Here is a 267,398-nt window from a genome sequence, read left to right on the forward strand (position 1 = left end):
TTCCTCTGGTGTTTTTGTTCTCACAGCCATCATTGATAGTTTTGGATTGGTTTCTTTTTCATTTTGGGCCATCTTGAAACATGATGTAAGAGGATGGGTCATCTGGACTGAACAGTGCTGGATAGGGGCAGAGGATGCCCCAACCCTGTTCTAGGGCACAGCCAGCTTTTGATTCAACCCCATGGGGTATGTGAGAGAGGGCAAAAAAACCCCAAACCCTCCATCTCTGGGGTTGCTGATAGCTACTACAGGTTAAAGTGTGGAGGTGTTTGTGCAGAGCCCCAGGCTGGTAGGATGTTTGAAGCAAGGTGCAGTATCCTGCGCCAGAGTTTTCTACCGGGACACAACTCCTGGGCCATCTGGAGCCATCCCTGGGCCGGCAGTGCCTGGGGCCAGGGGACCAGGTAGGTAGCCATACCCTGTGCTGCAGCAGCACAGCTCCACACGGTTTCAGGTCTCTGCCGTGGTGAGGGCGGTTCAACCCCAGCCCTGTATGAGTCATGGTGGAGCTGGGGGTGGTTGGCACCCTGGAAACGCCGGGTAAACAGCAAAACACAGGCCACGGGGGCTTGAAATCGTTATTGGGTGACTCTCACCTCCCTGTCCTGTCTGTCCTAACATGGTGACCCCACAGCAGCCTTACGCAGGCAGCCCTGCAAGTGCTCTAGTGCATGTACCTTGTGAGTACATGTGTGTGATGACTTTCCCAGTGTGTGTGTAAACAGGTTCAGGCTCCCCTACCACGTACATACACATCCCTTGCACACACAGACACTGCAGCAGCCCGTGGGACACACGCAGAGCAGACCCCCTGTGCTGCCAGCCTCTCAGGCTTGCAGCTGCTCCAGGAAGGGCTGTTTCACAGGGCAGCTGGATCCAGCTGTGCTTCCACTGGCCAGGTCACTAGGGTGGGTGTTGGGGGTGCTGGGAAATGGTCTGGCCATCCTTCTGGCCCTTCTTGGCTGGGGGAGCTTCAGCCTGCAGCAATGAGCTCTGTGCCCCATTTGTTCTTATTGCACCCCTCAATCCAGCTGCATTCAAGGGGTGCGGTGATGGTGTTGGGAATCCTGTTTGCCGCCTCTCCCCGTCCTCTGTCCCCTCCCTACAGCCTTGGGGTTCTGCACAGCACACAGGCACACGGGGACAGGCAGTGGCAAAACCCGCTCATTGCAATCACCCACCCCAAACCACTTGGTTCAGAGCTCAGCCTTCCTCCCACGGGTAGGCAGAGCCTTTCCCGTCCTGCAGCATGGTGTGACACAATGCCAGCTAATGGCACAGGGCAGCCCTTGCAGGGCCCCCAGCTGCCTGCTGCCCCACAGTGCCCCAGGGGTTAATGCACACCCCGGCATCCAGCACCTCCTGGCACCCCGCACCCAGCCTCCCCTCGGCCCCCCAGTGTCCCCCAACCCAACCCTGGATCCACCCTGACTGGCTCAGCTCAGGGGCATGACAGAGAAAAGGGCTCAGGGGGTGCATGTTGCTGCAGAGGGTGGGAAACCCATGTAGGTGATGCTTAGTGCAGCGAGCACAGGTGAGCAGCAGCCTGGGAGGGGGTTTGGAGCAGCACAGGGAGGGCAGCAGGATTTGAGGATCTGCCCAAGGGTCAGGATATAGGGGAGACCCCCCCAGCCCTGCATGTTTTCACTCCTTCACTGGGTTCTCCTGGGGAGATTCCACTCCAGCCAGGCAGAAGGATCTTATGCAACATCCCTCCCTGCGCCTCAAAGACAGTGCCTCCCTGCTCCTCAAACCGAACACCATGTCCCAGCCCAGCCCAGCCCCGCGGGAGCCTTGCAGACAGATGCATGCATGGGATTTTCCACACAGTCCTTGGTGCCCAGCACCCCCATGGATCCAGGTCAGCCCACCGCAGCTGCCCAAGGCCACTTGCAGGCCTGGGGACCCTCTCAGAAGGGGAAGCCGTGTTGCACAGTGGAGGTTCCCACTGGAGAGTGGCACAAGCCGTGGTGCCAGCCCTGAGAGAGCTGCAGCTCAGTGCCATGGGAGTTGGTGCATGGTGAGAGCAAGAACCAGCTGGAGCCTACACAGGCAGCCAGGGTGCTTGGGCCCAGTGTGCAGCAGCCTCCCAGGACACCTGCACAAGCATTCCATGAACACTGGGACCCCCCCCATCTGGGGCAGCTGCAGAGGGAGAGATGCAAGCATGAGGATGCACCAGCAACAAGGCAAGCATGCAGAGCCCATCCCCCAAGAACCCCCACAGCAGCGTGGGTGGGGTGTGCAGAGGGGGTGCTCCCCATTTAGGGCTGCACCTGGGCCCAGAGGCGGCTCAGAGCTGAGGGTCCTTGTCGAGCCTGTCTCCTTCCACAAATCACCAACCCTTCTGCCTTGCCTCAGTCTCCCCTCTGTTCATGTCTCCTGGGAAGGGGGTTTTTCCCAAGGTAGGGCCAGGCTGAGACCCCAGCATTCCTCCAAGCAGTCCCATCTGGGTAGGAGGTTTCAGTCCTCCTGGGCAGGCGCACGCCCAGGCAGAGGGAAGGGAGCTGTTCCCAGCATACCTGCATGCCAGGAGCTGCTGGCAGGGCTGCCCACCACAGGCACACTGCAGCCATGCCCTTTGCCAGCACTGTCAGCCCACAAGCACAGGCACTTGCAGGGTACTGGCAGCACATCCCAAAACGGCACAGGCAGTCCTTGCGGAGTGGCTGTTGTTGTCCTGGTGCCACCCTTATATAACTGGGGAGCCAGCCCAGGCCTGTGCCCTCTGCTCAGGGCTGAGACAGGACCCAGCAGTGCCAGTTGCCAGCCCCCCAGGGCTTTTGGCCCCATAACAGGTAACGGGGCTTTCCCCCCTGCCAGGAGCACTGCCAATTCCTGTCCCCCCACAGCCCCTGTGGGATGGGGACCTGCCAGAGCAAGCCCAGCTGGCCACAGAGGGCAGGGGCTGCGTGTGCCCAGGGCTCGTTGTCAGGGTGGGGGCCGGGGCAGGGCTGCTCAGATGGGTACACATTGTTCCCTGGCAGTTTGTGTCCCCAGCACCCTGCCCTGACACCCAGCCACAGGCATTTGTTGGTATCAGGAAGTGAAATAAACAGCAGGCAGTCACCTGGCAGCGAGACCGCAGCCACCCCAGTGCGCTGGGTGCACACGGTGCACCACACTCCTGCCAAGACCTCACTGCCACCAGCTGCCCTTGGCACAGCACCTCTCCCTGCCCTGACTACTGCTGGGGATGCCCAAGGGCAGCAGCTGGCACATTCTCTCAATCCTCAGGTATCCTTCCTGCATCCTCCTGTGCTGCAGGATGAGTTTTCCCATTGGAAAAATCGAAAATAATGCCATGGTTTGTGGCCTATGGGCTGCAGCTGTGTCCCCAGCCTGGTCAAGTTCTGTGGGGGGGAAAAACTGTCAGCAGGGCCTGTTGCAACAGGACAAGGGGGACAGAGTTAGATTGGATATAGGAAAGGAGTTTTTTACTATGAGGATGGTGAAGCCCTGGTACAGGTTTCCCAGAGAAGCTGTGACTGCCCCTGGATCCCTGGAAGTGCTCAAGGCCAGGCTGGAGCAATCTTGAAGCAAACCGGGTAGTGGAAGGTGTCCCAGCCCATGGCAAGAGGGTGGAATAGATGACCTTTAGAGGTCTCTTCCAATTCAAACCATTCTGGGATTCTGTGACTCTTTGGCTGGGTTCAGCTGTCCCTGCAGGTCCCTGCCTGTGGCACAGGGGTGTCATGCTTCTGGGAGCCAGACATGCTGGCTGCCCTTTCATCCCCACCCAGCTGGAGAATGGGGAGCCCAGTGAGGAGCCATCTGCCCACATTCTGCCATGGGTCAGCACACAGGGAGCCACAGCTTTGTACCTGTGGTGAGGCGGCTTTGTGTGTAATCCTCTGCATAGACACTCCCCAGGGCTGGGACAGCTGTGGGACCTGCTGTGGCAAAAGGACTTCAGCTTCCCAGATAAAACAAAGTCAAACAGCCCCAAGGAAACAAGCTTAGAGCAGGAGAGAAGAGGGAAGGGGATGGAGTATGTAGGATTGTGTTAGGGAAAAACAGGAGATAATGTCAAATGACAGCACCAAAGACAAAAGTTGCTGAGGCAGGTGGAAAACAGCTGGGTCATGCAGGAGGGTGACAAGAGTGCAAAAGACACAAACAACCTGAGATGCCTCCTGCCTGTCCATGCCAGAGCCAGTGCGACAGCTCTTACGAGGTTAATGGGATCATTAGTGGCGATAAGGAGGCAGCTAAGCAGTAAAATGTTCCCGAGAAAGTGAACTTCCTCATTCCAGCCAAGAAAGGGAGACTGATTCAGAGCAAACAGCACCAGGATAAACAACTCAATTAGAAACAGCAAGTTCTCGAACCCAGACAAACAACCCAGACCCGGAAGGTTTCATGTGGGAAGAGCCACACTTGGAGCAAACACTTCCCCATGGGACTGCCACTTAATGAATGAGCACTTGGCGTTATAGAAGGTGCCAGGGATTAACTGGGATTTAGGGGCCTGGGGGACCTGGCCAATTTGCTTTAATTGATCATTAGAAACAGCATAATCCCCAGGAAAATCAGTGTGGGAAATCCAGGCGCCAGTCTCCAGACTTTGCCGGGACTTACAAGAGGACACAAGTCAGGAAGGGGTTTTCTCCATTGGAGAAGGCTCTGCGAATGAGTGGCTTGTCTTGTGGCTTGGACCTGACCCCCTGGGGGCTGCCCATGGCCCGTCTCAGTCCCCAGCTCCCTGTCTGGTGCCCTGCCTGCAGAGGCAGCTGCCCACACTGCCTGGCCCCCAGAACAGAGGGCAGAACAGAGGGACAAGGGTTGACCTGCACCCATGGCAAGGCTGAGATCTCCATCCTTTTCTCCACATCCCACTGCCACTTGAGCCCAAGGTGGCCTGCAGGTCGTGCTGAGGCAGGGACAGGCAGATGGTGACTTTGGTGCGAGTCACCAGCTGTTGGGGCAGCCCTGTGCCAGGCTTACACTGTTTCCAGACACTGACATGGACATTTTCCCCTGAGCTCAGCACTCGGGTCTCCCTGGTATTTGAGGTTTCTCCTGCCAGCCTTCCCAGCCCAGTCAATGATTACCCAGGATGGAGGTTACCCAAGAGCCACCAGGACAGTAACAGAGCAGGAATGACATACCCAAGCAAACACTGGCTGTGCTGGCCAGGGCAGGGTGCCAGGTCCCGACAATGTCTGCACAGCTTTTTGCTGACACAGCCAAGGTGTGCAGGGCCACCCCACTGCCAGCTGGTGGTCTGCTGCAGCAGGACAGACCAGAACCCCAGAAGGCCCCAACCCCCTCCCTGCCCCTGCAAAATTAAGGTCTTATTGCCACTGTGGGTCAGCTGTGATGGCCCCTCTGCTTCCACTGGAGACGCTGGCCCCTGTCACTGGAGGGGTCACGGGCCACTGCACCGGAGATCGGGGCCCTGGCAAGAGATCACTCCGGCTGGTTATGCCACGCAGTGGTCAATTGTATTTGTTGTGTCTGAGCCCTCCTCTGCCCCACACTGCCCTGCCTGGGCCTGGCCTGCTGCCACTGGCAGCTGTAACCCTGATGGGGCTGGGGGGTGTCTTTGTGGCAGGAGATCTCCCAGCTCTGGGATCACAAGCTGGAGTGACTTTTTGGTCTTTGCTTTTTGCTGTGGAGCCTCCCTGGCATTTCACAGAAGGGGACCTCAGGTGAAAGGCTCACAGCAGCAGGCACCAGGGGTACCCAAGGCTTGGAAGAGATAGCAAGAGGTGGGCTGCAAGAAGCCACTGCTCTCCTGGAGGATGGGTGGGCTCTGTTTGTACTCGCACAGTGCAAAGCAGCACAACACTTCCAGTCTTTCCCCTCCACCCCTGGAGAAACTTCCCCCTCAACCTTCCTGCACTCTCCTCTCAGTCAATCTGGTAATTCTTTTGTGCCCACAGCAGAAGACATGCTGGCAAAGTTAGAGATGGTCCTTGGCCACTTCTGAGACAAACAGATAAACTTCCTGTCCCAAAGGTCCTAGAGGCGTGAAATGGGACTCCTGACCTGCTGGGAGCATTCTGGTGCTCTGGAATATGGAATATCAGTGTGGCCCCATTTTTAATAAGCAAACTCTGGTAGAAGTGTCATCACAACAGAGCTGCTGCTGCTCCTGAAGAGCCCCGTGCTCCTGGGAGAAGCCCCCAAGGGTGCTTGAGCCAGGATGATGCAGGCAGGTTTGTCTATGGGTGCTGGAGGTCCTCAGATGCCCTGGCCTCCTCTCCAACCCCCCACAGCATGGGCTGACTATGGGTGACAAACATGATATGGTGGCAGGGGCATTGCAGCTGCGTTGGTGCCCTGGGGAGATGGCCCCATGGTGGGAGGACAGGAAGGGGGTGGCCACTGCCAGGCATGGGGCTGGTGGCCGCAGCCTTGCCGGCAGCCTGTTATTCATTCTCCAGGAGGGAACCTTTGGACTGTGGAAGGTTCGAGGCTCAGGGAAGGCGGGGGCAAAGGCAGAGTCCAGGTCGGGCTCTGTCTGTCTGGCCTCCCTCAGCGAGGTGACTGCCAGGCTGGGAACACCCATGGGTGAACACACTGCACAGGGGCTTGTGCAGGGTGAGTGGATGTGAGCAAAGGGCATGCAGGGCCTTGTCTCTGTCCCGGTAAGGTCCAAGTGCCATCCCATCTTGGTGTGAAGGGGCTCCATCTGCCTAGGGACAGCTGCAGAGAGAGAAGAGAACAGGAGGGCTTGCCCTGGGTCTCTCCAGGCTGTCCCCATCCCAGCACTGACCCCACAGCAGTGCACCAGCCCCTGCACCCTGGACTGTGCTCACGTGGCCACAGCAGCAGCCCCTGCCCTGTGCTTGGCAGCAGGAAGGGACCGTGTCAGCCGCCATGGCTTCCAGCTGGGACCAGCTTCCTCCCATGGAGGCTCCCAATTAAACCAATTTCTTGGATGGCTTCAGCGATGCAGGAGCCGGAGGCTTTGTAGTTGTGCGGCCTCTTGGGCCACCCCCAGGGTCTCCCTGTCCCCCCGATGCCCTCCCCATCCCTGGGGCAGCACCTGCTCTCTTGTGTAACACGTGGACTGATCTCCTGGGGCAGTGCCTCCACTGGCCCTGCTGCTCTCCATAAGCCTTACTGGGAACATATCCCAGCAGGAGCCGAGTGCTGGGGACTGTCCCGGCCTCACCAGGTGCAAACAAGGCAGCGCCATGCTGGGATGTGAGCCAGAGGCACCTCTGAAGCTGCCGCCTGGCCCAGGCCCCACTGGTGCCAGCCCGCTGTGCCCAGAAGCTGTGGCGCCAAGCAGAGTGGCACATCAAAGCCCTTCTTGCCTCAGCTTCCCACCACTCCGGCCAGGCACAAAGAGGGAGTGGCAGGGAAGATGGGCAGGCAGGGCTAGGGCCCCCATGGGGCTGGGGCCAGGGAGACAGGTGCCTTCCCTCTCTGAGCACCCCCTTCCACTCACCAGAGCTCAGTTCCAGCATGTAACAGGTACTCAGAGTGGCTGGGGGGGAGTAGGGACAGGAACACTGTAGGAGCCAAAGCAAGGCTCACAAGCACAGCCTGCACTGATGGCCAGGAATGAGGAGAGCCTTGAGTGGGCTGAGCCAGCCACCCCAGGGCACAGGAGCTGCACTCCCACAAGCCTAAAACGGATGGACAGACAGCATGGTGGCAGGGACCTGTGCTGCCTAACAGGAGGATGCAGAGAACTTCTGGGGTGTGACTCCAGGGAGACAGAACTAAAGGTGTCCCGGGCTAGGTGAGACAGTGCTCAGACAAGCACCAGGATCCCTGTGTTGGCCAGTGGTGCAGGGGCAGCTCTGGGGGCATGTAAGACATGGGCTTGGGCCACCTGTCAGAGAGAGCCTGAGTGGCAATGGCAGTGGTGGTGCTGCTGCTGGCCCTCGTGTCACCAGCACTGTGGGACACTGCACTCACACAGGGACACACACTCAGCCCTGCACCCATGGCAGTGACACACACACACACACACACACACACACACGTGCTTTAAGGCACATGCCTGGCTCCATGCTCAGTGGGACCAGAGCCTCATGGTCTCCCAGGCAGCCTTTGGAGTGGCTGAAGGCTCAAGAGGTGCAGGTAAGACCATGCTGCAGGGAGCAGAGTGTGAGCAGTTTGGCAAAGTGCTACCACACTTTGGGAATTTGGGTCCAGTGGCAGACATGCGGCATAAATCCTTGGTGCTGACACCATCCAGAGTCTGGTCCCTTCACAGCCCAGGGGGTCAGGGGCCAAGGGGAGCAGGCCCAGGACCCAGGCAAAGAGCCTGAATGGCAAAGCACCGAGCAGCAGAGGCTGCAGGCTCCTCAGATGGGTAATTATTGTTATTGTTGTTATTGTTGTGATTACAATAACAGCAACAGCTACTGCTGGCTGCCGTTGCATCACTGCGGCATCGTAGTCATTGTCATTGCAGAGGGAAAGTCATGCCCCAGGGCAGGAAGCTCCTAAGCCAATGCAGTGTGTCCCCCTCTGAGGGCATCCACAGCAATCTGCCCCTCCCTCCAGGGGCCCACAGCCCGGGACTGTGCTCTATTGCCTGCATGTGTTCGGACTGAAGAGGACAGATGGGTCTGGAGGCGAGCTGACAGCTCCAAAGCTCCCTGCTGATCTCGGGGCTGTGCCTCTTCCCCAGGTCAGTCCCTGCCAGGGACCGGTTCACTCTGTCCCCAGGGCCTGGTGTGTTGTCATTTGGGGTACAGCCAGAGTGGGTGTCACTGCTCAAAACTCTGCCACTGCCAGGGAGAATGCGCTGCTCATGGGACAGGCCCACGTGGCTTTCCAGCTCTCCTCCCACCCCAGAAAAGGCTACTATTAATGGAGGGATTGTTAGGGAATTAAGGGTTGGAACAGCAAGCAGGTCTGGGCTGTGGGCCGCAGAGAGCCAGGGATTACCCTGGCACAGCAGTCTGGTGCCAGCACCTCTCCAGCCAGAGCTGGTGCTGCCAGAGACCTAAGCCCCAAAGTGCTGGAGCCCAGCCCAGCTGGCAGCGCCTGGGCTTTGCTCCTTCAGGAAGTCAGAGCAGGGATGCTGCCCACCTCTCTCCCTCCGTATCACCTGATCATTCTCAAACTCCAGGTCCTGGAGGGGTTCTGCTGCACAGCTGGAGCCCCCAGCTCTACTAGGTAGTGAAACAGGGGTGCTGAAACTCCTGGGGTGGTGGAGCAGTGCCTGTGAGCCAGTATTACCCAAAAGCTTACCAGCTGTCCTGGACAAAGAGAAACACTCCCCAGCTTCTTATGACTGCTCACTTTTCTATAATTTCACACTTAGAGAGGCACCCAGCACCCATGGACACCCAGCACTGACAACCTGCACCCAGCAAGGTCATCCATCCCTGCTGCTCAGCTCCCAGCTGCCTGCTTCCTTCAGGATGCCGTGGGGGAGCAGGGCTGCTCCTGTTTCTCGCAGGGTTGGGCACCCCAAGAGCACCCTGCAGCATTTCTGGCAGCCCCAGCTGTGTCTTGCCATGTCCAATGCAGCTGTGACAGAGCTCACACCTCTCCTACCGAATGCCACCGTATCGCTGCATGGAGAGGAGTAAGGTCCTTCTCAGCCCAGGAGCAAATCCCGGCTTCAAGCCAGGCCTGGATTGTGCTAAGGGGTTTGTGGCAGCAGCAGGTCTGCCTGCAATCCATGCAGTCCTGCGTGGCTGTGGCGCCATGCCTAGGGCAAGGAGCACATGTGTGGGGACGTGTGAGCACACAGGGAGACCCTATGCCTCACCTGTGTGGAGCATCCCGGCAGTACCTGAACCACTGAGGCTGTGACCTCTCAGAATTCCTGTATTGGGGAAGCAGAGAAGGAACATGTCATTTAAACAGCTTTGACCCGGCTCCGCTCCCCTCTGTCTGCCCCCCACAAAAGGTCTGCTGGCAGGTGACCCACAGGCAGCGTGGCAGAGCTGGCCGGGGCAGGGGCAAGGGTCACTCTGCACACACGCTGGGTGCGATTAGGCAGCCAGAGGCTGCTGCGAACAGCACTGCTGTAGCATGGGAATGCCACAATACTAATTAATCCAGGCACTGGGTTGGGGCCAGGATAGACCTTCCAGGGCTGCAGGAACTCAGGCAAGAAGACAAAATGCCCCTCCAGGAGGTGGGTGTCTAACCAGGGCCTGGATCTGGCAGCCAGTGTGCCCACCTTTGGGCTGCATCTGTGCCCCATGGCTTGGGGTCACCAACTTCTGCCTAGGGCTGGAAGAATCAGCCCCTGCCCACTGCCACCACCCTGGGGACATTTCAGCTCAGCCCCCATGGCCAAGAGGGGCCAGCAGCTGGGGGTGGGAAGGTGACAGGGCTTCATGGCTCAGAGAGAGCTTGGAGGTCTCTGGCCATCTGACCCCCACCCCAGCCACAGGCCAGTCACCACAGTGTGCTCAGCCCTGTGGCATCCAGGAGCCGGGTGCCAGCAGCCAGGCACAGTGCTCTGTAAAACCACGTCTGCTCGCTGCCTGCTGCTCCCATCACAGTGACAAGTGGGCACCAGGCCAAAAATGCCTTTCCCTTCCTACCTCCACAGAGCAGCAGGACAGATGGGGGTGGAAAGCTCATAGGGAAGGTTGAGGTAAGAAACCAAACCCTGAGGCTGGCCTAGTACCCTTGCTTCCAACCTATCTCACTGCATCCCAATCCTGGGATGGTCCCATCACTGGCAGGTTGCACTGCCAGGGCTCAGCCTTCAGCTTCTTCCTCCTCCTCCTCCCATGAGCTTGCAAGTTGCCCTGCTCAGCCTGTCTCTGCTCACCTTTCTTTCACACCTTCTGCCACCAGCTGTGAGCAGCACAGGGCAATCTCCTCCAGGGCATTTTCTGGAGCTGGGTCTGAAGCCCTCAAAATCCACCTCACCTGAATCCCCCTCATCCCATCCAGATGTCTTGGTGAGAGATCATGTGGAAGTGGGGAACACATGTTCCCACATGTACTGACCAAGGCACTGGGGCCTGGGCAGGCTGAGGAAGAAGTTGAAGGGGCTTTCCAGCCCAAACACTTCCAGGAAGGATCAACTCCCAGACACATCAAATACAAAACATTTTCTTCCTGTTTCGAGCTTAATTTTTGCATCAGGCAGGACTGATTATTTTTAATGAACTGTAAACCTGGAAAGAGGCACTGTGCTTCTGTGAACTGTTTCTTTTGGGAATCTCCCAATTTTCAGGTCTAACAGATCCCACAGATGATGCCTCATCGGCATTGAAGGAGTCTGGTGGGGAGGGCCCCTGAGCTGAAAGCCGAGATGTGCTGTGCCCTGTATTTTTAGAAGGTGGAGATAGCCAGCTGGATCCCACTCCAGACCCACTCCTACCTTGCTCTGACCCTGTGAATTCTGGGTCTCCAGGTCGAGGTGCCTTAGGACACCCAAAAAGCTTCTGTCCCCAGCAGTGTTGTACTGCTGCTGAATGCAGTCATGCAGAACAGAACTTATTTTTTTATTTAAACTGGTCTCTTTAGGTGTTTGCCATAGAGGTAACATTCCCAGGTCTGTCATATCCTTCCCTGGACAGGGAGCAGATTCCGAAGGTGCCACTGGCGTTGCAGGGGCTGACGCACACCACATGCCTGGGGCCATCTCCGGCGGCAGCGCTGGCAGGATTGGGCCGTCCCGGTTTGTGCCCAGCTGGGCAGATCACGGCCATGGGATGACAGAGAGCCTCAAGCCTTTGGCTGTCCCACTGATGACTCTGTCTGGATGCGTCCCGGGAAGGGCTGCTGCATCCTCACTGCAGGGTCCAGCAGAACCCCACTGTGCCCAGGCACTGCACCACTGCTGCAGCCCCTTGTACGCCTGGCCCACCGGGCTCTGGCCCAAGGAGGAGCTGCTGCTTGGCCATGACCATGTTTGGATGTATTTGAGCTGGTGGATGACTCAGATCTCTGTTCCCGGGACTTGTTTACTGAGATGGGTGGGAGCAGTAGGAGCATGAGGCTGGTGGCGTGGCGGCCATGCACTGACCAGTGTGCCCCCACGTGCAGCTGCCTCTGCCACCCGCTGCTGTCCTCGTGCCGGGCCTGCTCAGGGACAACTTCTGCTTTTGGAGTGGGAGGTTGCTGGCCCCAGCCAAGCACAGGGAATCCTGGGGAGGGATGTGCCCAGGTTCACACGGAGAGGCAGAAACAGACCCAGGTGTGCTGCTCCAAAGTCGGTCATTCCAGGCTGTTTTACCCCCTCCTTGCAGGATCAGCCCAGCAGTTCCTTTTGTCCTTACTTAATGCTGAAGCTATGCAGCCCCTTGCCAGTGCCATGGCTGTGCCCCGCCCCGCTGCCGGCTCTCCCAGCTCCCCAAATGGCAACACACCAGGCATGCCTGCCTGGTGGAGCCAGGGGGTTTCTTGGAAAACAACCCACTTCTTGGCCTGCCTGAAATAGCAGCTCAGAAAACACAGCACAAAAATCCCCAGGGCTGAGCAACGAGTTGCTGTTCTCCAGCAGCTGATCCCGCAGCCCTTGCACCAGGGCGGTATTCCTGGGCGGCTGGGGAGCCTCCCCAGTATTCCCCCCAGCTCCCCACTATGTTGCACAGCCATGGGCATCTTCCCAGCCCTCCTGGCCACGACAGCTCCCGGGTTCTCCTTTGGTTGCTCTCTGCGGCCATCCCAGGACTTCCCTCCGCCCTCCCCCTCCTCGGCCACCCCCATCCCCAATCCAGCCGTCGCTCTGGAAGCAGGAACCAAAACCTGACACTTCCGCCTGCCCACGGTGTCTCACAGCACGGCCCAAAATAGCTCAAAAAGCCCTAAAATATCGCTGCCCACTCAGCCCAGCTAGTACCCTAAGGAAGACGTAGGAGCGTGTGCAAGGCTGGGGGTGAGCAAGCAGAGGGACCAGCCCAAAAACGTACATCCCGCGGGATCATCATTTCCCCAGGCGTGCAGAAAAACAGCTGTTGCTGTGGCGACAGCTCAGTGCTTGCTGCTTCCTCCCACAAAATCGGGTGACACGACGTCATCAGCCGGCCGGCCGACGGTGAGCGTGGCCAAGGCCGTGACTCAGAGCTGGCCACCGGCCCCGGCCCCGCCTGGCCCCCGACCTCCCCCTCCCCTTCTCACCAAGCCTGGGCATCTCTGGCTTTCCTAGAGTACCCATCAGGCAGCAGGATGTGCAGCCTGGGTCACGATTAGCATGTTCAGGCTCGGTGATGCGGTGTCCCCAGCTCTCCAGCCCGGTTCTGGATTAGCCAGTACCTCCCCCCGGCGCGTCCCCGCTGTGCGAGTGACAGCAACTCAGGCAGAGCCACCTCTGCACAGGCTCCCTCTGCCTCCTTCCCTTTCCATCCTGGGCACACCAGGGCATCCAGCAAGGACCAGAACGCTGCTGCCCTGAAGCATCCTATTCACAAATTAAATGTTTCACAGTGCCCTCAGGTTAATTCTGATTCACTGCCAAACCATCCAGGGGAGATGCCAAGCTGGAGGCATCCAGGATTCACAAGCCAGGGGAGTGGGATCATGAGAGTGGGTCTGGGGGAAGCTAGGTACAAACAGTGCCTCTCAAAGATCAGCCATCCTGAAATGCTCCCGGCATCTCCGGAGAATGTTAATCCCCCTCTATTAAACTCAGATTACATAAAACTCCCTGTTTCCAGTTCTCTCTCCCAGGCTCTGCTCTGCCGGAGGACTCCCCAGCTCCCCTTGCTCCAGCACCAGGCCAGTCTCCAGGCTGGGCTGTCCCCACATCTCCTTTGCAGAGCTGGATGCACAGGAGCGCTCCTGGGAGAGTCTCCCCCATGGCCAGGCACCCCAGCGTGTCTCTGCTCGACCCAGCACACAGACCCAGAACCTGCTGAAGGTGTTTTAAAACTGATCTGTTCCTGAACAGGGGGATCCTGGCGGAGGTAAAACCAGAGCTGTTCTGTGGTGCTTTTCAGGAGCAGTTTTCTTGAGAAGGCAGAGAAAAGGCCCAAAATCACAGCTGCCCTATTGCTGCCCATTGCCATCCACTCAGAGCACCCAAACAAAGGAACAGCTTCTTCCAGACCCCCTGGCTCTCCCCTGGGCTGCAACATCTCAGCTGGGAGAGTCTGGACTGTCCTAGGGAAGCTCCACTGTGCCCATACCGGGACACAGCAGCATCAGGCTCCCAGAAACCTTCATCTTGCTCCCCTGAGACACAGAGTACCTTCTCCTGGGTGGTTCTCAAGCAAGCCCTGAACCCCCACCTGATCATGGAGCAGCATAGATACCCTGAGCCTCTTTATCACCAGCCAAGGAGCCAGGGACCAATTCTAGCTCCCCTGAGTCTCCAGCACACCTCCTACTCCACCCAGGATCCCCTTGTCCCCCCCTTGTGCTCCATACTGCCTGTTTGTATGCTGCTGCCCTGGTTACTGGCCACTGAGTCACCACCAAACCTCTCTCATAGGCAGGGAAGCCCAGACTCATATTTTCCGTGGGATTCCTACAACTCATTCAACCTTCTGAGGTGGGGAGAGATGTTGACAGGGGTGGACAGAGAAGTTGATGTCACAGGGATGTCCCAGGGACCAGGGCTGTCCACACAGGGAGCTGCCAAGGGCACATCCAAGCTCTGCAGGAATGCTGGGGTTCCTTGGGGCTGTATGAAAGGGGATTCCTTCATCCTTTTGGAGAATGGCTCCAGGAGAAATCTTTCCCCAGCAGCTGCTCTTGCAGCTGGGCAGCCTTGGTGCCTGCATGTGGGTTCACTCCTGACATGTGCTTTGTGAACCCACCCTCACATGGGTGCTGAGGCTGTTCACCCCTCCCCTTCGTATCCCCAGTTTTGCAATGCTGCAAAATTATCCCCAGCTCCCCATAGCCCCCCCAGTACAGGTCAGTGAGGAACCAGCATCTGGAAGGGATCAGCACAGCAACCACTGCGGGGAAAGGGGAGGGCTATAAATAGCAGCAAGTTTCCAAATCAAAGCTTTAGAAACAACAACAACAACCAAAGAACATAGGCTGAGGCACTGGCTTTTCTGCCTGGCGTGTTTATATATATAGTCATTTTTTTATTCCTAGCTTGTTTTCAATCTTCCCTCACTGCTGGGATGTTCTGGGTCTGTCCTCTTTCCCACTGGGCAGCTTCCCAGAGACACATTTCTTGGAAGGTTGTAACCTCTTTTAGCAGATTTTAAATTAATCTCAGGCAGGAATGTCCCAGGATTCATTTTCTACTCATTTAGCAAGACAGGCTTGTCCCTGCTTTGGGGGTGCCACAGGACTTGCCGTGGTGGCCCAGGGTGTGGTGTGCACCACAGGGAGGATGCCAAAGTTCCATCCAAGTGGAGGTGTGATGTTTTTTGGGGGAGCTCATTGGTGATGGGAAAGTCTCAGCACCTGCAAGGAGAGGCTGGATGCACACCTGAGTTTAACCCTCCTGACTGAGAGGTAGTGCTGGTAGAAAACTGAAGCTGGGAGACATTGCCTGGGGTCTCCTTTGGAGCATCCAAAGGAATGGATGCGGGTTTCCTTTGGACCATCCTCAAACAGTGTGCTTTACTCAGGCATGGATACCACTTGGAATAACCCAAGCACAATCCCAGCTGCGGGTCCCCAACCCTAGCCCTGTTCTGGGCTAGGCACTGCGCCTCCTGAGTGCTTCCCACTGTCCCTGTTGGGGCCCAGGGACTGGCATGATCCCAGTCAGTCTTGAGCCTCTCACAAACACCACAGCTCTAGCAGTGCATCCTTCCTGGATGATTTGTGGCCCCAATGGTATGTCCAGTGGGACATCTGTTCCGCAGAACAGTGGCCCCCAGCTCCTGGTAGGGCAACTCGGATGTTGCAAGACAAGGGAACAAGGAGAAAGTGCACCTTTTCCCCAGCAAGTTACTCTCCAGCTGGGAAGTGTGGATGTGTGGCCTCCTGTGCAGGCCAAGCCAGTGCTGCTGTGTTTATCCCAGTTTTATTGCCCACTAGAGTTGTTTTGCTGGAAGGGCTGCGGTCTGGCAGGCTCTGCCCTGGCAGCAGTGCTGTGGTGCAGCCAAGCCAAGATGGCATGACACACACATTTGAGAAATAACCTCATAAATCTGCTTCATTCAGTCGATGAATCATTCCCACTCCCTGTGGACTCCCTTCCCATGAGCCAAACCTTACTGCCCCTGCTCTGGGAAACAACATGGGCAAAAAGTACCCAGGCAGTATCCCCTGAGCAACACCAGCAGCACTGCCTGATCCCTCCCCGCAGCCCTCTGCCCTGCCCAGCACACCTGGCCTTCCTGCAGAGTGCTGGGAGCTGCTTGGCACCTTGGTGCCACATCCCCAGACTCCATGGCATTCCACACCCAGAGCAGCCAGACACCTCCAGCTCCCCTGTCCTGGCCTCCCCAGGCCAAGTGGGGAAGAAGACAGCAGGCAGTGGAAGCAGCCACAACTGACAAATGCAGGGACAATTTAGCAGCCACCCCTTGGGATGCCAGCTGCTGTTGGCTAAAACCAGGTGAGAGCAGACCCAGTTTTCTGGGGACCCACTGGCACCTGAGGCCACAGTGATGGACTCAGAACAAGGCTGACACCAGGATAGGCAGCTGGGACACCGGCAGCCAAATGGTGAACAGCAGGGTAGCCACAAGCATCACCTGCAGACAACAGCTTTGTGTTCCCATCTCCAGGCAGAGCACAGCAGGTTGTGCTGGCCCAGCCCACAGCAAGCTGCCGAAGGGATCTGAGCTTCCCTGTCACAGCAAGGATTGTGCCATCGGCCTGCAGTAACATCAGTGTGTTACTTCTTCAAATGATGGACACTCTCCAAACTCATCCCACAAGAAAGCCATCAAGTGGGCTGCATGCTAATTTGGGGCAGGGAGAGTATGGCACAGCCTCACATGCTTTCCCTTGTACAGTAGGAATCAGTCCTACCCTACAGCAGGGACAGGATCCTGGGGGACCTGGCCGAACCCTTTAGCAGGACTGGGATTACCATGGGAAGGGGAAGGCTGGATCACACTCCACCATATCCATCTGGATGGATGAACATATCCACCTAGTTTAATGTCGCAGCTGACACTAGTGTCAAAAGCACTAGGAGCAGTGAAGGATGTTCCCATTCAGGCGATGGTCCCTGCCCTACCATCGGCAAGGGGCTGGTGCTCCCAAAGACTGGTCCATCCACACAGCAGCACAGCTGCCTGCTCAGGTCTGTGCTGACGTGGGTAGGTCATCAGCCTTCTCCATCCCCTCCCAGGGTGGGTACACAGCCCATGGTCCATAACATCTTCTTGTGGGAGAAAGGGCAGAGTGAGAGGTCTGGATGTCTCACACCCACCGGTGCATTGGCAGGTGCATCTGTGTCCCACAGGTGTGGTGGAGCTGTAGCACCTCCCTGTTTCCATCACGCCCCCCTTGTGACAGCGTCCTGCTGGAGTCAGAGCGGGTCTGCCCCACGTAAGAGGCATGTGAAGGGACACTCGTCATATCCCTGAAATAGCAATGACCTGAAAACATGGGCTAGGGGTCCATGTTGAGGGCTGTGGCTGCAGGAGCCCCAGCATTACGTGACAGTCTCAGTTTTCCTTTTAAAGACAACAACACCAAAACGAGTTTCCTGCGAGTTTCCTGTGTTCCCAACTATGGAGGAGAAAATCTGGGAACCTTTCTAAATCCATGCTAATAACATCAGCAAAGGAAATGTCGTTAGAGAGAATGTGAAAAGATGTGACAAAAACCCAAAATCCCATTACACCCTGGGGACTTGAACTCCCAGGATCACACCCCGCCCGGCTCCCGTTCCTGTGGCAAGCCCCAGCCCTCTTACATGACCAGCTCACAGCATCTCTCTCAGCTGGTGCCAGTCTGGACAGCATCCCAATGCTGTGCCCTGGGGAAAAGACTTGTGGAGATGGAGGAAAATCCAGGATGAGCCATCAAGCGCTCTGCTGACACTGCACAAAGTGGAAGCACTCCACTCTGTGGAAGTGGCCAAGTTCAAGGTCGAGGGCTGTAAATTCCTTGTTATTTTTAACTCCAGGATAGTAGCTGGCTGAAAACAAGAGGAAGAATAGCTGGGATTTGGACAGGGAGGGGAGGTGCAGGTTAGGTGGATGCTTTTGCCTGTTGAAATAAGGGTGGAACCTTAAGAAAGAGGCAGGAGGGGTGGGAGAAAACCAGCGCTGCAGGGTGGCAGGATGCCCCCAAAGAGGGGCTGTCAGGATGAGCAGGGTCTTTGTCTGTGCCCCATCAGTCATGGAGTTGCAGCTGGACATGTCCTGATGGCTGAGGTGACCTTCGAGGACACGTGCTGCTGTGGCCTGGGGCCATAGGAGGATCAGGGGGTATGGAGTGAGCTGGGCTGAGGCATGTGCTGGCACACACATGTGCAGTCAGCGGTTTTCTCTCCCACTAGAAAATAGCAGCATGTGGCTGATACTGGGAAAGAGACTTTTCTCCTGCTTGGTGCAGTGTACAAAAGAGGGCTGGCATTCCAGCTCCCTCATCCTGCCCTGCCCATCTGACAGTGGGCAGAGGTGTTGCACTCGGGGCCAGGGCTCCACCCCTGGCCACAGCAAAGCCATGGTGCCCACGACACAGTGTCCCCTGGCCCAGGTCTTGGCATATGGCTCCATCAGATGGACATTTCCGAACCAGCCCACACATCGTGTCACATCGCCTCAGCAACAGAATGCATACGCTGAGGGGACAACACTGAGACCACGTGCCTGCAGCTCCGCACATCCCCCATCACCACACAGGGAGCAGTGTGGCTGCCAGAAAAGCAGTGATGTTCCCAGGGTGTGAAACAATTAAATGCTGGGGTTTGAGGAGAAAAAAACAGTCAAGGAATAACAGAAGAGAGAACGCCTTGCAGCGATCGCTGCGAGCTGTGCAGAGCTGAGCCATGCCCAGAAGCGTGCTTGCACAAACACCCACAACCCACTCTCATGCTGGCATTCAGATCCTGTGGATCGAGCTACGTGCACAAGGCATGTGCGCACAGCACGTGCGTATGCACACTCTCACAGGGGTGTGTGATCCCTGCGATCCAGCTATAGGCAGCATATCTGTGCGTGCTCAGGTGCCCAGACACAGCTTTGTGCCCGCGCAGTCCACTTGGCTCCAGCCCACAGGCTCTGCCCCAGGTGGACACCATGTACTGGGGCCAGTGATGGTGCTCACGGGAAACCTTCAGATCTTTGTCCTTTAGCCCAGCCAGAACAAACTAGGCAATTAAAGGAGATTTCCTTGCTCACAGCCTCTGCTACTAGCACAAACCTGTGAATTGGCCTTCTCCCAAGCCTGCTCTCCTGTTGTGCCTCGTGCTCCAGCCCTCCCTTGCCGTCATCTCTGACTGCATCTGCTCCGACTTCCTGGCTTCTCCGTACACCCTACAGACACACTAGGGACAATCCCGGCTCCATGATGCTGCTGGGGTGGGTGGTTCTGCATCTCCTGGCTCAGGGCAAATCCTCCCTTGGGAAAACCAAGGCCTGACTTCAAAGACATCCAGGCCTGGCACTCTCTGGGCTCCCCAGGGACATTCCGCAGATGGTCTCTGGGCAGCTGGGGCCTGAGGCAGCCACCATCACCCATGGCGCCTGCCCCAACTCAGCTCAGGGCTGATGAAGCTTTTCTGAGTTGATAGGCACAGTCCTTCCACCACTGCTCCATGCCCAGGAAGCCCAAGAGCCTGAGGGCTCACACTGCCCCTCCTACCCTTTCACAGTCCTTAGGGGACACCCAAGCTGCCAGAACATCACCTCTCCTGAGGTCTGCACCCCTGAGCAACACAGCCATTGTGCCCCAAACTACACCACTGCATGGACACAGGCAGTGGCACTGTCCCATGGTTATGTGGAGACACAGGCAGACCGCACAGCCCCATAGTGCTGTGGGGACACGGGGGACACACCACTGCATGGATGCAGACAGAGGCCCTACCAGCAGAGGTGACAGCTAGTGAGTGTCTCTCCCTGCCTGGCAGTGCCAGGCTAGACAGCTCTGCCAGGAAGACAGATGCACGTGAGAAGATACTTCATGGTCTGGTCAAACCCAGTGCAAACAAAGCAGTGTGGATCCAAGGAGCGAGGGGCAGGCTCTGCATGGGGACAGAGCCACTGTGCTGGCACACAAAGGCCCCTTCACTGCCCTGGAAAGATGAGCAGTGTGTGCAATGGCATTGAATCTGGGGCAGGGACAATCATGGTGTGAGCCCTCCTCAGACAGAAAGGCCTTTGTGAGTCAGGAGCATCCCCAGCTCTGCAGTCACCATTGGTGACCAAGCAGTGCCCAAGCCACAGGGCTGGGCTTCCCTGGAGCCAGGTCATGCCAGAGCCACCCCAGACACAGTCTGTGTGATGGCCGAGTGCAAGGAAAGTGCTGGGAGCACTGGCTGACCTCTGTCAAGGCTGGATGGCACCCAGGCAGCCAGAAAGACAGGAGCCGGCTGCTTTCAGCAGCTCTGCCGGATCACGAAATCCCCGCTCCATCCCAAAAGCCCTCCTCTGTCCCGTCTCCCGTTGATGTGACTTATACCATATGGCCCCTCAAGCTGCACATCGGAAGGGCCTCAGCACCCCACAGCTATCCCGGTGCCTCTGAGTGCTGTGGGCAAGTGGGAGAGGCAGCAGCCACTGAGTCACAGCAGCGGCACCCAGCTCCCAGCCTGCAGCAGACTCAGACCTGCTGGGCTCCGTGGCACAGTGTGACCTGGGGACCCTCTGCTTGCTGGGCAATGCCATGTGGGGTTCCTCTGGGGTGCCACCCACCTGGCATCGCTGTTCCAATGTCAGTCATATCAGAACTGGCCAAGCAGGGCAGGAGGTCACCAACAACGTGAGACAGCAGCTTGCTCTTGCTGTGCATCCAGATGCAGGATACAGAGGGCTGGTGCAGCAATCCCCTTCTCTGGAGACAGGATTTAGGGAAGACCACAGTGCTCCCTAAACACAAGCAAACACTAAGCTGCTAGACCATGACCCAGTAAATGACAAGTTCTCCCCATGGTCATGCTGGGGCAGGCGAGGAACGGGCAAGCTTGGGCAGCAACCTCACCAGACACCAGTGAAGCCGTGGCACCTGACATGCCACCTGTAGGACAAGCCTGTCCTTACCATCACCACATCTCAGCTGGATCCTTCCATCAAGAGGGTGAGCATCAGGGTGTGGCCATGGCTGGTGGGGACCATCATTGTAACTGACACTGCCAGACTGGCCTGGGATGCACAGTCAGGGGCTGCTGCGCCCCCTGCTCCCTGATCTGCCATGTGTGTCTCTCAGTTCCCCCAGCTAGGTGATGCTGCTCCACTGTGAGTACTCACTCCAGGGCCCAGCATGTGCCAGGAGGAGGCTGAGACAGAAAAGGGACCAGGCACAAAAATCCTCAAGCCTTTTCCAAAGAGGCTTGTTGTTTCTCTTCTGGGATGTGGTGAGCTGCCAAGGCCATCACATGGCCAGGCCATCTGAGCCCTGTGGTAGGGCTAGAGAGCCAGGGCTTGCAGTGGGGACAGGTGGCACCACAGGAACCCCAAGCAGAGGCTGTCCCAGGAGAAGTGACACAGGGTGCACGGGAAGGAGGTGGGAGGAGTGCCAGGGGTGTGGTGCCCAGTTGATCAGCCCAGGATTCATCACAGGGCCCAGCCATGGCTTCTCACCCCTGCCTGGGGCCGTGCTGCGCCAAACGTGCGTGTTCCCATCCTCTCTCATTCCCTGAGGAGAAACACAGGTCTCAGGCACCCGGAACGGCCAAGCCTAGAAACCGCATCTGTGCTCCAAGGACAATGCGGGGAGGACATGCTCTGCTGCCAACAGCTGGTGCCTTCACCCTTGTTTTCAACTTTATGTAAGGAGGGAACCCAAGCCTGCTCCGGGACATGGTGAAATTGGATCCATACGGAAACAATTAGAAAGGGGAGGGATAAGGAAGAAACTTTGCTTTGTTGGCACGACTCTCTGTTGTTGTGGCACAACTTCCCTGTTGGCCAGGGAAGAAAACAGAGCCCATGAGCCAGCCCAGATGTATTTGTGCTGGGGAAAAAACAACCCATGAGTAAAAGAGAGGCATGGGGATGGGGCTCATTCCACACCCCTGTCTGGAACCAGCTTCGGCTGAGAGTCATAGGGGCAAGCCCTTGAGGACAGAGAGGCTCTTAAGGAGTAGAATTATAGAATACCCTGAGTTGGAAGGGACCCACAATGATCTTCAAAGTCCAGCTCTCCTAGCAAGGAGAAGATGGAATCTCACCAGGGAAGCTCTTCTCACTGGGTTGGAGACAACCAGCCTTTAAGTCAAGCCCAAGGCAGTCAAATGAGGACTGTGAAACACCTGCTGGGATCCCCTCTGCCAAGACCACCGACAGGTCCCCATTCCCAGTGCCATGCTGCTCACACAAGCTGGAGGTCACCTCTGCCCTGGGGACCCATCCTCTCCACAGGGCAGGGAAAGGACAAACGTTTGCTGATGCTCTGGATTACGAGCCCAGCCTGCACCTCAATGCGCCCCAGCTGCTCATACAGGCCCCGCGGGCTCCCAGGTCCTCTGGGATGTGTAATACCTGCAGGGCTTGTTGACAAGAAACACTCGCCACCACAGCTGCTTGGGAAAGGCACGCCATAGGCACGGGGTGTTCCAGGATGAAAGCAGACTGTGAGTCAGCTCAGAAAGTGGAGTCTGGACGAGCGTCTTCAGGGGTGATTCCAGGATTGCATCACCGCAGTGGGAGAGGTTCACCCTCTGCCTGTGCTCATGGAGAAGCCTTTGGTGGGTAGGTGTCCACCTGGACAGGTGAACCTGTGCTGGTGCTGCAGGGTGATGCCTTTGCCTGCAGCACAGTCCCCTCAGAGCCACATCGGCTCCCACCCCAGCTTCAGCACCCTCCTCGAATCTTACCCTCCAGCCACAGATCCTGGACAGCCCTGGGCCAAACCCCCTCTCTGCTCCTACTGTGCCCAGGGCAGTTGAGGAGAGCAACCTGTTCTCAGGGTTCCCATGGAATGTAGCTGTACTCTCCAGCTCCCTTGCCAGTCTCCCCAGAAGGACAAAATGGCAGCAGCTGCTTCCTCATCCCTTTTTGGGACAGGAGGTCCACGACACAAACAGGAGCATAGCCGGGCACGGGGTGCTGGCCATGCCTCACCCCAGTGAAACCGGGGAGCCTGATGCAAGCACACAGGGAACTTGCTCTGCTGGCAAATTCCACTGTGTCTTTCATCAGCCAAACGGTCTGTTCCAGGTTTGTGTCTTTCATCAACAAAGTCCTTCAGAGCAGGAATCCTGGGAGGTAAGTATCTGGAATGTGTTAGGAACAGCTAATCCCAGGTTTGTCCTTCCCTGCAGGAGAGGAGGAGCAGGGCAGGTGAGATGGGGCTGCAGGTGCTGGCTGACTTCCCAAGCTACTTAGCAGGAGCATGGGCTGCCCTACCAGCAGCAGCACGGCCACTGCACTGAGCAGGGGCTCCTCCTCACCCTGACCCTGCTGCGGACCTTTCGCAAAGACCATGTCTGTGCCTGCAGCCATCGCAACTGGAGCCTGCGCATGACCCTTTGTCCCCTTCTCCCTTGCAAGGGAACATGGTCTCTGCCAAACTGCTCATGTCCTGTCATTGGACATGTCCCTGCTGTCACAATCTGTGATGAAGTACTCTGGATCCCCAGTCTGTCCCTGGCTGAAGGCTGTTCTCAGCTGGTGCTCGGCAGGGTAAGAGATGGGATGGAGCAGTGGGAGATGAGACCTGCCAGCCCTCCCAAGCTCCTGGGACTCATCCAGGAGCTCCTGTGCAGTGTGCTGTGCTGGGGCTGAGACCCCCAGGAGATGTGAATGGCTCAAGCCAGCACTGGAGCCAGGAATCCACAGCCACAGGACAGAGGATGTGACTCAAGGGTGGGAGAGCCACCCCAAACCATCCCAGTCTGTGGCATGGAGCTCACTCTCCATGGGAGATGTGCCCATGCTCAACCAGCTTGCCTCTTTGTGACAAGTCACCACAGACACCGGACCCACTGCCTGACACTTCCCGCCCTGTGCCCACCAGCGCTGAGCTCTTCAAGAGCTGATGGCCTGCTCCAAAGTGCCCTAAAATACCCCAAAACCTCTCCCTCAGTCTGGCATACTTTGGGCTTCCCAGGGTGACCAGCAAGACCACTTGCCCCAAACCACGGAGCCTAGCTGGGCCACCAGAATCTCTTTAGTGACCCATTCAGCTTGCTCAGGTGGCTGTTTCCACTCCCTACCCAGCTCCCTGCCAAGTGTGGATTGGTTATGAAACTATGGATTCCTTCTTTGTTTCCAAATATAAACATTGTTTTCTCTTGCATGTCTTTTGGGTTTTTTGTGTTGGACATGGGAAGTTCCCAGCATTTGACAGTCGTGGAGCCCAGGCAGGGAAAAAAAGCAAATGTTGTGCTCAGCTGAGGGTGAGGAGGCTGGAGGGGCTGTAAATTTTAAGCACAAACTAACCTCAAACACTTTCTACATCGTTCAGTCAGGCCTGGACTGAGCCTTTCACAATGACGAGGTGTCTTCACACAGTGACTTAGTTCCTCACTCCTGGCTCGCCATTTCCCATGAGTTCCAGAAATCATGGCCCAAACTGGAGCTACCTCAGCCTGACCTGGATGATGTAAGCCACACAAGGGAGCAGGTGAAGTTTGCCCCAGAGGGACACAGCCACTTCCACCCCAGGCCACGCACCTCCATCCGCTCCAGGGAACAACCTCCAAACTCACTCTGGTCCTTCCCTTTCTCTCCTGTCTGACCACTGCAGCAGCACTTCTCCAACACAATGACCTGCCACAACCCCCTCTCACCCTTCCTAGTCCCCCCAGCAGTTCCCAGCATCGCCCTGATCCTTTTCTGCTGCTTCTCCTCTCCTCCCACCCATGGTGAATATGCACTGGTGTGCTCAGGGGAACCATCTCCCTGCATCCAGAGATGCAGGGCACTCATATGGACATTGGTGCCTTCTGAGGGTATCCTTGAGTGCCTCTGTTCCAAATTTCCTAAAGATCAAGGTCCAGTAAAACTCTCAGGTGTCCATTTTGCCCATTGAAACACTGAGCATCCTGGATCTCCTTAATACAATGGAGAACAGCTACCTTATGAGAAAAATCTCCTGGAGGAGCTGTGGTGGGCAGCAGTGGAGCTGGGTGCCAGCCCTGGGAGCTCTGAACTGCTGTCTCTAGCTGTGCCCATGGCAGCCAGCAGTTGGGTGCGCTGCTCACCACCCCAGATAATTATAGCTCCACTGTTTATATACCCTCAGCCCGTGGCCACAGGAAGGAAGGCTGGAGGACACTCTACGTAACAGAGCTCTCCACCCCTTCCCCGCTCCCCCTCCCAGCTGCACCTCCCCCCCCGTGTGAATTTGGCGTGTGTGACAAGACACCATGGCCCAGCATTGTTTGTCAGAGCTGGTCACAGCCCGCAGCTTCCCCTTTCTGTCACCCATGGAACCCTGCTCTGGGCTCTCCAGGCACTCTGTCCCCCCTCTGCATCATTTGTGATCTCCTCCTGCATCCCTCAACCTGACAGCTTCTTGAACCCACAGCTTGACTGGGGACATGAAGGCTTGTCCCTGCCCCCATGCACGGCTGAACCATGTGGTTCCTGCAGCCTGCGCCCATCTCCAGAGCTGTGGGTGCCTTGAAGCACACGGTGATGGTGAGTCAGTGCTCTCTTCTTCACACAGATCAGCCGTGGCATCTCTGTGTCAATCCTGCCTCCCTACTGCAGCAAATGGCATCTCCACGGCAATCCCGTGCTGCTTGCTGGGGCTGAGCAGGACCAAGCAGAGTGCAAGGGAGCTTCTGAGCCATGGGGGTGTCGATCTCTGCAGGGACAAGTGACCACCAGTCATCACTGGAGTGGGATCCCAAGAAGCTGCCCGCGTGGCATCAGTGGTGACACTGGAAGGGGTTGCACAGCTGCGGTGAGGAGCGGGGGAGCAGAGTCCCTTACCCACCCACGGAGAAGCAATGACCCGGCAAGGCTGGGCTGCAGGGTTAGGAATGGGCTGGGCTGTGTCCCGCACGAACGGGCCAGGCCAGCCATCTGCGGCTGAGCCAGCACTTTCGTGTTTGTTTGGGCTGTTAGATAACTTCGAAAGCAGAAGCTGGAAGGGCTGGCCGCTGAACAGTTTGTTCTTTCCGACTTCCACACGCTGCTGCCTCAAACCTCAACGCTGTGCAGGGCTTAAACCACAGCCCTGCTGTGCCGCTCAGAGCCGCCCTGTCCCCTCATCCTCACCCCAACGAGTCCCTGGAGCCTCTCCAGCCCGGCTGCCCTCCAGCCCAGGGCCGAGCTCCGCCTCTTCACTCTGCCAAAGGAGGAAACAGGTCAGCGGGAACGCTTCTCTGGAGGGTTCTCAGCCCCACACCCCTGGCCTGGCACAGGGTGAGGGGCTGCTGCCACCTCCTGGCCACGGCTCTGGCTCAGGGCAACCCACGGGCAGCACAGCACAGCACAGCGCAGGGCAGGGCAGGGCAGGGCAGCACAGCGCAGCACAGCGCAGCACAGCGCAGCACAGCACAGGGCAGGGCAGGGCAGCGCAGCACAGCGCAGCACAGCACAGGGCAGGGCAGGGCAGGGCAGCACAGCGCAGCACAGCGCAGCACAGCGCAGCACAGCACAGGGCAGGGCAGGGCAGCGCAGCACAGCGCAGCGCAGCACAGCACAGGGCAGGGCAGGGCAGCGCAGCACAGCGCAGCACAGCGCAGCACAGCGCAGCACAGCACAGGGCAGGGCAGGGCAGCGCAGCACAGCGCAGCGCAGCACAGCACAGGGCAGGGCAGGGCAGCGCAGCACAGCGCAGCGCAGCACAGCACAGGGCAGGGCAGCGCAGCACAGCACAGCACAGGGCAGCACAGCGCAGCACAGCACAGCACAGCACAAGCACAGCACAGGGCAGCACAGCGCAGCACAGCACAGCGCAGCGCAGCACAGCACAGGGCAGGGCAGGGCAGCGCAGCACAGGGCAGGGCAGGGCAGCACAGCGCAGCACAGCGCAGCACAGCACAGCGCAGCGCAGCACAGCACAGGGCAGGGCAGCGCAGCACAGCACAGGGCAGCACAGCGCAGCGCAGCACAGCACAGCACAGGGGCAGCACAGCGCAGCACAGGGCAGCACAGCACAGGGCAGCACAGCGCAGCACAGGGCAGCACAGCGCAGCACAGCACAGCGCAGCGCAGCACAGCACAGGGCAGGGCAGCGCAGCACAGCGCAGCGCAGCACAGCACAGCACAGGGCAGCACAGCGCAGCACAGCGCAGCACAGCACAGCACAGGGCAGCACAGGGCAGGGCAGCGCAGCACAGCACAGCGCAGGGCAGCACAGCGCAGGACAGCGCAGGACAGCGCAGATGCCGCCCGGCCGCACCCCGCTCTCAGCCACGGCCGCCGCGCGGGGAAGGAGCGAGGGTCAGGCACCGCCGCCACCCGGCACAGCCCGTATCGGCCTGACACGTATCCACTGGGAACTGGGGCAGGGAACAGGAGAGGACAAGGCCACTGCAAGCCCTGTTTCAAGGAGTTTATCATACGACTTTGCCAAAGGGCAGTGATGGGAAGTGAGCTTTTTGAGCACCCGAGCCTCTCCAGGGACAGGCAGCCTCACCTCCCCAGGTAAAAGGGACGGCTGGGACTGCAGCACTGAGGTGTCACCTCCTTGGGGACCAGGATGGTCCACACAGCCCCTGAGCCCAAGAGGGTCCAGATCCCGGCATAGTGCTCTGTCTCACTTTCCTGGCCAACAGGAAGTGAGGGCATGAGGCACACAGTGCTCTGCCATGAGCCGAAAACAAGCGATGCTGAGAAACCCTGCAAGGGTGCCCCGCTCCTCTGCTCCTGGCAATGGTAGTGCTGGGAATAGAGATACCTGGCTGTGCAGACACAGTTCTCACATTCCCTCAAGTTGCACAAAGTCCACCCCACAAGGGAGGCACCCCTACTTGATCAAAGAGAAGCTGTTTTGCCACAGCTGGTCCCAATATCTCTCACTGCGCTGCATCACACCTCCCTTCCAGCTGCTGGAGCATTGCAACCAGTGATACAGGGTCCCAGTTCCCAGCAGCAACCGGGAGCTTCCAAGAAACTACAGGGTCAAATACAATGTTGGGCTGAGGCCAAATCACTAGCACAGGCTTTGCCTCTGTCCAAGGGAGTGTGGTGAGGGCCTGATCCTAGGTCTGAGGACCAGGAACCAGGCACTGTTTCATGGAGTCTGCCCAGTCCTTCAGTCACAAGTCCCAAGTCCTTCAGGGGTCTCAAGACCCCCTCCTCCCACCCACAAGACTCCTCCAAAGCGGTCACAATACTCAGTTCTCTGGGCTTTCCTGATTGTGGGAGGGCAGAGCCACCCAGACTGCTCCCTGTGGGCTCAGGAGCAGCTTCGCAAAGGCAGGACTTGGCCAGTGTGAACATCACAACAGTGGTACCCCTAAGGGATCCGGCTGCTGTGTGCTGAGGAGGAGCAGAACCCGGAGTGTTTATTTACCACTTTGCGATCACATTGCTCTACTGGAGGAGCAGAGCACTGAGTGGCAGATAAGCTATCACTGCTGCAGCTGGGCTTGTCAGAGCCACCTCTGCTATTCTAGGTCTGCAGGTGTGTTTGAGGTCAAGCAGAAGAGAGATTCCTGACATGGGGAGCACTTGGCTTTGCTGCTCTCCATGATGGGGAGGGCCCAGCAAAGCTGTTGGCTGTGCTAGGCAAGCTGCTTCTGCCCCAGGGAACTGGCCTTGCATGCCACAGGAGGGACGGGATGTGCTGGGCTTATGCTGGATCCACTTGACTAGACTCTGTAAATGATTTTTTATATAACGCTGTTTTCTGATTGCTTTCAGCACCTTCCAAGTGAAAGCCACAGGCATCCACAGTCTGCATGCCTGGTTGCTATGAATGGGGTTGGTTCCCCCACTCACTGTGAAAAGCTGCCCATTCCCACAGCGAAACCTGGTGAGGCAGCAGCGATGCTCTCAGGTCAGACCCAGGGTACTGTCATAGTGAGCAGGCTAGTCACAGCTGGGACAGACCCAGGAAGGGAACACGCACAGCCTGACTCCCCTTGCTCTGGTTGTTTCTCCCAGGCTTCCCCAGCCACATCCCTGCTCCCCATCCCAGCAGCTGCTGGAAACCCAGCAGTCCGAGCCTGCGGTCAGTGGCACCAGCTATACCCAGTATATCGGAACAAACCCCATCCTGCTATCCTCCACAGGGGAATGACTCCTGGGGCGACAGGCAGCTGTCCTGGCAGTGGTGGAGAGCATCCTGCTGGTGTAGGGAGGGGTCCCTGCATCCCCACTGGGAGCTTGGCGGGGCGCAGATCTTGGATGTGGCTCAGGAACACAGTTCCCACGCGTTCGGCCCACGCAGGCGGCAGCACATTGCTCCAGCCCGCAGGAGACCTGGGAACGTGGCCGCCTGGGCTGGCTCCCTGCGAGTGGATGTTATTTTAACTCCCAGTTCCTCTCTCATTTTTGCCAGGCAACGACTGGTTCTCCTGTTGGCTAAGCAATAAAGAGCCCCTTTTATTTTCCTCCTCCACTATTTCTAGGTTATTTTTAGGCTTTTCTCAGTGGGTCTTTGCCACAGACACTCAAAGGGCTGGAGAAGTTGTCCTGCTTTGCATGCCCAGAGGAAGGGGAGCAATGTGCAGGGCAGGAGATGCCAATAAGAAGGGGTTCCCAATCCGGATGGGGAAGCACATGCCTTGGAGCACCCACTGCCCCATGCTGCGCACAGGAGCAAGCTCCTCTTCTCCCACACAGCTGTGCTGTGCAAGACTTGGTCTTCCACAAGGGAGCCATGATGCCGATATCTTCCCAACCATGCCAGCGGCAGCCTTCATGGCTCCAGAGCCCAACCAAGGCAGCTCCTCCGTGTGGTGCCAGTGGGGAGGTCCCTGTGCTGGTCCAGCTGCAGCCCTGGGCAGGTGAGGTGCAGAGGCATAGGGAGGGACTTCTGCTGAAGGGAAGTTAATGGGACGGGACCTTAGGGTGACCAGAGAGGGTCACACATAGCCATAGCAGTGCAGAAACTGCCAGATGGAGCTGACAGAGCTGAAGTCAGCCGGTGTCACATTCAGGCTTGGGATAGGGACCAGGCCCCATGAGGGGGAGAGAAGAATGTGAGAGATACAGTGCTTGCCAGCACTGTGGAGTACCAGTGCCATGGCCAGAATCCCCCCACTGAGAGTACTGATGGGAGTGATGCTGCCCTGTCCCCAAAACAGACGACATGAGATAGCACATCCCGAATCCCTTGTCACATCTATGTTCAGGAGAAAGAAGTGCTCTTTGGACAGCAAAGAAAGAAACAGCCTGGGTCTCCACCAGGCAGGGACAGTCCAACCTAAGGCTGAGATCCTCTGCATCTTCCCCCACCAGCCCCAAAGGCTGTTTTGTCCCCGGGGGCAAAAGGACTCTCCACTTGGGACAGGAGGTGTTACTGTGTGTGGCCCCATGGCCCTTTGTCTCCTCAAAAATTGCAAAACCCTGAGCTTCGCTGCAGCTCCAAGAAGCTCAGAAAGAGCCAGAACCTGCTGGAAGGCAGACGCCCGTGTGGGCGCTGGGCCAGCTCGAACCTTCCAGGCTGTTACGCAGCACTGGAGCCCCACAGCTGCTTGGCAAGGACATTGCCGACCTTCTCACGTCACAGCCCCAGGCAGCCTGGGCCAGCTGTGTCCAGGCACTGGGCTGGGGTTGCTGTTTTTCTACTTTATCAGGATCTTGCTGAGATCGGCTGTGAGTGGGTCATGTTTGTGCAGTGGTTTGTGCGGGCAAGTGGTTATGTAAGCGCTCAGGGTTACTCAGGAGGCTCGGCCGGCTGTGCCTCCCCAGCGCATGTGCAGGGCCGCGGCGATCGGGGACAGCAGCGCACGCAGCCCTGCGCTCCGTGGAGTTTTGTTACTGTCCCAGCTCGTTACCGAGGTGCACAGCGTGTGCCTGAGCTGCCGCGATGCCCGGTGCTATCAGGCTGCATGCCAGGGGGCTGGTGGCCGAGCCATGCGCTCGGGCAGCGCTATCCGAACGCTGCAGCAGCCGTGTTTACCCTGCACTGGCTCCCGACGCCACGCTGCTCTGGCCACTGCCAAAACTCCTGCGCCTGCTCCAGTAACCCAGCTCCTGAAGGTCGCTGGCTGGAGGCCAGGCTTGCGTTCCATCTGCCAGCTTTTATTATTGATTGTCCTTATCATCGCTTGAGAGAACAGCATGTCCCAAACACCCGGGGGCAGGATGGGGTTCACTGCCGCTGCTGCTGCCTTTTGCCCAAGCTCTGTCTCTTCCCCAGTGGAGAGGTGCCGGCACCAAAAGCTGCACTGCAACTGCCACCTCTGCCCACATGCACAAGCCACGATGCCACAAACTGGAGCCAAGAGACAGCAGTGTTCCTGTGTCTGCTGCCATGAGCAAACCGTAAGTCCCTCTTCCTCTTGCCACTGTCTCCATCCGAAGCACAAGTTCCCACACAGCAACAGACCCCTGCATGTGCCCGTTCCCAGGGTGTGCTCCCAGCAGGACCCTCAGCAAGTGCATCCCATCACACTGTCTTGGCTCCCACAGTGCCTTGGTCCAGCAGCCACTGGCCTGGAGCCTGCAGGGACATGGGAAGGGACAGGGGACCCTGATCAGTCAGAGCAAGTGGTGCTGCTCTATCACAGCCCAGCTGAGCTGGGATAGCCACCACGCATAGCACAGGGCAGCAGCCAGGTGTGAAATGGTACGAGCAGGCCTGGGCTGTGAGCATCTCGGCCGCTGCTAACCCAGATGCCAGAAGGATAAGCAAGGGAGCACCAGGGTAGCAGCAGGGGCATGTCCAGGTGGCAGCAAAAGAGAGGAAGAAAGGAATGAAAGAGAAAGAGAAAGAGAAACAGAGAGAGGAAGAAAGGAAGGAAGGAAGGAAGGGACCTGTGACTCTCCCCTTTCTCTCCAGGTGTTGGCTGATGTTTAGCTACTGTGCCATTGATGGTACAGCATGTGTCAGGCTGCTTTGGGGGACAGGGACACATGTGGCACTGTGCACAGGTGCATCGTCCAGGGCTATGCTGCCTGGCATGAGCTTTTCATGCTTCTGTTGAGAGCACAGTGGGATGGCAGGGTGGACAAAAGGAACTGCAGCTCCAGGACACACTGGTCAAATCAAATTGGGCTTTCACATGCTAATTACCAAACATTGGCCAGCACAGGACCAAGCACACCCTCTTCATACCACAAACCTGGTGATCTTTGAGGCATTTCCAACTTGCTAGAAGACACACCTGGGCAGAGCTGATCCAGGCAGCCTGGAGGGCCCTGCCAAGGGTCCCCCACTGCCCTCAGGGCATATGGAAAGAGGACAAGAATCACAGGAAGGCAAGTCCTTGGGACAGGGAATGGAGCAGCCTATGGCTCACCCGAACTTGGCCCATGTGCTTGGAAAGGGGAAGCTAAGGGGCAGTTCATTACCAGGACACAAGAATGGCCCCATGGTGAAATAGGGGTGGTGGGGTCTCGTTGGGGATAGTGGGACCCCAACCCAGCCCTGTAGGGTGCCACCATGCCCCAGGAAACCCAACCACCCCTTGCTTTGCTGTCCGCCTAAGGACAGCCCTTGCATGGGCGGTTTATTGGGCCTGACAAGCCAGCTGGGACACCAGCAGATAATCTCTGCCTTGCTGGGGACAGACTCCCAGCAGGGTCAGACATGCTTGCCACAGAGGAATGGAAAATTCCTCTCCCTGTGCAGGCACTCCTTATAGCCCGGGAACATCAGCTGTCATTCTGCAGGACTTGGCATGCCCTGGAGTGTTTATCAACACTGTTTCGCAAGAACCATGGCACACAGCCTGGCAGGGGCATGCAAACCACTTGGGCAACTGGCTCTGCTGAAAGCCCATGCTCTTGGGAAACGCTCCAGGCTGGGAGTCCAGTGTGTGTTGGTATCGTCTGAGTGGCCATCAGCACCTTCTCCTTTCTGGCCTCCTGAGTTCAAGGATGGAGCTGTGAGCTTTGGTCTTGGTCCTCTCTCAGTCATGCAGAACACTTCCTTTGGTCTCACCTGGCAGGGTTGTAAATGACCTCAACATGCTGGTTCCCCACTCAGCCAGGGCATGCTGCTCCATCCTCCCAGGGTATATGGCTTGGGGAGGGAGTCACCCCACTTCCTCCAAGGGTTTTGGAGGTATCAGCTGGAGTAACAGCATGAATGTGATGACAGCACATCTGGCTGAGGGCTGCCCTGCAGGCATAGACCAGCGGCTGCATGATGCCTGAGAGATGACACAGCAGGGCCAGCCTGTGCCCAGTTAACTTCAAATGTGTACAGCTGACACAGTCCCCTCAGGCAGGGAAGAAAGCAGGCACATCCTGGATGACACTGGCTGGACAGGACAGGGGACGTGGAGTTGCAATCAGGCCAGCCCTGGGAGCCAGTCCGAGCCCTGCAGTTGCCCCGGCCAGGGCTGACTATGCCCACCTAACTCCATGGTGCTGTACATGGCCATGATCACTGGGTGCAGCAGCAGGATGTCAAGAAGGCACAGTGGCAGTGTTCTGCTTTGCTGGAGGCACCATGGAGCCCAGGCAATGTCTTAGCTGCTCTTGAAATCTCAAGATGTACCTCAAAGCCCTGCTCAGGTGGGAAATGGGTGGTGGGTTTGTGGGGTGGGTGTCACTCTCTCAGAGTAAAGAGGCAAAGCATGGCCCGCCCCCCCGGCCTTTCAAAAGGGCCAGCAGCTCCCCTTGGCACCAAGGGGCTCCAGGGCACAGCCTTCCCCAGCAGACAAGGTCCCTCACAATGGAACTGGGGGTGCAGGGACTGGGGGGAGGTGGGGTATTCCTGGAGTCGGGACCATCCTAGGAAGGCCAGCTAGCAGCTGAAGCATCGCACGGACCCTGCCCCAATTCCAGTGCAGCTGGAGCAGCAGCAGCGAACAGGCTTCGCGCAGCCGCCAAGATGTTTGCTGGAGCAGAGGCACGCATAAACATTTTGTTTAATCAAGGACTCGGAGTGAACACAGTGTACCCTGGCTCCGTGCAGAGGAACAGCTGCGTCCCTGCGGGGCAGGGCCAGGGCCACCGATCGGCGGTGGCAGAGCGACCTCCCGTGGCACGGTCCCGACCCCGAGGTGCTCAGCACCATCGCTGCGGCGGCAGCAGCAGAAGCCCCATGACACCCATGTTCCCCGTCCCACCACCCTGCTCGGAAGGGAGGCTGTCCCCCGGCTGCAGGCGGCTCTGGCTGCTTCCAGGGCAGTGTGTCTGGCAGCTGTGCGGTGCAAGGCTTGGTTTGGCCCAGCCTTGCTGCAGCTGTGCCGGAACCGAGGGCGAGCTGGGAGAGCCCTGAGCTGCCCTGCTGGTGGGTCTGTGGGCGGTGACCTCATGGCAGTGTTGTATCGAGAGAGCCCAAGACCTTGGCAGTGCCAGTTGCTGTGTTCCCACACGGGCAGCAGGGGATCCCCTCGGGGCCCTCCTGCCCTTCCGGGAATGAGGTATTGAGGCTGGGCACCTCCTGTGCCCCACCAGGCCCCGTGACCACAGCAAGAACAAGGTGAGGTCGGAGCTCTTTCTCTGCAAGCCCTGAGTGAGCAGCACGGGCACCCAACAGCTCCTGGGCCAGCACGCAAGAAGACAGGTGATGGAAACGCGGAGCACAGAATCCCTCTGTGGTGGATCTGGCTTGGAGGAACTGCCATCAAATTCAGGGGTTTTTATCTGGGATCACCTAGGAATTAAGCATCTGACTTACTGTGTTTAAAACTGAACCTTTAAACATCCCTTCCCACTCCACCCCACCCCAGCAGTGTGCTGCACAAATCCCAGGTTTCTTTGGAAGCTTTATTTTAAGGATAAGATTTAAAGGACTCCTTTCACAAAGAATTGTGCTATAAGGTTCTTTTTCTTCTTTCAATTTCCAAAAAGGTATTTTTTATGCATTGGGGACTAGATCCAGAAGAGCTTTGGAGAAAGCTGTGAAGGCAGCCAGACTGCAGTATTGCCAATCAGCGCACGCCTCTTCTTCCCACCAGCTTCACACTCGGCTGCCAAGCCTGTTCCATGGCTTCCCAGGCAATTAGTGGTTACAACACACATCCACACAGCCAGCAGAAGCACTCCAGCTTTCCATGTGTCCTTGATAACCTCTTGTGGTTTTTTAAGCCTTTGGTAGTAATGAAATGACTGAGAATAATGACAAGCATAAACTCCTGGAGTGCAAGACCCAGAAACATGTTTTTCTTCTAAGCAGCTGGTGTCCCTTGGTGGGACAGGTCTGAATGGGTGAGCTTCATTCTGTATTTCCAGTCACCATGCTCTTGGCAATCAGATTGGCGTTAACTGGCTTCTTAGTGTGCATGCAGGGTGGTGTTTGCTCGGTTGGCTGGTTATAGTAACTGAAAAACAGCCCAAATCACTTCAACCTTAGGTTTTCAGACCTTAGTGCTTTATTTCTAGAGTACCTTGTATCCTATTTTTTCCATTTTTTCCATTTTCATCCTCTCCTCTCCTCTCCTCTCCTCTCCTCTCCTCTCCTCTCCTCTCCTCTCCTCTCCTCTCCTCTCCTCTCCTCTCCTCTCCTCTCCTCTCCTCTCCTCTCCTCTCCTCTCCCATCAGGCAGGGAGCAAAGAGTCTTTTTGATAAGATTATGAAAAAAGAACTACTATCAAGATTACTTCAATGTCAGCTTAGGTTTTAGGGGACAGAGGTCAGCCGATGGCCTTCTAGGGTGGGTGTGCTGCAGATTGTTCTATAAATGCTGACGTGTTGACTTTGCAGTCATAAAAGATTTTCACAAGAAATATATCCCTTTGTAGCCTTGCTTTGCACTGATAATTCAATTGCCAACTATGTGGAAGAGATGCAGTAAGGCCCACTCACATGCTGCTTAAATCCTTGCTTTAAAATACATGATTTTTTCCCCAGCATTACCAATTCTTCTGCCCTGAGAGTTGAGGATTATAGAGTACTCTTCCAGTTTCCATAATCAAGCACCTGAACACCTCAGAGCATGTTTAAAAATAAGTGTGATAATAGCAAGCGGAAAGCTTGAGAATGAGGCTCGGTGTTTATAATGCAAAAGAACATTACAATTTGATGTCAACGTTAAACTGATGGTTGTTAATGTCCAATAGGTAGGTAACACCCGACAGAGCGTTTGTGTGCACAGCCTGACCCTGAAGACAGGCTTTTGGATGGGGACGGGCAACCTCTGCAGGAAAGGGAAGCGTCTCCTTCACAGTCCAGCGCAGGAGGTCGGCGCGGGCAGCCCGGAGTCATTGCGGCCGTGGGCTCAGCCCCGGCGCCTCAGACCGCGGCCGCACCTGTCCAGGTGAGGCTGTCAGTGCAGCCCCTGCCCGGGGCGTGTTTCGCTAACCCGCGAGAGCGCCGCTGTCACCTCGCACCAGCACAGCTCGGCTGCGGTGTGCGCCTCCGATCCGTTGCCTTTGTCCCGGAGCAGAGGAGCGGGCCGGCCCGGGGCGGGCAGAGCGGGGCTGAGCGCCGAGCAGCGAGACAAAAGGTGGGCGAGGCCGCCCGTCCCCCCACCCCCGCGGGCACCGCTGCGCTCCTGGGGAGGTCCGGCCCGGTGAGGCCCCCGCGCACGCGGCACCGCGACGATCCCCGGCCCGGGCCGCGGCGGCACGGTCGCCACGGCAACGCGGGCCGTGCGTCTCCCTGACGTCACTTCCGCGCGGGGCGGGGCGGGGCGTCGCGCGCAGTGCAGCCATGGCGCTGTCGCGCGCGGAGCGTTGTCTGGCGCTGCTGCTGCGGCTGCTGTCGCGCGCCTGCCTCGCGCTGCTCGCGCTGCTGCCGCCGCCGCGCGCCGGCTCCGCGCGCGCCTTCCCGCGCGCCGTCCCGCCGCCGCGGCGCGCGCTCCTGCTGCTGCCCGCGCGGCGCCTGGCGGCGCTGCTCCGCGCGCGGCAGGTACCACCCGCGCCCCGGGGAGGGGGGAGCGGGGGGACAGCGGGGCACAATGGGGGGACAGCGGGGCACAGCAGGGGGACAGCGGGGGTCCCGCTCTCCGCCGCCCAGCGGCCGCGCCTGACGGCGGTTCCCGCTGTGCCCCTGCCCAGGTGACATGCATCGAGGTGGTGGAGGCGTACGTGCAGAGGATCAAGGAGGTGAATCACCTCATCAATGCCGTGGTTAAGGACAGGTGAGCTGGGGGTAGACGGCACGGTCGAGGACACAGTGGCTCTCCGCCTGCCTCCCTTCGGGCCCCAGGCCAGGCCGCTGCGCCACGCCAGGGGCTCGGGGATCCCCGCGCTGCCACCGCAGCAGCACCGTGCTGAGCGCCCGGCGGCTGCTTGGCCGGGATGCTCCCGGCTCCGGCAAAGACCAGGCTTCCCTCACAAGCTCCTGCCGCACTTGGGGTCCGCCCGCCCTGCGGGGACCCTCTCCTCTCTGATCCAGCGCCAGAACATCGCCGGGTGCCTTGTTGCAGGTTTGAGGAGGCCCTGCAGGAAGCCCAGCAGGTCGATAAGCTGCTTTCAGAGGGCCCTGGCAATGACTACCTGGAGGAGAAGTTTCCCTTGTTGGGGGTTCCCATCACCGTTAAGGAGGCCTTTTCTCTGTACGGTGGGTTTATCTTTGTGCCTCTCCAGGTCGTGATTTGCTCCCTCTTGGCCAAGTGCTCCCCAGAGTGGTGGGTGGCTGTGGCAGGTGCTTGGAGGGAAGTAGTTTCCCTTTCCCTGCTTTGCACCAAGCTCTGCCCGGGCTTCTGCTTTTGTGTTCTATTGCAGCACACAGGTGCTGCAGAGCTTGTGGTGCCTCAGAGGAGCAGCCCTCACTGGGAACCTGCTTCCTGCAGACCAGGATCGTCTGGGGGCACTGGCCCTGATGCCTCCCTCCTGTTGACCTTGGCACCACAGGGATGCCCAACACCTCTGGCTTGGTCAACCGTCGTAACGTGATCGCCACCTCAGATGCCACAGTGGTGTCGCGGCTGAAGCAAGCGGGTGCCATCCCGCTGGGTGTCACCAACTGCAGCGAGCTCTGCATGTGGTATGAGTCCAGCAACAGGGTCTACGGGCGGACCAACAACCCTTACGACCTGCAGAGGATTGTCGGCGGCAGCTCAGGTGAACCCTGGCACCTCAGCACAGTCCTGCACAAGTGACAGGTTAAAATACAGCAAGGGAAGAGTTCCACGTCTCTGCACGCAGCTATTAATGTGTCCCTGGGCTCTTGCAGAGCTTACAGGCCTCTTTCCTGGGTACCGCTGTAGGCTATTGGGAGGTCCAGCTACTTTGCCTCTTTTGGGTGTTTCATCTGGCATTGCTTCAGTTTGCTCTGTCGTAGTTCAGCAGGAAAATCCCTTTGGCCCGCATTCTCCGGCTGTCCCCCAGCTATCACGAAAGCCAAGGTGCCCCCCATCCCTCTTGCTTTTTAGGCCCCCACCCTCACTGTGAGGTTCTCCTGCTTTGCTGGATGATTTGCACCATAAACCTGTGGGGTTTTGCCATGTTTTCTCCTGTGCAGGTGGGGAGGGCAGTGTCCTGGCAGCTGCCTGCTCAGTCATAGGTGTGGGCTCTGACATCGGCGGCAGCATCCGGATGCCTGCCTTCTTCAATGGAGTCTTTGGCCATAAACCCACAACAGGTAGGGTCGGTGTTGGGGTCTCCTTCTCCTCCCTGCCAGCAGAAATGCCATGAGGTGGAATGGGGGCTGTGGGATGAACCCATTCAGGACACCTCTGTGCTGGTCACTGGTGGGATTGCTGTAAGGAGTCAGGTAACCCCTTGCATGGGACAAGCCAGTTGAGGAAGCACAGCTGGGCTTGGCAGCTGGGAAGCTTTTGGTGATAGAATGCCAGGCACGTGGGAGACAGGAGGGGGTTTACCCAAGTATTGTATCCTCAGAATGGGATGTTTTCACAAGGTTGGGATCTGCTGGGATGTTTCTCTGGCTTTCAGTGTACTGACTGGGTGCTTTTCCTCCCTTCCCCACCCTATGCACCTTGCCATCAGCACTTGTGGGGTGTGCAATCCCTGGGGAGCCATGTCTCCCTGTACCCAAAGACCCCCAGCAGGGCTGCCCTGTCTGGAGATGATACTTGGGGTGGTACCTGACATCTCTGCTCTTAGGGGTGGTGCCCAACGATGGCCAGTTCCCAAACGCTCAAGGCGTGCGGACCAGCTACCTGTGCACAGGGCCCATGTGCCGCTACGCAGAGGACCTGGAGCCTATGTTGAGAGTCATGGCTGGTCCCGGGGTTAGCAAGTGAGTTGTTCCCACTGCTCCCAGCTGCTGAGCTGGAGTCGGCAGCTCTCACAGTGTATTAGTCCTTTGTACGAGACAGGTCTGCACCCCACCCAGTTTGCTTATTACTGATTTCCTTCCTCTGCTCCTGGCTTCAGCAGGACCTTGGCCGCTGGGACTGCCCTTCCCACCACCCATGTGCTCCAGGGAACCGGCAGCCATGAGCAGACTGATAGGTCCCCCTTCACCAGTGAGCTGTCCCACACACCCCTCCCCTCCCAGGGCTGGCCTTCCTCCTGGGTATTACAGGGCCTTTTTCCTGTTGTTGAATGAGTTTTCCATCCCACATCATGGCCAGTTCAGTTCCTTCAGTTCTTGGTCCATGCAACCAAGAGCGTGCTGTGTGCCAGTGAGGAGCAGAACGGAGATGGGGCACATGGGGCAGCCCTCTTTTTTGCCACAGCCTGCACACAGTTGCTCTCTCCATTACCACTTCATTTTTTCCCTGGCTCTTGTGCAATCCCAGCCTTGGCTGCAGCCAGGGTTTGTAATCACAAGGTGCTTCTGGAGAGATGAGAATTTTCCCGACAGAAACTTGCTGGGACTGAGGGGGCGGGTGAGCATCTGGATGCGTTATGGGCAGTAGGTGTCTGTGTGTCTTCAGGTTCTCACCTTGCCTCCCTGGGGGACAGAGCAGGGTCTCCTGAGGACACATAATGAGCTTGTGAGAACCTCTAGCAGCTGCAAAGGAGCTGGGGATGGATTTGTGACAAAGCACCATTCCTTTCCCAGACTGAAACTGAATGAAAAAGTGTCACTGGAGAAAATCAAATTCCACTGCATGGATCATGATGGCGGGTCCATTTTTGTGTCACCTGTGGACAAGGAAATCTTGCAGGCCCAAAAGAAGGTAGGAAGCAGTGGAGGATGGTACTCACTGGGGCGAACCTGAAGATAGAACTTGGGGAGGGGAAAGAGCTGCTCTGTGTGGCTCCTGCAGGGGCCAGTGGGATGAAGGACTGGGGAGGCAGCCTTGCGTCCCAGTCCTGTGCTTTCAGGGGTTAAAAAGTGGAAAGAACTTTTTCTTCTTCAAGGCTAAAGAAGAAACAAGGGGAAGATCTTGCGAGTAGGTCCCCTTACCCTCTTCTCTGTAGTTTCCATGGGCTGATGGCAGTGCATCACATCCTTGTGGAAACAAACCTGTCCTTGCACTTCCCTTCAGGTGGTGGAGCACCTTGAAAATGACCTTGGGGTCCAAGTTCAGCGTGTGGCAATCCACAAGATGAAGTATTCTTTCCAGATCTGGTCAGCCATGATGTCGTCCAAGGACAGCGAGGGGCAGGTGTGTCAGAGTGAGCTGGCAAAGGCACAACTTGGGTGGCAGCAGGGAAGAATCAGCTGTTTGGGGCCAGCTGTGGAGAGCTGTAGGCTTCCAAAACCTGCTCAGGGGCTTTCCCTGCTCCATTTGCCCTCCCAGTCCTCCTTTCTTCTCCTAAAGCTGCACAGCCCCTTCTCCTTTGCTTTCCTGTGGGATGAGGCCATGGCTCTCAGCAGAGGAGCAATGTGGTAATAGGGAGGGGGAGGTTGTTTTGGCACATTGACGTTTTCCGTGCAGGTTGGTATGTCAGCCAAGCAGGGGACATCCTGCCTTGCTCTTTGCCCCGTGCTGTGTCTTCTGACTTGTAGACTGGGATTAACACCCTTTGGGATGCCAGGACAGGTAGGGGACTAGCAGCTTTCCAGCAGGAGGCCTGCCTGTGTTATTTTTCCCTGGAATTGCAGCTGCTGTGCTATGCTCTGTGCATGCAGGAAAGTGTTTCGTAATAAAATAAACTTGTGGGAGCATCATAACTTGTGCATTCCTGGTGCAGAGGCAGTGATGAAACAGCCCAGCACCACCACACTAAGGAGGGCTTATCTGGCTCCTCTGCTCCTTCTTCCTGGTCCCATGGTCATATCATAGGAGGAAATGCCTCCCTTGCATCGTGTCAGTTGGGTGTTGCTTTGGGGGACTCTCCCTTCTCCTTGCTGTCTCTGGCAGGGAAAGATACTCCTGCTGCTGCCCTGGATCAGTGTCAGAGCTGTGGGGCACTCCTGATGGGCATCTCCTGTGTAAAAGCAGGAAGGCCTCACATTGGGATAATGGGACAGCTGGAATTTCACTGTCTCTTGCCAGCCTGTGCCTCCCTGCTGCATGTTGGCTGTGCTGACGGGGCGAGCGGGTGTGTTACAGGAGGCACAAAGATTCACAGACCTGCTGGGGGACCACGGGAAGCCAGTGTGGCCGCTGTGGGAGCTGATGAAGTGGCTCGTGGGGATGTCTTCTCACACTCTCCCAGCTATCGGTAATGCTGCGAGGGGCCCTGGGAGGTGCAGAGGCAGTGGTGGGGTGGGCAAGTTGTTAAATGCAGGTATTACCCGTCCAATGCCCAGTGAAGGAACTCAGGGTTTGCCCTGAGCAGCTTCAGCCTAGTTTTGTAATGACACTCCGTGTCTTTGAGTGACATGCAAGCTCAAGAGAGCTGGGTGGATCTTTGATAAATGGTAGTGGGTATTGTGGGAGAAGAAGTGAGGATGATGGAGCTGAGGGCAGGGTTCACTCCTGCTGTGAGCCCTGCCAGAACTGCTACAGGCTCAGAGGGAACAGTCAGGGTCTGCACTGATCTTATTTCATAGCAGCAGGTACTAGAGAACCCCAATTAGCGCAGTCGTGCTGTCTGTCTAATGAGTGCTGGGGTCGTTCTGCCAGCTCTGCTCAACCCCACTGCCTGGAAGAGCTGGAAGGAAGGGGCAGGCTGAATGCCTTTCCCTTGGCAGAGCTGGGGGGATGCTGCCCACAAAGCTGTGCCAGGGGCAGTCTGCTGTGGCTACTGGCAGAGAGGGGGGTACGTGGGGGGCCTCACCAGAAGCGGGGGATGCTGTGTGTGGCTGGGTAATGTATTTTTGCCCCACACAACTCACAGTCCTCACTCACTCTTGTCCCCATTTCTACCTTTCGCTGCAGCCCTCGGACTGACAGAGAAGCTGGTGAACCTCAACCTCAGTGGGAAGGCCAAGCTGGTGAGCATGGGGAAGAGCCTACAGGAGGAGATGGAGGCGCTGCTGGGGCCGGATGGGGTGCTCCTCTACCCCTCGCACCCCACCATCGCCCCCAAGCACCACTCCCCCATCTGCATGCCCTTCAATTTTGCCTACACAGGTGAGCAGCCCTGGCTCCTGTGGGGTTGCAGCTCGGGCTGCCGGGATGGTCTCACCCATGGCAGCAGTGTGGGCTGGCAGCTGGGGTGTTGAACCCAGAGTGTTCTCATTGCTGATGGTGGGCTGTGCAGCAAAGAAGGGGGTCTTGCTGCTCCAGAGAGTGGGGCAAGGGTTGTTGTGCTTCCTGCTGTGTGGCATCTTTTACCTTTTCCAAGTCTGAATTCTGTGTGTGATATTGGGGGCCTCCGTGCCCCAGAGGTGTTACAGCTGCCACTGCAGTTTAGCAGGAACCTGAGAGCCTCCATCTCTTGGGGTACAGCCTGGGGCTCCCTGTGTGGGTCCCATGTGGTCTGGACACCTCAGTGCTAGTGTCAGTGCTGCCTGGCTTTGGAGTGATGGAGGGCTGGTGCCTGGGGCAGGAATGTCCCATATTTGGCATGCCATGGTGTGTGCCATCCTTGATGTGGGCACTGTGAGTCTCTGACCAGTGATGTCCTTTGTCTCAGCAGTGCTGCATGAAGCACCAGCTCCCAGGATCTTGGTGCTGTGTAGCAGCAGCTTGCCTGCCTGGGGTGGGAGAGCCAGGCAGCGATGGTTTCCAGTCACTGTGCTCACTCTGATCCATCCAACCTTCTCTCTTGCAGCCATCTTCAATGTCCTGGGCCTGCCGGTGACCCAGTGCCCGCTGGGGCTGGGCAGCGAGGGGCTGCCACTGGGCATCCAGCTGGTGGCAGCCGCCTACAATGACCACTTGACACTGGCAGTGGCCCAGTACCTGGAGAAGGCCTTTGGAGGATGGGTTTTACCGGGGAAGGTTTAGCCTTGGGAGGCAGGGACAGAGACAATGGCAAGTGCTGATGCTTGATCCCATCATGGCACTGCCTGCTCCCTCTGCATCCCCCTGTGGCACCCTCTCTCACAGAGAGACCTGCCTTCCCTGAACCCCCCAGGAGCCCCAGTGCTGCAGTCTGAGGATGTCCTGCCTGCATCCTGCCTGCAGTGGGCACCCACCCACCTCTTCCAGACCGTGGAGTTGGCCAGCTCTGTGACCCTTCTGCTTTCAGAATGCTGAGTGAGAGCTGGGCAGAGGATGTGCTTCCAGACTGCTGGGGCCAGCTGTGCAGCACCCCTCGGGGCTGCCTGGGCCCATGGGGGTCCTCCTTGGCCTGACCCTACCCACAGGGCTGGACTGTGCCTGCTGCACCCAGGCTTGCCAGCCTCCACAGTCCTCCCAAGTTCCTGCAGGCTTCCTCCCCACCCTGACCAAGAAGGGGGAGAGAGGGGCTGAGGGGGCTGGAGGAGCCATAGGCTGCCTCACCAGCAGCACTTTGTGGGGTGGTGGGTGTCTGCAGCTGTCAGGCACAGCTGAGAGCATTTGCAGCACTGGATGAAGCATTTCCTGCTTGTGTCTTCCCCTTCTCTCTGGAGGGATCATCCTGCCTGACTGGCATCCCCTGCCACCTGTCCTGCTGAGCTGCCTGGCCTCTGCCCCAGGAGCGGACATGGACAGCGATGTGAGTGGCTCGTCTGAGCAGGCAGCAAGCACAAGGTGTTCTCATTGAGGGAAGTATTAAAGAGCCTGTCCAGTCTACTGTGGCTGTGTGTCCTTTTCCTCGTGGCTGTTACCCTGCCAGCTCCCATCAGGCCGCAGCCCATCTCTACCAGGGATGTGTCAGGGCTGCCCAGCTGCTGGCCATTGGAGTGGTGCAGGGACAACTGTGGGGATGCTGGCATTGGCCCCAGGGGTGGCACTTGGCCACTCCAGGACTCTTGTTTTGGAATGGCCAGGCTGACAGTGACTCCTGGGCTCCTGGCAGAGCTGAAGGGTGCTTATGAGCCCCACATGCTGCCATCAGTGGCTCTGTTGGTCTTGTAATGGTTGCACAGCTCCTGGGAAGAACAAGCACAAGCCAGAGGCCTGGAGCTCTTGAGGGTGATGCAGAGCCACATGCAGGTCCCTTGTGCTCTCCCGGGCAAAATGAGGGGCCCCAGCCCTGTGTGTCCAGCCTGTAGCACTGATCTTGGCAAGGATAAAACCTGGTATTGGTTTTGCTGGGATGTCCTGACCTGTGTCTGCCCTGCCATGTGTCACCCCTGGCCTGACCCTTATGCTTCTCTGTCCCCACACCACTGATGGTCCCCGCAGGGGTAGCATAGGAAGCTGCGATGGCGTGCTGGGACAGGCTGTTCCTCAGCCTTGGTGTGCAGAGGGCACTGCTGAGCGGCTGCGCCCAGCTGGGACGCTGCTAGCAAGGAAGCAGGGAAGGAAAAAAACAAACCCTGGCTCAGCAAAGGAGGTACAAACCACCCAAGTCAAATCACGTCTCCCAGCGTGGTGGCACAGATAACACGGACCTGTCCCCCATCTGGAGGAAGCCGGGCAGCTGAGCAGACCGTGGTAACGCTTCCTGTGAGCACTCGGAGCCAAACGTGGGGTTGCTGAGCTGAGGCTGTTGCGTTTAACAGAGCGTGGTGGGCAAGGTGGGTTCCTGATACCGCAGAGAGAAAATGCTGGATCAAGGTAGGGGGGAGTGCTGGTGCTTCAGGGTGGTGTGATGGGGATGCAGACAAATCCCCACAATCTCAGTTATTGCCACAATATGGGGAGGGTTGCTGGGATTTTCCCTCTGGCCATGGCAAAGGGGAACGGATGTGCTGGGGCTCAGAGGGGGGCTGGCAGGGACCAGTCTGCAGTCAACCTCGCTGCTTCAGGGAAGCATTGGCCCCCTTGTGCTGCTTTCTGCAGTGGGAACAGCCCTGTCCCTGCCTGCATAGGCAGCCGGTGCTAGGGTCTCCATCAGTTCCCCAGCTCTGTGACTCCACAAACCCCCGGAACAGTCCTGGAGACTCCTTCTCCCTCCAGGCAGAAAAGCTGCTGCCTTCAAAAGGCTCTGTTGCAAGGCCAGGAGGGCTCTTGCTGGCCTCAGGGTGGGGGGAATCCCTAGACCAACTGCCTGTGCTTCGGCTCTGATGTTTCAGAGGTCTCACCTCAGCCCTCGCCCACAGTTTACAGCTGCACGTCCCTGCTTGTTGACTGTTCCTCTTTGTTTCAAGCTCTTAATGCTGCAAGGGACAGAGAAAGCATGGGGGGAATGTTTTGTACCCACGTGCTGAGGTGGTAGCACTTGTAACACTAGTGCAGAGTCAATGTGAAATGGGAAGAGAGAGTGGCAGTGGTGAGCCAGCCCCGTGGGTGTCCCGTCTGGCCAGGGGTGATTCCGCCCCTCCGCCTCTGGAGGTGGCCCTGGGCTCCCCACCTTCACGGGGGAATGTGTCCCCACAACCAGAAGGTTGGTGTGGTGGCCTCAAAACCCTTGCACGTCTGCTCCAGGAGAGGAAGGTTACCTCCATGACCGTCAAGAGCAGGGAAAGATTCCTGGTGGCTGAATGGTGGGGCAAGGCCAAGGTAAGGAGAGACTGGCCAGGTGTCAGATGCAGGTGTCCAGCAGGATCAGCCTCTGCTGTGGTTTGCAGTCTGAGGTCTCTTCTTACAGCCCGAGAGGGTCCCTCATTGTGCCCCATTTTGCCTTGTGGGTGCCGTCACACATGGCCAGGGAGGCTGTGGGATGGCTGGGGGTGTCCTCGAAGTGGTGTCACAGGTTGTGCCAGTGTGAGTCATGCCCAGAGCTGGGCTGAGTCACCTCCCCAGTGGTGTGAGCATCAGGTGAGAAGCTTTCTCAGACCCATATCCCAGTGACAAAGGCAGCATGGCTTCTCGCCACAGGGTGCCAGAGGTGGGTGCAACAGAAGGTCACTGCAGCACGTGCACAGTGCCACAGCAGTGTGGCAGCTGTCCACTGTCCCTGCAGGTTCACTTACCACCACAGCCCTGAAGGCATCTGCCCCTCCACTGTGGACACCTCTGTGCCATAATAGGTATGTGGACTTCATGGGGCAGTGTCACTGGCTGAAGCTTCTGAGAATAATACCCTGTTTTTAATCTCAGGTCCCAGCAGCCCGTCATGTCTGTGGGTAGCGAAACAACTCCAGCACACCCGTCCCTTTCCGTGGCCCCCGGCGCGGCAGCGTAGTGTGGGGGCAGATGGATGGGCTGTGGTAGGATGAGCCCTGCCCTGCACCTGCTGCTGTTCCTGGCCAGCTGCTCCCTGCTCCAGGGTAAGCTAGTGCTGAAGATGTCACCACAGTCTGGGGGGGTGGGGCCCTGGCTGCAGGGCAGGGGGAGGCACAGGGTCACCTCTCACACCTACTGAAGGTACCTGGGAAGAGGAGGGGCCCAAGTGGTCATCGAGGTGTGATGAGAAAGTGTCTTGGGGTGACTTTATGATGTGTATCCCCTCTCACTGCTCTATGCCCAGAAATTTTAAGTTTTGTGCCTGCTTTGCTTTCTCCTAATTCTTATCTCACAGAAGGAAAATAAGTAAGTAATGGATATTTTGAACCAAACCACTACAGAAAGAAAACCCCAGGATCAGCAGCAGCTGTGTCAGGGTGTTGTCCCTCCTGTTTTGTCAGCTGTGTCTCTGCTTTGGCAGAAGCATGGACAAGGTGCTCTCAGTGTGCGAGGCACTGGGGGGATGGAGGTGCTGAGCACCTGCTTTGAAGTCAGTGTTTGCCCATGCTGGGCTGAAGCTTGGGAACCTGTGCATCAGGCCACAAGGTGACTCTGCAGGACGCTGCCCCATGCCCCTCTCCTCCCTCTCCAGGGATGCTACTGCGTCCACGGGATGTGAAGCTGGAGGCACGGAACTTCCACGTCTGGCTGCACTGGAAGCCAGACCCCAGCTCACCCAGCTATGCCACTTACGAGGTGGAGTGGAGGAACAGGTAGGTGGGGAGGAAGGGGTGAAGGGATCTGGTCTTCTTACACCCTGGCAGAGGCTGTTGGGGACCCCTGGCAGCCAGAGGACTGCTGTCTGGCAGTAAATGCCACAGAGTGACAGAGCAGTGGAGTTGGCTTGTCCCACCCCTGCACATGCAAGGTCAGCTCAGGACTGTGTCCTGGTGGGTTTTGAACAACTTCAGGACAACCTCCCTGGACAGCTTGGTCCCTTTCCTGGTCACTTGCCCAGTAACAAACTAAGGGGTTGCTTTTGGACTGAGGTTTTGGATTTGGGTTTTTTTCCATTATGCTAAATGGAATTTCCTGTATTTCAACCTGTGCCTGCCGCCTCTTGTCCTTTTGCCAGGCACCACTGAAAGGAAGGCTCTATCCTCTTTTCTCCATGTTGATAAGACCCCCCCCCCAGCCAAAGTCACCTTTCTCTGAGGCTCAGCTGTCGCCACTCCCTCAGTTTCCCTCATACCACAGAGCCTCAACAGCCTCAACCCCTTGGTTGGTGGGTTCTCCCTGCCATGACTGTGTGTTTTCTCATTGTGGAGAGCACAGGTCAGGGCACAGTGCCAGGTGCCATCTGTCCCCAGGAGGGAGTCAGCTTGCTGGTGATACCCCTCCTCATGCATCCTGGGATGCTGTTGGCTCATACCTGGGCTTTCCTACACTTTCCACCTGGGCAGGATGGCGGCATCTGGGCAGCCCTCCCTTTGGGCTGAGAAGGTGCTGAAAAGAAGCAATCCCTGTGCTTTCTCCCTGGGCAGAACCTCGAACTGGACAAAGGCAGATGCCTGCGGGGGGAACAGCAGAAGCTCCTGGGTGTGTGAGCTGTATTTTGACAGGATTCACGATATCTACTGGGCACGGGTGAGAGCGGTGGCCAGAGGTGAGCAGTCCGAGTGGGCCAGTTCCAGCGAGCTGCAGCTATACAGAGACAGTAAGGACCGGGAGCTGCTCCAGCTGGGCTCTTCCTGGGGGGCCAAGAGGGAGAGGGGTCCTTGGAGAGATCTGATGGGATATAGTGGGAAACCATATGAGGATACTGGAGGGAAAAGAGCCAAGAGACCTAACCAGAGGAAAGGGATGGGGCAGAGCTGCTGGAGGGGGGCTGGTGAAGAGCAAAAGGACAGAGGAGACACAGTGAGGTGAGAACCATGGATAGGAGGCCCCAGGCCAGCAAGGCACCATGAGAATTTGGGTCTCTGGGGAACGCAGCGAGATGGGGCAGGAAAGGATATGATTCTCATATCTCCGTATATGAGAATATGAGCCTTTTGAAAGGCTCACCTTCCTCCCCTGTCATGGTCTGGGAGTTTTTGCCCCAGCAAGATGAAGCTGGTGCAGGCAGGGGCAGAGCCTCTGGTGATCCACTCACCCTGACTATTGTGTTTGCCAGATGTGGGAATGTGCCTCTTCTCAGTCACAGACTGGCTGTTCTGTCCAAAAAACCTGATGGTTTCTTGGAGCTAGAAAATTTTCAGGACCCTGCCCTGACCCCCATCACAGGGGTTGTTGCAATAAACTGAATGTGTGAGCAGCTAAATGGGTTCTACGTTGGCAGTTTGCGTTCCCTTGTTCATTCCCTCTGCATCCAACTGGCATGGAAATGGGTGCACTCAGAAAGTGATTGCTGGCCTTGGCAGTGGGTTTCCAGGCCCTGGTGGACGGCTCAGGGGTGAAGGCCTCAGCAGTGGGAGCCGGTGGTGCTGCAGGTCTGTCAGTGTGAAGACGAGGCAGAAGCAGTGCTGGCTGTCATGAAGACCTGGTGGCTGCCATTCCTAGAGCTGGTTTCAGAGCACAAAGTGTCATCAGGCAAGACCCAAGGAGCTTCTGTGCTCTGGGAAGGGAATGTCAGATAGAAAAATATCATTTCTAGAGAAACAAGATGCCTGCCTTCCTTTGAAGGCCTTAATTTTCTATTTTTTTCCCCCCTCCCTACAGCAATTGTTGGCCCCCCCAAGTTGTCCTGGCTGCTACAGGATCAAATCCTCAGCGTAAACATCACCACACCACTCACTCCCTACCGGAGAAGAGCTGGTTCCTACAAGCCAGTCGACCGAGTGCTGCTGAAGCTGTGGTACTGGCTACACCTGTACGAGGGGAACCTGCTTGTCCAGCAGGTGCGTGGTAGCTGGGCAGGGCCCAGAGCTGCAGGGCTTGCACAAGCTCTCCGGGTGCAGCAAAGCCACTATCTCAGGTTGCAGTGGTGTGGGGGTGGCTTTGCCACAGCCATGCCCACACCTGGCTGTGCATGCAGGTGTCAGGTGCTCTGTACCCTCAGTCTGGGGCTCCCACCTCAGCGAGGCAGGAGACCCCTTCCCTCCCCTGGGTAAGAAGAACTGGACTGGTTCTGTTCAGATGAAAGGTGATGCCACAGGTGTTTCAGGAGATGCTCTGGGACCTGAACACCTCCTGGGGCAAAGAACCGAGTGTCGGAGGTGCCCAGGAGGAGGGACCATGGGGCAAGTGCGATGCTGAGGCTGCACAGAGCAGTGGAGCCATGCACAAACCCCACCTCCAGCCACTGTGGCCACCTGTCGCATCTGCTTTCAGGTACCCTGCAAACGGAGCAGTGAGGAAGTGCCTTGCACCTTTGGGCATCTGAAGCCCAGCACACAGTACTGTGTCCGGACGGTGGCTGCAGACATGGCAAGGGAGCGGAGCCAGGAGGCTGAGCAGTGCCTGATGACTCCAGCAGGCCCTGCAGGTGGGAGGACTCTCACCATCTCAGCTGGCATGGTTGCATCTCAGGTCCTGCTCATAGCACAAACTTGCGTGTAGATGTGGGCCCCTCACCCCCAGCCACTGTGGTCAGGGTTGTTGCCCAGTGCTGCCCAGTGGGGACCTCTCAGGGCAATGCTTTCTCGTCATCTGCCTTGGGCTTGCCTCCTGAAACATCTCAGCCTGGCATGGATGGGAAACACTGATGGAGGGTGGGCTGGGAGGGATGTGTTTGAGTGACCCCTCAGCCTGCTGTGACCTCCCAGCAGGCTTTCCCTGGGTCCTTGCCATGCCGAGTGCCTTCTTCCTGCTGCTGCTACTGAGTGTGGCTGGGCTCTACTTCATCCAGCTGCATGTCTTGCCCAGCCCTCCGGAGACGCGCCTCCCAAAAGCACTGGTGAGTGAAGATCCTCCTCCAGCCTCTGCCTTCTGTGTAGCCATAGCCGAGCCAGGGTTCCCTGCATTTGCAGGGGCTCAGCACCTCCTTTCCTCCAACTCTCACACCACCAAGCCCATCTTGGTACCCAGGTGCCTTCCCTGCTGTCTGAAGCACGGTCCCCCAAGGAGAAGGTACTGGTGGAGGGCATCAGTCAGCCATCCATCACAGTGGAGGATGGGGTCTCAGGCAGCGCAACCCTCAGTGTTCAGCAGTTTTTCACTCCTAAGCTGGCAGGGCTTTGGCCGGCTGAGGCTGACCATGTCACTGCTTGTGTCCTCACAGGCTCTCCAGAACAGCGAGCTGAGTGTGGCCATACAGGTGCCTCCCCTCGAGCTTGAGGAGAACCCACTGGCCCTGTTCCTGCAGACTGAGCTCCCCTCCCACAGGCCATCCACAGCTGGGCAGGCATCAACCACAGTCCCACAGCTCCTCTGCGGCCTTGCCCAGGATGTGAGTGGCTACTGTGGCAATGGGTTTGGCCCAGACTGCCCTGAGGGAAGGGACCCATCCTGCACCCACAGCCAGCTGGGGCACGCCTGGGATTCCCAGGTCCCATCACGGCTGGAGAAGGATGGGGAGACAGGTGATAGGGATCATGTGCCAGAACAGCTGGTGCCAGTGGGACTGACTGGAAACAGCTACATAGGTGACAGGGACAGCCAGACACCTCAGATATGGCTCCCCCTGCACCTCCAGCTTTACTTTAAAGGCCAGTGCCCAGCCCTGGGCGCAGGCAGCCACCTTCCTCTGCCCGTGCCGAGCAGGAGCTGCAGCCAGGAGTACCTGCAGGAGAGTCTCGGCACGGCTGGACACTGGGTCCGGCTCAGCTCCGTGAAGATCCCGGCCAGTGCGGAGGAGGAGGGAGGGCAGCTCCTCTCTGCTCCCCAGCCCCTGCTGGGCGGCGAGACTGAGCCGGAGCCAGGTGACAGCGCCGTGCAGCGAGGCTACTCGGAGCAGGCAGAACTGGGTGTCTCCAGCCCCTGCCAGCTGCTCCCCTCGCCCCTCAGCGTCCTGCGGGCGCCTGCCTTCTCTGGCTACGAGCCACGTGCCCCATCTGGCAGTGAGAAGTGGGGGCACCCTGGAGCTCCCGGGCTATGACGCCTGCCTGTCCCAACCTGCTGGTGCCGGGCTGGGGATGGGACTGGGGCAGGCAGAGGCATATTCCGGGCACGACCGCCAAGGATGGGCGCGATCCAGAGCTTTCCTCTGGGGTTTGGTGCTCTTGAGACAAAGCATAAGGAGCATGGACCAAAGCTGAACACCCAAAACTCTTATCTATTTATCTGTCTGTATGTGTGCATGTATGGTACAGTACCTATACTAATGCAAATGTATGTAACACTCATATATACATATATATTTATAAAGCTCTTTAATGAAAGGATGTTGGGGTTTTTTACTTCTGTGGAAATGCTGATCGTGTGCTGGAGCTGGTTTTAAATATCACTAATTTATTATAGAAAACTGGCTTCTCTGTTCATTGTTTCTGTGTTGGAGACACAGCACGGCCCTTCCCTGTGCAGCAGTCAGGAAAGGCACTGGGTAAACTTGGGGTTTTCCTGGCAGAAAATTGCACCCACAATCTCTGTCTCGCCATCCTGTGGGAAAAGACTGGTTTTTAGCACCATGGGGATACATTTATTATTCCTGCTGCCAGCACTGGAGTGATTTACAACTGAGAAGCTCTGCCCTGCAGCTGTCCCTTGGGATGTGTTTTGAGGCTGTGCCTGAAGCCACAGAGGCAAGGGGAAACATCCTTGTGCTGTGCCACAGGCTGGGATCAGTGGAGTCAAAATGTGGTGACAAATCCAGGCTCCTGGACCCACAAGAATTACTCTGGATCTGGGAAGAGGTGAGAAATGGGTGTCTAGCATCCAGGCAGCTGGTGGAGGGGATGGAGGTACAGTGCTGCCAGTCTTGGGGAGCCTTTGGGGCTGTGCAGAGCCATGTTCCAACCCTGTGAGTCACCCCTGACACCCCAGCCATGTTCCATCCCTGCCTTGTACTGCAGGCTGACCCCACAAAGGTCCATGAGGGAGCAGAGATCCACCTGCAGCCGGGGGAGGACCCCACACCAGATGCCCGAATGAGGCCATGACTCCATGGGAAGCTCATGGCTGGAGTGAGCTCCTGGCAGGCAGGACCTGTGGCCCCATGGAGAGAGGAGCCCAAGCTGAAACAGGTTTGCTAACAGGACTTGGGACCTTGTAGGGAGAGCGATGGAGCAGCTTTGGGGTGTGCCTGGCATCCAGCCCAGGTCAATCCCACACAGACAATGTGAGGATGTGTGGTGTATTGAAGAAATTGAGCTGAATTAACAAAAAAAAAATTGAAAAAGACAGTCCCAAGAGCTGCTTGAGGAACACGTGTATTGCTCATACGCTTTTTGCTGCCTACGAAGTTGGTGTCCAGTCCCTCACAGTCTCTGATCTGCCTCAAGGTCATGGTCAAGCCCTACATGCCTGGAGCCCTGTTTGATCAATTACCTCATCCCCATAGCCCCCAGCGCCTCCAATCCCACGCCACTCTGGAAGGTCACTGCGTGGTCTGAGGCACCAGCAAGGCCCCTCTCAGCAGGAGCATCAGTCAGAGCTGCTCCACTGTTTGTGCCACAGACTCTGGGCGGGAGCCACATCCCAGGCAGGAGCTTGTCCAGGCCCAGCAGATTGTCCATCATGCTGCTCCAGCCCAGTCCTGGGTGGTTTGTCAGGACATGGGACCAGTGCAATTGCTCCCGGTCTGGGTCCCACAACTGCTGTGTTGTGGGTGCTGGGCTTGTGCCAGGGCACAGCCTGTGCTCTGATCACAGCTGGCCAGGTCTCTGCAGGTCAGAAGAGGACCAGCTCTTTCCTGAGTCTGTGGCAGGACACGGGTGATTCAGGCAGTCACTCACTGGCAGCAGGGGCTTGCCCTGGCCCAGGGGTGGCTGAACAGCTGGAATGTTCCCACTCATATGAAAGAGTTGTTCATGGGGAGTGGAAAAAGACAGAAGGCTTGTGACATTTCAAGATGGTATTTAGCAGCTGAAGTTTCCGAGTGGATGCGAGAGAGGGTTTCTGCTTTGCCTCGGAGGTGCGAGCAGCATGCAGGTTTCTGCAGAACCACAGAGAGAAAGTGCAACATTCACTGCGGGGTGAGGTCCCAGCATGTCCCAAGAGAGACCTGTCACCACTGTGTGCAGCACAGGGCCTGGGTGGAGTGTCTGTATTTGATCCCACTTTGGTCTTCACCTGGCCAGGTGTTATATGCTGAACAGGACTGGACTGCGCTGGAGGATGGACCTGCGCAGGACACTGGCCCAGTCCCTCCATCACCACTGCAGCCTCAGTCACACACATACAGCCAGGTCCTCCCTCAGCATTCCACGCTTCCTCCACAGCCTGGAAAGGGCTGAGCCAGTGACTGGGCCTTAGGCATCCAGCCCACTCTACAGCACCATCATCTCAGAGGTCAGATGCCATCTCTGGTGCTGGCCTCAGGCCCATGGCACAGCGCTGTGCCCACAGGTACTGGTGCAGGGGCTGGTGAAAGCTCTGACTCACCACGATCAATTGGCTGTTCCTGCCTTCTTTCTGTGGTGTTTTCAGATTCTGCTGGTGCCAGATCAAAGCAACAAGAGAGATGCAGCTGCAAACAGCTCTTTATTAGAAACAGCAGGTTTAGGACTATGCAAGAGCATATTTCTTATTACTAATTCTCAGAGATCAGAGCTGCCAGCCTATGAAAGTGGTGCACAGTGGAAAATTGCTCTTTGGGGGCCAATGGGGCTTTCACAGTCACTGAGTGAGAACCATTGTGCCTGACAACCGTGAGAGATGTGGTGGCTCCTGAAATGATGGGGAAAAATTAAGCTCTAGTATTTTGCAGGCTGCCAGTACCCAGGAGCATTCCCATTTGCCTTTAAAAGCCATGGGAGGCAGAGTTGCAAAGAGCAAGGTCTGCTCTGCTCCTGTGCCCACCCTGCCACCTCTCTGGGACAGCCCAGAGCCACCCCAAATCCTCACAGCCACCTCAAGCGTTGTCCAGCACATCTGTGTATGTGGCAAAGACCTGGGACCTCACTGAGGCCCTGTCACTCAGCCTCCCTGTGCAAGTTGCCTTTGTGATGGCTCTGTAGCTCCAGGTGGGTCCCTGAAGCAGCACAGGGCAGCAGCATTGGAGCTGTCCTGCTGGACCCCATCCTTCAGCCCAAAAAGGCTTCGTGGTTTGACAGGTCTGAGTTGCAACGTCCAAGCCACTGGCTCCTGCTGCACCTTTCTCTCAGTGGTCTTAGCTGCTTGGTTTGGTCAGGAAGCCCACTAGGATGTGGGTGGGGACTGTGAGAGCCCCAAAAGCCAGAGCCTGAGTGTGGTGTGATTGGAGGATGTGCATGAAGAGGGCTGCAGGGCTGACAGGCTGCAGAGAGGTGAACTTGCTAGCTCAGACCAGTGTGGTTTCTCTCCAAGCAGGAGCTTTCCTGCAATTCCTACATGAAGTCCTACTTCATGTGCTGGTCTGGCAGTGCCCTCACCTCGGGATGTGTGGCAAGTGTCTGCACTCAGGATGTGCCATGGGCACCCTGAGGGAGTCATACACCACCTAGCTCGGTCACCAGGTCCCCTTACTCTGCAGGACAACCTCCCCTGTGTTGGATGGAGCTACCTCACCGCTCACCACTGCTATTCCCGGGGTCTGTGACACGTGGCCAGCTCTTGTGCTTCCCATCCTTCAGGTGCATGTCAGGGGATTTCTGGTCCTGGAGCCTATGGGAACAGCAGCTCAGGTCAATACTGTCCCACTTCCTGGCACTGCTCCAGTAGCTCTCTGCCCCTAGGATCATTCATGCTCCTGCTGACAGACAGGACCAGTAAGCTGCCCTGAGTTGTGTGCATGTTGGCTCACAATGCACTCGGAGTTTGAGGGGGTTCTGTGCTTCCTCCTCATGGCACCACAGCAAATGTGATGAGCCTGTCTCCAGGATTTTTCATTCTATGACATGAAACCTGGCAGAATTCTGTTTTTTTCCATCCTCTATTTTCCAGATGATGGAAAACAGGCTAGATACAGATTTTTGTTAGGAGAAAAGTCCCAGCTGAGTGGCGTGCCCACTTGAAATGGATGATAGCCTCATCTCAGCTGTTTCCCAATTTGTATCCATGCCTGACAGATGGAGACTGGCAAAGAGAGGTAATCAATGATCTCTGGATAATGCACCTTCAACCACTCCATGAGAAATGAGAGCCTCTGTTTTGTAATCAGTAGGGTCACAGTCAGCCTCATGATTAAAAAATAGATGCTTGGGCTGCTCAGCATCCTGTCCTATCTTCCTCAAGAAAGTCCCAGTGTGATGTTCCACCCCACAAGATGAGAGGACACAAGAGATTGAGAAACATGGATCTCATGCCAAGACTTCAGAGGGACTTTCCATGTGGCACCTATGAAGTAAGCACTGTTCAACCCGTCTGAGCCCCAGCCTCAGTGCAGGTACGAAAAGGCACAGAACAAGTTGTTCTGTCTCCTCTCCTCCATGAATAACACCTCAGGATTTTAAGCTCCCGAGAGCTTAAAATCTTATTGTGCCTGTCAGTCACTTCCCTGCTGCCCTCAGGAAATGTGGTGCTCGGTGGGGTTGGACATGATCTGCAGTCACAGCAAGAAGGGCCTGGCTGAGGTCACCAGAGGGACCAATTCCAGCTGTATTTCTCTAAATTAAAGCCTTCCAGAGGAAGAGAAGTCATTAGAAGCAATTCCAATTGGCTGATAGCACAGTAATTTGAAACTGAAGTCAGGGAAAAAGAACAGGATCTCAAATGGGAACTGGAAAAACCTCGACACAGGAGAGCTGGGCCAGGTCCCAGCTGACACAGCAAGTGGCTGGGGGCTCTCTCTCTCTGCAGAGACACTTTGGGACACTGGTGGACAGGTCTCCATCACTGTCTGCCTTTTTTCCAGAGAGAGGATGGGTATTTACCTCTCAGCCAAAACTCCCACAGATGCCAGCTCTGAATTCCGCCACTCTCCTGTTTCTGTGAAGCCCAGCCTGATCTCTCCAGTCTGCAGGGACTTGCTGGCCTGGATGCTCCCAGGAATGTCCCCTGGATGACCTGAGCCAAAGAATCTAGGATTACATCAGCCACCTGGAGCTCACAGACGCCTCCTCCAGAAGGGGGAATTGCAGGCCAGCTCCTGGGATGAAGGGGAGAGGCTTCTCCAAATGCCAGCAAGGTCAAATACTGCTCCAGCAGGGAAGCTCTTGGCAGCAGAGGTTAAGCCTTGTCACTGGCTGAGTCCTGTCTCCAGGGACTGCAGCATGCACTGAGAATCAACTTGGGATGCCTAGAGGCCCAAAGGTTTTGCCACTGCCTTCGTGCTGCCATGAGATGTGAAAGGAACAGAAGACATATGGTAGCCCTCAGGGAGGAAGATCATGCAAAATGAAGCATGGATCCACCTGTCTTGTCCAAACTTTGGCTTCATGTTCTCTTCTGATCAACCTCCAAACCCTGCCAGAGCCAGGGTTAACCTGCCCAGCCTTCAACAGCACTTCCCCCGACACGACACAGCCACAGTGAACAGCAGAGCTTCTGAAAAGCCAGACCTTGTGCTGGTCAGCAAGGAGAATTGCCAAGTCCTGCCTCCAGGGAGGAAAAGCCTTAGGCACTAGGACACACTGGGCTGACTATGAGCCAGTGATCCAGGCCAGCAGAGACTGGGGCTACAGCTTCACTTCTGCTAAATCTCAGAGGAGTTTCCACTGCAGGAAAGCCCTCTCCACTCCATGGCACCCTCTCTATGCCAGCAGCTTTGGCGCCTGGCTTACAGCACACCAGAAAGGCATATCAAAATATAGTTTATTGCTGCTCTTAGTTTAAAAAAACCAACAAACCAAAACCCATTAATAACAATCCCAGTCCCCAAACCCAGTGCTATCTGATGCAGGCTTGCGAGGACACACCTTTAGTGCAAAGAGGAAAGTGGCAGTGAGGGCCAAGGGGGCTCTGCTCGCTTCAGTTCCCACAGAACCCACCGCACCCACTGTACAGTATCGATTTGCCCTGGGGCTGGTTAGGGAAGGCTGGCCGAATTCTCAAGCTCTGGTGGGAGTCCTGGGGCAGCTGGAGGTGTCAGAGGGGGAACATGGGATGTCATGGCTGTGCAGAGCAGCTTTGATGCCTCATGTCAGCAACACAGGATGTGAAGGCCTGCTGAGCCAAGAGGCACCAGACCTGCCCACACCTTTCCACAGACACAGAGCTTTGCCAAACAGCTACTGTCTGTTCTCCTGGGCTTTCCAGTCTGGAAACTAAACGTGTGCCCTACCCTGTGGCTGCTCCCAGCCTCAGGTGCCAGAAGTGTTGGTGGGGACTAGAGGAGTATGGAGCTAGAGCATGGGTGCACCCTCTGCTCTAGAGAGGCACAGAGGCTTCTGAGCTGGGAGGAGCCATGCGGGACCTTGCAGCCAGCAGCACATGGCCCTGGGCACTGGCGATCGTGGGAGGGATGCCCTGATCCTCAACCCTTCATCCTCAGGCCCTTTGCCTGACCCTTTGTTTCCTCCCATAGCTGGTCCTGGCACTGTTGCACAGGCATCACCCCCAGCACCCACCTGCCCCCATGTCTTATGGGGAGTCAGACCCATGTCACAGCCCTCGACAGTGAACACAGTTTTTCACTGCAATGAGCTGCTAGGGCAGAGCCTTTCCATATCTTCTGAGGGAGCTGATGCCTTGGAAGAGAGGGCTGCCCACCTGCCAGCCCCAGGTGCTGGGCAGGTTGGCAACAGGTAATGTAAACAGCTCCAGCCCAGGGGAAGCACAGGGATCCCAGGACAAGCACAGGATGGCTGGGACCACACAGGGCTGACAGATGGGGCTGGGGAGGCTGGGCTGGCCTAGCCTTTTGGGGATCTCATCTCTTCCACGAAAGTGCCACTGCAGGAGGCTAGTACTCAGCTTTTCCCATGACACTTAGTCACAGGCTGTGAGACACGTCTTTGGGGAGTAGAGATGCAGCTACATCCAGATGGGAGCAGTGCATACATGTGGTCAGCACCGATGGTACCCAGGGGTTGCAGCCAGCGGCACAGAAGGAGGAGGCAGTGGCAGGGGCTGTGAAGCAAGGTGCTGTTTCTGAAAGGCAGGAGCTAGCGGTGCTGTAAACCCTCTCCAGTCTCTCCATCGGCTGGTTTTGGTTGTGTCAGGACTGCAGAGTTGGAGGGCTCAGCCAGGGCAATGCTGCCAGCCCACCCCACCCTACAGTTAGGTCATCTTCCTGGCAACGCTGGCATACGTGTGCTCGATCTCCTCATCTGCAGGACAGGTGTGATTGAACTCATCACAGGCATAGGCGTTGTTGAGGTAGCGCCAGACACCCGTCATGTCCTCTGGGATCTCGAAGTCACGGTACTTTTTGGCTGCAATCTAGAGGAGAGTGAAGGAGGAGGAGGCTGAAACTTACAGGACCTGGGGGAGACTCACTCTCTGGCTTTGGCAGGGGGTTCCCTGTCCACCCCCCTTGGAGCAGGTGCCCCCCTACCTTGGCCCTGGGGGCCAGTGCCATTACCTTGATGATATGAAGTTTGGGCAGGAGGTTGCAATCAGCCAGAGTCAGATGGTCTCCATCCAGGAATTTCCTCCTGGAGATGGTGATGTCCTCCACACTGTCCTGGTCAATCTCCTCTGGGAGAGGAGTGTTCAGGTAGATATCCAGGCGCTGAAACTCCCGCAGCAGGGCCTTCTCAAAATCTGGGAGGGCAGGAAACCAAGAGTAGTGAGTGGGTGCCCTGGGCTCCCAGGCAAGCTTTAGGCCGTGCTGGGCTGGCTGAGCCTCCCACAGGCTTTGCAGAGAGGGAAAAAGCCCTCAGGGCCACACGATCGGGCCACAACATTAACCCTGGCCAGTCTCTGTTCCCAGGGGACCACAGCAGCATCACCCCATGCTCTGCTGTTATCCCTGTGGAGGGAGCAGAGAACTGCCTTTATCCTCCCCCTCTGCCCCTCTGCTTCCCAAGGTGACTTTGGTGAGGCAGGCAGCAGGAACCTTAACCTGATGGCAGGATTTGCCTGCAGACAAAAGCATTTCTCCTGCTGCAGCATGGTTTACTAGAGTCCAGAAACCCACAATCCTTACTGATATTTGCTTCTTTGCGTGGGTTCTTGATGTATGCCGAGAACTTGGCAAAGATGTCACTGCCCACATCGAAGGACTCCTTGTACTTGGGGCTCAGGTGTGGATACCTTGAAAAAGACACTTATGTCAGTGCAGGCAGAGATGGCTTAGGGATGCAGCAGCATCAGTTCCTGGGCCGTAGAGCCCAGGGCTGGTACTGGAGGATGCAGGGGATGTTCAGATGGCTGTGGGAGAATCATGATGATGTGAATTACTGCAGCTACCACCCTGTGAGCTGTGTCTTCTATCCTGGGTGTTTGCCAGGAGACAATCACCTGGAAGAAACTCCACAGTTTGGGGACACTGGTGGCAGTGGAGCCCCAGAGCAGAGCTCTGCCTGCAGGCAGTTCTGGCCCAGCCCAGAGGATGCACATTGGCACGGAGGGGTCTCAGGAAGCCAGAAGCTCCCATGACTTCCTCAGGAGCTGTCTTCTCTTTGCTGACACGTCCCAGGGTGTGCTGCAAGGGCAGACACATTCAAGGAGGCGGGTGACAAATGCATTTGAGCTTCCTCTTCTGCAGCAGTGGGGAGGCTGCAGCCACACAGGGCACAGGGGAGGCTGGCTTAGGGGGCTCTCCAGTGAGCTCAGGGAAGACCACCCCCTAGCAGCCCTATGGGCCACCTACATTGCTGCAGTCAAGCAAGGGCATTTGCTTTCACTCAGCTGAGTGCACTGAATATAAACAAGCAAAGTCTCACACTCCCCCTCTACCTCAACACCCGCTGCCACAGCCAGTGACAAACCCACCAGTGCCGGGGGCCCTGCAGGGACGTCCCCACGTTTCCCCTCTGCCCCTAGAGTGGGGCTGCAATAGCTGGTGCATTTCCTCCCATTGTTTTCCATTCCTGTCATCCTCATGCCCTCCCTGGTGGACCCAGCCCCTCAGCATCGAAGACCCTGCCCTGCAGAGCAGGCTCAGGGGCTGGGGGGGGCATCTGCCGGCTTGGGCTGCCCTGGGACACCTCCTGGCACCCTGCCCCAGTTTCCCAATCTGCCAAGCCCTGGGCAACACTGTGAAAGGCCCTGAAATGGGGAAGGAGTGAGTTTGCAATTACATGGGTGGACACAGCGTCTGCTCCAGGAACTCCTCAATCTTGATGAAGTCTGTTTTCAGCTCCTTGTTGAACAGCAAGAAGGGTGGGTTGGTGCCTGGTGCTAAATCTTTCAACTCTTCAGGTTTCCTGGAGCAGAGAAAACAAGCTGGCTCAGAGCCTGTAGCACATCTGCCTCCACCAGCCCCCGAGGAAAGTGGTCACGGCAGGGGTGGGGGGTAGGAGGGGGCACAGGACCAGGAGCATTCCCAGCTCTGCTGGCTTTGGGGACCTGACAAGTGCTCCCCAGCCTCTGGATCTGCCCTGTGGTGCCTTCAAGTCATCCTCACATCCAGCTGGACAGGAAGTCCCTGGGCCAGGCACATTGGCAGGTGGCCCAAGTCCGTGCTGGCCAATACTTGCATCCCACATAAGGTAGGCAGCTTGTGGGCAGCGATTATCCCCGTGCAGTGACACACTGGCTACACAGCGGACAGGGGGAAGAAGTGCTGATAGGGGAGCTGAGCAGGGCATGTCTCAACCCACTGCTGGCCCAGGGCTTCAGTGCCACCTCACCTGGTCATGTCCACCGTGGTGACATTGAACTTGACCCCTTTGAGCCAGAGCACCATGAAGAGGCGCTGGCAGAAGGGGCAGTTTCCGATGTTTTCTCCATCCAGACCAGCCTGCCAGGAAAGCAGAAAAATGAAGATTGAACCCTTTCACAGACAGGATGCCTGGAGCTGGAGAGCCACTGGGCACAGCACGCTGCAGGGAGCGCCTCCCGGCTCTGGGGAGAATGGGGGGGCAGGGGGGGGGCTCAGCTGTAGGACCCGCCCTGAGCCATGGCCCTGAGGGCCACTGGAAAGAACATAAGAGCATAGTCAGGATGCCAGGGGTCGGATCCTTCCCAGAAATGTGAGATAAACCAGAAGGAAGTGGAGAAAGAGGCAGGGGGAGAAAGTGGAGGGTGAGAGGAAGGGAGGGTCCACTTGGCCAGGAGGCCAGGCTGGAGAGGATGGGAGAAGGGAAATGAGCTCATGTTTGCCAGGAAACGAGCAGTTTGTTTTCATGTGCTGTTCATGTCTGCCTCCGGTCTCATGTGTGTTTAAAGAACCCAGGCATGATGTCCCCAAGCCAAGAACCACCCAGCAGCCTTCCCCAGGCTGGGTGCAGGAGGGTTGTATTGAAGAGAATTTGTGCTGGCATCCCACACAGCATTGGGAGGAAACAGAGATGACTGTCAGCTACTAAAGGAGTCCCCTTCAGCCCCTCTGCATGAGCACAGCTACAGGCAGAGTGAAGCACATTTTCTTGCTATGTAGCAGCTGGAAATATCCTTTGCCAAAACGACTGAAACATCTTATGAGGAATTTGGCAAGAGGAACGTGGCAGGTCCCCCCCTCCGTTCACAAAAACTGGCCGAGATGCTGCTGGGAGAGGGAAGTTGTGCTGTGGTAAGAGGTAAAATGGCTCACAGGAAACTCAACTTCTTTAAGAGAATTAACAGGTTCCTAAGCTGCATGTGAACCGTGGTGCTCTGGCTCATGTGGCCACCCTGCCCAGGCAGGGAGGAGCAGCACAGCTCACACCAGCCCTGTCAGAGAGGGATGCTGCTCTGACGGAGCGGTGTGTGGTGGGACATGAGCCTTGGTGGCACAGCTCTGCACTGACAGTGAGTTGAAGTCCAGCGGCTAAGCAAGAGGATGATGAGATTTAAAAGGATCTGGCAGAGTCAAGTAGCAACAAAAACCTCCAGGGTGGGCAGCTGGATGTGGCTCCAGAGCTCACACCTCTTTGGGGACACAAAGACAGGACGGCTGAGGAGGCAGAGACCTGTGCCTGGTTCTCCTGGGCTGGAGGTAGGTGCTATGAGTCACCACAGACTCCCAAAAACCTGTGGAGTCTGGAGTGCTCAGCTTCTTCAGGAAGAGAACACTGACATCAAATTCACCTTAAGGGGGACAGTAAAAGGATCAAACAATCCCCCAACACTCCCGGTAGTGAGCTGGAGCAGGGGATCTTCTTTTCTGTCATGCCAAGACCTTTTAGTCCTTCCAGAGGAAAGAAAATTACTTTTAACAAGTATTTTCTCTCCTCAGCTGTCATGAAATTATGTCATGAAATCTGAAGAAAGAAATGGGAACCAAGAAACATGTTGATTCCCTGGGATGTGCCCAACAGTGAACCTGAATCTACACATGAGGCTGGTCAGTGTCTATTAATAGCAAATACTCCCAGAGGGGCTGCAGCTCAGGAGCATCCTCTGTCATTAATAGCAAATAGGGCTTCTTTGGAAAAGGGTGAAACTGGGTTTCAGACTTCCTTTGAAGGAGCTGGAGGGGAGAGTTAGAGAACAGCCTCGAGGGCTGCCCATAGGCAAGAGCACAAGGCATCTCTGCTCCCCCTCCCCAGCATCCCTGTCACCTATGACCCCAAACTAATGCCATTCTTTGGAGCATCTCCAGAATCAACAGCTCAGCAGGTGCTTTTGTGGCTGCCTAGCATGAGGACCAATGCTTTCCTCCCTGCTCTCCCTGCTAGCTGCACTCTCTTCAATTTCCCTGGCCTGGCACAAGGCTGGGAATGACAGGGCTTGATTTGTCCTGCTGTCCCCCCCAGGAGCTGTTGTGCTGAGCCATGGCAACACATAGCTCTGGTGGAGCCGCATCGGGACAGTGGTGGGGTGGCGGGCCGGCGAGGGGAGGGGTGCCTCTCGCTCGGGCTGCTCTGGGCATAGACTCTGATTGCCTGCTTCAGGTTTTTCCATGCTTGTCTGGTAACTCCAGTCCCTGAGCTGTTCATGCTCGTCCTCCCCCTCATCTTTTAAAAATAGAGAGGTGGGGAATTTTGGGCTGGAGTGAAAAGAAAATCAGGATGGCCGCTGCAGGGAGAAAGAATCAGGCCGATACCAGGATGCTCAGAGCCAAAACCTTTATCCAGAGGAAGTGGAGGGGAGCTCCACCAGTGCCCAGGCACTGCTGGGGGAGCATCAGGCTCCAGAAGGGCCTTGCTGGCAACCACTGGCCATGGGGGGAGCCTCAGGGAGCCAAAAGCCCTCAGAGGAGACTTGCAGCCACGTGCCCTCCCTCCCCGGAAAACGCAGAGCAGCACGGAGTGGGGGAGTCATTGCTCTTCACTTCCTTCCCCAAAGTGCCTCTGCAGCAGGAACTGGGGTGGGGGCACAGACTGACATTCCTCAATCTTTTGCCCTCAGATGACAGATAATCCCAGCATGGACTAGCACAGAATCTCTAGGAGGGTTGCAATCTTTTAGCCCCAACTTTCTGAGGTGTCACTAGGCTGCACAGTGCACTGAAACCTCAAAGCTACTTGGCAGTTCCTGCGGTTTCCCTGTGGTGAAACAACCTTAAATGCAGTGGGAGGAGGGAACGGTTTTGGGGCACTGCTAAATACTCAGCCCCCATGGGACCTGCCATGCTCCTACAGCCAGCCTGAGAGCCAGGAAGCAGCTAAAAGCCTGGTGGAGCTGCAGAGCAGAGCCTCCTCCCAGCCAGAAAGATGATGCTCTTGCCAGGGACATGGCAGGGTGAGAAACTGCCAGCCCCTTGGGAACCACCCACCCCAACCTCAGGGTAAAGCAGGAGTTGCTCTGCACCCTGTCCATCCTCACCATGGTAAATCCAGCATTTGCCAGAGTGAAAGTCAGGCAGCGTGCCATGCCATGCCATGCTGTGCCAAGTAGGCGCTTGTGGGAGCACCAGCTTCCCCCATGATTTACAGCTGTCAGTGGTCACAGCAACAGTCGTGTCTGGAGCATTCCCAGCCCAGGGAGGTGCTGATGGCACAGGAAGGTGCCTGTCAGCCGCTAGAGCCACTGTGTCTTTGGTAAAGCTGAGTCCTGAGTGCTGGGAAAGGGAGGCACAGCATCAACTTTTCTGTGAACAGACAAGCCAGGAGGGTTTTTTCACGCTAAATTACAGCACAGGGGAAGTCCTGATGATGCTGCTGGTTTTCTGTTTCACTTCCCTATGAAAATCCCCTAGAATACGCTGCTGCCATTGCAGTCATCTCATGTATTGTTTTTTTTCCAGCCATCCCAGGGAGAAGTGTTAAGCAGAGAATTCAAGACTCAGATTACTTTTACCAGGAATACGCTCGTCTGGATTCAGCTCAGCCAAGCTCAATGTCCAGCAAGAAGTGCTGTGGCTAGAATTTTGGCAAGGGGATGAGGGAAATCTCTCCTGAGAAGGTTCAGATAACCTATTCTAGCATGTATGTCCAACTACTACCCAAGGAAGGCAGCATTCAGTGCCTAGAACTGCTGGGTGCCTGTGCCAGGGAAGCCAGGGCTTCTGACCCAGTCCTTTTGGGCACTGGACTGTTGCAGGAGGAGAGGAATGAAGCCCATGGACCTGAGTGGCTACAGAGAAACCATCCTTAAAATCTCGATAAGGTGGCACAGAGAGGCATCACCCCCTAGCCACTGTCACTTGACAGCACGTCCCGGGGCCCCCCTGGCATTGCTGTGGGCAGACACAGTTACCAGCCACCAGCTTTGTCTCCTCTCTTTTTGTACCGCCCATGGCCACTGCAGATATTTTGAACTTGAGTGTTAAAATATTCCAAGGAAAGTGTTCAGAAAATTGCTTAACAGAGAAAAAACCAGAAACCACTTCCAGCGAACACCGCTCTGTGAGGCTGCCCCACCTCGCCCACGCGTGGACTCCCGCGCCAGTTCCCCAAGCCATCCATGCTCGTTTCATAACCCTGTTCTCAGCAGAAGCTGAGTGGCTGCTCCCAGCCCTCCTGCTTGCTGTTCCCAGGCTGGCACGTGTCTTATCCGGATTTTTGAGAGGCATGTGTGTTCCCACTCCTTCATCGTGCTGCTGCCAGCAGTGCTACTTCTCCGGGGTGCACAACCATCAGGAGCCCAGGGCATCCTGCTGGGCATGACACCCCACAGTCCCCACACCACCGTGTGGTCCCCCCACTTGGGCAACCGCTTAGCCAGCCTTGTGATGAGTGACACTGACTTTGGTACCCATCTCCAGCCTCACAAAATATGAAGGACACCCATGAATTTCCACCACCTGCACCAGCTGGATCTTGGTGAGGGTGAGCCAAAGAGTCACTGCCCCCCTCCCCCCCTCCCCCCCGAGACCCACCTTCACAAACAGCTCAATCTCAGGCTCCTTGGTGGCAGTGTGCTGCTGACTGTCCATCCGGCAGTGTGGGGAGGAACCACTGGCTGCACACTCTTGTGGTGAGTTGATCTGACCCCTGCAGAGCTCTGATGGGGGAAGGCTTTCAGAGGGCTGGTGGCTTGGGCCTTCTCGGCTGCTCTTACTCCGCAGAGGGCTGGAGCTCACACTTTCCTTCCTTTTAAAGAAGGGAGGAGCAATGGGGTGTGCACCAGGACCCGCCAGCAAGGGGAGGAAGCTGCAGGGCCTCTCAGACATGACTCAGCATGGGTCTATCTGGTCACATGCAGAGTCTCCTTCCAGTCTATCACACCCACCCAGGTGCTCCTCCAGTGCCCTCTGAGCAGTGGGCTGGCATCCCCAACCACCTCTGGTGGTCCACAGCACTGCTGCTATCTCTTCTCAGCTGGGAGCAGGGGCTTTATAGAGGAAGTGTCTTCTTGCCTGTTGCTCCTCCCGCTGCTCAGTCTTGGCCCTTTGCCACTCTCCCAACCCTCATGCCAATGTCCAGTGCCCTAGGGCTTCTTTATCAATTTGGGGTGAACCCGGCTGACTTTCCCGCTGCCTCCTGTGGCTGCATTATGACAGGCAGCTGCCTGGAGGGAGGGTACAGCTCCTCTCCCAGCCCACCACCCTCGGGGGATCCCTGCATGGGCTCCTCTGAGCACCCCTCGCGCAAGGAGCTGGGCTGTGCAGGGCAAAGTGCTCAGGGAAGCTGAGTGGAGCAGCCTGGGCACCTGTCACTGACTTTTGAAGCTGGGCACAGCCCTTGGGTAGGAAGGATTGCAAAACAGCTAAGGCAGGAGATAAAGATGCTAAAACATGCCAGGGAGCAGTGGGGAACCCCAGAGTGGCCCCTGGCAAGCCGCCCAACTGCACCGGTGCTTGCAGGATGGTGGGATGGATGTCTTCAGGACTGACCTTCAGTAGTGGCCCCATTCCTGGAACTGGGCTGTTCCACAGGAAGGATGAACAGCTTGCTTTCCTCCCCAGGATGGGAGGGAACTGTTTGCTGCCAGATCACCCTGGCTGCAGAGACACTTTCCCAGCACACATGGGCTTAACTCTTAGGCAAGACCTGTCTTGCACCCCCAGACCACATAGCTGGTTCCACTGCACAAAATGGGGATCCCCAATGCTTGACTCAGTCCCTGTCCCTCCCCCCCTTCCCTCCCCCCGGCTCAGAGAAGCTCCAACTTTCCCCAAAATAAGCAAACCCTGATCAGACAGCATTCCACCCCCCAAGGCAATTAGGATGGGAAAAGATTTTGCAGACCCCCTGGCGGAGGTGCCCCAACAGTGATGTTTTCTCCTGGTCCTGCTACACAGCCCAGGGTGGTGCTAACACTGGGGCTGCAGGGGTGGGGAGATGGGGGGCATATTTTTTCTGCCATCAAAATTTTGGGAGAACTTGGAACTCTACTCAATGGGGACAGGACACTGACTCACACTCTCATGATCAAGAGGTATGTATTGATGGCACTGTGAGCTGCCCCACAGGGCCATGACAGCACCCTCATCACGAGCTTGACACCCATCACTCAGCTCCTGCTGTGGACCCCCAGGTGATGTGTGCCAGCCCTGCTGCTGCCACAGCCTCCTGAGCTACCCCTGCCTGGGCAATGCTGAGCCTCTGGGAGCTGTGATGGCTCCTGGCACTGCCAGCTGCTGCTGTCTCTGCTGATCTCAGCTGAGTGCAGAGCCAGCAGCTCCAGTCCATGGCATTTCCCTCCAGCTGAAGCAGCAGGCAGGAATTCAAGTCCTGCAGGTGGGAGGCATGGTATGACTCGGTGCCCTTCCTCACGAAGTGCTGGAGTGCCCAATACCTCACCCCACAGAGGGTGTGGGCAGAAGTGTGGCAGCAAGGGGTCCCTTCCCACAGTGTTGGGTGCAGGAAGGGTGTTTGTCTTTTCTGCAAGAACAACCGCCTGGGAGGCAGTTCAGGGAGCCTTTCCCTTCTTCCTCACAGAGTGAATTGCCGGACATTTTGCTGAGATTGAGATTACAGCAACATATGTATCTGGATTTCTGCCTCACCATGTCTGGGAGAAAGCTGGGAGTACTTTGGAAACCTTGCCAAGCCTTGTTCCTCTGCCTAGGGGAAAAGAGGTGGGAGGGAAGGGGCTGAAAGTTTTCTCTGCCAGCAATGGGAGTGCCAAGGCACAGATCACCCGTAAAGGGTGCCCTGGGAGAAGTGTTCCTGTGCTGAGAGTGACCCAGCTGTCCCGAGCAGCTCTGGCCCCGGCAGCAGGCTAAGAGTGAGTGCAACATGTGCCCGCCCAGCCTCGGGACTTCAACAGGGCAGAGAAGCGAGCCATTGTCCCCCTGCAGTGCCAGCCCCGCGGGCACCACCCGCCGCCAAGGCCCCGGCTGGTACAGGCTGCCGGGTGGGACACAGCGGTTGTGCCATGGCCGGACTGGTCCGGCCAGCAGTAACCATGGTCTTCCCTCTGCTTCACTGTGCGTCTGGAGGCCAGCCCGGAGCTGTCCGGTGAGTCAGGGTGAAGGCAGGGAGGTGGGGGATGCTGAGGACTGCACTGGTATGATGGGAGGGTGAAGTGACAGCAGGTTGGTGGGGTAGGACAAGTGAGGTATAAACCATGGCAGGCCAGAGTGAGTTTCCCCCAAAACTTTGGGATTTCTTTATCCCCACACAGGGCTGTTCTCCGAAAACACACCGCACACCATCCCACAGCCCTGGTGTGCGTAAGAGTGGCTCCCAGCTCTGCTGTGCTCCCATGGACAGTTTGGAGACAGAAATGTAAAGAAACAAATATCAAGCCAGTTCCTGAGCTTTGCTGAGCACCCCCCAGCCACAACACTCATGTCCTCCGTGCTGGGCAGTGTGTAGAGCTGAAGGAATACCCAGGGCTGCCCTGCCAGCCTTCCCTGTTCTGAGAAGGGGAGGGAAGAGTTGGGCTGAAGCTGTACCTGGTGCCTGGATGGAGGTGGTGGCTGTGCCCCAGCTAGTGCCACTCGTGAGTAGGGGTGCTGCAAGATTCCCTGCCACGAGACATGGCAAGGGTCAGAGGCTCTACCCAGGGCCATGCTGGTGAGCCTTATAGATGTAGACAAGGCAGAAATTTGGGATCCCTTGTGCCCCAGCTCTTTGAACAGACAGGACAGGTGCAGGCAGGCTGGGCACCAGCCGTTCCCCAGGGATCATCTGGGAACAGCCATGCACACCTTCCCTCTGCTCAGCCGGGCCCAGGTGGGTGAAAGCCCGATGCTGCAGGGCAGGCTGCGGTGAGGAGGATGTGATTTCATCTGGGCAGAGCTAACGGCACAACCACAGCACCGGAGACTGAGTCAGCTGTACTGGCACAAATCACTCACAAAGTCTGCCTACAGCCTCCTCAACATGGCTCCACCCAAAAAAAACATCTTCACAACTGCTCACTGGCCCAAAATAGTGTGATGAAGAAACCTCTGCCCCCATTGCAGTGTTCAAGCCTCAGTTTTAAAATACAAACCACTGGTGCTGCCAGCTGGCATGACAGCAGAACAGGGTGCCTGCCTCAAGGCTGGATTTGGGGAAACCCATTTCTTCTCATATTTCTCCCCTGAGTTCCCCACCATCCCCAGGATGTGGCTGAGCCCTCTGCATCCAGGGCTGCCCAGCAGTGGGGGGTTTAAGCAGCCCTACATCCAGCAGTGTCGGGTATGGGCAGGTGGAATTGGAGTCAGTGCCAGGAAGAAGTCAAGGCTGGGGTGGCTCTGAAACTTTCAGGAGAGCCTGACTGCTGCCAGGTGTGGGGCTGGTGCTGCAGCTGTGGGGCTGCTGCAGCAGATGCAGAGGAAGGGGATGAGGGCTGGCAGCCTGGGCAGGGTCCTGTGCCCCTCACAGCCCCCAGCATCCAGTGATACGGGGCAACCAGAGGAGAGGGACAGGACAGGGTTTGTCCTGCCCCCTCTTTGTGGGCACCACACCCCAAGGGGCTGGTCCAGCTCAGTGCCATTCAAAGAGCATCTTTGCATTGCACTGGAGCTTTGACCTGGCTAGAATACTTTGTCTACTGCCATCTACCCTCCTCTACCTCTCCTTTCCTTTCTCCTCCAGCATGCAGAGAAGCAATTGAGGGCTTGTTTCTGGGATGCTGTGGCCACCCACTTGCTCATCCCAGCTTGCAAGGGATAATGCCAAGGGAGAGATTTACTCCGGGCTGGAGGCAGCTCCCAGCTGCACCCGCTGTCATCCCAGGGAGGGATGCTGACTGCAGATGCCAAAGGGTTAGTGGCAGCACTGAAGGTGAAAGGGGCCCTTTGTGCTGCTGAGCCTGGCACCAGTTTGCACAGAAGGGGAGGGAGCTTGTGCTCGCACCTTCTTGTCGTGGTTTGGGGGAGTTTGACACACAGGGAGTTGGGGGACAGGGTACATGTCCTGCCCTGGGGCCCAGCACTGGCCTGGGGCTGAGGTGCAAGTTCCTCCAAAGACCCTACAGCTGGGGATTGGGGTCTGTAATATGCTCGGAAGCCCTATGTTGCCCTGTCCCCATCTCCCAAGCCTCAAAATTATGCTTTCCCTTTGCTTTTTTTTTACTCAAAACCACAAATGGCTTCATTCAGGGCCTACACATTACATTTTGTCAGCTTTTCTTGCTTCCTCGGCCTTCTCCAGCAACTGGTGCCTGCTCAGAGCACCTAGCAGCTTGAAGAGCTGTTACTAAAACAGCTTCCTTGCCCACCCAGTACAGCCAATGCCAACTGGAGGCAATGCTACATGTTAAGCCCTTGGAGAGGCCAGGCAGGACAGTCCCACTTTGCTGTCCCCCTGTTTCCTGTAGGGAAAACAACAGGGGCAGTAGTTTGGGACACAAAGTAGGTGGGATTGAAAGAGAGAAGCATTCTGTGATGGGAATTCAAGGAGGGAAGAGCCAGCGCCCATTGAAAGGGCTGTGGGCCAGGAATGGTTTGGACCAATACACTGGGCTTCTTCAGCAGAGACCTGAGGCCAGCTGGGCTCAGGTGATGACTTTGTGGCTCACGCTCATCCATACTGACCCAGCCAGCTGTGGGAGCCTGCAGCAGCCCCTGGACCTTTCTCTCATCCGGCTCATGGCTCAACTTGTGACAGACTTGTGACAGAGCGCGTCCGCCTCACCCTGACTCCAGGGATCATCACTGGGGGACCATCTCTGGCTCACCCTTGTTCTCTCCCCACCATGGCTCCATAACAAGCCTGATTTTCTCTAAACACTTGATGACTCCTTATGGGATTTCCCCATCTTCTCTGACCTGCTGTACTGCCTCCCGCTTTCCCTTCCTGTTGCTAACCAGTTCAACTATTCCGTGCTGCTTTCCAGGCTCTCAGCAGCAATGCTGTATGCAAGGTTTGCTACAAGCCCATCTTCTCTGCTGCTGTCCTGCTCTGATCCTGTTCACCCCATAAGTGCCTCATCTCAAGACATCCTCACTGCCACCAGGACTTGGGTGCCCAAGTGCCACCACTGCCGTGGCCCTGATGTCTCCTTTGGACAATGCCTCCCCTGCTTTCCTCTTCCAGGGTACCTGCGCAAGGTGCTGAGGAATCACACTGCCCACACCTGCGATGGAGAGCAGCTTCTCATCGTCTGCCCTCGCAAAACCACCATCAGCATCCTCGGTGCCTTCTATGGGCGTCGTGTGCCCAGCGCCAACCTCTGCCCCAGCCCCAACAATGCCTCCCAGGAGAGCACTGAATGCACGTCTGCCACTGCCCACCTGGTAAGGGAGGGATCCCAGGGGCCGGGCTGCACATCCCTCTGTCTCCGCATCACTGAGCTGTCTGCTTAGGCTGGGGGACTGCAGGCAATGCAGCCTCCCCATGCCCTGAGGAGGTTTTCACCAGCATCAGGATTACAGAATCACAGAATCAAAGACTCAAAAAAGCTTCTTGAACTCTCTTAGGCTTGATGCTGAGACTTTCTCTGGCTGGGCGTTCCCAACCACCCTCTGTGAGAGGAACCTTTTTCCAATATCCTGCCTAAACCTGCCCTGACACAACTTCAGCCCATTCCCTTGGGTCCTGTCATTGGTCACCATAGAGGAGAGATCAGTGCCTGCCCCTTCTCTTCCCTTCACGAGGAAGTTGTAGACTGAAATGAGATCCTCCTCAGACTCCTCCAGGCTGAACAGACTAAGTGTCCTCAGCCAGTCCTCATAAGGCTTCCCCTCAAGGCCCTTCACCATATTTATTGCCCTCCTTTGGATGCTCTCTAATAGTTTAATATCTTTCTTATATTGTGGTGACCAAAACTGCACACAATATTCACGGTGAGGCCACCCCACTGCAGAGCAGAGCTGTACAATCCCCTCCCTGGCCTGGCTGAACCCCCCAGGACATGGTTGGCCCTGCTGGCTGCCAGGGCACTGCTGGCTTATATTCAGCTTTTTGTTGACCAGGACCCCCAGGGCCCCTGCTGCAGCACTGCTTTCCAACATCAAATTCCCCAGTTTGTCCATACACCCAGGGTTGCCCCATCCCAGGTACAGAATCCAGCACTTTTCCTTATTGAAATTCCTATGGTTGGTGACTGCCCAGTCCTCTAATTTGTCGAGGTCTCTCTGTGGAGCCTCCCTGCCTTTGAGGGAGTCAACAGCTCTTCACAGTTTTGCATCATCTGTGATTCACTGTGGGGCCCTTTTCCTAGACCATATTTGGAAGATAAGGGTGGAAGAGATGTTCTGCCATACATCCCAGAGTGGAGCCTGGCGGGAGGCACTGCTGTGTCCTGAGCTGGCTTGCAATCCCACAGGAAGCAGCAAGCTCGGAGAAAGCCCTGGAAGCTGGGGCTGGCTTCTGGGAGAGGAGCTTTGCCGTAGCCAAGGTGTTAGGCTCACGAAGTGAGACAGGACCCCACGAGATGCTGTGCTCATCCCTGTGGCTGCATCCCCTGGGGTTAGCACAGAGCTTGGCTCTTCCCCAGCCAGAAGCAGCCCCCATCTGTGCTGGCAGGTCCCAGGGAGTGGATTAATGAAGCGGACCAAAGGGGCTCTGTTTGATGGCAGCAGCTGGTGCAGGGAAAGGGTAGGAAAGCAGAGGCTCACAGAAGAAAAGGGATGGAACCTCCCCAAAGTTGATGCCTGGGTCCCTCGATGGGGACATTGTTTCATGTGCTGCTTTTCTAAGACCCTGTTCCAGCTCCTTGCTAGGGCTGGGACAAACCTGCAGCAAAGCCAGTGACTGCAGCTGCCTGCAGGAAAAGGGAATGAGCTGGAAAAGAGGAAGAAGAGCTGAGGAGCCAGTGCCCTGCTAAGGAGCTCGCAGGGCTTTCCTGCCTGGTCCTGCTCCAGCTCCAGCCATACATCCCCTCCTGGGATCCTGCATGTCCCAGGAGGTCTGCAAGCACCAAGCTCCACCACGCTGGCATGGCACCAGGCTGGCCCCATGAACCACCCTGCAAGCACAGAGGGTTCCCCTCCCTGCAGGATGGAGAGTATGGCCTGGCACAGGTGCTTGGAAAGTGAGAGCAGGTCCGTATAGCCCAGGTTCATACTGGGTGAACAGTGGGGTGGCCATGCTGGCACAGGGCTGGGATACCCGCTCCTGCTTAAGGAGCAGGGATGTCTGGAGGCCAGAGAGCAGAGCTGCTGACAAGGCTCAGCTCTGTTCAGGCAGCAACTGGGAAGAGAGATTACTTCTGTTTCCTTAGTGAATTTCCCTTCTGGCAGCCAGTGAAGACTAAGGGGAGGCTCAGTCCTAAGCTGGGCAGGAGGGACAGGGACAGAGGAGGGGAAAGGAGACATGAGAAGGGGCTCCGTTTTGGGTGCTGGGATCCCCGGGCCTGAGTCACGAGGCGGCAGCAAGGGCGTAAACTGCTCCCTGCTGCCGGCAGCCTCTGCTCCGCTGCGGAGCCATTGCTGTGGGACTTGCGGGGACAAAGAGGGGGACATAGGGGCAGGGAGTCCCACAGCCACCCGAGGCCGGGCTACCCAGAGACTGCTGCCAGAGCCGAGGGCCCGCCGTGGCCACCCGCGGGCTGGCCGCGTACGCAGGAAGGAGAGCGGCCGCGGCCACCTCGGTCACCGGTGGGGCCCGGCCGGCCCGTGGGTGAACCCTTGTCCCCACCTTGTGGCCGCGCGGGGACATTGCACGGACGGCGGGGACGCGAGCGCACGGGGCAGAGTCAGCGCGCACCTGCACAGGTGTTAGGGACGCGCGGCGTGGTGTGGTACTGGGATGCCAGCACAGGTAGTAGCAGACGTGCTGGCACACAGCTCACTGTGGGTGCAGGGGAGGAATTGGTTCAGGAATGGGCACTGGAATTGGCATGTCTGCATCAGGGGTGGGCAGGAGCAGCTGTGGGGCAACAGGCCATTTCCCTGAGCCTGGTGATAGCACTGAGGGACAGGAGGTGAGAACAGCCTCAGGACTTCTCACCCAACTCACATCTGTTCCACTCTGCTCTCCAGAAGCTGCTGGCTGAGTGCCAGGACCAGCAGTGGTGCCAGTTCTCAGTGCACAGCCAGGTCTTTGGGCCAGACCCATGCCCTGGGACACACAAGTATCTCATCGCTTCCTACAAGTGCCAGCCAGGTGAGGTGGAACACAGTCTGGGCAACACTGCATGGGCTCTTCCTGACCTCAGCTGCTCAGAAAGGGGCAGGAAGGAGAGCATGGCTACTCCTGTACCTTGCAGCCCTCTTTCAACCCTCCCCTCGGCCTAAGAGAGGTGATTCAGGATGCATTGGGACACTCTGTGATGTCACTCCCCAGGGAACCATCGGGTCAAGACCGTGTGCGAGAATGACAAGCTTAGGCTGCAGTGTCGACCAAAATCCATCCTGGCCATTTATTCTGCAAGTTATGGACGATTCCTGCGGGGCAAACCAGAGTGTGATGCCTTGAACACTGGAGGACCCCATATAGGTATGCATATGGTTCGAGACAGAAATGGGACAGGAACCATGCAGAGAGTATGGCACAAGTCCATCACTGGGCTGTACCTGTGTCCCATGGCCTCAGCTGGCTGATGCCCAGCAGGGAGGGGTAGGCAGCTCTGCCCATGGGTCCATGCCTTATGTCTCTGCAGAGTGTGTGGCTCCAGACGCTCTGCGCAGGGTCTCCAAGAAGTGCCACCGCAAGGGGAACTGCACCGTGACTGCTGACAAGGCCACCTTTGGGGACCCATGCCTCCCCGGCATGAAGAAGCAGCTGCGAGTCTCTTACACCTGTGGTGAGAGCTCCCCACGGAGCCAGGGGCACAGGGGCCACTGGTGGAGTGTCTGCTGTGCCCACCCCATGCCAGGCAGGCAGGGGCATGGGGGTCCCCAGGCACACAGGGGCTGCAGGGGAGGAGCAGGGTGGTGATGCTTGGTGTGTGCTCTCCTTGCAGTGCCCAAGCAACTGCTGGAGGAGGTGGGCCCTGACACCTCAGACCCCTTCCTGCTCTCGGACTACATGCATGGTAATGTGGGGGAAGGGAGGTTACACCACAAACAGTGTGGCACTATGTCCATGCTTGGGTGAACCAGCCCTTCCATGGCCTGTCTGCATCCCTCGTACCAGCCCCAGCCTATCACCTGTGTTCCATGGTGGAAGCCATCCCTTGGTCAGTGCCCGTGTCTGAGGGGCTGGAGGTGGCATCTGCTGGAGCAGGGGAGGGGAAGACACACAGGGTCATCCCTGCAGGCAGCAGAGCATTTGTGCAGGAAGGATGGAGTGTGGTATGGGGAAGGACAAGCAGGAGTAGGCAGCCGGGACACGGAGCACTGAGAGCACCTCGTGTCTCAGCCTGCACCCCCTTGTCACTGCAGGTGGCTGGTACAAAGGCCCCAGGTTCTCCAGGCTCCAGGAAGACCGCATGGTTTTTACTAGCTCTCTGGAAGCTTTTGCCCACCTTTGGGGTACGTGCCCTCCCTGGGTCTCATGCAGCAGTCAGGGGAACAGGACAGGCTGGGGGTGGCTGGGGTCCCGGATGGCCCCAGCTCAACCCAGGGCTCATCTCAGAGGCAGCCAGATCCCAGACCTCTCCCGCAGGGTCAACAGGCACACAAAGGAGTAGGGCCCATGCTGGGTTTGGGGTGGACAGGTAAGGCAGGAGTTCAGAGGTTGAACAAGCCCCAAAATCCCACAGCACCAAGAGTCATGGTGTGGCTACAGTCCTGCCTGTGGGCCTTCCTCTTCTAACAGGCCAGATTACCCTTTTCCTTCCTGCCCTGGGTCTTTTCCTTCCTGCCCTGTCTGCAGGTACTGATAGAGACCACCTCTCTGTAGGCAAAAATTTCCCTTGCCAGAGGAAATTACTCATTTAATCCCCCAAAGGATTATTCTTTCCTCTGCTCTGCCTCACCCCCATCCCAATGGAGGTTTCCTTTGGGGAAAGGCACATTTCAGGACTGGTGGGTGCTGATGAGGCTCTAGGCGACACTTCCATGGTCAGTGGGGCAGGGTCTGTCCTGCCTCTGCAGCCTGGGTGGTAAGGGCATCCCTGCTCCCCTCTTATTCCCAAATGCCTGGCAGAGGGGCTTTGCAGGCACTGATACAGGCTGCAGAGCAGTTTGTACCTTGGTGTCTTTCTTTTCTTTTCCCCTCAGGTGTCCCAGAGAAAGTTGCCCTCTACTTTCTTTGTGGAGTCTCAGGAGGCCTCATGTTGCTGCTGTGCATCATCAGCCCCAAAACGACCTTCCTCCAGGAGATGGGGGAGGCTCTCAAAGATCCAGAGCTGGGGAGCAGCTCGGAGCTGGGCAGGACGAAGCTGCAGGATGAGCAGGATGAAGATGTCCCTGATGACAGCTCCTCAGACTCCTCCTTCCGCCGCCTCACCCGCACCTACCGGGCAACTGACAGCATCTTCAGTCCTGAGCTGACGGCAGCTATGGAGGGAGCAGTGGAGCACCAGGGCCACAGTGGGGAGGAGATCTGGATGCCCAGGGAGTCAAGCCCGTATGCCATACACAAGATCAAATCGGCCACCAAATAAGAACTGGAAGAAAATGGCTGGAGAGCAGCAGAGGGATGCAGGCTCAGTGGGATCCGATATCAGACAGACATAAGAGTTTGGGCTCCTTGGGGCGACTGGACATCCCAAGAGGCAGCAGGGTCATGGCAGCTCCAGCGTGTCCATCAACTCACTGCTCCCCCAGCATGGTAACTCTAGCCTGGGGGTGACATGCAGTCCCTGGGTGTGATGAGGGGCTGTGTAACGGCTCCGTGGGCCATTGGCTCCTTTGCCACAGACACGCCACTAACCCTAACCTAACCTCCCTGTTCTCAGCTCACATCATCTGGCTCTAGAGTTGAACCCTCATCAGGTGTGCCAAGCCCACCCTGAGCCCTTCGAGGCTGTTTGCTCTTATTTCTCCTTGGGTACTGGCTTCCACTCCTGGTGCTGCAAATGCACCCTGCACTCAGGCACTGTGCCAGCAGCAGAGGCAGGAATGGCCAGGACACAGGGAGACACAGGTGGAGTGGGTGTGCAAGCACAGCAGGCATCACCAGCACAGCCCCACCACAGTGCATGCCATGCAGCCCTGCTGTGCCAAGGGAGCTACTCCCCAGGCTGGGGCCACTGGCAGTTCAGCATGACACTGCCTCTCACTCTCCATTCAGGAGCTCTGCCACGCCGTGTTGCTCTGTGCTTTCCTTTGTACTTTCCCCAGTGGCAGCAGAGCCCCAAGTTTTAACTTGCTGTGTTTTTTCCCAGTAAATAAATGCAACAGCTCTTGGGCACATTTCTCCCTGACCTTGGCCATTAGTAATGAAAAAGGGAAAAAGGAAGAGGCAGTGAAGTATCTTGCCTCCCACCAGTGCTTCTGGCACTTGGCTATGGGAAGTAACAAGTTGGGCCTGTTTTACCACAGGAAGGGATAAGGTTTTAGCCTGGGGAAGGGAAATGGGGAAAAGCAGTCCATCTGGGTTTGAGGAATGACGCTTCCCTGTCCTTGCTGCTCTTCTTGACCCTGGGGCTTCCTGACTGGTAAGCAATCCTGGAGCAAAGGCCCCCAGATACCATGCAGACGGGCTTCTTGGCCGTCCTGCAGTGCCAGGAAGCCAGGCTGGGGCTGAGGTCTGCTCCAGCTCGAAAAGGCAGTGCAGGCTTTTTTAGTGCTGTGGAAAGAGGCTGGATGGAAGCAGAAACCCAGCTCTCCTCACAATAGGGACATATCAGGCACAGATGCTCTTGAGCTAGCAGCTAGAGTCCAGTGGGAGCTAGACAGCAGAGTCTAGTGGGAGGAGCCAAGGACCTGCATTCTACCTGATTTGGGGGGCTGCTGAGGGAATGTCAGAGCCCAAGGAGAGCTTGCAGAGCTCTCACCTCCAACTGGCCCCCAGCATCCTTAGATTGTGGGCAGGACTGAGACCACAGTTTTGCCTCAATGCTTGGACAGCTGGCACAGATCCTGCTGCACACCCATGGCTTCACTTTGCACTTGTTGCTCTCCTCATCTTTTATCCCACATCCGGGGTGATTTCAGCTCGTGTGGTGCAACTTGCACCCCTGCAGCAGGCCTGGGATTCCCAAGAGCCTCACCAGGAGCACCAGCATGGCAGTGCTTCAGAAACTGGAAAAGCCAGCTTCCCAGTGCCAAGCCTGGGCAGGACAGGCAGACATGAAGCTGTCCCAAAGCAGGCAGCTTATCCCAGCCTCCACAGAGACGTGGGCAGACTTGGATGGGAGTTTTGGCTGAGGATCTTACCCCACAGGATAACCAGGTTTCCATTGGCAGTGGGATGTGTTCTGGCTCTGCCTGGCTAGTATGCACCCAACTTGTATTCTCGGCTGGGCTATGCCCTGCCTTAACATGCACAGGGAAAGGATCCCACAGGATCCCAACCCAATAGCAAGCAAGCCTCAGGAAGGCCCCAGGCCGGGGACAGAAGCAATGACAGGAGGAAACAAGATGGGCTGGAGCTGCAGCAGCCCTGGCCAGTTTTGGGGACCGAAGGGACCCAGATTTAAACCTCCACTGGACCTGTGAGCAGAATTCTGCTCCTGGCTGTCCATGACCCAGGTCTTTCTGCTGGAGATGTGGCAGAGCTGCCTGCATACAGCCCAAGCCATGTGCCTGATCCTGCCCATGTGGCCCTTGGGCAGCAGGTTTAAATCCCCTCAGATGCTGGCACTGCTGTGTTTCCTCGGCCAGGGGTTCATCAGCTCCACCCGCAACAGCAGCACATGGGTGTGGAATTATCTGAAAGGATTTTCTTGAGTTAAACTTAGGAATTTGAAAGGTTTTTCCGGGAACCTGGTGGCTGGGGGAAGCTTTCCTCTGCTGCAGTGCTGAGCTCTGCTGAGTTTACCTCAGTGGGGGCTTCACTTGAGCCAGAGCTCAGTGGCTCTGAAAAGCCCCCAAGAGTTGCTGAGGGCACGGGACTACTGCATGGTGCTGGCATGAGAGCAAAGGACTGCGCTGGAAACTCACAAAGGAGCAGAGTGATCCAGTGAGTATCAAGTATATGAACATGGATCATGTGTCTGACACATGAAAAGTGGGTGGCTTTTCCAAGACTAGTTTATCAAGGAACAAAGCAAGCTGTGGGTGTGAGGAGTCTCATGCACTCCTTTCCTGACACATGGAAATTGACTACAAGCCAGCTGACAGCCTGAGTGAGCCTGGCTGCATGGCAGGGGTCTCCTCAAGAACTGCAATGCCCTCAAGGCTGGTCCTTGATACACACAGAGTGCTCTTACCCTCAGCAGATGTTTGGTAAGCAGCTGGTATTGCCTATAACCCCATAGTACAGTGACTGTGACATGTGCCTTGGTAACTTTGACCCTGTCCTGGTCGCTGTGGCAGTCCCAGTGAGCCTCACCCTGAACTTAGTCAGTCATGCCTATACGACACCACATGAACACTGCTCCTGTGGTACCTCAGATAGTCAAAGTAGGGTTAGACTAGATACTAGAAAAATACCTTCCCTGTGAGCGTGGGGGGGGGGGCCTGGCACAGGCGCCCAGAGAAGCTGTGGCTGCCCCTGGATCCCTGGAAGTGTCCAAGGCCAGGTTGGACGGGATTTGGAGCAACCTGGGATAGTGGATGGTGTCCTTCCCCACGGCAGGGGGTGGAACGGGATGAGCTTAAGGTCCCTTCTCACCCAAACCGTTCTGTGATTCTCCAAGCGATCCGAATCCTCTGTTCCCGACACCGGGTCAAGGAAGGTGCACGGCCAGCACACCCTGTCCCCCAAACCAGAGCTCCCCAGCCCATTGGGAAAGGGCAGCCCCGAGGTCTGGGACCCACAGCCTCGGCTGCGGGCGGAGGCAGAGGACCCAGTGGACCCCAGAGCCGCTCCACCCGCCCCGAAGGACAGCAAGGCCGGCGCCGCTCCCCCGGCCACGCCGAGGCTCCCCACTCGACTGCCCGGCCGCCACGCCACCCCCTCCGGGCCCCACGGAACGGATTTAAACGGCACCCACGCCCACCAATCACTGCCCGCTCGGCCCGGCGCTCGCCCCGCCTCTGCCGCATGCCCGCCCTTCCATTGGCCGCCGGCGTTGAATTTTAAACGCTGCCGCCCTGCCCCTTAGCAACTGCATCCCTCTGCGCCCGCCGATTGGCCACCGCCTGGCACCGCCTCGCACTCTGATTGGACGAGGCTCGGCCAGTGCTGGCCGGCCGCTACCGAACTGCTACTTTCAAAAGCGCCGGGGCCGGAGGTGCGGGGACAGCGGCCGGGCATGGGTGAGTGGGGAGGGGACATCCCGGGCGTGGGTGACTGGGGGGGACGACCTGGGGATGGGTGAGTGGGGTCTCCGGGGGCTGCGGGGGAGTGGGCAGCGCTGGGACCCCTAGGCGGTGGCAGGCGTGGGGACCCTGGAGGGTGCAAGAGAGTGGGCGCCTCCAAGACCCCCGGCTCCCCTAGGGAACTCCGGGGGGTGCAGGGGAGAGGGTAACTTTGGGACTCTCCACTTCTCCAGGGGACCCTGAGGGTTGTAGGGGAGTGGAGATCTCCAAGACCACGAGCTCTGCGAGGAAGTGCAAGCCCTTGCATCCTTCTCTGGGATGTAGGAATCTGGGAGTTGCCTGTCCCACCTCGCCCAGCAGAGTGCTTTTGGTGGCGGTCTTTGGGGTCCATGTCCCTTCCTCCCTGGACTCCTAGCCAGACTTGTCCCTTGCCTGGGCTTGTCTTGGGGCACTACCCTCCTGCCGTGCTCAGGGAAGGGGTCAGTCCCCCTGTTCCTCCCCAAGATGGGCGGGTGTCCCTGGAGGCAGGCCAGCAGCAGCCTCCATCACATCCTGCTTTGCCCCCAGCTTGCTCGCAGAGACCAAGGGAGAGGATGCCGTTGCCACGCAATGCCAAGGTGCTGACTACCAAGCAGTCCCGAGCAGGCAAGGTAGGCCCTGCTACAGAGAATGTCGACCCCGAGAAGGTGAGCACCAAGCCAGGCGAGGGCTGTAGGGGCACTTCTGTGGGGCAGCTGACCACTATCTTCTAACAGCCTCTCTTGCAGGAGGAGAGCTGTCATGCCAAGAGGTCTTCGTCCTCACCCCAGGGTGGGCCCAAGAAGAGATCAGCATTTGGGGACATCACCAATGTGAGTGCTTCTGTGAGGGTGGGAGTTCTGGTGCCCACTGTGAGCCCCCCATGGTGGGGGGGCATGCCCCATGCCCATTAGGAAGAGGAGAGGTCTCCCTGCAGGGCATACCTTGTTTTCCACTGTGCAGCCCCTATATCCCCCTGTTCTGACCCAAACAGGCTCACAAGAACCAGGTGGTGGCAGGGAAAAAGGAGGCTGTGAAAGTTGCTCCACCCAAGGCACAGAAGGCACATAATGCCTTGGGGGTGGCCAAGAACAACGAGATCAACCTAAAAAAGTGAGTAGCTGGAGGCAGGGGTTTGCTGCAAACTTGTCCCATGGGGACAAGTAGTGGGGGTTCCCTTGGGTGATGGAGACCCTGCCAGATGCAGGGGAGAAATAGTATATCTACTACAAATGGCATCAGGTTGTGCCAGGGGAGGATTAGGTTGGATATTAGGCAAAACCTTCCCCAAAAAGGATGTCCAGCCCTGGCACAGGCTGCCCAGGACAGTTGTAGAGTTACCTTCCATGGAAGGATTTAAAAGTCATGTGGATGTGGCTCTTGGGGACATGGTTTAGTGGTGGGCATGGCAGTGCTGGGGGAACTGTTGTTCTCAATATCTTTAACGGTCTTTTCCAACCTTAGTGATTCTAAGAGTCTGTGGGTATATTATAGGTGTGGTTTGGCCCCTTCCTGAAGCAGCAAGAGTCTCTGGAAGGCCCCTTTCAGCCAAGAAATTTGGCCAATGATTTATGCTCTTGTCCTTCCCAGGTCAATGAAGAAAACTCCCCCAACAGCTCCTGCAGACCCCAAAGTGAATCCTGTGCCAGAGAAGCTGGTGTCTGTGCAGGAACTGAAGCCTCCTGAGGAGAGGGTAGGGACCCTGGGCTGCAGCATTGCCCCAGGCCCACCACAGCACTGGTCTGTGGCTGCCACTGGTGGTACTGAGGCACCAGGCAGTGCTCTGGACCTTGGAGAGACTTTGGCCAGCGTGATGGAAAGCTGGGGAGGGGGGGTAAAGCACACCACCATCTTCCTTCAAGAATCCTCCCATGGGAAAGAGTGGGGCAGGGACTGCAGGGTGATGAGGGCAGGTAGGAAAAGGGGGGTGCAGAGGGGCAGCAGCCTTGCCCCAACAAGGTGACCAGCACCCACAGGGCCTCCCCCTTATTGCTGCCTCTTCCGTGCCAGCAGGTACCAGCAGTGGAGGACATTGACAAGGAGCAGCTGGGTGACCCCTATGCCAATGCAGAGTATGCCAAGGAGATCTTTGAGTACATGCGGGAAAGAGAGGTGCGTGATGCCTGTCCAGGGGGTGACAGTCCTGTCTGGGGAAGGAGTAACTGCAGGCAGGGCCACTGACTGCCCAGAGGCTCTGACCACCTGGCAGGGGCCTGCACGGGGTGGAAAGGCGCTTGTTCTGAGGGTGGGGGTGTTTGCCCTGTCCCTGACAGCTGGCTCTTTGGCAGGAAAAATTCATGCTTCCTGACTACATGGAGAAGCAGACAGACATCAGTGGGGATATGCGTGCTATCCTTGTGGACTGGATGGTGGAGGTGCAGGTGAGAGGGCACAGCTTTCTGCAGAGCAGCCCCCATGCTGCCTTTGGCACGTGTGACCTCAGTGTGCTGGCAGAGGCTCCTGCAAGCATTCCCAGTGCACAGCTGATCCTCCCCCTGTGTGGGCTAGGGATGAGCCTATATCCCTCCCTCTGAGCCTGGCCTATGGGCACCCCTGGCCTCTGTGAGAGCTGGGTGGGGCTGGGCAGGCCTAACTTCTGTCTGACACTCTGTTATGACCCCCGCTCTCATTCTTGCAGGAGAACTTTGAGCTGAACCATGAGACACTGTACCTGGCTGTGAAGCTGGTGGACCACTACCTGGTGGAGGTGGTGAGCATGAGGGAGAAGCTGCAGCTCATTGGCTCCACTGCCATCCTCATTGCCTCCAAATTTGAGGTGACTCTTTGTGTGCTGTCCTGGGGTGCAGGGGCAGAGGGGCTGTGCCTCTCTTGCCCCTGTGGGGTTTTGGAGAAGGCCAGGCCACTGCTGAGAGCTGCTGAGATGGCATGTCTGTCATGTTCCTCCTTCCTGTCCCAAGGGCTGCAAATCCAGTCATGGTGGGCTGAATCCTGTCTCCTGGTGTCACTGGAGTACCACCTTTTCTCTGCTCTGCAGAGACCATCAGGATACCTTAGTTCACCTCATGCAGGCATGGAGTTAAAGCCAAGGGCTGGAGGAGTGCGGACATCACACAAGTCCCACAGGGTGGTGTTAACAGTCCTTGCTGAGTCTGGCAGCACATGAACACTTACAGGGCCTGTGGGATGGGTAGGATCTCCTGAGTGGGGCCAGGGTGAACCCCCACAGGGGTGCTGAGCAGTTGTGCCCCCGCAGGAGCGGTGTCCACCATGTGTGGATGACTTCCTCTATATCTGCGATGACGCCTACAAGCGGGAGGAGCTTATTGCTATGGAGATGAGCATCCTCAGCACCCTCAAGTTCGATATCAACATCCCCATCCCCTACCGCTTCCTGCGGCGCTTTGCCAAGGTGAGTGCATTTGGAGGGTGGGCTAGTGTCCAGGTGTCTCCAGGCACCCCTTCTGTTGGCTCCATGGGATGGTGACTTGCATTGCTGGAGCTTCAGGCTCCCAGTTGGCAGCAAGGAAACTGTCCAGGTCCCCTCAAAAGGGTTGAGGGTGGTGGTTTGTGATAGGCTGGGTGCGTGGGATCTCTGTCTTGTGCCCCAGAGGCAGCATTCTAGATCCCAAAAAGGCTGGGAAGGGGAGCAGCATTGCTCAAAAGTCTGAGCCTTTCCCTGCCCATTGGCTGTAGTGTGCCCGTGCCACCATGGAGACACTGACACTGGCCCGCTTCCTCTGCGAGATGACCCTGCAGGAGTACGACTATGCCCGCGAGAGCCCCTCGAAGCTGGCTGCCAGCTGCCTGCTGCTGGCACTTACCATGAAAAACCTTGGGGGCTGGGTGAGTACCTGCCTAATTCCCTGTCCCTGCTGAGGCACCCTGGGAGGCATGGCAGTGGTGTGGGAGGCAATGGACCAGTGAGTGGGGTGATGCTCTAGGGCTATGATCAGATTTGGATGCTGGACAGGGAAGATGATGGCTGTCCTGTCATTGAGAGGACACAGCTTAGCCCCGCTGTCCCCTTGCAGACCCCTACACTGGAGTACTACAGTGGGTACAGTGCCCAGGACCTGCACCCCCTGGTGAAGAGGCTGAATTTCCTCCTCACATACCAGCCCCACGACAAGCTGAATGCTGTGCGCAGCAAGTACTCGCACAGGTGAGTGTCACGGGGCTCTGTCTCAGGCTTGTCCCCGCCGCAAGGGGTGACACCACCAGCATGCACCCTGGGGTTCTGTAGGGATCTGGGAGCCCTGGAGGATGGGTGTCAGGGCTGTGGTTGAGCCCTAAGCCAACATGTTCCTTCCAGGGTCTTCTTTGAGGTTGCCAAAGTCACCCCCATGGACATGCTCAAGCTCGAGGAGGCACTCACTAGCTGCTAGCCCTACTCTGTAAATAAGCCTGTAAATAACGGGGCGCCCTCAAGCAGGGTGGTACCATGTACATAAATAATAGTAATTTTAACTGAGGAGGGGGGGAAAAAAAAGTCATGTGTAACTGTTAATAAAATGTGTTTGTCATATATGCTGGCACTGTAGACTGTGAGCCTCAGTACTGTACTTCCCCTCGCTGCGATGAGACAGAGGGTGAGAGCAAGGTGATGGGTTGCATGATGGGGAGCAGGAAGCTCAGGTGTGAAGACTGGAAAGGTATTGCCAATGCTCTCCCCCCCACCCTCACCTTCCCCTTAGTAATGACACTATGTGAGCAGCAGCAATGAGTATCTTCTCTCCAAATATTTACACAGCTTAAATACCCATGTGGGGAAGGGGAAACTTTGCTTTGGCTCCAGCTTGAGCACACAGAGGGTGGCCCCAGCTCCTATAGTGACCCTGACAGGGCTAGACCCGTGGTCAGACCATATCACCTATGGGGTTAGACCTCTGTTTCAGTGTCTACAGCCCCACAGGCTGGGGGAGAAGCAGTGGCTCCAGGGACACTGGGGACAGACAGATAAAGCAAGGCAAGCGGGGGGAGGGGGGGGGCTCCATACATATAGGGCAGGGACCTGTTCCCCTACCCAACCCCTGTTCCCTGGGGGCAGCACCCACCCAGTGCCTGGGCTGGGCTGCTGCCCTGCTGCCAGCCTAGGGCACGTTGCTGAGCTCCTTAATGGCCTGTAGGATCCTCTTCATGTGGCCCACTTTGGTAATCCCCAGGTCCTGCAGGAAAGAGAGAGGAGGTGATGCACTTGCAGGGGGCAGCCCTAGGCTCCTGCTAGTGGACAAGCCACAGGGTGGAGGATGAGGCTCAGCCCAGCTCCCCATGCTCTCCCTTGCTGGAGCATAGCACTTGCTTGAAGCCCTCTGTCCTTTTGCAAACACATCTCCATGCCTGAATGCAGGTGAGGATAGGGTTCTGTTGATACTGCTGTATGTGTATGGAGCTTTGCAAGCTGGAGGACCAAGGCCACCCCCCTCCCTTGCCTCCCAGCCCCTGTGCACAAGCTGCACAAGCTCAACCCTGCAGACCCAGGTATAGGGCCAACCTGCCACCAGGAGGGATAGGGAGAGGAGGGGAGGGATGGAGGACACTATGCTCCCTGGGGCTGGGGGTCCCTGAGGAGGCACAAGGGGGTTGTACCTTCAGGTCTCTCCTCTCCAGCAAAATCAACTCTGAGCCCTGGATGTCATGCCGGATGAAAATTTCTCTGTATTCCCCTAAACCGAGTGCTTCCAGCCAAGCTGCCACCTCCTCGGAGCCCCACTTGTCTGCTAGCAGGGAGGAAAAGCACAGTGGTGGACTGCTGGGGCCTGTGGAGGCAGTGGGATGCAGGCAGGGCAGGCAGCAGTGATGGCAGCCTGTGGTCAGCAGCCAGCATCCCCCTCCCACCCCTGGCTCCAGCAGGGCCAGAGGCCAAAGCCTGCTCAGGCTGTAGAGGTCTCTCCTCTCCTTGGCTTACTTATGCAATACCTGAGCTGCTTCCCCTCAACCAGACCCTCAGTCATGGACAAGGGACTTACCCAAAAAGCTGAGCTGTACCACAGCCCCCTTCTCCCCCTTGCCAAGGAGTTATGGGGTTGGGGAGCTCTGCACGTCTGATATCAGAAAAAGTAAGCTGTAAGGGGCTCTTGGTGACAAAGGCAGCCAGGCGCTGCCCTGTTCCCCCTTCCTGAGGATCCTTCCCCAGCATGCCCAGGACAGGAGACTGAGGGATAGGTCAGCACAGGGGAGTCCTTTCTAGGACGGACTGCACCACCTGTTTCTCCCTGGCACACTGCTCACTTTACCTGGGAGTGCACTGTTTGTCTTCTGCTTCTGCAGCTTGTCCTTCTCCTTTCTGGGCTTGGGGATGTTGAGACGAAGCTTAAAGCTGCCCTTGTTGGCACTGCCGGCACCTTCCTGTGAAGAAACCAGGCTTGGTGGGGTGCTACAGCTCCCTGAGGCCAGACTGCGGGCTATGCCACACCCCAGTCCCTGTGCACCCACCTCCTCAGCAGGGTGGGCAATAGGGCCCAGCCAGTGGATGTCCAGCAGCCGCTGCAACTCCTGGCCCAGCACACTCAGGGGGCCGTGAAGTGCCTCCTCCTCCTGCGGCGAGTCCAGCTGTGGGGGACAGGGATCATACCCAACCCTGCTGCCACCCCCAGACGTACCAGCCCTGGGGGACTTTCGGTGCTCTCCAGCCCCCCACTCACCGCCTTCCCTTCCAGGAATGCCCTGGTCTCAGCCCACAGCTCCTTGATGCTCAGCACGACCTCCACAGCCACATTCCTGCTGAGAAACTGGGGTACAGAGGGGTACCTTGAGCGGCAGGGCCCCAGGGGACCTGGGTAAAGGCTGCCTTACACTTCCACCCCTAGCTCACCTCTGAGGTGCCAGCAGCTTTGTGGGAGAGGGCTTCACTCAGTGCCAGGGAGCTGGCATTGACTGCATGCGCCAGCTCCTGCTCCACGGCTTTGTGGGCCTTGGCTGCCTCATGGATCCTGCAGGTGCCAGGGGCTGGAGGTCAGGGCTCCCCTGGGCTGGACAGGCACCTTTGCATGGCCACAGCACAGCTCTTCCTTCCCTGTGCCCACCACATTCCCCTTTTCGCAGTCTGACCTGGCAATGAGGGTCTCAGCGACCCGTGAGACCTGCTGCAAGAGGCTGCTCTCCTCCTCGGTCAGATACTCCATGGACTGCTGGGAGCTGAGCCGTGGCCGTGTGGCTGCTCGGTAGCTCTCCCCTCTTTGCTTGTCCTCCCAAGACTTGAGGGTGCTTTCAAATGCCTGCAGGGGACAGACATGGCCCCTCTGAGATGGTCACACCTCCCCATGTCCCAGCATGGTCCTGCTGAGCACCCCAAGCTCACCCGGTCCCTTGTCAGCATCTGGGCTCTGTTCTTGTGCTGGATTTTGATGATGCCGGGTGGCTGGATCCAGGCCTCTCCATCCACCTGCACTGGGACACCCTCGTCCCCCCGGATAGTGATCTTCACCATGCGGCACTGTGGGGCAGACAGCCCAGGGGTGGCATCAACGGCTGCCAGGCTGAGCACAGCTGCACTGCCTCAGGCTCCACTGCTGCCCCAAAAGCTTTCTGGCACCACTTGTAGTCCTGCAGGGTGCCTTGTCACTACCTGTGCGATGCGATGGTGCTGGAGGTTGATGACCCGTGACACGGCCATCTGGATGCTGCCAAAGACTGCCACCACCTCCAGCTTCTTGTCATCAAAGGATGGAGCCCCAAAGTTCTGTAGAGGACCACTACATATGAGACTTCCAAAATCAGTTCATTTTGGGACCCAGCTTTTCCCCCATGTGTGCCCAAGGCAGGGACTCCCCAGCCCTAGGGTTTCTTAGGACTGGGGAAAGGACGTCATGCCACCCAACTCATCACATGGTACTGGCACTCACATTGTCCTCCTTGGTGCCTCCCCAGAAGTTGATGCCGCCAGCATAGCTGGGGATGTTGAGGACAGCAATGCCCTGCAGGCTGGGCAGTGAGATGGGCACCCCGTCACACTGCAAGAGAGGGCTGAGCCTAGGGGGCTGCTGTACTACTGCCCCTCCCACCCTGTCCCTGTTCTCCCAGCCCTGTACCTCCAGCTGTACCCGCTGCTCCAGGTTCTTGTAGGTGCGCTGCAGGAGCTCCTTCGTGCCTAGCACCCCATACCACATCATGTTCTTGGTGCGGCTGCTGTGGGGCAAAGTGGAACAGATGAGGGGCTGTGGGCTCCCCACTGCCTGTCACAGGCTCCGCACCCTTCCCAGGGCACTGGGCTGAACAGTCCTGGACTGTTGGCCCCACCTTAGTTTCCCCAATTCCTGCTGCCTCCCAGGAAAGCCAAGGTGCAGCATGTTGCACCCAGATTTCAACCCTTCCATGCCAGCATAGCAATGTCCCTCTATCCAGGTGCAGAGCAAGTAACTCTCACCAAGCCCTCATGTCTTCACCCTTCTGGGGTGTTTGCAGCCTGCCACCAAGGGGTGCTCATCCCAGTACTGGGTATAGGTACAAAATCTGCTGCAGGAAGGATCCCCAGCACAGTAGCACCAAGTCACCCCCTTGGCATCTTAATGGTCCCTCCTGGGGCAGGCATTGGAGAGCCAGGGCTACATGTTTTTCCTGGGGGAAACCTGTGGGGTTCCAGCAAACCTGCACTTCTTGGGGTGCTCATCGCGTTTGTTGTTGAACTCCAGGGAGATCTTTGCATCCAGGCCGATGCCAAAGTAGTTATTCATGACACATTTCTCCAAGAAGTGGCTGAAAGCAGCAAACAGGGAAAGCAGGTTGAGTAGTAGCTGCACATCGGTGACTCTGGGTTGGCACTAGAGGATGGGGTGTAACACCCACTGGAGCAGAACAGCTGGCACTAGGAAGCCTGACCAAAGCTAGCAGGGATGGCTGCATTTCCCTCAGCTGCCATGGCAGGACACCCATGGCACAGCCAGGACCTGCCTGCACTGGGCAGGCGGGAGCCCCAAGCTCCAAGCATCAGCCAGAGATCCCACACAGGCAGGCTCCCCCAGCATGGGCACTGCTTGGTCAGGGAGGGCCCGGTACCAGGGATGCCACACTGGTGGGCAGGGGCTGCCACAGCAGCCTCCTCAAAGGGGCAGTGTGGCACCAGCTCTGCTCCTGCTCTGTGATGGGCAACAAGAGTGAGCCATGGTCTCCGGGGCAGGCAGAACACTTGACTCACAGGGTGCTGGGGTCTTCAGGGAATTGCAAGCTGCCAAAGGTGTCTGGCCGGTCCAGGATGATGGAGGAAGATGCAGAGGTCACCGTCACCCGCCGGGAGCCTGGCCAGGGTGGACAGAGAGGTAGCTGCCACGTGGGTCCTCACCCGGAGCCCATCCCATGACTCACGCCCATGCCCCCACAAAAAGCCATGTGCCCTGCTGGCATCTTACCGAGCTTCTCCTCCTCCTTGTTGAGCTCCTCCGAGCTGTCCTTGCTGGGGCCCACACTGCCCTGATAGGCTTGTGTCTGCTTGTTCTGCTCATCCACAGCTGGATCCAAAGAGGGGCATGACAGGGAGTCTGGGCAGCCCTGTGGCCCCTCCTCAGGTCAGCCCTGTGGGCTTGTGCCAGGAAGGACCCAGGCTGGGGCCACTGCTGCCATCCCAAGGAGCCCAGGGGAGAACAAAGGCACGGGTCCAGCACCAACCCACTGTGGCTTCACAGCCCCTGCCAGGCTGCTGTTGCAGCAGCAGCATCAGGGAAGCTGCCAGCTCCCACCACCCCCTCACCTTTCTCTGTCTGCTCAATGATTTGCCGCAGGGCTTTCTTCAGGCTGTTTGCCCGCAGCATGAGCTGCTCCTTGGATTTGAAGATGCGAGGCATGGGGCTGGGGTTGAAGCTGCCACCTTTCTCCTGGTCCTTGACATCAGCATGAGTGGCCTGTGCCATTTCTTCAGGGACCATGATGGCCTGAGCCTCCTCATTCAGCTCCCGCACCAGCGAGTCCAGCTTCTCATTCAGCATGGCGCACTGTGGGACACCTACCCCACTCAGCACCTGGCACAAGCTGCTGCCCCCCACCAGTGCTGGGCACTTCCCTGGACACTATGAGTGCCTGGATACTCCCAAGCACCTGGACACCCCATGCCTGGGCACCCCAAGCATGGCACACCCCAATACATGCACAGCAAGAGCATAGGCCCACGGAGCAGACCCTCCCCAGCTCAGGGGCTGTGCCACCAGCTTGACTCAGCCCTCCAGCTCCCCTGCAACACACCTTCCGTGCCATCAGCTCAGCCTCCTGCTTGTTCTCCGTTGCCCTCTTGTAAGCCCGCCCAACTTCGGTCACAAAGTCATTGACAGTGCCACAGAGGAACCTGCCAAGGGAAGTGGCTGGAGGTCAAGAGGGGCATGGCCAGCGAGGCACAGATGCCAGCCAGGGGGACTGCTGGGATAACACCCCCTGCTCCAGAGGGCCAGCACCAGGGTTATCTGCCAGGCACCAGCACAGTTGGCAGCTGACAGCCTGGTCGAGAGGGGTGCAGTGCCCCTGGGGACATGCCCCAGCCCAGCAAGAGGGCTCTGGCACTCCAATCGACAGCCCCCTCCTTACTTGGCAGAGGAGATCACCACTGAGTGCTTGTCCGACTCCAGGATCTTGGCCAGGTGGAAAGCAACAGAGTCAGCGTAATGGGAGATCTGGGCCTGGGGGGCACAGGTGGAGACAGTTGGAGCCCTGCCACCCTGCCATGTGCCCCACTCAGGCATGGAGCTTTGCCGAGCCAGCCTTGGACTGGGGATGACCAGCCCTTATCCCCACTGCTGAGGGCAGCCATGCCCATACTGCTGGGTAGAGGGGAGGTCAGTCACAGCAGGAGGGAAACTGAGGCAAGGGGCTGAAGGGAAGCACACAGAAGAGTCCAAAACAGCTGGCCAGTGGCAGGCTAGCTCTACCTCACCTGCTGCCTGCTCCCAACTGCACATACCAGGCTGAGACCTGCCAGGCTCATTTCATTGCATGCAGCTGACTGCCAGCCCCTTTGTACCCCAATCCCCAGGGACCCCCAGCATGACCTCTTCCTGGGCCATCCCTCCCTGTGTGCCCCTGAATTGGCTAATAGCTTGAACAGGAACCTCTCCTTTAGCCTGCCCTGCCCATCTCAAACCCTCAAATGCCAACAGTTCCCACCTGGATGTTGGAGTCCCCATTTTCCTCCTCCTTCAGGGCTGAGGGGGACTGCTTGGGAGCCTCATAGGTCAGCACACTCCACCTGCCAAGGAGAAACCATGGCTGCTTGCCATCTTCTGGCCCCCTAGCCCAGGGACAGGCAAGGAACTGGGACAGGCTGCCCAGGAGATGCCAAGGTAGGGGGGAACAGAGAGGCATGTATTCTGTGCCCTGCTCACCGGTCCAGCATCTTGGTGGTGGCCCTTTCCAGCTTCTCCAGGATCTGCAGCAGCTGAGTGTCATCGTCACACAGGCTGCCCCAGCCCAGGACCCGTGCCAGGTCATTGCCAGTCCCCAGTGGCAGGACACCCAGCTGACACTGCAGGAGAGAGACAGTGGAGGACTCAAGCAGCCCCCAAAGGCACCTGTGACACCCCCAACCCTGCCATGCCCATTGTTCGGCAGCACCTAGGGCACACAGAGGGGTCCCAGCTGGGCTGGGTGCCAACGCTGGGGATGGTGTCACCCTGCATTAGCAATGCCAAGCACTCCCACTCACCTGTTTGTGGAGGCCAAGGGCATCGATCTCAGAGAGCACCCAACCCACGCTGCCATCCCCACCACAGACCAGGATTCTGAAGGTGGAGAACTTCTGGAAGAGGCGCAGCCTGGGTGGGGGGCAAGGAGAGAGGGACTGGGCACTGTGCCAAATGCCCACCGGGGTCCCACCAAGGCAATTCCAGGGTGCTCAGGCAGGTGCTTACCCCAGGTGTGGGCCCCCATTCATGAGGTCAAAGACTTGGGCTGGGTTGAGGAACTGCTTGAATTTGCGCAGAAACTTGACACCCTGGTTGTCCCCGCTCTTGGAGTTGACAAAGGCCAGGAGAGGACTGGAGCAGGTCGAGGGGCAGGTGGCTTTCCAGAAACCTGCAGTAAGCCCAAACACGTCAGCCCCGGTTCTCACTCCCCACAGACACTTCAGGAGAGCAGAGTGTGGACACTCCATCTGTGCCAAGCCCAATCTGTGGGGTGCTGGGGCAGGAGGGCCAGCGATGGGGATGTCTGGGGGATAGTGAGGGGCAGAGGGAAGAGAAAGCACTGTGCTTTTAAAGAAATGAGACGGGGAAAGAAATGAGATGGGGAAAGAAATGTGCCCAAGGCAGAGAAGGATTGACAGCTGGCCCAGAGCCCGCACCCGCCTCAGGCACATCTTGGCCATCCCAGTCCCCTGGCTGGTGTCTGCAGGCTCCTTCCCTTGGCAGACCCAGCAATGCTGCAGCAGGGACCGCATCAGCTGTCACCGCCACTGGCACCAGCCCCACAGCCATTGCCCTCAGAGCCCCATGGGCTGCAACCAGGAGCCCCAGCACCCCCACCACAGCAGGAGCATGGGGGAAACATCCCCACAGCCCACCCCCTCCTTGCCTGGCCACCACTCCATCTCCACTCCCAGCCCAGCCGAGCAGAGCAGATCAGTAACACAAAGCCCTGGGAGCTGCTGAGTCAGAGCGTGGGCTGCAGCGGAAAAGCTTGCTGCCAGCAGTACCCATATGATGGAGCAGGACAGCATGGCAGGACAAGGAGGGGACTAAGGCCTTGCTGAGCTGCTCCCAATTGGGTGGGCAACAGTCACAGCCACGGATGTCTGGGCTGCTGGAGAGGGAGAGGGCAGAGATGCTGCCAGGGATCAGCCACCAGCAGCCACGGCTCTGAAGCTGAGGAGCAGCTGCGTTACCCTGACAGCATCCCAATGAGTAACGAGAGGCAAATGAGCCACCGGCTGAGCTGAGTGGTGAAAAGCATTAAAGAACGAAGAAAGAAATATCCGGAGGAGAAGAACAGATTTTGCTCAGCGGAGGCCAGCTGGGCCCCTCAGGAGAAAGAGACAGCCAAGGGGGTCCCCCCACGCTCCACATGGCTTCTCACTGCAGTGTCCCGTGCCAGGGCAAAGCTGTGCTCTGCACTACCAAAAAACAGCTGAGCTTCAGACACTGGGAAACAACCCAAGCAAGTGCTTCATCCTGCCTTGAGAGATGCTGAACCATTGAGGTGCAACAGAGGGCAGTCCACCTCAGGGGTGTAGGGCTGGCACCGCTGATCCCAACACAGAGGGACTGTATCCTGAGCCACTGCAAGAGATGGCCTTGCAGGAGCAAGTAAAGTCACATGCGAGCAAGAAGTGCCACCCCAAAGTCCATAGAATACCACCAAGCCCTGGAGCAGAGTGCAAGGCCACGAGCGGCCTTCAACCAAGGGAGGGGCATTGACTCTGGAGCCTACAGATGGTAGTGTTCCTGCTGCCGCACAAAACAGGCACAGTGCCACAAGTCAAAGCCTCCAGAGGAGCTCAGAGAGCTCAGAGCCGTATCCCAAACAGCGTGTCCCCTCTGCCAGACCAGCCCTGTGCTCTCCAAGACTCACCATCAGAATCGATGCTGTTCAAGGCAGTTGGCGGGATGATGGACACTTTGTACTGGCCCAGGGGGCACCTCTTGCCAAGGAGCTCCTTGCAGGCACTGTGAACCTGGAAACACAGGGACACCTGTATGAGCAAAGCTGGGGGACGCAGCACCAAAGTCCCCAGCATCAGCTTTCCCAGAGATGCACATAGGAGGGGCAGTGCTGACTGTGCTGGGAGAGGGGTGGGGACAGGAATGGATACATCCTTACGATGGCCTTGCACCAGAGACACCGCCAGTCCTGCAGCCTCCGGACACTGCCACAGGTCCGGTCACAGACAGCGCAGCGCGCGCTGACGGGCAAGTTCCCCTCCAGCCACTGATGGGGCATGGCCACCTGCAGAGAAGGGCAGCCACCAATGGCATCCTGCACACTTGAGGGACAGTGTCATAGGCCACCTCTTTCCCAGGCACCATGGAGGTGGTGCCACACAGCAGGGCAAGGCAGGTCAGGGACCCCTCCCATGTCCTCTCATCCCTGCCTGCCTGGCCCCTTGAAGCCATCAGCACACGAGGCAGGGCAGACATGTCCCCAGAAAATGTCTGGAGGTGGCCCCACTTGGACAGCAAAAAGGGATCCTGATACAGGGTGTCAGAGGATGTGTCCCCAAGCTGTGTCCCTGCAGAGCCAAGCGCAGAGGCCACACAGTGCAGGGGACAGCTACGGTTTTTTCCTGCTACCTGATCTGGGCACAGTGAGGCCAGTTCTGCTGGTGGCTCTGTCCTGCCAGGATCCCTGACAGGGACTCCCCTGCTTACCCCATCCTCATCCTCGATGATTTCAATGCCGATGGAGGCCAGGGTTGTCCACTTGCAGTTGTTTGTGGCTCTGACGGCACAGCGCTTGTGTGCCTTGAACTTGCAGACTGCATGGAGGGGAGCAGTGAGGAGCAGGGAAGGTTCCCACAGCATGCATAGCCCTGGTCCCAAACCCTTCTGCATCTGGGGATGGCAGGCAGTGGGCATCACCCTGCACCACACCTGCTCTGGCCCAGCCTTGAGAAGCTGCCCTGCTCTGATCCCAGCCCCTGCCCACCTCCCAGCAGGACCCCAGTACTGACCTTCACAGGAGAGGCCATGGGAGGTGACCCCTGGAAGAGCTTCACGGCACACATTGCAGAAGGTGGGGCGGGCGTGGGAGCAGGCGTACCAGTTGTGCATGCCCGAGAAGTGCTCCATGTTGAACTGTGTGGCCTGGAGGCACAGCCCTGCCCCATCAGTGCCTGGGACCCTCAGCTGGCACTCCCTCCCTCCTGGCCCCTCAAGTCCCCGCAGCCCAACTCCTGTCCTCCTTGTGGGACTATGCCAAGGACAGCAGCTGTTGTCTGGCGGTCAAAGGCACCCAAACGGAAACATACTCCACATGGAAATATGGATCCACGCAGCCCCCTGCCCACATCACCTCATGGATCTCCCACTTCTGAACAGATTTCAGGGCAGTGATCCAGTCCTCCATCTCCTTCCGGTTCTCCGCACATAAGATGAGCTTCCGGAATGGCGTGATCACCTGCAACAGCCACCATCCCCACGTTCTCTCGCAATGCCACTGCCAGGCCAGCCAGAACCCGGCACAGACCCCAGCAATCTCTGGCACACCAGTGCCACTTTCAGCGGCAGGAGACCATGCTATGGGGTGCCCCACGGCTCTGGGGGGATGAGGGAGGTCTGCAGTGCCTCTCCACAAGGTGCTGAGATCTCTACAGGGTGCAGTTGGTAGCCCCACACCTCCCTCACCGTGAAACTGTTGTTGATGTTCTTGGTGCTGGTCTCGGCCACACTGGCATCAGACAGGTCCACCTCATCAAAAATCAGGGACTGCGAGGGAGGAACCAGAGTCCCAGTCCACCAGGCAGGGATCTCTGTCCCCTCCTGGGCTGGCAGGCTCAGGTTCCCCCTGACTGAGCATGCTGGAAGCACCCCCCAGCCTACCTTGGCATCCTTAGCATAATAGAGAGTCCTGCCCCGCAGCTTGAAGTATCGTCTCTTCCACCTCTGGAAGGAGCTCGTCTGCTTCAGCAACAGCCCCTCCTTTACGCTCTTCTGCAGAGACCACAGTGTCCTGAGCTCCCGTAGACCCCAGGATCACCAAAGCCACCATTTTCCCCTGTGATACCAGTCCCTGGGTCCCCAGGAGCAGATTGGACATTCTGGGGCTCACTCTCTGCTGCATATATCAGGGCAAATTATGTTCCCTGCCCACCATCGCCTGAGCACTGGGCACTCCCTGTGATACAGAAAGATGCTGCTGGGCATGGCAGGGCTGGAAGATGCAGGTCTCCAGCAGTGCAGAGCCTCCACTGCTGATGCTTCCTCTCCATCCCCAGGGCAGTGCCTGGAGATCCTCACCCTGCTGCAGCCTCCCTAGAAGCCAAGGGCAGAACTGGGGCCAGGAGAGCTTCCTTTGAGGGGACACCAGTGCCCCAGAGATACCAGGACTGCATCTTGGAAGTGGCATTACCTGGGCACTATGGCCCCAGCTGGTTTGGAGAGCAGACAGCCAGGGAGCAGCCAGCTCTGCCTGGCCCCCACAGTCCCTGGAGGGGACAACCTGGGGCTGAGAGTAACCCGCAGCAGGCAGAGCATCCCCTGCAGCACAGCACACCACTGCAACCTGGCTGCATGTCCTCTGCCCTCCCCGAAACACAGCACCTGCCAATATTTACCCTCCTCGCAGTGGTGTTTACAAGACTCAATTAATTAGTGTTTGAAACATGGCTATGAGCCTGAGTGGGGCAGCAGAGATGCTCTGGCACTGCCTCATCTTTGATTGTATCTTCTTTAAACACCACCGGCAGCCCCGTTCAGCTGCTGCTCTGCAATTAGCTGCCACAGTGGTTGTATCCAATCCAGGCACACGATGACAAGCCACATTTAACGGCAAATTAGCACTGGGCACGAGGGCACAGCGAGAGAACCATGGCCCTGCGGCTCTGCACTCCTGTGCCAACCCATGTGCTGCAAGAGGTGGCACCCAGGCACCTGCCAGCCTGCAAACACACCAGCCTCAGGTCTCAGTCTTAATCTACTGCCCCATGGCTCTGAACCAGATGGCCAAAGCACTAGGAACAGCAGGAGTCTTCAAAGTCACAAAGAAGCCAAAACCACACCCGGGGTGTGGCTCCCTGAGCCTCAACTCACCAAATGCCTAGCCCTCCCAAACCTCCCTGGGGCACCCATCATGTTGTTCCCTGCTCTCTTCCAGCTTAGAGTTTGAAGAGGGATGTTTTAAGCCTTTATCACACCCCAAGACTGGTGCAGAATTTGGCTGTGGTCAACCACCACGATGCCTACGAGTGTCTGTACAGGTTCAAACAGCCCAGTTGTCCCCAGTGCCAGCACTCCGGGACACACTGCATCCTTTCCCTGGCTTCTCAGCTGTGAGAGTGCAGAGGGGTCCTTCCAGCGGGGTCCAGCTGTGACCCCCAGATCCACACACAAACCATGCACCCTAGCAGTCCTTGTCCCACACCAGGCGGGGACAAGCCAGGGTCCTGCCATAACCAGGTGGGATCCGGCCCCAAACGGCACATCCACCACACCTGGCTGCACTCACCAGGCGCAGATGCTGTGTTTGCTGCAGTCATTGCTGTTTCTGCAAAGGACAGGCAGTGTGTGACAGCAAGGAGTGGCATGGGGAGCTGTGACGGGGGGAGCAGGAGAACAGGATGACAAGGAGAAGGAAGAAGAGGCGGGTCCATGATGGCGCCATGAGGGCTATCAGAGCAGGGGCTGGAGCCAGCTGGGCATGGGCACTCTGCCTGGCTCCAGGGCCACGTGGGTGGCAGGATACAGCAAGGACGGCTGCCCGGGAAGGTGGCACCCATCCTGCAAAGGAGGGTCAGAGCTGGAACATCCCCAGCAGCAGCTCCTGACAGACAGCAGCAAAAAGGCATCACCTAGCCCCAAGATGTCACAGTCCTGGCCATTCCAGGGACAGGATGCAGCTGCCCTGAAAGGCAGAGTCCCCCACCTTCACCACAGTACCCATCAGAATTTTACAACACTTCCAGTACCATGGCTGGGGGGAGTGTGCCTCAGTTTTCCACCAGTGCAGACTAATCCCTAGCATCCAAACATGGGGTGGCAAAATTGGTGCAGAGAAGCTCAGGAGACACCTCTCCCCACGTGCACCCTTGAGGTCTGCTTTGGGCATCAAAGCCCAAGCCCTCTGCGTCGCCATGTGCAGCATCTTGCTGCACAACTCCTCATGTCAGCAGCTGCCCATCCAGGCTCCATCATCCCTGGTGTTTGATGCCATGTGGTACAGGCTCCATTGGTGCCAGCGTGTTTTCCTCCTCCCTGGGAAAAATAAGGCAGGTGCCCTCTCCAAAATGAGCCCTGGAGCCCAGCTGTCCCATGCTGCCTGGGGAGGCACACAAGTCTGGGGTGCCAGAGGGCTGTTTTGGGATCTCACTGCGGCGAGCCACCCGCCTGCCTCATTTTTTGACCATGGGTCTCAGCCAGGAGCACCTGCTCCACCTGCTGGGGCAGGGAGCAGCTCCCAAATGGCTCCGTGGTTTTGGACCCCCTGCCTTTGGAATGAAGAACAGAAGGAGACCTGAGAGGCACCTGATAACCAAGGCCAGCAGCAGGCCCAGCCACACAGTGGGAAGCCACACTGCAGCAGCATTGCTGAGTGAGCCCAGTGTTTTCCCTTTGCAAACAGGAAAGGGGTGGGGATGGCAAGGGCAGACAGGCCATGCCAGGATGGCATCACCCCTGTTGTGCTGGCTCCCCGAAGCCCTGTCCAGGGCCCCAGGGTCACCACAATAATATAGTCCCCTATATAGTAAGTGGCAATTAGGTACCCTAGAGCTCAAAAGAGCTGGAGCTGAGCACCTGCAGGGACTGCCTCTTCTTCCTGGAGAGTTTCGGGGACAGTGGCAGCCCCTGGCCACTGGGCTGGGAACTCTGCACTGGTCACTGCACAGCTGTAAGCACAGTGTGCCACCCACACCCCAAAACAAACCCAAGCCCCTCCACTCACCCCAACCACAGCTTTTCTGTCTGGAGAGCCCCAGGAAGCACTGCAGGGAGCCTCAGCAAAGCCAGTGCTGGCCCCATCTCAGCAACCACGGTGGTACACCCAGAGCCACATACAACCTGACCAGCAATCAGCCAGAGGCCAACTCCCCTGTGGGGCTCTGTCCCAGCACTCCACTGCCCCCTCCTAAGGTCCTTCCCTGCTCTCTCCAGCCCAGGAGACTCAGTACCAGCACTGAGGGGATCCTGGAGGCACAGGGCAGGAGGGCAAAGGCAAGAATGGAACCATACAGCATCTGCAGACATACTACCACCTCCAGCTCAGATGCAACTGAAGTGGCAGTGGCAGCAGAGCCTCAGAGGGGACACAGCTAAAAATGGCCCTGGGAGGATGGCCAGACATGTGGCCTGCCAGGACTGGGCTGGCTCCCAGAGGCCATCATGCCACAGGCTGGCTGTGTGCTTGGCACAAGCAGGGGGGCTTGAAGTGCAGCCCAGGGGAGCTCAACACCCTCCAGCAGGGATTCTTCCAGATCAGGCTACAACCCAAAATGCCAGCCCTTCCTTCAGCCCTAAAGCAGAGCCCCAGGATGCTGCTTTGTTCTGTCACCCCACTCTCCCAGCTCTGCCACTGCCATTCCTGAGAAGAGCCCATTGTGCAGCCAGGTCTGACCACAGCTGGGGCAGGAGGGTTCTCCTGCTGGGATCAGCTTGGACAGCAAAGGAGCACCTGGAGAAGAGCCAGGAGGGTTGGTACACAGGAATGCCGGCACATATGGCTGGTGAGCACCACACTGTCTGCCCACAGAGCTGGCCACCCTACACCACTCCTGAAGGGATATACTTGTCCCTGTGACCACACGATGCCTCACCCGGTAGGAGGAGAAGAGAAAGAGGATAACCTGTCAACACACCAACCTGCATTGCACCAGCATCATTCCAGGCAGCCACCCTCCTGCTCCAAATGCAGCAGCCCACTCAGCACAAGCCGGGGTCCAGTTGTATCAGAGCTCATCCCCCAGCTGAGACAGCAGGCACCAGGACAGCAGAGGAAAGCTGGCAGCCCTCAAACAGCCCAGTTGCAGGGCCTCCACCAGCTGCTAGGCACCCCGTAGGCTGGAGTCAGTTGGAAACCTTATCAGGCTTTGCGACACAGCAGAGCTCTTCCGGGACTGGGCAGTCAGGGGGCTCGGTGCCTGATGGGTGTTATAGCCGCACAGGCTCAGCTGCTCCCAGGGGATGGACCTTTCTGCCATTGCAGGACCAACAACAATATCCCTTCCCTGTGCTGGGTAGATGCTTGAAAGGAGATTCCAGCACCAGTCCTGACAAGCCATCACATGGTGCTCACAAGGTCATTGAAAGGGGACAGAGAATTAACAGCAGGAGAGGAATGAGGAAAGGAGCCCCCAGAAGAAAGGCAACCCCCCCTACACCTCATCATCCAGCAGCTGCTTTTTAGAAATGAGGTCATGCTTCCCTATCTACAGCCGCATCGGTCCCCAAGCATCCTGCTGGCAGGCATCCTACATCAGCCCGACCCGTGCTGGTTCCCCCCTGCCCCTTGTGCCCTCCCACTCTGCCCAGCAGGGGTGGGCAAGAGCTGATGGGCAAGAGCGACATTCTCATAATGGAAAAAGTGAGCGGGGAGAGGGCACAGTGCTTGAGAAACATCACAAACATCCGGCTAGTGACTCTGGGGCTATCTTCACGCCCCAGGCACCAGCTTGGCAAGTCCTGATTAATGAGAGCAAGCCCAGCCTCTTTGGTCTCAGACAGTGTTTTCTTGTGTTGAGGTGCAATTTCCTATTTTATCATCTCTGTCCACTGGCAGACATCACCAGAAGAGCCTGGTTCCCTCTTTGCTGCACCCTCCCTTTCAAAAACTGGGGACTCCTTGGTTACAGACTCTTCTCAAGGCTGAACAGTCCCAGCTCTCCCAGGCTCTCTCTGTATGAGAGATGATCCAGTGTCCCAGTAGTGTCAAGTCTGGAGGATGCATTGCCCAGGAGCCATGGTCCACCCTCCTGCTGCAGGAGAAAGGTTTCCAAGCCTGGCCCCAGCAGCTCTACCTTGCTTTCTTCATCTTTTGGCCAGGATGTAGCCCTCAGTGGGCAGCCTTGCCCACAGCCTGGCTCTACAGCACTGTCTCACCAGGCTCCCTACAGCTGCCCAACACCCCAGTATGCACAGGTACAGCTTGCTCCATTCCTGGGGCACCCTGAGCCTGCAGGATGCTCAATGCCTGCAGCAAGGACAAGGAGCCCTCATTCCCCAGGGTGCCAATAACCCCACTGACCCCCCTGAGCCCCATGGGAGGATTCTGGTGGGTCACTCAGCCCCACCAAGCAGCTGTGATGCATCTCAGGATCAGGAATTCAGGAACACGATCCCCCTTTCCAAACAGCAGACAAGCCATGGTGGCCCCTGCCCACCATGGCCATGCACATTGTGCCCACGCCACGGGCAGCCCTGGATCCCTGGCATGCACCCCACTGTGGCCCCCTTGATGCCTCCACCTCCCAGCTCTGGTGCAATTACCCCAGGACCTGTCACTCGCTGAACCAAACAGTGCTGCTGGATCACTCTCTGCCTCCACTCAGCTGCTGGGAGAGCCTGTGCTGATGCAGTGCCGGGAAATGAACGCCCCAGCCACATGGGCAGGATATGACCCACCACCCCCAGCAACTCAAATGTGTTGGTGCACCCCAGAACCAGTGCCCCCTCTCTCCCCTTCACCTTCTCTCCAGGCCCAGCCCTAAAGGGACCAGTGCCGGGAAGCAGCATCACATACCCCTCCCATGCTGCTCTTGCACACCTAAAAGCTGGTACAGGCAACTGGCAGCCCCCAGCTGCATTGAGGAGGAGGAGGAGGGGCATCAACAAGACCCCATCCATCCTGTAGCCTTTCAGTCCAGCAGGGGCACCTGCATCTGGCAGCTGTTTTTGTCACTGAGCACAATGACCTCGCCGCCTCCACGCCAATGCTGGCACAAAGCACCCCTCAGGGTGTCCACAGTTCCAGCCTGGAAAAAGCCGAGCTGGGGGTGTGGAGTGGGGGGACATGATTGATGTGGAGGCTTGAGGAGGGGATGGGGGCATGGGCATTCGGAGCACAGAAGCACTGGGACTAGGGAGCAACAATCAGAAGGATTCAGCAAAATGATCCTCACCTACTCCTGTCCCAGGGGCTGGACAACAGCCTGGCATGAGAGAAGCTGCCTGCTTCTATCACCAGAGACCAGGGTCTCCCCAGTCAGTGTGGATGGGCAGTGGGGTGGGACCTTTCCCAGCCCCTCAAAATGGCAGGCTCCGATAGACCCTCTCCAGCACCCCACCCACCACATATGACCCAAAATAGGACCATGTGCCCTGACCCCCCCACCACCGGTTGTTTCAGGACCTGCCACTCTGGCACTGAACTCTCCCTTATTAACTGTGTTCATTAGGTACCTGTCCCTGGGGTGCAGGCAATGGTTCCCTCCCCCTACCCCAGCCCCACCTGGGTGACAGGGGTATCAAGATCGCTCAGGAAGGTGCGTACCACGGCACACACTCTGTGGCTGTAGCTTGGAGTGACAGGCAGCACATCCGCCACGGCAGGGCTGTGAGCCAGGGACAGCCCAACCTGGGTGGCAGCAGCAATCTCATCCAAAAATCCTCATCTCCATAGGGAAGGAAGGAGTCCACCCAACAAGGAGCCAGGCTGGCAAGTGTGGTCCTGCCCATCTGGACCAGGGCAAAGGCATCCTCAGGAAAAACACTGAACTCCAACACTGAGGTGAAAACACTGAGGTGGCGGGGGAGGCATACACAGCTCACTCTCAGGCCCCTCCAGCTCTCACCCTCTCCCCCAGCTCCATGGGCTGTTAACCGAGACATGTCATTTCCGCCTGCCCATCCATCACGCCACCTGCCTCCTCTGGCACACTGCACAGCATCACCTCCTGCATGGCTAATTGCTGATGCCAGGCAGGATGTGGGCAGCGGCCATGGCAGGCAGGGAAACAGCCTTTCCCCACGTGCAGCCTGTCAGCAGAGAGGCCAGAACCTGCTGGTGGTATGGGGGGGGGCTTTGGCATCTGGGCTGGGGCTCAGAGCATGCTCGTGTTCCTGTGCTGCTGCTGTAGGACATGGGCATAGCCCAGCCATCTGCCCCTTCCTCTCAGATTTCCTGGCATTGATGGCTCCCTGTGATGTCCATGTGCCCCACAGCATGGCAAGTGCTGCATGGCAAACTCCAGTGGCTACTGCTGCCCTTCTGGAAGGGTGCTGAGGGCTCACACACAGAACTAAGCATCCCCACGACCCTGCTCACTGGCCTGGCTTCCCACCATGCCTCCCCTCCAATATCTTGCACTCAGCATAGCCCTCTACACCCACCTGGCAGCCAGCCTGGAGAGGGAAGAGTTGGTGCCAGCCTGCTTCAAAGAAGGGGAAATTGAGGCATGTTCCTTGATCAGCCAGAGGGACTCAGTAAGAGTCCCCTCAAAACCCCATGCTCCAGAAATCTCTTCTGCCAAGTGGGAAAATCACACAGTACCAGGTTGGGAGCATGCAATTTCCATACCCCTGAGCAGGCATCCTCTGGCCCACGTCATGCCAGTGCACCAGTCTTGGCACAACAGCCACGCCAGGGCCAGTGGAAGGGGAGCCTGCCCCAGCCCCAAGCATCCCCAGAGCTGCCACCAGACCCAGTACACCGCCCCATTCCCCTTCCTTCATGCCCTCAGCACCCAACACCAGAGACCGGTGATACTCCCCTGCCCCACAACTGCATTCCCATGCTGTGTTTTCAGAGCTCTCCCCTCTCCCTGGAGCAGCACAGCCACCAAATCCACACCAAGGGTTGGCTGGCACTGGAAGCTGGATGCAGGGGGATTTCTAGCAGCCCCTGTGTGCCACCCAACACTGCAGGGACTGCCTTGACTCACCCTGCCACCTCCTTCCTGCAGCTGAAAGGTGGATGCAAAGGGACCACTCGCCCAGCATGTCATCCAGAGCATCCTCCCAGCGCTGTGTCTGCATCCTCCCTCCCCAAAATGTCTCCCCCAAACCTCCTTCTCTCCCTGCTTCCCACCTGGTCATTTGGCTCAGGTTATTTCTCCCTGTATTGCATTTCACTGTCCCAACCTGGGACACCTCTGACCACACACTCCTGTTTGGCTAAAGGCACCACACCCCATATTTTGTAGGTACTATCAAAATAGCTTCTTCTGAGCAAATTGTCACACACACACACACACACCCACCCACCCCCACACACACACCAGCTGCTCTCATGCTAGTGGCCAAGAAGTATGAGTGTCACGTCTGACCTCAAAGGTGTTCCCATCCATCCAGCAAACCACCACTGAGGACTGGATCTGTGGGAATGGGGCCCGCAGGGGAGCTGGCACAGCCAAATGTATCTGGGCCACTAGGAAAGATGCAGGTTCCATTTTGCCACCCACCAAGCTCTGCACACGCAGTGCCTGCAGCAGGGTGTGGGATCCCAGGAGCCTACAGAACTGACATGACCCTAAATCTCAGCTCCAGAGCATCCATGGGGCAGAACCTCCCAAAAAGAGTCCTCTTCTTCCAGGAACAGGTAAGGGTAACCCAGGGGATACAAACGCAGCACGAAGGCAATGTGGTGGAGGCTGTCCGGGTATGGGAGAGACCCTGTTCCTGAATGGTGGGATAAAATCCGTGCTTCACAGCCCCACAGGACCAATGCTGACACTACCACTGTGGGGTTTGCATGTTTCTCTGTGCCCTCCCACAGGGCAAAGGGGGCCAGAACCCTCCCAGCTCTGTCTGGGTCAAGTCTGTCAGCAGCAAGAACCTGGTACTGATTTACACCCTGGAGAAGGTGAACTCACTCCCCTGCCCCATTCTCAGCAGTGACCCTACACCCAGTCAGCCCCTCACCCCCAGCATCCCACACCTCTGACCTTGCTTCTCATCTGCCCCGACGTGGAAACCTTCCGGATGAGCTTGTGGGAACTGTCCTCCTGCTCGCCCTCGCTGTCGGATGACTCCTCACCACCCACCTCGGGTGAGATGGGTGCCAGCTTGTCCGAGTCCAGGGACGACACTGATTCCCGGGTCTTCCTCAAGAACAGGTCCCCAGGCACCAGCTTCTCAGCCATCTTCCCACCTGGCTTGGCTCAGAGCTCTGCAGCCTCCTGTGACAACCCTGAGAGGACAGGGATACATAGGAGTGGAAGAAGAGCCCTGAAGGGGGATGCATGGCCCCTCATCCTCTAGGGCTCCGACAGCTGGGAGGTGCAATCCTGGAAATCAAGGGAGATGGCGCTTCCTCGCCCAGGAATGACACTCAGGGTGGCATCCTTGCAGGCAAAGTTTTTCCTCCTTGCCTTTTTTCAGTGTCTCAACTATTCCTCAGCCTACCTGGCATCCCAACGTTGTCCCTGGCTTGGGCGCAGGAGACTGTGGCTGCCCCATGCTCGGGCATTGGTACATTGGTGCACAGAGGGGTGGAACCGCTTCCCGCAGCTTGTGCTAGTTTCCCTTGTTGCCCACCCCCGAGGTGCTGGGCTGCCCTGCGTGGCCGGGGACAGCGCAGGGATCCCCATGAAAAGCAGCAGCTGGACCCCGCCACCCGTCTGGCTCCGGCAACTGGGGAGGGATGGGTGCACCTCCCGCGCCCGTGGGTCGCCAGCCCCGAGCAGGTGACTGCGGGTGGGCTGGGATGGAGGGGGCAGCGCGAGGTTCCCGCATGCGGGGAAAGCCATCTCCCCACGGCATCCCTGCCGGCCCCGAGGGCTGCGGAGGAACTGGGGGGGCACCTACCTGGACGAGCGAGCCTGGACGGCTGCAGGGCTGCCGTGCCCGGGCCGGGGGTGGCGGGGGACACCCCACGGCGCCGTGCCGGGCCCCACGCACCTACCGCGGGCGGGCTCCGCCGCGCCCTCCCCCTTCCCCGCGGCTGCCGGCAACCGCGGTGCCGTCTCTCCGCGCAGCAACAAGCGTTGCGGAGAGGGTAGACGAGGAGAGTGAGGGCAGCGTGCTGACCCTCCCCCTCCCTAGGTGCATTGCCTCCTCCAGCCTCAGGGCTGCCGGGTGCCGGATCCCCGCCGAGCATCCCGCAGCACGCCCAGGCGGCGGAAGGCGGAGCGCCCCCCGCCCCGCACACACCTTGCACGACCCGAGCCGCCGCCGCCGCCGCCGCTGGTGCAAGGTCGCTCTTTCTCCAGCCCCGGCCCGCCGTCCGCAGCCCCCCCGGCCCCGCCGGGACGTGCCTCCGCAACGGCCCCGGCCCTGCCCCTGCCGCAAGCCCCGGCCTGCTCGGCGCGGCGGGCGCTGCTGCGCGGCGCGGGCGGCCCACGCACGGCCCCGAGCATGCGGGCACAGCGGGCACCCGCGCGCCGCCGCGCGCATCCGTGTGCGGCACCCGCGCGGGCACGGGAGAGCACGTGCACACACGTGTGCACTGCCCGCCCACGCGGGCACGGCGGGCACACCCGGCGTGGGTGTGCTCACGCACCACCACCGAGCACATACGTGTACGCACTCCCGCACTCACCCAGGCACGCACAGCCCCGGCGTGGGCACGCACACACACACCGCCGCCATGCACATACGTGTGCACACGCTCACAAATGCACGGGCAGGCACGGCTCAGGCATGGGAGTTCACGTGCACTGCCACCGTGCACAAACGGATGCTCCACTCACATCGGCCCATGCATGGGCATGGGAGAGCACATGCACCACTGCAGTGCACCTGTGTGTGCACCACCCACGTGGGCAGGGCCAGCACATGCACAGGCATCACAGCCACACACGTGTGTACACCATCCACACAGGCATATGCACAAGTGGGCACATGCACGGTTTCCGTGTTGATATGTGTTGTCACAGACCACATGCACAAGCCTGCACACCCCACGCATGGGAAAGCACATGCACCATGTGCATCCACATAGATGCATTGTGGGCATGGGTGAGCACATACACTGCCACTGTGCACATATTTGTGCATTCCCCACATGGACAAAGGCAGGCACATAGCTGGCATGGATGAGCATTCACACTGTGGCCTTACACATTTTTGTGCACACTCCAGGCACAGGTGAGCATGTGCACCTTTGCCATGCAACCATATGGGCATATGGTGACACATGGAGGCACAGCCAAGCACGTGATGGCTCCACACACTTACTTGTACACACACTTCCACGTGCACACAAACATGTACTGGCAGCCCAGAAAGCCACCCATGTCCTGAATGCATCCCCAGCAGGGTGGGCAGCAGGATGAGGGAGGGAGCTTCTCCCCATCTGCTCTGCTCTGCTCTGGTGAGATGCCCAGGAGTGCCACTTCCAGTTCTGGGGTCTCCAGCGCAAGAAGGATATAGAGCTGTTGGAGCAGGTCAAGAGGAGACCACAGAGATGCTCTGAGGGTCTACCGTGGAGACAGGCTATGAGATGTGGGGTTGTTCAGCCTGGAGAAAAGAAGGCTCCGGGGAGACCTTAAAGTAGCATTTCAATATATCAAGGGGGCTCCAAAAGGAGAGCTTTTCACAGGGCATGTCAAGACAGGACAAGGGGCAACAGTTTTAAAGTGACCTGTGGTGTGTTTGGGTTAGACAGAAAGAGGAAATCCTTTTTCATGGGGGTGGTGAGGCACTGGCACAGGTTGCCCAGAGAAGCTGTGGCTGGCCTGTCTCTGGAAGTGTTCAGTGCCAGGCTGGATAGGGCTTGGAGCAACCTGTCATCCCTGGAAGATACCACTGCCCATGGCAGGAGGAGTTGGACAGAATGTCCTTCCAAGATCCCTCCAAGCCCAAACCCTTCTGTGATTCTGTGGCGTGCATGCATGCAGATACCCCCACAGAGGTGTGACTGCATAGAACATGCTCCAGAGTGTGTGTTGGAGCACACACACATGCATGCACACATGGGGATGTGCCGCCAAACAGTCCATGTCTAGGGAGAGAGGATCTGGCTTCACTTTCCACTCCACAGTGTCCCATGGGCCCCTGTGCTCATCTCTCACCCACTGCTGCTCTGGGCTCTCCATGCTGGCAGAGCCCCATATCCCCCCCTTCCTGCTGGGCCATGCTGTCCCAGCCCGGGGACAGGGAGGGCTCTCTTGTCCCTTCCCAACGCATGGCCTTGCCTTTTGGGCTGTAATGGACTGTGGGAGTGAGGGGGACCTACTATGGGGTTTGGACTTTTATGCTCCAGGATTCCCCATCTCCCACATGTGGCAGGGGTCTCTCATTAAAACATCACTACCTGCCATGTCCTCATCCTTCCCCAGCTCAGGTATATAGCATATTGTGGGACAGATCTGGGATCTGTAAAATTGAGAGATCATCACGATGGGGAGACAGACGCCAAGGCCAGGGGCTACGCCACCTTTGTGGGTTCTCTTTGCACCTCTGGGAGACTTAGGACTCTGAATACTACGATGGGCCTGCTAGCATGCATCTCCTCTGGGGTCCCACAAAGGGATCCCCAGGACACCCCATGCCATGCCCTCATCCAGCACTGAGGGCCCCAGTACCCAGCAACCTGGCCACGCCGCCATGCCTTGGGCCAACTGTCCTACCTGGCAGCAGCTGGAGCTGGATGGAGGAGCAATGGGGTTTTGAATGGGTCATGGGGCACAGTTTCCCTGTGCCTGCAGTTATCCATATGCAAGGGCTTGCACAAGAAGCCCTGTGAATTCACACTTACACACTTGCATGCATTCACCCATGTGTGCATTTGCTCACTTGCATGTGCACACATACGTGCATGCATTCACATGTGCACATCATACGTAGGACAAGTTCCCCCGTGTGTGTGTGTGCACTTGCATGTGCAGTCACTCACCACTAGTGCTTGTGAGCAGCAGCATGGGGCTGTGCCCTTCCCTGTGCCCTGCACACACGCGCTCACGCATATGGCATGTGTTCAACTGTGTGAACATGTGTGCTCACAGGCGTGTGCATGCATTCACCTATGTAAGTGTTCAGCTGTGTGCACTCACATGCATGTGCACACATCCACTTGTGCGTACATGTGTCCACTGGCGTGCACTGACATGCTTATGCCTGTATCCCCTGCGCAGCCACATGCTCGCCCTCCACGTGCTTCCGGCCACGCGCTGACACGCTCCCATGCGCGTGCACGTGTGTATCCCATTGTGCACTCGCCTACACTCACACCCGCCCCGTGCACTTGTGCTCAAACGCACGGACTCGCACTGGAGCACCCCCGGCGTCCCGTCCCAACACCTGTGCACGTGCACGCCGCCGCGCGCCTCTGCCCGCCTCCGCGCGCGTGCCCGCGCACACCTGCGCTCCCGCACCCACCTGCACGCGCGTGCTCCGCCCGGGGACTGGCGCCACCCAGCGGCCGCCGCCGCCCTTGCGCTGCCCCGAGCAGTGGGGGCGCGAGCGCGGGGTGCCCCGGCCGCTCCCTGCGACCGCGAGCAGAGGAGTCCCCAAGGAAGGCACTGGGCACCACCCTGCCGTACCGCGGTGAATCGGAGCACCCCGGAACAGGCTCGGCACCAGCACTGCGACAACCCCCCGGGAATGGCCACCCCCTCCCCGGGGCTGCCCCAAAAGCTCTGGCATCGATTCCCTAGCAAATTGCCAGGGAAAACGCTGCATCCACTATCCAAGTGCTGTGACCCGTACATGCATCCCTGGGGAAGGGTCCAGGCACTGACCCATGCCTCAACTCAGCCTAGGAGCACTGGGCGCAGAAGACACCCTGCCTACAGCTGCACTTCAGGTGCCCCCTCTGCCACGGGGGCATTCAGCTCCCAAGAGCTTGCCACGGCTTGCTTCATCCCAGCTGGAGCAATTACCCCCTCTCCGCTCCGGTGCCACTTGTTGGGGCCCAGGGACAAACCATGCGAGACACAACTGGGACAGATGTGCAGCTCCTGCTGCTTTACTGTGAGAGGTACAATGGCACACAGTAACATGCAGGCGCTGGCAGCTCCTCCAGCACAGGGCCCTGTGCAGGCCTGCTGAACCCCACCATGAGAGCAGCGTGGCCCCCAGTGGGTGCAATCTTTGGTCCTAGCAATGATCCTGGGGGTGGCTGAGATAGAGGGAATGTTGAGGACCCCACCTGCCAGGCACCACCTGACAGTACAGCCAGGCAGGTGTGGGGTGTAGTGTTTAACAGGCTAAGGGTAGCTCAGAGCAGGGGCAGCAACACAAGGGGGCTGCTGCTGGGGCACACAGGCAGGCATAGTTGCTGCCTGCACCCTGGGGCTGGGTGGTCCAGCTATGGAGCCACCCCAAAGCGCTGCAGCCCACCTGCCTCCCCAAAACGTTTACCTCCCTGCCCCAAGTTCCTGCTGGTTGCATTAAACCCCTGTGCAAAATCAGTATCAAGGCACTTGCTCATGCCATGGAGACAGGTGGACAGTGGCGGGGGGTGACATCTAAGTGCTATTTGGGGCTGTTGCAGCACAGAGGAGGGGACAAGTGCCCCGTTTTGTCCTTAATGTGGTTTTTCCTCTATTAATCACTCCTGGTGTTGGGCTAGAAGCTGCAGGTGAGTGCTGGATGAGGCCCGGTTGTCTCCATGCCGACAGCATTGTTGACAGAGGGTAGCTGCAGGCCTCAGTGTACTGATCCCGGAACCCCATGCCCTGGCAGGGTACCATCCCAAGACATGGGTGCACAGCACCTACTGGCACTCACCTTGGCCCCCTGTGGTCCCTAAGCCAGCAGGGAGCGGGTTAAGAACCTGCTGGCCAGGGCCATTGTTTCTGACACAATGGGGAGGAAGAGGATGCTGGGGCTGAAATTCCTTCAGCTCCCACCGGACAGATGGACAGAGCTGGACAAATAGACGTGACAGAGGGCGAGCATGATTTAACCCTTTCAGGTGCTGCATGAATATGCCCCAGGGTAGCTGGGGCGTATTTAAGGCATGTGGTGCAGCACCGGATACAAGATAGGCACTGGCATCCAGGACAAGTTGGAAGGACCCCATGGGCACAGAAAGACCCATGAGGGTGGTGGTAGCATCCATCCATCTAGTCTTGCTGGGCCACAGGCTGCTGAGTGGCCACAGAGCCCATGACAGCTCTGTGCTGGACTGGCAACCCTGCCCCTGCTTGGTAAATCAGAAAAATAAATAAAAGGCAGGGGCTGGACAGATGGACAGACACAGGGAGAGCCCACAAGGGGCTGGATCCACTTTGGCAGCAAGCTGGGACCACAGCCAGGATCCCAGATGGAAGCTGGGTAGGGGGCTAGCAGCCCTTGGAGGCCTGGCCAAGGCTCTCACGCAGGCACCTGAGCTGCTCCTGGCCCAGCTTGATCTTCTCCTCCAGCTCCCGCTGCTCAGCAATGAGGGCTGACTTCATCTTGACGAAGTGCTGGTAGTCCTGGAGCTGCTCAGCAGGCAGGTACCGTGCCACCATGGCACCCACTGCCTCCTCCCGCCGCCCCACGTGCTCCTTCAGCTCTTTGGCATCCTCCAGCTGTGCCACCAGCAGCCGCTGCTTCTCCCGCAGGGCCAGCTGTGGAGAAGATGGCTGGCATTGGCAGGGCATCCCACAGCCCAAAACCTCATGGGTGAGGGTCCCCTGCCCCATGCTCACCTTGTCCTCAGCAGGGGCGTGCGGCCCCAGGCTGCCCAGGGCAGTTTCCACCCGGGCCAGGCGCCCCGAGAGGGAGAGCAGGAGGTTGATCACCTTGTCCAGGTCGCCCACAAAGAGGCGGTACTTGTCGAACTCCCCTGGGGTGCAGAGGGCTTGCAGGCGGGCAGCCACATCCTCACCCAGTGCCCCATTGGCACTAATGTCCTCCTGCAGCCCCCGTTGTGCCTCCTGCAGCACCACCAGCTTGCGGCTCAGGCTCTCGATCAGCTGCAGCTGCCAGAGCAAAGGGGTCAGGGGTAACTGGGGCCACTTCCCATGGGATCGGGGGACTGGCACAGAGGTGTAGGGGTGCTGTGCTGGGACCCACAGAACACAAGAACCTTGTGGTACCACTGGTTCCCACGAGCTACTGGCAATTCCCAGTCCCCACAAGAATCTGTCAATGTCTCAGACTCCCTGTGCACTTAATGGATGCCTCCGGCCCCTGTGGACATCTGGGAACATCCCAGTCCCTGCAAGCACTCAGCATCTGGAGATGCCGCTGGTCCCCAGTGAGCATCTGGTGAGACTCTCAGGTCCCGCAAGCAGCTGACAATGCCCCTGGTCCTTGCAGACATCTGGCAATGTCCCAGCCCCTTGTGAGCATATAGCAATGTTCCTGGTCCCCGCAAGCATCCAGCAACGACCCCCGTGCCCATGAGTGCCTGGTGATGTCCCCAGTTCCCATGAGCAACCAATGATGTCTCAGTCCCTCTGAGCATCCAGAAATGCCCCCAGTCTCCATGAGCACCTGGCAAGGGCAGTGGGGAACCTTGAGGGCATTGTCCCCAGCAGTGTCTGTACCTTCTTTTCCACCAGCTCGTGGTCCACCTCCTCCTCATCCTCCAAGCTCCCCTCCACTACCTCCGGCAGCACCTTCACCTTGTTGGGTGGCTCAGCTTTGCCCACTGCAACACCGTAGTGCACTGGGAAGGAACTGGAGCTGGCAGCACTCCTGGGAGGCGGCGAGATGGGCTCAAAACCTTGCCTGGGTAGACAGAGATACAGAGATAAGGACTGGGGGTGTCAGCCTGCCCTTGGCATGGGGCCCGGTGCCATGCCAGCCCTACCTGTCCTGTGCCACAGCCTCCACATGCCAGTCCTGCTGGAGACACTTCCGCCAGGCCTGTCGCTCCCCTGCCATCAGCAGCTCACCCATCACCTCAGTGGCGGTGCCAGGGGGAGCCAAGGGGGCCAGGACATTGGCCAGGGAATGGTCCCTGACAGCCACGTCCCACAGCAGTTCCTCGGAGTCCATACAGCGGGTGTGGGGCCGGCTGCCCTGGCAGCTCACTCCCTCCACTGCCCCAGAACTGGGCTTGAGTGCCTCCGGCAGAGCAGGGCCAGGGCCACAATGCAGGGACAGTGAGCACTCACCCACCCCACGGGGACTGGCACAGCCCTGCTCCTGGCTCTGGATGAGCCTTTGGGGCTGCTCCTCCATCTCCCGGGACTGCTTCATCTTTGTCCGCTTCTCCCCAGCTCCTGACAACCTGCCAACACCCACCCAGGGCATGTCAGGTCCCCTGCCCACCCGTGGGGACATGGACACTCAAGGCAATGGCCATCCCAGGTAAAGAGGTCAGGGACACCCCACAACATAAAATACCCCCACAGGGTGCTCCAAGGGGTGGATTAGGATGCTCTGACACAGGGTACAAGGGCCCACAAAAGCCCCCTCGTGTGTCCCGGCAGTGCCTGCAGCCTCACTCCCACCCCCATGCCATGGCAGCACTTGCCTGAAAATCTCAGCGTTGGTAGCATCAGGCCCAGGAGTCCTGCGGAGTGATCTGGGGGGCTCAGGTCGGGGCCACGCACCTGGTGGAGCGGGAGGGCGAGCAGTGTGCCCCCAGGACTGGCCCTCCCGCTCCCCGGTGAGGCTCTGTGACCGCTCCCTCACTGCCTCAGCAATGCTGCGGATTGGCATTGGGGCAGCAGAGAAGGCAGAGCCATGCCCAGCACCATCTGGTGGGTGCTGGGATGCCCGGCGTTGCCTGTACTTCTCCCAGTTGGGGGGAGGTGGGCGGGGAGGTGGGGGGCCCTTCTTTTTGGAGATGCTGGGAGGGTCCAGCTTGGCACGGAAATGGTCCTTCCGGTCACGGCCCCAGGGGCTGGCAGGTTCCAGGTTGAGGTGGCTCTCAGAGAAGGCTCTGCCCCGTAGTGGGCGGTGCAGCGGATCCAGGGGGCTCTCAGTGGTGTGGGCCAGGCGGTCACTATCCCACAAGAGGTCGTGTGTGGATGTGGCCCGGTAGCAGGGTGGCCACTCTGGCTCAGTGCTCTCAAGGCAGGTGTGGAATGGGCCAAGCCTTGGGAAACCCAGTGGGTAGCTGGAGAGCTCACTAGAAGAGAAGGAAGCACCCATCCTCCCGCACACAGTCACCCATCTGGCAGTTCAGGCCCATTTCATGCCCTGCCTCATTTACCCCAGCGAGCCACCCAGTCACACTGGTGGGAGAAGCCCAGGCTCATCCGCTGGGCACAGCCTCCTGGAGATGGCCCCAGACCTCTGGGGAAGGGTAAGGGACCTGTGGATACCTCCTCACACTCCCTTGCCCTGCATGCCTCCTCCCGCCTCAAAGAGCACCACGCCAAGGATGGCCAAGGCAATATGGGAGGCACTTTGTACATCCTCAATCAAAATCATGCCAGTCCCCACATCCCCCTGGCGGAAGTCCCCACACACATGAGTGGCACACACATCCTAGCACCGTGGCACCTGGCATGGGCTCACCTGATGGACTGGCTGACTTTCCTGGTTATTGCAGGTGGTTCCCACTCATCCTGAGGAAATTCCTGGTTGCGGGAGGAGGGAGTGTGAAATCCCCCTCCTCAGCACCTCTGTCCCATCCCCATTCAGGTGCAGAAGGCATGCAGGAGGTCTGCAGGGCCAAACTGGGCACAGTACTCCGCACCCCAACCCAGGGTCATATTCCAGGGGTGCAAGGGGGTGCCAGTGCTGCTCCCCAGCACAGTCCCACAGGGCCAAGTTACTCACCGGGACAAAAGCTCTCTGGGGGGGCCAGGCATCGCTCTCCTCTCGCCCGGGATGGGGGGCCGGGCAGCAGCAGTCAGGGCAGCGCACCCAGGGCACAGGGTGACAGCGGCAGGTGTGGCCACGGGGCAGTGGTGGTGGGCACAGGTCCCCTCCACAGTAGCGGCAGGGCTCAGGGCACAGGGGAACCCCACAGGGGTAGGAGAAGCCCCGCAGGTAATCTGGCTCCCCCGGCCTCCCCAGTGGCTTGTAACAGTGGGGCTGCTCCCGGCAGCACTCAGCATAGGGGCCAGCAGAGCCAGGGCGGCTGGGTGAGGCGGGGCTGTAGGGCTGGTCCACGGAGAGGCGGCGGACATCCCGGTGCTCAGGGCCATGGGGCTGGAAGGCGCCAGGATTCCCTGCTGGCGGCTTGCTGTGCCGGGGTGGTGCCGGTCGGCTGCTCTCCTCAAAGAACCGGCGGCGGTCGGCGAAAGGCAGCAGGACCGCCTCGTCGCTGCCCTGTGGTGGGGAGCTGCGCGCCGCCGGGGCCTGGCTGTATCCCTCCAGTTCACTGGGGCTGGGCGAGTGCTGCGGCTGCAGCTTGTGCTCTGGGGACCAGCGCCAGCGGCCCCTGGCTGTTGGCACCACCCGCTCAAGGGACGGGGGCCCTTTAGGGGCTGGCACTGGGTCAAGGGTGGAGATACCCCGGTCCCCAGAGCGGCCAGCGTTCCTGCTGTCCTCACTCGGTGCAGGGCTGAGACACTCAGGCAGGGCAGGGGGTCGCTCTGCCAGTACACTGCCCTCAGGAGGCTCCTCAGTCTCCTCCACTGGCTCCTCACCAGGTGGAGGTGCACCAGGACCCCGGCTCTTCTGCAGCTGGGCCTTGCGCCGCTGGATCTCGTTGCGCAGGCTGGTGGCGAAGCGGTCGCTGCGGCGGCGCATCTGAGCAGAGCGGTGGGGTGGACCCCCAGCCCGCCGGGCTCCTCCCCGGCTCTCCTCCTCCCCTGGCCCCTCAGCGCTGAGTGCTGGGCTGGCCCCCTGGCCATCCTGCCCACAGGCTTGCTGCAGCTCAGGGCAGCAACGGCAGGGCGGCGCGCGGCAGCAAGGCTCTGGGCAGTGTGGGGGGTCCTGGGCAGCCCCTGTGGTTCCCCCCCCACTGCCCTCAGGATGCAGCGGGGACAAGGTCCAGCGTTGCCCACTGGGGGCTGGCGAGGCTCGCCCGCTGCCAGTGCCCAGCTGGAGGGAGCGGAGCTGGGAGGCCAGCAGTTGCTCGGGAGCACTGTGCCGGTGTGACATGTGGCCCTTGAGAGGGGACAGCAAAGGGTTGTCACCTGCTGTCATGGCATCGGGCACTCGGTGCATGCTGTCATCCAGGTATGGCTGATTATCAGACTCCATGCTCTCCCCCAGGAGTGGCTCAGCCGGGCATCGGTCCGGGTGGGAGCTCAGCATGTAATACTGGTCAGCAGAGAGACAGTCCTTCGTGGGGTATGACGCCAGTGTCCTCCTGCCCACCACTTCCACTTCCCCATCCCGCTGGCAGAGGAAGGTGTCAGAGATCCACCGGCCCTTGGCATGCAGCATGTCCGCTGACACTGAGGCCTGGCGCCTCTCCCCTCTGCCAGCTGGGGCTGGCCGCAGGCTGTCCCTCCTGACAGGGGGCTGGGGGGGCACAGGTGCCCGCCAGGCTTCAGGGTGCCGGCTGACAGATGGCTCAGCCCCTGTGGTCAGGTAGCGCCCGTCAGAGGCTTTGCAGGGGCCTTGGAGGCTGGAGTCGATGGACACGGCCTCTTCAGGACGGAGAGAGAGGGCGCAGTCAGAGGCGATGGAGCTGGCAGAGAAGGAGCTGTAGGCCGAGTCCCGCTTGCTGTGGTACATGCCCTGGTCAACGGGTGAGGGGTCTCCTTCATAGTAGGCCTGGCCGGGATGGTCCAGGCTCTCCATGCTCCCGATGGAGCTGCTCCGGTCAGTGCTGCAGTGCCAGGACAGTGGGTTCCACTGCAGGGACAGCTTGCTGCTGCCTGGCCCCACGCCAGTGTTACAGGCACCTGCCGCCCTCCATCCAGCTCCGCAGAGATCCCAAGGAGCCCACCCCCACACATACACCCTCCCTGGGACAACAGAGCACAGGGCAGCACAGCCCCAACCTGCCCTCCACCCCCAGCTTGGGGCCACCACCAAGGTTCCCTGGCACTGGCAGTGGGAGCAGGCACAGGGAACACAGGGTGTGTGTGACTCCAGCCACTCAAGACCTCCCAGCTCTGGCAGCGGGGGCAGTGGGACTAAGCAGCTCCTGGCTGTCTCCAGCAGAGCCGCCGCCCCTTCCTGCCGGGAGCCGGGAGTAAACAGCCAGGGGAAAGGGTAGTGCAGGATGAGGAGCAATGCCCGAAAGTGGTGTATGTGACCACTTATGCCACCCCCACTACCACAACCCAAGAGAGTGTCCCGTCTGCCCCCTCCCCTTGCACAGCCTCATAACTGCCCCCAGGGCCTCACCTGACATCACACCCCGAGGGCCAGGAGAGGCTGAAGGCATCAGCCGGGCAGTGCATGGTGGGGATGTCAGGGCGACTTTCAGCAAGTTTGGCCACATGCCAGGAATGGGGCCGGAGGACGGGCACGCTCCTCCTGCCAAGAGCAACAGCGGGAAAGGACAAGAATGGGGAGGAAGCCAGGCCAAGGAACCGGGGCTGAAGTCACTTCCTATGGGGCTTCCTGTCCCCTCCAGGCCAGCGCCCGCCCAAAGGGGACGGCAGCGAGGAGGGTCCAGCCCTGCCAGCACCTGGCACTGGGCACGGGGATCCTGAAGCTCACCCAACTGGCCAGGGCTCCCCAGACTGCAGCATCCCTGTTGCCACACCAACAGGGGACCGAGGACATGGCCCCTGCACAGCCCACAGGCAATGCCTTGAGCAGGGCAAGTGTCCCTGCCAGGACTGGACTGGCTCCACCAAGAACACTGGGGCCACGTCTGCGTCTCCCCCGCAACCCTGACCTTCCCCCTTGTTCATTTGTCCCTCAGCATCTGCAGCAAGCACCAGCCACATCATGTCTCTGGGAAGAGTCCTGTGCTGGTCCCTGTCCCACCCCTCACAGGAGACTCCACAGGAGTCTCTAGTCCCCCCAGCACATGCCACTGCACAGATCTGGTCAGAAGCCACCTCCTGTACCTCCAAAGTGCCCAGTGCTGCCACAGCATCTGCTGACTAGACGAGGAGAATGGCAAGCTGCGAGGTCAGCACAGGGACTTCCCAGAACCCCCAAACTCACCATGGATGATGCTGAGCCCCAGCACAGTCCCGCGGGACCCCTGCCCCTTGGGCAGTGCCCTTGCGCCGTCCCTGCCCCTGAGTGCTGCTGGAGCTGGAGTCAGTCAGGATGCAGATAGGAATGGATGCAGTTGGAGGGGTTGGGGGGTGGGAGGACTGCGAGGCCCAGCCCTGCCTCTCCTTCCTTTCCCAGGCAAGCCGGCAGGCAGGAGGCAGGCAGGCAGGAAGGGAGAGGAGCGGCCACGCTTGAGGCTACCGCCCAGCAAGGGGGTGGCGAGCCCGATGCCCTGCCCTGGTTCTGCTGGCTGGGGAACCCCCACCCAGTGGGAGTGCTGACAGCAGCAAAGGGGCTGCTCCCCACCCTGTCCCAGCAAAGGGCACCTCCAAGCTGGAGACAAGGGCACCTCCACATTCCTGCCAGTCCCCCAGGCAGGTAAAACCCCACTGGCCCTCCCTGTGTCCCCTCCACAGCACTGCCAACCTGCGAACGATCATCTTCAGAGTGCGGTAGGAGCCCTTGATGAGGATCAGGGCCTCCTGGCGGGATCCGTACAGCGGTGTCCCACTGATGTTTACCAGCTCATCACCCGGCTGCAGCCGGCGGGACAGTGCAGCCTTGCCCCCATCCTCCACCTGGGTGACAGAGAGTGGCGTCAAGGGGGGCACGGCCCCCAGAATATCCCAGGGGATGTTCCACAGCCGCTGTGTGTCAGGGGAGAAAGGGGCTTTGGAGAAGGTGCCTGAGCCCCAGGCACCACAGAGAGATCTGCGGGGCCAGGCTCTCCCCCTTCTCTGGTCACATGAATTTCTGAGCAAGGGCATCGGGGAGGGGGGAGAAAGAAAAATGTCCCATCCCAGCAGATTCCCCCGCAGGCACAGGCAGCACAAGGGCCCTTTGTCTGGCGTGGATGCCAGCCCCCTGCCACTGCTTCCAACCCCACATTGAGCCTGTCTGGGCACCCGTGATGATTTCGATGCCCAAAGGATGCCATCCCGCCCTATGTGCCCATAGGAGACAACAGTAGGGGAAGTGCTGAGCCCTGGCACATGCCTACCCTCCCTGACACCCATGGCCAAAATGAACCTGGCACTCTGTACTGCTGTGCTTAGAGGAAGCAGGGCCATGGTGCTGCCAGCATGTGAAACCCTGGGCCATCCCCTCTGCCCTAGCCGGTAGGTGCAATGCTGGCAGCCCTGGGATGAGCAGTGCCCAGCTGGGGTAGGCACAGTGCCCATTGCCAGCACTGATCTCTGACCATCCTGCCACTGCAATGGCCAGGGATCGCCAAGTCCAGACTATCACACTACAGGGCTGGCAAGCGACTGAAACTGCTGCGTGGTGGCAGTGGCACAGGGCATGCAGGTGCATGGGGCAGGACCCAGGGTGCCCCATGCCCAGCGTGGATGTGGCAAGACCCTACAGCTACCCACAGAGCTGAGCTAACCTAGCCCCATGCTGAGGCTCCAGCACCCACCCTGCCCAGTTGCTCCCAGGCCTGGCCAAGGAATGAGCTCTGCTCACAGTGCCTGCAGGGCCGGCCTGGGCAGCAGCCAGGCCCCAGTGCCAGGGAGCACACAGGGCCTAGGAGGTCAGTCATCGTGCATGTGCCCCTGGGCACCACTTTCCAGCCCTAGTGCTGGACAGGGCTCAGGGGGCATTCCACCACCCCCGGACAACACGTCACCTTAGGAGGGAGGAAGGCAGGGGCAGCCAAGCCTCCTGCCCAGTGTACCACTGCCCCACGGCCCTGCCTGGCACAGCTGTGCCCAGAACCGACAGCTTTCCCATTTTTTCAGGGATCTCAGCACCACAATGCCATGCCCAGGCTGGGCACAGACCAATGTGCCTGCCTGTCCAGGCAGGCTGCCCTCCTACCCAGAAGTCAGCCATGGGGCCGCCTTCCTGGCAGGGGACCCTGACTGCCTGTGAGGGCTCCCAGTCCTACCATGTAGTCGGTGGAACACCTGGGTTTACCCCTTCCCATGCTGCTGCCCACCACTGGGCACCAGCAGAGCATGCAAGGCAGGCTGCACCTTCACCCAGTCCTCTGTCCAGCCATGTGCCCACCCAGCCCTGCCTGCCACGGCCATGGGGATGGGGATGAGTCAGAGGTGAAAGGTGTCCCCACTACTGCAGGACACCACCAGGTCTGCACCCACGTCTGAGCCATCACATGCACCAGGATGGACAGGCTCAGCCCTGGCATCACTCGCCAGGAGCTAAATTTGGCACAAACAGCCCCTTGTTCTGCCTTTGCCACCAGCGAACTCAGCACTGGCGGCCAAACCCCACCGCCTGCTGCCCTGCCTGGCTGGGCCAGCCCAGGACACTTCCCCAACACCATCCCTGGAGTTCACTCTGGGCTCTCATGGCGGGTACCGGATGGCTCACAGGAATGTCTCAGGAGAAAATTGTCTTAGAAGTCACAACCAGAACAGTGCCAGAGCTGTGCCCACTCTGCCCCACACCAACGTCCCTCCTTGCCCCCGACGTGATCGGGGGATTGGGGGAGCCTGTGCCAGAGGGCATTCGCAGCCCCATGGAAGGCTTAGAGAGCGTGTGAGCACTGCCGTGGGACTCTGCCACAGGAACGGATCCCGCCCGGAGTGGACTCAGAGGCCAAACTCTGTCACCAAGTGCGGGGACGCCCTTCCCCTTTCCGGCCCGGGCCCCCCGCGCCACAAGCGGGGGCCGCCCCCTCTCCGCACACACCTCGGCCGGCCGCAGCGGCGGAGCGATGGCCCCGGGGGACCCTCCCCTGAATGCACAGAGCGCTGGAACAAGCCCCTTTTGTCTGCCGAGCACACGCGGTGGCGGCGTGTCTGGGGGAGCGCGGGGGCCGACACCCCGCGGCCCGCAAGCCACCCTCCTTCTCAAAAGTGGTGGGGAACATCCCCGAGCCCTCCCATCGCCTCCCATCCCCTCCTCCGGCAACCGGCGGATCCACGGGGACCCTCCTCCCCGAGGGCCGGCAGCGAGTCGGGACGCGGGCAGTTACTCCCTCGGCGCCCGGCTCCCCACCCGCCGGCGGAGCCACCTCAGGGCGCAGGGCTGGGACCGGAGCCACTTTTCCAGCTCCCCCAGCCAGACCGCGCTGCCCGCGTCGCGCCGAGGGCGTGGAACGGCCCGGGGGTGCAGTCAGCCCGGCTCGAGGCAGGGAGCAGCCCCGGGGCCGCCAGCCCGGCCCGCCGCACCGCGGCTCAGCAGGACGGTGACACCGGGCAGGCAGGCGGCCAAATCGCCCGGTGACAGGGCCCCGTCCGGGCTCCGCGGAGGGGTGGGTATTGGGGTTCCCTTGGCCGCTGCCCGGCACCCTGCGGGTCTCCCCGCGAGTCTCCCCGCGGGGCGATGCGCTGGCGGGGGCTGCGGGAATCGGTGACCCTCTGTGTGGCGAGACGTCGGGGCCGCAGCGGTCACCCTGAGCATTCGCTCCCGGCTGCTGTCGGGCCCCGCTCGGCACCGTACCCCAGCGCCAACCCAGTCCCGGGCACGGTCCTGTCCCTGCGTTCCAGGGGTGCCGGGGCATGACGAGACGGACTCTGGTTCCCCACCGTGGCCCTCAATGTCCCCGCAGAGGCCGGTGCCCGGGGCACCCATGGGCGGGGCACCGACGGATGGGTACACGAAAAGGGGCTGACCTCCCCCAGCTACGGTCCGTGGGACGGGACCGGGAAAGACGTGAGGGAGGAATTGTGGGGCCGCCCCCGACGCCAGCCCAACGGATGTGCCAGAGGAATTTCTTCCTGCCGCCGGGCCCGGGCTGTCCCTCCGCCCCTCTCGCTCCCACTTTTCCCCGCGGCTCTAAGTGGAGGGTCGCGGGGATCGTGGGTGCGAGTGGCCGCCCCCGTCCCGCCGCGCCATGACACGCGACCCCGCGGCCGGGGCTCCCCGCACCCCCGACACCGCCGCGCATCGGGTGTCCACCCATATCCCGCGTCCCGCCACGGGCGGGAGGCCCCTCGCGGGGGGATGCTGCGGAGCCCACGCGGGACTGTGCCGGCGGTGCCTACCTTGGAGACGATGAGGGGCTCGCCGTGCTCTAGCCCGCCGCGCAGCGTGAAGCCCCAGGGCGCGCCCCCCTGCAGCTGCACATGCACGTACTGGGGGGCGCCGGGCCGGCCCTCGGCCCGCTCCATGGCGGCTACAGCTACAGCTCCATCCCGGCCCGGCCCCGAGCTGTGGAGGAAATGACACCCCCGCCCGCCCGGGCTGAGCGGCGCGGGGCGAGTGGGGGGCGGGGCCGGCCCGCACCGGGACTGCTCCGCTGCCGCCAATGAGGCGCGGGGGGCCGGCGAGCGGGCGGCTCGGCATGGCACGGCACGACGCGGCACGGCACGGCACGGCACGGCATGGCTTGGCTCAGCACAGCTCATGGCATGGCTCTGCACACACTGGCACAGCACAGCATCTTTCTACTCAGTAGCTTGGCATGCCATCCTTTAGCCCAGGCACCTGAAGTGAGCTGCTTGGCTCAGCTTGGTACAGCCCAGCCAGCGTATTTCAATTGTCCAGCTCAGTCCAGTATGGCATGATATGGAAGGCTGGCAGACTTCAGTGCAGCATGACACAGCACAGCTCAGCTCAGTGTGGGATGGCAAGGGGGCCAGCATGGGTTAACTGGCCCAGCATGGCTCAGCTTGGCATGCCTCGGTGCAGTTCAGCTGGGTTGGCACATTCTGGCTTGGCTCAGCTCAGCTCAACACGACACAGGGCTGGCCAAGCTAAGTTTGGTACAGCACAGAACAACCACGGGCCTCATCTGGCTTAGCTCCACTTGGCCTGGCCCAGTTTTGCTCAGGGCAGTTCAGCTTGGTTGACTTGGACAAGCGGGGCTGGCACAGTTCAGCTCAGCACAGCCTGGCCTGGCTTGACTTAGTTTGGCCATGCACAGTTCAGCTCAAAATGACCCAGTTTGGTTCAGCACAATATGGTGCCACCAGGAACCCACACCAATAGGGCCAGCTCGGCACAGCTTAGCCTGGCATGGCAGCAGTTCAGCAGCACTCATGCAGCTGCGAGGCGGTGGCAGTAGGGTGATGCAGCCCCCCCAGCTCCCCACCGCACAGTCACACTGGCGCCTCAAGCTCCACTGCCTGCAGGCCAGCACATGCTGCTGGCTCCTGTCTGACCCAGCCATGCCAGCCCCCACCCTGTCCCTATCCTGCCGGGCACCTCAGGGCGTGCATGGCAGTTTGGCCGTTCTTCACCTTTGTCTTTTCCCTGCCAGGCCCAAGAGGAGCAGCTGTGCTGCTTGGGGGAAATTGAGGCACGGGGAGGAGGTGGCTGATGGCAGCCGAGGATGGTGGGAGTGGATCGGAACGGATTCCTGGGGGAGCCCGAGAGTCCTGCTCCTCCCCTTCCCGCCTGGGGCCACGACTCTTACTCATCTCCTTCCCAGACATCCCAGACGGCACAGCCGGCCTGGAAAGCTCTGCTCTGCAAGCAACGCCTGCGGCCCCTGGTTGCCTGCCACGGCCCGGGAGGGTCGGCTTGCAGTGCCAGGCTGGCGAGCCACTCTAGGCTTGTTCATTCCCAGTGCTGGAAGGGTCTCAAGTTTCTCTTGGTAGTCCCTGTCCACAAGCACCTGCCTTGAACTCTGCCTGCGCCCTGCACAGCCCAGCTGCAGGCAGCCCAGTACATGTGTACATTCTTGTGCCCGTGTCACAGGGTGCAGGGTGGAGTGGTACCTGGGCTGTTTGTAGAACTGGAGCCCACCCAGGAGCGATGCATGCCCCCCACCCCCCCATACAGCCTTGACAGGTCCACTGCTGTCATGTCCACCCCTGACCCGAATCTCCTGCTCTCCCCTATGGCCTTCCCACCTGCCTTGTCATGCCCCCCCCCCCGCCCCCCCATGACTGGCTGCTGCCATGCCCTGACTTTTCCCAGCCTTCACTGGCTCATCTGCCACTTGTGCCCTTTCCCAAATGAGTAACCAGGGCTGCCTGACCAGGCGAGAGGGCTCTGTGCCCTGGCTCATCACATGGCCCCACAGCACATTTAGCACCACGCACACCCCCACACAGCCCTCCCAGCCCTTAGCACTGTGTCCAGCTGGCACCAGGAAGGGTGGGCAGCAGGCACCAGTACAACCCCCGCCAGCTCTCCCATGTCCCTATGCCTGCACCAGTGGTTCCCAACCAGTGTGCCCACCCCCTGGGCCCTTCCATCCCAGCAGGAGAGCAACAGTGTACTGTGGGTCTGAGCACAACACCAGGGGCTCTGGAGGTGGCACTGACTGCAGCTGCCCACACCAGAGGCCCTTTCCCAGGCAAGCACCATGGAGTCACTGTCCACAGTATGGAAAGTGCCTCAAATGGCCCATGCCAGCAAGAGGGTGGGCATCATGCTTGCAGCCTCTGGGCTTTGAGCTGGTGCTAGCAGAAAGACCTGGAAACTGGTCAAGGTAGGCAAAGTTGTGGGCATGCTGATGGTGATGACAGGATGATGCCTACAGTGGGGTACTGCTGGGCTCAGGGTCACTCTGCTCATGCACCTGCCTTAGTGCCAGGTGGGTAGAGTGAGGCACTGGGCAGCCTGGCTGTGCTGCGGGGCTGTTGGGGAGCAGAACCCCAGGCTCTGTGCCTGCTTGGGGCAGTGCAGACCAGCTTGCAGCAAAGGGCACAAAGGTGCTGAGCCACTGCTGGAGAGGCAGCACAGAGTGGAGGGAGCTGGAGGGACTCTCACTGCATGAAAGCACCCTCTCAGGCTCTGGCCCCATTCCCCTGGGACCCAGGGCGCTCCTGCCTCTTTAAAAGCTGATTGAGACCATGCCTTTAAAACGGGCCTGGGCAGGGACCTCCTACCCTGTAGGAGGAGGCTGGCCAGGAGCAGGTGGGCTGAGTGAGCTGGTTCTCCCACCCCACTTCACCCCACTCCCCTACCCCAGCACCTCTACAGCCCCCATAGCCAGGCTCTGTCTGGCTAGATTTGTTCCTGGTCTGGGTTTTAGTCTGGAATTGTGCCCCATTTTGCATACAGAATCCCCCCACCTTTCTGTTCCTGTGTCAAGCTGAAGCAGCTGGTGTGGTTGTCCTGGTTTGATAGGAGCTGGCAGCACCCTGGGATCCCTTTGCTGGTGCCCACAATCAGCTCTGCCTCTCAAGTGGGGAGAAGCATGACTGCAGGTTAGGTCTTCCTAATTCTTCTGCTGGCCAGCCCCACCTTGTCCCATTTACCTGCTCCCTCCCCAAACATGCACTCACCTATCATGGCTATGCCCTACCCTTTCACCAGCTTCCTCCTCCTCCTCCTTGTTGTGCCCCTTTCCCAGGCTGCAAACCAGTCCCCACTGCCCCTTGGCTCCCTGCCTGCTGTCCCCACCCTGCCCCTCGGCTCCCTGCCTGCTGTCCCCACCCTGCCCCTCCTGCAGGCCCTGCAAACGCGGGTGCCAGGCAGCCCAGGCTGGCAAGTGGGGCCAGCCAGTGGGCAGCCCCTGCGCTACATGCTGAATCTGTACCGGCGTGCCGCTGACCGCGAAGGCCGACCCCGCCGCAGCCGCAGCCTGGGCACCAACACCATCCGCCTGGTCCAGGCCAGTTCCCATGGGGGTCAGCCTTGGGCAGGTAAGCAGCTGGTGGGCACTAAGGATGGTATGAGGGCTTAGCAGAGCTAGCAGGGTGAGCTTGAGCTCTGAAGGCGAGGTCTCTTGCCTGTTTCCTCCCTCTCTCTACAGTGTCCTGGCTGGGGTTGCTTGCTCTTGGCCATGGGGTTCCACTTGGCAGGAGTTCAAGGCTCTGCCCTAGGGGTGAGACGGGCAAATGCATCGCTGGCCCTTGTGTGCCCTTCTCCCCTTCCCACCCTGCCTGATGCTGTGCCAGGCTAGTGGTGTTCATGCAGAGGATGAGAAATGTTACAGACTCTCTTTGCCCTTCACCCCACTAGCAAGTCTTCTGTTTGCTGCAGCTTCTGCCTTGTGCTGGGGCATATGGCTGTCACGGGCTCCAGTGTGCTGTGTGGGGCTGTGGCAGCACCATGGGAGAAAGGGGTGCTGCACAGTGCCTCCTGTACTGTGCTGAGGGGGTACCGGTCACTGCTTCCCTGCAGGTCGCTGGTACTTGCAGGCCCTCACCTACCACCTGGAGGGCCAGCCAGAGGCCGAGCACCTCCTCAGAGCCACTGTGGTCTACCTCCCCAGTCTGTCATTGGCCCATGGTCGCCTCCTCTGCGCTCTGGAGCTGGTGGCAGCCAGCGAGGCACCCAGGGTGCTGCTCAGCCCTACTGCCCGTCCCCGCTATGGCTGGGCTGAAGTTGACGTCACCCCTTACCTGGTGCTGGGGAACAGCAGCGTGGGGAGCCTGGCACTGCGGCATGTCTGTGTGCGTGCTGGCCGAGCAGGAGGCCACGATGCCCTGGTGGCCCCTAGCCACCCTTTCCTTATTCTCTACCTTAATGATACTCAGGCAGAGTTGGCACCTCCAGCAGCAGAGCCCCACCGACACCGGCGTGATACAGGGATGTTGGCTCATGACCTGCCCAACTACCTGCGGGAGCAGGGAGGGGAGAAGAGTGACTGTTCCCTCCGCCCCTTCCCTGTCAGCTTTGCACAGCTGGGCTGGGACCACTGGATCATTGCTCCCCACCGCTACAACCCACGCTACTGCAAGGGCACCTGTCCCTACCTGCTCCGTGATGACTACCATGCACCCAGCCATGCTGTGGTACAGAGCTTTGTTCATCGGCTTGTGGATGCCAGTGTGCCCCGGCCCTCCTGTGTGCCCTACCGCTACAGCCCCATCAGTGTCCTCATGATTGAGCCCAATGGAGGCATACTGTACAAGGAATATGAGAATATGATTGCAGAGTCCTGCACCTGCCAGTAATTTCCACTGCCCCAGCACATCACCCCTGGGCTCTGCCTCTTCCTGCAGATCTGGACTTTAGAGTTTATCTTGCTCTGCCTGCGGCTTACTTGGCTCATCTCCCCTCCCCATGCAGCGCTGCTCAGTGGGGAGGTTTTACAGTGACAGTTTTATGTAAATTGTGGATTTTTAAAGGCGGGAACCTGTGCTGGGGTGATTGCCCCGTGGCATCTGTCCTTCCTGCAGCCCCCATGGCTGCTGCCTGGTTTTGGTGGGCAGAGGGGCTTGGCCTGATGTTCTCAGAGATGAGCTGTGTCCTTAAACTGGAGTGCAAAGCTCTTAGGAGGTGGCTGGGAGTCTCCTGGTAGAGCCAGGGCAGGGAGGGTGAGAAGTCCAGGTGTCTCTGTGCCTTGCATTCGACACATTGGTGGTGTCATGATCTGATGTGACCCTGCCTGTGGCATTCCTCCCCAACTCACAAGCACCCCATCCCTCTCTAGTCTCAGCTGCAGAGGCATCTCATCGGGCTGAGAATTTTGGCTGGAGGGAGAAAGCCTCTCTCCTCCCCTGCAGTTCTGCTCTGGAAGGGCTATGGAAAACTGGAGGGACCTGAGCTGCCATCTCTGCTTCCAGCGCTAGAGGCCAAGGCAGCTGCCTGTGCTGGACTCTGCCTGCTGTTTCCTCTGACACACTTGTTCTTCAGCTCCTTGGCTTACCCTCTAACAGGGCTCAGGTCTCATCCTATCCCAGAAATCAGACTCCCGTCGCAGATGTCTCTCTGCCTTCTTGCACTCTTGCTGTCACACAGGCCTTGGGCTCTGCTGGGCTTCTGGCACGTCCCTGTTCCCAGAAGAGTCAGTCCTGCTCTCAGCACCCCTGCTGCCTGACTTTCCTCTATTTATTGCTTGACTGTGAATAAATAAATTGATTGATTTTGCTAAAGACCATCTTGGCCTGTTCTTGCACTGTCCCTGGGGTGCAGCAGGTGCCCCCTGGGATAGGCTGCATCCCGGTGCAACTGCCCTTGGGCTTTCACTGGAGGAGCTGGGTGCGGGGGTAAATCCCAGCTGGTTCAAGTGGGACCTGTGAGAAGTGCCTCCACTGGAGCACAGACCTGCCCTAGTGCAGAGGGGACCAGATGTGGCTGCGGGCAACTGCCTCCGTGGGGCTGGGAACAAGAGATGCCCTACATCCCTCTGTATGGGGCAAGTCCTAGGGGACCATGGAGGGGCAATGAGCCAGGTTTCCTGGGGCTGTCTGTCACCATGGCCAAAGCATTTCTCTGCCAGGGCTATTTTGGATAGGTGTCTGCAAGCAAACCTGCCTGTTGCTGGATATGATGCCCTGTTTGCAGTGCTGGAGCAAAATTTCCATTCTTTGAGCATCAAGGCATAGGTGGCAGTCATCATCCTTGTCACCAGAGCTTGGGGGCACTGTCACTCCACAGCTCATGGCTCTTGCCAGGGTCTCCTCTTGCTTGAGGTCTAGCCCCATCTGTTATTGCTGGCCTAAGTCCCTTGGGGAGGTTTCAGCACTTTTATTTTTCCTGTGAGTGTTTGCTGTTGGACAGGGTGCTGTCAATTCCAATCCTTCCCTTTTTCTGCTAGCCTTGAAGTTTCTTTCCCATCCTGGAAGAGTGAGAAACCACAGACCCCCAGGCTCCTCTTCTGCCCCTTGTCCCCAGTTAGCCATATCTTGGTCATGAGTGGGGAATGTCTTCTCCTTTTTTGCAAGCTCACAGATCTGATCCCTATCAATCATTAAGCACGTGGTGTTAACTCATTCAGGCAATTGATGATAAAAGGCATGGAGCTGGGCACGCTCCCAGCCCTGGACACCCTGGATGCCACTTGGCCCCCACCTGCCCAAAGGGGTCCCCAGGATGAGGGGTGCTGCGGTCTCCAGGAGCCCACTGTGCCCAAACGCTGCTGGTGCACATCTGTATGATGCCCATGTGTCTGCCCGCACCTGTGCCTGCAGGTGTATCCCTGCGTGTGTGTGCACGTGTATGATTGTGTATGTGTATGGGAAGTGTGTGCTTATTTGTGTGTGTTTATGGGTGAGTGTACCTGTGGGTATGTACAGGTTTGCACACCTGTGGATGTACATAGGCGCGCGTGTGTGTATTTCTGTGTGCTATGGACACGTGGAAATGCAAAGGGTGTGTGCACAGCTGTGTACACGTGTGCGTGTGGAGGTATGTGTGCACACGAGTCTGCTTGTGCATGTGTTCCAGTGCGGGTGTGTGCACACCTGTACGTGAGCATATGTGTGCATGTCCATGTCCCTATGTGCACGTGCACACCTATGGACGTGTCCATGCCTCTGTCCACATGTGTGTCTGTCCACGCATCTAGCATACGTGCGTGTGTCCATACAGACCCACACTGGTATGTGTATCCGTGTGTCCGTCTGTGTGTCTATACAGTCTCACACCAGTACGCGAACTCATCTGTGTGTCCCTGCGGTCCCACACCAGTCCGTGTGTCGGTCCCACACCAGTCCGTGTGTCCGTTCCACACCGGCACAGGTGCGTCCGCGCGTCCGCCCCTGTGTCCGCGCGTCTGCCTCTGTATCCGTATATCCGTGTGTGTGTGTCCGTGACCCCCTCTGTGTATCTGTGTGTCCGTCCGTGTGTCTGTCCTTGTATCCGTGTGTCCGTCCTTGTAGCCGCGTATCCATACTCAGCGTTGCTCGGCCTTCGCCCGGCAGGCGGCCCCGCACGCCGCCGCTCCCCCGCCCTCGGAGCCGCCATGGCGGCAGGTCCTGCGCAGTCGGTAGTGAGCGCCCCGTGGGCCGAGGCCGCCGCCGGCGAGGAGCGCAGGGCAGCGCGGCTGGGGCGGCCGCTCAGGGGCTGCGGTAGTGCTCGGGTATGGCCATCGGCGGCAGGGACCCGGCTGTGCCGCGGGGCGGAGCGGGGAGGGGCGGAGCGGGGCGGGGGCTCTGAGAGGACCCGTGCCGTCCCGCCAGTGCCAGTGCTAGTCCCGGTCCCGGTCCTGCTGCCGCCGTCATGAGGAGCCGGAGCAACTCGGGCGTGCGTCTGGACAGCTACGGGCGCCTGGTGCAGCAGACCATCCTTCGCCACCAGGTGCGGACCCTGCCCGGGAATGGGGAGCAGACCTGCGGCCCCGGCGCGCCCCGTTGGCCGCTGGGCCAGGCAGTTCCGTGGGAACGGTGTGTCCCTTCCGCAGGACGCGGTGACGGGGCTGCTCCCCGCCAGCGCCGACCACCAGGACGCCTGGGTCCGGGACAACGTGTACAGCATCCTGGCGGTCTGGGGTCTTGGCCTGGCCTACCGCAAGAATGCCGACCGCGACGAGGACAAGGCTAAGGCCTATGAGCTGGAGCAGGTAGGAGGGAGCAGGAGCCGGAGGCGGGGCTGGTGTCACCCGGGGACTGCTGTCACCCCGGTCTGGTCAGCCTTTGGCACAGCTGGGCCAGGGGCCCAAAGGCAGTGCAGTGAGGGCAAGGACACGGGTGTCCCCCGACCCAGGAGGCAGTAGGAATGGATGTCAGAGCCTGCTCTTCCCAGACCACACTGGAGCCCAACCAGAGGGTCTAGACCTCTGGCTCTGGGATGATCTGGGGCCACAGCCCTTCTCTCAAGGGCTGGGGAGCCATGCTCTGCAGCCATGTCCTCTGTCCCGCTGCACAGCATGGCAGCCTGGCCTTGCTGGCAGACCAAGAAATCTTCCCTCTGCTGTTGCCCAGGGGCTGTGAAAATGTAAGCGGGGGCTCTGATTACAGACGCTGAGCCCCACAAAGGTCAGCAGCCAGCTGATCCTGAGTCAGGGCTTCTCCTAGAGATTAACAAACCTGTTTTCCTTGTTCCTGCAGAGCGTGGTGAAGCTGATGCGGGGGCTGCTCCAGTGCATGATGAGACAGGTAGGGGCTGGGGAGCAGCTCTGAGTGTCAAGTGGTCTCCCTAAAGCCCAGCTATGCCACAGAGTCCTAGCTGTGCCAGCCCTCCCCAGCCTTCCCTGATGAGCAGAGGGAAGGCCCCTTCCAGCAAGTCTTGAAATAAGTTCTGAGTGGGCATCTGTCCTGGGTGTGATTGAAGTTCCAGAGCTGTGGGCTGGTGGCCAGTGGAGCCTTTGCCAGCTGCTCCCTGTCTCTTGGCCTGGCAGGCGCTAGGACTCTGCAGTTCTCCTCCCTGAGGGCGTTTGGGGTAACCCTTTTCCCTCTGCATGGTGCAGCTGTGGCAGTGGGCCCTCCACTGCTGCAGTCCTGTGCTGCAGTGGCATGTGAGCCTGCACTCATTGCCTTGGTGCACGGAGGGGCTCAGCCCAGGGGTTGTGGAATTTCTGCCCTGCCAGGCACAACTCCATATTCTCCACTCATGGCATGGAGCAGCCCTTGGCTCGGGAGCTGTCTGGAGACAGGGTTCAATGAATGCCTGCGTCTCTTTGCCCTTCTCAAGGTGGACAAAGTAGAGGCCTTCAAGTACAGTCAGAGCACCAGGGACTGCCTGCATGCCAAGTATAACACCCACACCTGTGCCACTGTGGTAGGAGACCACGAATGGGGTCACCTACAGATGGATGCTACTTCCCTCTACCTCCTCATGCTTGCACAAATGACGGCCTCAGGTAATGCTGGGGGCTGCCATTACAGCTTTGAGCGTGCTGGTCTTCAGGTTCACGAGAGTCTCAGTTTGGGTGCAGCTTCCTGGGTGCCAAGCTGCTGCAATGGCTTCCCTGATCCCCACTATTTTCTTGTGCTCACAGTACCTGAGGTGGGTTTGGGCCCCTTGATGTCGATCTCTCCAAAAGCCCCTGTTTGTCTGAAGCCTTAGTGCTGCCATAAGAGGTGGGAGTGGCGATGGGGTCAGCTAGGACATGGCTCCCATTGGGCAGGCATGCAGTGGGGAGGAGTCCTCCCTGGGTTCCTGCAGCCCCATCCTGGGTACTCTTGTGGGCTTGGAGTGGCTAATGTGAATTCTTCCCTGTGCTTCAGGCCTCCACATAATTCACAGCTTGGATGAAGTCAACTTTATCCAGAACCTCGTGTTCTACATTGAAGCTGCCTACAAAACTGCGGTGCGTAGCATGTGCTGGGGAAGGGGGGTGTGCTCCAGTGGTAGAGATACTGCACTGGTGTCTAGGAACAGCTGTGGGTTCCCCCTGAGCCACACCAGCACCTTCTGGAAGCACCATGGATGGGTGGGATTCAAAGGCTTGCTGGGTGTGTTCTGAAACAGTGCCTGGTTCACAGGACTTTGGCATATGGGAGCGTGGGGACAAGACGAACCAGGGCATCACCGAGTTGAATGCCAGTTCTGTCGGCATGGCCAAGGTGAGCTGGGAAGAAATGCTGGCTGAGGGGGAGTGAGGAGCACCAGTGGCCTTGAGATGCTTTTTGACAGGACAGGCTGGGCATGTTGAACTGCTGAGTCTCAATGCCCCATGCAGTGATAGGATCCTGGGGAGCAAGACTCTTCTTCTTGTACACTGGGATAAAACTGTGCCCTTCTAGCCTGAGTTTTGCCTGAACTGGGAGTGAAAAGTTCATCGGGGGTGTGTGGCAGAAATGTCCCAGGCCCTTTTGATGTCTGGAGCTGTGGTCCCATTTCAACCAGAGATGTTCTACAGCCACAACAGGATTCAAATTCTTTTAAATTTGGGCAGTGCTTTACACACAGCAACTAGCATGGAGTGAGAGCTCTTTCAGATGAGCAGCGTGGTGAAGGACATGCCTCTTTGGGTCTCACCGTGCTTGCAGGCTGCCCTGGAGGCACTGGATGAGCTGGATCTCTTTGGAGCCAAGGGAGGCCCACAGTCAGTGATACGGGTGCTGTCGGATGAGGTGCAGCACTGCCAGGTGAGACCCACGCAGGCGCTATGCTGTTGCAAGAGGAACTGTGATCTGCTGGGTTTGTGGTGTGAATGATGCCTGGCCTGACAGCCTAACAACCTTTCCTTCCCCTTTGCCCAGTCCATCCTCCACTCAATGCTGCCCAGGGCCTCCACATCCAAGGAGGTGGATGCCAGTGTGCTCTCTGTCATCTCCTACCCGGCGTTTGCTGTGGAGGACAGTGAGCTGGTGGAAATCACCAAGCAGGAGATTATCACCAAGCTGCAGGTGAGCATCTCTGCCCTTGTCTCACTGTTCCCAGGAGACAGCTGCAGTCCAAACTGTTGTAGCCCTTTTCTTTCCAAAGACATGTACAGTGGTGGGTTGCTGGGGCATGTCCTCTCCCAGTCTGCATGACCTGTGGCAGGGGTGTGCAAAGAAGCAGCCCTGTGTGCTGTGGCCCCAGGCTGTGATTGTGGTACCTGAGCGCTGGGTGAGCAAGGGAGGGGATGTTTGGCCGAAGGAAACACCGTGCCCCTGCTTCTGCATTCAAGGTACAAGATATCTCACACTGTGCCTCCTGCTCAGCAAATCTTTCTCTCCCTTCCAGGGGCGCTATGGCTGCTGCCGCTTCCTCCGGGATGGATACAGGACTCCCAAAGAGGTGTGTGTCCTCAGCCCTGCTGCCTGGCAGAACTTGACTGCCAAGCAGCAGCCCACCTGGATGCAGCACAAAGGCTGTGTTGGGGACCCTTGGGAATACAAGAGCCCTGAGTAGCCCTAGGCAGTGTCATGGATCTGGGCAAGGCTTCCCAAAATGCCAGAGCTCATTGCAGAGGTGGTATGTCTTACCCACACCCATAGCAGACGGCCAGAGGCTGGCTCTGCCTGCATCCTGGAACCCGGTGGTGTGTCTTTCTTAGGCTGGGAGAAGGTGGAACCAGTGCCCAGCATGGGAGCCCTGCTCAGGTGGGCTCTCCCAGGGCTGCACCTGAGCGAGGGCTGGAGATCTGGGGAGGTGACTGTGCAGAGCCATAACCCAGTGGCCTCATCTACGGCAGCTGTCGCTGTTGCGCACAGGGATGGCAGAAAACGACATGAGTTCAGGTCAGAGAAGCATGGTCAAAGCCAGAGCTAAGACCACATTTAATGGAAAACTCATCTTTTATAGTGTGGTTCGCAATAAAGAAATTACATGATTGGCCTATTCACCCACCACCTCTAAAGGTGATAGGTTGAGCGGTATAACACCCATCTGTAAATATTATTTTTCCATGTACCCAAAACAATATGCAGTTCTCATAACAATTATGCAGCTGCAAAGAGTTTACTTTTCTCTAACTGCTTTCTCATGAGAGACTGCGTGAGAACAGAAGCTTCTCACAGGAAAGCTGTGAGAAGCTTGTGAGAAGCTGCAAGAAGCTCTCTACCAGCTTTTTAGCATCCACACAGCTCTGGAGGTCACAAAGCTGCTTCTGTCTCTCCTAGACCAGCTGTCAGCTTGGGTACTGCCAGAATGGCCCTAGGAGCAAGTGGAGAGTTTGCTGCTTTGGGGAGAGAAAACAGGAAAATTTTATAAGCAACAGTCTCATTTGATAACCACTGAACTAGGAAATGATACTCAGAGGCTCTTAAGTCATCACCAGCTGTGCTTCTGAAAACCTGCCCATAATAGGCAGCGTGTGTGGCTGCCCCGCTCCAGAGCGAGAGAGAAGCAGGAGCATCCCCAGTCCAGTGTTGCCAGCGCTTGTGAGCTTTGGCAGCATGCAGAGTTGTGGATTACTTACTTCTGGGGAGCTGTGAGTCATGGAAAGGGCAGCGGTGCCTTCAGAGGCATTCAGCTAGCTGGAGTCAGGTGGGATTTTGGAAGCTTATGGCTGGAGTGCAGGTAGAAGACATCTGCATCTTCTGTCCTCTCTGCCTGAATAGTCTGCTAAGGCCAGCGCTCTCCCTTCTCTGCAGCAGACAGAGCAGTTAGCAGGGAGGGCCGAGGAAAGGGCACTACACCACACAGACCTGAGGTGGGAGGACTCTGTGCAGGCAGCTCTTCATCCTGACAGCTTCCCTTGTGTCAGGCTCACAGTGGCACCACATGGCAGGAGGGCCCTGGAGGGACTTCTCTGGCCCTGTGTGACCAGCCCAAGCCCTTTCAGCTGGCTGGGCCAGCTTGATGATGCTGGAGGAGACAGATGCTGAGGGGCTCAGGCAGAGCAGGCAAGGCAAAGGGGACCCAGCATGGCACAGGGGATGTCATGTTGTTGCTGTACAACAGCACAACATCTGGGGTGTTCTGGGGGCTCTGGGGTGCTCTCCTGGGGACCAGGTACACCCCAGCAAGGGTAAGTCTCTCCATCATCAATGCAGGAGTCTCAGGAGCAGGTAGTCCAATGGAGGAAACAGAGGCTGCAGTTGAAACTGCGTTTCAGCTTTGTCTTGGCCATCTACAGAGGAGGGCTGGGAGGACATTTGAGGCTGGGGTCTCAGGAGGAGGAGAAGCCCTGTCAGTTTGAGAGGATCCTGTTATGTACCACCTCCTTTGATGTCACTTACAGGACCCCAGACGCCTCTACTATGAACCTGCAGAGCTGAAGCTGTTTGAGAACATTGAGTGTGAGTGGCCTCTCTTCTGGGCATACTTGATGATTGATGGGATTTTCAGTGGAAACATGGAGCAGGTAAGAGAGGCAGGACCTACTGGGCTGGTGAAAAAAAGTCCCTGGCAGGAGAAGTGTGCAGGGGAAGGATGCAGGGAGCCGTGATCGGTGTCAGATTCCCTCTCCTCTCTTCTCAGGTGCAGGAGTACCGGGAAGCCCTTGAGGGGGTTCTCATCAAGGGGAAGAATGGGGTACACCTGCTGCCAGAGCTGTACAGTGTCCCACCAGATAAGGTGAGTGATCTTGTGCTATGGTGGGAAGCAGGAGCGTCTTACAGAATCACAGGATATTCTGAGTTGGAAGGGACCCACAAGGATCATGAAAGTCCAACTGCTGAAACTCCTGGTCTCTATTAATTTTAAGTGCTTATTATGCCAAATTGTTAGTGAAGGGGCAAATGTAATGCATGGAAACCTCATGTATGAAAAGGATGGCTTGGAGCTGTTATGAAACCATGTTGGATAAAAATTGGTTTTTTTCCCCCAAAGCATTTCTTACTCCCATACGCAAGAGTTATTTGCTGATAGTCTGCTTTCTTGGAGGCTGAGTGCTCCAAGAGCTCAGGACAAGCAGACCTGGGCTGAGTAGGTGGTGCTGAGCTCCTGTTCAGTGGTGAGGGGATTTGTGTGGGACTGGGGTAAGAGCAGTGGCCTCCTGATGCCCAGGTCATCCAGGGGAGATAAGCTCCTCACCAGTATCAGAAAGCATCTCTGGGAGCTCCTGGGGCATGTCAGTCGTTCTAGTGGGGTAGTCTGAGCAGCTGATCTGTTGTCTGACACGGATGCCGGGGGCAGTCATAAGAAGAGAGGAGGCGTGTAACCAGGCTCTTTCGGACCCTCTGTGACAAATGCTGTTGTGGGGCCTTGTTTTAAACCTTGAACTGCTGGACTTCAAGATGCAGTGAGAATGCTTCCTTCAGCATCCTGTGTCTGTGGATCCCTTCTTGACCTCCTGGCTTGTCTTCCAGGTGGATGAGGAATACAGGAACCCACACACTGTGGACAGGATACCCATGGGCAAGCTGCCACACATGTGGGGACAGTCCCTCTACATCCTGGGTTGTCTGATGGCTGAGGTAGGGTCACCCTGAGTGCTGGGGAGGGCTGTGCGACCAGGTCTTGAGCTGTGAAGGTGCAAATGCTGCCACTCACCACGGGGAAGTCCCCCAGGACCTCTTAAAGGTGGGTTGTCCATAGGCATCACCCGTTCTATCCTGCCCATAAAATGTTAATCTCTTTATACCTTTTTTCCCACAGGGGTTTCTAGCTCCCGGTGAAATAGATCCCCTCAACCGCCGTTTTGCGACTGTCCCTAAACCTGATGTGGTGGTCCAAGGTGAGGGAAAGGAACCAGTCCCAAACCCCTAAGCCTGGCAGGTGGGGGGACTCTTGCTGTGCGGAATTCGCAGAGGTGGCTCTGGGATGGCTCTGCTTACTGGGTTGCTGCCAATACAGCCCAGTCTCAGCTCTGGCAAGGTGGGTGGAAGATGGGTTGCAAGGCCTTCCATTTCATTCTGTGTTGACCCACAGAACTATCACGTGCTGCAGCCTCCCCTGCAGAGAGGTTGAAAACTGTCTTCCTGCCACTTGGTGGGGAAAACTTGTGTGTATAGAGTGTTAGGAGGGGCAAGGCAGACTTGTGCAGTGGGAGCTGGTTCCCAAGGGACCCCAGACAGCTTCCTCTCTATGGGGTGGTGCCTTGTATGTGTCCCCAAAGGCATGGGGCAGTGCTATCACACCCTTGTGCCTCTGTTTTCCATCCGCAGTGTGTATCCTGGCCGAAACAGAGGGAATCAAGGCAATCCTGCAGAAGGAGGGCATTGATGTGGAGACTGTGGCGGACGTCTACCCCATCAGAGTGCAGCCTGCTCGCATCCTCAGTCACATCTATGCCCGGCTGGGTGAGCTGCACTCCCTGCTCCTGCAGCAAAAGGGGTGCAGAAGGGTCTCTCCCACCCCTGGCACTCCTGCTCATAGACACTCGTGTCCTGCTCTCTGCCTGGCTGATGAGGATCCTGCTGCCCATTTCTAGGCCTGATAAAGCCACTCATGCCCAAGGGGAACAAGGTGGCAGGCAGTGCTGTTCAGCATGATTCTGACAGGGATAGAGCTTTGGCTTGCAGTTGCACAGTCACCCCAGGGACAGACAGAGACTCTGATCCCTTTGGGTTGAACCTGGTGTGGGCAGGAGTTGTCTTCTGTTCCTGTATTCAGATCTGGGTGGGGGAGGCCAGCCAGACCCCAGGAAGTCCCTGGGCCGTCCCTGTCAAAAAGAGCCTGAAGCTCAGGCAGTATGGCTGTTGCTGGGGGGTGGGCAGGGCTGAGTGTGACGGGAGGATGTGCTCACCTCTGCATGCTTGCTTGCTCCTTGATGCTGCAACCCCTCGGGCATGGAGTTTGTTGTGCAGGAGCCAGAGATTTAGTGTGGGCCAAAGGAGACATCTGATCTGCTGTGATTTAATTTGGCGGCTAATTTAGGCCACCAAAAGGCCAAGTGTGACATGGGCAGGGGGAGCAGCCTGGTAGCTGCCAGAGCTGATGAGCAAGGAGTGATGCTGTTGCTGCACCATCCTGGGCTTTGGGAGTAATCCAGGAGCAATTGGAATGCTGATAGAGCTGTCAACTTTAGGGGGGCCAGCCCTATGCAGAGGGGCACCTCTAGCCCTGCTCCAGCTTCTGACATACCCAAAGACCAGGAGGTGTGACATTGCAGAAGTCAGGAAAGGCTGTGTATCGCTGTTTCAGCATGTCTCTACCCCTCTGGGCAGGTCTGGGGACAGAGAATTACTGTCCCTTCGAGCTGTACCAGCTTGACACAGGGTTCTGGGGTATCCCAACCACAAACCAGCACTTCCCTGCTGGTTTGTAGCAAGAGTCCTGGCACTACTTGCTGCTGCAGCCCCTTTCATGAGGAGGCTTGTACTAAAAACTCCTCTTCCTGCCCTCCCAGGCCGCAACAAGCAGATGTGCCTTACTGGACGGCCCTACCGGCATATGGGTGTCCTTGGGACCTCCAAGCTCTACAAAATCAGGAAGAGCATCTTTACCTTTACCCCACAGGTGGGTGACATTGCACAGGCTCATTCCCAGCTATTCTGTGTTATGAAACTGGGCAGGATGTTTCTTCAGTGGCTGGGTTATTCTAAGGTGTGACCCAGCACTCTTGGAAGAGCCTGGGACTGTGGAGTAGTCCAACTCTGTGGCATGAGGCAGCACAGTTAGTGGTCCTGGCTGTGTGGATATTGCAAGGTTGAGCCTTCTGATGATCAGTATTGGAAGAAAATCTCTGCTCACGCTGACAAGGACACCAGGAGGAGGCTGATGGCAGGCCAGAGGACAAGCAGTGTCCAGGGGACAAGCAGTGTTGCAAGCCTAGCACTATGGGGAGCGCATGTTTGCTTGGAAGAGGCACAACATGGACTGGCTGTGTGGGGCCTGGATGCTGCTGCTGCTGAGCTGTGGCGTTAGTTACCTCCTCATATTTGTTAGTGGCCAGTAGCTGCCCTGGGGGTTGAGGGTTCCTTGCTAGGCTGTACTAGCACCTGCCAAGTAAGGTGGGATGAGCCATCAGTGCAAAGGAGCTGCCCTCAGGGCAAGCGTGGCCAGCTTGACCATGTGCCTGTGGGAAGACATGGGTGGCACTATAAGAACCTGGTGACTGCATGAAGGGCCCATCACGTCTCCTGCTGTCCTCACAGTTCATAGACCAGCAGCAGTTCTACCTGCCTCTTGACAACAAGATGATTGTGGAGATGCTGAGGACGGACCTCTCATACCTCTGCAGCCGCTGGAGGATGACTGGGCAACCAACCATCACCTTCCCCATCTCCCACACCATGCTCGGTATAGATACTCCAGCGTCACAAGGCATTTGACTAGAGCAGCCCTGGGAAATAGCTCTGCAGGAGGGAGTGGGGAGATGTGTGACCATCTCAGTAACAGGGACCTGGTGAGGCTGGAGTAGCTGGTAGTGTCCTGTGAAGAGTTTACTGCTCTGAGGAGCCACGCTGAGTGGTCTGGCATCTCACAAGGCAGGGCAGGGCAGCTGGTCTGGCATCTCACAAGGTTGCCTGTCAGGCACTAATGCCTGCAGCTCAAGGGCTGTTTGCTGGCACTAATTGAATTGAATACAATTGAGGCTCCAGACAAATAGGCTTGTGGGAAGGCCTTTTCGGAGCAAGACCAAAAAAGCAATTTGTGTATACAAGTGTTCTTGATGCTCTTTCTGCATCTTCACTCTTCCCTAAGACTGAGCACCTGCTAAAGGCTTTCCTAGTCAACAGAGAGGGGAAAACAGTAAACCAGGAGCAAAGGCACAGAGCAGAACTGGCTTGCCTGCAGCAGCTCACAGCTTCCCTGTGAGCCTGGTGCAGGGGGGTGACTTTGTTCTGCTTTAAGGCCTTTCTGTCTTTCCTTGTGTATTTGAAATCCCCTTAATTTCTCAAGCATGCCTTTTGCTGTGGTGCCTCTTGCCCTCAACAGCAGTCCACTCATCTGCTGCCTCATGTGAAAGGCAGAGACAGAGCAGGGGGCTGTTAGGTGCTGCTGTCTGGTACTGTCAGCTTCAGCCCATGGTGAAGCCTGGAGGGCATCCTGGCCTGGTTTTCCTTGAATCCAGCCTGGATAGCCCAGAATTTCCCTTTTTGGGTGGTGCTCTTGGTACCACAGTCTGACCATGTACCCCAGAGTAAGGGTCTGGCCATGGTGCTTTGGGTGTCTGAATGCCCACCTGGTCCTGGCTTACTTGCTGGGAGCAAGTTTGAGCGTGAGAGCCTGACTGCCTGTGCCTCTTCTACACAGATGAAACCAGCAGCAGTGTGCACCCCACGGTGCTGGCGATGCTGCAGAAGCTGCAGGATGGGTATTTCGGTGGCGCAAGGTGAGTGCAGCTTCCTGCAGTGCAGGAGGGAGAGGGCTGGTGGCCTCCAAGAGCCTGGTTATGAGGATACCTGCTAGGCAGAGCATAGGCTGTGGGGGAGCAAGCTGGGGAGGATACACTGGGGTGTGCTAGGCTATCAGTGTGCCCTGGGGCTATGATCCAAACAGAGGAGATGAAAGAGAGGAGATAGCTCTTCATGTCCTCAAACCCATGGCTGCAGGATTCCTCTGATAGCTTTTGGGCAGCCCTTCCATGCCCACCCGTAGCTGAGAGAGTTGCAGACAGCTAATGTAGACACCGGTGTGTGTATGCTCCTGGTGAACGTGTCTCTCCCCATCAAAAGGCCTGTGAAGCCAAGGGTATCACCTCCCCTTTCCTCTCCGTGTGACCTCCCTGTCTCTTGCCCAGAATTCAGACCGGTAAATTGTCGGAGTTCCTGACAACGTCATGCCGAACGCACCTCAGTTTTATGGACCCTGGGCCAGAGGGTAAGGTCTTTGCCAAGAGTTACAGGCTCAGCAGTGACAGCTTTGAGAAGCTAGACACCAAGGAGTGGCTGCATGGCTTGCAGGCAGCAGAGGATGGTAAGGGAGAACAGGCCAGTCACTGCTTTGGGCTGGCAAATGCCTAACTCACCCTTACACCCATAACACCCAACCTCCCTGCCAGCATCCACCGCTGTGTTCTTCATGTGCTTGGGTTCTCACCCTGTTCCCATCTGACCCTCTGTCAACCTTGTCTGGAATAAGCGGCTCTGACCTTCATAAGCTGCTGTGTGGAGAAGAGATAAAGGGTTGGCAGCCTGCTTCCGCTTGAGAGATGTGGCTGAGGGTCTTTGATGCAGAAATGGCGGTGCAGAAGGTGATAGCACAGTGACCAAGGTGGTGGGGAAGAGCCACCATGTCCCTAATTAATCTGGTTTTTTCTCAAAGCCTTTGCCCCTCCCCTGGGCAGAGCTGCTCCAGTGAGTGCCAAATTGAAGCCTTACTGCTGTGTAGAGAGTACCTGAGAATGCCTTAGCCCATCACAGCATGAGGGACCTCACCTTGTGCTGGGACCATGGCAGGATACAAGTTTTGCTGTCCCCCATGCAAGCAGGCCTGGGGACATCTCCTATGTGACCTGGCACTGATCATTATCAGCCTTCCCACTATCTGTTTTACCTCTGCAGCTCCTGCAGCCAGTGTCTGCACTGCTGGGACTCTGTTCATTTTTCTTGCCCTTCTCTCACTTCGCCTGCAGCCTCCTTACAGGCTGCATCAGGGTTTGTCCAAGGTGTCTGCTTTGCCTCCCAGCTCCAGTGAGAGGATCCGCCTGGCCTTTCAACAGCATCTCAAAGATGCTACATTTTAAGGTTTTCCCATGGTCAGATGCTGCACCCAGGCAGGTGAATGTTCTCAAGGGTGGTGCTTAGAGGATTTTTCCAGCCTAGCCTTCAGGCACTGGCATGAGGCATTCTCTCAAGGGGTGGAAAGGGGATGCCATGCTGCTTCAGGTGCAGTCTGCAGCTCACTTCCTGGGGCCAACACACCTCCGAGTTTGCCAGCTGGAGAGCAGCATAGCTTTGCCCTGGCCCACTGTAAGTGCATTGACAGATCTGTGTTTTATCTGGGGCAATTCCCCCCCCCAGGGGCACCCCCTCACTTTTACCTCCTGACTGAGCAGAGACCTGGCCTTTGAGCACCCTCTTCCATGCTGCTGTTAGCACGTGGTGCCTCTGGTGCTCCTGATGTGGTGTTGGGAGCTGCTTGAAGCTGGGCAAAGAGCAAGGCAGAAACCATAACTCTTCCTGTAATTCCTACTTAGAAATAACTGTTGCAAAACCCACCTTGCCTTGCTCCCTTGCTGCAGTCCTACTTGGAGGATGCCCTTGCTGTGCTGGGGTGCTTGTAAGTGGTCTCTGCTTGGACAGGCTGCCCCTGGCTGTACCTCCCCACTTCTTCCCTGGAGGGATGGAGTGTGAGGGTTTTCCCACAGGGTTTGAGTGGCACACTCCTATCCTTGCTCGGGCTTGGATCAGAAACGTGCTGCAGCCCTATTGCTTCCTTTGTCAAGGGGGGACTCAGAGGGAGCCCCAGTTTGGGGCAGGCAGTGTCCCAGACAGAAGTCATGCAGGAACGGGGTGCTTTGTGTGCCTGGCTGCTGGCACTGTCCGTTAGTCCACCTGGCTGCCAGCACTGGCCCTACATTGTCACTTCATGCAGCCAGCAAAGCTTTGTCCCTGCTGAGGCACAGCTGGGAGCTCTCTGGGCTTTTGGGTGCCACGATTCAAAGTGGCTGAACCCCTGCTCTGCTGCCTTCACCTTCCAGAGGACACCTACGATGAGGTTACTCAGTACTTGGATCACCTGCTGCAGCACACGACTCCCCAGTCAAACCTTCCTCCCACCACCCAGCGGGGAGGGCTGAGCCGCTTCAGGGCTGCTGTCCACACCACCCGCGACCTCATGTCCCTGGCATCCAAGGCCAAGGACCTGCATGTCCAGAGTGAGTAACTCCAGCACCCTCCACACCTTCCCAGGGGTGAGGTTGAAGTGCTTTGGGAGCTTTCACAGCTGTATGATGCTGGGGTTCCTGTGGATTGCAGAGGAACTAAGCCTTTACCTGGGCAAAGGCACAATATGTCCGTCATGTTAGTCCTGGCCATGGAGTTGGTGCCTGTGCAGCCCCATGGAAACTCAATAAAGGATGGCAGCTCCCTGCAGTGTTCGTCTGAATGGGTAGACAGGAGCTGCTTCTCCCATAGCCAGCTTCTCTGCAAGGACTGCTGGGGGAGCAGTGTCAGAGTGTCTGAGGTGGTTTGGGGCACAGTAGTGGTAATTGGGGCTGGACATGTCTCTGCCAACCTTTGGTTTTTTTTAGATGTTGGGATGTATGTCCCCAGCAGGATCTTCCAGGCATCCCAGCAGTCGGTCAAGCTGCTGAGTTCACCCCACCAGCATGACTTGGATGGCAAGGTGAGCTCTGTCTCTCCCAGACTGAGCTATCCTTTCAGCTAGAGCCAGTGTCCTTGCAGGACTGCAAGGGGAAGGCTTGTTGTTTGATGAGGGGGAATGTGCATGGGTCCTTTGGTGCAGGGTGCTGGTGGTGCTCATCAGCAGCACGGGTCTCCCTTCCCCCAGAGCCATGCACTCTATGCAGAGATGAACTTGCCCCGTGACGAGGATGGCAACGTGGACTGCAAGGCACTGGTGGACCAGCTGCGCATCTGCCCCACGCTGCAGGAGCAAGCAGACATCCTTTACATGCTCCACATCCTCAAGTAGGATGAGCTCTGTATCCTGAGGGCTCACTATGCATAGAGGGGTTTGGCACAGCCCACAGGGCCTGCCAGGGAGCTGTGACAGGCAAGCTGATGAATATAACCCAGCACCTCCTTCGCAGGGGACCTGAGTGGCACACGGGGCTTGATAGTGAGCCTGGCCCCACTGTCAAGGAGCTCCTTACTGAGCTGTATGTGCGGGTGGGGGAGACACGCCAGTGGGCCCTGATCCGCTACATCTCTGGCATCCTCAAGAAGAAGGTTGAAGCTCTGGATGAGGTAACAGCTTTACAGCCAGCCTCTAGCAGGCTGAGGTCTGTCAGGGAGGAGGCAGCAGAGTGAGCAGGTGAACCATGACTGCGTCAGGTCTGTGTCCCTCTGCCTTGTGCTGAGCCCCCATATCCTCAGCTGTTGACAGTGGCTGCCTTTCTGTCCCCAGGCCTGTACTGACCTCCTGTCTCACCAGAAACACTTGACGGTCGGGCTGCCCCCAGAGCCACGTGAGAAGACAATCTCCACGTGAGTATGGCACCTCTCCCTCCCCAAGGATGCTGGGCTGTGTCTGGATGTGAGCCTGCTGCTCTGTGGTCCATGGGCAGGAGTGGCCCTGGGAGGCTGTCCCCAGCCTGTATCTCTCCTCTTGGGACTGTACAGACTGGGAGTATGCAGGGTTTGCTCTGCTGCCTCTCACCTGCTCTGCTGTTTGTTCACACCCCAGCCCGATCCCCTATGAGGAGCTTGTTCGCCTTATTGATGAAGCCAGTGAGAAGAACCTCAGTGTGTCCATCCTCACCCAGGTGAGGGGCCAGGTTGTCAGGGGACCCCACAGCTGGGTGTCTGCCCTGGTGAGCAGCAATGGGGTGATCTGCCTCTGCCCCTCCAGGAGATCATGGTGTACTTGGCCATGTACATACGCACACAGCCTGCACTGTTTGCTGAGATGTTCCGCATCCGCATCGGGCTCATCATCCAGGTGATGGCAACAGAGCTGGCACACTCCCTGCATTGTTCAGGTACATGCGGCAGGGACAGCACTGTAGCTGGGGTAGGTGTTGTGATGCTTTGGGCTCTGTCGGCCGGAAAAAAGTACTGTTAAAAGTGGGCAGCTCAGGCTAGGACAAGACCCTGCATGGAAGTGCCAGTGTCTGCAGCTGGACCTGTTCTTGAGCAGCACAAGCAAGTGATTGCACTGCAGTCTCCATCCCAGCATGTGTCGGGCTGGCATGGGGAAGATCTCATGTTGCAGGCAACACCTGGAGCTAGTGTATGTCCTTGCCAGATGAGCTCCTGTACCAGCGCTCCCCCTGCTCACAGAATGGCATGCAGGGTAGAAATGTCCTAGGAGGACTGTGAGGCAGGCCACAAAATCACAGTTCTCTTCTCTCCAGCTGGAGAAGCCACAGAGAACCTGATGAATCTCAGCCCATCAGACATGAAGAGCCTTCTCTACCACATCCTCTCTGGCAAGGAGTTTGGGGTGGAAAGGAGTGGTGAGTCTTGCAGCAGAGAGCATCTCAGGGAAAAGCTTGAGTGCAGAGCATGGCCAGATCTACATGTTCCTACCTGTGAGGGGTGTCCCTGTTCTCCCCCATGTTCGGCACAGATGCTTCAGTACTGGAGGGGTCCAGCAGGAAGCTCTGCTCTTCATAAAGATAGTGCTGAGTGATTTCTGGGGTCAAGCCCGAATCTCATGGCTATTTGAGCTTTGCTTAGTTTGGCACTTGACCTGGTTGGGTCTGAATTGAAGCAGTTCTGTTCTGCGCTCATGGGTCTCTGATGCTATCATGTTAGGGGGCAAGGGCATGCAAAGGTACCAGTGCCTGGACAGCGATGAGGGATGGCCATGCCTTGAGTGATGTTGCCCACTCTAGACCTCTCTTCCTCTCCAGTGCGTTCAGTGGACTCGTCGCTCACCACTGCTGTCTCCATCTGTGACATGGAAGCTGTCGGGACCACCAGGCCTGAGCACACTGGCCTCATCAGGCTGAAAAGTGAAATCAAACAGGTGAAGCCACTTACAACAGGTCTTGTGGGTGAAAACCAGCTACAGACCAGGCAGAACAGCTGGAAGAGTGGGAGACACAGATGCTTCCAGGAGCTAATTTTGTCTCTAGTCCTGCCCTCGGGGGAAAATTGGGGTGAACCTGGTAGTGGGTGGGGGTTGCTCTAGCAGTTCAGGGGGAGCACAGGGGTGCTTGAGAAGGTGCAGTGGTGGGGAGGACCATGTGGTGTCCCAGGTGTGGCTAGTGTCTTGGTGGGCATCTTCCAACAGCAGAAACTTGATTTCCTTCTTCTCTTGCAGCAATTGGATAAACGTTGGCAGTCTCTGCCTGGGAGTAAGGTGAAGCCCTCCTGGTCCTGCAGCCTCAGCTTTTGCCCCTCATGCCATGCACCAGGGCAGCTTCCCTGCATGCTCAAGTCAATGAGCTTCCCTCAGCTGCTGCAGCAATGAGTTGGCTTCCCCTCTAAGCAGGCTCAAGGCTGCTGTATTCAGGTTGGGGACGGAGGCTGGCTCCCTGGAAGAGGTCAGCATGGCTTAACATGCTGTGGCAGCCCAGGGCTGACCACTGCCCACAACCTTCAGGAGCTCCCCTTTGAGTGGGACCTGTTGTGTTTGGACTAGGAAGGTAAAAGGCTTCCCTGAGCTGTGGGCATACTGCCATTACAGCCAGCTGGGAGCTGTGCTCCGGAGCCGCTGTGCTCAAATACATTCCATTATACCCACAAAATCTGCTGAGCAGGATGGCATGATGCGTCCAGTGCCATGACCAGTAGTGACTCTGCTGGACAGTTCACTGGATCCTGCCTGCAGCCTCCCCAGGTATTTCTTCTCTGAGGAAGGAGGTTTCTGGTCAGCTGCAAATGGCAAGGACCTCCTCTTGTGCCTGGCATGTGTCCAGGAGGAGTCCTGAGCTCTAGAAGGTGTCTTGTTGTCCAAGAGACAGAGCTTGCAGGGGCCAGGCTGATGCAGCAGGTTTAGGGCCAACTTGCTGCAGTGTGAAACCTGACATCACAGAGGGCTGTCTCTGGGCAGTGACCTTGCTACTGGTCCTCCTGTCTGCTTGAGACTAAATCCTTGCCTGTACCAGCAGCCAGCAGAGCAGTAGCAGTCCTATTCCTGTGTGCAGGCCAGCACAAACCCACTGCTTCTGCGGCCCTGGCATGTGCAGCCCTCTGCAGCTTTCCTTTCAAAACTCCATCTCCAGCTCACCCTGGCCCTGGGATAACTGCCCTGTGACCTGACCCTGACCTGTGATGCTGGTGCTGTTTGCTGTGACCACTGCCCTGCTCTGGCATGGTCTGATTTTCATCTCTCCCTTTCTCTTTCAGCCCCTCAGTTTGCAGTCCGGGGACACCAACCTCAAGTCCTCTCTGGTAACCTGTGTTTGTTGGCTGCACACATGGGGTCTGTCCTGTTTGTGGCTGCAGGAAGGAGCTGTGCTTTGGGGGGTGCTGCAGGGAGCTGGGGCTGTAAGGTGGGCTTTGCTGGGGGCAGGGGTGGCAGCTCTGTCTTGGGAATGAGGCTGGAGAACTACAAACTCTTGAGCAGCAGCAGGCTGCATTCCTGAGGGATATTTAACTTTGCAGCAGTCTCTGTGGTTCTTGTTTTGTCTGCCCAGTCTGCTGGGCACACAGAGCTGCTGGGCAAGGGCTCCTTTTCAAGCATGCTGGAAGACCAGGGCAGTAAGGACAACCGGCAGGGCCAGTGGCAGCGGAGGCGGCGGCTGGATGGGGCCCTTAACCGTGTCCCTGTGGGCTTCTACCAGAAGGTCTGGAAGGTCCTGCAGAAGGTGAGCTAGACATCAGCTGGTGCCTCTCCATGTATGTGAGCCTCTGGTCCCAGGCACCAGCCTTGCCACAGGGACTTAGACTCTCAGGGCTGGTCCCTGATGTTTAGATCTGTGCTTCATTACAAGGCCTGCAGCTGACCTTGGAAAGCTGTGGAAGACCTGCATTTGTAGTCTTGTAGGACTTACCTCAGCATGTATCTTGCATAGGGGAGCTGGGGTCTGCTCATGCATCAGGCAGACAGGGGCGTGGCTAGAGCCACAGTTGAAGGTGCTCTGGGCACAGCCCATCCTCAGCATGGTGAGCCAGGGAGCAGAGCCCCATGCAGGGGGGCTCTGGCTGACACTGAATGGATGGGAAAGGAGTGATGCTATGTGGAGTCAGGAGGGGGAGCTGGGGTGCAGCATGCACCAGTGTTCAAGTGGGAGCAAGTTTGTGGGCTGGACCTGCATATCTTAGCATGGTTATCCAAACCATAACTATGATCTCCTTCTTGTTCTGCAGTGCCATGGCCTCTCTGTGGAGGGCTTTGTTCTTCCCTCCTCAACAACCAGAGAGGTAGGAGGTTCATGTGAATGGGGAGTGGGGCACATGGGTTGTTGTGTGCTGGTTACCCTGGGTGATTGCCCAGCATAGCTCAGGAGTTGAGCAGGTGATACAGTGCTCTAGGTACACTTCTTTCTCCCTCCTCACAGATGACCCCAGGGGAAATGAAGTTTGCTGTGCATGTGGAGTCTGTCCTCAACCGTGTGCCCCAGCCAGAATACAGGCAGCTGCTGGTGGAAGCTATCTTAGTGCTCACCATGCTGGTGGATGTGGAGGTGCACACCATTGGTGGCATCATAGCTGTGGAAAAGATCTTGCACATAGCCAATGACCTCTTCTATGAGGAGCAGGTAGGGGCCAGGCCTCACCCAGGGCTGCTGGCTACATTCCACACAGCTATGCAGGGCTCACCCACTTGGAGAGCCCTGCCTGTTGTCCCCATTGTGTTGATGGGGGACAGCAAAGCTGTAGTGTCTTCCTCCCACTGCTCACCATCAACGTGTCACACTCTGAGTGCAACAAAGGGTGCTTCGGATAGAAGCTGATAGGGGATTGCCTTTCTTCCTAATGATGCCTTTCTCCTTCCCTGTCTAAAATCCAGAAAGCCCTGGGCGCTGATGAGCACATGCTGGAGAGGGATCCTTCGACAGGCATCTGCAGCCTGCTGTATGACAGTGCACCAAGCGGCCGGTTTGGCACCATGACCTACCTGTCCAAGTCGGTGGCCTTGTACGTGTATGACTTTCTGCCCACAGATGGCTGTTCCATGCAATAGCTCTTGCAGTTCCTCACTGGGTTGCAGGTGCTCTGGGAAGGTTGTTTCATACAGCTTGTAAAGATGGTTAGTTTAGTTACTAGGTTAGTTTGCGAGGCAGCCTCTGTCACCATCTCTCCTCCCAGCCCTGGCCTCTTGGTGGGTGAGAGGCCCTATGAGGAGCTCCACAGGAGGCATGTGTCCTAAACTGACCTGTGCCTGTGTGTGGCCTTTGGAGCAAGGAAAAGGCTGAGCTTTGAAGCATGCTTGTGTTAGAAGGTTCTGTCTGCATGACTCCTCCTGAGCCATCACCCCCAAAAAGACCTCTGTCTGAAGGACTTGGAAAGGGCTCCCCTGACCAGACCTGTGTGCTCAGCATTACAATGCTCTCTGACCAGCTCACACTCTCCCTCCCTCCAGCAGGTTTGCAGTTTTTAACCTCTTCCACGCTGCTTTTTATTGCAAATCTGCAGGATTTATACTAGTGTACTTGTTCTTCCTGCTACTATTGGAAAAGCTTTGCTAGAGGAATAGCGGATGGTGCATAAGCCTTTCTCCCAGTACATTCAAAATCAATATGGTCCAGCCCAGCCACAGCTGTGCTGCTTGGAAGCAGGCAGCCCCTCACCCCCTCCTCCCCTCCCCCTGGGGGTCCTGTGTGCGGAGCTGGGGAGGTTGTGGTAGCCAGGATCCCGTTTACCTCCAAGCTGTAGTACAAGGCTTCTGGCTGGCTGGGACATGCCAGTGGCAGCCCCTCTGTGCCATCTGCTCTATCCCGGGCAGGGGTGCTAGTGGCCAAGTCACAGGTTCTTGAGCTCTCATGTGCTCTGTGAAGCAGCTCTGAGCTGGCTGCTTGGTATTACCTGTGCAATCAGAGCCATGCTTTTAATGCTCATCTCTGGCCTCTGTGCCATCTCCCACAGCCTGGCACAGAGAGGGGTGGGGACACAGTGGATCCCTGCTCTGATCTATCCTGCAGCTCAGCCCCCACTCAGGATGGTGTGGTTGGACTGATGAGGATCAGGCACACACTCCACAAAATGGTGGAGGAAGTGGGGTTCCCTTTTGGCTTTCCCTCCCTAAGACTTCACGTGTGCTCCAGTATACTCAGCACATCGAGCAACAGGCCAAGACCCCTCACTTGAACCCTCTGACCTTGCAATGTCCCACAGCTTGTCACAGGCCAGCCTGATACCATCCATGTCCCCTTCCAAGCCTGGTTTACAGCTGTCAGTGAGCAAAGCTCTGAGCAACCTTTCCCCTTTGGGAAAGGTTGATCTCATCTAAAACCAGCATGCCTTGTTAAAAAACTATTAAAAAATCTGAAATTGTGGCAGTGACATCAGCCACCAAGCCATGTATTCAGAAGACTGAGTCCATCTCTTTCAACGTCACTGCCCACAACTGGAAGGACAGAGGAAAGAACCTGTGTTCCAGAATCCCTTACCAACCATCCCCAGGCCCTGAAGTCTCTTTTGATTGCCCTTGGACTATGTGCTGCAGCTTCACTGCCACCCGCATGGAAGAGCAGTAGTGGGTAACAGTCTGAAGCTGAACCCGGCTGGGAAGTTTCCTAGTGCTTAATCTCGGCCCCAGGGAGGCAGCAGACTTCCCCTAAGAGGACCGTCTGTGTGGCATATTGGAGCCTCAGAAAGGAGTCACCTGCAACTCTAACCCATCTTTCTCATGGAGGTGGACGTGGTCTGTGGGTGTCACAGCCAGGGCAACACCTATGGTGTAGATGGACTAACATCCATATCATCCTTTGCCTGGCCTTCCATGTGAGAGCTTCGTACCTGCTCTACAGAGGCATGTGGGGAAGCAAGGTGGGCAAGGAGGGGGTTTGCCTCCACCCCCTCCTTTTCTTTAAGTTACTGTCTTCACCTGCCAAGGGAGGATACAGGATCCCCTTGAACCTGTGTATTTTGGGGTGGCATGTTCCTGTCAGGAAGGGCAGAGCCTGGTTCCACCAGTCTTTCTCAGACTCCCTTATGCCCCTTAACCTTTCTATGTTCTCTCATAGCTGAACCCCGAGGGTGGGCAGATCTTGGCTGCACCAAACGTGGCTGTTCTCACCACTGCCATCCTTCCCAGTGAAAGGCTCTGGCACTCCCTGCACCCAGCAGCCTGGATGGCTGTGTGTTTTCATGGGAGCTCTGTCTGAGTGGCCACGTCCACTCTAGCAAGCACAGAAGATGTGGTTTCTGCTGGTTGGATGTCACAGCCTGAGCTCCTTCTGAGAGGGTGAGGGACAGCAACTGAACTTGAGCTGGCAGGGTGACAGTGCCCATGCCGTGTGCCAGCACCGTGCTCTGCCCATGCTGCCTGTGGTGCTCCCTGGGCTGGCTGTATGTGAGTGCAGAGGTGGCTGCCAGACAAAAATCGGCCACTCCGCTGTGGATAGGGCTAGCTCCAGAGCCAGATATTTTCTTCCGTGTGTGCCTGTGTTTTCTGATGTCCAGGTTGGTGTGGCCTCAAAGCCAGGTGGTCTCCTGGGGCAGCAGCTCTTCCGTACATGTGGCCATATGGAAAATCACACTATGAAAAGCCAGTGTCCATAAAGGAGAGAGAGGAGTCCTGCAACTTCATTCAAATAAAGGGAGAGAGTCCACTGGGACACCTGCCCGCAGGATTTTCTCTCTTGAGGTTTCAGAGAGCACAGCCTCCACTTATCCTAAGCTCCCGGCTGCATGTTGCCCTCTTCGCTTCCCTGTTGGCTGAGGTACTAGGAAGGTACAGCCTTCCCCAGTCACCTACAACATATTCCCCCTTGAAACCTGTCATTTTTCCCCCAAAGTTCAGAAACCAGCTTGTGTAGACCCATTTGTCTGTTTCAGGAGGCAAACTCTTTGGGTTCTATAACAAACCTGTGGCTTGAAACGGGTAGAAACATTAAGACCCCTTTCAAAGACGTTAACACGCATATTAGCACACATCTTTCCTAGCATAGCTAATCCCTCCCTGTGTGACCCCTGCTCCCGTCAGAGGAGCCTTGAAGGGCCCGAGCCCCTGCCCGGCGCCTCCCTCTATCCCGAGCTGCCGGGGGTCGGGAGGCCCGGGCACGTCCTGAGGTGCGGCTCCTTGAGCAGGGCGGGCGCCGTGTGGGGGTCTGCGTGCAGGCCACGGACCTTTTTTAATGACATTTTTAGAGAATAACCATCACCTCGAGCTGCGTGGAAGCCCCAGTAAAAATGTCTCTAACACGAGTTGGCTGCCTTTTCTTACGCGGCCGGGCTGGGGGCAGAATAGTGGCGGGGCGGGCCTACAGCTCCCGGCACGCCGCGGGGCCGGAACTGCCCGTCCTGGTGCGTCCTGGACCAGCGGTGTTGCGGGTGCTGGTCCCGGCCGTGCCGGCTCCGATGGCGGCGGTGCCGCCGCCGGTCTACATATACAGCCCGGAGTACGTGGCCCTCTGCGACTCCCTCTGCAAAGTGCCCAAGCGGGTCAGCGTCGCGGCGGGGGCGAGGGGGCGCGGGGAGCACAGCGGTGAGGCCCGGTCGCGGAGGCGGCCGGCGCCCGGCACGGCGGCAGGAAAGGAGGAAGTGGGGGGAACGGGCGGCCCCGGCGGGAGGAGTGTGGAGTCAGAGCGGGGAGGGCCCGTCTGTGCCTTCACAGCGCCCCTGGCAGCGCGGGCTTGGACACTGAAGTGACGCTTCCCTTCCCCGGGAAGCCGTGCGCGGCTGTGCTTCTGCCCGGGACTCCAGAAGGCCCCTTCGCACGCCATGGGCACGGGCCGGAGCTGGGATCCGGGCAGGGAAAGCCGCTGCTGGGAGGAGTCTGAGCCACACCTCGTCTGCGAGTCCTTGAACCCCCGGTTGCTGGCTTTCTGTCTCCTGCTCTCACAATCTTATTCTTCTCTTTAGGCCAGCATGGTGCATTCATTGATTGAAGCGTATTGCTTACTTGACCAGATGAAGTAAGTGCTCACGTTTTCTGTGAAGGGGTGTTCTCCACTAAGGTTTGGAAGGTGTTGAGTAACTTCAGGTTTCACGATGTCCCTGCTGGCGGCGTGATTGTAGGAGCCCCCACAGTGTGTATTTCCAGGATTTAAGGAAAATGCTTGGTTTACTACACGGACACGATTACAGTAGTTGTGGCAGGTGTAATCATGGTTACCCTCCCTTGTCTGATGGAGCACATATACCTCTGTGCCTTCTCTACAGAGTGTGTCACCCCCATGCTTGGGACTCTGAGCAGGGTGATGGCCTTGGTGCTGCTCCAGATCCACTGATCAGTCAGTGGTGATGCAGAGAGGGACTGTGTTGTTTGGTGTGTTGTCATTGGTCTGGGTGCTGTTTAGGAGAGAAGACCATATGAGATCTGGGGCAGAAAAGTGAGGTACCTCTTGCCTCATTTGGCTCTTGACGCTGGGGCATATGAAGGGAAGAAAAGAAAGGCTTAGCTCAGCCCCTCTTGTGAAGCATCTAATAAAATCTTTAAAACAATATGCTCCAGTTCAGCAGGGCCAGAAGGTCTTTTTAAGACCTCTTTTTTAAACAATTTTTTTTTTTCTGGCAGAGTGTGCTTGGGAAATGGCTGCAGGTACCATTATGGAGCAGACCTGAAGGGGTGTTTGCCCTCGCATGGGGTCAGAAGCATCGGGGCCAGCCTGGAGATGGGAGCTTCCTGTGTTCTTCCTGTAGCAATGGAGCTGTGATGCATTGTCTGTGTGTGCTCCTAGTGTCCAAGTTTTGGGGAGGGCTCAGTGTGTTGCAGGATTTGCCTAGGCACACTGCAAAGCACCCAGACCAGGAAGGTGCTGTGCACGTTGCTGAGAACAGTGACAGTCTGTGCTTTGGTGCAGGTCACAGCATGCAAGAGGTGTTGCACAGCTCCTGATCGAGGCTGAGGTCCTGCCGCAGCACTGTGCTGGGCCTGGGCATTTCCCTCAGTTAGTTCCTCTGTGTGTAATCTGAATGTTGGATCCGCTGGGGATTGCACAAACTGAGAGAACATGCAAAAACGGAAAAAACTTGAAGCAAAGTGGACGATTAATGCAGGCAGCACTGCAGGTGTTTGTTCTTCACTGGGGTGGGCACCACGGGCAGTGCCAAGCCAGGGGCAAGGCCTGGTCCAGCTCAGCTGGGTGGCTTTCTCACTTGAGTGACAGTCCAGTGCAAGGGGAAGAGGGAGTTTTGTTTGCTTTTACAACAGTAACAGCTGAAAGAAGGCTCCTAGGTTAAAGGCTAAAGCTGGACATTCCAGCTGAACCCTGGAGCCTCTTGCTCTGATATGCTCCCTTCCTCCTCTCTGCCTAGGATAGTCAAGCCAAAAGTGGCCTCCATGGAGGAAATGGCAAGTTTCCACACAGATGCTTACCTGCAGCACCTGCAGAAGGTCAGTGAGGAGGGGGATGATGACCACCCGGAGTCTGTGGAGTATGGACTGGGTAAGGATGCACATCTTCAGCAGGAGATTAGTTGAGTGCCAGGGCCAGGATGCTTTTTGCGGGAGCTGCAGTTAGAGGGGTGAGCTCCGGGGGACACTGGGCTTGGTTTTGAAGGGAAATGCTCTTTGACAGGGTGTTGCTGAACCCCAGCAGTCTTCTGACCCGGTGGCACTTTCCCTGGTGGCAGCAGAGGATACAGCTAGCTTCATACTGCTGCTCTGTGCAGCTTGGCCTGTCTCTTGCTGACCAGGGCTGATGCCCTTTGCTGCTGCTCTGAGGCTCTGGAACAGGACGGAAGACTCTGACACTGCCCTCGGGCTGGAGCTGGGACTGGCTGCAGCCAGCCTGCTGTGGGGAGGGCATGCGTGAACAGCTGCCTGCAGCTGTAGTGACTTGCTCTGCAGAGACCAGAGCAGCTGCTGTCTGTCTGGTGACTTGACTTACATCTGGAGCGGACGGCTCTTGCCCTCCTGGACCTGAGCCAGCCTGAGCAATGCAGCGGGTGAAGCAGGGGAGACAGCTAGGGGCACTGTCTTGGTCTCAGGAATGGGAGGAGTGACCCAGAACTGAGGCAGAGGTGCAGATTCTGCGCCGATCTCATGAGTGTCCCTTAGACTTTACATTCCTGAAGCTGCTCTGTGTGCAGGAAGACAAGCAGCTCAGGTATCATGTTTTGTGGGCAACAGTTGTAGGGAGGCTGATGTACGACTAGGTAAAGATCATATTATAGATGTAGACCTGCAGCTTACCTAGGCTTGACTCCTTTGTCGATGTCCATTTTTAGGGAAGAGGTAAGTGACCATGCCAGGGCTTTTCTGGTCAAGTAGCCAGAGACCTGACAGTAGTTTTTTGTGAGATTGGTATGAGGGACCAGTAGATTGGGCAAGCCAGGCACACAGCTTAGAAGTTGGTTCAGGACACATTTGTTAATGAACTGAGTGCAAGAAAACATTTGGGTCATTGCTTTTTGTGGTGGGTTGATTTTTGTGGTGGGTTGATTTTTGTGGTGTGGGTGGGGATTTTTTGCCAGGTGCCCACCAAGATCTACTTTCTCTCCCCCTCAATAGGGTGGGGGAGAAAATACAGTGGGAAAGATCATGTCAAGATAATAACAAGGAGATGACTCTCCAGTTACTGTCACCAGCAAAACAGACTATACATAGGGAAATTAATTCAATTTATTGCCAATTAATAACAGAGTAGGATAGTGAGAATTCAAGATAAAACTGAAATCACCATCCCCCTCATCCACCTTTCTTCCCAGACTCAGCTTCACTCACAGCTCTTCTACTTTCCCCCTCACAGTGTAAGGGGATGGGGGATGGGGGTTGTGGTCAGTTCACACGTCTCTGCTGCTCCTTCGTCCTCACTCTTGCCCTGTGTATGGGAGGGGTCCCTCCCACAGGACACAATCTTCCATGAACTTTTCCAGTGTGGGTCTTTCCTATGGGTAGCAGTTTTTCAATAACTTCTCCAGTATGGGTCCTCCATGGGATCAGTCCTTCAGGAACAGGCTGCTCCAGCCTGGGTCAGTCCTGAGGGCTCAAACAAAAGGAATGTGCTTCCCCTGGAGGAAAGGGCCTGTTGTGTTTGACACGTGGACTCTTACCTGGACTCTTAACCTGCAGGTTACGACTGTCCAGCCACTGAAGGGATCTTTGAGTATGCGGCAGCTGTGGGAGGAGCCACCATCACTGCAGCCCAGTGCCTGCTGGACGGCAAGTGCAAGGTAGCAATTAACTGGCCTGGAGGGTGGCATCATGCAAAGAAGTAAGAAAACAATCTCTTCCCTTGTGTTTTCTCATCTGGTGTCTAAACCCTGCTTCCTAGTCCCAGCTCCCTGCAAACCCTTAGGGTGCAATGATCCAGTTGGAAGAGAAAGCAAGGTGTGAGGGAAGGCAGGAGATACAAAGGAAAGAAACAGAAGGCAGGGCAGAGGCCTGAGAGGAGGCAGGTCACTGCCCAGTGCTGGTGCTATCGCTGTCATGGGCTGCAGAGCAGGTCTGGGGCAGGTATACTTCCAGGTGTCCTGTCATTCCTTGATACATCATTATCTCAAGAAGCTCAAGTGAGAATGAATTTTGTGGGGTCCATGGAGAAGCACAGTGGAGAGACAAACAATTGATGTCACTGCCAGTTGGGAACACAATGGGAATGTGGCAACATGTCCAAATTGTTTTATGTGGCTTTTTGGGTTTCTTAAGAGGTTTGAAACGGTGCAGGACTGACTTTGGGTTACCCCATTGGCGGCTGTTTCCCATGAGCTCTAACATCGGTAGTGGTCTTCCAGCACAACAGGAGAGGAAGCAAAGTTCTGTCCCTGAATCCTGTGGTCCTGTAGTGGTAAAATAATTTGTTTCTGTCCCATTTTCCATGGATGTATGTTTTATTTAACTTATACTCCCCATCTCCCAAAACGTGGGACCTCTTTGCGGTGTAGACAAGACACCACCCTTCCTAGTCCACAGCCAACTGGTGTTTGCAGTGCTGCTCTGTGTCCCTGGGGAACCTCAGGAGTTCTCATCAGCCCTGTGTCTAACCCTGGCAGCTTGTACATGCATGTGCAGGTGTCTTGCTCCAGTGACTTTTCTGACCTGGCAAAGGAACTCTTCAGGTGTAACGGTGGTGTGCAAGTGCCAGCAATAGCAATGTCTCAGGCCATTTCCTGGTGGGCACTTGGCTGAAAATGGCTTCAGATGCAGCTTGCTGTGAAAGGAGACTTGCATGTGGCAGAGCCGAGCCCTCACTTTGTGCAGAACTGATGGCTTTTGGGGAATCTCCTGTTCTCTTCTGTCTGGATTGCATGGCTTTAAAAATGCCTGTAATGAGAAAAATCTTAGCAGTGTTGCTGCTGCTGAGCTTTTAGCACTTGAGTCTGTTTAAAAAAAAGGCATTTAATACTTACTGATCCCAAAGGAGTCTTCCCAGTCACCCCAGTAAGCTGATGTGTGATGCTTCAGGGTAGGTCCCAGCCCAGTGTGAAGGTCCAGCCAGACTGACACCAAACTGCAGGTGTCTGGTGCTAGGACCTGTGTCCTAGCAAAATACAGTCCTTTTGTCAAAAGCCACCTGCTGTCTGGTGGTTTAGTTGCTTTCCAGGGTCCTAAAGGTAGGAATGGCCTGGGACTTTGGAAGCTCTCAGTTCAGAGGATGCCTTTGGGGTTGAGGGTAAGATGCTGAGTAAGTGCCTTTTCTCAAGCCAGCCATACCCTCCCTTCTGGCAGTGATGCTCAGAGCTTTGCTGGGTGGATTTAGGGCAGCACGAGGGAATCCCAAGTGCTGGCCCTGAGCTGCAGCTCTGGCACTGCTGTGCATTTGTTTGAATTGGTGTCCTGCTCTGCTTGGCCTTGAGTTTCAGAGATGTGTGTTACAGCATGGAGAGAGTGCCCAAGACACAGTGTAGTTCACTTTGCTTCCTTGTGGGCTGTGAGGGAGGGGAGAAGTACATAATCACAGTTGAGTCAGATTCTCAGGATACCTGTTAACACCTCCATTCTCATCATCACTGTAAATGAACAGAGTCACTGGGAAACACTGGTGCTCTATGGCACTTGCAGGGAGTGAAAGCAAGTGCAGTTTTGCCACCCACAGCTTGCTCCTCACCGTTCCCAGCTGTTGCTGAGCAGGAGGTGTCAGGGCAAATGAGCTGAGTGCTGTGACTGGAAGTCAAGAGGCATTTCCCAGACATGCATCCTGGATCCTGATATAATTTGTGGAAAAGGTATCTGGGCGCTCCTGTTGCAAAGTATAAAGTTTTGCCTTAAATCAGCTGTCCAGGGCAGATTTAGGAATGCATGTGGACTGGTGCTAAGTGGTGATGGGGACTTGACTTTGGAGTGAGGCTGGAGTAGGGGTCAAGAAACTTTCTTGTTCCTTTGATGCCAGCAAGGAAACTGTCCCCTGATTATTTGTCAGGGATAAATCATTCCGTGGTACACGTGTCCTCTGTTTAGCTGCTGGGACTCTCTCCTGGCTGAGCTCAGGAGCTGTATCGTGAGGGACTGCATGTGGGACATCCCATTTGTGTTTTCCTGGGGAGAGAAAGAGGGAGTTACTTTGGGAAGAGGTTTAACCTTCATAGCCTGAGACTTTGGAACAGCAGGAGAATCCTGTGACTGCCTTGGACTTGCCTTTCACTGCCAGGACCTTCCCAGGAGCTGTGACCCAGACAGCAGGGTTGGAGTGGCTCCCTGTCTGTGCCCGTCCAGAACTCAGAGGAAAATGGCCAAGGGGACTGTCCTCTTGCCTCAGAGAGAGAGTGGGTTTGAGTCGAGTGGCTCTGAAATTCTTTAAAATGTCTCAGGTGCAGAAAGCTACCATTTTGTTTGTTCAACAGTGCAATAGTCAGAGGTATCCCCCCACAGGCCAGGGCCTCTCTGCAGCAGAGCAAACTGATGCTTACCCAGCTGCCAGAAAGCCCAGAGCTGAGAAGCAGTTGGTACAAGCAGTCTGTGCTTCCGGCCATGCTTTGAGTGGTTCCTGACCCACCTCTTGGTCATTGCTGGGCCTTGGATGAATTTTCATGCTCCACTGTGCCCCTGTGAGGTGGACACTTGCAAAGTCAGAGTGAGAATACTGGGATCACTGCTGATTGCATTGGCAATGTTCAATGTCACAGACATTGTTTTCACAGGGATGAAGCTTCTGGCTTCTGTTACCTGAATGATGCTGTCTTGGGGATCCTGCGGCTGCGCCAGAGATTTGACCGTGTCCTTTATATCGATTTGGATTTGCATCATGGGGATGGTAAGGCCCAGCAAAGGCTGCAAACAGCACAGCTGCACAGACTCAGTGAGGAAAGGGAAAAGTCAAGGCTTGTCTGCACAGCAGGGCTTTACTTGCTGCAACAGCCATGGCTTTGGCTCCTTTCGGTTCAGTTGAGTTGCCTCAATCCATTTCTGCCTTGTCCTGCTTCACAGACTTGCCCTATGCTGCTCCTCAGACCTCTCTTGAGAGTTTGGGCAGAAGTCTTGTACCTAAAGCAACAGATAATGTGTCCCAGTCTCCCATCCTGGCAGAGCAGTTGCTGACAGGGTTTAATTGTTTAATGGTCCAGTGCAAGAGGGAAGCAGCCAGAAGTAAATGGTGCTTTTAAAAAAAGGCTGGATGCTATAAATCTAGAGCCAGAGCTGGCCTTGCCGAAACTTCTCTCTCCTTCAGGGGCATCATTTCTACACCATTTAATGTTTCCTGCTCTTCTAAATTTTATGGTGTGTTTCATTTTGCTCCGTTTCCTCCCTGCATTTGGTTTCTGTTAAGTTTCCTGTTACTTCTTTTTTCCCTCTCCACCCCCACTATTTTAATATGTCCTTAAGGAAAAGGCACGTTGAACCACAGCAGCACTGAGAAAAAGCAAGAGAGCCCAGTAGCACTGCTTCTAATCAGAGCCAAGCTCTGGCCAAGGCAGCCCTGCTTGGATCCCTCTCCCACCTTCGCAGGCCTAGCAGCATAGGCAAGTGCTGCTGCCACGGGTACTGATGTGAAATATCGAGATCCATTCAGTACTGATTAGCATGAGACCTGCCAGATTCATTGCAGTTGTGATCTTTGCTGCAGTTGAACCCCAGTCTCTGTGCATTGAGGATGGATTTATTGAGCCACATCTGCATTTCTGCTTTGTTCATACTGCTCCTTCTCTGCTTGATGCCCTGTGTGTATCAAGCAGCTCTGTGTGTTCACACTCTGTCATTTATGTAAATGATGCATGAAAGCTTTTTTCCCTTTCCTAACAGGAGTTGAGGATGCCTTTAGTTTCACCTCGAAAGTCATGACTGTTTCTCTGCACAAATTTTCACCAGGATTTTTCCCAGGCAAGTTGAACACGTGAGGTTTGTGTTCATTTGGTTCACACATCACTGGCGAGGCCTCTGTAAAGGCAAGTCCCATCCCTGCCGTCCAGCCGACATGTCTTGCTGCCTCTCCTCTTGACCCAGGAGACGGAAAGAGGGGGGAGCTACGTGTTTGGCATTTCCCCCTTTCTGGTTGTAGCTGAGCTCTGGGCAGAGCCCCTTTGATGCTGCATGGCGGAATTGGGCGAATGAGAGAACTGGGTCCCTCCACCCCGCCTTTCTTGGTGGTGGCAAGTGGACTTCTCCATAAGCATGCCAAATGTCCTGGCTCTCAGCTTGCCTCTGAGACATCTCACATGTCTCTCTCTTGCTGCTGCTCTGCTTTCCCTCCTAATTGGGGTGTTTCTGTTGTGCAGGCACCGGTGATGTGACAGATGTTGGCCTGGGAAAAGGTCGCTATTACAGTGTGAACGTGCCCATTCAAGATGGCATTCAGGATGAGAAATATTACCAGATCTGTGAATCGTAAGCCCTCTTGCTCTGATACAACTGACTCGGATGGGATTTCAGAGAATAAGATACTACACAGCTTACTATTTTTACTTACAGTCCTTTCTTAAGGCTTGTCCCTTCCCCCATCCCAGCCTTTGATTACAATGAACATGGATTGTAAGTTCTCAGAGGTCTTGTCTGAATCCTTAAGCAAACTGAATATACAGAGACATTTGTGGGTGTCTGGAGGGGTCTCTGCCACAAGTCAGCCTATCTCCTTAGATACACCTCCACAGGTGTGTATCTAAGGAGAGACTGAGAAGGTACAAGTATTTTTTAGCTGTGGACTTAGGGCTAGATGTTTTTTCTTCAGATAAGTGCTCTGAATTCTGACTGTGGGACATATGCTTGGGGCTTAGCTGAAAGCGTTTTCCTAGCACCTTCTGTCTGTGCTGGAAGAATGAAATGCTGCAGGCTGAATATCTGATGGTGACAGAGCTGCCTCCTGGCAGTCCCTTCTGTCACTCAGCTGATGGTGGACCTCACAAGCTGTTGCCCATGTCAAAACTGGGCTGCGAGGCTTGTTCTTTTCCAGGGGAGAGGAGTCTCAGTGTAGGAGCTGCAGGACGTGGTAGCACGTCCACCTCTGACACTTGAGGGCTGAAACCTCTCTAAACTTGTAGGTCAGTAGGGCAGTCATGCAAGGGCCATGCCTCCTGCTGGCTTGTTGGTGCTTGCCACTGCTGGGGCAGAGCAGTCCTCTTTGTGCCGGAGGACATGCTTCTGAAAGGCAGCTCTAGGGGCTGAGACAGGTCAGGAACCCACTCAGGAGGAGCCTGCTGCATGCATTCACAGCTGAAGGACATAATAACCTACCATAGATTGCAAGTTGTACATAGCTAAAGCTTCTGCAAAGAGACTTTGAGGTATCTTTTGAGTTCTGTCCAGGCTGGGAGGCAGTCACGGGCATGACTGTGGATGTCTCATCCAGCTGTTGTTTGAGGTTGATTGTCTGTAGTTCTCAAAACCATGGTGAGCTTGAAGCATGAAGCTTTGTCCAATGCAGGTTTTTGCAGGCTGACTACACCCTGCACAGAGCTTTTCCTCATAGTTTTGCTTCAAGTGCCACATACGAGAGAGGAGAGTGAGAGCCTAGCCAGAGCCTTCCTCTGTTTCTCCTGTCCTCTCCTCTCCTGTCCTGATGAGAGGTGTCTGAGAGGTCAGGATTGTTGTTTTGCCAGACCCTGATTTCCACCATGACTTTCACGGGGCAGAAAAGCCTTTGGCTTGTCCTGCAGCCAAAAGGCAGCCAGTTTAAATGTGGAGTTTGGTGCTACCACTAAACTGGTGAGGACTAGATCCTCCTCTGCTATGTTATCAGTGGTGCTTTTACCTTCATCAGCCTTCTGATAAGTGCTCTGAGAGCTAAACTTGCTGTGTAGGTAGAAGGCTACCTGGGAGCAGAGGCAGTGTAACTAGTATGAGTTGGGTGGAAGCAGAGAATGCAGAAACCCTGAGAGGCATTGGTGGATCTGAGGGACCAGGGCCATGCCATCAGCTTTCCTCTGAGCTGTGCTGGCATTAACTGGACTGCTCCTCCTCTCCCCAGAGTGCTGAAGGAGGTGTATGCTGCCTTCAACCCGGATGCAGTTGTGCTGCAGCTGGGGGCGGACACCATTGCTGGAGACCCCATGTGCTCTTTCAACATGACACCTGAGGGAGTGGGCAAGTGTCTCAAGTATGTCCTGCAGTGGCAGCTAGCAACTCTTGTCCTGGGAGGAGGTGAGTGCATCCTGCTGTTCTCAGAGAAACATGTTTGTCCTCCTGTGACCCTGCCTCGAGTGCCTGCCTGCCCTTGGGCTCAGCACTGGCAAGGGTTTAGCAGGGGGACTGCTGGGCAGTGTCAGGAGGACACACTGTGGCACAGTACTGTTTCCTCACACCTGAAATCCTTGATACTGGCAGGTGCAAGTCTCAATCCTGACTCAGATCTTGAGTTAAAAGCTGCATGGCTCCTCTGGAGAAGAGGAGGGGCCAACAAACTGACCCCGACTTCTCAGTGACACCTCTGATTCCTATCTCTGCTGATCAGCCCCTTTTGGTGCCTCTCTTTAAAAATGAGCACTACGTTCCCAAACCTACCTTGGGCACCTGATGATGAATGGTTTCATTAATATTCAAGCAGGGGCTTGGGACAAGGCCTGGCTGCCTGCAAGGTACAGCAGGGCTCTGATACCCAGTGAAGGCTAAGCTGGACTTATCTCTGCTGTGCTGCCTAACCAGCTGCTTATCCAGTGGAGACAGCACAGGACAGGCTTTATGTTAACAGAGCATTTCAGAGCAACAAAAGCCACCATGTGCCAGGGAAAGCCCCTGAGCTCCATGACTGGAACTGGATCAGCTCTAGCTGTTGTCCTTTTTGAGATGGGGGAGATCAGGTATAGCATATTAAGGCTAAAATTTGATGTGCCTGATGCCCTTTGTTTTGGAAAGGTTATGAGTGTTCAGTCCTGCTGTGGCTTGTCTGTGAGTATGCTGGAGATGTCACCTTTCAGACAAAACCCAAAACTTCTGTTAAAAATGAGGATCAACTATGTGTCACTTGTGAAAATACCAAAGGAGTGTCCCACCACTGCAGCATGTGGAAGCATTTGAAGTGGAAATTGGGGGAGAAGTAAAAAAAAGCAGGGAAAAAAACCCACAACAACCAACGCAAACAGAAGGGAATGTTGAAAAATATGGTCTCTCTGTCTTGTCGAAGTGCTTTTCTCCCTTTACCATTCTAGTCTTCTTTTCTGGAAAAAAACTTACCCAAGTCTTTTGCAGGGATGCTTTCAGCTAAGGTTTCTCCTTGTGGGCTCATGTCCGTTACCATGGAGGTAACCATTTCCTACTGACTGTGAAATCTCATTTCCCTGTAAAGCAGTTGCAGGTGGTACTGATGAGTTTCACATTTGTCCTCTCAAGCATGACAGTGCTGAAGAGATCACCAGCCTACGGCTGGGCATGTGTATTTTGCTTTATAGGTCAAAGGCTGGTATTAAAAAGCAGGAAGCCCTCATTTCTGCTGCGGCCCGTGCACTTCTCTCCATGCTACTTGTGAACAGCTCTCCTTGTTGCCAGGAGAGAGTGCAGCACATGGGGCTGGGAGCTCATCCTGGGTCTGAGATGGTGGCTGGAGGACCGGCCTCTGCCACACTGGATGTAACTGGGGTTCAGTTTTAGAAGTCTGCTCTTGCATACACTGTCATTCAGACCTGGCCTTGTGTAGCCAGCAGGTGCAAAATGCAGATTTTGGGCATGGCTTGAGTAGATGAACTAAGCTTAATTCATGTAACCTGCACACAGTGGCTCCATGATTTGTTCCTTTCACTTAAATCTCCTTTTCTCTTTTCCCTTTCCCTGCTCTTCCTCCTCAAAATCCCAATTCTTGCTGGAAACAGGAGGTTACAACCTTGCCAACACAGCTCGCTGCTGGACATACTTGACTGGGGTCATCCTTGGGAGAACACTGTCCTCTGAGATCCCTGATCATGAGGTAATGGTTTGAAAAACCTTCCGTTCTCCTTGCAGAAGAGACAGTTGTTCGGTTTAATCCACACAGCATCCTTGCCACTCAGTCCTGTTTTATGGAGACACTTAGTAACAATACTGCCCTGACCTAGCAGTATGGTGGGTGCTTGTGCCCAAAAACAGAGGCTGTCTGCAGATTTCTGCGAGAGGTCTCACGTGCCAATAAACTCCAATCTCAGATAATTACAGAGAGGGTGAGCAGAGGGAGTCACCGGTTTGCTCAAGGAGCTCCTTAGGATGTGCCTTTTGCCTTTCTCAGGGCTTTAAATTTTTGCCCTACTTTCATCTATCTACACAAAGGACCAGGTGCAGCTTTGAAGCTTTGGCCATAGGGCCTGGTACTGTCTTTGTGCCCGTGCTGGTGTTTTTCAAGTCTTGAGTGAGGCTGGACAGCTTCTTGGAGGGACATAATCTAGACCAAATTTGAGTGGAATAACTATGGGCTGGAATCATTGAATCACTGAAGGGTTTGCGTTGGAAGGGACCTTAAAGGCCATCTAGTTCCGCTTCCCAGCCATGGGCAGGGACACCTCCCACTAGACCAGGTTGCTCCAAACCCTTTCCAGCCTGGCCTTGAACACTGCCATGTTTATAATAGGTCTCAAACCACAGATCAGTGTTACCAACCCTACACAAACAAACCTGCACATGCAGAGTAATTCAAGCCTACAGTGGCTACAGAGGAGAATTCAGGTTTTACCTATGTCTAAGGATCTGATGGATCAGTATACATAAGGAAGTAAAGTTTCTGTGTGGATTGAGGCTGGAAATTCATCATTATAGAAATCTGTGATTAGAGATGCAAGATGCTTTTTAAGAGACGTCATGCTTAAATATGGTCCTTTAACCAGATTTTCGCAGAAACGGATTATAAACAAGACTGGTATGTGTGTGAAGTGAAAAGGGTGGGTCCTCTGTAGGAATTAACCTGCAGAAGGTGGTTAGGTTTGTTGTTGCTCCAGAAACTTTCTCATGAAAACTATACATGAAAGAAAACCCAACTTGTAGATATCAAAACTCTCCTTTCAAAGTAAACTGGAAACCAGTCCAGGAATGTTCCCTTTTGTTTATGCTCATTGCCCTTGTTATCATTTCATAAACTGATATCACACAGTACAGCAACAAAGCAATCCTGATCCCTCTCCCTGCTCTGAAAAATATCATCACAAAGAATACATATATGCTCACACATACGTACTACACCCACATGAACAGACCAAGCAACATTTTGGCCAGTGGCTCTGTACCCAATACCAGCAAATGCTTAGATCCAATTCGTTTCCAACCCACTCTGGGCACATCTGTTGTTATCTCAACCCTTTGTGCCCCATACTGGGCACCAATTAAGGTTGTCTTAGGAATGATATTCTCCAATTTAGTGCTCCTGTTAAAAGCATGCACTGCTCCCCCTCCCCACTCCAACTGGAGGTACAAAGGGTAAATATCATGGTTTAAATAAGAACTATTTCTTATTTAAACAGCAGTGACATAAGAAACAGAACAGTAACAGCAACAGCAACAATAGTAATGATAGAGGGAGCAAGAAAAGAAACAACTCACACAGAAACACCCCTGCTCCCCTGACAATTGACAACACTGCACAGCTCCCTCTGCCATGTTGTTTCAGCTGGAAGGAATCCCTTCTGTCCGGAAGAGAGTCCCTTTCCCCTGCCCTCAGCAATGACATGAGGTGGTGTAGAATAACCTCTGTGTCCTGGCCATGCCCCCTCCCAGCTACTGCAAAAACGGACCCTGTCCTGGCCAGAATCATGACACAACTGCTGGCAATAACCTGTGATTCTGTGTTAGCGCATCGACGCCATGTGCTGCAGATTTCCTGTACGCTATCTGAGCACTTAGCCAGGAGAGACACAGTATCCTCGCAGCACACTGATTTTCCTCTCCCAGGTGTTTCACGGTCATGTCAATGCAGCATTCAGCAAGGTAGGAGGTGAATGGTAGGATATATGATTGGCAGCACTCGAAATTTAATAATAAAAAAATCCCATTTGCAGGTAACCATGTGTAAAATGAATGTCAATAGCTTTCCCAAATAAAGCATTGGGATAGACATTTGACTGCCCCACTGGGCTCTGCTTCCCATCACTTGAATTAGGAAGCTGTTGAAAACTCCAGGTGGACACAGACACTGCTGAAGTACCACCTAGATGTAGTAAAGCTACATGTGGCCCTTAGATGGAGAAATGGTTTTTTGCCTTTTTACAGATACCCATGGGGAGCCCTCCTTCTAGCCTCAGCCTTCAGAGACCTCTCTGCTGACTCTCCTCTCCTCTTCCCTGCAGTTCTTCACAGAGTACGGTCCTGATTACGTGTTGGAGATCACACCAAGCTGCAGACCAGACCGCAATGAGCCACAGAGAATTCAAGAAATTCTGAGCTCTATCAAAGGTGCGTTGTCCAAGCCAACACTCCTGCTTCAGGCTTACAGGTGTTTTTAGAGGGGGGTTCAGAAGAGCTCATTGGAGTCTTTCTCACTGACTGGAAAGATGAACCACATTCACTTGGCTGCTCCTTAGCGCACAGTGTCATTTGCCTCCCACATCCCTTGGGATTTTCAGGGTTGGTGGTACAGAGTTATGGGTCCCTGTAGCAAAAGTTGCCATTGCCTTTCCTCTGGCTGGGCAGGGGAGCATGAGGCCTTGTCCTTACTGGAATCATAGAACAGCCCAAGTTCTAAGGGACTTCGAAGATCATCTGGTCCAAGCTTTCTTGGGAAAGGGAACATAGACAAAGATTACCTAGCAACCTGTCCAGTCACATCCTGAAACTTCTGACAGTGGAGCCTTTACCACATCCCTGGGGAGTTTCTTCCAGTAATTGATTGTTCTCACTGTAAAAAAATACTTAAAATAAGGTGAAACCTCCCCTGGTGTAACTCACACCTGTTGTCCCTTGTCCTCTCCGTGTGGCTCCTTGTGAAGAGAGAGCCTCTGTGCTCTGAAGCCTACAGAGTAGGCTTCAAGTACTAGACTACTGTGATGAGGTCCCTCCTAAGCCTTCTCTTCTGCAGGGAGAGTCTTTCCTCATTGGGCAGGTTCTCCAGCATCTGATCACCTTTGTGGTCGTCCTTTGGACCCTCTCTGCTCTGTCCATGTCTTTTGTGATTTGTGGGGATCAGAACTGGACATGATACTCATCATTCATCAGCCATTTGTCAGCCTGGAATGAGATGATCCTGTTTCTCTTAGTAATGCTCCTACAGATGCTGCACAGGATCCAGTTTGCTTCATTGCTGCAGCAGCACACTGCTAGATCACATTCAGCTTGCTGCCTATCAGGACCCCCACATCCATTTCCGCAAGGCTGCTTCCCAGTCACACAGATCCCAGCCTGAACTGGGCACCTTCTACCCCAAGTTCAGGACCTTGCTTTTGTCTTTGTTAAACTTAAGACTCTTCTTTTTAGTCCAGTCTTCCAGTCTGTCCAGCTGTCTAAGATGGCTCTCCCTTCTGATGTGTTCATCTCAGCACCCAGTTTGGTGCTGTGGTTGCTTTCAATCTCATTATCCAGGTCATTTACGATGTTGAGCAATGTGGGGCCCAGTATCCGTCCCTGGGGGACACCACTAGAGACAGGCTGCAAGACCATGTAAAAACCATTGATCACCACCCTATGTGAGCTCCCTGGGAGTCAGCTCCTTCCCTATCCGCTTTGCAAACCACCCATCCAATCTGTGTCTTTCCAGTTAGTCCAGGAGGAGACTGTGGGAAATAGCTATCTGGAAGTGGGACAGGTCTCCAGCAGGCAGGACTCGAAGGTTTTCAAGTCCAGGACAGGCAGCTGTCTGAGCTCTGCCAGCTCCAGCCAATCTCATTCTATGTCCTTGCCCATCTGTCTTGTCCCTGTCTGCCAGAGGGGCTGAGAACAGCAACATGGGGCTTGGCAGCCCTTTTCCATCTGTGTGTGTTGCAGTGTGCTGGTGTTAGAAGTAGGGTAGGAAGTGCAATGGCCATGGATGCCTGTGGGTGTCCTCTCCCAAGCACAGACCAATCCTAGGGAGGATCCTTGGGGACCTGTCCAAGAGGGTAGAAGGAACAGCATCACTCCAGAGGTGGAAGGGAGGGCTGTGCACTCCTGTCTGTGAATCCAGCCTGAAAGAAGGATGAGGCACCAGGGAGTGAGCATGTGTCTCGGATGCTGGTCCACGAATCCCAAACCAGCATTTAGCATAGTGAAAGCAGTGGCGGGGTCCCCCTGTGGTAATTTCCAAAGCCTGGCTTGGACAAGGGCAGCAGCCTCTGCAAAGGGAGCAAGGGGTCAGCAGGAACTGAGATCTGTGCTGAAGCTGGAATTCCCATGTTGTGGCCTAGTCCATCATGCATGGGGGTGGCACCCCTTGCCAGGTCACTCCATCAGGCTAAAATATCAGTGGAAATACCCTTTTCTGCTTCCTTTCATTTGCAGGGAATCTGAAGCACGTTGTTTAGCAGAAAAGGAAGGCTCAGGCAAGAGCATTTCCTATGGGGAAGACAGCATATTTATGTGAACAACTGGTGAAATCTGTGGCTGCAGGGAAAATTTGGAAGAAATTACTGTTGGTTGGTTGGTTAATTTTTTTTTCTCTTTAAAGAAGAAAAGCTGCTGCATGCCACGAGCACTGTGGCTCTCCCCAGGCAGGAGTATGGGCCCTCCAGCCACAGCCTTCCAGTGCTGGCAGAGCCTTCCTTGCTCCTTTCTCTTTCCTTTTTTAACACCACAGTTTGTTCACACAATTGGTTTTAAATGTGTTTTAAGAGAGGGGCTGCTCAGAGCTGTGAGCCCTCCCCAGCTGGAGCCCAGTGCTGCATTACCTTCCTGGCAGGGGCACAGCCTCAGAGCTGCCCACTCAGGAAGTAGAGCCTGAGAGCTACCCTGAGGCATACAGGTTGTGTCTCTTATCCACAGAAAGGCACAGCCATTGTGTTTTTAACTGGGAGTTCTTAAAAAATAAAATGTTTTAAATACTCCTCCAGCCCTTTCCTTTCTTCTTCCACCCACCCTGCCTTGCCAGTGCTCTTTTCCACAGCACCCCCCACTGCAGAGCCATGCAGTGTGAGCTCCTGAAATCCTGCGCAGATGGGCCAGAACCTGGGGAGCCTCTCAAGAGTGTTGAGGGAGATGCAGGACATTGTGGCAGCTCCTGTCCTGGGAGATCTTGGATGAACTTCCAGATGCTCTGGTGCCCCATGAGAGCTGCCATGAGGTGTCTCAGCAAGGGAACAGGTATACAGGTATCTGGGGCAGATCTCTCCCAGTGCCATGGGCCACGGAGCCTGGCCTCTGCTGCCCTTGTCCCCTTATTCTCCTGGCCCATGGACTTTTTATTGTGCTGGGTTTTTTAAAGATGTCCAGTCACTGTGGGAAAGCATATTTCCTGTGGCTTTAATTAGATTACGCTGGAAGAAACAGCAAGACGAAGGGGTTCCCAGCCTGGCCTTGGCTTTGTTTGTCTCTCTTGTTTTTCACTGCCAATTGAAACAACAGGAAATCTGGCGTGGAGATAGTTCAACAGGATGTGGCTCCCATGACTCCTGACCCCTTGCCTGCTTCAATGTACCCCTGGTGCCTGGTGTGGTGTGGTGTGACCAGTCTTGTGTGCTGACTGCTGGCAGGAGGCTGGTGCTGCCACTGCCACAGCAAAGGATCCCAGTGCCTGGGGGAGCTGTCAGGCTTGGGGACTTTCCATCCACGGAAAAAGTGAGGAATGAGAGAGCAGAGAAGCTGCTGCCTCTGACCTACCTCAGGGCCCCATGTGTTCTGTCCCTGCACCAGGCAGACTGCCCTGTGAGCTGTGGGAGCTGTTTCAGGAACACAGCTGGGAAAATAAACAATAGGAAACCCCACAAGTGTCAAGTGTTGTGGCTTTAGGTGAGGCGCCTCTTGGGTGGAAATCCCCGCATCCCCCAGCCAGAGTGGGATGCCTCCCCTTGCCGCCCAGGCAAGCACGAGGGTAGCCGGGGCGCCGCTCCAGTTCCCTCCCCGTCTGGGTACCTCGCCGGACCCCACCCGCCCGGGCCAGCCCACGCCCCTCTGAGCGCTGCCATGTCCCCGTAGACGCCGGAGATGAGCTGTTTACAGTCCCCTCCCCGGGGCACGAAGGACCTCCATGGTGATTGCGATCCTGCGCTACCCCTTCGGGGCCGGAGAGATGCCGGCGGTGGGGACTCCGCCCGCTCCCCGCCTCTGTGGCCCCGCAGCGGGTCCCAACCTCCTGGCCAGCTTGCGCCTGCAGAAGCTCCACGTCCAGAACCGCGCCGCGGGGAGACCCCGGAGCCCGGCTCACCACTCGCCTGGGGCTTGGGGACGCAGCCGCGGGGCGCAGGGAGCCGCCCCCTCCAGGCCGCCGGTCCCAGCCTCATCGACTCGGACCCGGTGACAAGGTGTTCAGGGCACTGGTGGTGGAGCTTGGCCTCGACAGGGAGGACGACCTGTCGGAGCCCTGGCTCGGTCACCACGAGTTGGACTCCCCGACGGCCCTGCCGGCCGGCTACTGAGGCTGGAGAGCGGCTGGGGCGCGGCTGGGGCGGGGGGCTCCTACCTCACCCACCGGGGAGCAGCGTCCCGGCTGCCGCAGGTAGCGGCGCTGGGGGCGCAGGAAACGCTCGGAACCCGGCCGAGTGTGGGGAGGGGCGGGAGGAGGAGCTGGGACCGCGCTGCCTGCCCTAAAACGCGCAGGCGTCGCGGTGGGCCCGGCAGGCGAGGGTCTCAAGCTGCGGTATAGTAAAATCGGGAGGGACCGTTGTTCCGTCGGCTGTGCTCCTTTCCTTGTTCCTTTCAGCGAAGGACATTGTGTGAAGCGGCTTTGGGTGGAAGGCGGGTCGGCGCCCAGCAGCTCCAGTGCGTCCTCTCGGCTTACGGTGTTCCCATCCGTGTGTTGAAAATTATATAACTATCCTAGTAACTTTTTAAATTAAAATTTCTAATGAATTGTTTTAATCAATCATAAACAGTGTAATTTGCCACCGTAGCCAAGCACTTAACAAGGCTTGTCATAAGCTGCTATTGTGGGAACACAGGTCGGGAAAATTACTGAGACACTTAAATTTTGCTAAACCAACCTTGATATGCTTCATTGGACTAAGCCTAGGAGAGATATATTGCTGCACGGAATGCAGAATTTATCGACTACAAGGACATTTTGCAGAACCCAGCGATAAAGAAGAAACGAACCAAGACAATTCAGCAATTGTCTTATCTCAGAAAAGGATAATAAAATAATAACAAGACTGAAAATGTAGACTAACTAGCATGAGAAGCAAGAAATCAATAACTAATAGAAGATTAAAAATTAACGAACTAGTTAATGACGAGACTGATGTACTGTATAGCCAATGAACATTAATTTCTTTGCTAAAGTGTTAAAATAGTGAAAAGTTTTGAAAGTGTGCATATATCATAGGTGGAGCTCCCCCTATGCACCCAGCACTGTGAATAAGTAATGCTGCTCTCTAATCTAAAACCAGAGACTTTCATTTATCCCGGTGTTTTCGGTGACAGTGTCACCCTCGGGAATGGGACCTCTGTCCCAGCCACACCCTGCTGCGGGAGCGCTGTCGTGGGGATGTGCTAGGCGTGGGGCTGCTGCACTCACTGGGCTGCCTGGCAGGGTACGGGGACCTGGGATTGCTCCGGGGACTCTGGAGCACTGCAGGGACACGTCGGCCTCCCTGGGACCACTTGACCCCCGAACTGCCCTCGGGAATGGACGCTAAGGCCCGGCGTCAGGTTTGGGGGCTTTTTGCGTGGGGTCCCAGCTCTACCCCGGGAGGGGCCGTGGCAGGGGGAGGGCAGTGTCCCGGTACAGGTGTTACCCCTGGATCGGCTTCCGACACTCACACGCTCTCCCAAACTACAGGGGCACAACGTGGCGGGCTGTCCCACGCCATCAGCGGTGACCAGCGATGACCATGGACACAGAGACCTGGCTAGGAGCAGGGAGTTCCTGAGCGCGGTGTCCCGGAGCGGAGCGTCCCCGTCGGGGCCGCGAGGAAGAGACAAACCCTCCCGATCGCCCCGTCACTTCGCGGACGGCCCTGGGCCTCCGGGCCGCCAGGGGGCGACGCACGTCTCCGCCGCCACGCGTTGTCCATCCGCGGCGGGCCGGAAGCACCAGCCCTTTCTCGGCAGAGCGCAGCCATGGTGAGAGCGCGGCGCCGCCGCTCCCCGCCGCCATCCGCCGCCATCCCCCGCTCACCGCGGGCTTTGGCCGACCCCCCCGGGGCGAGAAGCGCGGGAGGGAGCCCGGCGCCAGGGTCCGAGGGGCGGGAGTCTGAGGGAGCCGGGGAGGGATGGCTGGGGGGGACCGGGCCTGACGGCGGCCCGTAATACACCCCTTCCTGTAGGCCCGCGGCCCCAAGAAGCATCTGAAGCGCGTGGCTGCACCCAAGCACTGGATGCTGGACAAGCTGACGGGCGTCTTTGTGAGTGCGGGCCTGGGTTGGGGTCGAAGCTGGGGTCGGGCTTGGGTTTGGGGTTGAAGCCGGGATCGGAGGAGGGGCCGAGGCCGGGCTGCTCGTGGCAGCCGCAGTCACATCAGGGGAAGTGTTCGGGTACTGTGCGGAGGTGAACAGGGGTAGTTGGAGTGAGCAGGAGGTGTTTGTTTAACATGGGGGTCCTTACGAACAGTGTTCGTTTCCCCCCGTTTGCAGAGGATGTGACGGGGTCATTGGCTGTTCTCGTTTGAGCTGCTTACTGTGCTTTTCCAGCTCTGGGTTGAGATGGATGGTCGTGCTTTGTTGGGGGCAGTTTTGTGAGGCTGGCAAGAGATGGGGGAAACTGCTGTGAATACCAAGAACGGAGAGCTGCAGCCGGTCGCTGCCTGCGTGGCAGCTGCACTTTGTGCTGCTGCCCTTGCATGCTCTTGCGGGCACTGTTGGCACCGTAGTTTCCTTCTCTGGGGCAGTTGATGCTGCTTGAGCCTCCAGCAGAAGGCTTCTGTCCGCAGGCACCCCGCCCATCAACAGGCCCACACAAGCTGAGGGAGTGCCTTCCCCTCATCATCTTCCTGCGAAACCGGCTGAAGTATGCTCTGACAGGAGATGAGGTCAAGAAGATCTGCATGCAGAGGTTCATCAAAATAGATGGCAAAGTCCGCACCGACATCACCTACCCTGCAGGCTTCATGGGTGAGTAGGGTTGGGGCAGTTCCTTAGGCAGCTCTTCTACACTGTCAGGGGAGTGTTTTGTGGGGTTGGCGTTATTTGAGGGGCAAGGTTTCCCTTCTGGAGTTGAAAAAAAGATACGTATAAGCAGTTGTTATTTAGTTTGGAATTGTGCACAGCAGTGAATACCAAAGCCAGATGCCTGTAGCCTGTAAGCGCCTGCTTGACGTGGGTAAGTTGCTGTTCAGGTTCCAGCCTTCAGCAGTTTTTTCTGATTTGCAGTCTGTCACAGCAAAAGATGTGAGCCCGTGGTCAAGGGTAGATCCCAACCTCATCAATCACACCCTAAGTGTTGTTCAGCAGTGCCTGGTTATTTTTAAACGTAACCTTGATGCCAAGTTAGGGTCTTGGGTAATGAGCTGATAACAGCTGCTGTTGTATTTCCCTGTCTGCAATCAGATGTCATCAGTATTGAGAAGACAGGTGAGCATTTCCGCCTGGTGTATGATACCAAGGGCCGGTTTGCTGTGCACCGCATCACACCTGAGGAGGCCAAGGTGAGCAGCTTCGGGGTGGTGTAAGCATGGGTCCAGTTGGGTTTGGCTGGGTCAGTGTTTCCTCTTCGGCATCTCCTGAATGAGAGCTGATGTCTCTCTCTTCCGTGACAGTTGAGGCCATGCTGCACTTGCGGCTGGGGCATTCGGGGTTGTGGCGAAGCCTGTGTCGGGGAGCAGTTCTTGGTGACATGAAAGTAATTCACAGATGGGTGTAGGTGTACTGTCTGGTGCTGGAGATGGGGTGGAGAAGAGTCTTGGCTTTGCCAGCTAACAGTGACCAGAAACATGGAACCTTGAACTTTTTCCGTGAAGCCTTGAACTTCTTCTCAGGACAACAAAACTGCCGTCTCACCCTGAATGCTGGGGAGCAACTTCCTCCTGCGTTTCCTTAACCCAGGCATGTTGTGCCTGAGCTGCGAGGCCACGCTCTGCTTTGCATCTCCTTCCTTAGGGCAGGCTGTGCAGGCACGTGGCTGTGTGGATGGCAGACTTGGCTGTGCTGGAGCCAGCTCTTCGCTGTGGTTTGGGACTTCTGTTCTCATTGTGATGTGCTTCTCTAAGTACGCTGTGTTGGTCTGGAGGTCCAGAGAGGCTATGAGGGAGATAGGGTGACAGGCAGGAGGGAAATCAATGCCCTGGAGAGTATGGGTATCTCTTGGGTCCTGGAGAAATGCAGCCCTCTCACTCTGTTGTGTGCCCACGGGCGTCCGGGAATAATAAAGGAACTGCCCTGGTAAAGACTTTCTTGTGAAAGTGCAACCAGTGTTTGTGGGGAGACTGAAGCCCAAAGTGGGCTGCTGCTCCCACAGCAAAGGTGTTTTCTGGTGGGGCTGTAGCAAAGCTGCATGGCAGCTGTTCAAAAGTCATTTACTGAGGCAGGGAGTTGGGCAAGTCACTGCCTGGGCTCATACTGTGAGCCCTGCGTGTCTCGGTGTTCTGCTGTGACTGGTGGCTCTGTTCCCTAGTCCATGGCATTGTTCACTGCCTTAGCTGAGAGGTGTTGGGTTTTGTTTGCAGTACAAGCTGTGCAAGGTGAGGAAGATCTTTGTGGGCACCAAAGGAATCCCTCACTTGGTCACTCATGATGCCCGCACTATCCGCTATCCAGACCCCCTCATCAAGGTGAATGATACGGTCCAGATTGACCTGGAGACAGGCAAGATCACAGATTTCATCAAGTTTGACACAGGTAGGTCTTGCATCCCATTAAAACACTGTACCCTTCCCCACTGTGGAGAGCAGTATGGAAGTTAAATGCTAAGCATATTTGCACTGAATAGAGAGGCAGTGGTGTCAACCTTGGGAATGGGTTTGTTTCCCAGGAGCATGTCCACCTGCAGGTGGAGCAGGGGATTCCTCCTGTGTCCTAGCAGTGGGAAGCATTTGGCAGTAGGGACTTGGCAGTTCTGAGGCACCAGGCAGAAGCAGCGAGCTGGTGGGGAGGTGGTTGGGCTTATCTCTTGGTGGTGAGAGAAGGTTTCAGTCACAGAGCTGTGAGCTGGAATGGGAATGTTTGGTATGGGCAAAAAGCCCGAGTGGAAGGACTTCACCACAGCACCTGGTGCCAGCTCTTGTCACACCTGTATTCCCTTACTCAGGTAACCTGTGCATGGTGACTGGCGGTGCCAACTTGGGCCGAATTGGGGTGATCACCAACCGGGAGAGGCACCCCGGGTCGTTTGACGTGGTTCATGTGAAGGACGCCAACGGCAACAGCTTTGCCACCAGGCTCTCCAACATCTTCGTTATAGGCAAAGTAAGGCCGTGGGGGCACCAGGTGGAGGGTTCTCTCCTCTTGTGAGGGCCTGCTGGCTGTGGCAAAGAGCCTTAGTGTTTCCTTAGGCAGCTGTCTTTCCACACAGTGGAGCTTCAGAGCTGTCCTCAGTTCTGATTCCCTGTATTTCTGCCTGCTCTGGGAAGGGGAAGAAGCATTTGCAAATTGAGGAATGCAGATGTTTTCGATAAGCAGCCCTGAAACCTGGGAGCTGGGGGCTGAGCGGTGCTCAGACCTTGGTGTGATCTGGGCAGCTGCTCTGACTCAGAGTGCCCCCCGAAAAGCCTCTGCTGTTTTGCCATCCCTGACGGGTCCAGATTGGAGGGGGGCGGTGTTTTGGTTTTGGCTGAAGTGCATTCTTCAAGGATGTGACTGAAAGGCAGCTGTAGACCTTTGCATCCTTGGCACCTTCCTTAGAGGCCTCTGCTGGGCCAGTGCCACCACCATGTGTACCTGGCCCAGCATGAGCAGGGGTGGGCTTCTGCTGCTTTCCCCCTTAGAGGGAGAGCTCTGTTGCTATCTGGGTTTCCTGGTGTGAAGTGGTTTCTTCTCCCTTGCTGCAGGGCAACAAGCCATGGATCTCCTTGCCCCGTGGAAAGGGCATCCGCCTGACCATTGCTGAAGAGAGAGACAAGAGACTGGCAGCCAAGCAAAGCAGCGGATAAAGTCCAGCTCATGCTGGCTCTGGTGCTGTCAGTGTGTTAATTAAACCATTTACTACATGGCTCTGACTGGCTGGGGAGCATCCTGAGGGCTAGGGGGGGAGCCATGCTGCTAGTGCCAGGCCCTGCTCTTCAGAAGGTCCTGCTTCTCTGGGGACACTCCCATCAATCTGAGCAACTGCCACAGCTGTATTCCAGAAAGGCAAGGAGGAAGGGTGGGAAAGCCTTCAGACTGCTCTGTCCCTGGGAAGGTGTTGGCACGAATGCTCCTGAATGTGCAGGAGGGGCAGGGATCTGGGGAGAGCTAGCTGGGCTCTCCTGTAGCCAGTGGTGCCAGATCAGCTTGAGGGATTGCCCCAGCTGTGCTGGCTTCAAGGGTGCTGGCATTCAGTGTCCAAGCCTGGCTGATGGCCACGCAGTGAGGAGATCTCTCAGGGGCTGCTCTTCAGTGTCTTCTGTGGAGGTAGAGGGTGCAAGTGATCACGCTGACAGCCAGGACTAGGTGAGAGGGGAATGGGCTACTGGGGATACTGAGCACCACCAGCCTGGCGATGGGCTGATGCCCTGCAGGAGCCAGAGAGCTGGGGACCAGTTGTGGCTGTGGGAGTGGCTGTGGAGGGCGAGGTGGGCAGGTGTGGGCATTATGCCCAGTCAGCAAGGGCAGTCCCACAACTAGGCTGTGCCAGCAAGGGTGCAGGCAACACTGTAGGGAAGGGGAGGCTGTGCCTGGGCATGGTGTGCAGGCTGGGGCCACCAGGTCCTGGTGGGTGTGGGCACTATGGAGCAATGCCAGTGGAGGAGCTGGAGTGATGGAGGCATAAAAGAGGCTGAGGGCAAAAGCTCTACTCGCAACCTCTGCTCTGCTTGGCCTGGGGAAGAGGAGCCCTGGAGGCTGTCCCACTCTGCTTGCCTGCATCAGCCTTGTGAGCACCTGTCTTCCAAGATGGATGGGGCACAGATGTGCACGATTGGAAAACTGGCATCTTTTATTGGCTTCATCAGGTGTCCATGGTGAAACGTAGACGAGTCTCATGAAAGTGTCTGCAGCCAGCTGTATTCTGACGTTACACTCTCAGGGAAAGCTGAATGCCTGTGGCACTGCCCATGCATGCTCCCATCCCTCAAGTGTCCCTGTGCTGCTCCCTGTGGCTGGTGTGCAGGCTCAGAGCAGCAGCATCCCCAAGGATTTTCATGGTGCTGGCAGCGGGCACTGGCACCTGGGCTGTCCTGTGATGCACAGATGTGAGCAGCCAGAAAGCTAAAAACCCCGCATTTTCACACACAGAGCCAAAAGCAAAAATCACTTAGGTTTTATATTGTGAAAAAGCTTCAGAAAATTGCCAAATTGAATATTTAGGAAAGTAAAACCCAATTTTTATACTAGCAAAAAACCTCCAAAATGACAACAAAATCAGTTGGGAAAATTTGGGGTGAAATATTTGCAGTTTGGGGGTGGGCATTGCTGTGGATTATCCAGTGTGGGTCAGTTAGCCAGATTGAGTTGCTTCGTGTGGGTTATCCCAAATGAAGTGTCTGCTGAGCATTATCCCGGCTGGAACTGGTGTATGTCATATCCTTGTGTTTCCCGTGCATCTCCCGTCCTCCGTCTGTGTCCTTTCCCTGCTCGTCGGCTGTGACCCCCCGCTCCCTGCCCCCCCTCCAGGCGGCCCCGCGGGACTTCCTGGGCCGGGACCCCGCCGAGCCGCGCTGGCGGGTGCCGCCGTCTGGTCCGTAGCTGCTCCTGCAGCCAAGAAAGCCGCCAATGCGCGTTGACCGAAAAAGGTGGAGCGGGATCTCCCTGCTGCAACCCGCTGGCCAAAATGCCGAGCTGCAAGTGGGCGGCTAAACCCGCGTGTGCGCACGGGGCCGGCTATGCGGGGCCGTGGTCTGAGCCGCCTCCTGGTAAGGACATGCCGCTGCTGTCCCACGGGCACGATGGCGGTGGCACTCGGAGTGCAAAGCGCGGAATTTCGGCGCCGGTACCGCCGCCCAGCTTTTGAGTGCCCTTGGGAGCCGCTGCCGGGCCTGGTGCCCGCGCGGTGCTCGGGAGCGGCGTGGCTGAGCACCGGGCGCGTGGCTCGGCGGTGGGTGAGGGATGAGGTCGCGGCAGCGGTGAGATGACTGAGAGTCTCAGCGGGTGCGGAATTGCCGCCTCGGGGCCGCCCGGGATGGCGGGGTAGAAGCTGCAGCCCACCCACTCCGGCTCCCGGCCTGGGAGTAAGCGGCCACATCCCCGGACTGGGCGCCTCTCTGTGTCACCAGAACTCTCCTGAGTCTCCACCGGCCCTGCTCGCCCTGTGCCGCTGCCCCAGCTCCAGCATCCCCCCTGAAACCTGCCCTGTGCCCACTGGCCACCCTCAGCCCTGTCGTGACGGCGGCAGGTTGCCCGTCGAAGTGTCCCCAGAAGCCCCTGCAGAAGGTGGGATTCGTGCAAGGGATCTACAGTAATAACAGTCGCTGCTGCTTCTTTGCCAGAGGCCGGGCTGAGCATGAAAGTGTCCATTCTTCTCCGAAGCATCCCTGTACTCACTGTGACTGTACTCACTTCGGGCTTGTGTGGGTCATTAGTGTCACCGAAATTGCGGGAAAAACAATTAAAAAACCCAACCTCTCCAACATTTTTAGTGTTAGAGAATCAAGGCATTACTTTATTTTGGCCAGGATGTGGTTCTGGCCAGGATGAGCAACAGAAATAATTTCATCCACGCATTGACTGCATTGTGCAGAGAAAATCATTCTATGACACATAGTCCTTTACTAGATTTTTCACATATTTTATACAGTCAAAACCCATAGCAATTCATTGGTTCAATGTTCATTGGTCCAATGTTCATTGGTCCCAAGTTGCACAGTTCTTAGTATTTGGTTTCCTATTGGACATGAATTTCTTTGCCTTAGATGCTGATTAGGTCCTCATTCTTACCTCTCTTTTCCCAGACCATGTGTCTTCGATCATGCCAGGGGTGATGTCTGGAATTGATGTTCGTTAATGATCGTTAGTGGTTGTTATCGTTTGTGCTACTCCCAGTCTGTTGCTCATCAGACCTTGCCTGGTGAACCAGTCCCCTGAAAAGAAACTTCAATTCCCTTCCCCCGGGGCAAAGGCGAACTAAATTGACAGAAGTTACAAAAAAAAAAAATTTAACTTTATATAATTTCCAACATTAGTACCGGCCTTGCTCCCTCCAGGGCGTGGGCTGAAGAGGGACAGGATGAGCAATTACTGGCTCGGACAGGAGCTGCTGTGGTGGAGCCTGGAGAGGCCATAAAAAGGCAAGGAAATAAAAATTGAAGGCCATCCGGCTGGTACCCACCTCCCTCTGCAGGCAAGTGAGAGCCTGCTTCTCTGGGTGAGAAGGGGAAAGAAGCATCTGAACAGACAAATTTTCCCGGCAGTGCCAAGAGTCAGAGCTGAGGTGAGTCCAAGGTCCCTTGGGCCCTTGTCTCCCCTCTTGTGTGTCTCAGGGTCTCTTTGTTTCTCTCCTGGCCCCCCTTTTTTTTTTTGCATGCTGCTGTGATTATTTTCTTTTGCTTCCCTATATCTCTCCTCTTGTCTCTATTTTGTCTTGCTTCCTCTTCCTACCACATTCCCTTTCCTTTTTCTCTCTGTGCTTCTGTCTCACACCAGTTCCCTTTCCTTTTTTCATACTCTGTCTCTCTTCTGCAGCTTACAGCTGTTTTTTCCTTTTCCATCGATTTGTTCTGAGTTGAATCTGCCTCTTTTCCTCTCACAATTTATCTGGCCTGTTCTTTGGCATTTTTTTCGTCTCTGTACCTCTGTGTACTGCAGTGTGTCCCTGCCTTCCTACCTGTTTCCCTCCTTCCTTTTGTTTCTCTCTCTATCCATTTGTTTTGCTAACTGTTGCTGTGTTTTCAGTTCTGGATCTCACTTTCCCTTTCCATTTTCCTGTTCATTTATTACTCTCTCTGATCCTTTTGCTGTTTCCTGACCCTGATATTTATTACTTCACCCCTCTGGCCCTGTTTTTTCTTGTTCTTCATATCTCTGTCATTCTCTGTTGCTCTCATTGTCTCTATCCCAGTGTCCCACTCCCTGTCCTTCTTTCTTTCACGGTATCCCACTTTGTCCCTTGCCTCGTTTCTATATTGGTCTGTTCTTCCTCTTGTTTTCTCTTTTTGCTCTGGCCTGCTGCCTGTTGCTGTCTTTTTTAATTTTTTTATTCCAATCTGTCCCCATTGCTCTGCTTCAGTCCTGTCATTCTCCTGCTCTCTCTGTCTCGATGGTCATAAACGTAGAGACAGATAGGTTTGTGCCGAAGTGATTTTACAATGGTTGCAGATTATTTTGAAGTTAATTTCCTTAGTGACTGCTAAGGAATGGACCTGAGACATGAATTGAAATATATTCACTGTCCGTATTCCTTGATGAAGGAATGCTCTAAGGAACTTGTCTGCTGGCAGAAATCAGGGTTTGTTGGTCTGAGCCTTCGTTTGAAAAAGTCTGTTGTGCACTGAGATGTAGAATATAGAAGTATTACCCTTCCAAAGCCATCTGAAGATAACGAAGACTGTTGCATGAAGGTTTTACTGGTATCTCATTTTCTTTTGAGGGAAATTTGATACTTGTTTATGGATATTATTGCAATAACAGTGGTCTGTGTGAAAATAATCACAGTAGTGATAGTGATTGACCTGGTGTTTCTACGGGAAAAAGCTTGGATCAGGAATTCTCGTTGTGCCGTGAGCTCAGTGCTCCCCTACCCAGGGGCTGCTCCTGCAGCCGGGGCTTTGGGTAAAAAAAAAGCTTTGGCTTTTTCCCCAGCTTTCTGCCTGTGACCTGCTGCCACTGGAAGCTCATCAGAGGCAAAAGTCTCTGTTCATTTGCCCAGCTGTGACTGGACAATTCCAGCAGTTTATTGCAGAGATTACGTCAGTCCATGGTTTCGATGCTCCATAGTATAAAATCACTTCTGCTGTTCAAGCCAACACAGTAACATAGTGCAGAAAGAGGTTTTCTGTATGTTTGGCATGCAGTTCCATCTGATAAAACCCTCCCTCTTTGCTCCTGAGCTGAGCACTTGCTCTGTTTGCAGCCTCTTCTACAGTGAGGACTCATTGCAATGTTAATGGCAGGAGTGGATCGTGTGAACACACTTGTGAATACAAGTTTGGAGAGGTGGATTGTTTTTCAGGGTTGGTCGGTTTGTTTTGCACCAGTCAGTCCTGCCAGGACTTAAGATTCAGTGGCAAAAAAAACCCCTCATGTTTGTATTTACCATCATTACTACACACCGAACGATTAAGTACGGTGTTACAAAGAGATGCTGTGGGTGGTGTCACACGCAAACAGACGCGGCACCCACCCGCCCGCGTTCCAGTGTTGCCACTAGCCGGGCCCGACCCCTCACAACGTGCCCCGGAGCGCAGCTTCCCAGCAGCTGGGACGCTCTTCTGGCACTCCCGGCAGTGCTCCCGCAGGCTCTATGTCGTCGCCGGGGAGGTCCGAGGCGGCGGAGCAGACCCTACTCGTGGGGAACTTGGAGAGCCGGGTTAGAGAGGAGATCCTCTGCGAGCTCTTCCTGCAGGTAGCGAACTGGTACCTTTGTATATCGAAATGCTGTTCTAATGCTCGAGAAGAAATATTCCACCAATGGGATGTTTAGTTAGGAGAGTTGGGCAACGTGCTCTCCAGAAGTCCCTTCAAACCCCGACCCTTCAGTCACAGTGTAGAAACACAAAGTAGTTGGACCTGTTTCAAGCCTGAGCTTAATTCCTACCTGTTTTCTAGGCTGAATAGTAGTCTGCTCTATAACTGTAAATGTAAGCTTAAGAAAGTTTATCTTCCTAGAGGACATGAGTAATAAAGTACAAAATGCAAAAGTGATAAAGATGCTCTTAGAACACAGTTTTGCATTATTCTTCTGCATAATCTGCAGCAGTCATCCAACTGCCAGCTTTGATCTGGGTCTTTAGGTCATCCCAGTAACTTGTCTTTTCTCCTCGTTTTAGCTTGTTTTCACTCAGGTTTCCCTTTTGGTGCAGCAGCCTATGCTTCTCATTGTAGTCTTGCCCTGTCTTGGAAAGTATCCAGTTCAATATTCTGCTATGGCATAGTCCTAAACATGCACCTCTGACCTCTAGCTCTTCCCCCACTCCACCCCTCCCCATCAAATGATGAGCATGTATCTACTGCTACTTCTAAGATATTATCTTATTGATGAACTGGAAGGTAACTTTTGCTATGGAGTCAGTAAATTAGTCTTCCCCTTTGGGAAGCTAATTAATATGGCATGGTATTCTAAAAATAATAAAAATTCTGATCATGAAAGACTAAACATCAACTGATGCTTGGTTCCCTTTTAAGATTTGTGGAGCTGATTTTTGTTTGTAGAAGGCTCAGAATTTGAGCTTTGGGAACGTGGAGAGACATTTTCAAAGTAAGAAACTTACCTTTAGCAAAAGAGAAATCATCATGAAATACTCAAAACACAATGAAACGTCAGTCTCTGCTAAATAATAGAAATTTCTTTCAGGCTGGACCATTAACCAAAGTGATGATTTGTGAGGACAAAGAAGGAAAACCTAAGTCTTTTGGATATGTCTGCTTTAAACACAAAGTATCACTGCCTTATGCAAAAGCTCTACTGGATGGAATCCGTTTGTATGGAAGACCAATTATTGTGCAGTATTGGAAGGGTATGTTTCATAGTCCCAATGGTAAAGTTTAAGTGTAAATTTTTAAACTTTTTAAAGAACGGTTTTGAATCCTACAGTCTTTTACAAAGATAACAATTTGTAGTTGGAAAAATTTGTTGGTTTTGTTAAGAAACAAAGACTTCCTGTGGCTTTTGCAGAGGGAAGGATTTAGTCCTTGTGGTTTTTTGTTTGCTAAGAGAATACAATAGATTGGTTCAGAACAGCATAACTTGAAAGTTGTGTCAGACACCGCTGTATGGAAAACAGCAATCCAGGTTTTCATGCCAGATTACATTTAGGAATTGGGGTATAACTTTACCTTGTAGTCTGACAGGAAAAGTTGATTCAGTAAGGCCAGCCACCATTGAGCTCTTGGATCATTTTTAGACTAAAGTCACAGCTTTATCAGAGCTGTTGTTTTAAAGGGAAAGGATTGTAGTTCAAAGAATATATTGAATTCAAACTCATATTCTTCATTTTATGTATATGGAACTAAACCTCCGAGCAAGCCAACGAACAGGCAGCATTTGCTACCCAGACATTAAGGACTCGTGTTCCTGCTGTGCCACTTCTTCCTTAGGACTGTGCCGCTTCTTCCTTCAAACAGAGCATTTGCTGGGTTTAAGCAGAATATCTGAGGTTCCTAAAATCAGGAGCATCTCCTGTGTCTGTAATGGGATGACAAAGATGCTGTTCTTGATTACTTCAACAGCCCTGATTTGTGCTTCTGTAAGTGAATAAATGAGAAATGAACATTTTCAAGCTGTAAGATGATGCTCTTGATTATCATCTGGCATAAAATGACACCCTTTGTATACTGCCTGAGATCTACTAGCACACTACAGATGACACTAAACACTCTCTGTGGTTTTTAACTTGTTAATTGAATTGTCATAACTGAATAGTCATTACACTCTTGTACTCTTGTCTTATTTACAGGGACTTCTCACTCACCAGAACTAGACAGCTGTACGCATGGTTTTGAAAACCATATTGACTTAGATTCTCCTGCAGACAGGTAACAAAGATCACCTGTGAATGAACCTTATGATTATAATTTAAAAAAAATCTTATTAAGAAAGTGAGTTGATCTGGCAGAGCAATTTTGAGGTTTTTCATTAAAACAGCATCTTGTCATTGCATCCTTACTGAGGGCTTGCAACAGGCTGCAGTTGCTTTTAATGTTTGGTTGTTTAGCTTGCCAGATGTTTAGTCAGCTTCAATTTTCCATTCTTTATTTGTTTCTGCAGTATTCAGGACCATGAGAGCATCCTGAACCATGGGTTTTGCACTAACAATGTTTTCAGTCATTGGGGGAAAAAAAATCTGACAACAGAGAGCCTTTTTTTAACCCTCAGCGAGTTTACACCTGTATTTTTTGTGTGTATAAGCACAAACAGCTGTCATGTACATCTGAATGCAGAGTTATAAACCTGTTATAATGGAAGTCTGAACACCCCAGATTCAGTATTTAAGCTGAACTCCCATGGTGAGATCTAGTATCCTTTTGTGTGTGCACATATGAGGATTGGTCATTAATTAAGTTTGGGTATATTTCCTTTGTTCTTTTTTTTTTCATGTAAGTGTTGTTGTTAATATCTCACTTGTCCTCTTGGATATTCCCATTACAGCCCAAGAGTTAAATCTCAGCACTCTGATAAGCAGTATGTGGTGGACATCCAGCCTTTGTACATTTGCTTGTTTTTCCTTTAGGCATCAAGAGCCTTCTGGAAATTCTCCATTTCCTTTTACTCCTTTGCCAGTGAACAACAGTTTACTTCATGATCACCCTGGCTTTCAAGAGGTGGTGAGTTTGTGTTAAAAGTTAAAAATTTGGGAGCAGTTTTAGGAAGCTGAATGCATTTTGCATTTCTGCAAAAACCAGTGCTTACTTCATGTCTCTAAATGTGCTATAAGCACAATATTAGGACACTTCAGGGTCCTCTGATAACAAGATCTACCAAACCAAACTATTTTCTTCCTGCAAGAATGTCCTGTGCTATATATAGCATAAGGAAGCTAAAAATGCTAAAGTCTACAAAGCTCTCTCCTGCACTGTGTTCCAAATGGTGGGACAAGTTGACCTCATTGGACTACAACCACGCAAGCAACAGCTTCTTTACATACAGCTAATTCCATTGGGGAAACCTCTCAATTCTTCTTCTCAATTCAGAAATGCCCAGCAGAAGTTTGAAATGTGCAAAAAAAAAACCCCTAAAATTCAATCAGTCACCACTGCCCAAGTTTGGGACGCGACAGTCTGAGGGTTTCTGGCCTGAACCTTCACGTGCCCGTGCAGGTCTCTCCTTCATGATTTACTTTCACAGCAGTAGATGACAAGAACTCACACTTCACTCCCCCTCTACAAGACTCTGGTGCACTGGACCATTTTCGCCCTTATCTCCTCTGTCTGAGATATTCCACAAAGCAAGGAAACTGGTCTCTTCAGGTGGAAACTTGTGCATCAAACCTACTCCCCAAAACACATAATGAAGCTTCTGAATTTGCTGAGTCTGTGGACTGGTAGGACTGAAGAAACCCAGCCTTTAACGTGAGGTACCAACTGTGGACAGTCCTGCTCACCCAGTCTGACTCTGGACTTAGCCCTTAGCCCTTAGAACTACAGAAGGGGGGCAGTCTTGATCAATTACCCTTATTGGCTGCAATCTGAGCAGGAAAATGGAGAGAATCGACCCTGTTGCATGGATGGGGTGGGGGGCCTGCCCTCCCATCTTCCCAGGCTGTGCCCTGAGAAGAGCTGGTGCTTGTACCAACTTTCCCGTCTCCTCTACTCCCTTTGGAAAGCCCAAGTGCACCACCTTCCCATCTGTGCTTGCTGATAAACCTACTCCTCAGTAACAAAGCAATAGACATACACAGTGCAGCCAGACTCAGACCAGCACACACAACCAACTTCATCCCCTTTTCTGCTTGCCAGAGAAGATGGTATTGCAGTGTGTCTCACATGATAGTTTGTTGAAGCTTCAGCAGAAAGTGATCTCATTACCAGTGTGCCTTCACAGATCTATCTCACCTTGGCAGGTTGCTCACTTGGGAATCTTTCAAGCTCCTTGTTGGAATGCTTTGTTCCACATTGACTTTAAAGTTGGTTAAACCAGGTTTGAGGAACTTGCAGATGTGCATGCCTGTACATTACTAATAGGCACTGCAGTTACAATTATTTATCAAAATAGAGATGAGGAAATGAAAGGAATACCGTGTTTGTTTACCTTATGTGGGGACTAACTGGCAATTTAATCTTAAATCAGATTATGTCTCTGTTCTAACTTTGCCATGAAAAATTTGTCTGCTTTTCTGAACTATACTAGCTTTATTCTCAAACATTCTGTGTTATTTTATAGTTTGTCAGTCTTTTAATTGTGTAAGTCATAATGCATGCAAAATTCTTTAAAATTTCCCCTTCACCGTGTTAACAACTTAAGTTTCTAGTTCTCTAAATGTACCATGTTTTAGCATAGCAGTACACAGTACAGAGTCCAATAGGTTAACAATTTCCGTATTAGCAGATGACTCCACCAATGCCTTCAGATTTAACATTTTCCTCCCTATCAGAATCAAACTGCACAATTTAAGACTGCACAGAGTTCTCCTGAATTGGCCACATCCAAGTGACTGTGAAGTGCAGCGAGTGGGATGAAAGAAAGAAAGAGAAAATGGCAAAGTTGTGACAATGACACTAGTACTGAAGATAATAAAAGGAGACAAAGACAGCATGACCAAAACTGCAGAAAACACAAAGCCAAGAAAAAGACACATTAATACTGGATATTTTTTATTATTATATTTGCTTTCATCTTTCCTGTTTGAATCTTATTAAAGAAGGAATGTTCAAGATTCATCGCATTTTTGAAATGTGCTATGCACAGAAACATAAAATACGAGTCGGAAGGGTCATCGAGCCAGCTGGACCTGCACCCACCACGCTGTCCCCCTTCCCGTCCTCTCCCAGCACACCAACCCACTGGGGAACAAGTTCTCCCCAAAACCCAACCAGAGCCCACTGAGTCTGCAAGGTCTGGCTTTTGTGTCCCTTCTACACTCTCTCCCACAACTGAAAGGAGTCTGGCTGGCTCCACTGTACTTGCACTGGCCCTTTAAGTAGCTGCACATTCCACAGACCCAGCTACATCAACCTCACACCTTTACTTATCCTCAATAAAAGGCATTGATTAGAAATATATTCACAGAATAGTTGGTTGGTGGTTGGACAGGACCTCTGGAGATCATCTAGTCCAATCACCCCACCAAGGCAGGGTCACCTGGAGGCGACACAGGAATGTGTCCAGGTAGGTCTTCATCTTGCGTGTCTCCAGAGAGGGAGGCTCCACAACCTCCCTGGGAAGCTGTCCCAGTGCTCTGCCACCCTCACTGTACAGAAGTTCTTCCTCATGTTAAGGTGAAGTTTGGCTGTTCATTACCACTGAAGTCAAAGGCTATCAGCTTGTGTAGCTGTTTGTACTTATGAGTAGGTGATCAGAATAACCACTGATTTATAACAAGCAAAAGAGTTTATTGATTTGTTTTTTCTGGTAGTAGTAGAAGGACCACATTTTTCCAACATTTTTTCAAGGATGGTTCAGTTCTTGTGACTTTAATACATACGGATATATTTCTGCATTTAACAAGAATGAGTTTGTCTAAATAGAAAATAGATTATTTTCCAAATCCAGAAAAATGTGAAACAAATAATTGCTAGACTGTGTGCAAGACCTGTCTTGCACTGTTGCAGCTATCCTTACTCTTAAAATAATCTAAGCTTAATATAAAAAAACCCCGAACCCAGGAATAAACCATAACAAATTGTTTACCACTGAAATCTACAGAAACATTACCTGAGCAAACCGCATTGTTAACAATAACAACTATTTTTTGTCAACTGCTTCACAAAACTGGATGAAAATTTGACGGCATATTGCAAAGCACGAAAATCAACAATAAAATGCTTCATTATTTTTATTTCTGTGCAAAATGTTAAATGGCTGAAACAAACTACAAACATGCCATCCCTAGAATGAAAAAAACCCAAATTATTAGATGGTGCATTAAGTGCAAAAGCTTCTCCACGTGCTTAGATCTAGTTTTGGCTTCAATTTGGATTGAAGTAATGTGTAGAAATGCATCTCCTTTTTTTCACTATGAGAACAGTCAGGCATTGGAACAAGTTGTGCAGAGAAGTTAAGCAGCCCCCATCCGTGGAGGTTTTCAGACCAGGCTGGATACAGCCCTGAGCAACATGGCCTAACATAATACCTAATCCTGCAGTGACTGGACTAAAAACTACCTGAAGTCACTTCTAACATGAGTGATCGTATTCTGACAGAGTATTGTGACAGAACTACTCTTAGTAAGAATCAACAAGCATTTCTGTTTGAAGGTTCACCATCACTTATTTCTTTAGACAAAATACCCTGAAACTGGTATCTGATAATTTACAAGCAGCTTTCATTTGAAACCAAACTTTGTTATAACTAAGTTAGACTGTGATACTATCAGGTGTTGAGAGCTTGAAGTATGATTTCAGCAAGGACCTTAAAAATAAGAAAACAGACCGAAAAGTGTACAGAACTTTACACCTGCACATCAAGCATCTTTTTCATATACGTTTTACATTAAATATACTGTAAGAATGACAAATATCTCATTTTTGATGAATCATCAAGTATATCTTTACACTGGGAGCAAGAACTTCTGTAGGCAAATGTCCTTTTCCTGCCTCCTAGACATTTTTGCATTCCTCATGGACTGAACGCAGTGCATGGAGGGCCTCCACTGTCACTGTGAGCTTTCCAATTACTGAACCGGCATCTTGTGAATCGAAAACTAGAAAGGCAACATCAGAAAACAGCATTAGCTATTTAACTTAAGATTTCACTTTTGTTTTGATGATTTTCCTTAGTGTTTGGCAGATTAAAGGGCACCTAGCATATGCTAAAAAAAAGGGAGAAATAAATAAATAAATAAATAACCAATCTTCCAGTTCAGGTCCTCAGGCTACTGGAAATTAACCACTCTTAGAACCAGAATGTACATCAGTAAATATTAGTGTTGAATTAATCTAAAAAGGAAGGTGTTGATATATTAATTACCTATATAAAAGAATTATTTTTCACAAGATGTAAATAAAGATGTTCCAAATTCTATTAAAGACATATTTACATATATAGGAGTAGTTTTAAGTAAAAATACACCAATTAATGCATTTTCCGCACTGTGTATGATGGATGGGTCCAAATGAGCCTCAACAAATCACTCAGTGAACTGTCAATTTCAAGAGCAGACTTCAGGAGACTGTATCCTTTTTACTTAAAAAAAGAACAGGATAATTGTAATTAATTATATCTGAAGATAACACATTCTATTGTCTCACTTTTTATACTGTCCTATTATCTCTGAGACAGACTGTTAGATGTTTTTACTATAATATTTTTCATTCATCTTCTTGCTTAGCCATTCACTTAAGTGCTTCAAATTTCACATAAATCATGTTGACATAATCAGCAATGAAAGGAACAAAATATGAAAAAGATATATGGTTGCAATCCTCAAAAAGAATAAAGGAAGTTTATGTTATCTAACTTAAGAATGACTTTATCTTCATGCGGTAGTGTCCTATGAACTTCCCTGTATCTAGGTTTATTATTTTTCCTTAAACCAATATCCAACTCAGAGAACGTGTACATTACTTAGGAATTCTGTTTATTATGCTCCTACATTTAATTGACATCTGTGTCCAGATCTTAAGAACTGATCCTTTTACAATGACTTAATCCAAGAAAATATACAGATATATTCTTTTACCATGATCTGACATATTAACATAAAATTAATTTAAATTCTCTGAAACATCTTAGTTTTCAGAAAATATCCAAGTTTATATGTTATGGATGCAATAAAAAACCCCAAAAAACTGTACAGCATATGCAGGAAAGGGGAGAAGTGCAGAATGGAAAAAGAATAGAATTATTTCTAGCTATTATTATAATTTTCATAGATATAATTAACATAAATTAAAAATTAGTTTAAATGTCTGATGATTAGGGGAAGAAATGCTCCTCACAATACTGAAGTAGTTGTCATTACATGGTAATGATTAGCTTCCAGTAACTTGTAATAAAACCCAGTCCTTCTGGTCCTAATAATTCTCTCAGATGGTGATTAGGAATTTTAAGAGTTTTTTGAAAAGTGACTTTCAAAAATTATGTTTACATAACTAATCAATCTTATCAAATGGGAATTATGACAGTGGGAGGTATGGTCATAAATTCCAGAACAAAAACCCACCTTCCAGTGAGAGATTACAGAATACATTTTTGGAGGAGCTTTTGTACTTGGAGAAAAATGATTGGTGGAGAAAAGCTTAAGCTGCTCAGCTACAGCACGAAATGCATCAAATCTGTATATTATTTTTCCAGAGTATGGAAATTTGATTCTTCTTAGAATTTTCCTTATCGCATTCCTGTAACTTTGAGTGTTTTATCAACAGCATGGGTGCAAATTGTGTGTGATAACGGGAATGGATAAGAAAGCCTATTTTTTTCCCTCATTACTCAGCTCCCCATTGCTCAAGGTACAGGAATTAGACACAGTAGTAGAAGTGGTAAAGTCACATTAGCCTGGCATTCTGTTGGGGCTCACCAGAACTCTTGCTACTGCAAAAGGCACCTTGTGAACGTGGGTGCTCTGCATCCAGTCATCGAACTAGTTCACTTACTGGAAAGGAGAGTGACTTTCAGCTTTCAGCTTCTTCACTGAGCTTCACCCCAATGGGGAAAGAGGATGGAGAGGAAAAGGTGAAGAGAAAAGTGCACCATTGTTAACCATGTCCCTGCTGCCATGGGGAACAGGAAATTGAGCAAGGAGAATATTATCCTCACTCTCTACAAAAGGACCAAAAAGTCTTCTTGAATCTTCTTATAAGTGTTATAAAAATGCATCCTATGACCCCAGGAAATGGAAGATTCCACACTTCCTACTCACATCACCTTGCTCTAATGGGTCACAGTGAGTTTGGTCACAGTCTGTTACAGAAGGGTGCTTGCTAAAAGGGATTCCTAACCAAAACCACCAGTATTTCATATAGAGTCTCATACGTGTTTCATATGGAGGAAATAGACTTGAAGGTACTCTGGGGGTTATAACGTAATTTCAAATAAAATATAGACATTAGTAATACCAAATTGGTGATATAAATTTTAATACAAAACAAATTTTTATACAAAATATATATTTATCATCCTACCATAATGAAGTATGTTGTAGAAAAGAGAGAATTATAGTAGTGGACATGGCTTGAAAGTTCTTAGGTTTTATAAACTAGTTACTATGAGGTGAGAATGCTGTTTGGTTTGGGTTTTTTTTTAAAACAGACTTTAAGGAATAACAGTAATAGATAATTTTTGCAGACTTCTGCAAACAATGTGGAAGTTATTAGTTAGTATTAAAGAATTTCTTACTGAAACAATGTCAAACAATTACTTGCACAGCAAAGCCTGCAAAGCAAAGTAGAAATTCAACAAATTTTAGGCTACAGAAGTTTACAAGAAAGTGATCTTTAAAACTCACCATCAATATCTTGCTCAATGATATCTCTTTGCTTCTGGAATATCTCTTTTAAACTGACATAAGCAAACCCAATATCCTCGCATTCAAGATCCTGTTCATCTTCTGGGGGATCACTGACCACTGTAAATTTTAGGCTAAACACACACACACAAAGGTATTTTGCGTTCAAAAAGGGTCAAAAATCAAATTACAAACCATAAAAAAGGAAAAACCACACTATTTTACAAGTTTAAAATGCATAGAGGTGGAAACATTTGGTGTATGGGCAGAATCTTTCCACAAATTTTGTTTCTTGGTGGTCTTCTTGCTACGATAAAATGGGAAACTGGACTACTGATGAGCTTCTGCCTTCCTATTTATTCAATACAGAACTGAAATTTCAGCACAAGCCAAACCAGACATTCTGATAACTGCAGGAAACAACCTACTTAGTAACACAGGGGACAGTAGTGACATGATGGCACACGTAAGAGACAAATGCTTCTGTTCTGCGAAAAAGCTCACTGCTTTTTACCTTAATTTTACCTCCGGTTTGTGAAATATTTAGTATAGATATCTAAGTATTTATAGGGGAAATTGCAGCACACAGACCAGCTGTTTTCTTTCACGGTGTTGAGGGATCCATCCAGTGCAGGTGGCTCAGGAGCAGCTGCAGATTGAGCACTGGAGGAGCCCAGCCCAAGGCAAGAGGCTGTGAACTGCCATCCATTAGCAAAACAAAGGGCCCAGGGACCTGTGGCCCACTCAGGGGAGGGACACCCAGAGACACAGCAGGAGCCAATAAACCCCAGACTTTGGGTACAGCCAGGTGCGGGACACTCGGGGACATGGCAGGAGATGATGACCCTCAGACTGTCCCGTCAGGGTACAAAAGCCCAGGGGTTCCTTTGTTCAGGGTTGCTCCTCAGAGGCTCCAACTTGAACTGTTATTGTCTTGTTTAATTACTGCACCAAAATTAAATTTTTTTAAGGATTGGGACCTCTCAGACTCAGCAACTGGAAACCTGGGCTGGAGCTGGTGAGGGGAACTGGTCTGACTGGGATAGTGTGTTGGGTGTAGCTGCAAAGGGACCTCAGTCCCAGCTCAGGTGGTGAAGTGTGACTGCCAGAGTGGTCCTGGATGGTTGGACAGGGAAATTTCTTTAGCAACTGAATTATCTGTCAGAAAAAAAAAAGGAGTATTTTATCCTCATTATTGTTAAATCGTAGTAGAACATGCTTTAGTAGAACATGTTTAGCAACCTTCCTAATACAGATGGCAAAATAAGGGAAGTGGAACGAAGAGTGATCACTCTCTCTTACTCGGAGTGAATCAGTGATTTGTGAATAAGATTTACAAATGACTCTGACACTTCAAATGCAATCAGCAGGTGTCCTACTCTTCTGTGAATTAAATGGATCTTTAAATTAATAGTTGTTCCATTTCAATGAAGATTGACATTCAAGAAGAAACATAATAAAAGTATGTAATTCATTCTCCCCAAGTAATGCACATGCTATCTCAATGAAAAAAAGTGAATAAGAACAAAATTATTACTATGAAATTGAACAAGTCTAATTTATAATTTTTCTCATATGTATTCATATAATAGATGTCTGCTACATCCATATATATATACACTGTTTTTTTTTAATTTTTATTTTTTTAAATTCTGGGGCCAAGGAACACTTTCTGCAGTTATTAAGACTCCTTTTAGTATTCTGAATTCAGAAAGGAACAAATGTACTATTCTACCATCGCACAGATAACGTGCTTTTCAAATTCATTACTTTGAGACTAATGATGATAGGATCTAGAATCTCTCTTTTGTAGAACAAAGTTGTTAAAACAACCCAGCAACAACACAACCTCCCCCCAATTAAACCACAGCACTAAACAAACAAACAAACATATTAGATGAGGTTGCAATATTCCATTCCATATGCACCTCCTCAGAGAAGAAATAAGACCAGATGCCACATCAGAATGCAGGCATCATTTCTAGCTGAAACAATTCTTTTTTTTCTTGTTAGTTATGCATTAACTACTTAGGGTTACCTTGTTAGTAAAGACAAAAAGGCAAACCACAAGCATTATTTACAAAGATCTATATTAGGGGTTCTCAGCATTAATCTGTACCTGTCAGCAGGTAGATCTGGCTTTAGAAGAATTGATTTGAGGTACTCTCTTTCTGCATGATTATCTTCCTTATCCACGTTTATCACTGCAAAGCGAATAAATTAATGTAATTGGTTATCAATTGTTTTTCACCTATTAGAAGAAAGAGCACAAAGAAAAGAACAAAGACAAGCATTTACTTCCTCTTCTTTTCTACAGAAAAACAGTGTTAGAATCCAATGTTAGAATCATGTGACCTAATGGTGTGTCACTGGCAGGTTTACATGAACACTGCCAAAAAAGATACAAGCAGCATCTAAGCATGTCACAGAGCTGTCACTTTCTATTAACAGCAATAGCAGCCATGATTTTAAAAGCCAAGGCTCTTTATTGCTTTGTATTTGAAGGGATTTACTGTATTTTCTTCCACTAAAGAAGCTAGAGATAATGGGAATGTATGGCAAAGTGCTCATCCTTTTTGACAGCCTCAGTAATTTAATCCTCCTTTCCTGCCACAGTATTTCAATACAAGAAATCTCCAGACCAATGGACTGGTGAAAATCTGTCATCTGTATTCCCTCTGAAGTGGGCAATGCCAGCATAGCAGTGGTAGATGTGACATTTCCGATTCATTTCAGTTTTCAGCTACACACAGAACAATCCAATAGTTTGAGTAAGAGGATGATGTAAATGAGTGAATTCTTTGACAAATTGCATTCTAAAATCAGGTTTGTAGATGGCAGCAATTTTAGAGATCTGACTGAGACACCATTTCTGCAAAGCCACTTTTACAAAATTATTTTAAGAAGAATGTTTAATTTGAATGTCTGTATTAATGGTTTGCCACAAACAGCAAACTGATTCACCCACTCCAGAATATGCTCAGCTAAAAGTCAAAGACTGAAGCACTCAGGCATTCATGAATCTTAAATGAAATAAAACTTTACCAGGAAGAAAAAGTTAATGAATAACTGAAATACAATGAGATAGCTGGGAAAGTAATTAACAAGAGAATTATAAATTATTACAATAGTTCTATGTATGCTAGTAGTGGAAGTATAAATATTAAGCATTATGAAGTAATTGGCAATGTATTAGTATCAAACATGGATGAATCAGTTCCCCTATTAAAAAGCTGTCATTAAAGGAACACTGAATACTTGCAAGTAGTGGTGTTATGTTATTTAAGAGAAGAACCAAGCCTGCTCAGGAATACATCAGACTTACCAGTGCTATAGTTATAGTGAATCCTCTGACCACCTGTTGGTTTTGGAAGTGACAGTGGGGTCTCCTCTGCAAGGAAATTGTTTAATCTGCATTCTACAAACAGTTGCTGTATTGTTTCATCTGATGTAATTCGTGACTCACTAAGACCGAGTGATGTAATTTTAATCCGGATTTTTTCAGCTTCCTATTTAAAAACAAAACAAACATAATACAAATTATTTTTTGTTTCTTTAAGTGTTAACACAAACATACATACATATATGTAAATCATCAGCCTTTTTATAACATTGAAACTGACTGACATATACAAAATGAGAATTTAAAGCTCCAGGGTTTCTAGCTAAGACTGTTGTTGCAAAAGATTTGATTTCCATTCAATGTTTAAAATATTTTTGCAGTAGTCATAGTCTGCTGGTTATCTTTATGTAAAAATGCTATTTGAATCACAAATTTCAGCTGTCATTATTTTTACCTTCACAGCAAAGTGATCCTGTAACTGCTTAAAATACTTTCAGTAATACAAGATACCAAAGTTTTCCAAATAAAAGAGAATTGTTACTACCCACTGCAGACTATACTACAAACAGTTCAATAAAAATCCATCAAATCACAAAATTGCTAGGCATGTAAAGTAATAAAGTATTTGTAAAGAATTCAACTTCATATCGTGAACTTTCCTAGGTAAATCAAACACACCTTTAAAAGTTAATTTTAACATGTAGTAATAAAAGTAATATCCCAATTGTTCTTCACCAGAACCTTTTCTTATTATCTTTAACTGAAATTACATTTTTCTGTTCCTTACGTGAAACTGTTTCATACTGTTCTGCAAAGTCTGGAGTATTTGTGTACAGATAAATTTTAATAAGTTTTATTTAAATGGGCATGTCAGACTCAAGAGAAAGAGTCACAAATATTTCCTGAAGTTACTCTGGGAAGAAAGAAGAAAGAAAAACCAGTATGGTTTCAAAACTGGAATATGTAGATGAGCATTCAATGACATTCTTCAAAGAGAAAACAGAACACACTGGATACAGAAATGTAGAAATTTTTTTACTTACTTCTTTTCAATATTTTACTTTCTTTTCATAACTTTATTAAAAATATTTCTTCTATATGGAAATATTTTGACAATTTTTATTTCTAAACTTAAATCACTTGAAGTATTAAATCACATTCAAAAGATTAGCTTTCTATATTCAGTCAGAACTTCAAGTCAATGTTCTTATTTAGTATGGAAATAGCTTACATTTTACTGAACAAATTATAAAATTAATAAAAATGAAAAGCATGCGTACCCTATTGTAGAAATATCCACCATACAGAACAATTTCCATTGCCATCAAGTCCTTTAAATATTTGATGATGCAATTTTACCCCCTCCTTTCAAAAGACTTTTCCTTTTATTATGTATCCTATGACACTTTAACTAAAAATCCACATCTGGATCAATATTTCAGTAAGATTCTTTCACTATTCAGCAGTTTCATGGAAATTTTACTAGGATGACAGAAAAAATTCCACACCGTTCTGTCTCTACTAATACAGGTACATGGCTTCAGCAAATACTTTTCCTAAAATCTAGTAAGTCAAATGGCTACTGAATGTCACTAAAGTGATGGTCTTCAATTTGAATATGCTTTTCATATTTAAATTAATAAATGAAATGAAACCAAATGAAGTATTCTATGATCAGTCATACATCATAGACAAGAAGAAAAAATAAAGAAGCAACTGGTACAGCTTGATACTGGAAAATCTGTTAGATACACCTTATGATCAATATATGTAAGAAATAACCATGAACTGTCTAATTTGCAACATACAACAAAACCCCAGTATGATCTTGAATTATTTAAACAGTCTGGCATACAACTCAGATTTATAGGATAATTAGCACAATGATCTCTAAAAATCACGGAACTCATTTATAGTATTTGATTACCAGCAGGATAATAATCTCAAAAGATAAAAGGCAGTGATTTTTGATCTTAAACAAATTTAAAAAGAAGAATTCAATAGCAATTTTGACTTGCTGTATTCCATAATTAACCCAAGAATTCAAGTAAAGTAACGCGTATTTTTAAAGTCCAACTTTTATCAAACATGTTGCCTTAATAGTGTATAGCTTTTACTGGTTTTATCTGCCATTCACAAACATGCACATTGTTACAGAAGAACAGATTGAGGGAGGGATGTAGAAATTGATGAACCTGAAATGAATCTACATACAAAATCCTCTCAGAATTGTTCTTAAATCATTCTGATAAAATAAAATACAGGATGAGTAGAAAGGCATAGCGCAACTGTATTATAGTTTGACTTAATATTAGTATCCATTTTAGTTCTCAAAATTACAGGTGAAAATTTTTTAACATTTTACATATAAATAACACAATCTTCAAAAGTACCTTCTGTATCTTTCTGAAGAACATGTAAGTGACAGCATTTCTACAAACCTACGGGAGCTGAAAGCATGTAGCTTCTTTAAGATGTACTTTCTACAGCTTAAAACAAAAGGAGCAGTATTTCCTCATACGTGTTTCTTGTTGCTAGTTATTTTGTAAGATATCACATAGCCTTGAAAAGAGCACTTTAAAAAATAAAACTGCCTCTAGGATATCACACTGCAGAACTCTAAAAGCAGTTTATTTTAAGTACTAGTTTTATGGTTAAGATTGTTCAGTCAATGTTAGATCTAAAAGTGTGAAATATTAAATTTTTTGAGAACTATCCTAGTGAAATACTGTTCAAAGGAAATTTTCCAAATTTATATTATGCTGTGCTATTTTGCATATATGACTTCAAGTCCTGAATTGCTGGTTTTAAGACTAAGTCAAGAGATTTGATACCATACAGGTACAGCTTCATTGAAAACGGATGTTAGATATAGCAAAGCTACACTTAGAGGACATTTGGCTTGAAATATTTTTCTTACTCTTACCAAATAATTGCCATGTATACTCTGACTCAGCTGTTTAATATTTGTGGATACTGGACTTGAAATAATACAGTCATCACTGTCAGTTTTTATTGATTCAACAGCATCATCCTCTTGATGATCTTCTTGAGCTAAAAAAAAAAAAAAAAATCAATGCAGGTAATCCCTGCTATATTGTACACCAGCTAAGACTTAATAAGAAATCTGATAGCAATAAATTTCCTTTTCTAATATAAAAAGAGTAGAGTAAGTACCAGGTAAATATTCTCTTCCTTCAAGAAGATTAACACTGTGAATCAATGACCTCTAGAGTCATCTAATCTGTAATTTTTCTGGTTTGTTAAAAAAATAGTAAGGTTTTCCAGATGCAAGCTGGCAAACAGAGTAAGTCTTGTAATGCACAACTGTTAGCTTTTTTTAAGAATATGGCCTGAATTTGTGGATTTCCTCTGACTTCCTTTAATACCATGCATATGTAAAAGAAGAATGCACCATTTTTTTTTTTTAGTAAAAAAAAGTAGTCCTGTATGCAGGTGCATTATTTTCTGGAACATTCTAGAGCATTTTTTTCCATGAAGCAAATTATAAAGACAACTGGTATTCAACATCGACATTCAGCAAGTTTTTCCAATCTTTCTAATGAATTCTTATGCAAAAGCTGCAAACAACTAAACATAAAATTTTAGCATTCTGCTTCTGCTTTTATTTTAAACTTGGTATCATGGACTTGGTTATTGCCATAATAAACAGCTTAGGCTCAGAGGTGGAACATGATGACGTGGCTTTTATAATCTCTAAATAAATCTAACAACTTTTTGTCAAAGATGTGATACGGCATACTAGCCCTCTCACTGTCTGAAAGGATTTCTGATATCAGCACTGGCTATTATCCCCAGACAAAAGGAGCATATTCATTAAAATAGTCTTTGGAACAGCATAGTTCTAAGGGAGAATATAAAGACATTTAAAATAGAAGCCAGGGTTCCTTTAATATTTTATTATTCTAAGTCATATATCAGAATTTTGCAATCGATTACAATACGGTTTCCATTTGGGAAGAAAACGCATGTTATCCACCACCTAGCTTCAGCTGTAAAGTACACCAGAATATAATTTCTGTCATGAAGTTTCTCATAATGAGGCAGCTTCCACAACTAGTAAGGAACGCTTATGAAAATGGAAAGAGACAGATTTTTTTCAGAAAATACAGCTACTTATTAATAACAATGAATTCTACCTTCTGGTTCCAATTCTTCAATTATTTCTGTCTCATCTCTAGAAGTAATCAATGTTTGGTCAGCCAACTGCTCCTCTGACAGATGAGAGAGCTCTTCCTTTTCCTGTTGAATTTCTTCAGCCATCTCCTTCACCATGTCACCTGATAGCTGTTTAGCCTCCTGTACCACATGATACAGAAAAAGATAAACTTACTGTATTTATAACACTCCTTGAATAGCAGAAGTTATTAAAGTTCAAAACTTGAAGAGTTATGGCCCACGTTCATTATCCAGAGCCTTTAAACAATTGTATTGCTTATGCAGTGCAGGAAACAATGAGAAAGTGTCAACTGCTGTAACATAAAATTGATATACAGCAGAAAGACATTTACCTAACTCTATTTGTGAGAATGTAACTAATATAATCGTTTTGTACCTGTCAACATATATATAGCCTGTTTGATTTCCAGATTAATTTATATTTCATCTTTTTCTACAAGTTCTACAAGACTCAGCCAAAAAACACCAAAATACACAGAAACCACCACCACCACCGTATTCGGTTAACAATTCTAACTTAAATGATACAGTATTTTCTGTCTCAAAAGCAAACTAATACAATATAAAAAAAGAATCCGCTTTGCTACACAGTACAAGCCTGTCATCTAAGGCAAAATATCTTTAGTGCACAACGTATTCTGAAGTAACCTTATTCTTTTCTTTCTCTTTGAGTTCTATTACACAGAATAATACCTCATCAGTGGATACTGCATTAGAGACAAGGCACCTCGCACGACAATTTGCAGTGCTTTATTGCCTGCGCATTATTTATTATCCAACAATTCTCCTCTAGGACTGAATTCTTCACAGAGATGCTGGTGCTTCACCTCCCACCTTCAGAATCCATGAAAAAACTTTCAGCTGTCCACAGAACATCTGAGTTTTCCAAAACTGGACCTGAAGAATTATTTCTATTCTAACACATTTGGAGCCACACAAAGCTAAGCAATGTTACCAAGCAGATTAGAGCCTTGTTTTGCAAATCAAAGTTATTCTAGAAGTTTTCAAGTCATAGAAAACCGACTTTATGTGTCCTACGTTCCTCCTTTCTATAGATGTGTCACAACCACTGTGTTTTACACAATGTTTGGCCATTTTTCTTAATTTCCTTCAGTGACAGAGTTACACTTTGTGGATGAAAGCTTCAAAGAGAACATTTTTTGATTACTCTAATTGACCAATACCACCTGATGTGGTCAGGGAGAGACTTTTCTCAATCAAAGCCCCAGATGAGCTTTGAAGTAGAAAAGCAAAAGGAAGATAAGAGCCAGTGATTAAATATAGCATTATACCACTAGAAACTAGAGTCTGCCAATCTGCCACAATTTACTTTCACAACCAATTGGGCCAGTACAAATTACAATATGTAATACTTTTTTTCTCCTTGAAATGCTACATATTGTGGTGGTGCATCCCTCCTACATCACCCACAAATACATCATCCTCAGTTCTGCTCTGTGATCTCAGACATGCCTTATAAGCCTTGACAGAACCAGCTGAGTAGTGAAGTCTCTCTTGATCCTGCCAGTTAAACCGTGAGGCACCGCCAGATCGTACCAGGAGCTCTGTCATGGTAGAAGTGGGAACAGTCAGAAACATCAGCTGCCCAACCAAGGTGGGAAACAAAGGATAAGCAACTGTCCCTTTCAGCCTTGGTAAACCATTTACCTGAATTGTAGCCCAAGTGTAATGGTATTATTGCTGCTGCACGTTGGGGAAAAAAGACCAGGAGTGACTGACTTGGGTTTTGGCCAGGAGGGAAACTGCTGACCAAGATCAATCATCTTGCAACCCTATAAACAGCAGTCCTGAGACCCTTTGAGCTCTCCTGGACAGCAGTGGCTCCACTACACTGCCCGCTCCGAGCGGAGCCTCTCAGAGCTTGCAAACCCTCAAGTTTGCAATACCCGAAAGACTGTCACTGGCAGCAAGGCCCGGGCTGCTACCACACATCTTCACATTCTTCGAGGTGCAAGCCTTGCTAGCTGGGAAACGCAAAGGGGTTTGATGCAAGTATTTCACTGAACCCAAGAACTTTTGATAGCTAAATTTACACACACAGGCCTGCACATAATTTTACCTGTGTGCGTGTGAATTGATTTTGATATGAATGTTACTATTTCAAATCCATAGTTGAGTCATTACTGTAATTGTAGTGAACCCCATGGAATTGCTTCTTAAATATTAATGTACTTCCGTATTATTTTCAAATACAGAGCCCTAAGTTAGGAATAAAGTAAGTGGAAGCCTTTAATATATAGTAGACAATTAGTATACAAAGTAGGTATAAATTTACTGGTGGAGAAGCATTTGGACAGGAAACGACGTCCTCCTTCGCCTCCCTGCGTTAACATAACTGGTTCTAGCCTCTGTTATAGCTTCTACGTATGAGGCTGGACAATTCTTACAAGCGGTTTGGGTGAGTCAAGCCATTCATCCCACTTTTTAGTGAGTCTCCTTTTCTGAGAAGAGCTGTTTACTTTGGCATGTATTACGTTGATAAGAACTTTTATTAAGAACTAGATTCTCTGCTATTCAGAAAACGAACGGAAAAATGAAACAGACTTCCCATTTTAATCTGTCAAACTTCTGTTTTTCTTGCATGGACACTCTCTTGCCATTTCATCACAAGACTTAGATATCAGAGAAGGCCCAGCTGTTTCATTATTTAGGCCTAACCGTACCTTTGTCTCTAACCAGACAGCTTAGATTTTTTAAACAGCTAGAGGAGCTGCTAACTGAGCAACAAAGACTTCTCATGGAGACCAAGTAGCTGCCTCACTTAGAAAATCTTAGCTTGTGAAAAATAGCCAAACTTTGAGAAGTTTTTGTTTGGACAGCTGAAGATATTTTGTGCGTGTAACTATCTGGCTAACATTTCAGTTTTTCATATCTAAGCTCTCAAAAGATTATATTCCCCAACATTTGACTTTTTGTTTTTTAAAGTTAATAAATGCAACAGATCGACTCAATTCTTATTTCCAGTCCATACTGTATAGCTCTCAACAAAGTTCTAGTCATAGTAAACTAAACAGTAACAGAACCTGTTAACTGAAAATTGATGTTAACCTTTCAAAAAATAAATCAAATCAAGTAATTTACGAAAGGAAATAAAATCCACAACTAGTTTTTAATTAGTGCAGTATTATTAATATTATAATTACATATAATATATAATAATAACCTTTTGTAATTACCTGTTGAAGAACCTACCTTTACATACTGGATTTAATTAAAAGACTAAACACAGCCTGTTCTTAGTTCTCTGAACGCAAATTATTTCAGATGAAAATTTACACAATGTAGCAAATACATTTGAATTAGTTTCATGCAGACTGTCATAGACTCTGGAAGGATGTACAAATGCCAGCATATCCCAAGTTCAGAAGTATAATCATTTTCAGAATGTGTGCAATCTCAGCTGATAAACTTCATTTTAGAGGTGACTCTGAACTGTGTCAAATTGTGTATCTCATTAGCCCAAGACTCAGGATCTGTTTGGATCAAGCTGATTTCTGTAGAGCCATTTATATGTGGTGCAAGTGGTACACTGTAGAAAGACACTTGAATAATGCAGAGAGCTGAGAAACACAGTGCAGAGAGAGCTGATTGGTCCTGTTAGAACCTGCCGTAAGCCAATGCAAATTGAAGCTTGCAAACTGTGGAGGATATCAAGCAGTTCTGAGGGAGTCACACAAATATCCCTGCATTGCGTCTCTCACCTATATGCAGTACTATGCTATCAGTCATTGCCTGGGACATCCCAGTACTGTGCTGCTAAAATAATCCACTGTTCTTGATTATTAGTTCTACAAATTGCCCATACTGAGCCATAAGTAGCCTTTCATGCTTCAACATGCATGACAAAAATACTTAGAACTTACCGCCATCTGTATTGTACTAAGATCCAGAAAAGAGACTCTCTTGTGTGCTTGAGCTGAACGCTGCTTCATTTTGAGTGGTGGTGTCTGCAATAAACAAATATATTGAAGATCATTTATTACCATCTTATTTCACAGTAAATTATGAGGAACCAAAATTTTTTTCAAAGCCAAATCTATTGGCACTAAATTAAATTATAAAAGGACATGATTTAGCAGAATTCATACACAACATACTTCTCAGATTACAACATGGAACCAATTGAGATTTTAGTATAAATTTACATTTTGGAATAATGTAAAACATTAGAGTTACATAGAGTACATAGACATAGAGTATTTTAAGCAGCTTAGGTAAAAAAAAGCGCTCACTAAAAACTCTAGTATTTTAATTTATACGTTTCAACCTGTTTGCTTTTATTTCTTAAACAACTGTTAAAGATGTCTGAAAGCCTCTTCTTTTTCTGTGACCCTTATTTAAATGTGATTGTACAGTGAATTATATTGTCAAAATTCTCTTCAATATCCAGCGAAAAAACCCAGTAAAAAAACCCAGTGTGAAGGAATCTCAGTCTCACAATACTCCAACGTTAAGAACTTCAAGACCTTTTTGAACAACTGCTTCACCCATTCTACTGATCCGACATCTAGTTGGTTTAACATTCATGAGTATGACAGTAAAACATCTGTCACCTACAGCTCAAGAAAATGAAATACAATAATGTCAAATGTTCTAGTGACAATTTGAGTAAAAACAAGTAACTAAGTTTAAGACTTTGCCTCTTTAGGCAAGGTATAATTCAACTGGTTCTTGATCTCTTTATATGAAAAACTGCTAACGTATTTCCCAGTTCAAGAATCTTTAACTTTACTGCACTTTGAACGTATCAAGACTTGACCTAAGCTATTTGAACTTAAAAAGAAAACAACTGAACAGTTTATTTTATCAAAACTATCACAGAATGGCCTGGATTGGAAGGGAATTTAAGATTTAGTCCCAAATCCCCTGCCATGGGCAGGGATACCTTCCACTAAACCAGGCACTCCAGTCCCTGTCCAACCTGGCCTTGGACACTTCCAGGGATTGGACACTTTTCTGGGCAACCTGCGCCAGCCAAGGGAACGGCTGGAGCTGTGTCAGGAGAGTGATAGGCTGGATATCAGGAACAGGTTCTCTCCACAGAGAGTGTGGTCGGGCACTGAACAGGCTCCTCAGGGAATGGTCATGGCCCCAAGGCTGCCAGAGCTCCAGGAGCATTTGTTGGGGTGTCTGTGCAGCGCCAGGAGTCAGACTCAATGATTCTGATGGGTGCATTCTAACTCAGCTTGTTCTATGATTGTATGAAGAATTTCTGCCTTCTAATCTAAACCTACTTTATTCGAGTTTGAAGTCATTCACCCTTGTCCTATGCCCTTGTAAAAAGCCTCTCTCCATCTTTCTTTTAGGCTCCCTCAGGTACTGGAAGGCTGCTATTAGGTCACCCTGAAGCTGCTCTTCTCCATGAAGCAATTCTCTCTGTCAAGTACAGACCCAAACATACCTGGGATGGTTGTTCATGTTCCCTAAAACCGGGTGTTATATATCCCAGAGCCTTTGACCTCTGTCTGTAGGGAATAATAGCTTGGTCCATAGGAACTTGTAACCTGATCCAGTATTCTATGGTACCATAATTTTGAATGTGTCCTGTTTTTCCTGGGGAAGAAATAAGAGATTGCATTAATTTTCTTTTCAACATTAAGGCTCGTCAAAAGCTAGGAAAAACCACAAAAAAAGATTTATAGAATAGAACAGCCACAAATTAAAGACTGTGCCTATGCATTGTGACAGTGCTCGTGATGTGAGATCTGTAGTTCATGATAGAAACAGAAACAACTCAGGCTCCCTCTGTATGATCCAAAATCAAAATATGACCATTTTTTCACACATATATATACTAGAGAGTCAAGCCAAAGTTCAGTATTTTTATCTCGTTAAGGCAAGTAAAGGTTAGGACAGTTTTGTATGTTAACAGTTAGAAGTGTCCCAAAAAGCAGTATGCAATTTAAATTACTGGCAAAAGCACCACTTTATAATGCCTTATTAAACCAGATTCTCTGCAACAGTGGACAGCTAAGAGGTCACTGAATATGCTGATCTGACAAAACGTTTCTAAAAAAAAAAGCAAGCAGCGCAGAACATCCAATACTTCTTAGAAGTGTCTTGTCCAGGATACCTTAAAATTATTTTAATATAAATGTATATATATGTGCCTGAATGAATATAAATGTGCCTAAAATAATGCACTAAATATAAATAAACACTGCCCTAGATTATGCTACTATATGAAATATTATTAACCGTAATCACCATGATTTGTATCTTTTTCACTATTATATGGTGACCTTTGTCTTACCAGTTTAGATTACACCCTTTCTTTCTTTGTTTGTTGATAAAGAATGAGAGGATATACTTATGACATTCGGGCCAGATATAAAGCTTTGATGTTTGATACGGGCCAAGTTGGGGTGCCTCCTGTTCTGGGCTTTTTCCCCTCTTACCCTGTGTGGCTATAAGCCATTAGGAGCAAAATTGCACCCATCCCAGCTTTCCACAACTGTTGGCAGAATCACAAGAACATGCTGCACATCCAACAGAAAATAGCATTCTTGTAAACAAACGCGCTTTTTTTTTCTTTTGAAATAGTAATGCATAAGTTCATTTTTGGTCAAATACACATTATTTATCACTTGCAACATAGTGATATATAATCAAACAGAATATTTTGTGATATATTAACTACCAATTAAATTTGCTGTGTTGTAGATCCTGCCATCGTTTTCCAAGATTTCATGGAACTTAAGTTGACAAGAAGCAATTGTTTCATAGTCTATGCCATACGCACGATGAACCTCAAGCGTGATGCTGTTTTCTTGTACATAGTGAAAGAAGCTGTCATCAGACTGCACAAGAAACTGAGAAGTGAAGTCATATGATGGGGTGTTCCCATGAACTACGGGGGTTATCTGAAGTTCAAAGTCATAGAATGCATAAGTACAAAAGGTTGCAGGTTCCCAGTCACCAAAAGTGTGTACAGCTTCAGACGAGAAGATCACTTTGCTGATATGAATTTCAAAAAGGTTCTCTCCTCTTTCTAAATGGGCAGTTTCAACAAATCCATCCACTGGATCACTTGGCAACACTTCTGGTCTGGATTTAAGTGGTTTTGTATCATAGACAATATCTCTTAGTTGGGCTGCAACAGATAAAACAAAGCAGTAATATGATTGTCTTTTTAAAAAAATCAAATACAATTGATGACTGAGAAGAAAGGATAAAAGCATAATTCAATTATATTAACAATGCTACTTTCATAAAGGCATTACCAAAAAGAATTCATACACTGAATGCCCACTGAGCACACTGACAACAATCAAGAGTATTTCCTCAGTGGAGCTGCCTCAGTATACATAGACACAGGCCCCTATTGGTTGTTATCAAGTTATAAGGGAGTTAAAAAGCAAAAATTCAGAAGTCTTATGTAATATTCAAAATAAGTATCACTATGCAAATGTAGCAGAGATTTAAGACGCATATTTTTGTAGGGTTGAACTAAATTTGCCAGATAAAGAAATAATACATCTGACTACTAACATCTGTTAAATCTTGAGTGGATAGAACTATCAGCAAAGACCTTCACATTTCCCAGCCTCAGGTGGTAAGTGGTTAATAAGTGGTTAACACAGGTTGGGTGGAGCTCCGAGCAGCCTTCGAGTGGAAGGTGTTCTGCCCCTGGCAGGGGTTTGCAATGAGACGCGTTCCAACCCCAGCCATTCTGGGATTGCATGATTCCACGAAATCAAAATACATGCTTACAGAATTAGGACATAAACCATGATGCAGTGGATGCAACTCGGGAGACAAAGCGTGAAAATTGTTTCAACATCAGTGATTGTAAGATATCCTATTTGAGGCTTCCTATGCATCTTTTACACAGTGAAGCCATTAAAAAAATACTTGAAATTCATCCTGTTGAAATACTATGTCAGTATATTACAACAAGACTTGGGGGATTTTAGTAACACAAAGTGATTCTGTAGTGATAGTATTGCAGAGTAAAAGGTTGACCATAAAAGCATGATTAATTTTAAAAAAACAAGTTTGGTGATTTTATTCTTATTCAGCAATAGCTGCAGCATAGAAAACATTCTGTTGGATTTGGTTTAATTAATAGCTGTCATTTAAGTCAACAAAAAATGACCGGAATAGATACCTTTCTGTGAAAGAACTGACCTCTCTACCAGTTTTAGGAATGGAAAAGTGTTTCGACTGGAGAACAAATTTACAACAGTACTTTGCAAGAGATAAAATAAAAAAAAAAAAAATTAGTGGAGAATACACTTTAAAGATACCTTCTAGTTTTCTGATCCGTGCAGCTCTAATATCAAGAAGATGGGTATACTGCTCCAGTTGTAACTCGTAGTCTTTCTGCAGACTTTCCATCTTTCTTGTCATTGTTTCTACTTCAGTCTGAAAAAAAATTGCATGTAAAAACTTCTGAGGATTGTCTGTGCTGATGTTGCACATGCTTTTGGCTATAAATTAAAATAGTTAGATTTGGGGAAAGGACATTTAGAGTATGCAAAAATAGCAGCAGTTTTTCATTTATCAATACAACAAATCAGTCCTAATTTCAGCAAAATCTAAAAATATCATTAAGAAAAACAGAGCAGCTTTTGTTTTAGGACAATATACCTAACAGTTTCTTTAATGATTTTGTTATTTTAAAGGCTAATTAATTGAATGAAAAGTCAAAATATGATCTGCAATACTCCAACAGTGGAAGTAGAAAGAAGACAGTGAAAGCAGAGTGCTATGGAAAAGGAATCCTCTTTGATAAGCACATTTACTATCTTACCTGTGAAGACCTGGTAGGAGCTCAGAGATAAACCCAAGAAGGCACAGTCTGAGGGTTAAGAGCAGGACAAGCTAAAAGACTACAGTTTACAGTCACTTGGATCTCACATTTTTAAAACAATACCTTCAGCAACAGATGATTTTATGTTTGGTTCCCTATGCACAGACTGGCTTTGTTGCTGAATTTGCAAGTCTTATTACAAGTGTCAGAGCTAAAAAGGTTAAAATGTTATTATCAGCTTACTTTCCACTGTGAGTAGAGTTTAGTACCTGGTAATCTTTGCTAATTTTGTGCTGCACAATTAACAAATTTCTTGTCTTTTCAAGTTCTTGCACTGTTTCCGCATGTGTTAACTGCAGCTCCTGCATGGAGTATTCTAAATCTTTATGGATATCATCTTCCACTTTTTCCAAGAACAGAAGGTCCGCATTTTTCCGTTGCTTTTGATCCTGAAGCACATTTAAAAAACTGCTAGAAAAGACTTTTGCAAAAGATTTGCATGTATTTGTGCCTAGCTAAATGCAACACTGGCATATACTTTTGGTACAACAATAAGACAGTAAGCAGAACTTTATAAATTTTCAGCACATGGTAATACAAAAATAGGAGTGAGGCAGACTTGAATGCGTCAGGATTGTTTTCAGCAATGTAATCTCATGATTATCAGGAACCAATTAAACTGTATCAGATATTCAGAAGCCATCACTCCCGTCTAGCCAGTGAAAATACAAACAGATATATTTGCCTTTCTTATAATTAATAATCCTGCCTCCATAAATGTACAAACCCCAAATTATTATTCTCAAGTCTACGTTCCTTCTGTTATCAATACTGGGGAGTTAATTTTCATTGAGGTTTTTTTTATATTTTTTTCTTTTTTTTTTCATTATCATTATATAATCACGACAGTAAACACTTCCTCAAGAAAATAATACGTAAGTCACCCAAACAGTGGAAACATTGCAAAATTATTTGTTCACTGATTTCTTCCTCTCACTCCATTTTTAATTTGTGCAAGAGAAAAAAGAATTGAATATTTTCTGAGTATCTCTGGTTTTCTGTTTTAATAAACAAAGAGAAGTTGCTAAGCATTACTATACCACATACTGGAACTTCTGTGCTTACGGTATGCTTGCATCAATTACAGAATTAATAAACAAAATTAGTTTTAGTAAACATTACAGGGATAACAAGATGCCACGATGAGTAATTTAACAGAGAAAAATGAAGTTTTTTTAAAATGGCTCAGAATCTGATTAAATTCACTTTTGATGTTATAATGAATTATTCACATAGATTTAATTCTGGCAATTTTTTCATTTTCTCTTCTGATTAACTGTCACTAAAAAATGACAAAAGCACACATTTGAGCTTGAGGCATTAACTACTAAAAGACGCTCAAATAATTCAGCCCTTGAAAATTCCAGGTGTGTAGAAAGCATGTAATGGTCAGCCAAGGGTTTAACAAAAGAAGAAAAAAACCAACAAAACAAAACAAACAAACAACACCCCCTTGCACAAACAAGAACGTAATAGAATGCAAAATACAGAATTCTAGAATGGTTGGGATTGAAAGGGATCTTGAATACCATCCAGCTTCAACCTCTCATATGTTCACTCTTTGTAAGTTACCTTTATAAGCAAGAGGGTTTCATTGAGTTCTGCCACATCAACATCACTTTCCTGAAACTTAATGGAAAGATGTTATCAGATGTGAATCCAAGAAATACATTCAGAGTAACAAGATACATTCTCATTAGACACAATATTTTGCTTGATAGCATGAATAAATAAACACTTATTTTTCTATATTCTTTGACTTTCAAGAAGTATCTGCACTATGCATAAAACACAGAGGGGGTTTTTTCCTCATATTTGAAACAAAAATATAATTCACCTTGGTCAAAAACTTCACTTGATTTTTTAGATCATTTAGTTGTTGCTTTTGTTCCAGGTAGCGTAACTGCAGGTCTTTGTTGTCTTGCATCAGCTTTTCCTTTTGGTCTTGATATAGAAGAACAAAATATTATACTTAATTAAATATAGTTTAAAAAACTAAAACCTTTCTTTTTTAATATTAATATATGCATGAAAATTTCATTTCAAAATGCAGAAATCAATGTATTTTGTATGGGGAAATCCTCTATTAAGACAACCATAAAAAATTGTACTTAGTAAATAGTGTACTCTGTAAAATGGTACTATAACTAAGAAGAACAGATGCAGCAATGCATGAGACTTTATTAACGTAAAATAGAAGTTATTTAGACATAACTAAGTAAATACATACACTGTATCAATTTATGAGATAAGTGACACCAATCCTTGCTATAGGAATTGTTTCAACTTAGATTTCGTACTAGCTTATCTTAGTCTTTTAAAATTTGCACGAAACACTACTGTTAGTAAGATTCAACGAAACGAACCAAGCAGCTGTTGCACTTTATGGCTTAGAATCTGGGAAATACTGGTAAGGCAAGAAACCTGAGAATAAATGTGTAAGGGAAATGGGGCAGGTGGAAGGGTGTTAAAGCTTCTGCAAGTACCATATAAAAAAAAAAAACAAAACCACCATAGTTACAGTGTTACTCTGTTTTCTGTCTAAATATACTTCTTTTAAGTATTACAAAGCACATTATGATGTTATGGCCAGAAAAATACTACTAAAACATTCAGATCAAATTACAGGGTCATTCTAAAAGGGAAATACTGAAGGAGGACATGGAAAATGTCAAGATGATGTTGGGTTTCCTGAAGCATTAAGCATTTTCAAGGCTTCATTTATTTTACCATCTTTCTCAGACCTGGAAAAGAGGTTTAGGAAAAAGATTCACATGCCAAACTAGAAGGGGTAGACAAGACATTATTCCTACTCTAGTCCTAGGCAGTACGTAAAGAGAAGCATTAATTTCAATTCTCCTTCAAAAAGGAATGTGCAGCAAAGGCAGATACTCTGAAGTACGTGACTGAAGAAAGTTATACTGCCTATGTTTTGTGAAAGACAGAGTTGTAATCAAATCCTAGATAGAGAGGCCTAGAAGGGTATTAGAACATCAACTCCAGCTGCAGCAAGTCAATTCAGAAGAAATCGAAAGTGTAGTACCCTGGCGATTCAGTTTAAGAATACAAGCTACCTGGGGAAGGGACAGTAAACCCCTGACAGTTAAACATAATGCCCACAGGAAGGAAAGAAGACGCAATGCCAGTTTTTTCATAATCAAGCTATCAGTAAGAACTGTTCATATGTCATAACCCCATATTAACGTAGCTTAAGGCTTTATTTTAGTATCACTTAAGGCTAATTTTGCAAACACTTGCTGAGGTCAAATAAAATGTTTAAATATTCAATCTGGTATTTGAAGTCAGCAGAGCTAGTGAGGATCCTAATGGTAAGCACATGCTGAACTCAAGCCATAATCATAAGAATTATTCACAACAAGTTGGCCCACTTCATTCCATTAAATTGTTCACAGAAATACACCTCTTAAAAAAACACATTTGAAGAATCAACTCTAAACAAAATATTTTCACTTTTGGCCTGTGCTTGTCTTTTGTAAACGTCATATTGCTACGGTAATCAGCGCTGAGATAAAAAAAAGATTGCAAGGTCAGTATTCAATAAGAAGTTGTCCTACAGCATGAAGAAAACATCTATGAAATAATCTGCTCATTAGATTAAAAGAAAACTGTGTTATTTAAAATGTACAATGCTATAAATAAAAATCAGTAAATACTAAAAATACAAAAAAACTCTGAATTAATGAAATTGAAAGACAATTAAACATCACCAAGGGCCTATATGGGCTTCATGTAGCTTTGTGCAGTGAACAGAATAGTGGTTAATAATTTGAGAGAGACTGTCAGATAGGTATCTTTTCTGTAAGGACTTCAATGTAGAGAAGAAATACTGAATAAAGAGTAAATATTAACCCAACAGATGAAGAATGAATGCAGCTGAAATTATATGAGCCTCATTCAGCCCACATTCTGTATTGGGTCAATTTTTGCACTTAATAGATAGTCATAACTTAGGTGCATTTAGCAAATGTACACTTAAAACGCAGCTTTGAAAACACCAGCAACAGAAACTACACATTTCTGGGCACTGTATCTCAACTCCAACATGGGTATCATCTCGCATTTTGAGAAAATACTCATTTTTTCAGAAATATACCTCTTTCTACTTTGATCTTGTCGAGGATTTCATTTTTGTCTGCTAAATCAGATTTGATAGCCGTCTCAAGCTTAGCAATTTGCAGTTTCAGTTGCTGTTCCTTTGATTTCCATTGCTGTTCACGGGGCAGACTGAAGACACTGTGATAAAACATATGTTATATGCAAAACTTTTAGAAATCAGCTTCAGCAGAAAATAATCAAGAAAAAAACCTTTTAGCAGCACAGAGACCACTGTCATCGTGGCCAAGGAATTATGCAGACATACACTGGTCTGCTGCTGTTGAAGTCGAGGTGGCTGTCTCAGGCTGCAGTTAAAAAACATGAAAGGTTTGTGGGATGAGCAAAGGAACTGGCCTCAATTTAGAGCTCCAAAGTTAAAAAAAGTTGGTAGCATGTGATATTTTTGGACTAGAAAAGGACTTCAGATGCATATCCCAGAATAATCCACAACTTCAAACTTCAGCCAGCTACAACTACAAAACTGTATTTTTTGTGTACAAACCCTCTTAAAGTAGAGAATTGGGATCTTCCACCTGATTTCTTTTAAATTTGTGAAGCATGCAGAACCTAAAGTCAGTCGTCTGTTCAAAGAAATGTTGACCACAAAGTGACAACAGTTTTCTCATACTCTAAAACAACAATTCTGATACTGATTAAGAAGCACATACAAAGTAATCCTTCTCCTACTCGAAGAAATAAAAAACTGGGAAGAGTGGGAAAAGAAGTTGGAATAAGTATCTTGCCTTTAATATTATTTACTTGCAAACTGCCAATCTATTTGCAAGGAATGCACGGATACAGAATCAGAGCTGCTGAAATCACAACAAAATGTGTAACTCCAATTGAAATGAAAGTAATTATATTATATAATTTACAGTATAACTCCTTGCAGGTAAAAGTAAAAGCAATGCAATGTGCTTTCTTATAACTTAGACAGTGAGTACTATGCTCTTCATAGTACTATTATTCAATACCTGCATTCTTATTGACTGGAAAAATGTCCATCCTAAAAAATCATAAGCTAGTTTATTCATTTACATATTCCGTGAAAAATCACAAATTGTGGGTTTTTTTCAAACAAAGGAGCCAGTTCCTCAACCGCTTCCTTTGCTGAAGCTCACCAGTTAACAAATATTATATTTGACATATATGAATGTATGAAAAAATCTTCTGGAATCTATTTTGCAACCTATCTCTTCCAGAGATCTATGTAACAAGCCTCAACCAAAAAAAAATGAAGGAGAAGAAAGAAGTATTGCAGAAGGGTCAGCCCATAGAGCCTTGTAGACTGTACCTGAGGACTCAAAGAGAACAGCCTGCTCTGATGGGTGACTTCATGCAGTGGTTCTGAGTACTTATAAGTGCAGTTACATCAAACTTGAAAAAATACTTGAAGAATGACCTTAAGGTTAAAGAAAAAAAAAAAACTATTGCAGCATGAACCGTAGACTTGAGTATACGGCAAGGGTTTATATTCCGGATTTGTGCTCTTCTTAAAAACAGTTGTATTTCCCTGTATTTTGTAGTTTCCTCATACCATACCTAACCTATTTAATAGTTTCTCTAGGCATAGAGCATTTTACATTTTGACAGATTGTCTTTTACAGTATGCATGAACTTAAGGAATGCTTCTACGTCCTGCGGTAATATATATTTTACTCCCCTATAATTTTGAAGATAATATGCAGGGAATATAATGCACTGCACCCACAATCATTCCATAGTACTGCCTAGGTACAGAAAAGGTACAGTGTGTTCTCTAACTGCTTAGATTTAAAGTCTGATGGGTCCCATAAGGAAAGAATAAATCATATCAAAAAAGGTTTCAAATATCCTTAGTTTTCACACTTCTGAAAGTGTTTTCAAGTTTTAATGACAACTAGACATGCATTTATTAGCTTTAGGTACAATAATTTCACATAAAGATGTAGCTACATCTAATTCAGTTTTTCAGAAGACTATACTGTCAGAAAAAACATTAAGAGTTCCTATGACAGTAGTTCAAGACCTTGGTGTTTAAATTATGAACATTTTAGAAGACAGGTTTCATCCAAGCCTATATAATGCTAATGTTTATGTTGGTTGGCTTGAATTGAGTCCACTTGTGTCGCTTTCTGCATTTGAATTTTAAGATTCATGTGGAATTTCTTTCACATCCACTGCATTTCATCAGAGTTGAAGCCATCTGGATAAACTATAATGTTCAACCACATCGGGCACTGTTTCTTTCGAAGGAATTTAAGCATTGCTAGATTTGCATTACAAGGTCATATGAAAACCACTCCTCCAAACCTTTTATCAAAGTGCATTATTTTCTTGGACACCTAGTAAATAGTAAGAGTCAACTGACAAATTCATACTTGTTCTTTGCAAACTTTTCTGGTCCAGCTCTGCAGTCTTGGCTTTGGCAAAATTGTTATCAGCTTCCCAAAAATAACATTAGGAAAGGATGGGTTTGTGACTCTTTTCCTCTATTAAAAGTAAGTATTCACTAATTATCTAGCACCTGTGGACACTTCCTACCCACTGCTAACAACAAGTAAGCTGCAGTAGAGTTGCATTGTGAAAATGGGAAACTGAAAAAGCTGGCCATTAAACAGTGGTTATAATGAAATCATCCATTTCTCTAATTTCTTGTTACTCCATGTGCTGGTTTTGGCTGAGGCAGAGGTAATTTCTTTTCCTAGTCATTGCTATGGGGCTGTGTTTTGGATTTGTGCTGAACGCAGTAATGATAATACAGAGATGTTTTTGTTACTGCTGAGCAGGGCTTGGAGACAACCAAGGCTTTCTCCGGTTTTCCTACTGCCATCCTGGGGAGCGGGCTGAGGGTGTGTGGGAAACTGGGAGGCGGCACAGCTGGGAAAGCTGGCCAAAGGAATATTCCCTAGTATATAAAGTGAGAGGAAGGAGGAGGAAGGGAGGACATTTGGAGCGATGGTGTTTGTCCTCCCAAGTCACTGGTACGTGTGATGGGGCTCTGAAGGTGCTGAACACCTGCCTGCCCCTGGGAAGCCAGGAGTGAATTCCTTGTTTCGCTTTGCTTGTGTGCACGGCTTTCACTTTCCCTATTAAACTGCCTTTATCTCAATGCACAATTTTTCTAGCTTTCACCCTTTCAATTCCCTCCCCAGTCCACTGTTGGGGGAGTGAGCGAGTGGCTGCGAGGGGTTTGGGGGCTGGCTGGGGTTAAACCACAACATGGAATGATGAAACATGAATCAACGTTTAAATGGGACTACATGAAAAGACAGATCACTTTAGGTAAAAGAACAGCCATGTTGTAGGTTACTGCATAGTAACAGAAGCATATTTAAATTTATTTAGTTAAACATCTTTTAAAATTCTCTATGACTAAAGTAGAACAGAAATATTTTGAGTTGATTTGTTAGTAAGTGTTATTTTTCTGCACAATGATAAAAGAGAAAAAGATATCGTAATCAGAAATATTTATACGATGATCAAATTCTGGAGAAATCTACAAGGAACTTAAGTGACAGACAACCGATCAACTGTCCCTTTACAAAACTCTGAATATTGTGATTATACAACTGTTACATCTCATAAGTAAAAAACTGTTTAAAGTTATTTGTACTCACCATTTTTTGCTTCTGTAATTTTTAATTTAACCACAGACAGTACAAGAAGTATAACAAATATTGTAAGAAAACTATAAACAAAATCTGGTATCACAACTCACGTTGTGTTTAGTCATTGGTATTTTTTTGACAGACGTCACACTGACAAGCCAAACACTCTGAGAAATTATTTCAATACAAGAAAAGACTTCAAGCATTTTACCTACTTTCTGAAGCAATTATTAACTCTAAGACACGTGCCTGATTTTCTAACCCTCTCGAGTGCAAAAAATCACGTTTCACAACAAACAAAAAGCTCATTTGAAGGTCAGATTTTTCTTTCATATGCTCATGGCACTTGGCTAGAATTACTTCTTTTCTGTATCAGTAGAAATGAAATGATAGCTATTACAAAACAAACAAACCACACCTTAAAAATAAATAGTGGAAAAGCTGACAAATATCAGACTTTACATAAGGTCACTGAGAAGTGCTGGAAGAACTTAAGACAAAAATTCAAACACCTCTTTGTTAAAAAAAAAACAAACAAAAAAGAATCCCGAACCCAAACCAAACCCGAATTAATATATATCTACCTAGATGTACTCTTCTTTCAACAGTAACTCTAAAGAAAATAATGAGAAATTCAAATAAGAACTTCTTGCATTTATGTTCAAAATACAGTGACTCTTACTTATTTTTAATTACATTTTTAAAAGAAGTAACCTACTATTTCAAGAGTATTAGAACAAGTTGGTCCATTTCAACAGGACAGATGAAATACAGCCAGAGAACCATAACTGTTTCCATATACACTTACTGATACAATAGACTGGAGCATGAACATATTTACATGTGTGCACAAACACTCAATGTGCACATTCCAGCACGTAGTGTATGAAGACCTATTCAACAGGACAGGAACCTTATTTTTTATATACAGAAACCATAACTTACCTATTATGCAGCTTATCGTAGTTTTCCTTTAAAAGCTCATTCTCTTTTTCTAGATCATTTACTCTTTCTTGTAACTAAAATGAAAAAGGAAATTTCATTTGATGCATAGCACGAAAGTAAATTACAATGAATGTGTGAAGACAAATAGTTAATAATTTATAGGCATCATCAAGCTACTATTTGTTCTTTTTATACAAAATCAGAATCACAGAATACTCTGAGTCGGAAGGGATCCACAAGGATCATCAAGTCCAACTTTTAACTGAATGGCCCATTTGGGAATGAAACCCAGAACCCTGGCAGTATTAGCACCCTGCTCTAACCAACTGAGCCAGTCTCAGGATACACATCGGTCTCTCAGAAGCTTCAAAATAACAACCTTTTTTCATCACATGGATTTACATTTGGCCCAAACAGTCTTTTTCATTCTGTTTATATGAAGCTGAGACTACCACGTTGCAGTGGAACAAGAGTATGTGATCACATTCTCTCACGCAAAATAATATAAAAATCTAAAAGTCTAAGTGCATTACTGACATTATAAACAACATATCCATGCTTTCAAAATATTCACTAAAGCAAAATATAACTTTAAAGCTATGAGATACCAGGAAGATACCTACATGCATTACAATAGTTTAAAGGTTTGGAGGAAGTGTTTATGAGATAATCTCAGTAAACTTGGTTCATGCAAAATACATCTAAAATAGGTAAACCAGGCGGTAAAACTAAATTTAAGCTACTACAAAATGTAACAGAAAAACAAATAAGCTTGCAGACTCTTACTCCTCATGCACTGAAGAGAATGAGGAATAAACCGCTTGATTTTTAGCCCTAAATGTGGATGACAGTAGTCTGAGAGCCTCTAGACAAAGAAACAGAAGTAATTGATTTGAACTGCTAAATCAGATATAACACTATACTGTACTGGAATTAAATCAAGTTGAAAGAATACTTAAAGAATACTTACCAATAAGTATAAGAATACTTATCAATAAGAATACTTATCAATAAATCAAGTATGATTTTCTTTCAGTTAGCAAACCACTTGTTCAGTATCAGAATTGACATGAAATCCTAAGCTTTAACCTCAAATATTGTCCAAACACTGGTGCAGTGACTACGTGGCACAGGGATCGGGTGTGATTGATAATTCTATCAAATGGAAGCAGCAGCCACTGTTTTTTCTTTTTAATGGGATAAAAGGATATCTATTACTAGGTCAGTCTTCTAAATGTGTTTGAAACATCTATTCACATTTCCATAATTAAAAGGTATCCCATCATTAACTATTCCCTTATCTATATGTACCTCAAGACGATTCAACATCTCTTGAACACAGCCTCACCTCTTCTGTCCTTCTGTTTGAAACAGTTACTGACTGCAACTCTTTCTGAAGATGGAAACACTTGGATCGCTCCTCTTTAAGCTGTACATTCAGTTCATCACCTTTTGCTAATAAAGCATCATGGTTGGTCTTCAAGTTCTTTAGGTTCTATGAAAAGGAAGGAAGGAAGGAATATCGAAATCACACCTCGTATAATGTTCCCACACTGTGTTTCAACAGGGGGCTCTCATGGCACTATGGAATAGATGCTCTCAATGTGGTCAGCAGGACACATTCTTGAACTTAGTAACTGAAAGTAACTTTCAATGCCCATGGCCCAGAGAAGGCGACCTTCTGGTCGCCCTCATGAACATTAACCCCTCAGTTTACTCATGAAGAAAATAACAAAGAAATACATCTGTAAAGCTAATAAAAGATTTTGCAGTGGTTACAGCGGTTGGACATACTTGCAGCAGCAAGCAAAAATCAATGTTGCTCATCATAGAGCTTGCTGCTGCTCTCCTAAACCTTGTATTTATATTTATTTATATGTACATACAAGCACACACACATAAATCTTTATACTTACAGAAATACATCTACACACACAATTGTAGATATATAATTCTTTCGCAACCCCCACGGAACCCTCGTGCATTCAGTTTTATTTCTCAGCTAGAAGTACTTTAATAAAGGACTTCTGTTTTCCTTTACATTTTCATTTCCTTTCATGGATTATAGGAAGGCACATTTAATCAATTTTAATATTAAATGGAGCATGCCGATAGAGCCTCTATTTCCAGAATAGTAGTTAATATTATACTGCCTACATTCCACAATCCTGTAATTAAGCCTCATCCATTAAAAATTTCAATGTAAATCACATTCAAATTATGACTTGAAACAAAATAGTTGAAAGGCCAATCTCCTGTTTAATAAAATGACGGGATGAGAATTTATGCCAAATACATATGTGAATTTAGTTAATGTTTAATGCTTTTAGACAGAAAGAAGTTAGCTTCATTTTTTCCATACAACATTCCTACAAAGTAGTTAAATGGAAAAGTTGAATGCTAATCCTGTAAAAATTGTTCACATTCTCATGCAGTCTGAACAGACCAGAAATGAACAAAAAACCCATGAAAAACCAATCACCAACTTGATCTTCAGCCTTTCATATCTCATTTCTCAGTAAGATAAAAATCACAGAGAATAAAGAATATTAGCAGTCAGTCTAAAAAGAAATAGAGTTATTTTTATAATTATTTTACTAAATAACTAGTTATTTATAATCATAGAGTTAGAATTTAAATTCTAGAGTTAAATTCTCTCTGACTATTTTAGATGTTAGATTTCTTAAAGAGAAAGAAGACAAAAAGCCATGTTAAACCTTTTCTCAGTTTGGCAGAGAAGATACAAGAATTAGACTGAAGAGGGGAAGGGAGGCAAAGCAAAACATAATGGAGAAATGGAAAAACACGGGCAAAAAACGGAATCAAACAAAACTCAAACGGCACAAGCGTTATTTAGCATGCTAACAATAAGAAGACAGAAGTAAGAGTTTTTAAGGATACCCACTGCTTCCACTTCATAAGGCTGGATACTTTGTAAAGCTCTACTGCAGTTAGGATTCCTACTCACAGGAACTGTCTTTCCCATTTCCAAAGCATTATCATTCCAAGGTATTATCATACCACCTCTGTATGCACATGCGGTTCTCCAGACAGGAAAAAGCAGAAGAAAGCTTTATAATTAAAACTACAGAATCTGCCATGGAATTGCATGTTCTGGAGATATTTTCATAAAATTGCTCTTTTTATAAGGAGAATTATTACTTAAAATGGCCTTCTAAAATAATTTCCACAAACATATGAACAGAGGTTAAATCCTAATGTCAGAACAAAAGAGCCAAACTGCCCAAACTTTAGCAAAGAGTAATAAAGTGGAGGGGGCTTGGTATCCCTTTTTAGTAAATCACTACATCTAAGTCAAAGCCTTCTCTTTAAATCATCAAGGATCTCTTTCCATAGCCAGACAACTCAGTTCTTTCCTCATAATCTGCTCGGTACAACTTTGCAGATGAAATCACTAAGACGTGCTAGACCCTGATGAAAAAAAGAAAGAGTGATTAAGACTAAAAATCCCTACTCCATTTGGAGTAGTTTGAGTTTCATGTAGTTGCGGTTCATTTTAATGTACTCAGTATTGACTCAGAATCAAGAAGTGCATATAATTTTTTTTCTTCTGTTTAGCATGCTTATGTGACAAGAGTATAGGAATGTTACCAATCAAATTGCAATTACCTCTTGCAACTGGAGAAATTTTCCTTCCATTGCTGAAAGAGCATTGCTTTTCTCGGCCAGCTGTTTATGGACCTTGATCATTTCTACGTTGTCCTGAATGTTTAGCCTTCAAAATTAAAAAGAAATGCATCATAAACACATATTTGGAAGAAGATGTAGTGTATAATACCCAAATTAATTTGTTCTTCTATAATTCACACTAGAGAGCTTAGGTAAATAAATATGGTACTGTATGATAACACAGCAACTTCAGTCAACACATATAGATCTTTGTTTATTGTATAAAACTGTGTACGACAGAAAGAGAAAACAATCCTATGCCTAAAGAGATTGCTTTCCAACTTTCCCACCATCCAAAATATTCGGTGCCAGTAGAATGCCATTTTGTGAAGTTTCCACCTATCAAATACCATAAAGAAAATGTGACTTAGCAATTTAGACTGTAACACCTGAAGTCTGGTATTCAAACAAGCTGCAGGTGTGTCTTAATTACATGAAAATCATTTCATATCCATGCAGATATTCTTACAATTCAAAGATTAATTTGAATATGTACTGTTTATTATAAACGACATTTAAAATAACTCAAGATTTAAAAAAATATTTACTTAGGTGTTTCTCCTTACTTCAAACAGCGCAACTGAACCCCATTACTTCCATAAGCATGAGAGGAGAAACTAACCGGGATTTTTACTAGCATACATGATGATAAAATCAGAGTAAATTTTCTGTATTTGAAAAGAATTTCTCTCCCAATATTTGTCTATTCTAGACACGCTGGACAAATCGTCCCCACACCATGCTGGAGCAAGTGAAGGGGCTACAAAGCTTACACATCCGGAAAACAGCAGAATATGTGAAATACCACCCTTTTACTCTTTAAAACATCAAATCCTATTGTGTTTTGGCATTGCCCAGCTAATTGTCCTTACACAGCAGAAACATACTTATGAATCTGAGATCTTCCCAAAGAAACAGTCTTAACTCAATGCTAAAACTATCATGTGTCTAAAATACTGTTTCGTACACAAAGTTGTGGTGAGTACAAACAGCAGCACTGGCTCATGCCAGCTATTAAAAAGCTAATAAAGTAGTACATTTTTATTAATCTTGTTCCACACATCAAACAAAAGGCTCTGAAGCTTTCCAAGGTTTTTTCTTTTGTTTTCCCCACTTCTTTTCCCTTTTTTCTTTTTTCCCCCTTTTTTTTTTTTCCTCTTTTTTTTTTCTTTCTTTTTGAGTAGAAAAAGGAACAGATGATAGTGAATTTATGATGTACGGGTGTCAACTCCACGGCTCCTGACAATCAACACTAACTACTTTTTCAACAGTGAGCGAAGCAGCATTTGCTTTAAACAGGGTTGGGGCACTGACATTATGGAGTGAATTGTTCAAATCTGGAAGTGAAAATTACTTTTTATTGGGATCATTTCAATTCTTACTACAGTAGGAGTATTCATCTCATGAAGCTTCTAACTACAGAAAACACATTCGATTAATTACTTCTTAGCGCATTACATCCACCACAGTATCAGCTCTCATCATATGCTAGAGCAACAAAATGATTTCTCTGCAGTACTTCTCCAGTATTTTTTCAATTTATTTAAATAAAATGTGTCTAAAAAATGTCCACTGCCTCTAGGTACACAAAAAGGAGCTTGCTGTTGGAAGAACGAGATAATTTCAGATTTTGTGGACAAGGCCAAGTTAATTGAGGAAGACTCTGTTGGGAAGGTTCATTTTTCTGTAAATGAAGTCCCAAAACAGTAGAATCAAAACTGATGATCAAACAGCTTTCTCCCTCCCAGGCAGTTGATATATTCTGTTCCCAGAACAACTGCCCAGGTATTCTGCTGTAACTTATAAATAGATGTTATATACAGATTTAATAGAAAAGTCAAGGGTACCTTTCACTTAAACAGATAATATTTTGCTCAAAGAATAACAAAACAATGTATAAGACTAAAGACATATAAGATAGCTCATTCAACATTTTCTTTATCGCCGAGAGAGTAAAAAGCTGTGCCCCAGAACCCGAAAACACAGAGGTCGAAGTTAAGAAAAGAAACTAATATTCTTTTGGAGGCAGTAACATGATATAATGGGCATATTGATGTGCTCTAGCACACCTTCTACCACAACTACAGAAATAAGGAACTGTATTCTTCCACTTCAAACTTCATCGTTAAGCTGGATCAAAAGATCTGAAATGGAAAATGAAGTTAGGAGAAAGTGACAGTTAAAAGCACTAAGAATTACGTTTTTGGTGTACGTCAGCTATTAACCTCAGAGACAAGCTCTTTTCCAGACCTCCTATCATTTGGATTGAAAGTAACGCAGGAGGGTCCCAATAGCCGGCCGGGGACAGCTGTATGGAAACGGGGGACTGACAGCAACCTACACCAGAACGAAATGACTAAAGAAAGGATCTCAATCTGCACTGTACAAATTTATGCCCATAAATCCCAGATGGCTGAGCTAATTAAACTGAGGTCTAATTAAACCAGACCCTTTGCATCTTGTCTTTACTTCTGTATGAGCAAGACTTGGATATAATTCTGAGACTACTCTTTTAAGAGTTTGACTATTGTATCAGCTGGACCAGTAGCTCACAAAATTTCTGCATTCACATCCAGAACAAGAAAAACAAGAAAGTAAAATACGTACCACCACCACACTTGTCAGGATCTCTTGTCCTCTGTCTAGCAAAATAAACAAAAGGCCTCTTGGCTAATAGTTCTCAATCACAAATGCACCACTGGCCAAGGTGTACACATGGACTCCCAAGCAGACAAGGACAGAACATCAACGTGCAGTACTCTTCTCATTTTACAATGCTCAGGAACTAACAGGATTGTATGTTGATGCACATCATGTCGTTTCCTTTACCTCTTATTTCTTACAGGAACTCAAACAAAATGGAAAAAAGCCCCAAGAATGCTCACCTTCTAGTAGCACCTTTATCTTGTAACTGACAGTATATTGCAAGAAGCCAAACAATAACATTGCATGAACAGCTCTAGAATCTAAGTTATTAAGACTATTGAAATACCAAACACCTGTTTCACAAATGCATTTTGGGATGGCTTTAAAAATGTTCTTGGAAAATACTTACTGCTGTAACTATCTCCTTGCTTAGAATTATCCATGCTATTGAGCAGAACATTTTACGACTTGGTTTCACCAAACGGACAAAAATGAATAAGGTCCGTATTCCTTTACAGAAGTAGTAACTTCAGCAGCTACCTGCTAACATCATGACATGGGTCTCCTAATGCTTCCACCACGGAGACTTTAATTTTTCACAATACCTTTGGCTGGCTGTACCCTGCTCTTTCAGCCGTAGGAGGGATTCTTCAATTTCCTTTTCTTTCCTTCTTAGTTGACTCACAAGAATCTCTCTGGCACGTTCTAGTTCCTCAATGTGTTTCCTTTGGGACTCAATGACAGTCTCCCTGCAAGTACAAGCATCCTACATTCCAAAACCAGCTACGTATTTTTTCAAAGAATACAAAAATAAATGAATGCTCAAGCAAGCCAAACTTTTAAGTGTTCTGCAAAATCTGTATTTCTTATTAACATACATCAGAAGAGAGGCTTATGAACAAATTGTGAAAACGCAATTTAAAGTCTCAAAATAAATGTTTCTGTGGAGTGAATAACGTTTAGCAGAACCTCCGCACAAACGCTGTTCACGGTTTCTTGTACTCTGTATTAGAAGTATCCTCTTTGTAATCCATTAGCACCTATGGTTTCTCAAAACCAAACCACCATTGCTAGCTATCACAAGATTAGATCTTCAATGGATGGAGATTTTTAAGCTTTTATTCTGAGATAGGGAAATCTACACCCAAAAAAAGAAAAGAAAAAAAAAAGAAAAAAAGAAAAAACAAGTGTTTTAAACAGTGGAATTTAGCCAGTTAATGCAATAAAAACAATAATTTATAGGAATATTTCTGTACAATTGCTTCCTACAATTCCAGTTAATCTATGTGTTTATAAAATTTCAAGTACAAAATAAATGACAGCACATTAATCCATACATTTTTAAACTTAGCTTGCCCATTTATTGAAAATTCAGCGTTGACAGAGAATGTAATCGATAATCTGATTTAAGTACATCACTATGGAAATAAACAAACAGCTCTTAGAAAACCCAGGTTCTAAACATACAATTTAGAGAAAAAAATGTTCTAATCAGACCTCAATACCTTTAAACTAGATGTTAACTACCTTTTCTATATAACACCTCTCTACTCTCGTGCAATCCCTATACATCAAGGATGTTGTAAGGGTTTCCTAAGCTTCAATTTCAGTTAAAATGTGCAGTTGGATTACAAACCACACTTCAAAATGCAAAAGTGAATCAGAGTCATTTTACATAACTATCCCAATACTGTGCTTTTTGCACTTATCCATAAAATCTGTCTGCCTCCAGAAATGAAACTTAAATGCATCAGCAAAACACATTCACATAGTCACCACTTGCATGGTGGAGCACATTTTAGGACTTAGGTCGGTAAAAAATTTGCAGCTAAGGTCCTTTCTGCTTTTGTCAGCTCTGACCTGTAACAAACTAGGCAGCACTGCATCCTAGCAAAGAGAGGCTCACCACTGGAGACCAATTTTAACTTCCAGCCAAATTCTTACGTACCTACGTTTTGCATTCTAAATCCCTGATTCCCTGTTTTCCTTATAATAAAACATTTCTGCATTGTTACCAGTGTTATTGTTGTCAGATCCAACAGTTCTATTTTCTGAAGTGAAAACTTCTTAAAATATATACTTTTTTCTTCAAGAAAATTCTAAGAATTATAATGACAAAAAAATAAGTAATATGAAAATCATACAAATTTCTGATTTCAGCCCTTGAATCCTCGAGCAGACTCTGTCCATATTTGGGGAGCACAAGGTCAGATGACCTCACTTCTAAACTCTGAAATCTCATTCCTGAAAACCAAACAGAAGATAAATGCTTGACATGTTGCATGAAAAAGCTTTAAACAAGCCAACTATCCCTATACAGTACAAACAATTGTGACTTCTATACAGCTGTCATAAAAAGTATTTTTACATCAAAATCACATGGAAAGAAATAATCAGAGTATGTATGACATAGCTGCTGTAAAATCTGAAGGATGGGCGATGCAGAATAGTGTTAAAGCGAACTGTTAAAAACATGCCCTGGAGGGTTTTTTTAGAAGATTTTACTTTCAAAGACAGAGAACACGGATTGCGTCTTCAAAGAAGAGAAATATCAATATTATTAGACAGGAACGTGGACTTATAATTACTTTTTCGCAGCACTTGCTTTGCAAAATTCCAAGTATCATTCACCCAGACATGCAACTATGAGGACTATTTTTTAGTAGCAGTGCAGATAATTTCCTTGTGTTGTTTAGAAGCATCCTAAGCCCGTGGCAAAGAAGAGAAGTGAGAAATTAATTAAGGAAGAATTGCTACTTCAGGAGCAAACACAATGGTTTCTCCACATTTTTCTCTTACCCTTCTACAGCAAGAAGAAATTAACCAAGTTTTGAGGTGGGACCAAACACATTTCATTTCAAAGACAGCATTAACGCTGCCATCCCTCAGTCCCTAGAACTGAATCATTTAGGTTCGAGGTATGATGATACCAGCACTTTCCCAAAATGCCTGAAAAAACTTACCTACTTTGCCACATTGACTTGACCAATTTTGATCTTTAAGTATTATGTTAAGGTACTGGCAATTGTGATATATACGTGTGTGTGTGTGTGTGTGTGTGTACAGATACATATATGCGCCTAGAATTTTTTTTTGTTTGCTTTTGTTCAAACCGAGGTAGTTCTTAGATGGTTGCACTCAATAAAGACAGCAAGTATTTACTGAACATTCATAACTGATTAGGACTTTTGGATGAGCTTTCCACGGTATTTTTAAATCAGCCAAACAAAAAGCAGATACAGGAAGCTATATTTATTATTGGTCGAGGTTTCTTGTCTCTTAATGCCTTAGAGACACTTAAACTACCCTAATTTTATCTAGGCATTTTATTTTTAGGTAACTGCGCTGCATATTTTCTGATCTGCACTAAAAATGTTTTGAAATTCAGACTCGTGGTTTCAAGAGCAATCTAAGAGTTCACCATTTTTAATAAATGTGAATTATACCCTTCTTGGTGTGCTCTGGCATGCCAGCAGCCTCACTCTCTTTTTTGAGACCAGTGTTCACACGAGACTGAATGGAGCTGTACGGACACAGCCTATGGCCTTGAATCTGGAGCTGCTGTTTAGTTGAAATGAGTTTGTTCCGGAGGCTCTCATTTTGTTTCTCAAGCTCACGAACTCTTTCTCGCAAATGCTCAATCGTTTCTTCCAGCTCCAGAGCCTGACCCAGCCGCGTGGGTCCACAGTCAGCCCGGTCACATTTTCTTTTATCATTAACAAGCCGTATTAACTTGGTGGTCATTCTGGGGAAAACAATCAAAAAATATGAAAAAGAATGTGAAAAGTCAGCACAAAAAGTATTTTGTTGAAAGGAACATAACCACTGTGAAGACCTCAGCGCAGAACCTTGATAATAAATTTCAAGTTTTCATGTAACTATTGCTACCTGTGACAAACTCCTTGAAGATAACTGAAATCACTGTGCAGCAATCTGCTTTATAGCACTGACGAGTAACAGCTTCCTAAGGCTTATCATTTAAGGTTAGTAAAGGAAAGACACATTACTCCACAGGCTGCTTAATTTTTAACGCATGACCTTATATCGGAACCTCTGCATGCCGTTAAGTTACGGACTTGGGATCTTTGGGATGGGGCAAATTATAAAAGCGACAATACCACAAAACATCTGACTATTGAAAGAATGATAATTTTAGGATTTAAATATACATTTCATTTCCAAAGTGCCTAAAATACACCAATGGAGATACTTAAGAAGGTACTCCTGAAAAAGGGACTTAACAGTACCCGTTACCATACTCAGTTTTATTCTGGGTAAATATGACCAATGCGCTTCGGAGAAGGAACTAACAGTTAGCTGAAGAATATAATTAGATATAGAGCATATAGCTCTCATGTCTCTTCAAAAGGATAAAAAATTTTGCCTTTGGCATCTCGAGTTGTACTTTTCATTTCCTTTAGTTTTGATAAACATTAGTTGCTGGAACAAAAGGCAGAGAGAGCACTCGGGGGTGATTTAATTTAAAAGAACAGAAAACACACCTAGCAGTAAACGGAAAAAGCCTGGAAGAGAAATAGAGGAGGAGAGGGAAGGGGAGTAGAAAAAGAGGGAGAAAGGGGGAGAGGGGAAGAAAAGTGGCTTTGATGAGAGACAAGTTCAAGACTTCACAAAATCAGCCGCACATATTCAAGATCTGTATCTAGTTTACAGGGCATCTACTTTTGAAGGCCTAGAAAGAAAACTAAAAATTTTCAGCTACCCTTTGATTAATTCATTAGCTCCTCACCAGAAGCTGGCTTAGATGCAGAAAGACTGTTAACAATTAGCACAATGCGAACACAGAGTATGTTTTGGTATTAGTCAGCCCTCCTGCAGTATCATAATACTACAAACAGTTCTGCACGGTCCAGATTGGTTTGCCGCCACAGTAAGCACTGGCAAAGATTAGCACACAAATCTTAGCATATTAAGTTTAACAATCAACCTAAAGCTGCTTGTATATTTGTGGGCAAACTGGGTACTGTGCTCCCCATGGTACTTGGGAGCTCTTCACTGAAGTTACCTATTACACTGAATAAAGGAGCGATAATTATAAAGAAATTTTAGTGCTAACTCACCAATAAAAAGCTAGATGCTATTCAGCCTCTTGAAAGACAGACAGGGACCAAAAAAGGGGCAGAATCTCTCTGTATAGGCCATTTTGATTCTAGAATGAAACTCCTGATGAACCATTAGGTTTCTACAGCCTGCTCTTCAATTCCCAGAACACCTCTTATATTTGTACTCCGCCAGCACGGCTGGGAACCCAAGGCATCATCTCCGATGTACTAGACAGTGATGTATGTCTGTACACAGAGATCTAATAGGGCTCCCTGCAAAAACCATCTCACATACTCAGAGACAACTAGAAATCAACACAAAGATCACTTCCAGTGGGTGATTTTTGCTACTGCATTAAAAAGTGCTCTGAGAGAAATCAGCATGATTTTTAATTTGTTGATGATGCTTTCAAGGGACAAAAAAGTGCTGTGAGTTAAAAAAAAAATATTAAACTCCATACCTTTTAATTTTCTCCTCTTGCTTATTTGCATACTGTTTGAGTAGGATGTGGTCATCACGTAAACGAAGGAATCTGTCTTCCAGCTCCTCTCGACTGATTCGTGATAGGACTTGTTGAGCTTTTACGTTCTGTGTAGATGATTCTACCCAAATCAAGGCAATTTTAAATTACCTTCAATACATTCAACAACACATAATTCAAAGTCTAACTCACTTTGAAATTCTGAAAACAAATTATTGAAAATTTCCAAGTAATTTGATATTTTATACTTATTTCGGTCTATTGATCAATCTCCTCATTGATTAATTTCCTCAGACTTACTGGCAGGTTAATCACTTCCCTTTTTTCTTCCTCTTACAGACTAAAAAAGCCCGTAGTTCAAATGACGCAGCAAATTGACTACCTACCAGGCAATGCAAAGGTAGCAATTTAGCAAACAACCAGGAATGGTCAAATATACTAATTAAAAAATAGGATGAGCACTACCATTGAGATGCTTTCTAATCTGTTTCAAAGTGAACATACTCTCTTGAAGCTTGAAAGAATTAACTCACAGTTGTGAAAATGGACTCAAATACAAGACTAAGCCCGGTAGTTCCATTCTAATAGCAGCTGAGTAACTTATAAGAATTGCATAGTACTTCTGGTTCCCATTTTGTTACATGGATCTCACCTTGTCCTCCATTCAGCAAAAAAGCATTCTCTTTCCTCCTGGAAGGATGAATGCTATAGCTCGATGAATTTTCCAGGTTTTAGCATCTCACAGCAACTTCTCTCTTATAACAACCAACTTGAATGTACAATGGGTCACAGTATCTTTCAAAATTTAACCCAGATTTTGAATGGTATTTGAACTTCATTTTGTGAAACATTTTTAGAAAGAAGCTAAGGAAGCCACTGATCGAAGTCTGTAATTGCAATAAATAGCATCTGGTACAAACCTTGTGATCCTTCGATTCCAGCTGGAGTTAGGACTGTATCTCTCACAGCCAGGTTCCCCACAGTTTCATCAGCTGAAACAGGCATGGCTTACCTAGGGATAACAAAATTCAAATGCCTCTGCATCTGCAATTTAAGCTGTGAGACTAGAATGAACTACAAAACATCATATAAAATGATGGCAAACGTAATGACAGGTTCACTGGAATGACAGACTTGTGCATTACTGTAAATGCTCCTATCTCAACTGAATTGCTCAGAGGGCAATCAAAACCTTCAAGTTTAACACTATGCCATCTTTAATCCGTATCACAGCGTCCCACAGTGGTAGCGAGGAGAAGAGAGATCCAACAGGCAGGAATTCTGCAGCAAGATTCCTCTTATTTAATTATTTTATGACTCTTTTATAGACTTTTTTCTTCATAGTCTAATTGTTCAAAGGATCAGCCATCCCTTAGGGTGATTGGCTTAAAATCCTAAAACATCCATTGTCAAAATATTTTTCTACTGTACTATTAACAAGGCTTTGCAAGGTCGCAGGTGTTCATAGTTTATGGACAAGAAGCAAGAAAAATTCTATAGTTTATGGAAAGAAGCAAGAAAAATGCTTGCTAGCAGCAATATTTGTATCCACAAATCCATGCACAAAATACGGCTTATTTCGTTACGCAGTAGCTCCAGTTGTATTTAATGTGCGCAGAATGTATTAGCTTTTTAAGTTCTAGTTCTGTTGTCTTCAGCAATCTTTAGGCTAAGGCCAAATTTCTAAGTGGATGTGGGAGGAGGACCTGAGCGGGTTTCCTCGGGGTTTTTTTGGTTTGGGGTTTTTTGGTTTTTTGGGGGGTTTTTTTTGTTTGTTTTTTTAATTGTTTGTTCATTTTAAGACAGGTCAAAGCTTAAGGCATCAACTTAAGGTAGGTGAGTAATGCCACCTTCCACATTTTGAATGGGACTCTGAAAGCAAGGTGCGGAGGGTTATGGAGTCATTTCAATGTTACCTGCCAATCTCCTAGACTTCTTTCAGTCGTTGTCCTAAGAGAAATTATTTTTTAAAATAGACACTCCTATGAATGATACTCATAAATCCAAACACATTTCTTTCTTGTGACAACAGGAAGTTCAGCTACATGACCAAGTGAGATTAGGAAAGTATTATTTAAAATATCAATCAGTGTAATATAGGAAGATACCGCTATTTTTTTCTTGTCTTCCAGCGCAGAAAATTAAATGCTGGCCAGAGAATGAAGGAATGCTGAAACAGCATTAAAAGGAGGCGCGTGAAGCCCTTAGGACAGCATTTCTCCCCTGCACTGCTACACCTTTCAGGTGACATAAATCCTTAGTGAATCCAAAAATATCTAGGAATGCATTGGCCTATTAACAGTGATGTTAAAAAGACTTGCATCAGAAGACAGAAGTGACATAGTATAATTCACAGACATTCCATGAAATCTCTCTTAATTTTATCATCAAAATTACTGCTATAGTGATGCCTTTCTTTTACCAGTAAAGCCCTCTATCATAAACTAGTCTGCATATGGCTTTGTCCTAAAGGAACAAAAAGGATTAATGGAAGTTCAGTTTCCAACAAGTCGGTCTTGCTTTCAATCTTCTGGTTTTTCACCACTAATATTTAGAACAAAATAACAATTTATACCTTGACAGATCCAGATGCTACACTGAACCTTAAAAATTTAAATCAGATTTTATTTCCAAAAAAAGTTACCATACAGTCACTTCTGCATTTTTGTTAATCAAAAATAAAAGAACTTCACGTACAAAGAGAGGAAAATTTTCCATATCTCTAGAACTGGCCTGTAAGAACTCCCAGTTAGCTCTAAGCAAGAATTTTATAGTTGCCGCAGTTAAAGAAACTGTAACTTTCTTGTATACCGCACTACTTAAAAAGATGTTTCTATCACCATCTGACAAATTACAAAAAACTGCACGTGACTTTGCAGCATTATGCAAGACCAGCCTGTATTGAGATGAATACTTACAACTAGAGAATCAAACCTCATGCTTTAGGTCCAAATTTTCATATAACTCACAGAAGCAAACCGTTGCCCCAGCATCATTCCAAAGCAGCAAAACTAAAGACTGATTACTTAAATTTTCAAAAGTACTCAGCCAGTGGGTGTGGCAACTACTGCCAGGGAACGGGTTTCTAGGGAAATCTCTAAAATTACGACATTTAATTGCTTCAACGGGGATTTAGAATTTCACGAGTCTCGTACGTGGCCAAAATGATTCTTTTCTTGCTATTTTCCCGCACTCGAGCAGGAAACGCAACTCCCGCTTTTTACGTACAAAACAGACACCGCAACTGAAAAGGCCTCTGGAGCCGCTCTGAATAAAGAGGCGAGGCACCGCCTTTCCCACGGGCATCGAGCTGCGCGTGAGCAGCCTCACGGGCCTGACACTACCTCTTCAGGAGCTCCGCCGCGGGCCGGCTCCCCGGCGGGGGACAGCCCGCTGCAAGGCGCGGTGCCACATCCCCCGAGCAGCTCCGGCCTCGCAGCGCTCCCCGGGCCGTGCCCGGATGAGGAGCGGCCACCCCCCACTCACCGCCCAGCCGCGTTCCCCAGCGCTCCGTCCGCAAGTGCCGCGGGACAAACGGCTCCTTCCGCTTCCGGGGCCGCTACCTGCGAGGAGTTGGAGTTCGGGGCGAGGCCGAGCAGCGCCGCCCCACGCTCGGGACTCACCGTCGCTCGCTGCCGGCGCAGTGCTCGGGGAGCAGAGCAGGGGGGCGGCAGCGAGAAGCGAAGGTACCGCTTCAACATGTGCAATATGTAAACGTTTTCTAGAATGCAGCTCTCGATGGCTGTCGTACCTCTGCTGGGTTTGTTTACAAAATAACAGTCTAGAAAAGCAGTAAGTGACTCCTTTAGAAGTGTAATGCTCGGTTTAGTCATATTAATGAAAGGCAGGCTAATTCTATAAAAAGATTTTTAAAAAGCTTTCTAAGATTGCAATCGGATGCACCTGCACAGGGTGTACTGGGTTTGGTATTGCTATTAATTTACTATTCAACATTAAAAGTGTCTATACGGGGAGGTGTCGGGAGGAAAAGGTTCAAAACGGATTGGCGAGGACAAAGTTGTTTCTAGAATTGTTTTCTCTCAAAGACCAACCTTGTCCCTGGGAGATCCTAAAATTTCTCAGTGTGGAAATTTCAGGTATTTGTGTTTGCTTTAAGTTGTTTTCTGTCAGCCGAAAGAAATGGAATTCTCTCAAAGAAGATATCAGGATGTTAAAGACTTAAGTGTATTTTCCCCGTTTGCTTGGGCCTACTTGTGGGGGGAGAGAAGAGAGATAGAGACGCTCAGAGATTGTAAAAACACACCCTCGTGAAGCAATGTGCCCGTGCTGGGCACGATGTTACCTTATAGCAGTGCGCAGGCCTGCCGCACACACTTTTTGCCCCTGCTAAGATCCAGTAAGCTTAGTGATGTCTGTGTCCACTGTTTTGCCAGCGTGATGATGGAATAAATCTATTTTTTATACTTCAGATGTGGATTTTGGCCATCTTGGCTACTTGTATATTTTGTGACTCGCACAGCAGGAAAAGATCCGATCTAAGTTTGCAACCAAGGATTTTAATAGAAAAATAATTTTAGAGCCTGTTGGCAGTGGTAAGATTCTAAATAACTCTTTAAAGACAACCTGGTCATTTTGTAATTGGTCTTGTTTTGGTACAGTTGCATACAGTTAAATGCTGTCTATCAGAATCCCAGGGAACTGGCTTTTGAATTGTAATGATGCAGTATGTATGTTTCTTATATGTGATAAGCCAGTCTCACTCTCTGAAATTTTCATGCGTACAGCAAGTTTTGTTTTATGCCATTATGGAAGAACATTTCTGTTCCAAGTACACGTGGTAGAAGTTCTTTAGAGTGCAGGGCTGTCATACAGCAATTTCCACTTTGCAAGTCACTCAGTTGTAAGTAAGATTGAGTGTGTAGCAGAAATGAAATCGCTTATGCTAGTATTTAATGTTCCAAGCCCAAGAGGAGGAGGAGGATGTAAAAATTCATTCTTGGGAAGAGGGTCTGAAAAAAGTTTGGAAGCTACAATATTGGAAATGATGCAACACTTAAATTTTTTTTTCCCCGCAGGGGTTTGTTCACCTTCATCCAGTGGGAGGGGGATTTGAAGTTTCTCTTCAAAAGACTCTGTTCAAGACTCTGTTCACTGGGTGAGGCCGGATGAGCTTAACATGAACAGATTGGGAGTAGCCAGAAGACACACGGGAGATAAGCAAACATTACCCCCCCAGTGCAGTTGGAGACACCCGGTCTGGGAAAAGACTGATAAGAGAACCAAAAAATAAGGACCAAATTAGCATCAAAAGCAAAGGAATCAATAACCAATAGGAGGTCGAATACAAAGAATTATGTCATTTAAGACTGTTCCGGTTTGGCCAGATTTAGAAATATATATATACTCTGAGAGAAGGCACAACCACCCCTCCCCCCACCAGGTTCGGGAAAAAAAAAGACGAATGAACAAGAATTTCTTTGGGTTTTGCATGTATAAATAATATGTGAAAAGTCTGGTGAAGAACCACGTGTGATGGAATGGTTTTCACTGCACAGCCCATGCATGTGTGGATGAAATAATTTCCATTGCACATCCTGGCCAGAATAAAGTAATACATAATTCTCTAACATGGAAAAGATGTTGTTGGAGAGTTTCTATTTTTCCCGTAGTTTCAGTGACGATAGAGCGCTGCCTTCGCAGAGGAGGTCAATCCCACCCGGAACGGGGAGCTGCGGCGTGTGGGGAACGAATTCCCCCCGGCCTCCCGCCCCAGGGCGTCCCCCTGGGAGCAGCCGTGCTCCAGGCCGTGACTGTCACCTGCACACCTAAGGACTCGGAACGGGCGTTACGCACCACGGCTGTGGCAGGGACAGGGTCAGGTGCGGCCACAGAAGTGGCCACGGCACTGTCCGCACGCTGTCCCTGCCGCTTCTCCCGCAGCCGCCGGCGGGGGGCAGGAGCTCCCGGCCACCCGTGCTCCAGCCAAGGGGCCACCGGGACACTGCGGGGGCTCGTGGAAGCCAGGGGCCATCGTGACACAGCGCGGCCGCACGGAACCCGCGGTGCGTTGTGACCCCTTGGCACCCAAGAGACCCTTTGTGACGCTGTGGAACTTCTCGGAATCCCGGGGACCGCTGTGACACCACGGAACCTCGGGGAACCCCGGAGACTCTGGTGACGCTACAGATCGCCTACAAAAAACGACGTTCCAAAATACCAGAATAACCTAGTTTCAAAACAATAGAAAACCAAATTTCAAAATACCAAAGAAAACCAGGTCTCAAAAATCTCAGATTTAAAATACCAGAATTTTAACCTAACCCTAGTTCCAAAATACCAAAGTGACCCCGTTTCAAAATACCAGAACAGCAGGTTCAGAAATAGCAAAATAATTCCATTTCAAAATACCAGAATTTCAAGTTCCAAAATATCAAACTGCAAAATACCAACTTTCAGATCTCTTATATGGTCAGGATTCCCAAACCCAAAAAATGCAATATTGTCAAAGTGGGATCTGTGCTACCAAAATGGATATTTTCTCCTCTGAAAAGCTTTTCCCTGATGACCACCAATCCCTGTATTTATTATTAATTGTACGGCCAAATGCAATAAGAATTTTATTTTAAAAGCAAACTCTTGTAGAAATTTTCTGCTTAGATTATGTCTGCGAGAACTGGCATTCAGGCCAGAGAGCTGTGGTTGGGAGCAAAGGATGGAGTAAATCTGCTCCCCGGATGGACAAGGAAAGACTGAGTAGCAGGTAACAGGAGTATTTACAAACTATATCAATATTTCACTGAAATTCAGGGTGGACCGGCGATGGGGTGCTTAGGTTCGGTCTAGACCTGTCAGGATCAGCCATAAAAAGCCCTGCCAAACCCCCGGCCCCTGAAGTGTCAAACGCTTCAACAGAAACACGATTCAGTAACGACTGCGGAGGAAAAGCTACCGGTCATCGCTTACAACCTGTGGGAAATTTCCTGGGTAATTACGAACCTAGGACATAGGGAATTTTGGAGGCAGGATCCCATTTTTGGCCACGGGCACCCGGACGAGAAGGTCAGTTCTTCTCCACGGAAAGGAAAGCCCGGCACCCCGGTGTTTCGGGGGCAGACAATGGCCCGTGCAGGGCAGAGAACGACCGGCAGGACCTTTCTCCGCCTCCCCCCTCCCACCCCGCTCCAAGGTGCGACCGGCCGCTTTCAGAGCGTTACCCGGGTACGCCTGCGCAGGGAGCCGCTAGTCCAGAGGGGCCAATGGGGGCATCCCGAGCGTCCGTCCAGGAGCAATGGTCGGAGCACCGAGCAGGGGCCGGGGAGCAACCGGATGCACCTGGGCACGGAGCGTTGTTGCAGGAGAACGCCCAGGGAAAAGCCCTCGTGCCGAGGGGCGGCACCTGAGCAGGCAGGGCAGCGTGTGGGGTGCCGGGGAAAGCTTTCAACTTTCCCCTTTCATCTTGTCAGTCCCTCCCCAGAGCCCCCAGAAAGACAGGGGTTATTAGGAGAAAAGAGGTTTAAACGGAGGGGAAAAAAATTCCTTTTCCATAATTGTCTGTGTTCAAATTGAGGGGGAATCTCCTTCACCTGCAATTTTAATGGTATCTGCCGAAGGCAACCTTGCCTTTTCCATGCTTTTAGGGCTATCAGCTGACAGGGAATCCCCATTTTCCATTATTTTCCAGTTCAAATAGAAGGAGATAAACCTAGATGTTATTTTATGGGTTTGAATTACAGTTTACTCCCCCATTTTAAGTGGTTCAGTTGAAGGAAGCTCTCCCTTTTTGAGCATTTTAAGGGTTTTACTCTGCACTTCAGGGCACTCCTACCCACACTCCAGTACCAAATGTCATATGGGAGCGAGCCCGGCACGTAAGCAACCTTAACACCGCCCAGGGGGCTATTAATTTTTTGTATTTTTATTTGTAATGTATGTAGCCCTAATTAGAGGTCCCAATGAGAGTTACACTATTCATACCATTACTATTCTTCTCCACCCTACTTAGTCACATGTGGAGTGCTACTTAGTAATTACTAAGGAATAATTATGTGAATTAACAACAAACTATCTAATTTATCTACCTATGCTGCCAAAGTATGAAGTCTTATTTCTTACCCAGTCTCTGCCCTTTTGCTTGCTGTAGCTGCAGTAAAACAGAAGGTGTTATCGTTTCCCTGAAGAGCTGCTTTTCCTCTCCAGCCCTTTACTCCTCTTCACTTTAAACTAGAGTAGCCAAGCAGCTACAGCTCCTTTGAGAGCTTTTATAGCTTGTGGTAATTACCTCCTCCCCTTTCCCAGGCATGGTGGGAATGAGAGGTGGACCCAGCCAGGGGTATATTAACCTCAACCTTTGCCACAGGTATTCATTCCCTTTCTGGGATGGATGGGGGTAAGAGCCCTTCTCTTGCTTCAGTGAAGGAGGTCTTTCTACTCATTTCATCTTTTTTTATTCAGCAGATGCTTTTGGCTTCTAAAGCAATAGGGAGTATTTAAGGGAGTATTTAAGCTTATGATTTTGGGTTGAGTGTTTAGGGGTGGTAAGGTGCTTTTGTAATATTGGTTTTTATTTTGTTTTTGGTTTTTTTAGGAGCATTGCAACTTCTGGGTCCTATTGAGTATGAAGCTTCACATTTTTTGGTGTATTCATCGTGTCTCAAAAGGGACCTGCCCCATGTCAAAGATGACATCTAAAACTGAGGCTTCTGATAGGTAAGCTGTGTATTTGATGCCTTGAGAGGCCCCCTAAAAGCACAGACTAGACAAGAATAAAGGTAGGTATTTATTTGAAAGGCTCTCAAAGGTACACCCTGGGGAGCCAGAGGCTACTCTCAAAATGGGCCCCAAGATGGATGACAGGTCACGAGTTCTTCACACTTTTATAAGTTTGGTTCATTTGCGTATCAGGGTTAATTCTCTAATTAAAGCTTTAGTTAATGATGTAATTTCCCCAAGCTTGGTGTCCCCTTTAGAGGCTTCTGGTTTATACTTTTTGGGCCTAGGATGGTCTGAGTGTCCTTGGAGGGTGAGCCTGGAGAGACTTTGTTATGTCTACCTAGCATGAGAGAGCAGAAGTTAATAGGCTACAAGAAACTTCAGAGTTATACACTAGGCAGTACAGGATTTGAAAAATACGAAAGCTAAAACCTAAGGTATCAGATCGCATCTGGGAGAGGGAGCAGGGTAACCAGTTTAGGAAGTGCCAGGAGGGGTTTTGAAAGCCACATGGTGGGAAAAGGTGTCCATTTGGGACCCCCTAAGGCTTTTCCTCAAGCACAGCAAATGCGTTTACATGTCTCAAAGGCTAACCTGGCTGTCACGGGACCTTCTGAGATGCCTGAGGAGGACTCATTTTGTGTCCAAAGCGGATTCACGTTGCCATCCGAAAGATAAGTTGTGGGCTTTGAGTCAGAGATGGGATCATAGCAGGGTAGCAGGGTGGAAATTCTCGGGAAAGATTTAATAACTAGCGCAGGGGTAAGGGATATCCTCTAAGGGGCCTCTTAGGACAGCTAAAGGCAGCAGGTCTACTTTTGATTGCAACTGTAGGGTGTGCAGAGCAGTTCTAGTCTGTCTTGTGCTGTCTAGCGTGTCTTTGGGATCCCTTGGATCAGCTATCTCTGCTTTTTCCCCTTGAGGACCTTATCGCAAGCATCGTTTGCCATCTCTAGGTTCTGGAACGTTTGCGCTTCTCGGCACGACGCCAGTATCGTTCGTTCTTTTACTGGTGGGCTCGGCCACATCTTGGAAGTGCATGTCGGATGCCTTTTGAGGCCTTGTTCCCGGCTGTATTGCCATCCGTCCTTTCCAGCTGTGAATTGTAATGTCCTGGGGCTTGTAAGGATATGAGGAGCATTCTCAATGTAGTGTTGTCTCGCAGGCGTCTTGATCACTGTGACTGACAGTTCTTATAACAGGTCACTGTTATGGTCTTGTCTTCTGCTCCTTAGAGCCTCCTCCGTCCACTGTTGCCATGCCATTGGTCATCTCTTTTGGCATTGTCTCAGTCCTCTTTCTTCTTCTCCCCGAGAGCTTTTTTTTATCGTTCTTGTGTCACGCTGTTTGTAGCATAATGTGTTGTTTGTGTTTAGCCTGGAACTGCTCTGCCCTGTGGAATAGAGTGGGGGGTAGGTGGAATAGAAAGAAGACTTTACAGGTAAGCTTTAGCTTTGCTTAGCCACCCGAGTCACACCTCAGACACAGCTACTGCGTACAGTCTGTGCGAGGTTCGGCGGGAGTGGTACGGCGGCATCTTGCAGTTTTCTAGCTGTTTGTCTTAATGCACACTGTTGTCGGATCCTAGGCGGTTTGCTTTGACAAATGAGAACTTGGGAAAGGTTAAGCTTTCCTTGTGTGTCTGAGTGACTTCGACAAATAATTTTTTTGCAGAGGGATAGGATGTAAACCTGATACGAATGGAGGAGGCCAGAGGAGCACGGCGACGAGGCGGGTCAGCACCTGACCTCCGAGCAATGGCCTGACTTTCAGCTCTGTTTACCTCATCATTCAGTTCTTCATTTCATTTTGAAGATGCGAAGCACTTGGCATGGCTGGGTCTAGGCACTGGGAAGACTGTTAGCCAGCTGAGTACCGGTGGCCAAGATAAGTATTCATTCCAGCATAGAAGTAGATGCTACTTTCTACTAGTTGTTGTATTAGTGGAAAAATTATAAGCATCCTTTGGTTTTTTTTGTATTTTACAGGTGGTCTGTAGCATTCAAACCACTATTCCAATATGACAGAAACCCTTGCAGAAAGAGGTCACGGTCAAGAGGTTTCAGACGAAAGCTACCATGCTAATGCAATGATTTCGGACCCTATGTGGGTACGAGCCTTTCCTTTTTGTTCTGCCCCTTCTCGCCCGGGAAGGTCAGTCATCGTTCGGCTATTCAAGGGAGGTGTAAACGGTAGCTATGTTACGGCATTGTTCCTTGTCTTTATTTTTAGGAGATAAAGCCAGATCTCAGCAGTCAAGGTCAAGTGAGTGAAGTAAGCGGTGACCGGTGGACAGAATGAGTTGTTACTGCCTGCTGGCGTTGCGGTGTGTCCTGCTCCGGCTGCAGCCCGCCTGTCGAGACCCCCAGCAGCAGCTGCCCGGGGGCTGCGGATCGGGCAGCATCCAATCGGAAGCGTCGCAGCGTGCGGCAGCCAATAGGAGCCCTGGCTACTCCGGCAGCCAATGGAAAGCGCCGTTACCTGAGGGACCAGGCGCACCTCGAAGCCCCTCACAGCTGCTTCGTCTTTTGGGACATTTGTGGAAAGTTCGGAGTTCATTTTTTTTTCTTCTTTAGCGTACCTTTTCCAGGACAGGAGGGATTCCGGGGCGGGAGATATCCCGCCTCGGGCGCTTCTGGGCGGTTTTGAGGCGGGGGGAGCCCACCGCGGCAGTGGCGGGAAAAGGGGGTGCGGAGTATAAAAGGGGGCGCCGGCGTCGCGGCCCCTCAGTCGGGGGGCGGCGGCGGCGGCGGCAGGAGCTCCGCGGGGTGGCCCGGGTGCGGGGACGCCGCTCTGTGCGGCCGAAGGCGCCGGCCCTGAGGCGCGGGGAAAGCGGCGTGGCAGCCGCGCATCGGCTTCGTCATCGGCAGCGCCGCTTCGTGCCGGTAAGGGAGCGGGAGAACGCGGCGGCGGGTGGTGAGTGCCGTCGGCGAAACGGGGCTTGGGCCGCCTGCGGTGTGCGATCTCCCGAGAGCAGCGGGGAGTCCCCCGGGGAGCGGCGGTGGGCGGGGCGCTGTGGGAGCCGGCGCATGTCCCCGAATGAGCCGCCCGGCGCAACGCGCGAGGTGCCAATGAAATAAAATGAAACACGGTAAAGTGCCATAGAGGATCCGCACCTAGAGGGCTCTCCGCCCCTGCCCCGTGGTTAAAAAGAGCAGCACGGGAAAGGCTGGGAAGTGTGAGCAGAAAAAAATATTGGCAATTGTCCAAGAAATATTCAAAAGGTACTGCAGCAGGAGTGGCCGCTGCCCCGTGTCACTAAAAGAGCTGCACCGCGGGACCGTCGGGGCGGCGCTGCTGGTTAAAAAGGGCAGCACGGGAAAGGCTGGGAACTGTGAGCGGAATAAAATATTGACAAGGGGAAGTGTAAACGGAATAAAATATTGACAATGGTCTAAGAAATATTCAAAAGGTACTGCAGCAGGAGTGGCCGCTGCGTGTTGTCACTAAAAGAGCTGCAGCGCGGGACTGTTGGGGCAGCGCTGCTGGTTAAAAAGGGCAGCACGGGAAAGGCTGGGAAGTGTGAGTGGAATAAAATATTGACAAGAGGAAGTGTAAACGGAATAAAATATTGACAATGGTCTAAGAAATATTCGAAAGGTACTGCTGCAGGAGCGGCCGCTGCCCCTTGTCACTAAAAGAGCTGCACCGCGGGACCGTTGGGGCAGCGCTGCTGGTTAAAAAGGGGCAGCACGGGAAAGGCTGGGAAGCGTGAGCGGAATAAAATATTGACAAGGGGAAGTGTAAACGGAATAAAATATTGACAATGGTCTAAGAAATATTCGAAAGGTACTGCAGCAGGAGTGGCCGCTGCCCCGTGTCACTAAAAGAGCTGCACCGCGGGACCATCGGGGCAGCGCTGCTGGTTAAAAAGAGCAGCACGGGAAAGGCTGGGAAGTGTGAGCGGAATAAAATATTGACAAGGGGAAGTGTAAACGGAATAAAGTATTGACAATGGTCTAAGAAATATTCAAAAGGTACTGCAGCAGGAGTGGCCGCTGCCCCGTGTCACTAAAAGAGCTGCACCGCGGGACCGTCGGGGCGGCGCTGGTGGTAAAAAAGGGGCCCGGAAAGGCTGAGAGGTGTAAAGGGAATAAAATGCTGAGCATGCTAAAAGAGGTACAATAAAGGTACTGCAGCAGGTGTGGCCGCTGCCCCGCATCACTAAAAGAGCTGCACCGCGGGACCGTTGGGGCAGCGCTGCTGGTTAAAAAGAGCAGCACGGGAAAGGCTGGGAAGTGTGAGCGGAATAAAATATTGACAATGGTCTAAGAAATATTCGAAAGGTACTGCAGCAGGAGTGGCCGCTGCGTGTTGTCACTAAAAGAGCTGCACCGCGGGACCATCGGGGCAGCGCTGCTGGTTAAAAAGAGCAGCACGGGAAAGGCTGGGAAGTGTGAGCGGAATAAAATATTGACAAGGGGAAGTGTAAGCGGAATAAAATATTGACAATGGTCTAAGAAATATTCAAAAGGTACTGCTGCAGGAGCGGCCGCTGCGTGTTGTCACTAAAAGAGCTGCACCGCGGGACTGTTGGGGCAGCGCTGCTGGCTAAAAACAGCAGCACGGGAAAGGCTGGGAAATGTAAACGGAATAAAATATTGACAATGGTCTAAGAAATATTCGAAAGGTACTGCAGCAGGAGTGGCCGCTGCCCCGTGTCACTAAAAGAGCTGCACCGCGGGACCATCGGGGCAGCGCTGCTGGTTAAAAAGAGCAGCACGGGAAAGGCTGGGAAGTGTGAGCGGAATAAAATATTGACAAGGGGAAGTGTAAACGGAATAAAGTATTGACAATGGTCTAAGAAATATTCAAAAGGTACTGCAGCAGGAGTGGCCGCTGCCCCGTGTCACTAAAAGAGCTGCACCGCGGGACCGTCGGGGCAGCGCTGGTGGTAAAAAAGGGGCCCGGAAAGGCTGAGAGGTGTAAAGGGAATAAAATGCTGAGCATGCTAAAAGAGGTACAATAAAGGTACTGCAGCAGGAGTGGCCGCTGCCCCGCATCACTAAAAGAGCTGCACCGCGGGACCGTTGGGGCAGCGCTGCTGGTTAAAAAGAGCAGCACGGGAAAGGCTGGGAAGTGTGAGCGGAATAAAATATTGACAATGGTCTAAGAAATATTCAAAAGGTACTGCAGCAGGAGTGGCCGCTGCGTGTTGTCACTAAAAGAGCTGCACCGCGGGACCGTCAGGGCGGCGCTGCTGGCTAAAAACAGCAGCACGGGAAAGGCTGGGAAATGTGAGCGGAATAAAATATTGACAATGGTCTAAGAAATATTCAAAAGGTACTGCAGCAGGAGTGGCCGCTGCGTGTTGTCACTAAAAGAGCTGCACCGCGGGACCGTCAGGGCAGCGCTGCTGGTTAAAAAGGGCAGCACGGGAAAGGCTGGGAAGTGTGAGCGGAATAAAATATTGACAAGGGGAAGTGTAAACGGAATAAAATATTGACAATGGTCTAAGAAATATTCAAAAGGTACTGCAGCAGGAGTGGCCGCTGCCCCGTGTCACTAAAAGAACTGCACCGCGGGACCATCAGGGCAGCGCTGCTGGTTAAAAAGAGCAGCACGGGAAAGGCTGGGAAGTGTGAGCAGAAAAAAATACTGGCAATGGTCTAAGAAATATTCAAAAGGTACTGCAGCAGGAGTGGCCGCTGCGTGTTGTCACTAAAAGAGCTGCACCGCGGGACCGTCAGGGCGGCGCTGCTGGCTAAAAACAGCAGCACGGGAAAGGCTGGGAAATGTGAGCGGAATAAAATATTGACAATGGTCTAAGAAATATTCAAAAGGTACTGCAGCAGGAGTGGCCGCTGCCCCGTATCACTAAAAGAGCTGCACCGCGGGACCATCGGGGCAGCGCTGCTGGTTAAAAAGAGCAGCACGGGAAAGGCTGGGAAGTGTGAGCGGAGTAAAATATTGACAAGGGGAAGTGTAAACGGAATAAAATATTGACAATGGTCTAAGAAATATTCAAAAGGTACTGCAGCAGGAGTGGCCGCTGAGTGTTGTCACTAAAAGAGCTGCACCGCGGGACCGTCGGGGCAGCGCTGCTGGTTAAAAAGGGCAGCACGGGAAAGGCTGGGAAGTGTGAGCGGAATAAAATATTGGCAATTGTCCAAGAAATATTCAAAAGGTACTGCAGCAGGAGTGGCCGCTGCCCCGTGTCACTAAAAGAGCTGCACCGCGGGACCGTTGGGGCAGCGCTGCTGGTTAAAAAGGGGCCCGGAAAGGCTGAGAGGTGTAAAGGGAATAAAATGCTGAGCATGGTAAAAGAGGTACAATAAAGGTACTGCTGCAGGAGCGGCCGCTGCCCCGTGTCACTAAAAGAGCTGCACCGCGGGACCGTCGGGGCAGCGCTGCTGGTTAAAAAGGGCAGCACGGGAAAGGCTGGGAAGTGTGAGCGGAATAAAATATTGGCAATTGTCCAAGAAATATTCAAAAGGTACTGCTGCAGGAGCGGCCGCTGCGTGTTGTCACTAAAAGAGCTGCACCGCGGGACCATCGGGGCAGCGCTGCTGGTTAAAAAGAGCAGCACGGGAAAGGCTGGGAAGTGTGAGAAGAAAAAAATATTGGCAATGGTCTAAGAAATATTCAAAAGGTACTGCAGCAGGAGTGGCCGCTGCGTGTTGTCACTAAAAGAGCTGCACCGCGGGACGGTCAGGGCAGCGCTGGTGGTAAAAAAGGGGCCCGGAAAGGCTGAGAGGTGTAAAGGGAATAAAATGCTGAGCATGCTAAAAGAGGTACAATAAAGGTACTGCTGCAGGAGCGGCCGCTGCCCCGTGTCACTAAAAGAGCTGCACCGCGGGACCGTCGGGGCAGCGCTGCTGGTTAAAAAGGGCAGCACGGGAAAGGCTGGGAAGTGTGAGCGGAATAAAATATTGACAAGGGGAAGTGTAAACGGAATAAAATATTGACAATGGTCTAAGAAATATTCAAGAGGTACTGCAGCAGGAGTGGCCGCTGCGTGTTGTCACTAAAAGAGCTGCATCGCGGGACCGTCAGGGCGGCGCTGCTGGCTAAAAACAGCAGCACGGGAAAGGCTGGGAAATGTGAGCGGAATAAAATATTGACAATGGTCTAATAAATATTCAAAAGGTACTGCAGCAGGAGTGGCCGCTGCCCCGTATCACTAAAAGAGCTGCACCGCGGGACCATCGGGGCAGCGCTGCTGGTTAAAAAGAGCAGCACGGGAAAGGCTGGGAAGTGTGAGCGGAAGAAAATACTGGCAATGGTCTAAGAAATATTCAAAAGGTACTGCAGCAGGAGTGGCCGCTGCCCCGTGTCACTAAAAGAGCTGCACCGCGGGACCGTTGGGGCAGCGCTGCTGGTTAAAAAGGGCAGCACGGGAAAGGCTGGGAAATGTGAGCGGAATAAAATATTGACAAGGGGAAGTGTAAACGGAATAAAATATTGACAATGGTCTAAGAAATATTCAAAAGGTACTGCAGCAGGAGTGGCCGCTGCGTGTTGTCACTAAAAGAGCTGCACCGCGGGACCGTCGGGGCGGCGCTGGTGGTAAAAAAGGGGCCCGGAAAGGCTGAGAGGTGTAAAGGGAATAAAATGCTGAGCATGCTAAAAGAGGTACAATAAAGGTACTGCTGCAGGAGCGGCCGCTGCCCCGTGTAGCTAAAAGAGCTGCACCGCGGGACCGTTGGGGCAGCGCTGCTGGTTAAAAAGGGCAGCACGGGAAAGGCTGGGAAATGTAAACAGAATAAAATATTGACAATGGTCTAAGAAATATTCGAAAGGTACTGCAGCAGGAGTGGCCGCTGCGTGTTGTCACTAAAAGAGCTGCACCGCGGGACCGTCGGGGCGGCGCTGCTGGTTAAAAAGAGCAGCACGGGAAAGGTTGGGAAATCTAAACGGAATAAAATATAGACAATGGTCTAAGAAATATTCGAAAGGTACTGCAGCAGGAGTGGCCTCTGCCCCGTGTCACTAAAAGAGCTGCACCGCGGGACCGTCGGGGCAGCGCTGCTGGTTAAAAAGGGCAGCACGGGAAAGGCTGGGAAGTGTGAGCGCAATAAAATATTGACAAGGGGAAGTGTGAGCGGAATAAAATATTGACAATGGTCTAAGAAATAGTCAAAAGGTACTGCAGCAGGAGTGGCCGCTGCGTGTTGTCACTAAAAGAGCTGCACCGTGGCACCTTGGGGGTGGTGTTGATGATAAACGTGCAGCACGGAAAAGGACTGGAGGTGTGAGGGAAATAAAATATAGAGAATGGTCTGAGAAATAATAACAGCACGGTAGCAGGAGGAGCCGCTTCCTCAGGATAAAATGAGCTGCACCGAGGCGCACCTGGGGCAGGGCTGCTGCTTCAAAGGTGTCACGGCAAAGGTCGCATCTGTGAACGGAATAAAATAGAACGGTCGAAAATGCTTTAAAAGTACTGCTGCAGAAGAAGTGGCCGCTGCCCCGTGTCACTAAAAGAGCTGCACCGCGGGACCATAGGGGCAGCGCTGCTGGTTAAAAAGAGCAGCACGGGAAAGGCTGGGAAATGTGAGCGGAATAAAATATTGACAATGGTCTAAGAAATATTCAAAAGGTACTGCAGCAGGAGTGGCCGCTGCGTGTTGTCACTAAAAGAACTGCACCGCGGGACCATCGGGGCAGCGCTGCTGGTTAAAAAGAGCAGCACGAGAAAGGCTGGGAAGTGTGAGCGGAAAAAAATATTGGCAATTGTCCAAGAAATATTCAAAAGGTACTGCAGCAGGAGTGGCCGCTGCGTGTTGTCACTAAAAGAGCTGCACCGCGGGACCGTCGGGGCGGCGCTGCTGGTTAAAAAGAGCAGCACGGGAAAGGTTGGGAAATCTAAACGGAATAAAATATAGACAATGGTCTAAGAAATATTCGAAAGGTACTGCAGCAGGAGTGGCCACTGCCCCGTGTCACTAAAAGAGCTGCACCGCGGGACCGTCGGGGCAGCGCTGCTGGTTAAAAAGGGCAGCACGGGAAAGGCTGGGAAGTGTGAGCGCAATAAAATATTGACAAGGGGAAGTGTGAGCGGAATAAAATATTGACAATGGTCTAAGAAATAGTCAAAAGGTACTGCAGCAGGAGTGGCCGCTGCGTGTTGTCACTAAAAGAGCTGCACCGTGGCACCTTGGGGGTGGTGTTGATGATAAACGTGCAGCACGGAAAAGGACTGGAGGTGTGAGGGAAATAAAATATAGAGAATGGTCTGAGAAATAATAACAGCACGGTAGCAGGAGGAGCCGCTTCCTCAGGATAAAATGAGCTGCACCGAGGCGCACCTGGGGCAGGGCTGCTGCTTCAAAGGTGTCACGGCAAAGGTCGCATCTGTGAACGGAATAAAATAGAACGGTCGAAAATGCTTTAAAAGTACTGCTGCAGAAGAAGTGGCCGCTGCCCCGTGTCACTAAAAGAGCTGCACCGCGGGACCATAGGGGCAGCGCTGCTGGTTAAAAAGAGCAGCACGGGAAAGGCTGGGAAATGTGAGCGGAATAAAATATTGACAATGGTCTAAGAAATATTCGAAAGGTACTGCAGCAGGAGTGGCCGCTGCCCCGTGTCACTAAAAGAGCTGCACCGCGGGACCGTCGGGGCAGCGCTGCTGGTTAAAAAGGGCAGCACGGGAAAGGCTGGGAAGTGTGAGCAGAATAAAATATTGACAAGGGGAAGTGTAAACGGAATAAAATATTGACAATGGTCTAAGAAATATTCAAAAGGTACTGCAGCAGGAGTGGCCGCTGCCCCGTGTCACTAAAAGAGCTGCACCGCGGGACTGTTGGGGCAGCGCTGCTGGTTAAAAAGAGCAGCACGGGAAAGGCTGGGAAGTGTGAGCGGAAAAAAATATTGGCAATGGTCTAAGAAATATTCAAAAGGTACTGCAGCAGGAGTGGCCGCTGCCCCGTGTCACTAAAAGAGCTGCACCGCGGGACCGTTGGGGCAGCGCTGCTGGTTAAAAAGAGCAGCACGGGAAAGGCTGGGAAGTGTGAGCGGAATAAAATATTGACAATGGTCTAAGAAATATTCAAAAGGTACTGCAGCAGGAGCGGCCGCTGCCCCGTGTCACTAAAAGAGCTGCACCGCGGGACCGTTGGGGCAGCGCTGCTGGTTAAAAAGAGCAGCACGGGAAAGGCTGGGAAATGTGAGCGGAATAAAATATTGACAATGGTCTAAGAAATATTCAAAAGGTACTGCAGCAGGAGTGGCCACTGCCCCGTGTCACTAAAAGAGCTGCACCGCGGGACCGTCAGGGCAGCGCTGCTGGTTAAAAAGGGCAGCACGGGAAAGGCTGGGAAGTGTGAGCGGAATAAAATATTGACAAGGGGAAGTGTAAACGGAATAAAATATTGACAATGGTCTAAGAAATATTCAAAAGGTACTGCAGCAGGAGTGGCCGCTGCCCCGTGTCACTAAAAGAACTGCACCGCGGGACCATCAGGGCAGCGCTGCTGGTTAAAAAGAGCAGCACGGGAAAGGCTGGGAAGTGTGAGCAGAAAAAAATACTGGCAATGGTCTAAGAAATATTCAAAAGGTACTGCAGCAGGAGTGGCCGCTGCGTGTTGTCACTAAAAGAGCTGCACCGCGGGACCGTCAGGGCGGCGCTGCTGGCTAAAAACAGCAGCACGGGAAAGGCTGGGAAATGTGAGCGGAATAAAATATTGACAATGGTCTAAGAAATATTCAAAAGGTACTGCAGCAGGAGTGGCCGCTGCCCCGTATCACTAAAAGAGCTGCACCGCGGGACCATCGGGGCAGCGCTGCTGGTTAAAAAGAGCAGCACGGGAAAGGCTGGGAAGTGTGAGCGGAGTAAAATATTGACAAGGGGAAGTGTAAACGGAATAAAATATTGACAATGGTCTAAGAAATATTCAAAAGGTACTGCAGCAGGAGTGGCCGCTGCGTGTTGTCACTAAAAGAGCTGCACCGCGGGACCGTCGGGGCAGCGCTGCTGGTTAAAAAGGGCAGCACGGGAAAGGCTGGGAAGTGTGAGCGGAATAAAATATTGGCAATTGTCCAAGAAATATTCAAAAGGTACTGCAGCAGGAGTGGCCGCTGCGTGTTGTCACTAAAAGAGCTGCACCGCGGGACCGTCGGGGCGGCGCTGCTGGTTAAAAAGGCGCCCGGAAAGGCTGAGAGGTGTAAAGGGAATAAAATGCTGAGCATGGTAAAAGAGGTACAATAAAGGTACTGCTGCAGGAGCGGCCGCTGCCCCGTGTCACTAAAAGAGCTGCACCGCGGGACCGTCGGGGCAGCGCTGCTGGTTAAAAAGGGCAGCACGGGAAAGGCTGGGAAGTGTGAGCGGAATAAAATATTGGCAATTGTCCAAGAAATATTCAAAAGGTACTGCTGCAGGAGCGGCCGCTGCGTGTTGTCACTAAAAGAGCTGCACCGCGGGACCATCGGGGCAGCGCTGCTGGTTAAAAAGAGCAGCACGGGAAAGGCTGGGAAGTGTGAGAAGAAAAAAATATTGGCAATGGTCTAAGAAATATTCAAAAGGTACTGCAGCAGGAGTGGCCGCTGCGTGTTGTCACTAAAAGAGCTGCACCGCGGGACCGTTGGGGCAGCGCTGCTGGTTAAAAAGGGCAGCACGGGAAAGGCTGGGAAGTGTGAGCGGAATAAAATATTGACAAGGGGAAGTGTAAAGGGAATAAAATATTGACAATGGTCTAAGAAATATACGAAAGGTACTGCAGCAGGAGTGGCCGCTGCCCCGTGTCACTAAAAGAGCTGCACCGCGGGACCGTCAGGGCAGCGCTGGTAGTAAAAAAGGGGCCCGGAAAGGCTGAGAGGTGTAAAGGGAATAAAATGCTGAGCATGCTAAAAGAGGTACAATAAAGGTACTGCTGCAGGAGCGGCCGCTGCCCCGTGTCACTAAAAGAGCTGCACCGCGGGACCGTTGGGGCAGCGCTGCTGGTTAAAAAGAGCAGCACGGGAAAGGCTGGGAAATGTAAACGGAATAAAATATTGACAATGGTCTAAGAAATATTCAAAAGGTACTGCAGCAGGAGTGGCCGCTGCGTGTTGTCACTAAAAGAGCTGCACCGCCGGACCGTTGGGGCAGCGCTGCTGGTTAAAAAGGGCAGCACGGGAAAGGCTGGGAAGTGTGAGCGCAATAAAATATTGACAAGGGGAAGTGTAAACGGAATAAAATATTGACAATGGTCTAAGAAATATTCGAAAGGTACTGCAGCAGGAGTGGCCGCTGCGTGTTGTCACTAAAAGAGCTGCACCGCGGGAACGTCAGGGCAGCGCTGCTGGCTAAAAACAGCAGCACGGGAAAGGCTGGGAAATGTAAACGGAATAAAATATTGACAATGGTCTAAGAAATATTCGAAAGGTACTGCAGCAGGAGTGGCCGCTGCCTCGCATCACTAAAAGAGCTGCACCGCGGGACCATCGGGGCAGTGCTGCTGGTTAAAAAGAGCAGCACGGGAAAGGCTGGGAAGTGTGAGTGGAATAAAATATTGACAAGGAGAAGTGTAAACGGAATAAAATATTGACAATGGTCTAAGAAATATTCAAAAGGTACTGCAGCAGGAGTGGCCGCTGCGTGTTGTCACTAAAAGAGCTGCACCGCGGGACGGTCAGGGCAGCGCTGGTGGTAAAAAAGGGGCCCGGAAAGGCTGAGAGGTGTAAAGGGAATAAAATGCTGAGCATGCTAAAAGAGGTACAATAAAGGTACTGCTGCAGGAGCGGCCGCTGCCCCGTGTCACTAAAAGAGCTGCACCGCGGGACCGTCGGGGCAGCGCTGCTGGTTAAAAAGGGCAGCACGGGAAAGGCTGGGAAGTGTGAGCGGAATAAAATATTGACAAGGGGAAGTGTAAACGGAATAAAATATTGACAATGGTCTAAGAAATATTCAAGAGGTACTGCAGCAGGAGTGGCCGCTGCGTGTTGTCACTAAAAGAGCTGCATCGCGGGACCGTCAGGGCGGCGCTGCTGGCTAAAAACAGCAGCACGGGAAAGGCTGGGAAATGTGAGCGGAATAAAATATTGACAATGGTCTAATAAATATTCAAAAGGTACTGCAGCAGGAGTGGCCGCTGCCCCGTATCACTAAAAGAGCTGCACCGCGGGACCATCGGGGCAGCGCTGCTGGTTAAAAAGAGCAGCACGGGAAAGGCTGGGAAGTGTGAGCGGAAGAAAATATTGGCAATGGTCTAAGAAATATTCAAAAGGTACTGCAGCAGGAGTGGCCGCTGCCCCGTGTCACTAAAAGAGCTGCACCGCGGGACCGTTGGGGCAGCGCTGCTGGTTAAAAAGGGCAGCACGGGAAAGGCTGGGAAATGTGAGCGGAATAAAATATTGACAAGGGGAAGTGTAAACGGAATAAAATATTGACAATGGTCTAAGAAATATTCAAAAGGTACTGCAGCAGGAGTGGCCGCTGCGTGTTGTCACTAAAAGAGCTGCACCGCGGGACCGTCGGGGCGGCGCTGGTGGTAAAAAAGGGGCCCGGAAAGGCTGAGAGGTGTAAAGGGAATAAAATGCTGAGCATGCTAAAAGAGGTACAATAAAGGTACTGCTGCAGGAGCGGCCGCTGCCCCGTGTAGCTAAAAGAGCTGCACCGCGGGACCATAGGGGCAGCGCTGCTGGTTAAAAAGGGCAGCACGGGAAAGGCTGGGAAATGTAAACAGAATAAAATATTGACAATGGTCTAAGAAATATTCGAAAGGTACTGCAGCAGGAGTGGCCGCTGCGTGTTGTCACTAAAAGAGCTGCACCGCGGGACCGTCGGGGCGGCGCTGCTGGTTAAAAAGAGCAGCACGGGAAAGGTTGGGAAATCTAAACGGAATAAAATATAGACAATGGTCTAAGAAATATTCGAAAGGTACTGCAGCAGGAGTGGCCACTGCCCCGTGTCACTAAAAGAGCTGCACCGCGGGACCGTCGGGGCAGCGCTGCTGGTTAAAAAGGGCAGCACGGGAAAGGCTGAGAAGTGTGAGCGCAATAAAATATTGACAAGGGGAAGTGTGAGCGGAATAAAATATTGACAATGGTCTAAGAAATAGTCAAAAGGTACTGCAGCAGGAGTGGCCGCTGCGTGTTGTCACTAAAAGAGCTGCACCGTGGCACCTTGGGGGTGGTGTTGATGATAAACGTGCAGCACGGAAAAGGACTGGAGGTGTGAGGGAAATAAAATATAGAGAATGGTCTGAGAAATAATAACAGCACGGTAGCAGGAGGAGCCGCTTCCTCAGGATAAAATGAGCTGCACCGAGGCGCACCTGGGGCAGGGCTGCTGCTTCAAAGGTGTCACGGCAAAGGTCGCATCTGTGAACGGAATAAAATAGAACGGTCGAAAATGCTTTAAAAGTACTGCTGCAGAAGAAGTGGCCGCTGCCCCGTGTCACTAAAAGAGCTGCACCGCGGGACCATCGGGGCAGCGCTGCTGGTTAAAAAGAGCAGCACGGGAAAGGCTGGGAAATGTGAGCGGAATAAAATATTGACAATGGTCTAAGAAATATTCAAAAGGTACTGCAGCAGGAGTGGCCGCTGCGTGTTGTCACTAAAAGAACTGCACCGCGGGACCATCGGGGCAGCGCTGCTGGTTAAAAAGAGCAGCACGAGAAAGGCTGGGAAGTGTGAGCGGAAAAAAATATTGGCAATTGTCCAAGAAATATTCAAAAGGTACTGCAGCAGGAGTGGCCGCTGCGTGTTGTCACTAAAAGAGCTGCACCGCGGGACCGTCGGGGCGGCGCTGCTGGTTAAAAAGAGCAGCACGGGAAAGGTTGGGAAATCTAAACGGAATAAAATATAGACAATGGTCTAAGAAATATTCGAAAGGTACTGCAGCAGGAGTGGCCACTGCCCCGTGTCACTAAAAGAGCTGCACCGCGGGACCGTCGGGGCAGCGCTGCTGGTTAAAAAGGGCAGCACGGGAAAGGCTGGGAAGTGTGAGCGCAATAAAATATTGACAAGGGGAAGTGTAAACGGAATAAAATATTGACAATGGTCTAAGAAATAGTCAAAAGGTACTGCAGCAGGAGTGGCCGCTGCGTGTTGTCACTAAAAGAGCTGCACCGTGGCACCTTGGGGGTGGTGTTGATGATAAACGTGCAGCACGGAAAAGGACTGGAGGTGTGAGGGAAATAAAATATAGAGAATGGTCTGAGAAATAATAACAGCACGGTAGCAGGAGGAGCCGCTTCCTCAGGATAAAATGAGCTGCACCGAGGCGCACCTGGGGCAGGGCTGCTGCTTCAAAGGTGTCACGGCAAAGGTCGCATCTGTGAACGGAATAAAATAGAACGGTCGAAAATGCTTTAAAAGTACTGCTGCAGAAGAAGTGGCCGCTGCCCCGTGTCACTAAAAGAGCTGCACCGCGGGACCATAGGGGCAGCGCTGCTGGTTAAAAAGAGCAGCACGGGAAAGGCTGGGAAATGTGAGCGGAATAAAATATTGACAATGGTCTAAGAAATATTCAAAAGGTACTGCAGCAGGAGCGGCCGCTGCCCCGTGTCACTAAAAGAGCTGCACCGCGGGACCGTCGGGGCAGCGCTGCTGGTTAAAAAGGGCAGCACGGGAAAGGCTGGGAAGTGTGAGCGCAATAAAATATTGACAAGGGGAAGTGTAAACGGAATAAAATATTGACAATGGTCTAAGAAATATTCAAGAGGTACTGCAGCAGGAGTGGCCGCTGCCCTGTGTCACTAAAAGAGCTGCACCGTGGCACCTTGGGGGTGGTGTTGATGATAAACGTGCAGCACGGAAAAGGACTGGAGGTGTGAGGGAAATAAAATATAGAGAATGGTCTGAGAAATAATAACAGCACCGTAACAGGAGGAGCCGCTTCCTCAGGATAAAATGAGCTGCACCGAGGCGCACCTGGGGCAGGGCTGCTGCTTCAAAGGTGTCACGGCAAAGGTCGCATCTGTGAACGGAATAAAATAGAACGGTCGAAAATGCTTTAAAAGTACTGCTGCAGAAGAAGTGGCCGCTGCCCCGTGTCACTAAAAGAGCTGCACCGCGGGACCATCGGGGCAGCGCTGCTGGTTAAAAAGAGCAGCACGGGAAAGGCTGGGAAGTGTGAGCGGAGTAAAATATTGACAATGGTCTAAGAAATATTCGAAAGGTACTGCAGCAGGAGTGGCCGCTGCCCCGTGTCACTAAAAGAGCTGCACCGCGGGACCATCGGGGCAGCGCTGCTGGTTAAAAAGAGCAGCACGGGAAAGGCTGGGAAGTGTGAGCGGAGTAAAATATTGACAAGGGGAAGTGTAAACGGAATAAAATATTGACAATGGTCTAAGAAATATTCAAAAGGTACTGCAGCAGGTGTGGCCGCTGCCCCGTGTCACTAAAAGAGCTGCACCGCGGGACCGTCAGGGCGGCGCTGCTGGTTAAAAAGAGCAGCACGGGAAAGGCTGGGAAATGTGAGCGGAATAAAATATTGACAATGGTCTAAGAAATATTCAAAAGGTACTGCAGCAGGAATGGCCGCTGCGTGTTGTCACTAAAAGAACTGCACCGCGGGACAATCGGGGCAGCGCTGCTGGCTAAAAAGAGCAGCACGGGAAAGGCTGGGAAGTGTGAGCGGAATAAAATATTGACAATGGTCTAAGAAATATTCAAAAGGTACTGCAGCAGGAGTGGCCGCTGCGTGTTGTCACTAAAAGAGCTGCACCGCGGGACCGTCGGGGCGGCGCTGCTGGTTAAAAAGGGGCCCGGAAAGGCTGAGAGGTGTAAAGGGAATAAAATGCTGAGCATGCTAAAAGAGGTACAATAAAGGTACTGCTGCAGGAGCGGCCGCTGCCCCGTGTCACTAAAAGAGCTGCACCGCGGGACTGTTGGGGCAGCGCTGCTGGTTAAAAAGGGCAGCACGGGAAAGGCTGGGAAGTGTGAGCGGAATAAAATATTGACAAGGGGAAGTGTAAACGGAATAAAATATTGACAATTGTCTAAGAAATATTCGAAAGGTACTGAAGCAGGAGTGGCCGCTGCGTGTTGTCACTAAAAGAGCTGCACCGCGGGACCGTCGGGGCAGCGCTGCTGGCTAAAAAGAGCAGCACGGGAAAGGCTGGGAAGTGTGAGCGGAATAAAATATTGACAAGGGGAAGTGTAAACGGAATAAAATATTGACAATGGTCTAAGAAATAGTCAAAAGGTACTGCAGCAGGAGTGGCCGCTGCGTGTTGTCACTAAAAGAGCTGCACCGTGGCACCTTGGGGGTGGTGTTGATGATAAACGTGCAGCACGGAAAAGGACTGGAGGTGTGAGGGAAATAATATATAGAGAATGGTCTGAGAAATAATAACAGCACCGTAGCAGGAGGAGCCGCTTCCTCAGGATAAAATGAGCTGCACCGAGGCGCACCTGGGGCAGGGCTGCTGCTTCAAAGGTGTCACGGCAAAGGTCGCATCTGTGAACGGAATAAAATAGAACGGTCGAAAATGCTTTAAAAGTACTGCTGCAGAAGAAGTGGCCGCTGCCCCGTGTCACTAAAAGAGCTGCACCGCGGGACCATCGGGGCAGCGCTGCTGGTTAAAAAGAGCAGCACGGGAAAGGCTGGGATGTGTGAGCGGAGTAAAATATTGACAAGGGGAAGTGTAAAGGGAATAAAATATTGACAATGGTCTAAGAAATATTCGAAAGGTACTGCAGCAGGAGTGGCCGCTGCCCCGTGTCACTAAAAGAGCTGCACCGCGGGACCATCGGGGCAGCGCTGCTGGTAAAAAAGGGGCCAAGAAAGGCTGAGAGGTGTAAAGGGAATAAAATGCTGAGCATGCTAAATGAGGTACAATAAAGGTACTGCGGCAGGAGTGGCCGCTGCCCCGTGTCACTAAAAGAGCTGCACCGCGGGACCGTCAGGGCGGCGCTGCTGGCTAAAAACAGCAGCACGAGAAAGGCTGGGAAATGTAAACGGAATAAAATATTGACAATGGTCTAAGAAATATTCAAAAGGTACTGCAGCAGGAGTGGCCGCTGCCCCGTGTCACTAAAAGAGCTGCACCGCGGGACCGTTGGGGCAGCGCTGCTGGTAAAAAAGGGGCCCGGAAAGGCTGAGAGGTGTAAAGGGAATAAAATGCTGAGCATGCTAAAAGAGGTACAATAAAGGTACTGCTGCAGGAGCGGCCGCTGCCCCGTGTCACTAAAAGAGCTGCACCGCGGGACCACGGCGGTCTCATGCTCCCCGTATGGCCCCAGTGCCCTCCCAGTGCTCCCAGTATGGGCCCAGCGCCCTCCCAGTGCTCCATGTAGCCTCGGTGCTCCCAGTATGGTCCCAGTGCCCTCCCAGTGCTCCCAGTATGGCCCCAGTGCTCCCAGTAAGGCTCCAGTGCTCCCAGTATGGCCCCACTGCTCTCAGTATGGCCCCACTGCTCCCAGTAAGGCCCCAGCGCCCTCCCAGTGCTCCCAGGATGAACTCACTGCTCCCAGTAAGGCCCCAGTGGTCTCCCAGAGCTCCCAATATGGCCCCAGTGCCCTCCCAGTGCTCCCAGTATGGCCCCAGTGCTCCCAGTAAGGCCCCAGTGCCCTCCCAGTGCTCTCAGTCTGGCCCCAGTGCTCCCAGTCTGGCTCTAGTGCTTCCAGTAAGGCCCCAGTGGTCCCAGTAAGGCCCCAGTGCCCTCCCAGTGCTCCCAGTAAGGCCCCAGTGCCCTCCCAGTGCTCCCAGTATGGCCCCAGTGCTCCCAGTCTGGCTCTAGTGCTTCCAGTAAGGCCCCAGTGGTCCCAGTAAGGCCCCAGTGCCCTCCCAGTGCTCCCAGTATGGCCCCAGTGCTCCCAGTAAGGCCCCAGTGCCCTCCCAGTACTCCCAGTAAGGCCCCAGTGGTCCCAGTAAGGCCCCAGTGCCCTCCCAGTGCTCCCAGTATGGCCCCAGTGCTCCCAGTAAGGCCCCAGTGCCCTCCCAGTGCTCCCAGTATGGCCCCAGTGCTCCCAGTAAGGCCCCAGTGCCCTCCCAGTGCTCCCAGTATGGCCCCAGTGCTCCCAGTAAGGCCCCAGTGCCCTCCCAGTACTCCCAGTATGGCCCCAGTGGTCCCAGTAAGGCCCCAGTGCCCTCCCAGTGCTCCCAGTATGGCCCCAGTGCTCCCAGTAAGGCCCCAGTGCCCTCCCAGTGCTCCCAGTATGGCCCTGGTGCTCCCAGTATGGCCGCGGTGCTCCCAGTATGGCCGCGGTGCCCTCTCAGTGCTCCCAGTAAGGCCCCAGCGCCCTCCCAGTGCTCCCAGTATGGGCCCCCGTGGCTTCACAGTGCTCCCAGTATGGCCCCAGTGCCCTCCCAGTGCTCCCAGTATGGCCCCAGAGCTCACAGTATGGCCCCGGTGCCCTCGCAGCACTCCCAGTACGGCCTCAGTGTATTCCCAGTGCTCCCAGTATGGCCTCAGTGACCTCCCAGTGCTCCCAGTATGGCCCCAGCACTCCCAGTATGGCCTCAGTGCCCTCCCAGCACTCCCAGTATGGGCCCCAGTGGCTTCACAGTGCTCCCAGTATGGCCCCAGTGCCCTCCCAGTGCTCCCAGTATGGCCCCAGAGCTCACAGTATGGCCCCGGTGCCCTCCCAGCACTCCCAGTACGGCCTCAGTGTATTCCCAGTGCTCCCAGTATGGCCTCAGTGACCTCCCAGTGCTCCCAGTATGGCCCCAGCACTCCCAGTATGGCCTCAGTGCCCTCCCAGCACTCCCAGTATGGCCTCTGTGCCCTCCCAGTGCTCCCAGTATGGCCCTGGTGCTCCCCCAGTGCTCCCAGTGCCCTCCCAGTGCCCTCCCAGTGCTCCCAGTATGGCCCCAGTGCCCTCCCAGTGCTCCCAGTAAGGTCCCAGTGCCCTCATGGCTTCGGCAGAGAGCCAAAGGCGCACCTTTACAGCCAAAAGATCCTCTTTAAAAGTACATCGCTTATTTTTATTCATCACCATCATGCATCATTCATTAATTCTTTGGAGTTGCTGAGTATCATCTTATCAGTCTTATCTTTTTCCTTGGCTCCATTCCGTCTGGTTTCGGGTTCTTTTCTTCTGATAAAACTTTCCAGGAATGTGAAGACCCCCCCCCCATCCTTCCCAAACTGAGCACCCAAACTATAGACATTCTACAGCATTACATTACAGAACCCAGGCAAAGCTTTTCTCACATTAAGGACCATGAAAAAACCAACATCACAGTCCATTCATAACAATGATGGAACATGCAAAAAGCCAACATCACAATACCGTTCAGAACAGAGGGATCAGCGGTGATCCGGCCCGCCCGCGGAGGGATCAACGATTATGCGCATGCGCAGGCAGAGTGATCCGCCAGGAGGGACTATTTGTGATGCGGTCCTGCCCGCGGAGGGATCAGCGGTGATGCGCCCCCGCCCGCGCATGCGCGCAGATCAGCGCATCCGCAGCCATCTGCGCACGCGCAAGGGTCCGCACACGTGCAGCTGCGGAAACGAGCTTCTCTCTAGAATTTGAAGGAAAGTTGACGAAAAGGGACAGTTTAATAAAAGTTTAAGGAAATCAGGAGACAGCAGCACAAAGGGCGCTACGGCCGGGTGCTTCGCAGAGAGACAAAGGTGCACCTTTACACCCAAAAGATCGCCTTTAACAGCGAGCTCCCGCAGCCAGCTCACAATCCCAGCCCGCCTTCCCGGGCAGGGTTTCTTTCAGACCAGGGCTGCATTTTCATCCCCTGCTCTGTGAGTCACCAGGTGCGTTAGGAATGAGCCGATCCCGCTCTCTGAGATACAAGGGCTTGCTCGTTCCTGTTCCTCTGTTCCAGCCACTCTGCTCTCCCCAAAACACCATTTCCTCGGAGCTCCTCTGAAACTGCATTTCCATGGACCCAGGGCTCCAGAAGCTGCAGAGTCGTGCAATGGGGTTTTTTTGGGAAGGGACCTTAAGCTCTTGCAGTTCCACCTCTGTCATGAGAATTTCAGGGCTCTAAGACTCACAGAACTGATTTGGGGCTTGGAAGGACCTTAAAGCTCATCCAGTGCCAGCGCTGCCACGGGCAGGGACACCTTCCCACTGTCCCCGGGCTGCTCCCAGCCCCAATGTCCAGCCTGGCCTGGAACATTCCAGGGGATCCAGGAGCAAATCCCCCCTCTCTGGGCAGACAGAATGAGCTAAACCTGGCTATTCCTGAGGGAGTGATGGCAGCACAGCCGAGTCCTGCATCCCTGATTCCCACTGGGAATCTCCATGTCCTTCCTGCTGTGGGACCCAGGAGTTGCAGTAGGATTTTTGTGTTTTGTGCTGCATTTCCAGCACAGCAGAACCTGTCACCCTTGGAAACACGGCCAGCGTGACAAGTTTTTGCTCCCTTTCTGCTTTGTTTTTGCTGTGTTTTGTTTCTCTCGACAGCTGTTTTAGAACTTCTGTGTTGCTGTTTAGACATCAAGCTTTGGGGCTGAGGTTTTTTTATTCCCAAGTGCTTGCTGGCAGTAAAAATACACTTCACATCTGCAGTGTGTGCACGTGGCTTGGGCTGTGGATTCACAATTCTGGGGCAAAAAGAAGTCCCTTCACACCTGTGCTGCTGGTGGTGTCCCCTGTGAGAAGTTTGGTGGCTCGTTTGTGGCTCTCTCAGTTGTTCCCTTTCACAGAGCCCGGCATTTCTCCCCTTTTCAGTTTCATCCTGCAGAGCTTTGTTCCTGCTGCCACAGCGTGTTCTGAACCCTCCGCTCGCAGCCTGGGGCTGCCTTTTGTGCTGCTCCTCCGTGGGGCTGACTTGAGAGCGGAATCAAGGTTGGAAAAGACCTCGGAGATCACTGAGTGCAACCAGCACCACCACGGCCACCGCTGACCACGTCTGCCCATGCCACAGCCACAGGTGTTGGAGCACTCCCAGGGGTGGGCACTCCAAACCTCCCTGGGCAGCTGTGCCAAGGCCTGAGCACCCTTTCCATGAAGGAATTTCCCCAATATCCACCCTGAGCCTGCCCTGGCCCAGCCTGAGGCCGTTCCCTCTCCTTCTGTCCCTGTTCCCTGGGAGCAGAGCCGGACCCCCCCGGCTGCCCCCTCCTGTCAGGGACTTGTGCAGAGCCACAAGGTCCCCCCTGAGCCTCCTTTGCTCCAGGCTGAGCCCCTTTCCCAGCTCCCTCAGGAACTCTCCAGTCCCTTCCCAGCTCCCTCAGGAACTCTCCAGCCCCTTCCCAGCTCCATTCCCTTCCCTGGACTCGCTCCAGCCCCTCCATGTCCCTCTTGTCCCAGAGCTGCCCCCAGCACTGGAGGTGCCCCAGCAGTGCCAGCACAGAGACAGGCACTGCCCTGGCCCTGCTGTCACCCCAAGCTGGCACAGCCCAGGTGCCCTTGGCTTTGCCCACCTGGGCACACCCAGCTCGTGTCCAGCTGCTGTCCCCAGCACCCCCAGGGCCTTTCCCAGTTTTCCAGCCCCTATTCCCCCAGCCTGGAGTGTTCCACGGTGGCCCAGGTGCAGGAGGTGGCACCATCTCACTCCATGGTGGGATTTTTACATTCTTTCATTTTGCCACTCCGAACGCTTATGCAGCTGCATCTGGGCTGGAAAAGTCACTTTTTTACTGGTGTAGCTACTCAGGAGATCTCTGATAACTCTGTTACCCAAGAACAGGGAAGGATGTGTGATGTCCAAGCCCCTGTGCCAGCAAATCCCAGTTTTTGTGGTGTTTGTTCTCCCCCAGCACTGTTTGATGAGATTTGTCCAAAACAGCTTTCCTGGGGCACTTTGCTTCCCTTGGAGCTCTGTGCCAGCACGGGAGGCTGAAGTCCTCTGAAGCAAACGGTGCAGGGCTGACCTCAGGAACACTCCCTCATGAAAAAACCTGGGAAACGGGTTTATACTTGAGAGTTTTGCTGACTTTAATATCACTGAGCTGCACAGTTCTGCTGAAAGTGGGATCAGTGCCAGCAAAAGGAGCCTTTGGACAGCTGGCAATTGGGCTGAGATTCCCACAAAAGCACTGAGGTCACCCCCATGAAATTGTGTGGGCTGCTCCTGATAGCTGTTAATATGGAGATATTCCATTGTCATTAATTATGACTTCTGCTGATAATCATAATTAAAATATACATGAATGTGATAAGACTGGCATCAATCCTTTCCAAAGGCTTTCTCTGTTACAGGCCAGAGTGTACCTAGAGAGGACAAATCTCCTTTTTCAGAGTATTTTTGGGACGAGACGCGGCGCTGAGGAATCCCACCCGAACGTGTCGGGATGCAGATCCAGCGCTTTGCAGGGAAAGCTCCAGCAAACAAAAGTTAATGGTTCAGAAAAAATCCCTGTCAAAATGCTGCTTCTCAGGAGGCTGCTGTGCCAACCGTCTGGTTTCAGGTTTATGAGGAGCTAAGGAGTGGTTTGAGATTTATTGGGAGCTAAGGAAGACTCCATCCTGGCTGAGCAGCTGGGATTGCACGTGCAGAGATCATGGCCAGCATCTGCTGAGCACCCCAAATAAATCAGCTCCAAATTCACCTCTGCACCCTAAAGCAGCCCAGCTGAGCAGCTCAGGTGCTCCCTGTATTTCCCAGTGCAGGAGGAACAGGCCTTGGAGCAGTTTAAAGTCCCGCTTCCTCCTCTCCCCTCTCCAAATTAACTGCCCTGACACTAATTGGTATCTCCTCAGTGCCTGCAGCTGCTTTCAAGGAGCTCCAAACAAATGAACTCTTAAACAAGGTAGGGAGCAGCTCAGGGAGAGCTGGTGCCTGGGAACAGAGGAGCAAAGCACAGAGCCGGAAAAAACTGAAGTGCAAACAGCTCCTAGTACCTCTGAAAGGAGAGAATTGAACTGTGGAGAGAATTAAAGTGTGGAGAGAGCAGCCCTGCCAATATTCTGATTATTTAGAGAGAGGGAGGTGCGGCTGCTTGGGTTCCACAGAGGAAATTGGTGGGAAAGGCTGGGACTGGCTTGGGAGGTTTGAGGAAGTTCCAGCTCAAAGCTGAGACAGAACCAGGTGGGGGGGACCTGGAAAATTCAGTCCTGCTTTTCCTTTCCCGGCAGGAAAGGGGCAGCTCCAGGGCAGGGAGCTGGGATTTGGCGTTTCCAGAGGCGCAGCTGAGCCTGGGCAGAGCCATCCCTGCACCCTGGCTGGGGTGAGGTGTGCCCTGAGGGAGCTGCATCACCTGTGTCCAGGGAGATTCCAGCCGGTGCCCTCCTGTCCTGCACATCCCTGTCACACACATCCCTTTGCTGCTGTGCTCCCGGTATTTGAGGCACGGGAAGGGCTCCCTTCCCCCTCCCCTGGAAGCCATCTCAGAAGCCCGAGTGGCTTCTCCTTTCCTGCCTTCTCCTTGTCCTGCTCCTTGTCTCTGCTCCCTCTGGTGTTCCCAGGCAGCTGCTGGCTCTCCTGAGCCAGTTCTGAATTTTGGATTTCTTTTCCCTGCATTTCCCACTGCGGAATGCCATCGGCTGCCTCGGGAGAGGAACCAGTGCAACCTCCACCTCCCCTCCTCGTGTCACCCTTGCGCCAGCACCTGAGGCCAACTCCGAACCCCTTTGACTTCCAGCCCCCACGCTTTGCCCTTTCCGGTGATTTCCAAGTCATTAACTCATTCTCAGGTCGTGGTTTGGGGATTTCTTTTCCATCCATTAAAGCTCTTTTCTAGTTCCGGGAGCTGGAAGTTTGGGAGGATGTGACACCTGGGATTAGAGCCCCCATTCCAGCAGCATCCATTGCACCTGAACGTTGTGCTCGAGTCCACTTTAGACTCAGCCCAGCTTTGATTAAGTCTACCAAGGCTTTTGAGGCCATGAGATGTTGCCTGGAAATCAGAAAATGCCAAAGGGGACTGGAGATCCGTGTTGGAATCACGGGATCGCTGCTGCAGAGGGGAGGTGGAATTCAAAACCCCTCATGAAGAGATTATGTGCAGAGTTTTGACTGAAATGTAACTGTTTAACGAGCTCCAAATTGTGTGCTTTATAATATAAACATTCCATTTGCAGGAGAATATCTGGAAAAGACCTTTGGGATCGCCAAGTCCAACCCTCAACCCATCCCCACCAGCACGCTCCCCAGCCACCCCTGTCCTCCAGAGCCACATCCACAGTTTTTGAAGCCTTGCAGGGATGGTGTCTCCACCCCTGGCCCAGCCTTGGTCATCCAGGGACAAGGATTCCTCTGCTTTTGCAGGAAGAGGGAAGGGGAAGCGTTTCCCTCGCAGATGGGACAGGAACGTGTTCCACAGGCTCCAGGAGTGGGTGAGTGACAGCTGAAGGCTGAGCCATGGTGAGCAGCAGAGCTAATTACCACCTTCCCCAGTGCTCTAATTAGCACCTCCCTCAGCTCACCCTTCCACCCAGCCACTTCCCCAAGCCTGTTTTTCAGGGGTTTTGTCACCCAGCATTCGGCTGCCGCACAGCTTTGTTCTCCAGGTGCTGCTCCTGCCCGGAATTGGACCCAAGGGGATGGAAAACGCCGTGGTTCCAGTGGGATTTGGGTCTCCAGCACATCCCTCCCGCTGTGCCCTCAGCCTGGTGCCCCCAGCCACAGGGAAAGGGAGCAGGTGGTGTAATCCCCCACCTAATCCTAAAGATTTCTCTCCAGGAATGCTGGGGCCTCCCAGCTCGGCGGAGCATTCCCTGGTGGCAGACGCTTCCTCACACGCAGGGAAAAGGTGGAAACCCAACGCTTTTCCCAAAAGCCCAAAATATTCCCCTATCTGGCAGCCGGGAGCTGAGGGAACGGGCACCTTCCCCTTCTGTCTGGGTGCCTGTGGCAGCTCCGAGGTGTTGCTCGGGGATTTTCAGTGCTGGGGCTCCTGCAGGGCCAGGGAAGTGCTTTGGGCCCCGTCATCCGTGCAGGGAAAAGCAGATATTCCATTAACCCCTTAGAGACCATTGCAGGAGCTTCCTGGGGGAGCTGGGAATGGGGATCCGTAGGGGGATTGACTCCCAATTAATGCTGTCAGAAACCCTTCAGCCACCCCAAACCACCCCAAACCTTCCACAAACAAACCTGGAGGAGAACCCAGGGCCTCCTTGTGCCCTGGCCGTGTCACACCCTGGCAGTGCTGCTCTGTGCTTCCCCTTCTTTGGGCCAGAATTGTTCCCAGAATGATAAACCCGGAGGGAAGTGCTTCCACCTGGGAAAGTGAGGCTGTTCCCACACCACCCTCCTATTTATTTCATGAGGAATTTTGAAATTTTGGTTTTCTGCTCCAGCCAGGGACAGAAGAAAGTTTGGGCAGCAAAAAAAATCTGAAGTTGAATCAGATCTTAAGCCTGGATTTAAAATGGATCACATTAAAAGAACCCAAAAAATCCAGAAAAGAATGAAAGAATTCCTAATTTTCCTCCTGATCTCCCTCTGCTGCATCCCTGTCCTCCCATCCACTCTTCCCATCTCCAATTATAGATCCCTCCAGCCAGAGCCCTGCCAGTGCTTTACAAATAATCACAGGGAACACAGATTTTGTGAAATATTGAAGCTTTTGCTGTTAAAAAAAATGAAGTCTCTCTGCCATATTAGCCACGATGAAATGTCAGTGTGCCACCCTTCCCCAAGTAACATCCTTCCCTCTGTCACTCTTGCTCTGGCACATGGCAGGCCGGGATCATCTCCTTCCCACAGGGAAGGAGTTGGGTTTAAATTCGAGACACAAACTTGGACAAAATTGAATGTCTGAGGTGTGTAAGAATAAGGGAAAATCGTCTCAGATCTTCTTCAGCTGCCTTTGTTTCCTGCCCTGTAACTCTTCACTCCCTGAAATGACTCAGAACACCTGGGGATGAAGGCACCGTGTTGAAGGCTGCAGAATTCTCCCTGTTCTCCCTCGACTTTTCCAGGACCTGAGCATGTCAGGAGCCTTGCAGCCCATTCCAATGCTTGACAGCCCTTTCCATGAAGGATTTTTTCCCAATGTCCACCCTGAGCCTCCCCTGGCCCAGCCTGAGGCCGTTCCCTCTCCTCCTGTCCCTGTTCCCTGGGAGCAGAGCCCAACCCCCCCAGCTGCCCCCTCCTGTCAGGGAATTCCAGAGAGGGAAAAGGTCTCTCTGGAGCCTCCTTTTCTCCCGGCTGAGCCCCTGGGAGAGCAGGGATTGAGCAGGTGTGGTGGCTGAGGTGCTCCAGCTTTAAGGTCTCACTCTGAGAGCACTCCGAGTTTGTTTCCAGGCTGGAAATGGTGCCTGGAATTTTGGGTGGCCAACGGGGATCTCGAGGATTTGAGGTGGCAGCTGGGAGAGAAACCTGCTGCTCAAATGGCACTGGAGGTTATTTCCCTCCCTCTGGAATCTCTGCCAGTTAAGAGCCCAGCCTTCTCCGGGGCTGCAGTTGAATTATTTGCTTTCACCTCCGATCTGCCCGAGGTGGAGCGAACTCCTCTGGAGCTGGCAAACGCCAACAGATCCCATCTCCGCAGGGTTAAGGGATGGAATTGTATTTCTCTTAACCTCTTTTGATGAGGAAGTTGGGATTTTCTCCCTCTTCCTGATCCCTGTTTCTCCTTTCTTGAGTTGTTTTGGGGAGCAGAAGGTTCAGGGCTGTGCCCCCGAAGCAGCTCTGGCTGTGTGAACACAGCAACTTTCTGCAAGTTAAATCTGCTGCTATTTCTGTATTGGAAAAGGAGCTGAAATGCCAGTGGTGATGTAATGTTCATTTACATTTAGGGTCTGTTTCTATTTATTTTTGCTCCTATTAACTGCATCTTGATTCCAACAGTTTGGGGTTTGTTTTTTTTTTACCCGCTGAGGCTCTCTTTGCTGTGAACAGCTCGTTTTTTACTTCAAGCCTGCCAGATTTCCTGCCTTATTGAGTCCATAAATGAAGAAGAATGACAGGTAGAAGGGGAAATGGATGTCTCCTCCCCAAGGGAAGGCTCCTAAATTGGATAGGAGCCGTTTCTCTAGGAACTGCTGCCTCTGATTGCCACTGGAATGGCTCTGGAAGGAGCTTAGAGGGGATCATTCACCTCGGGTTTGTCCTGGATGTGCAGAGCTGGGGAGATGCTTTGGGGCTGAGAGATTTCCTGTGCCATCTTCCATGAACATGCAGAGAGGTGGATTAAAAGTGCCTGCAGAGCTCTGATGTGCAGCCTGTGGCTCCCTGCTCCCACTGCTGCTCCGCTCAAGGAGTTTCTCAGCCCCAGAGCAGGAGAAAAAGGCAGAAAATCATGGAATCTTGGGGTTGTTGAGGCTGGCAAAGGCCTTTAGCATCATCAAGTCCAAACATCAACCACCACCATGGTCACATCAACCCATGACCTCAAGTGCCATGTATTTATCCATACATATTTATCCCTGTATTTATCCATATATTTATCCATGGATTATCCATATATGTTTATCCATATACATTTATCCATGTATTTACCCATGTATTTATCCCTATATTTACCCATGTATTTTATGAACACTTCCAGGGTTGGTGACTCCACCACTGCCCTGGGCAGCTGTTCCAGCGCTGGACAACCCTTCCCATGCTGGGCCGGGAGACAGATTCTGGAATTCCAGACTCCGAGGAGCAGGGGATTAAGGCAGCATTGGATTCCTTTATTCTCCCAGAAGGATAAAGGAGATTTATCCCCAGACGAACCAGAGGTGATCACACTGAGGTCATCAGTGGGATTTCTTCCTTACTCCCACAAATACCCACTGGGGTGACAGAGTTCCCTACAAGGGCGGTGTTGGAAGGAGCTGCTGGAATGTTTTGCTGTTCATTGTGATCCACAGGATGTTTGGTGTCTCTCAGAGCTGTTCCAGGCTCTCCACAGACCCAAACACTCCTCACACTTCTCCTCAGAGTAGAGAGGTTTCCCAGAGTGTTGGTTTTTAATTTCAGATGCTGGGATAACGACACGGCTTCAGGAGGCAGGAGACTCATTGTGCTGTGCCTCAGTCCAGGCAGGGACAACCCCCAGCTAATAAAAACCTCTTTAAAGCACAAAAAGTCCCATTAAACTGATATTATAAAGGCTGCAAATTGAAGCAGGCCTCAATCAGAAAGCAGCAGAATTTAATTCCCCCCCCTTGCCCATTTGCATGATGATCTCCTTCCTAATTGCCCATCCACGCTTTTCCCACAGAAGGGCTGTCCCGAGGTTGGAGATGGTTCCAGCTTTATGGAGCTTTGATCTTGATCTGGTTTTACTTTTTACAGAGCACAGAACCCGAGAGTGGCAACTGCTTTCCTCTTGTTCCTCCTGTGGCAGTGAACTGCTCTTCCCAAGGACGGCTGCAGGAATTCTCAGGCAGCAGAATGTATGGAATGCCAGGCATGCTACAGAATTCCAGTGGGAGCAGCAGGAACTTCTGTTCTTTACTGGCAGGGCTGTGCCATGAAGGGGAGCTCAGAGATATTGGTCAGCTCAGGGAATGAGCCTGGCTCATGGTAAGGAAATTCGCTGTGCAGTTACTTTGGGCCCTTTCTCCTCCTTCTCCTTCTCCTTCTCCTTCTCCTTCTCCTTCTCCTTCTCCTTCTCCTTCTCCTTCTCCTTCTCCTTCTCCTTCTCCTTCTCCTTCTCCTCCTTCTCCTTCTCCTTCTCCTTCTCCTCCTTCTCCTTCTCCTTCTCCCTCTCTTCCCAACACCGGTTCCAGACCTCAGTATAATCCATGTTCCCACAGCCTGACCTTGCAGTTTTCCCAGCTTAGCAGCCCCAGCAACACTTGCAGCCTCTCTGTCTGGACTTTGTCTTGCTGAAATCTCCCTTTGTTGATCCTTTGCTGCCTCACCTTTTATCCAGCAATAACGTGCAGTGGGTGGAAGCTTCTCAGAATTCCCTCCCTGTTCCACTGGAAACATTCCCGAGTGGAAGCAGCTGCACTGCCCATCAGCACTTCCCTGCTTTTAGGGGTGGTTGAGGCATGAAGGATGCAACAAATGGAGTTGGCTCCAAGGGGATGAAATGCTCCCCGTGAGGCTGCTCAGAGAGCTGGAGCTGAGGAATCCGGGTGGGAATCACTGCAGGAAAAAGGAAGGAAAAGAGAGCAGAGGAACAGGGATGCAATTCCAACCTCTCCAAGGACTGGCATGGGCACATTCACCATCACCATTTAATCTAGACACGATTTCTTCTTTGCCTCTGGCTGCCATGAGCAGGATGAGCAGTTTAATGAGTTTAAATAGTGAATAGTTTAATTAGCTGGAAGAGACTGGATCAATAGCTGCTTAAACAAACAACTGGCTCCCTGTTTCCAAGCTTGGAAGTAGTTTTGGAAGGTTCCTGGCAATTTGGCAGGGATTAGTGATGCTGAGAATGTGTGCTTTTTTGTGGGTTTGGGGCTTTTACTCCTGTTCACGTGGCTGCTTTTTCTTGTTGAGTGGAAAACAGGAGGGAAAGAGCAACCACGGAAGGAATTCCACTCTTGTTGCTTCAAGGGATGGATCAGGAAGGGAACAGGCTGCAGGGAATTTGGAGTGCAAACTGAGATCTCTCCGATATTTTCGGCTCAGTCCATCGGTGCTTGGTGGCTGTTTAGGCCACGTGCAAGGTGAATGATGGTGCACATCGCAGAGCTGCTGGTGGCTCCTTCCCCTGCCCGGCTGTCAGTCACCCTGCAGGGTGCTGGAGCAGCGTGCCAGAGGCCACGGATCCTATGGATCCCATGGATCCAGGGGCGTGATCAGGAGCCTGAGCCTGCTGGCCACTCCTTGCTCTCTCTTATCCTGACTTTTCAGCTCTGCAGCGAAGCCAGCTCGAGCTTTTCAACCCCCTAGAAACCCAGGGACCTTTCATGTCTGTTCTCAGATCTGGGATTTAAATCCAGCCCTTATCAAAGCACCCCGTGACCAGGCAGGCCCTGAATCCCAGCAGGGATCTGATAAAGAGGGACCTGACATCCTAAAGAAACCCTTTGAAATCCTGCTGGGATTGATTTGTATCCATAATGGAGCCCAGAGCTCTCTGCCAGGGAGAGATGAAGCTGCTCCTTTGCTTTATCATCCTCAGGCCCTTCCCAGCTTTGAGGGAAATTCACTTCCTCTTCAAGCCCCAAAATCATGGAAAAGTTCCTTTGTACCCTTCTCTCCACAGCCCCTACGTGGATTAACCAACTTTTCCGAGCTGATTAATGGTTTGACAGAAGAACTGCCTGGAGAGCAGCTGAATTCCCACGGCAAAATTCCTGACTGAGGGAAACGACCTTGGGTTCCTCCCCTTCCCGTAAAGCCTGGGAAATCTGGGAAAATCACAGCTCCAAAGGAGCTGCTCCCCTCGCCCCCGGATTCAAAGAGAAATGGAGAAACACTCAAGGAAGTTTTGAGATAAAACCACTGCAGATAAAATTGAAATGAGCCCTTCAGCCCTTTTTTTGTGTGGTATTTAGAATGCAAGGGAAAGAAGGGCTGGGTAATCCCTGGGATTAGGGAACAGCACGGCTGAGGTCCCAGATTTCGAGGCCAGGTAATGGCTGGAACAAAACATTAATATGGACTTTGTCTTTAAAAGCAAGAGCTTTAAAAATTAGGAATAGAACAGAAACTCTCATTAGTTCAGGACTGTACAGAGCCTAAAGCC

At 52.4% G+C, this 267,398-nt stretch overlaps 13 protein-coding genes and 2 long non-coding RNA genes across 49 annotated transcripts; 11 read left to right on the forward strand and 4 right to left on the reverse strand.

Annotated features, from left to right (window-relative positions):
• The first annotated feature begins 36,533 nt into the window (after positions 1 to 36,533).
• On the forward strand, positions 36,534 to 43,813 carry FAAH2 (fatty acid amide hydrolase 2). Of its 3 annotated transcripts, XM_032123568.1 has the most exons (13): positions 36,534 to 36,749; positions 36,899 to 36,981; positions 37,270 to 37,403; positions 37,697 to 37,906; positions 38,307 to 38,426; positions 38,912 to 39,047; positions 39,819 to 39,936; positions 40,249 to 40,368; positions 40,642 to 40,746; positions 41,260 to 41,371; positions 42,031 to 42,225; positions 42,869 to 43,071; positions 43,147 to 43,813. In XM_032123568.1, exons 1-12 carry the CDS (start codon positions 36,552 to 36,554, stop codon positions 43,042 to 43,044), a joined length of 1,707 nt encoding a protein of 568 aa, XP_031979459.1. In that variant the 5' UTR covers positions 36,534 to 36,551; the 3' UTR covers positions 43,045 to 43,071; positions 43,147 to 43,813. The 3 variants fall into 3 exon arrangements, with proteins under 3 accessions (XP_031979459.1, XP_031979458.1, XP_031979460.1); XM_032123567.1 differs by having other exon boundaries at positions 42,869 to 43,813; XM_032123569.1 differs by lacking the exon at positions 40,642 to 40,746 and having other exon boundaries at positions 42,869 to 43,813.
• Positions 43,814 to 43,913: 100 nt separating this feature from the next.
• LOC116450795 (interferon lambda receptor 1-like) lies at positions 43,914 to 51,560 on the forward strand. Of its 7 annotated transcripts, none has more exons than XM_032123570.1 (8): positions 43,914 to 44,705; positions 46,171 to 46,340; positions 46,889 to 47,009; positions 47,781 to 47,953; positions 48,958 to 49,136; positions 49,570 to 49,723; positions 50,004 to 50,134; positions 50,459 to 51,560. In XM_032123570.1, exons 2-8 carry the CDS (start codon positions 46,271 to 46,273, stop codon positions 51,272 to 51,274), a joined length of 1,644 nt encoding a protein of 547 aa, XP_031979461.1. In that variant the 5' UTR covers positions 43,914 to 44,705; positions 46,171 to 46,270; the 3' UTR covers positions 51,275 to 51,560. The 7 variants fall into 7 exon arrangements, with proteins under 7 accessions (XP_031979461.1, XP_031979464.1, XP_031979466.1 ...); XM_032123573.1 differs by having other exon boundaries at positions 50,007 to 50,134; XM_032123575.1 differs by having other exon boundaries at positions 47,781 to 47,902.
• Positions 51,561 to 53,798: 2,238 nt separating this feature from the next.
• Positions 53,799 to 65,862, reverse strand: LOC116450796 (chloride intracellular channel protein 2-like). Its single transcript, XM_032123578.1, has 6 exons — positions 65,486 to 65,862; positions 60,933 to 61,042; positions 60,381 to 60,506; positions 59,285 to 59,391; positions 58,718 to 58,899; positions 53,799 to 58,575 (listed from the first exon to the last, which is right to left on the reverse strand). The coding sequence occupies exons 1-6, from the start codon at positions 65,777 to 65,779 to the stop codon at positions 58,414 to 58,416; spliced, it is 981 nt and encodes a 326-aa protein (XP_031979469.1). The 5' UTR covers positions 65,780 to 65,862; the 3' UTR covers positions 53,799 to 58,413.
• Positions 65,863 to 67,801: 1,939 nt separating this feature from the next.
• LOC116451068 (protein eva-1 homolog C-like) lies at positions 67,802 to 77,176 on the forward strand. The gene is given in 9 exon segments (XM_032124199.1): positions 67,802 to 67,968; positions 67,970 to 68,012; positions 71,025 to 71,224; positions 73,913 to 74,036; positions 74,217 to 74,369; positions 74,533 to 74,676; positions 74,836 to 74,907; positions 75,257 to 75,346; positions 76,037 to 77,176. Coding segments are annotated over 9 exon segments (1,251 nt in total). The 5' UTR covers positions 67,802 to 67,929; the 3' UTR covers positions 76,423 to 77,176.
• A 2,845-nt stretch (positions 77,177 to 80,021) lies between these two features.
• Positions 80,022 to 84,632, forward strand: CCNB3 (cyclin B3). 4 transcript variants are annotated; one of them, XM_032124195.1, is made up of 12 exons: positions 80,022 to 80,125; positions 80,696 to 80,814; positions 80,884 to 80,979; positions 81,141 to 81,259; positions 81,737 to 81,839; positions 82,157 to 82,258; positions 82,435 to 82,527; positions 82,785 to 82,922; positions 83,361 to 83,516; positions 83,801 to 83,950; positions 84,139 to 84,269; positions 84,420 to 84,632. In XM_032124195.1, the coding sequence occupies exons 1-12, from the start codon at positions 80,122 to 80,124 to the stop codon at positions 84,490 to 84,492; spliced, it is 1,284 nt and encodes a 427-aa protein (XP_031980086.1). In that variant the 5' UTR covers positions 80,022 to 80,121; the 3' UTR covers positions 84,493 to 84,632. The 4 variants fall into 4 exon arrangements, with proteins under 4 accessions (XP_031980086.1, XP_031980087.1, XP_031980088.1 ...); XM_032124196.1 differs by having other exon boundaries at positions 82,160 to 82,258; XM_032124197.1 differs by having other exon boundaries at positions 80,896 to 80,979.
• Positions 84,633 to 84,814: 182 nt separating this feature from the next.
• LOC116450886 (diacylglycerol kinase delta-like) lies at positions 84,815 to 105,853 on the reverse strand. Of its 6 annotated transcripts, none has more exons than XM_032123805.1 (30): positions 105,751 to 105,853; positions 104,544 to 104,788; positions 95,554 to 95,664; positions 95,359 to 95,439; positions 95,027 to 95,131; positions 94,686 to 94,818; positions 94,384 to 94,490; positions 93,836 to 93,961; positions 93,587 to 93,689; positions 91,930 to 92,092; positions 91,725 to 91,833; positions 91,405 to 91,544; positions 91,187 to 91,268; positions 90,611 to 90,702; positions 90,275 to 90,374; positions 89,787 to 90,027; positions 89,449 to 89,547; positions 89,238 to 89,337; positions 88,691 to 88,798; positions 88,135 to 88,228; positions 87,949 to 88,056; positions 87,672 to 87,785; positions 87,405 to 87,539; positions 87,155 to 87,321; positions 86,919 to 87,036; positions 86,749 to 86,835; positions 86,540 to 86,656; positions 86,341 to 86,452; positions 85,694 to 85,863; positions 84,815 to 85,272 (listed from the first exon to the last, which is right to left on the reverse strand). In XM_032123805.1, the coding sequence occupies exons 2-30, from the start codon at positions 104,739 to 104,741 to the stop codon at positions 85,198 to 85,200; spliced, it is 3,495 nt and encodes a 1,164-aa protein (XP_031979696.1). In that variant the 5' UTR covers positions 104,742 to 104,788; positions 105,751 to 105,853; the 3' UTR covers positions 84,815 to 85,197. The 6 variants fall into 6 exon arrangements, with proteins under 6 accessions (XP_031979696.1, XP_031979699.1, XP_031979697.1 ...); XM_032123808.1 differs by having other exon boundaries at positions 85,694 to 85,821; positions 88,135 to 88,231; XM_032123806.1 differs by having other exon boundaries at positions 85,694 to 85,824; positions 88,135 to 88,231.
• A 3,627-nt stretch (positions 105,854 to 109,480) lies between these two features.
• Positions 109,481 to 121,684, reverse strand: LOC116450885 (protein Shroom4-like). 5 transcript variants are annotated; one of them, XM_032123801.1, is made up of 11 exons: positions 121,470 to 121,684; positions 117,940 to 118,091; positions 117,460 to 117,642; positions 116,686 to 116,817; positions 114,214 to 116,161; positions 113,950 to 114,011; positions 112,958 to 113,431; positions 112,289 to 112,711; positions 112,023 to 112,206; positions 111,180 to 111,452; positions 109,481 to 111,098 (listed from the first exon to the last, which is right to left on the reverse strand). In XM_032123801.1, the coding sequence occupies exons 1-11, from the start codon at positions 121,593 to 121,595 to the stop codon at positions 110,829 to 110,831; spliced, it is 4,227 nt and encodes a 1,408-aa protein (XP_031979692.1). In that variant the 5' UTR covers positions 121,596 to 121,684; the 3' UTR covers positions 109,481 to 110,828. The 5 variants fall into 5 exon arrangements, with proteins under 5 accessions (XP_031979692.1, XP_031979691.1, XP_031979690.1 ...); XM_032123800.1 differs by having other exon boundaries at positions 112,958 to 113,524; XM_032123799.1 differs by having other exon boundaries at positions 112,958 to 113,557.
• Positions 121,685 to 124,038: 2,354 nt separating this feature from the next.
• On the forward strand, positions 124,039 to 127,125 carry BMP15 (bone morphogenetic protein 15). The gene is made up of 3 exons (XM_032124174.1): positions 124,039 to 124,751; positions 124,815 to 125,024; positions 125,506 to 127,125. The coding sequence occupies exons 1-3, from the start codon at positions 124,655 to 124,657 to the stop codon at positions 126,279 to 126,281; spliced, it is 1,083 nt and encodes a 360-aa protein (XP_031980065.1). The 5' UTR covers positions 124,039 to 124,654; the 3' UTR covers positions 126,282 to 127,125.
• A 1,896-nt stretch (positions 127,126 to 129,021) lies between these two features.
• PHKA1 (phosphorylase kinase regulatory subunit alpha 1) lies at positions 129,022 to 149,297 on the forward strand. Of its 6 annotated transcripts, none has more exons than XM_032123605.1 (34): positions 129,022 to 129,130; positions 129,231 to 129,348; positions 129,452 to 129,610; positions 130,098 to 130,145; positions 130,681 to 130,849; positions 131,217 to 131,299; positions 131,475 to 131,555; positions 131,982 to 132,080; positions 132,195 to 132,341; positions 132,664 to 132,717; positions 134,606 to 134,728; positions 134,845 to 134,940; positions 135,675 to 135,782; positions 135,964 to 136,042; positions 136,473 to 136,607; positions 137,657 to 137,766; positions 138,405 to 138,549; positions 139,507 to 139,585; positions 139,994 to 140,169; positions 141,896 to 142,072; positions 142,448 to 142,542; positions 142,708 to 142,847; positions 142,970 to 143,126; positions 143,287 to 143,366; positions 143,566 to 143,644; positions 143,731 to 143,860; positions 144,236 to 144,337; positions 144,737 to 144,852; positions 145,150 to 145,188; positions 146,178 to 146,222; positions 146,468 to 146,638; positions 147,141 to 147,194; positions 147,332 to 147,532; positions 147,784 to 149,297. In XM_032123605.1, the coding sequence occupies exons 2-34, from the start codon at positions 129,271 to 129,273 to the stop codon at positions 147,955 to 147,957; spliced, it is 3,729 nt and encodes a 1,242-aa protein (XP_031979496.1). In that variant the 5' UTR covers positions 129,022 to 129,130; positions 129,231 to 129,270; the 3' UTR covers positions 147,958 to 149,297. The 6 variants fall into 6 exon arrangements, with proteins under 6 accessions (XP_031979496.1, XP_031979499.1, XP_031979502.1 ...); XM_032123609.1 differs by having other exon boundaries at positions 129,023 to 129,130; positions 139,994 to 140,073; XM_032123608.1 differs by lacking the exon at positions 145,150 to 145,188.
• A 103-nt stretch (positions 149,298 to 149,400) lies between these two features.
• On the forward strand, positions 149,401 to 169,020 carry HDAC8 (histone deacetylase 8). Of its 3 annotated transcripts, none has more exons than XR_004242978.1 (11): positions 149,401 to 151,336; positions 151,800 to 151,852; positions 153,195 to 153,325; positions 154,954 to 155,095; positions 157,959 to 158,071; positions 159,058 to 159,135; positions 159,531 to 159,639; positions 161,216 to 161,388; positions 163,050 to 163,144; positions 165,406 to 165,588; positions 167,605 to 167,628. XR_004242978.1 is itself a non-coding variant. In XM_032123612.1 (11 exons), the coding sequence occupies exons 1-11, from the start codon at positions 151,073 to 151,075 to the stop codon at positions 167,625 to 167,627; spliced, it is 1,287 nt and encodes a 428-aa protein (XP_031979503.1). In that variant the 5' UTR covers positions 149,401 to 151,072; the 3' UTR covers positions 167,628 to 168,151. The 3 variants fall into 3 exon arrangements, 2 of the variants coding, with proteins under 2 accessions (XP_031979503.1, XP_031979504.1); XM_032123612.1 differs by having other exon boundaries at positions 165,483 to 165,588; positions 167,605 to 168,151; XM_032123613.1 differs by having other exon boundaries at positions 151,232 to 151,379; positions 165,483 to 165,588; positions 167,605 to 169,020.
• Positions 169,021 to 171,279: 2,259 nt separating this feature from the next.
• On the forward strand, positions 171,280 to 175,335 carry RPS4X (ribosomal protein S4 X-linked). Its single transcript, XM_032123614.1, has 7 exons — positions 171,280 to 171,318; positions 171,522 to 171,599; positions 172,124 to 172,304; positions 172,740 to 172,837; positions 173,855 to 174,026; positions 174,436 to 174,593; positions 175,175 to 175,335. Exons 1-7 carry the CDS (start codon positions 171,316 to 171,318, stop codon positions 175,274 to 175,276), a joined length of 792 nt encoding a protein of 263 aa, XP_031979505.1. The 5' UTR covers positions 171,280 to 171,315; the 3' UTR covers positions 175,277 to 175,335.
• A 99-nt stretch (positions 175,336 to 175,434) lies between these two features.
• Positions 175,435 to 185,785, forward strand: RBM11 (RNA binding motif protein 11). The gene is given in 8 exon segments (XM_032123615.1): positions 175,435 to 180,819; positions 181,768 to 181,930; positions 182,870 to 182,948; positions 183,644 to 183,741; positions 185,381 to 185,487; positions 185,489 to 185,547; positions 185,549 to 185,583; positions 185,586 to 185,785. Coding segments are annotated over 8 exon segments (768 nt in total). The 5' UTR covers positions 175,435 to 180,717; the 3' UTR covers positions 185,711 to 185,785.
• Positions 185,786 to 186,437: 652 nt separating this feature from the next.
• On the reverse strand, positions 186,438 to 230,993 carry RPGRIP1L (RPGRIP1 like). 7 transcript variants are annotated; one of them, XM_032123618.1, is made up of 23 exons: positions 230,908 to 230,993; positions 228,342 to 228,433; positions 227,401 to 227,542; positions 225,326 to 225,624; positions 224,024 to 224,123; positions 222,485 to 222,628; positions 219,174 to 219,279; positions 216,892 to 217,038; positions 215,544 to 215,617; positions 211,007 to 211,146; positions 208,730 to 208,836; positions 208,465 to 208,515; positions 207,102 to 207,281; positions 206,327 to 206,444; positions 204,718 to 205,170; positions 203,479 to 203,630; positions 201,941 to 202,024; positions 198,017 to 198,176; positions 196,783 to 196,910; positions 193,839 to 194,022; positions 192,633 to 192,717; positions 190,514 to 190,647; positions 186,438 to 187,771 (listed from the first exon to the last, which is right to left on the reverse strand). In XM_032123618.1, exons 2-23 carry the CDS (start codon positions 228,424 to 228,426, stop codon positions 187,668 to 187,670), a joined length of 3,177 nt encoding a protein of 1,058 aa, XP_031979509.1. In that variant the 5' UTR covers positions 228,427 to 228,433; positions 230,908 to 230,993; the 3' UTR covers positions 186,438 to 187,667. The 7 variants fall into 7 exon arrangements, with proteins under 7 accessions (XP_031979509.1, XP_031979507.1, XP_031979508.1 ...); XM_032123616.1 differs by having other exon boundaries at positions 208,465 to 208,521; positions 230,908 to 230,992; XM_032123617.1 differs by lacking the exon at positions 230,908 to 230,993 and adding an exon at positions 230,766 to 230,853 and having other exon boundaries at positions 208,465 to 208,521.
• A 26-nt stretch (positions 230,994 to 231,019) lies between these two features.
• Positions 231,020 to 233,018, forward strand: LOC116450811. Of its 2 annotated transcripts, XR_004242981.1 has the most exons (3): positions 231,021 to 231,107; positions 231,852 to 231,974; positions 232,458 to 233,018. It is a non-coding gene; the product is annotated as an uncharacterized LOC116450811 (long non-coding RNA). The 2 variants fall into 2 exon arrangements; XR_004242980.1 differs by lacking the exon at positions 231,852 to 231,974 and having other exon boundaries at positions 231,020 to 231,107.
• A 31,356-nt stretch (positions 233,019 to 264,374) lies between these two features.
• On the forward strand, positions 264,375 to 265,282 carry LOC116451115. Its single transcript, XR_004243099.1, has 2 exons — positions 264,375 to 264,483; positions 265,043 to 265,282. It is a non-coding gene; the product is annotated as an uncharacterized LOC116451115 (long non-coding RNA).
• Positions 265,283 to 267,398: the final 2,116 nt, after the last annotated feature.

This window comes from Corvus moneduloides, chromosome 14 (genome assembly GCF_009650955.1).
Source record: "Corvus moneduloides isolate bCorMon1 chromosome 14, bCorMon1.pri, whole genome shotgun sequence".
Classification (NCBI taxonomy): domain Eukaryota; kingdom Metazoa; phylum Chordata; class Aves; order Passeriformes; family Corvidae; genus Corvus; species Corvus moneduloides.

Excerpts from the sequence above, each read along its gene's own strand:
- FAAH2 (XM_032123567.1), top strand. The coding sequence starts at position 36,552 with ATGGCGCTGTCGCGCGCGGAGCGTTGTCTGGCGCTGCTGCTGCGGCTG. Across the intron at positions 39,937-40,248 it reads TCTTGCAGGCCCAAAAGAAG|GTGGTGGAGCACCTTGAAAA; the intron begins GTAGGAAGCAGT and ends ACTTCCCTTCAG. Across the intron at positions 41,372-42,030 it reads TCACACTCTCCCAGCTATCG|CCCTCGGACTGACAGAGAAG; the intron begins GTAATGCTGCGA and ends CTTTCGCTGCAG.
- LOC116450795 (XM_032123570.1), top strand. The coding sequence starts at position 46,271 with ATGGGCTGTGGTAGGATGAGCCCTGCCCTGCACCTGCTGCTGTTCCTG. Across the intron at positions 47,010-47,780 it reads GAGGTGGAGTGGAGGAACAG|AACCTCGAACTGGACAAAGG; the intron begins GTAGGTGGGGAG and ends CTCCCTGGGCAG. Across the intron at positions 50,135-50,458 it reads CGCGCCTCCCAAAAGCACTG|GCTCTCCAGAACAGCGAGCT; the intron begins GTGAGTGAAGAT and ends GTGTCCTCACAG.
- LOC116450796 (XM_032123578.1), bottom strand. The coding sequence starts at position 65,779 with ATGTCTGAGAGGCCCTGCAGCTTCCTCCCCTTGCTGGCGGGTCCTGGT. Across the intron at positions 61,043-65,485 it reads AGATTGAGCTGTTTGTGAAG|GCTGGTCTGGATGGAGAAAA; the intron begins GTGGGTCTCGGG and ends CTTTCCTGGCAG. Across the intron at positions 60,507-60,932 it reads ACCACGGTGGACATGACCAG|GAAACCTGAAGAGTTGAAAG; the intron begins GTGAGGTGGCAC and ends TCTCTGCTCCAG.
- CCNB3 (XM_032124195.1), top strand. Across the intron at positions 82,923-83,360 it reads TCATTGCCTCCAAATTTGAG|GAGCGGTGTCCACCATGTGT; the intron begins GTGACTCTTTGT and ends GTGCCCCCGCAG. Across the intron at positions 83,517-83,800 it reads TCCTGCGGCGCTTTGCCAAG|TGTGCCCGTGCCACCATGGA; the intron begins GTGAGTGCATTT and ends CATTGGCTGTAG.
- LOC116450886 (XM_032123804.1), bottom strand. The coding sequence starts at position 104,741 with ATGGCTGAGAAGCTGGTGCCTGGGGACCTGTTCTTGAGGAAGACCCGG. Across the intron at positions 94,491-94,685 it reads CCATGGCCTCTCCTGTGAAG|TCTGCAAGTTCAAGGCACAC; the intron begins GTCAGTACTGGG and ends CCCTCCATGCAG. Across the intron at positions 90,028-90,274 it reads CTGAGCTGATGGCACGGAAG|TGCGCCATGCTGAATGAGAA; the intron begins GTGTGTTGCAGG and ends GGTGTCCCACAG.
- LOC116450885 (XM_032123799.1), bottom strand. The coding sequence starts at position 121,595 with ATGGAGCGGGCCGAGGGCCGGCCCGGCGCCCCCCAGTACGTGCATGTG. Across the intron at positions 118,092-121,469 it reads AGCCCCTCATCGTCTCCAAG|GTGGAGGATGGGGGCAAGGC; the intron begins GTAGGCACCGCC and ends TCTGTCACCCAG. Across the intron at positions 113,558-113,949 it reads AAAGTCAGCCAGTCCATCAG|TGAGCTCTCCAGCTACCCAC; the intron begins GTGAGCCCATGC and ends CTTCTCTTCTAG.
- BMP15 (XM_032124174.1), top strand. The coding sequence starts at position 124,655 with ATGCACTCACCTATCATGGCTATGCCCTACCCTTTCACCAGCTTCCTC. Across the intron at positions 124,752-124,814 it reads GGCTGCAAACCAGTCCCCAC|CCCTGCCCCTCCTGCAGGCC; the intron begins TGCCCCTTGGCT and ends CTGCTGTCCCCA. Across the intron at positions 125,025-125,505 it reads TGGGGGTCAGCCTTGGGCAG|GTCGCTGGTACTTGCAGGCC; the intron begins GTAAGCAGCTGG and ends GCTTCCCTGCAG.
- PHKA1 (XM_032123605.1), top strand. The coding sequence starts at position 129,271 with ATGAGGAGCCGGAGCAACTCGGGCGTGCGTCTGGACAGCTACGGGCGC. Across the intron at positions 130,850-131,216 it reads TGCACAAATGACGGCCTCAG|GCCTCCACATAATTCACAGC; the intron begins GTAATGCTGGGG and ends CCTGTGCTTCAG. Across the intron at positions 138,550-139,506 it reads CATCTCCCACACCATGCTCG|ATGAAACCAGCAGCAGTGTG; the intron begins GTATAGATACTC and ends TCTTCTACACAG.
- HDAC8 (XM_032123612.1), top strand. The coding sequence starts at position 151,073 with ATGACATTTTTAGAGAATAACCATCACCTCGAGCTGCGTGGAAGCCCC. Across the intron at positions 161,389-163,049 it reads AACTCTTGTCCTGGGAGGAG|GAGGTTACAACCTTGCCAAC; the intron begins GTGAGTGCATCC and ends TGCTGGAAACAG. Across the intron at positions 165,589-167,604 it reads AATTCTGAGCTCTATCAAAG|GGAATCTGAAGCACGTTGTT; the intron begins GTGCGTTGTCCA and ends TTTCATTTGCAG.
- RPS4X (XM_032123614.1), top strand. Across the intron at positions 172,838-173,854 it reads TCACACCTGAGGAGGCCAAG|TACAAGCTGTGCAAGGTGAG; the intron begins GTGAGCAGCTTC and ends TTTTGTTTGCAG. Across the intron at positions 174,594-175,174 it reads ACATCTTCGTTATAGGCAAA|GGCAACAAGCCATGGATCTC; the intron begins GTAAGGCCGTGG and ends CCCTTGCTGCAG.
- RPGRIP1L (XM_032123616.1), bottom strand. The coding sequence starts at position 228,426 with ATGCCTGTTTCAGCTGATGAAACTGTGGGGAACCTGGCTGTGAGAGAT. Across the intron at positions 224,124-225,325 it reads GCCAGAGCACACCAAGAAGG|GAATGAGATTTCAGAGTTTA; the intron begins GTATAATTCACA and ends TTTGGTTTTCAG. Across the intron at positions 187,772-190,513 it reads CATTGAGCAAGATATTGATG|TTTTCGATTCACAAGATGCC; the intron begins GTGAGTTTTAAA and ends TTGCCTTTCTAG.